The sequence below is a fragment of the Indicator indicator genome, chromosome 38, assembly GCF_027791375.1.
Source record: "Indicator indicator isolate 239-I01 chromosome 38, UM_Iind_1.1, whole genome shotgun sequence".
Classification (NCBI taxonomy): Eukaryota; Metazoa; Chordata; class Aves; order Piciformes; family Indicatoridae; genus Indicator; species Indicator indicator.
In genome coordinates this window covers 4,294,781-4,551,288 of record NC_072047.1, presented here as the reverse complement: position 1 = coordinate 4,551,288, position 256,508 = coordinate 4,294,781, and the positions used below count along the sequence as shown (strand labels likewise).

The window sequence follows — 256,508 nt, the reverse complement described above, 5'->3', positions numbered from 1 at the left end:
TCCACCAACAACTACCAACCTCAGCCAGACAGCAGCACTGCCAGGCCCGATGGCAGGTTCCTTACCAAGCATTCGGTCTGAGCTGAGGAGATGCAGGCTCTCAGCATCCCTCTGGAGCCTTGAGTAATGAGATCTGTGAGGTTTTTGAGCCTGCTCTGTGCTGCCTGCCCATCTCTCCTGAAAGGCAAGGGGAACTGTGGTCAATCAGACCATTTCAGAACCAAGCCACCTGTTTAATTGCACTCAGGCATGAAAATCCGGGGAGCTAATGGCTGTTTGTTATCTTCCATTACCAGAGAGGAGCACTTGGGGCAGCTCTGCTGCTCAGCAGTTGCGGTGCTCTGGGCAGATCTCTTTGTCTCTGATTCCCTCCATCCAGGCTTGGTGTAGAGATAGACACTGCTGGACTCGATGATCTTAAAGGTCTTTTCCTACTGCAACGATTCCATGATCCCTGCCATGTGTTCAGAAGACCTTCTCCTGCTGCAGACTCTTCCACCTGCGTTTCTAGGGAGTTTAATTTGCCTTGATCTTCACTGCTGCCTCAGAGTGGCCAAGTAATATAAATCAGAATTAATTTGTGGTAATTTGCTCTGACAAATAAACCTCTTCTCTGCAAGCCAGGATTCCAGACATCAGGACACTTGATACCACCCTCAGCCACAGTATCCTGCTGCAGCACACTGGGGTGAGGAGGACCTGAGGATCTGTCAGCTGTCAAGAATGCGTGGCCCATGGATTTGTTACACACCAGGGTGTTACTCATCCAGCTGTAGTAATGCTACACCCAGTTCCCTCCAGGCAGCCAAACCTTCTCCAAAGCGATCTGCTCTGCTCCCAGCTCTGTTCAGATGTGTCCATTGAAACCACTCAGCATGAGCATGCTGCAGCTCAGAGCTTAAACCTCGGCATGGGCTCTGCACCTGCAGCTCCATCTCAGAGTATGGCCATGTGTAAAGCAAGAGAATATGGACAAGATTTGCCAGCTGGAGCTGGTTGGCTGCTTTGTTATTTACAAAGCACTAATTTGCCCCAGCCAGCCATGTTCAGATGTTGTACTGGCACACAGGTGGAGTCAGTGTTCCTATGCACAAACCCTGCAGTTCCTCTGGCTGAAAGGTTGGGTTGGAAGAGACCTTAACAAATCACCCAGTTCCAGCCCCCTGCCATAGGCAGGGACACCTCCTACCAGGCCAGGTCACTCAAGGCCCCATCCAACCTGGCTTTGAACACTGCCAGGCTTGGAGTCTCCACAGCTTCCCTGGGCAACCTGTTCCAGTGCCTCACCACCCTCATGGGGAAGAATTTCCTCTCAATCCAGTTTCTTTCAGCCATCCTAGGCAAAGGAGAGAAACAGCTTGATGGGTAGGATCTTGTGAATGACGAGAGGGGGACTGGGGAACACTGTTAGATCTGAGGCCAGATTATTGAAGAAGAAAAGTGGTTATGAAAAGACCCTGAAATGAGCTTCTGAAAGCTCACCTGTGTCCTGGCTGCCAAAGCCCTGGGCTAGAGGTTCTCTCATCAGGAGTCTGGCTGACTACAACCTGGATTCTGGCTCCTGCAGCTAAGCTGGCTGAGCTGTGCCAGTATTTTCTGACCCAGGTAAAGCAAATTCTTGGCAGCAAATGAAAAACAGAGCAAAGCATGAAAGACAGACAAGCAGTGACTCGAGTGGCTGATTTCTTCCTGAAGCAAGGGAAGCTGGTGAATGTTTCATTGAGTGTAATTAGTTGCAAATGTCAGGGCACAGGAAGAGAGAGCCTCAGCTACCCCTGGAAGCTCAGCTCAGAAAACCTCTCATTTAATTTCATTTCATTTTATATTATTGCCAAGTACTTCCCCTCACCTTCTTTCTTTCTTTTAATGCTCCAGTGTTGTTTAACCAGGGCCACTGATGGTGCAGAGACTGGATCCAGTTCTTCCCTGCCCCAAGCAGCAGCAGCCAGTTAGATTCTAACTGAGGCTGCATCAGAGGTTAACTCAGTTTACAGAAACACAAATGCCCAGCACTGAGGGCACGCTCCAAAGCCACAGCTGGAGAGGATTCAGGAAGCTGGAGTTCGATCAGAGGTGTGGTGCAGTCCCGTTACTCCCGGGTCTTTTACTTAGACGCAAGAGCAGCTGCTCCCAAGCTCTGAGGCTGCTGGAGCAGAGCCTCCACCTGGCTCCGACACCTCGGCAGGCACCGAGCAGCCTCTCCCGGAGCTCGAGACCCGGGATGCTGTCGCCCTCCTGTGGTGACAGCCAGAACAGCAGCAGTGCCGGTACCGACCGGCGCTGAGCGACCCGGGAAGGGAGATAAAGGTTTCTCCTGGGGTAACGCCCGCGATAAACCTGCCCCGGCGCAATTCCAGGCCATTTCCTCTCGTTCTATCGCTTCATACTAGGGAGAAGGGCCCGAGCCCAGCCTGGCTCCAACCTCCTCTCAGGGAGCTGCAGAGAGCAATGTGGTATCCCCTCAGCCTCCTCTTCTCCAGACGGAACACCCCCAGATCCCCCAGACCCTTCCCCAGCTTCCTTGTCCTTCTCTGGACACACTCCAGCCCCTCAGTGTCCTTCTTGGAGTGAGGAGCCCAAAACTTGCAGTGAGGGGCCTCAAAGATGGTGGAGACATAAGCAGATGGCCAGGGCAGAGGTCCCTGATGCTCTCCTGTAAATCAAACCACTTGCCTGCAGTGTGGAAAAGGAGTCCAGGGAGCTGAAGTCATAAATGACCTCCACACTAGGTGCTGGTGGTTCCCACCCACAAGCACCCTTTGCATGGCTCTCCTTGTGCCCTTGTGCAGCTTCTCTGCTGTGTTTTGTGAGTCGGGAGCTTGTCAAAACATTCCAGGTGTTTGGGTAGATCCCACATGGAGCTCTGTCATGGCAGCAGGTGGCAAGGAAGGTGTCCTGGGGTAGCAAGGAAGACCAAGGCGAGGACGGTTCTGTTCTGCTCTGGAAAACAAACAAACTGCAACAGGAAGGGGTCAGGGAACTTCTGGGGAAACCTTGCTGCAGCCACCAGGAGATTGGTGGCATCGCTACATGGACAAGAGAGAGGAGAACAATTTGGTAGTGGTGGTAGAACCCTGCCCCTGTGCTGTTCCAGTCCCTTTCCCCGCGCTTGTCACAGCTCTGTCTGACGAACACTAGAGGGCTGCAGAGACCACGGATTGCAGTGTGGCCTCACCGTGCCCAGCACAGGGCACAACCTCTTCCTTGGTCGTGCTGGTGCTGGTCTCCTTGGCCACCTAGGCACACGCTGGTCCACGTTAGATCGTTGAGTCCAACCCTAACCAAACACTGCCAAGCCTGCTGCTAACCCATGGCCCTCAGCACCACATCTACACAGCTTTGAAACCCCTCCAGGAATGGGGACTCCACCACTGCCCTGGGCAGCCTGGGCCAGGCCTTGACAGCCCTTTTGGGAAGAGAAATTCTTCCTCTTGTCCAACCTAAACCTGCTCTGAGGCAACTTGAGAGCCTCAGCTCAAGCTTCTGCCTGCAGGTGACATGTTCCTGCCTGTGCCAGGTTGGAAATCCCTGGCTGCAGGAGGTGAAGGACCCTTGCCCTGGGCTGTCCTTGTCCTTGTCCTTTTCCCCATGTTTGTTACAAATTCTGCTTTTTTCCATCTGTTTCCTGGGCACCAGAGGGCTGCAGAGACCTCTCTTAGCAGCTGCAGGCAGTGATGCAGCTCCAGCCCTCAGCTGCTACCGGAGGGGACATCTGCAGCTGGAACAGGTTGCTCAGAGCCCCAAACAACCTGACTTAGAATGGTTCCGGGCATGGGGCAGCTCCCACTGCCCTGGGCAACCTGGGGCAGGCTCTCACCACCCTCACAGTGAAGAATTTCTTCCTTCTCTCCAGTGTAAATCTGCCTCTTTCAGTTTAAAGCCATCACCCCTTGGCCTGTCAAGGGTTGGGTGAGATAGGACAGGAGCACAGCAAGGACTTACCTGTTCCCTGCACACCCCACAGATGAAAACTCTTCCACAGGATTTGCTGAGGTCATTTCTGCTACTCATGACCTGCAAGGCTGCTTTTGCTGTACCATGGAAACGTGAGGCCTTGCAAAGCATCAGAGCTCTCTTTGAAAGGTGGTCTGGGGCTGGTCTGCTGGTGAATGGCCAGGAGTCATTCCTGGCACTACTCTGAATGGGGCCAAGCAGACCCCTGACCCGGTAGGGGTGCTGGAACACTGGATGATACCAGCACAGGAGAGACATGGACCTGTTGGACAAGGTTTAGGAGTGGACTTGGTGGTGTTGGACTTGATGCTCTTAAAGGTCCTTTCCAGCCTAAACAAATCTAGGGCTCTGATTTTGCACATGCAGAGCAAGACTCTGGGAAGAAGGCTTTGAGGAAACCATAGAGCAGTGTCACAGTCTCCTGTAAGTACAAACTGTGGCAAGATCCAGTGTGTGTCTCACCTTCGTGTCCAGGTGCAACATTAGCCAGAAGACTACAGAGGACACTCCAAATGATCTGAAACCCAGCAAAACCCCACCAGAAGTGGCTCCCAGTAGCAGCCACGCTTGGCACTGGGAAGTTCTTTCATCTGAGCACTGGGAAATGCCTTACCTGCAGCCAAGGATGGCTCCTGCTGCTGACACACTTTGCTGTGGCTATATTTAGAGAGCAGCGATGCTGAAGCAGGCTCCAGGGCTTCTGAGGATAAACAGCAGCAGAGTGCAGAGCAAGAGGCACCCTCAGACCCTGCAGAGATAGACTTACAAGGATGGGGCATAGACTCAGGGACTGAAAGGAAGTTTTTAATGCTTGAGATGCTTGAGGCTCAGCTTCATGACCTTATGAGATTCAATAAGGCCAGGTGCAAGGTCCTGCCAACCCCCAGCATCAAGCCAGGCTGGGGATGAAGGACTGGAGAGCAGCCCTGAGGAGAAGGGCTTGGGGGTGCTGGAGGGGGAAAAGTTGGAGATGAGCTGGCACTGCACACTGCCAGCCCAGAGCCAGCCTGTCCTGGGCTGATCCCCAGCAGCATGGGCAGCAGGGGCAGGAGACTGACACCCCCCTGGCTCCAACCTCCTTTCAGGGAGCTGTAGAGAGCCAGAAGGTCTCCCCCAGCATAAGTTATGCCGGCAGAGACTTTGCCTATTTCAAGAGCAGCTAACCAGCACCCAAAGCTGAGCTCCCAAGACACAGCCCTGTTGATGTTGTCCTCTTCATTGGAGTGTTCAAGGCCAGCTTGGATGAGGCCTTGAGCAACTTGGGCTGGTGGAAGGTGTCCCTGCCCCTGGCAGGGGGTTGGAACTGCATCATCTTTAAGGTCCCTTCCAACCCAACCCATTCTGTGATTCCATGACTGCAGAACTCTGCCTTCTGCACTGGGTGAAGACTTACAAACTCTCACAATGTTTTGTTCCACAATTTGCATTTTGGGAAGGCAAAAGAAGCTTTTCCATAGGGCTCCAGCGTATAAATCTCAGTTTATTGTTTTCTCTCAGGGCAAGATGTTAGTTCTCTGCCAGGTGTCTTGATTTAATAGGATACAGGTTGAAAGAAAGGAGAAAACTGCCAAAAAATGTTCCTGCATTTGTTCTAGTCTTGAAAAGCTCTGATTTAATTAATCCTCCATCAGGAGCAGAAAGCAGAGGTCTAATTGCCAGCTCAGAAGCATCAGTTGTCCAAGGGATTGGGTAGTAGTTAGAGATGAAAGGGAGTGAAACAAGGCATTGATGAATGCAGGTTTATTAGGAGCTCTGTCTCATTGGCTTCTCTTGTGAAGCAGTTGGAAATGGGCTACAAAGGCATAAAAGAAAATTAAAACACATAAAACTTGGTGAAAGTAGCACGGAGAGGCAGGGGTGAGCCCTGCTGAGCCAGGAGCAAAACACAGGGTGAAGGATGAAGGGCTAGGGGGAGATGTCCCTGCCCATGGCAGGGGCCTGATGATCTGGGAGGTCCCTGCCACCCCAAGCCAGGCTGTGATCCTCTGGCACCCAGCAAGCAGAGACAGAGTGGAGAGCAGAACGGTGGCCTCAGGACTGCACCCTTCCTCTGGCTGCAGGGGAAGCAGGATCATGACCTGGGAGCTGATTGATTGATTGATTTCTGAAATTCACACATTTCTACAGAGCAATGCTTCAGAAACACCAAACCTTGGCAGCAAATCTGCACTGGAGCCACAGCCCAGCAGCATCCTGGTTCCTTGTCCAACGGAGATGCAGCTGCAACTCAGGGCAGGTGCTGTCAGCTTTTGCCACTGGTGGAGACTTTCATCATGTCAAAGGATTTGCTGCAAACCCTGAGGGACAATGGAAGTAAAAACCTCAACCCCAGCCAGGGCACCACGCTGAACAGATGCACAGCACTGCCTGGCAGGTCTGAAACCCTCAGGAGCTCTGATTTTAAGGTTGCTGAGCCTCAAAAAGTTCTGCCTTGATTTATTTTGGAGCTTCCCTTTTCAACTCAGTCTCTGCTGGAACAGTTACCAAGATGGCAAAGGCAGTGATGGAAAGCAGCTCACACCAGTGCCTCTGCACTCAAATCACCCTCCTGCAAGCTGGGTGCAGCATCTGTCCAACCCCAGCCGGGTGATGAAGGAAAAAAAGAGATGAGATTTTAAAAGATTGGCTCGAGAAGTGAGATCCTGAAGGCTGGAGATGCAGCAGACCTTGGATCCAAAGCAGCATGGAGCTGTTGGCACAACTTCCTCATGGCAGTGTCGGTTCCTCCTGTGCCACATCCAGCATCTCACTGCTCCTGATGAGAAGCTTCAAACCACCAGATGCAAGCAGTAAATCTCTGGTTTCTTCTCTGGTGACTGGGCAAAAGCAGAAGAGGCATCACCAGACTCCACTTGGGAGCTGGGAGTAAACTTTCCCCTCCTGCAGTAAGTGTCAAAGCCTGCTCTGAACTTCCTGATTAGTCTGATCCTGATTAGGCTGCAGATAGTCCTCTGATTAAAGTGCTCTTGGCTATTTTGGAGCTCTCCATCAATATTCATGAAGGTAAGAGATGGGAAAAGAGTAAACAGACAACACACTGGCAGCTATTGCCTGGAGGGCCAGGGGAGGACCCAGGTCCTGGGTGACAGAGATCACAGAATCACACAGTCAGAGAATGCAAAACCTCCTCCATTTCCTGCAGAAGTCCATACCACAACCTGTAAACCCAGGCACGTTTCCAGTCCCTGGACACGTGGGAAAGACCGAGGTGGGATGCCAGAGTCACACTGAGTTGTACAAACCCTTGGGATTCAGGCCCTGAGGTCCTCCCTTGCCATGAAGAAACAGAGAATCACAGAATGCTTTAGGCTGGAAGGGACCTCCAAGGGCCTTCTGCTCTAGGGGGTTGGACAAGATGACCTTCAAGGGTCCCTTCCAACCCAATGCATTCTGTGAGTTACCAAGCCTGGTGCTAACCTCTGAGTAACATCTGGGAAAATCCAGGAGAAGCCTCTGAGTGCTGAGGAATTCACAGCCAGCTTTGGGAGCTGCAGGCTCTGAAGGGAGCCCTTCACTCATCCCCCAGCTGCAGTGAGGGGACACCAGCTCCAGGGCTGCCACCACCTCCTATCTGCACCTCTGAGCTGCATCTCCAAAGGGTTCTGATGCAACCAATAATTCAATACATTCATAAATAAATAAATGAAGATCATCTTAATGACTCCCCCCAGTGCTAATTATGCATTTAAATAGTTTCTGTCAACCAAGAAATATTTTCTCTGCTCGAGGCATTATTTTGCTGCTTCTGGGAAAGAAGCAAACTTCCAGGGCTGCAGAACATGGACAGTGGCTTCAGAGTTGTCTCTGGTGGTGAGGGCTATCCCTGACGGGGAGGGGTGTCACTGGTGGGGGAGGGGTGCCCCAGATGGTGAGGGCTATCCTCACTCCCTCACTTCTCTACAAAAAAAAAAACCTCACCCAAAACCACCAAACATCAGCACCAACAGATAGCCAAGGCAGAGGGAGGCTGTGCAGGAGCCACCTGAAATAAACTCAGCTGATAGCATCTGGCACTTCCCTCAAAGCAGATCTTGAGCAGCAGAGTCCAAACCCAGCCTGACACACATTTACCAGCCCTGCACCAGCACTGCTGCTCCCTTGCTGCATCTGAGCAATACCAAAGCAACAAACCAAAATGTTCCAGGCACAGCAGGGCCCTGCCAAGCCATGGTCATCGCTCAGCCCTCCCAAAGCTGTATCACAGAATCTCCCAATCCCAGCATGGTTGGGGTGGGAAGGGACCTCTGTTGTTCATCCAGTCCAAGCCTCTGCTCCAGCAGGGCTCATTGCAGGCTCCTGGGCACCTTGCTGTCCCCCAGCACTCCCAGCTCCTTCTCCATGGAGCTGCTTCCCAGCAGGTCCCCCCTCACCTGTGTTGCTGCAGGGATTGCTCCTCTCCAGGGGCAGGACCCTACCCTTGCGCTGGCTGAACTTCGTGGGGTTCCCTCTGCACACCAGCAGTGGCTCCTCCATTAAAGACTGCAGGGTTTGGGCATCACCCTGCACAAGAGGCTGGCTCCTGCCATACATCCCCATAAAAGCACCAACCTGTGCTACCTGTTGTGGATTCCACACACCTAGAAGTGCCTGGATTGCAGCCTTCAACTTCAAAGCCTTGCTCATCTACAGATAACAGCCAAGCTCAAGGCTCCAATTGCTTTTTGATGAGGCTTTTGAAAGCATCCCCGAAGAATCACAAGGGGAGAATGCAACATCACCTAATGGCAGTTCTGACAGAGCAGCTGCACCGTGAGCCTCTGAAACAAAGAGAGCTGCTGCTCCCCCCTGCATTCTGTAGTGACAAACACCTTGTTACACACACAAGAACCCCACTTGGCTCCTGATGATAACGACTCAGCCAGCTGATCATAACACAAATGTCAGTGTCACCCACAGAGGGCTTCAAAACCAGGGAGGGGAGGCAGTGAAATAATAACAAAAAGAAACTCACCCAGCTCTGGGATGGCTGTGGGGGTTGCTTCTGAACACGATGGAAACCAACAGCCTCAGGTCACTCAGTCCAAGGTGGGACTCCTTCATTTGCAACTGGGGACCAGGAGTGGCAAGGAGAGCACGGAGCATCAGCATCATAATATCAATAAAACATAATTAGCACAGAGGTTAGCATAGGAGAGGAGCATCCCAGCTCACCTCCTGCAGCCTGCTGCCTGCCTCTGGCTGCTGAGTGCTGCTTGAAAAGGGCTGACTGGAGTGCAGCAGTGCAGGCTAATGGGAGCTCACCCACAGAACAGGGGAGAGCATCTTGGTCTCTTCTCCCTAGTATCAGTTGATAGGACAAGAGGAAATGCTGCACCAGGGGAGGTTTAAATTGGAGATTAGGAAAAATCTTTTCCTGCAAGAGTGGTCAGGGCCTGGAACAGGCTGCCCAGGGAGGTGGTGTTCCAGAAACCTGTGGCCATGGCACTTGGGGCCATGGTTTGGTGGCCATGGTGGTGCTGAGTTGATGGTTGGACTGGATGCTCTTGGAGGCCTTTTCCAACCTTAAGGATTATCTGATTCTATTTTATGATTCCATGGCCATTCCAGCACAGAATTAAGAGGAGCTGCAATGGAGCAGTCAGGAAATATTAAGGCAGGAGCTGAAGCCTTGGTAACTCCAACGCTCTGATTCCTTCTGCTCCCCAGCAAGACAGAAGTTTACCTACAGCCCCAGAGGTAATAAAGCACAGTGTCAGCCATGAGATATGATAAATGAGCTCCCTTCTCCAGAAGCTGTGTTTCCAGTTGCTGTTTTAATGAGAAATATGCCTCACCACACTTGTCATCTTCGCTTCTCCACTCAGCTCTCATGGCTGAGGAGAAGATCTTGGTTAACCCTCCTGTCCTCCAGCAGCACCACAGCCCTGCCTCTGCTTGAGGGAGGGAAAGCTCCAATGCAGCCTTGAGAGAGGCTTGAGGGGTCTCTGAGGCTCAGGGGGTTTTTGAGATGATCTCCAGAGGCCCCATCCAACCCCCACCATGCTGGGATTGTGACTTGGGGCACACATCTCTGGAGTGTTTGCTTCCTGGTGCTGGGACACCCAGCCAGGAGAACAGACATTGGGCAGCATCTACTCAGCCTCCTTCACCCTAGAAAAGGATTGGAATATGTCCAGAGCTGGGGCATTGACCACCTCCCTGGGCAACCAGGCCAGAGTCTCACCACCCTCACCATGAAGGATTCCTTCCTAAGGCCTGATTTAAATCTCTGATGCCAAACCCTCCTCCATGGGGTCCTGCCCAGCCTGAGCAGGAAGGAGATGAGCTGCTGCAGAGGCAAGAAGCTGATCCCAATGTGGCACTCAGTGCCCTGAAGAAGGAGAGGAAGAAGAGAAGATGATGTTGATGCTGGCTGCTGGAGGGGAACACCCTGCAGGCTGCAATCTCCTGCCAGTGCTGGCACAGCAGCACAACATCCCTCTGAGTAATGAGGCAGGTGAAGGATGGATGGCTGCTGCTCACAGCAAGCCAGAGATGATTGATGGGCCTGAGGAGAAAGATATCATCCCTTGATTAAAACAGAAACTAATTGATGGGCTTGGGGATGCAGATGATAGCTCCAAGCTTCCGGCCAAAGGTGGGAGGATAGAGAGCCAAAAAGTGCTGGCTCAGCAGGAAAAGACTAAAGGAAATGAGGAGCTGTGGTGTCACTGGAGTCAGGGATAGGTCCTGCACCTGCTGGGAACAACCCCCAGCACCAGCACAGGTGAGGGGGGACCTCCTGGGAAGCAGCTCCATGGAGAAGGACCTGGGAGCACTGGGGGACAAGCTGCCCATGAGCCAGCAATGGTCTCCCTGGAGCCTTCTCTTCTCCAGGCTGAACAACCACAACCTGCTTCAGCAGCTCCATGTCCTTTTTGTGCTGGACACAGCACTCCACAAGTTTTGCTTGAGTTCAGTCATGGATTTGGCTCCAAGAAACTGAAACTGAAGTGGAAGCCAGGTAGCCTACAAAAGCTTTTGGAAACCTCAATGGGGGAAAATCCATTAGGAACTCAGAATTAATCTCAACAATCTCACCTATTGATTTTTTGCCTTTTATCAATTGAACTTCTTGTTCCTGAATAACTCATTTACAGGCAATGGACTGAAATAACAAAGTCCTGTGCAGTTACCATTGACACCACTTCCTACAACATGTTCATCAGAAATTATTGGCCTAATAATGGTTGTCCAGAGAGTGGGACAGGCTAAACCAACTCCATCTGCCACAAAGAGCTCCAGGGAGACCTTAGAGCAGCCTTCTAGTACCTGAAGGGGCTAGAGGAAAGCTGGGGAGGGACTTTTGAGAGGGACTTGAAGTGACAGGATGAGGGACAATGGCTCTGAGCTGAGAGAGGGGAGATTGAGACTGGAGAGGAGGAAGAAATTCTTGAGAGTGAGGGTGGGGAGACACTGGAACAGCATTTTTGGGGCAAGAAGTCATTGCTGATGGGGAAAGCCAGCTGCAAGCCTGCACCATCTCAGCAGCTCTATTTCTTATTCCATTGCTGACAACACCTAATGAAGTGGATAAATGATTCATTAGAAACAATATTTCTTCCCAGAAATTAGCTCTTGGGGAGGGAAAAAAAAAGAAAAGGAATCCCTGGAGACTGTTGCTTTGCTATTTGCTGCTAGGGAGTGGAGAAGCTGCAGCAGCACCAAGGGAAGCACAGCTGTGGAGGGTCAGGGTAATGATAAACCACCCTGGGAACATCTGGCCAGATGTGGTTTGATGTATCACTCCCTATCCACACCCTTAGCCCCTCTGCCAGTCCTGACCAATCCCAGGCTCCAGGAAAGGGGAATTCATGGCTAACAACAGCCTCTGGGAACATGCAAGGGAGGAAAAAGGGGTCCCTTGGAGTCAGCCTCATTGCACTGTGGGAGCTACAAAAAGCCCTAACAAGAACACAGCCTTGAACCTTTCTCTCCAGGAAAGTCATTTGAGAACCTTCCCCTAGCAACAGAACACCAAAGGATGTGTTGGGTTGGAAGGGACCTTCAAGATCACCCAGTGCCAGTCCCTGCCATGGGCAGGGACAGCTCCCAGCAGCCCAGGCTGCCCAGGACATGAGGTACTCCTGCCCCTGTGTGCTCAGTGCCCAAGGCCTCTCCTGGCAGCACCAAGGCTCATCTGAGCTCTGCCTTTGGAACTGTTCCACCTCCATTTTCTCGGGCAGAAAGCAAAGGGAAAAAGAGCAGCTGAAATCAATCTGTCTGTGCTGCACTTGCCTCCTGCCTTCCTCATTTCTCTTTCCTTTCTCCCCAGAGACTGGAGGTGTAAGAAGCCATTTCTGGGGAGCTGAAATCCTTGGCATGGGTTTAGACTTGGCTTTGCTTCCTCAGCTCCAGCTTGACGGTGCTGCTACACAGACACCTCCCACCCCACCACCCCACAAGGCTTCTGGGACTTTTTTAGGTGATCTATTCCAAAATCCACATCAATCCACAGAGTCATAGAGCCATGGAATCATAGAATCATGGAATGCATTGGGGCTCCCTGGAGCCTGCTCTTCTCCAGGCTGAAGGATCCCAACTCCCTTAGCCTGGCCTCACAGCAGAGGGGTTCTGGCTGTGGGATCTTTTTTGTGGCCTCTTCTGGCACCACTCCAACAGGTCAATGTCCTGCTTTTGCTGAGGGCTCCAGAGCTGCACTCCTGGTGAGGTCACAGCAGAGCAGAGTAGACCTTTGCAGGTTCTCTCATGAAATCAAACACTTTGTGTTTCCATCTAGACCTGTGGATGGCTGCATTTCATCACCACTTCCCTTCCATCTGCCTCTCCTCCCTTCCAGCCCGGTCCTTGGGACTCAACTGCTACAAGGAGAACAGCAGAAATGTGTTGTCTACCTCTGTCTGGACCACAGACACCTGAATCCTTCACTGTTCTTTAAGGGGGGGGCTGGAAATATTTGCAGCCAAGGCATCCATCTGATGGAGTTTGCTCTGGGCTGACTCAGAGACGTGGTGAAAACGTAGTGGCTCTGGGAAGCAGGAGGTGCAGAGCTGTCACCACTGCACTGGAGACAATGGTACAGCCAGGAAAGGCACAGTTCTGCCCAGCATCAGCACACAGGTACCTGCACTGCACTCAGGGAATTACTTAAAGCTTCATCCAGCCCCAAGGGGACCCAGAAATTAATGTGAGAAGCACAGAAACATCTGAGAAGTAAATTTGTGCTTACCTTAAAATGTACAAATGTCCCCAACTGGAGGACTTGTCTGACTAAAGTGTCTGAGAATGTCACAAACATTTATTACAGCAGCTGCTCGGCTCTGAGCTGCAGGAAAACACAGCCAGAGATAATCCTTGGCTCTAAAGAATTCATACAGGAGAAAGTCAAAGGAGTGAGGGAAATGAATATTTTATACTGCTGCAGGCTGCTCCATCCTCAAGGACAGGAGATGTCTGTGGCCACTAAGGGCAGGGCAGGAGTTCAGGACCATAGAGTTTGGGTGATCTCCCTTCTCTGGTCATAGCTCACCCTGAGGAGCTTTGGTGTGCCAGGGACTTACATATCACGTAAGGACTGCATCCAGTTCTGGGGCCCTCAACACAAGGAGGACAGGGAACTGTTGGAGAGGGTCCAGAGGAGGCCATGAAGATGATCAGAGGCTGGAGCAGCTCCCCTATGGGGTCAGGCTGAAAGCCTTGAGCAACCTGGGCTAGCAGGAGGTGTCCCTGCCCAAGGCAGGGGGGCTGGAACTGGATGATCTTTAAGGTCCCTCCCAACCCGTTCTATGATTCTATGGTATTGTCTCCAGCAAGCACTGGAGGCAGACCAGGAGTCTACAGCCTGGGTGGGTTGTCTACAGCCCATGAGGAGATGGTCTGGACACGAGGCAGATGTCTGCTGGCTTTCACAGTCGGAGTTTTATGGTTAACTAACAGTGCTCATAATGAGCCTGCTATGTCTGCACCTCAGAGCTGTTCTCCCTCTTCAGCAGATGATGCAGCACATTAATTTTTCTTTCCCACACCAAGGCTTCTGTTGTGTGAGCAGGCAGAGCTGCAGGCCCAGACAACAGTCAGCTTTCAGCCAAAGTTGATGGCAGTTGGGGTTTAAATCATGGCAGAGTTTGGAAGGGTCCTTTAAAGCTCCTCTAGTCCAACCCCCTGCAATCAGCAGGGAGATTCCCAACTGCAGCAGGTTGCTCAGAGCCCAGACAGCCTAACGTGGAATGGTTCTTCACTGTGAGGGTGCAGACACTGGGGAGGTGGTGGCTTGGTTCAGGACAAGAGGCTGCTCTGCCTCACAGAGCTTCCCACAGGCTGCAGCAGGAACTTTTTCCTGGCCCTCCTCCACCTCCTCACTGCCTTCAGCTCCCAGCACCTGATGGAGCTGCCTCATTTGGCTCCCCAAAGCACGGAGCAAGGCACCAGTCAAGTGCTCTAAGTCAGGTTCTGAGATTGCCCAAACTCCTATCCAGGTTTTTGTCTCTTTTCCACTTGGAAACACTGACAGAAGTTTGAGTCAATAGTGACAAGTGACTGAGTGCCACAGGAAGAGTTAACACCTGGCAGCTGCCTCCCCCAGCCCTTTCCAGGAGCTTTCTCTGCATCTATGCCTGCAGAACAGCAATGACCTGAAGCCACATCTCTGGAGTTCCTCTGCTCCTGGTTACTGAGCTGGGTTTGCAGTGCCTCACCAGTCTCCTTCCATTCTATTTCTTTCCTTGTTGTTCACTAAAAAGTAATAAACTCCCTTAAAGTGACAGAGGTGCCTGGGAAGAGGCTCAGCCAAGGCTGACAAATGTCCTCAGTCTCCATGCACCTTGTGAGCTGTCAATGAACTCACACCACCCTTTGCTCACTGATGCAGACTGCTCACAGGTGTCTGGCCAGGAGCAATGGTGCTGAGTGCTTCTGACAGACCCTGGCCATCCTGACTCATAGCAATGATGGAGAAGATCTCCAGAGCTGGCTCTCTGCAGCCTGGCTCCTTGCAGTGAGGGAAGGCTCTCAGGAGCATTCGTTATGTCCTTGTCTGCTCCAGGTCTCAGGGGAGGCTGTTTCAGACCTCACTTCCTTGTGATCTGGCTGGTGGTACAGCCTACCTCTTTTGTTTGCTGTCATCTCCTCGGTGCTCTGCAGGCTCTCTCACCTGAAAGTTGCCTTTGTTGGTGCTTGGAGCCTTCAGATTTATGAGCTGCATCAGGAGAGATGGAAGCAGGAGCTGAAGGAAAGCAAGACCAGGATATTTATTCCCTGCTCTAACCTCCCAGAGTCCTCACAACAGCTTTCTGATAAATTTGTCACAGCTTAACTGCCCATGAAGGATGCCCAAGACCCAGGCTGGGCTGCAGAGATCAGCCCTTCTCCAGCTGACATCCCAGGACTCTCCTGGAGGCTTTTTCTGCTGGTGGAAGGATCACTCCTACCCTGTGCAGTTGATTGTTTTGAGACAGATCTGGAGTAGCTTTTTGGGTTTCTTTCCCAGGCAGGATGCTGCCCCTTGCTTTCTGTCACCTTGGATGGGTGTGAGCCTTCCAAGCACGTCTGACATGCCTCCCACCTCGGCCTGGAGCAGGCTGATGACAGCTTGGCTGAAGGAGTGACAGCCACGGAAAGAGCCTGCGGGCCAGGGCCCCTTCTCAGCTCCACCTCTGAGCACTGATGCCAACTGTGAGTGAGCTCCTTCATCTCCCTTCCTCCTCCTGCTTCCTGCCTGCTGCCACATTTAGCCTGAGCTTTGCAGGCCAGGAGCTTCTCCCTCTTGGTGGCTGCCAGGCATGGTGAGGATGTCTCTGGGTGCTGCCTGGCAAGGTGGCTTCCTGACCACTGCAGAGTCATGGCATGGTTTGGGTGGGATGGGACCTTTCAAGGGCATCCAGTTCAGCCCCCCTGGAGAGAGAAAGCTGCATCCACAGACAGGAGCAGAAGCTGCTGCTGCTGCAAAGCCCAGGGCTCATCTATCAGCCCCTGATCAATTACAGCTGAGCTGCAGCAGGCTCAGTACCCTCACTGACTGCAGCAGGAATCTCACTCAAAGTCTGAATCCATCTCCAAGCCACCTCTTGTGACGATGACTCAGGCCCAGAGCATTTTTTTCTTAATAACTGATAAAACATGTTTCCTGTTCTCAAAGGCAGTCTGCAGGAGCCATGGCATTAGGTGAGCAGCTGAGATCCTCCTGCAGGTGCTGCTCCAACCTTCCAACACTGCTCCTGCTCTCCTCTTCCTCTGCAGACAACTTGCTGCTCTGGTAGCCTGTTGGCTCTTCCTGACCATGAAGAAGAATGACTCCAAAAACACCAACTCCACTAAAACTGCTGCAATAAGTGAGACCTCCCAACACTGATGAAAGCTCATTCCGTTCGGATTCCAGGAGAATGAACCAATGCTCATTCCAGCAGGATTCCAGGAGAATGAACCAATGCTCATTCCAGCAGGAGGTTAAGTGAAGCTTTTTGAAGCAAATTTGGGACCGTTATGCAAACTTTCCCCTATGATTGTACCTTATTAATCAACTCCCTAACTCATGCCTTATCCAGGCCAGCAATTCAGCATGGCAGCAGCAGAACTGGGTTGGGCTTCCATACAGTTTTTCATGAGGATGTTTTCCAGGCCTGGGGCCAAATGAGCCAGAAATTGATCACTGCTGAGGTGAGTGCAGTGCTGTAAAAGTGGAAGGAGGATCAGTAAGTTTCCTGTTTGGGCTAAACTTGAAGCATTAATGAGAGCATTAATTTAAAGTCCTTTCCTATGTCAGCTTTTATTAAGCCTTCATTTACCCTCCTGTGTTGGTCTTGGGGATTGCATGGAACTGCCATGGCATCCCTGGCATCCTGCAGCGTGTTGCTGGGCAGAGGGAATGGGCAGTGCCAGGGCTGGGGCTGGTGGCTCAGGGTGAGGCAGAACCAAGCCCCCGGGGCTGCTGCTCTGGCTCCGCATCCAGAGACAGATGCTCAGGTTCTCTGCTGGTACAAATCTCTGCAGATGCTTCAATTTCCCAACCATTTCAGACCTGGCTCTAAAATTAATGCAGAAAAAATTCCTCACAGTATCTTAGTCAAATTATCCCTCACTTAAAGTCAGCTCTTCAAAATGTAATACAAAGCTCCCAGAGTCTGCTGCCTCTTAATTCACTGCTGCTCCATTGCAGCTGCTTATGGCTCTCTTTTCATTTCAGGATATTAGATTTGCTGTAACAACAATGGCTTTGGTACAGGAAAATACTTCTCCTTAACTAATCTTGTAGTGCTCCAGATAGACAGAGCTCCTCAGCAGCCTCATCACTGTTGGAGGTTCTGTTCCATTCCCCATCTCTGTCACACACTGGAATTCAAAGAACAGCTGCTCAGAAGTGCAGACAGACCTCAGCTGTCCACTCCCTTGGAAGCTTTTAGGGAATGAAGACCTTGCTGTGGATATCCTAAAAGAGTCACAGCATGGTGGGGTTGGAAGGCACTTCTGGAGACTGTTCAGTCCAGCCCCTGTGCCAAAGCAGGGATACCCACAGCAGCTTGCCCAGGATCACAATGGCCAGGGGGGGATGGAATCTCTCCAGAGAAGGAGACTCCACAACCTCTCTGGGCAGCCTGCTCCAGACCTCCAACACTCTCAGAGATGTTTTTCCTTGTGTTCAAGGGAAACTGATAGAGAAAAGCTTGAAGATTTTATGGAAAGTCAATGACAGCATTGGGGCAGGAAGCAAGGTGTCCTTGTCCAGGTTCTCTGTAGCTTAAGCACAAACCCAACCTCTCAGGGCCAGTCTCCACTGGTATGAGCTGCAGCTGCTCCTGAAGCCAGGTCTCTTTATGCCAGCTGCACATCTAGCCTTGGCTGTCTTGATTGGGATCTATGATGGTAATTATTCATGCTCACCATTTGTATTTGGGGACTAATTAACTATTCTAGGTTCCTATAAAGAATATTGTCAACTGTTTAATGGCTCATTGAGTTGAGCAGGATTTCCTGCTTCTCTTTTACAGCTTCACCAGAACAGTTACTGTGATTTGTGACCTCCAGGAGCAGCCAGAGAGCTGTGAGCAGTCCACGTGCAGGGGGATGTTAGCTTTGCCCTTTGACAAAAGGGTTTTAATTGGCTTGGGGTGGCTCTGCTCCATGGCAGGAGGCATCTGCAGGTAGGAGATGTGATGGCTGAGACTTGCTCAGAACACAGAAAAGCAGTGCTGGGGACAGGCTGGGAGAGTATGGGCTGTTCAGCCCGGAGAAGAGAAGGCTCCAGGGAGACCTCAGGGCTGCATTTCAGTATCCTCCAGGAAGGCTGGAGAGGGGCTGTTCAGAAGGGCCTGTGGGGATAGGCTGAGGGGCAGTGGTTTGGAACTGGAGCAGGGCAGATTGAGGATGGACATCAGGAGGAAGCTCTGCACAGTGAGGGTGGTGAGACACAGGCACAGGCTGCTGTGGTGTCCTCTGAGAGCCAACTGCCAGCATGTGCTTCTGCAAAGAGATTTGCTGCAATAAACTGCCCAGGGCAACCTTGTGTGGATTCTCCACAATTCCTTGGAGGATTTGTTTATCCTTGCAAAGCTGAAGATGTGAACCTCAGAGGGACCAGAGCTTTGCTGCTGTACATTCACTGGCCTGAGGCCAGCCATGTGAAAGGTATTAATAGACACTGAGAACCTGATGTGACCACACCAAAAAACCATCTAAAGCAAAATGATTCTGTGATTCTCTGATTTTAAGAAGCAGGCAGAAACTCTCCAGTCATGCTTGCCACTGCTCTTGAACTCAACCTTAACCAGCTGCAGAGAACAATAAAGTGCTGCCTTGGCCACAGCCCAATTAGCCCTGGCAAGGCTGACAGGTCCAAGAGAGCAGCACATCTGCATGGGGAAGAGCCACCTTTCCTCCCAGGCCAGTAGCTTCAGCTCTCCAGTATCAGCTTGGAATAACTAGTGCAGAGCTGTGTGCAGCAGCAAGGCTGCTCTGGTGGCATCAGCAGAGCTTAGTGAGACTGAACCTGTCAGGTGATTCCCAGGGTTAACAACTCAGGCTGCTTAAAACAGGAATTTAATCTCTAGCCTGAACTTGGCTGCTTTCAGGTTCCCACTCTTGGGTCTTGCTATGCTTTTGTCAGGTGCATTCAATAGTCTGCAATGATCAGAAACATCCTCCCCACGTGGATGTGGCAAACAATGATGAAGTTACCTTCGGAAGGATTTTCTTCTCCAAACTAAGGTAACATAGATGAAACCACTCCAGGGCTTCTTCCAGCATGAAGCTAACAACATCAAGGTTTTCAAAGGCACAAAGCCTCCTCTAAAGGCTCATTTCCCACTGCAAACCAGGGGCTCCTCCATGTCTTACCTGTTTGTACAGCTTGGGAAGTCTCCTCCCCTGTCTTGGACAGCTTTGATGGAAAAGAATCCAAACGTAGTTCAAACATGGAGTCTCCAGGAGGTGATTCAACCACCAGCCCTGGCTGCCACAGTTGTCAGTAAATTAGGAAGAAAAGAAACCAGAACCTTCCTTTTCTGTTCCTTTCTATCACACCAGGATGGTTCTTCCCTCCAATGAGGCATTTTGAGAGCCTTTCCCATCCTCTGCCAGGTAGAAAACTGCTCAGAAAGAGAGAGCAAGAGGAAGGATGGGCAGCAGGTGGAGGGAGTCCCCATCCCTGGAGGTGCTCAAGAAATATGTGGACATGGCACCTGGGGCCATGGGTTGGTGCTTGGACTGGATGATCTCAGAGGGCTTTTCCAGTCTTAATGATTCTGTGATTTTTATGGCTTAAAGGGAGGGGGAAAAAAAAAAAAGGAAAGGCATCCTGTCTGAAAACAACTTTGTTGTCACCAACGAAAAGACCTTTCCCAACCAAAACAATTCCAATAACCTTTTTCTTTTACCTTCCCAAGCCTGCACTGGAACACCTCAGCTCCTTTTTTTTTTTTCTGCTAATTGTGTGTTCTGATATTCTCAGTTCCAACACTTCCCTGCAGCTCCATTCACCAGTCAATGAAATGGGGCTGGCTTCATCCCCACAGCAGCTCCCTCCGAGCAAGTGAAGCTGCCTGCTCCCTCCACACCTCTCCTTTTGAACAGCCAACACTCACCTGTATGGGGAACCAAGCAGCACACTGCAGCTCCAGACAAAATCCCATGCAGGGAAGCCTCCTTGCTCCACACACCTCACCAGGCTGGAAACAACTCCAGATGCCTAATTGCAAAGCAATCTAATTACCTTCATTTACTTCATCCAAAAGTAGAAGAGTAAACTATATGTTTAATTACAAACTTTCCACTTCGGGCAGCTATAATTAATGAGTCAAGGAACCATGCAATATGCCTGGAGCAGCCTTTATTACTCCTGAGGTACCCCAGCTCTGCTCACCACTTACAGCAAGTCACTTCCTATTAGCATTAGGAGCTGAAGCCCCTGCCCAGGGCATTCATCATGGAGTGCTACAGCTCCAAGCCTTTTAATTACCCACGGTGTGCAAGCTACACGTGGGCTGCACACAGACTGAGATGGTAACAAATCACCTTCCGAGGGCTGTCAGGGGCCTTGCTTTGGGTTGTTTCACCTTGTTCAGTTTTATGCAGACACAAGCAAGGTTGTTAGAAAAATGAGCCTGGGATGAGATCTTCTCTGAAAGGCTTCTCAGAGACTGGCACAGGCTGCCCAGGGAGGTGGCTTTAAACCCTGGAGGGGTTTAAAAGGTGCTGAGGGCCATTGCTTAGCCCCAGCCTTGGTAGAGTTAGAGAATGGTTGGACTGGACGAGCTTCAAGAGCTTCTCCAGCTCCCTGCTTTCCCCACTGCCTGGCCCAGACCACACTGAGTGCCTATCAATGTCAATTAGCACTTAATCACTAATTGTGGCTATATTTGATCACCTATAAGCAGTGATGGTTATATTTGTGCTTCTTGATGTAAAGGAACAGAACAAGATCATTTCAGGCACAGGTCTTCCTGGCTAAATTTATCCTTCCTTTAAATAAGTTGCAGAGGGAAAAGTGGGAATAGGGAGACACTGATAATGCCTTAGCTGAAACTTTGTTGGGTGTTGATTAACTATTTCCAGTTGTGATATTTACCAGGGGAAGAACAAAGTCTGATGGTGATTCCTCAACTTATTAAACATATCCTCTGCCTTCAAACCCCAGCTGTGCTTCAGAGTTCTCCACAAACCAACCTACAGCATCCTGTGGCTCCATGAGATGAGCTGCAGAGGAGGTGCCCAGCATCCAGTGACTGAAGGAGCTCTGTCTCTATACATTTCCTAATGGCTGAGCCTCATCTGAGTGCCAGGCACCCCTGTGCTAGTCCTGCATTCATTCCACCAGGGCCAGAGATTAATTTCTTCCACATTATCATTGCAGTGGTGACCTGCAGTAAATGCTGAGTTATTGCCAAACTTATCAGGAGATGCTGTTGCTGTTCATCATGCTTAGCAATAATTCTCATTCTCACTCAGTGGCTCAGAGTGGAGCAGCAGTAGGTTCCTGCAGTAAATCTGCAAGACATTGTCTGCTAACATTTAATGCATGCCACCACGGGGCAGTAAATAATCCCTCTGCAGAACACCTAGAACCTGGCCCTTTTTATTGCTCTTTGGACAGTGGAGAGACAAACCCCAAACCCAGCCAGTTCATGGAACAGTGCTGGTGAGATCTTGAAGGAGTCAGGATGGGTACTGCAGTGCAGGTATCTCAGTGCCTGCAAACCTATATTCCATGACATAGGAAAAATAATATCACAGGTGGGGATCTTCCCCAGCTCTAAGGGAAAGCCAAAGGCTCCTAAAGCTACCTGGGCAGGCTGGGAAGTGTTGCCTCAAATGTTTTCTGTTTGCTTCTGATCCCACCATGCCTGTCCCAGTGCTCAGGGCAGCTGCCTAATCCTTCAGCAGCCATGGCTGTGAGCTGCCAACATCATTTGCTGTTTGATCCCCTGCTCTCCAGCCTGCTGCTGTGTGACTCCAAATGGCCTCTGCCAGCAGTGGCCATGAAATCACTGCCTGGGATTTGTTTGCATATATATTGAAAAATCAAGGGATGCTGGCTCAGATTTGTGGAGAAAAGGGGTGGGGGCAGAGAGGGGAGAGGAGCTCAGCTGCCTGCAACCCAGAAGGGGAACAACCTGCTGCTGAGCACTGCGGGGGACTCCTGGGCTTGCTCCAAACCTCCTCTCTCTGTATGGCGCACACAGAGGTGCCCAGTGAGGTGAGGTTAACTCTGAGCTAATGCAGCAGCAAGTTTATTATCAGCACAAACAGAATGGTCAGAGGGCAAAGGCATGGAGAGAAGGCTTCACTGAACTGCAGCCTCAGCCTGTCAGAAATGCACAAGAACAGGGACAGAACAAGAGGAAATGGCCTCAGGTTGCACCAGGGGAGGCTTAGGTTGGACATGAGGAACAGTTTCTTCCCCAGAAGGGCTGTCAAGGCCTGACCCAGGCTGTCCAGGGAGGTAGTGGAGTCCCCATCCCTGTGGCCATGGCACCTGGGGTGTGGGGTAAGTGTCTGGGCTGGATTGAGCTTAGAGATTCTTTGATTTTATGATTCTAGATGAGAGGTTTCCAGGTGCCTCTTTCCGAGGGCTCCATCTGACGCACACTCTGCACCCAGCACTGTAAAGCTCTTTGGCTGTGAAGGTTAATGGCTGGCACTGGACATTAGAGAGCATCTTCTCCATCCAGCTGAAAGTCAATGATGCTAAGCACATCATTGTCCAGCACAGCTCTATTTGTTTCAGGTGTCCTGAAGAACATTTTCTCGTGCCCAAGATATTACTCCCTGGTGATCACAGGAATATCTGAGCCAGATCAGGCTGCAAATGCTTCTGGAGGAAATTGGGTTTCTCTACTCTATTAGGAGCATTTCATTTTGATGATTAAAATCAGAAAACAACGTTCCTCCCAGTTAAAGGGAAATGGGCAAAATACGACTCTGCTCTAAGCAGGTTTCCAAACACTTATCTCAAGTGCTCTCAGAAGGCATTAATAAATAAGGATGAAAAATGAAGGCTGCATAGCTAACATGTTTCATGAGCTCTGTGGGCTCTGAGTTATGGGCAACATGCTTTAGAGAAATAATAATAATAGTTTACACTCCTGAACAGCACCTTTCAGGGGCGAGGCTTCCATAAATAACACCTTGAGCTTTAATCAGAAAGGAAGGCATCAATTTCCCCATTACACAGATTCAGGTAAATCAAAGCCAAGCCTAGGAACCAGCCAAGGTCAATACCACAGCTGGCAGATTTCCACAGCACCTTTATTGACTGCAGTGCTTGGGTGTGTGCTCCTGACCCACTGCAACCAAAGGCACATCAGCCCAGAGCCCAGATGAAGCCTGCAGAGATGTGGTTTGGAGTTGGTGTGGTTTGGGATGGTTTGGCTACAGGTAGGCTTGGGCTCAGTGAAGTCCCTTGGGCACCACCCTGCCAGCTGGAGCCATCTCCACTCGCACCTAGGCAGCTAACTCAGCTGAGGCAAGACCTGGGGTAGTTGGTGACTCACTGAGCAAACTCTGGGGAAGAAACCTCACATTTCCCCTCTGCTCTGGGAGCTCTGATGGCACCATGGCCAAAAAAGGACCCAAGAGACAAAGAGAAAATGTAATGCCAGAGACAAAGGGGCACAACTGAGAGGCCTTTTCCTCCACACACCCAACACCCCCTAGGGTCTAGGGCTTTGCATCTTGCAGGTGGTAGAAAGGGGAGGAGCAGCAGCCTCTCACAGGGCACAAAGGAGAAGGAAAGGAGCAGAGCCGCATTCTGATTAAAAAAGAAAAGGAAATAATGAAAGTCCTTGAGGCAAAAGGAGAAGGAAAGAAAAGGGAAGGGGATTACTTGGCAGACAGAGGTGTGCAGGAAGCTCTGACAGCCCAGAATAATGCCCCACCAAACCACAGGCATTTTCAGAGCCACCTTTGTTTCCCTTCTCAGGTTGTCTCCTTTGTTCCGTCTCATTTCAGTGACCATCAATACCTCTGCCTGTTCCCTTCTCAGCTGGACATGGCTGACAGTAATCCAATTGGATGCAAGCCCAGATGCATTTCTTTCTTCCTTCCTTCTTTGCAATCTCTCTAAAACACCAAAGCCACAGCAGCTCAGTATTGCTTACAACCCACAGCCAACCTCTTCCCAGCTAAGTGCCCACCCCAGCAGCAAGGAAAGAAAATAATCACAGGAAATTGATGATAGAAATTAAGCTCACAAAAAGCATTTCTGCTGCCCTCCATGTCTGTGCTCCTCTAGCATAGCAGGGCAACCTGACTCTGATAATCTAATCTGCTAAATATAGCCCCCAAAAGACTCCTGAGCCACCTGCAAGTAGCCAGTAACACAGAACCCAGCAGTAAGGGGGTGGCCAACCTCACAACTTCACCCCTAGAATGGCTGAGGTTGGAAGGGCCCCACTGCACCCTCACAGCTGACCCTCTGATGAGCTGCTCCTGCAAGATGCTGGAGACAGGAAACTTCAATGGTGCTGTGTTAGAAAAGGACAGAGGACAAGCAAACAGATCAGAAATGGACCCCTGAGAGGACGTTTCTGAGCTGCTGTCCAATTTCAGCCCTGCCTGCATGCTCTGAAGAGGCACTGAGGGCAAAGGCCACCCTGCTATTCTTGATGGCCTCCTGAGCCCTCCTAAAACTGAATGGCTGCCTTGGCAATTCAATACAGCCATGCTTTGGTGAGGATCCAACCCCTCTTTTTCTCTTCAGATAACTGAAAGCCTGCAAGTCTTCAGGGAAGGAGAGGAAAACTCAATTTAAGTTTAGCTTAAAGTCTCCAAACCCAGGACAAAGCCAACATTTCTCTTCCTTGCTCCTTTCTGGTTCAGCACCTCTGACTCTGGACTGGTTCAACAAGGCTCAGTGCTGGGTCCTGCACTTGGGTCACAACACCCCCCTGAAGGCTCCAGGCTGTGGACAGGGTGGCACAGAATGCACAGTGACAGCCAAGCACCAGGAATAAGCAAAAATTCCTTCACTTTCCACCTCGACCTTCATCTGTCTCTTGACAGCATAACAAATATGTATCAATGAATCAGAGATGGTTAAACCCCACGCTGATGACTTGTGAAGCAGGCATTGTCCCCACTCCTCTTGCCTCCTTGGCTCCCTCTAATCACCACAGTCATTAGTTTTAAGCAGCCCGGTTTTAATTGTCATCTCCTGGCTGTTCAAAGCCCAACTCAGCCACCTGCAGGACCCAAACACACTGAAACCCAGAGTCTGAGTCTTGCCAGAGCCAGTGAGGACAGCAAGGGAGAATGTGCTAAGCTACACCCAAGCTGGTGAAGAGGAGGTGTAAAAGACACCATCTGCACATCCCCCACACAGGGAGCAGCTCCAAACCAGCATAGACAGGTCTGGGGTGGCAATGCCTCTGTCCCCCCTCAGGGCTGGGGTGGCAATGCCTCTGTCCCCCCTCGGGGCTGGGGTGGCAATGCCTCTGTCCTCCCTCGGGGCAGCCACCACCAGTTCAGCACAATGAAAAAGGCTCTGCCAGGCCACAGGTCCACAAGGTCCATCCAGCCCTGTGCCAGCACAAGAAGCTGTACCTGAGGCTCACCTTATGCTCTCCTGGCCACCAGCAACAGGGCTCCCAGGACAGCACTGCCCCATCCTAGACATCCCACCCAAATGGTCACTTTGAAGCTCTTACAAGGACCCCCAAGCACAGAATTTTGCTTTCAGCACTCTGCTCACGTTGGCTTTGTCCTGGGTTTTGAGACTTTAAGCCAAGCCCAAGACAGCCTGGGACATCTGCAGGGAGCCTCAGCCCTTTGGGCTTTCCCCAGCATGTGCAAGGGAAGGCAGCTGCCAGCCTCAGTGTGCAGCCAGCCAGCCTGCTCTTCAGAAACAGACACTCACTATTTTCCAACAGAGCCCTGCTAGGATCCAACAGAAGCTCCAGATTCCATATTCCATGGCTCAGTGTTGGTTACACAGAGCAACTCTGGGCCCATTTCCCCAGCACTGATCATGGCTTCCATTTGCTCCATGAGCTGCCTCTCCCCAGCCACGTTTTTGATGGTAAGATCAAGTTCCTGTCAACAGATAATGAGAGGCTCTGTGATGTCTCTCTCCCACCCCCTCACCCTCTCCTTCCTGCTAACAGCTATGAAATTGGCCTGCATGCTGCTTCCAGCTCCCCAGGTGCCTCTCTCCTGCTGCTGTTGTCAAAGGTGGAGGGCTGGATCCCAGCAGGAAAGCCTGGGGATGCAGGATTGCAGATCCAGGGTAAGTAATTGGCTGCTTCATCCCAACCCTTTGGTGAGGACCTGGGATGGCTTCTGTCCTCTGTCCCCACCGTGCCTACCCCTCCCTGCTGGGCTAGAAAGAGGCTGGAGATTAAACAGAGCCACGGGGGGTTGCTTTCCTTCAGTCTGCAAGGTAGGAGCTGCTCTGCCTTCAGCACTCACACCACCAGCACTGCCAGGAGGAAGGTCAGATCCTTCCTGGCAAGGTGGAACAGCTCACACAGGACATGTGCCACAGAATCCCAGCAAGGGGGGTGGGTGGGAAGGGGCCTCTGGAGATCATTCAGGTCAACTCCCAGCTCCAGTAGGGCACCCACAGCTTGCCCAGGATCACAATGGACAGGGGGGTTTGGAATCTCTCCAGAGAAGGAGACTCCACAACCTCTAAACCATGGCCCTCAGCACCACATCTCTGTAGCTTTCAAACCCCTCCAGGGATGGGGGCTCCACCACTGCCCTGGGCAGCCTGGGCCAGGCCTGGACAGCCCTTTTGGGGCAGAAATTGTTCCTTGTGTCTGGCTCATGTCCTCTCTTGCTGCCCAGACAGGTTGTGGAGTCTCCTTCTCTAGAACTTTCAAGACCTACCTGGATGCTTTTCTGTGAGACCTGCCCTAGGTGCCCTGCTCTGGCAGGAGCCTGCACTCCATCATCTCTGGAGGTCCCTTCCAACCCCTCCCATTCTGTGAATCTTAAAAATAATTTAAAATAAAGCTTTTCAGTTGAGGTCAGTGAAGGGATTTAGGGCACTGGATTAAAAGGTGCAGTTGTGGTAATGTGCCAGGAAGGCAGAGATGAAGCTTTTTATTATCTTGTAACTTTCTTTCTGTATTTTATTGCCAATAATTACACAGGTTTCTTTTCTATTTTCATTGCCTCCACCTCTCCCAGGTTAATTATGTTGTCAAGAGCATGTTAAGAAGCCACTGCAAAAATTATGGTTCTCATTACACAATGATCTAATCAATTTTCTGTGGCAATTTTGGTCCAACTGATTCCACCAACATCCACATCCTGTACATGGGAAAATCTATTTCTCTGTCACACTCTGTTATATCCTTGTCCTGGTGCCACTACAGCTAAGAGACTGTCAGCAATTCTGCTCCAACCTCTTCTACCTGGGGTTTATGACACAGGCATTAAAAAAACACAATCCCTGCTGGCTGCCACTTGACAGATTTCCCTTGTGGAGAGCAATTATGGTCAGCTGGAATTCTGGTTGCATTGAAGAGAGTCTCAGGTCTTATCCTGGGTCTGCCTAACCATGGCCATGATAAGGAAGGAGAAGCTCCTCTCTGGGGCTGGAGGTCTCCAGGCTCTCCTGCCTGCTTCTGGCCTTTCATCTAGAATGTTACCACCTGAATGCCCATCGCTGGAGGGGTTTCAGAGCCACAGAGATGTGCTGAGGGCTATGGCTTAGCCCCAGCCTTGGCAGAGCTAGAGAATGGTTGGACTGGAGGAGCTCAAAGGGCTTTGCCAACCAAAGCAATCCTGTGGTCCTACCTTGGCCTTCTGTAGGTGCTTCAATTCTCTGTGAAGAACCTGGGCTGGCAAACAGCCACCTCCTGAGCTCCTCAGGGCAGGAGCCCAGAGTGGAGCTCTGCTGAGGCTAGACACAGAAGATGAATGTGCTGGGTTCTGCTGCTTGGCCAATGCCTCTGCAATTTCCCAGCTGATAGTCAATCACCAGTGGAGTGTGGCTGTGATTGGCTGAGCTGCCTATTAATCAACCAGATTAAAAAGATGATGGCAAATCTCCAATAATTATGCAGCATAATTAAGAGGCTGGGAAGCCTGATTTAGGGCCTATTAGCCCTCTGGGTTCTTCATTAGCCATATTAGCTTCCTGCAGCAGATCCCAAAGGGGACATTTGTCTGTTGCACTCTCAGGCACAAATACTCAGCAGGTCCTTGCAGCACTGCTCTCACTCTTGAATTCTCTGAACCATGGCCCCAGGTGCCTTGGCCACACCTCCAGGGATGGGGACTCCACCACCTCCCTGGGCAGCCTGTTCCAATCCCTGACCACTCTGGCAGCACAGAAATGTTTCCTCATCCTCAACCTAACCCTCCCCTGGCACAATTTCAGTCATTTCTTCTCCTTCTATCACCTGAGAATAGGGAGAAGAGACCAACCCCCAGCTGGCTCCAGTCTCCTCTCAGGAGCTGTAGAGAGCAATGAGGTCTTCCCTCAGCCTCCTCTTCTCCAGGCTGAACAACCCCAGCTCCCTCAGCAGCTCCTCCCCAGCCCTGTTCTCCAGACCCTTCCCCAGCTTTCTTGACCCTCTCTGGACACTCTCCAGCCCCTCAATGTCCTTCTTGGAGTGAGGAGCCCAAAACTTGGAGTGAGTGCCCTCAAAGATGATGGTGCTCTCCTGTAAATCAAACCACTTGCCTATGTCCAAGATCTACAGAACAAGAGAGAATTCCCCTGAAGCCATGGAGGTGCTAGCAGGAATCTCTGGAGGTCTCAAGCTGCTCTGCAGGTGGGGAGAGAGCTTACCTGAGATCAGACAAGAGCCTTTCCCACAGAGATCAATGAGCTGAGTCCCTGCTCAGCAGCAGGGGACTGTCCCCTCCCAACATTTGTGAGGCAGAGCTGTAAATTGCAGGGCACAGATGCCAAAGCAGAGAAGCTTTTGCTGCACAGACAGCATCTGGCACCTTCTGCTGGGCTGCACAAGCAGCTGCTGCTGCACAAATGCCAGCACTCCTCAAGTGGTTCCCCCAGTGGGACATCCTCTGGCTACCTTCCCGTCAGGCTGCCAGCTGCCAATGGTTCTTCCATGCAACCTTCTCACCTTCGAGCAGGAACTGACATCAGCTCTGTGGAGCTAAGGAAGAGAGAGACCTGTGGGGTAACTGGCACTGTGCAGGACCAACAGCTCTGAGGGCACATTCAACAGCTCTGAGGGCACCTTCACAAGGGCACAAAGGGTAATGGCTTTAAGCTGAGAGAGGGTAGAGGTAAATTGGATGTGTGGGAGAAGCTCTTTGCTGTGAAGGTGCTGAGACTCTGGAACAGGTTGCCCAGGGAGGTTCTGTGCATGTCCCCTCCCTGGAAGTGTCCAAGGCCAGGTTGTATGAGCTCTTGGACAACCTGGGCGGGTGGAGGGGTCCCTGCTCATGGCAAGGGGTTGGAACTTGGTGATCTTTAAGGTCCCTTCCAACCCAACCCATTCTGTCCCCAAGTGCCATGGCCACACATTTCTTGAACACCTCCAGGCATGGAGACTCCACCACCTCCCTGGGCAGTTCCAATCCCTGACCACTCCTGCAGCAAAGAGATTTTTCCTGGTATCACAGAGTCACAGGATGGTAGGGGTTGGAGGGCACCTCTGGAGATCATCCAGCCCACCCCCTCTGCTCAGAGCAGGATCCACTGCAAAGGAAGAGCTTAACCAGAAGGGTGAGAGTGAGTGAGATGTGCAGAGGGAAAGTTGTCTTCTCCTAGCCCCAGACAAGAGGGACCCCTCTAACCAAAGAGTTGCTGCTCTGTACTGGACCTGTGCCAGGCAGAGCCCCTGGGTTTGCAGGACCAGGAGATAACTGCAAATATTACAAATAATTGCCAGGGAGAGAAGCAAACCACCCAAAGCAGTAGGGTTAGAAAACAGAGAGGACATAAAAGCTCTCTTAGCATTCTCACACCTGCTTATCAGCAATTGTCTACAGGGTTAAAGATGCTTCCTGGTGCCTACCACTGCCAGGCTGAGGATTAGAAAGGATAATGTACAATGTGATTTATGAAGTTTTAATGGAAAATCCCCATGGGTTGTGTATAAATCTTATTTATAGCTTTAAAAGTCTGTACTATACTTACTGTATATTTTAAACACTGTGGGAGTGCAGCCCCTGTCAGAGTTAATCCATTAAAGAAGCAGCTCCTGGAGGGCTCCCAGGGATCAGCAGTTGGTATTTAGAGGCTCTTGGTGTGTGCAGGGGGAAATGGCCAAGGTGACTTGGCTAGGGGGGAGGAGAGGGGCAGGAAAGAGCCCAAACCGTCCTGGAGGAAGGAACAAGGTGTGTGGTTTGGAAAGGAATCTGGAGCCCCTGGGATCAAGGTGAGGAGTGTGCATGTGGGGACCTAAAGAACTCACTGTGGCCTCTGTCCTGATGCCTCTGCTGGCTGATCTCTGCTGGAGGCACAAGCTTAGAGCTCCATCCTTGGGTTTGGATTAGAAGAGCCAGCATAGGGCAATACATCTTTGTCATCAGCTGCTGCAGGCTCTCCTGGACGATGCTAAATCATCTGAAATCCAACCCAGACAATCCAGGAGCTGTGTTTGGGGAGGGAAGACCTGCTGCTGTCTACCTGCTTCTGTTAACTTGCTGCTTCTTACCCTTGTGAGAGCCACAGAGCCCCAGAACTGTTTGGGCTGGAGCAGCCCTCCAGGCTCATCCAGTCCAACATCAATCCAACACCTCCATGGCCCCCAAACCACAGCCCCCAGTGCCATGGCCACAGGCTACCTGAACACCTCCAGGGGTGGGGACTCCACCAACTCCCTGGGGCTGCAGTGTCTACATTTGTGCTTTTGTGTTGCAGTGAGGTTTTCAGTGACTCTTGAGCAACTCTGTCCCAACAGCCAGGCCCAGATGTGCACCAGGCTGCACACACAGCCCCCTGTGCCCCTTGGCTTTGGATGGGTGCAGGCCTGGCCCTGGCAGTGCCTGGGGTCGTTAGCAGAGCTGATGGCATTTAACAGCCCCAGCAGCCCTGCCAAGCTCCAATTTGCTTTATCACCTCCTGCCTGACTAGAAGGTTTCCGTGTAAAATCAGAGCATGGGTTTTGACAGGGAGCCAAGCAAAACCCCAACTGCAAAGTTTTGCAGGCTCTGGACTGCTCTCAGGAAAATCAAGGGAGCTGGTCCCAGGGAAATCCCAGACTCCAACAGCTCATTAAGCAAGGCACAGAGAAGGCAGACAGCTGAGCAGGAGAGGAGCTGCTTGTCTCCAAGTCCACAGGAATAGAGACAAAGAGCTCCTGATGTATTTATCAAGACCACAGAACCCGTGGTGGGCACCAGAAGTGGTTGCAGATGTTCAGAAGTGGTTGCCTTAGGCACAAACCAAACCTCACGCAACTAACCTGAGAAACTCCAGCAGTGATTCAGGAGCCATAAGGTGAGCTTGGGGACAACCTCAGCAGGACAGCACACTCCATGAGCTGACTCCATGGCATGAATCACAGCACCCAGCATGGTATGGTCTGGAAGGGACATCTGGAGATCATCCAGTCCAAGCTCCCTGCTCCAGCAGGGCACCCACAGCAGCCTGCCCAGCATCACAATGCCCAGGTGGGTTTGGACTCTCTGCAGAGAAGGAGGCTCCACAAGCCCTCGGGGCAGGCAGTGCTGGTCACACCACTCTGTGTCAGGGCACAGAAGCCCTGCTGGAAGTGGCTGGAGAACTGCTTGGCAGAGAAGGACCTGGGGGTCTTGTTAGACAGCAGCTGAAGATGAGCCAGGGTGTGCCCAGGTGTCCAGGAATCAGCAATGCCTGGACCAGCAATGGTGTGGCCAGTGGCTGTCCCTCTGCTCCTGCTGTCTGGCATGAGAAAGGATTTTCTTTCCTGGACAGCTTGCAGCTCTCAGAAATGGTTTTCAGGAACACAAAGCCCTTTTTAATCACAGAGCCTCTCCCCGGGGGGGCTGGCTGTGATCGAGTTCCCTTCAGCAGTGTTTTGATTAACTTATTAAATTGAACTCTTTAATGCTTTTGTTGCAAAGAGTATTTCCAATCCTTTTCTCCCAACCTCATCTCCAGAAACAGGAATATCCCTGAAGAGCAAAGCCTGGGCTGCTTTCAGGCAGGGAAGTCTGATGACAAAGGCAAACCTGTTGCTGTTGGTAGTGCTGCACATTAGCTCTGGAGCAGGAGAGGAATACAAACCCCTGCAGCTGCCAGGAGGGAAAACACAACTCCAGACTGAGCTGCTCCATGAAACCTGACCAAACCAGAGTGCTGCCAGCAGGGTAGTTCTGCTCCGCAGATCCCTGGCCCAGTTCTGCAGCACTTTGTTGGTCAACCAGCATCAGTTCTGTGACCAACAGAAGTCTGAGTGCTCGAAAGAGAGCTTTGAGGACAGCCAGAGTCCACTGAGCCTGAGCAGTGGTTTGCTTGAGTGTTCCTCAGCAACTTGCAGAATGTTGCTGCTGCTGTCAGCAGAGTAGCCACAGCACAGCACAGAATTCAGAGCTGGCCTCCCTCCCCAGCAGCCCTGTCCTGTGTCTGTTCCTGGGGGTGCTCAGGATGTTGTTATTTATCCCCTGTGGTCTCATTACACTCAGTGTTCAGGCCTTGAGCAACTTATCTTTTGGCATCCTCTCCAGACAGGAAAGCCAAACCATTTAGCAGCCTCTAAACCACCATTAAAAGCCACTTTTCTGAAAATAGGCTCAATAATTAATATCTTTGGCTTGCAGAAGGAAAGAACTGTTGAGTCTGCTGGAGCCTGTTTCAAATACCAGCCCTTGCTGGCAGTGCCAGGCAAGGAAACTGAAATTCCCACAGCACCTCCCACACAGTCCCAGGTCCCACTGAAAAATTAATGACTTTTCCAGGCCACTTGATGCTAAACAGAACAGAGGCAGCTTTTCAACAGCCCTGTTATTGTCTTTTTCCCATGGAATGGGTTTGCTATAAATGAGCAGAAGGAGATAATCCCCATGGTGGGGTCAGGATCAGCTGCAAACATTCCTGCGAGGGGCTGTCCCAGCACTCCATTCAGCACTGGTAGACACTGAGGAGCAGAGAGCCTCTGTACTCTGGGGCAAGCACTCCTCAAGAAGGGGAAGAGGAGGCTGGTGTGCAAATGCTCTGCAAAGGCTCTGCCCATGGAGCAGCTCCATGAGCAGGACCCTCTGCAGCACCCTCTGCACTCCAGGTTTGTGCTTGGTTTCTAGTGCCACTCATCTCCCCACACCACCCTGGCTGTCAACACAGAGCCAAGCTCTCATTAACAGGACTGAAGGACGGTTTAGAGAAGGTCACATAAAGGGCCATGACAGTGCAATTATGTTCCCTGCTCGAAAGGTCACTTTTGTTCATCATGCTAATTACCCTGACAGGGCCACATTGCCTTCCACTGCTTTCAATGGAGGAGCTTGGCCTTTCCCATTTCAACACTGCATTTGTGCTCACTGCTGTAACTAATGGCTGCTGCTTGCTGCAAGACAAACAGACTCCTAGGGGAAAACCCAAGGAGCAGCAGGAACCTCTGCAATTAAAGGAAAGCAGAGAGTCAGGTGCCAGCTGGTAAGGACAGATTCTCACAGCTCTCACTGCCACTGCTGCCCCAGGAACCAGCAGGGTGCAGAGGGGAGAGTCTCCGACTAGCATCAGGAGAATCTGCACCTTGGAGGGGATGAATTTGTCACTGACTACCAGTCAAGGAAAGGAGGGTGGCCTGTGGCCACCTTCTTGGTGCAAGAAGTGCAGGAAGCATTTGTCCTTCATTTCTAGCCTGGCTCAGTCGCTCTCCACAGCCTCTCATGCCGTCAGCATTTGTTTGGACCATTAAAGGAGAATTTTCTTCCTTCAGAAGAGCCACAGTGCTACAAGAAACACGTGGCAGGGTCTGCAGTGGGCACTTCATGGGCAGACTGCAAGGAGCACACAAAAGTCATTTGCACTGAAGCTGTCAGAAGATTCTGAGTTCTATTTCTCTCGCTGCCCGTTCCGAGCAGCAGGACAAGCACAAGAAGCTGACAAGCTGAGCAGTCCTCAATTCCCCAGGGCAGCCAGGGCTGCGCTCAGGGCTCTGCAGGGGCACCTGGCCCAATTTCAAGGCACAAGCAGCACAGAGGGTCAGGTTTTCAGAGTGAGGCAAAGGCAGGAATCTTGTCCCAGATGTGCAGCTCTGCTCGGCCTAGGGAATCTCTTCTGCTGCTGCCTGAGTGAAGGATATGACAGCAGCCACTCACAATGATCTGTTCCAGGATGGGGCTCAGATACATTTATGACACCACTGAGACCCCCCAGGCTCACTGGCATCACCTGAAACTCAGAAAGCTTCAGCTATGCTTTCCTGGGAACACAGAACAGCCAGGGCTGGAAAAAGGTCCAGGGGCTCGGTCCCTGCCCCTGCTGCCCACACTCTTGCTGAGCCAGGCCAGGATGTTTGTCCTGCTGCAGCCTCTTCACTGTGGAGCAGAGCTGCCTGTCCCTCTGCAGTGAATTGCCTGAATTTAATAAGGACAACTCAACTTCCAATTCAGAAGAAAAAGGTTTATTGCCTCCAAGAGGTGGTTACTGCCTCATTAATAATAGTTTCCATTTCATTTCTGGCCTTGCAGCACTTCAAGATCAATCTGAACATCATAACTGCCAGGTGCTGTAAGGCCACTTGTCTGCAGTGACCCAGCACAGCCAGGCAGGGCACAGACCCTCTGCCAACACAGGCCTGGCACCTTCACAGGCTGCCCAGCAGCAGCTCACCCTCACCCAGCTCTGCAGCAAGTGGCCTGGGCTGGAGCTGGGCAGTGATGGCAGCAGGTGAAAATCTATTTCCACACCATCTATGTGGAATGGCATTTTGGGACATGGGTTAGTGGCCATGGTTGGGCTATGAGGACTTGGAGGTCTTTTCCAATCCACACAACTCCACAATTCTATGGACAAAACACAATCTGCCCTGCTCCACAGAGAGCCTTTGAGCACAGAAGTGTTTGCCCTCCTCTCAAAGCATCCTCCAGCTGCCAGGAAATCCAGGATCAATCAGAGGAGCCCTCAGGTCAACAGCTCCACACTCATAGGAAGGTCAATGATTTGTTTACAGCCTTCCTGGCACCACACCATAAGAGGACAGGAAAAAATAGTCCCAGGTCTGGCTGACATCAATCATCCTAACGAAATTACTGCCCTGCTCCATGCCATACATCACGGAGCACACTGTACTGAAGGCAGAACCTGCTCTCATTTACCAGGGAAAAAAATGAAGGGAACTAACTCCTTCTCATATATGAGCAATATGGTCATGATCCCATAAATATGTCATCTTTCAGATTGTTTCTAAAGTAATCTTTATAGGGAGGCCACATCCTGATTTATAGCCAAGGAGAAGATGTTGTGGCCACAAAGGGAAAAATGCACCGACACTTCTGCTGGGCTTTCCAGCCTGGCTTCACAGAACCACAGGGAAAGTGGGTCAGAAGAAGAGGAGTAGGTTACCCAGGAGCCAATTAGGCTGAGCAGGTCCTGTGCTTCTGGAGCAATGCAGAGTTACAAGAGTCAGTTCCCTGTGAGGCACTAAAAGGGCCAAATTTAAAAGCAGATCAAAAGGAAACTCGACCCAAGCAAAACAGAGAACTTGGAAACGTGGCCCTGGAGAGCAGAGTGGGGACTGCTAAGGGCTAGCTTGAGAAAATCCATGCCTAGTGAAAGGTGAAAGTCACAGCTGGAAGAGGAGAGATTGAGACTGGAGATTAGGACCTGCCCTGGTGCAGTTTGAGGCCATCTCTTGTTACTAGATAGAAGAGACTACCCTGCCCCTCCCCACCTCCCCACCTCCCCCCCGGGCTGTGGGTGTGGGGCAGGGATCCTGCCCCTGTGCTGGGCTCTTGGGGGGGCACACTCTGAGTCCTGGGTTCAGTTTTGGGGCCCTCACTGCAAGAAGGACATTGAGGGGATGGAGCAGGTCCAGAGAAGGGTAACAAAGCTGGGGAAGGGTTTAGAGGAGGCTGGGGAGGAGCAGCTGAGGGAGCTGGGGCTGGTGCATACCATCACAAATAGCTGAGTCTAAAGGACACCTGACCCCAAACCCAATCTCTCCTGAATTACAATAACCTACTAGACCTCAACCCCCACTTTTTGGCTCATGTCAAGCAGTGCTAGGGTAAATTCTCGTTTATTTTGTCCAACAACTTAATGACCTTTTCTGAATGTGCACCATTTGGCTTTCACTTCATGCAGCCACAAAAACACATCCCAAAGGAAATTTTTCCATGGTAAATAGATTTTGTCTACAGGGAGACTGGAGAGGTTTCTCACACCTGCCCAGCAGCCTGCCCAAAGTTCTCATCTCTTCTGTTAACTTATTGCACAGAACAAATGGCTGGAAGATCTCATTACGCAGGATGGGGCCATCAAATTATTTTCTGGTCATTAAGTGCTCCATGGATGCACTTTAATGGCAGCACTCAGGGGCCAGCAGAGAAAGAAAACCAAACCCTTCTGAGAACTGACCCCAGAGTAGTTACTCATTAATTTAGCCCCCCTCTGGGACAGGCAGTTACTGCAAGAGGGTCACCCACTGCTGGGTGTGTTCTCACCCAGTGAATAACAGCCAGCTGAGAAGGGTGCTGGGGCTGAGGGCAGTCTCTGGTAGCTTCACTCATCACAGTCACCTCCTGCAGGCTCTTTCCCCTGGGGTGACCCAGGTGAGCAGCAAAGGAAAAGAGCTGCTGGGCTCTGGGAGGTTTTCTGCAAGGTCTGCAAACAGAGGCAGGACAAAGGCTTCTGCTTTTTCAATGCCAGTGTTCAGCCAGAGGACCTCTCCCTGAGCTGAGGCACATCACTCTCAACCTTCCCTGCAGACCCAGCTCAGCATTGCTCTCAGCATTCCTTTTTGAGTTTTCCCCAAACAATTCTTTTTTCACAGCATCTCTAAGAGATAAAAGCCAATGTCCAGGTGACAAACAGCTAACTGAGAGAGGGCCTTTGTGGTCAGAGGAGACCAGCTCCAGGTGTTTAATTTCCAGTGCCCTGGCATGTGAGGCAGGCAGGCAGACATGCTCAGATCAGGGCTCTCCATCACTTTCGAGCCCAGCCCTGACTGCTCAGAGTTTCTTTGCTGGAATATGCAAACCAGCAACACTTCTACTGTGATGGTTGTGAGCATCTGAATGAAACCAGAGACACCAGGAGAGAAATCTGCTGTCAAATTAGTTACCCCCCAACCACTATGTTTGCTTCCAGGCACATCAACTCCCCAAAGCAATTTATTTCAATCAGTGAGGGCACTGCTGCAAGATGAAATTTATCCCTATAAAGAGACACAAGCCCAGCTCCTGTAAGCAATTTAGATCCCAATTGGAGGCTTTAAGCAGTGCCCAGGCCACGTGATGACAGTTAAGACAGGGAATTTAATCTCCTGCTCTCTATTCTGCTGTTTGCAAGCCCATGTTGCCATGTTTCCTGTTGTCTCTCCACACAAAATGAGAATGCTCTTCAATAGTTGCTAATTTTAGCACATATTTAAACAAGAACTGAATTGTTTGTCCTCCCCATGAATATGATCAAGGAAGACCAATGAGCATCTGCAAATGCAGGTAGGATGACACTGCTGCTGCTCCAATCAGGCCAGGCAGGATGAGACAGCTCTGATTTGTGCAGAAGTGATGGGAACAAGGAAGAACTTGCCCAGAATTAGCAGGGAGCATAGGGCAGAGGTCAGTCATAGAATCACAGAATCATGGAATTGTTTGGGCTGGGAAAGCTCTCTGAGATCATCCAGTCCAGCCTCCAACCCAACCCCACCTGGCTCTAACATCCTCTCAGGAGCTGTAGAGAGCAATGAGGTCTCCCCTCAGCCTTCTCTTCTCCAGACTGAACACCCCCAGCTTCCCCAGCTCCCTCCCCAGCCCTGCTCTCCAGACCCTTCCCCAGCTTTTTTGGCCTTCTCTGGACCTGCTGCAGCCCTCAATGTCCTTTTTGGAGTGGGGGGTGCAGCCTCAGCAGTGCTGAGCACAGGGGCAAGTGTGAGGGTGAAGGTTCAGACCCTCCCATCCAGCCCTACAACAATGCTCTTCAGCTTCCAGCTTGTGATGGTTTGAAACTGTCTCTTTAATTTTTCCTTGCAAAGTTCAGAACAGAGAAAGTGAAAGAATGTAAATAAGTCACTATTGGGTGTAAGAAAGCAAAATAACGATTGTTCTAAACACTTCCATTGGATAGATAGAAATGTTTAAGAACTATTACCCAAAACAAAGCAGGCACTCTGCACATTCTGCGTTCGGCAGTGGGGGCAGTTGCTGGGCTGTCTGGCTGCTGTTTCTTCTTCTCTTCTGGCTGAAGATAACACGTACTGACCTTGGCAGCTAAGTTAACAACTTTCTGCTTAACTAACTCTGCTTCTCTGTCCAGGGGGGTCTGAGGGGGAAGCTCCTGGGAGAGAGAGAGGCCCCTTTGGGAGGGTCCCCTTGGGGGGAAGCAAAGGGAGATCGATTGTGCTTTTTCTGTTGATTGTATATATTTGTGAATGTCGTGAATTTTGTATATTTGTACATATTCATTGCATTTCATTGTAGATTTTAGACTCTGCTTGTAAATACAGCTTTTCATTTGCTTCCAGACTGAGCTAGCCTGGTTATTGTTGGTGGGGGGGGGAATTTCAGCTCACACCAACACACAGCTGACAAACCCAGTAGGGGCTCCATGGTCCCCACTGCAGCACTCCATGCAGGACTTTGTGATGCTAAAGCTCTCAGCACTGCGGAGCAGAAAACATTGGGGAAACACAGCGATTCCCAAGGCACCTTTGCAGAGTGCCAGCAGGGAAGAGCTGGCTCCATGAACTTCCCTTTCCATACAGCTGAAGATGGGTGCTCACAGCCTCCTTCCAGAGAGCAGGAGGGAGAGCAGCAGCTCTGACTTCCAGTACTTAACAGCTTTTCCTGTATTTTTTCCTGTGAAATCATCTCCCTTCAGAGGCTTCATAAATATGGAGTTTATTCAGATGTGTGTAAGAGACTCACTCCTGCAATCTAGTGCTTCATTGAGCTGCAGTGAGCAGCCACTCTGCTCTCCATTTCTCACCCTCTCTGCAGCCTAAGCAAGAATCCCTTCATTTAGAGCCTTTTCTCCTTCCAACCTGAAGGGCCAGAAATGTGATGCAGGAACAAGCAGCACCCTGCTCACTCAGTGTCCTCCTCATCAGCTTGGAGGAGATGCCTTTGTCTCAGGGCTCCAGCAGGCTTCTCATATCGTTTGCAGTTTACTGCACTTCCCAGAATCATTTTGAATGGAAGAGACCTTTCAGATCCTCCAGTTCAACCCTGAACCCAGCACTGCCAGGGCACCACCAAACCATGGCCCTCAGCACCACAGCTCCTGGTTTAGATTGGACATGAGGGAAAGCTGCAGAGGCTGTCCCCACAAGAACACCTGCCCCTCACCCATGCATCTCCATAGCTGTTGTGGCTCTCCTGCTTTTCAGCCTCTAAGGTGCACCCCTGGGTGTGCTGCTTTAGTCATCCTGGGCTGAGCTATGGTTGAAGGCTCAATTCTGGTGTTTTTTAATTCTCCCTCCCCACATGCTTCCAGTCCTTGTTCTCCTCCTCTCCCCCAGCCACCTCCACCCTGCTCCCACCACTTTCCTCTTTCAGCAGCTCTGTTGACAACAACAAATGTTGATTCTCAGCTCAGCAGCTGAGAGCTCTCAGCCAGTTCCTGCGGAGGTGGAGGGAGGGGGAGACAGGGGAGTTTGGGGGGCAAATTGTTCAGCTCACAGCCTCAGCAGAAGCATTTCCCCCTCCTCCTGCACAGCCATGGGATCTCAGAGGGCTTTTCCAAATGAAACAGTCCTATGGTTTGCACTTCCCAGTCCCGCCACATCCCTTCTTGCCATCATCTCCTTGTGACCTCAGGTCTTACAGCACCACAGAGTTTGGGATTTTCAGAGATTAGCTCCAACTCTACCCTTCAGGTAAACCCAAGCACTGTGCCAGGGCCAGCAGTGGCCTCACCATGGCAAGCAGTGGCCTTGCCCTCCATATGCCACTCCTGAGCATCCAACAACTGAGTGTCTGGGGGGAGGGTGTGTGTGGGAATTAAAAAGTAATTTCAAAATAAGCAAGGAGTGGAGCAAATATCAAAGCACAAATTGAAGAGCCCTCATGCTCTCAAGGGAGACAGCTCAATCTGAAGTGTCCTTTAGGTAGAGCCTGGTGGCTTTGATAGCTGCCCATATTTGATCAAATAAAGCTATTGATCCTTAGCATGCAGGTTCAGCAGAGGCTGTGGGTGCTGTAAGAGCAGCACAATAAACCCGCTGTCTTTTTGATCTCTGCTGAAGCATTTCATCCTGACATTTGTTAAATGTATCAGTAGATTGCTTAAAATGAGAATCAGGCTTTAAAAGCTTACTGGGAAAGCAAAGCTCACATAAAAGATTCAACTTTTACATTTTGGTAACTTTTAGACTCTCTGCTTTTCATTAGCTGCCTTCCCAGCCAGGAACCATCACCCAATGCCATCCTAAGCTAGAAGGTGAGACCCAAATAGCTTTCTAAACATACATCCTTGGCTTCCTTCTTGCAGGTGGGTTTCATGAGGGTTTATCTGCTTCTGACCTTTGCACTTCATAATTCCTCAGGCCACCTCCTGACCCCAATCCAGCAGCAGAAGCAGGAGGGTTGCACCAGTATGGCCCCGAGCGAGGCAGGAGCCAAATGGCAGAGAGAGGAAGGAAAAGAACATCTTCCATCCTCTGCTCATGCAGGCACACAACTGCTGTGTTTGGGAAAGACCCCAAGGTCACAAAGCCCAACCAGCAACCCAGCACCACCATGGCCACCAAACCCTGTCCCCAGGTGCCATGGCCACACATTTCTTGAGCCCTCCCCGGGGATGGGGACTCCACCATCTCCCTGGGCAGCCTGCTCCTGGCTCTGTGACAATCAGGACAAGTTGCCATCTCTGCAACATCAATGCAGACTAAAAGCAAACAGCAAACCAACAGATTTCATTGCAGTCGGGGCACAATCCTGTGACACTGGGCCCAGGCAGACCCCCAGCACAGCACTCGGGGGTCCTGCACTCTGAGTCATGAACACTGCTCTACCATTGCAGCTTGGAAAGCTCTAGAACTGCTTCTGCATTGAAGTTACTGCACCCATGTCCTTCGAGGAGATTTTCCAACCAACCCAAGGCCAGCCTGGCTGAGATGAGCTCTGCTTTGAGGAGGCAGCTGGACCTGGTCCAACGTGAAATCTTCCATGAGCTCACACCTTAACACCCCAAGGCTTTCCTCCAGTCCTGAATGTGGAAGAGAATTTCAAAAGCAGCTGCTGAAGATCATTGCCCAAGTGACCAGCCCAGGTCAGTAACAGATCTGGAAACATATCCAGGATGGCAGCACCAGAATCCAGCCTGGGAACACTCCCTGGCTTATCAGCTCCTGCAGCAGCAGCAGCTCTGGTTATTAGCTGTGCATTTAGGAGAACAAATGTGGAGTCCAGCTCGAGAGAAATGGCCTCACTTATCTGCTGTCATCTGCACACAGCAGCAGGCAGCTGCACAGCACAGATGAGACCAGAGGGGAGTCAGACATGGAGGGTGCTGGCATCACTCAGAGCCTTTCAGCACCACTCTGTTCCTGCTGCCAGGAGGCTCCTGGCCCTGCTTTGCAGCCAGAGCTCAGCTTGCTACAAAACACATGGACACTGCTGTCCAAAACCAACCCAAACTCCAAACCAGCAGAGCACTGCTGCTTTCTCCTCTGCCCTTCAGCAGCTGGGGGTGTGCTAACTGAAGGCTTGCTGAAGGCGAGCCAGGGTGGACATGAGGAACAATTTCTGTCCTGCTCCAAACCCTAGTCAGGGATTGGCACAGGCTGCCCAGGCAGGTGGTGGAGTCCCCACCCCTGGAGGCGTTCATGAGTTGTGTAGCCAGAGTGCTTAGGGATAGGATTTAGTCCAGGACTTGTCAGTCTTGGGTCATGGTTGGACTTGGACATGCTTGGTCTTTTCCAAGCTGGGCAATTCTGTGATTCAACCCTGGGAGAGAGATCTCTGTGTCCAAACACCAGAGCTCCTGATATCTGCTCCTATACAAAGAAGAGATGAAAACTCCTCCTGTTTTGGACATTCTTCCTTCCTTTGCAATGCCAACTGCCTTAAGAGCACAGCACACTGCAAGCCACCTTCTTATTTACCTCAAGTATTAAGGGGATTAACAAGGCAGGAGGATATTAACTGCATCTCCATACCTGTTGTAGCTATTAATCTGTGTACCACTGTGTGGTGTAGAACAAGCTGATATTAAACAAACCCAGGAGCTAATCTCCCCGAGCTGCAAACCTTTCATGGTCCTGTCCCCTCTCCTGCAAACACACCAAGCGCAGAACCAGGTTGGGTTTTTCCCAGATGTCACAGATGCAACTAAGAAAGTGATCTGTCTCCACCTCCTTGTAGAGCTCTAGGTGAGCTGTGATGATCTCAAGGGACTCTTCCAACCACTGTGGCACTTTGGGATGTGGTTTAGTGGCCATGGTGGTGTCAGGTCAGCAGTTGGACTTGATGATCCTAGAGGTCTTTTCAGCCAGTTCTGTAACTCTGTGATTTCTGCATGGCTCAAGGGATAGCAGTCAGGAGGGTGCAGATTAATTGTTGGAGCAGCCAGCAATGTGCTCTCTTAATGGGCTGATTCCTTCTCTCAAGTAGGAGGCTGGGAAAGAGATGCTCAAGGACTAGGGGCTGAGCAGGACCCCTGCTCTCCAGCCTGAAGCAGCTGAGAGAGTTTTTCACCTACAGCAGCCACTGCATCTTTGAAGAAGGAATAAATCAGAAATGGGGAAGGGATGTCTGAGGGCAGAGCACAGAAGAGGTCTGAGAGCACCTCTGGGCCTGTGTTGCAACAACAAAAGGTCCATTAAAGCCTCCCAGCTGGCAGAAGAGGGTGAGGAGGTGTAGGACACCCAGCACAATATGAGGGAATCAGAACCACACTCTGCCAGCCCTCAGGTACCTTCTGCATCACTCATCAGCAGGGCAAGAGAGAAGTTGATGGAGGAGAACAAGGACCTCATTCAGTGGAGCATAAAGCAAGAATAAAAGCACAATTATCCAAAAGTCAATGAAGTTAAGATGAGAGCAGCTCCAGTCTCACCGAAGAAGCATTTGGATATATTACTCAGGAACCTTTATGATGTGAGATTTGGCCTTGGAGATGACACTGCAGGTTCATCAGATAATTAAAAGACTGAACCAAGTCCCATTTCAGAAGACACTAAAAGATGCTTCTGCTCCTCAATAGTACAAATGTTAGGATTGAAATAACAGTAAAAAGGAGAGGCCAGGCCTGACCTCACTGGAACCAACTGAGAAAATCTTCACCAGATGGTTTTATCAGGCAAGAAGAGGCAGAAATTGCCACCTCAGCCTTCCCTGCAGGGCTTCACTGAGCAGCACACCCTGCTCCAACACACTCTACACAGGCTCTGGGGAGAACAGTGAGGAGCAGAAAGGTCACATCTACCAAAGGTTAACCACATTGCCTAATGCACTCTCCTGCTCCAGTGGCCAGGAGGGCAGCAAGGCCAAGGAAGATGCCCTGGAACACACTGCAGGGCAGGGCAGGGCAGGGCAGGGGCAGCTTCATGAGTCAGATGGCAACAACTACTTTGTGGTTTCCCTGTGGAACCACTGGAAGGCCTTTTAATGTCTTTGCTGGGGCTGCAGGGAGATAATTTAGACAAGCAATTGAGTTTATGGAGCAGAAAGACTCTTTCTGATGAACTGCAACCAGTCAGCTCAGAAAGAAATCAGGACAAGAAAGCTGGTGTTGGGTTGATGGTTGGACCTGATGATCCCAGAAGGCTTTTCCAGCCTTAGTGAGTCTGGGATTCCATGCCTGGACAGTCTGAGGGGGTGTTAAAGGCAGGATTTTGTGAGCCAAGGCTTCCTGGAGAGTGGCTGCAAACCCAGCTGGGAAGGGTGCAGGTGGCTGCAGCTCCCACCTCAGGGCAGGGAGCAGTCTGCACTAATCCAGTTACAGAGGACTGCAGGAAGGGAGTTACAGCTCTGCATAAAGCTTCAACTTCTGACCCTCACTCTGCTGCACTTTATGGAGTAATTCATGGTAAAGCAGGAGCTAAATGCAGCCACGTCAGCATCCTGCCTGTTTGTTCTGATGGTGAAGATTGCTCCAGGCAAGCAAGAGCTGCAGCTCTGCCCTGGGTCCGAGATGCCCTGCAGTGCCATCAGCCTCCTTAGGCAAAAAGTGGAGGCCAAGAGGAATGGATCTGGCTCCTGATTTCCCTGGGTTGAATCAAGAGCAGAGAAAGATGCAACAAAACAAAATGTGGAGAGAACAAATGCAGAGCATCTTCAGAGGAGAGCTCTGGGACTGCATTTCAGGGACATAAAATATCCTCTTGTCCTGTCCTCTCCTTCCAGTTACACTTGAACTGCTTCAGTGCTTATTCCATTAATGATCCCTGTTGGTCTTCCAGGCTTGGAAATCCTGCCTGCAGACACAGTGAGCTGTGGGCTATGGAAATAAGGAGCCAGAGAGCTCCTGCAGATGATCTGGGCTAAGAACACTGAAATCAGCAACTCCATCAGCTGCAAAGCTGTGATCAGGGTCTGCTGCTGGGTCGAACAGCAATATGAGGGGAAAAGATGTTTGCCTTGAGCAGATGATTGCTACTGAATACAGGAAGATGCCTTGGAATCATCTTGTGGGGACAGGCTGGAAGAGTTGGGGCTGTTCAGCCTGGAGAGGAGAAGACTCCAGGGAGACCTTAGAGCAGATTCCAGTACCTGAAGGGGCTCCTGGAGAGCCTGGGAGGGACTTGACAAGGACTGGGAGTGACAGGATGAGGGACAATGGCTTTCATCTGGGGGAGGGGAGACTGAGACTGGAGATGAGGAAGAAATTCTTTCCAGTGAGGGTAAGGAGGCACTGGAACAGGCTGTGGATGCCTCCTGCCTGGAGGCATTCAGGACCAGGCTGGATGAGGCCTTGAGCAACCTGGGCTGGTGGGAGGTGTCCCTGCCCATGGTGGGGTGTTGGAATTAGATGACCTTAGGGTCCCTTCTACCCCAAAGCATTCTGTGATCCTACGAACATGCAAGAATGAAGAGTCCTGGAGCTGGCCAAACCCCAGCCACAGCCTTGGCCCTCCCTGTTTCCAAGAGGTTTTTTCTTTTTTTTTTTTTCATTGTAGTCCAATCTCAGAGCAATGAATTTTTTAGTGCTGGAGTTTTGAAAGATGGAGAAAATTAACACAAAGTTACAAGAATAAAAAATTTAGAATAAAATAAAAAAACCCCACCCAGGTTCAAATGAACATTTGGAGACTTCTCCTGGTGGCTGTAATAGGATTTTGGTGCAGTAATTTATAATTTCTGTACAAGCAGCAGCTAAGATGAATGCTGCAGTTATTATATGCAATAATTATGGGCTTTTTAGAAGCTGCCTGGCTGGAGGGACACTGCCTGTTTGTACAAAGGATAATTATGGGGACAAATTTAATTTCCCCAGTCCCCTAGTCAGGCTGCTGCAGCAGATAAACACATCCCTCACCTCCGAGTGCTTGCTCCTTAGCACTGTCTTTGAAGTGTCACAGACCTCACCAATACCTCAATTCACCTTGGCTGCCCAAACCCAGGGGTGAGTCTCATGGATTTTGGGTGTTTCCTGGGGTACAGCAGAGAGGGCAAGAGAGCCAGTGGCTGTCTGAAGGGATGTCCACACACAGACACTGCTTTGCTGCTCCAGCTGGAGCTGGTTCTGTGCTTCCTGTTGGCTCCTCGGACAACACCAGCATTTTACATCTTTGGCGTTTCTTGCTGCCTCTTCAAAGTGCCTCATCCCAGTGCCTTTTAAAGCTGTTTCCTGCCCTTTCCCCAGGCCAGATGGTGGTGTTGAGTCAGCAGTTGAACCTGATGATCCTAAAGGATGTTTCCAAGCTGAGTGATTCTGTGGCTCAAGCACACAGCTGCATGGAGTAAGAGTTCATAACACCTTGGATTCAGGTTGGCCACCAGCTGCATGAGGGGCATTAAGATTTGAGATGGATCACTGCTGGCAGTGGGGGAGCAGAGGAGGTCTTCCTGATGCCTTTTGCAGCCCCTTTTGGGCAGGCAGATGTCTTGCACCCCTTAGGTTTAAACTGTTGGAGCTTCTTTCCTCTTATTATCTAAATCAAATCCCTGGAGAGCAGCTTATCCCAGCTTTGATCCATGATGTTGTTTACTCTTGTTTCACAAGCCATTAGGGATGCCGAGGGATGTAAAATAAGATATCCATCAGGCTACATCTGAAGAGCCATTTGCTGCAGATGTAGCCTGGTCCTGATGGCAGCAGCAGGGTTCCCACGTCCTAATGGAGTCCTTCCTGTGCTGAGTTCTGCTCCCTTGCTGCTGGGTCTCACTGGGGTCCAGTGGCTGTCTCCATAACTGGTGTCAGCAGGTCCTGTCTAACCTCCACACTTCAGCTTCTCACCTGGGCTTGATTTGTGAAGCCCTTACAAATGGAATGGTTTGGGCTGGAAAAGCTCCTTAAGAGCATCCAGAGCAACCATTCCCTAACTCCAGCACCTCCCTGGGCAGCCTGCTGACCACTCCTGCAGGAGAGAAACTCTTTCTGACATCCAACCTAAACCTGCCCTGGTGCAACCTGAGGCCATTGCCTCATTTTGGGGTGGGATGTGTTTATTAGCTATTTTCTGTATTCTTGTCACTGAATCCTGGCATGGTGGATGTTGGAAGGGACCTCTGGAGGTCGTCTAGTCCAACCCCCCTTGTAGAGGAGGGTCAGCTGCAGTAAATCACCGAGGAATAGACCCAGGTGAGTTTTTGATCCCTCCAGAGGTGGAGACTCCACAACCCCTCTGGGCAGCCTGCAAACTCCTTCTAGAAGCTGAATGTTGTTTTAAGTGCTCCCTGTGGGGCAGGAATGTGATCTGGAGAGGGGGCAGCCATAGGCTGGAGCTGGTGTGAGGATTTCTGCAGCACTCACTCAGCTCCCACAGTCCTAAGCCAGTTCTTTCCCCAAACATTTGCAACCAAAGTGCTCCCTGCAGCACTTGTGAATTCAATGACAGAAATTGTTACAAGAGCTATAATATAATTTGTAAATGATGTTGATTTACTCATTGCAAAGGCTTTTGAAGCAAATAGATTGTGTTAATTTTCTCCAGCTAGCTGTACATTCAGCACAAGCAGTGAACACTCCATTTAAATATATATGCAATTAAACTAATGATGTTTGGAGCATCCTCAGTACCAACACAGCCCAAGGACAGCTGTCCAGGCCCTTTAGTGAGGTCTACATGCTGCACGTTCTGCTGCTTTGTTTTTCCTTACAAACAGTGCTGTAAGCTATTGACTTCCTGCATCACAACCAGCAGCAGCTGCCCCCAGCTCAAGGCTGGCAGTTAGAGGAGGACGAGGAGAAGCTGGAATCAGAGGTTGAAAGAAGCTGTTCAGGTGTAATGCTTTGGAGTGAAGCTTGATGCTCTGGAGGTGGTGTAAAGAGACTCTGGGGGGAAGGAGAATTGGATCCTGCAATATCCAATGTAATTATGCAAATTGATCTGACAGAAAGGGCTTTTAATTGGGAATGTTAAACAACATTTTAGTAATGCCAGGTCATTAATCTGGGAGGGAGGCAGCCTTTTCCTCAGCCTATAGTAAGTCTTCTGGAGGAAAGATGCCAAGACCTTTGCTGGGCAGCATCTACAGATGTAGACATTGGCACAGGCTGCCCAGGGAGGTGGAGGAGTCCCCATCCCTGGAGGTGTTCAAAAAACCTGTGGACAGGGAACCTGGGGACATGGTTTGATGGCCATGGGGGGTGGACTGGATGAGCTTAGAGGCTTTTCCAGCCCAAACTGCTCTAGGATTCTGTTAACCATAGCAAGTCTTTGCCAGGAAGGGATTTTCCCTGCATAGCCTCCCACAGCTGGATGAGTTTTCTTTCTCTGCTCTGAAATCAGCTTCTGATGAGTTTCTTCTTCTCAGTAAATAAATCTCTAAGCAGAACTAACTTCCAGGGTGCTGATTTCTGCTTTGAACCCTCTGTGAACTCATACAAACTCCCAACATCTTTCTCACCTTTTCATTTTAATAATTGCTGCCTCTGTTTGCCACCAAACCTTCCCAGGTTCTTATGTGGAGTGCAGCAATCCAGTAGTGTTCAGCTTGTTAGGATGTGAGCCCCTCATTAACTCCCAGTATTAAATGAAACACTCCAGTTAGTAACCCAATCGATGCAGCAGCAGCTGAGGCTCTCTGTGGTTAGGGACTTTGTCATCTCTTTCATGGATTAATTATCTGCTCCATTATACTGCAATGTGGCTTTGATATCAAGACCAGTTTTGTTCTGCAGTTTCTGTGCTTGCCAGATGCTTTAGTGTGCTTCATCGCTGTGTGCAGGTTGGTTAGCAGGAAGGGCAGGGTCAGAGCAGAGCTTGGAGCGTATGAGATTCAGAATACCTTCAGGGATGAATGTCCATGGAACAGCCTTCAGCAAGTGAGCCTGGGATAGGTCCTCTTGGCTGTGGTGGCTTCACGAGAGCAAAGGAACAATCAAAACACCCAGGAAAGAAGGGCAGAAAAGCTGGGGAAGGGTCTGGGGGAAGCTGACAGCAGGGTCCAGTTTCACTTGAGGAGTCCAACAGAAATTTCCCAACGGGCAAAGGCTCTCAGCTGGTGACAAATCTGTATTTTTGTGGCCAAGCTGCAGCAGCACACATCAGACTGCTCAGGGAAAAGCAAAGGGGGGCAGAAGTGACCTCTGGCAGAGTTGTTTTGCTTTTCCCACACCAATTCCTGTGATGCTCTCAAGTGAGTGGCTGTGAGCAAAGTGCAGTGCCCAGAGCCAGGCTGATTCCTAATTCCAGAGGTTTTTGCAGAGGAGCTGCTGCCATAATTTGGTTGATTGCTGTGCTAAGGCAGTGACATTTGATCTATTATCAACACTGCTCAGCAGACAGCTTCTGCTGCTGCACTTTCTTTGTTCAAGTGCAAAATGACTGATTCAGGGACTCCTCCTGAAGTGGCTGCCTGCCCCATCCTTATGATTTATTGCCCTTATAGGACAAGATTGAAATCTCTAAATGTTTGCATGACTCAAAGATTCTCATTAGGAGTTATCAACAGGGACCTTGCAAAGGTGCTGTGTGTTGGTGCTCAGGACTTGAAAGAGAGATCAGTGCTCAGCAGTGGCTCAGGTGCTTGCTAGTTCACGGTGGGGAATTGTGTTTCCTTTATCACAGACACTCTATCTATATCCATTCAGAACTGTTGGGAGCATCAGCATAATATTCCCTTCCCTCCATTATCTTCTCTTAATAACTTTTTTTCTGCTCAGTGGTTATTTTTTTTTCTTAGGCAGTAGTTTAATATTCTCTTTGGATGGCAAGAAAAATTATCCCTGAGTAACGACTGTGAGCTACTAACTTTGTCCCTTTATCCTTGACTCTATTATCACTCCTCCTGAATTTGACTCAATGCTTGCCTGCATGGTTTTGGGGCTGGTTTCACCACTCTCTTATGGCTGCAGGGGCTGCTGCTGGGATGACCTCAGCTGTACATCTATAGCAAGTTGGGCTTGCTCTGGAGATGAAACAGGATCCAATGGAAGAGTCAAACCTGGACTCAGAGACCTGGATTTAGTCCATGGGATCACAGAATGGGTTGGGTTGGAAGGTATCTTAAAGATGATCCAGTTCCAAACCCCTGCCATGGGCAGGGACACCTCCCACGAGCCCAGGTTGCTCAAAGCCTCATCCAGCCTGGCCCTAAACACCTCCAGGGACAGGACATCCACAGCCTCCATGGGCAACCTGTTCAAGTGTCTCCCCAGCCTCCCTGGAAAGAATTTCTTTGTAAGAATTCCCTTAAAGAAGCAGGAAGAAGCCACCTAAGCCACAGTCCCCATCCTGAATGGGCAGGATCAAAGTGCTGGTTCATGCCCTGTGGGTGCTGGAGAAGGCAAAGCACAGAATGTGGTGACAGAGGCTGGGCAGCAGGTCAGAGGGAAGGATCCACCTGCCTCAGCCAGTCCCACTGGAAAAGGGAGGGGAGAGATGGAAGCAGCTGCAGTGCTTTCAGTCTGTGTCTGCCCAACAATTTTCCATTTCAAGGTCAGACAACCTGAGAGCTTCTCAAGAGAGACTCCTGAGCTTAACATCATTCCTACAGCACACAACAGTGATTACTTCTGACCCAGGGAGGGACAAAAACAGGTGAAAGGAGGAAGATACTGGTCTAGAAGCTCAACTATGCAATCACCAGGAGACACAGACAATTTCTGCTCCAGCCAGAGACTTCCAGACTGATAAGGAATGAAGCCAACAGAAGACAGTTTGAAAATTGGATGGCAGCCTCCCAGCTTTAAGCCTTGAAAGGATCTCTGTGGCCTGCCTGGGTTTTTTAAACTGATCTACCAAATGGAATCAGGATCCCATTTGCAGCCAGGGCTATGTTTAGGGTCTCCATTTCACCTCTGCAGCCTCACCTCTGCTGGCTGCTGCAATGCTATTTAAATTACCAGGTTTCAGTTGCCTGCTGTCATGAACTTGGGAGCAGCAAAGCACCACCATGGGAAGTAGTTAAGGGCATATTTTGGCATGCATGAGCTGCACATCAGCAAGTGCCATCAGCCTCAGCTTTGCCTCTATTTCCAATTCACTGTAAGTAACCCTAGCAGCCTCCCACATCATGAATCTCCTGAGAGCTGACCAGAGGTGTTCACAGCTGAAAGAAAAAAGTCTGCATTTTTTAAATCCCTTTTCACTCCACAGTGACACCTTGCTGGGAGGGGAAGGCAGGAGGGGAGGGATGACATGCTCAGGGACTAAGAGGAGCAGAGGTTTGTAGGGAATAGAACCCGAACACACCAGCAGTGAGCCCTTGTGGCCAAGGAGGCCAACAGTGTGGCCAGCACTCAAGGGAGATTCTTCTCCCCCTCTGTCCTGCAGTGCTGGGGGAGCTGTGATGACAACACACATGGCAAAGGTGATCCAGTGACCTGTGAGGATCCAGCCAAAGCCCAAGTAGAGCCAGATTATGGCCACCAGCCAGCTGCTGCCAGACAGCTGAGGACCAGCAGCTTTCTGGGAGCTCTGGAAGTCCCACCCAGCAGCAGTCCAAAGCAGGCTCAGGGTGGTAATGAGGTGGGAGAAGTTTCAAGGTCTGACTGAGAACAAAGTCTCTGGAGAGGGGGCATGGGAAGCTTTGCTCTGCCCCTGCCCTGATGGAGAAGGAAACAGCAGGTGGGGAATCAGCTCTGTCCTGGCTAAAGGAAAGGAAGGAGAACAGAATAATGTATTTTTTTGCAACACAGACTCCCTCAGCCAGATGAGATGTGAGCTGAAGGGAATCCACGCTGACTGTCCAGGGATGTCAGAGGCTGAGCTGGGGCTGGATGAGAAAATAGCTACTGGCCAGAACATAACAGCTCAGAAAGGAGATGTCACAACAGCTCAGGACAAGCTGCAGAACTAAACAGAGGCAATGGCACAGAAGATCTTTAAACATCTTCCACAATGCAATTCCCTCAGGGGGGACAAAAATACTTCTATCTTCACCAACATATTCTTAAGGGCAGCAGTGCTGAGAGAAGGTGGAAGGAAAGGGATAAAAGTTTAATGCGAGGAGTAAGGCAGCAAAGAGCAGTCGGTGGCTACCTGCAATATTTATGATGAAGTCATCTGAGACAGAAACTTCAGAGGAGAGCTGATGAGGCACTGAGCACCCCTCAGCACAGAAAGGAACAAAGAGGAGCAGAAGATTCTCATTCATCTCCCTCTGTTCACTGGGGGCCTTAAAGTCACACTTTGAGCAGAGACCAAGGAAGACATGGGAGCTAACCTAATTGCTTTAATTAACTTCTGCTAATGGGCTGATTAACCTTAAGGAAAAAAAGGTTAAAAATCTCTCCAGAGCAAAGCACAGAGAGATTCTTCTAGTGCTCTGCACAGGTAGGGCCAAGGGGAAAACAGCTTCATGCCAAGGTTTGGTGAAGGAGGCTGCACTCAGGGCAGAATGGAAGAGTCCTTGTGTGCCATGAGGAGGGCAAATGAAAAGTGCTAAGGGGTGCCCAGTGGCAGGGCAAGGGACACAGGGCACAAACTGGACCTCAGGAGGTTTCATCTGAACATGAAGAGAAACTTCTTTGGTGTGAGAGTGCTGGAGGCCTGGAGCAGGCTGCCCAGAGAGGTTGTGGAGAGAATCTCTTCTCTGGAGAGATTCCAACCCCCCTTGGGCACTGTGATCCTAGGCAAGCTGCTGTGGGTGCCCTGCTGGAGCAGGGGGGATGGATGATCTTGGAGGTCTTTTCCAACTGAAGCTGTTCTGTGATTTGACTGCTGCAAGAGAAAATGGGCAGAGAGAGAAGAGCTTTCAAGCAAAGTGGCTTAACACTAAGTAATCCTGGACAGCTCCAGCCAGGAACAGAACCATCCTACCAAAACAAAGGATTTCTGCCTGCCCCTTCTAGCCAAAGCCAAGGAGATGCCTTTGAACATCCTTCTGTCTGTGGAGCAACAGCATGGGGAAGCTTTTTCATTTCTAAAGCTTCCTCAGCCTTATCTCTTGCCACTTTAATTGCACTTATTATTTATTAAAATCCCCAATTCTAAAGTCATGCAATGATGTCAAAAGCACCACATTTTTAAGCCTCCCAGCTATAAAGAATGAAAAGTGTAAAAAAATATCTCCTAAAGGGCTCCACATTTATTTTTCATGATTTCTGGGGGGACAAGGGGAAGGGAAGATGATTTATGACTCCTCAATGCATAAGTTGTCACAGCTGCTTCACTTTCCACTGTTATTTGGTTACAAAATAGAGTGATCCATTCTTAATGCATGAATAGAACAAGGACTTGTGTCCTGCTGTATAACACAAGGAGAAAGGCTCAGAAAATGAACCAAACAGCTGCTCCTGGACATTTAAGGTGCTCCAACCTGGTTGTCTGTGGTGGTGTGCAGGGGGAGGACCAGCAGCCAGCTGCTGCAGTCTGGGCACCACACACAGCACTCCAGTAAGAACCCAAGAGGCAAGAGGGAAGCCATTCAGCCTCTTCCAGCTGAGCTCTGGCCTCTGCTGGAAAAGCAGAGCTGGCTCTGGAAAAACATCCCAGCTGCTTGTGGCACTGTCAGGAGGAAATTCTGTTCGCCCTCTCTCTGCCACTGGCTGGTGCTGGCAGCTCTCCTGCACTCACCTTCCTCCCCAGTCACAGCATGAGGCCAACAGGGCAGTGCCCTCAGGATCTCCTGCTGCAAACTGGAAGCCAGTGCAAAATGAAGCAGAGACACAGGCAGAGCCCCTGCAGAGCTGGTGTGTGAGGTCTGGATGAGGAGCAGAGATTTCCAGATCCATTTCCTCCAGCTTTTAGCTGTCCTCATCCATGGCTAAATCCTGCTCTCCACTCCAGGACCTTGAACATCTCCAGGGATGGAACCTCCAAACCTCTGGACGACCTGCTCCAGTGTTCCACCACCCTCAGAGTGCAGAGCTTCCTCCTAACAGACTCACAGAATTGCTTTGGTTGGAAAAGACTTCCCAGATCTTGACTCTGACCATCAGCCTAAGGCCACCATTTCCTATACATCAACAAGTACCACACAGCTCCTTGAGAAGCTTCCTGTGCCCTTTGCAGAACTATTTGATGCTTGCTGCTTTCAAGAATGGGATGCAAGTCCCTGGTCCCTCAGGTTGGGGACTGACTGCCATAACAACCTGGCTGCTGCTGCCTGCAGAGGTCCAGGCACAGTACAGATGCAAGGAAGGGCTGAAGGAACAGTTTCCAACACAATTTCACATTGTCTGCAGCTCTGGCAACCTACACAGACATCTTTCGGATCTGTAAGCAGAGCAAATTTGATCTGGGAGTTTTGGGCAGAGCAAGCAAGAAATTTATGGCAGTCCCCAGGTCATTTATTTTTCATTGCATTGTTTTTCTGACCATAACTGGGCCTTAAATGGCAGCAGCAGAGAGCCAGGGAGCATTCTAAATTAAAATGAAAGAGCCCCATGGCTTCTTTCTCCTTCACTGAATAAACAAAGGAGAAGAACTGAGCTAGAAATCACTCAGGAACAAAGAATTTTCATCCCAACTTATCTGTGGTAGCCTCCAACCAGTATGATACCATCTGTACTTTTCCAACCTCAGACAGCAGCAATGAGTAACAGCATTGGATTGTCTGGAGGAGTTGGGAGGAGGAGGACTGAGCACCTCCCTACCAGTGAGCTCATTATTCTGTGAGGGAGCCTCATCCTGATCCTGCTGGCACACCAGGATAAACTGGCTCCCAGCAAGAGCTCCACTAGGGGTGAAGCTGCTCTGGACACCCAGGAGCTGAGCAGCCTCCCAGCAGCAGCTCTCGAGCTCCAAGACATCAGCCCTACTGTTGGGAGTCAGGTGGAAGGTGCCAGGTTTGGACCTTGAGGAGCAGTCCATGCCTCAGTGATACAGGAGGGGCTGCAATAGGGAGGGAGCACTGCTGAAGCAATGCAGCTTGCTCCCCTCTGCCACTGCCACCTGAACCATGCCATGATGCTTTCCTTTCCTCTCTAAACCCAATTTCTACAGTAAAAAACCCACCACAAAACAACAAAACCCCCAAGAAATGACAACAAAACAGCCCCCAAACCCGAGGGAGTATCAGGGAAAAGAAAAAAGAGATTGTGAGAAGGTTGAGTGGCTGCTGGTGAGGTGGGTAGCAGGAGCCATCTATTTGGCTTAATTAAGATGAGGTTGTTGCTTCTTTGCAGCTCCCACTAATAGAGAATTTATCAATGCAGCATTGCACAGCACTTGGAAGGGCTCAGCCCCAGCTGACAGAAGCCAAAGGCACCCTGAGCTGAGCACCAGAGCACATTAATGGAGACAGATCTCCAGCTCCAGCCAAGCACGAGTGCTTCCCACCAGCCCATACCTGCTCCCGCTGCAGGGCACTGAGGACTTCAAGGGCTGCTTTAAAACTCACCCCTGGCAGTTTTAACTCCTGCAGGAGTGTCCACACAAGGTGCAGCTCCAGCTCTGAAGCAGCAGGTTGAGGTCCCTGCCTGTGCCCAGGGTACAGCAAGATGACAAACACCAGCACTGGGTTTGCCACTCAGCTACATGCTGGGTGGGAAGAAGAGGACAGAGTGCAGCCCAGGCTGGCTAGCCCTGGCTTTCCAGAATGCTCTGCCTTGGAGTCACTTTCCAGTGGCCTCAGAAAGCTAAGAACTCATGGAAAGATGCAAAGAGCCACCAGGACGAGCTGCACCCACAGCCACTGCTGACATTTCCAGGCCACTGCCTACCCCATGGCTATCCTAGCAGCCAGCAGCTCTCTCAGCCCAGATCTTCAAAGCAGTATTGGCTCACCCACAGCTGGAAGGCTGCTGCAGCCCTCAGCCCTAGAGGCCCCCAAGAGGGTTTTTTTTTTCTTCAGGAGCACTCTGAGAAACACTGCTGGTGCTGGCTGCAGAACTGCTCCTTTTGTGAGGTCATGGAGCTGCTCCAGCTGGAAAGCTCTTTAGGCTCACCCAGACCAACCCTTCTCTAACTCTACCAAGGCTGGGACTAAACCATGGCCCCCAGCACCACATGTCTGTGCCATGGCATGAGCCAGGCTGGCAGGTTGATGCTGGTCAGTCAGGCAGGAGGAGGCAGTGGCTGATTCCATGCTCAGGGGCTGCTGCCTGACCAACACACCTCCCAGACCCCTGTGGGTTGCTCTGGTTCTGTGCTGTGAACCCATTGCTGGTGGTAAGGAATATTTAAGGGGCTGGACAGCTGCTGGTAACCAGCCCCAGAGGAATCACTTTGATTTTGGAGCACAGAGCCCTGGCCTCCAGCAGCTCCTGGCATTACTGATGTGTGTTTAACCGCCCTGCTGCTGCTATCAAGGTGTCACTTAACGAGTGACTAATGGGGAGGGAAGGATTTTAAACGATCCCCACCAAGACCCTGACCCTCTTCTTTCCAGCCATTAGCAAGTTTCTGAAGCCTTCAGAGCAGTTTCATTTGTTCTCAATCACCAGGAGTTTTAACTGTGGAATTTAAATGATTCTCTCCCAGACAGAGCTAATTCTGAGAGCCATTCAAGTGACATCCCTCTGAGCTGTGGTGCTTTGAGAAGACACTCCAGGAGCATCCACAGCACTGTTTGCTCCACTGGAGCGAAGCAGACAAATAGAACTTATCAGAAGTGGTGCAGGAGCTCAAGGATAGAGCCCAAGGAGCCACCAGCAAAGAACAGGAGGTGTGGAAAAATCCCCAGGATATCTGGAATCTGAGTTTGCAGCTTAGAAGCCTGCTAGAAGCAGCCTGGCTTGCAGAGGTCCCAGAACCCCAGCATGGTGGGGTTGGAAGGGACCTCTGGAGATCATCCAGTCCAACTCCCCTGGCTCCAGCAGGGCACCCACAGCAGCTTGCCCATCATAATGGTTGGGGAGGGGGAGTGGAGGGGGTTGGAATCTCTCCAGAGAAGACTCCACAGCCCTCAACGACTCCACAGAAAGCCTTTAGCCCTTCTGACAGATCCCTGGCGTCAGGGACTGCCTAAAGGAGGGATCCGAGCATCCCTCCTTTGGGTTTCCTGAGATGGAAACCCAAAAAGCAACCCAAAGCCCAAGAAAGAAGCCAAGAAGTGACAGCACACATGGCCAGATGAACCTGGGGGCTTGAACCAACTCTGCCCCCTGTGAGTGTCCCTTGGGATCACCAGAACACAGCAGGAACATTCCACTTCAGGAGCTCAAAGCTTCTGTGGAGGTGCTTCGACACCACACCTTCAAGCAGATGTCAGAGCTGCAGACACTCAGCCTGCTCCCAGCTTGGCAGCTGCCTCATCTTGTGCTGTGTTTTACACAGAGAACAGATTTGAAACATCCACAAAGCACATCAAAGGTGCTCAGGAGCTCCAGGCTCACTGCCTCCCCTAACCTCCTCCTGCTCCATAACAGAAAGGTCCAGAGAAGGGCAACAAAGCTGGGGAAGGGTCTGGGGAGGAGCAGCTGGGGGAGCTGGGAGTGTTCAGTGTGGAGAAGTGGAGGCTGAGGGGAGATCTCATGGCTCTTTACAGCTCCCTGAGAGGAGGCTGCAGTGAGGTGGGGGTTGGATAGGATGAGAGGAAAGTTCCCCTCAAGTTGCCTCAGGGGAAGGTCAGGTTGGATATTAGAAGCTTCCTTGCAAATTTTCTCACCGTCCAGGCTGAGCAATCGAGGTTGCTGTGAGAAGTTCCCTACACAAGGCAGTTAAAGAGGTCTCCATAGTCCTAATAAGAGCTTCGCAGCCTGATCTGCTCACAGCAGGTAAATGACTGTTGTTGGGACGCAGAGAGTACAATGCACAGGAAATTCTGAGATAAGAGGGAAATCTGCTGCGCTGAGCAGAGCCTGGCACAGCAGCCAGATGTTGAGAAGAGAATATGCAGTGAGAGGGACACGGGAGACTGATAAATCTCAACCTGCTGATAAAGACCTGGAGGTGTTTGCTAAACCCAAGATCTCTGTGATACGTGGGACAGGGTGAGCAGGGGGGGCAGGAAAGCAGAGATGCTTCTGCTGTGCCAGGGGAGGGTTAGTTTGGAGCTTAAGAGAAAATTCTTTGCTACAAGAGTGAACAGACTGCCCAGGGAGGTGGTGGAGTCCCCACCCCTGGAAGTGTTCAACGAGCATGTGGCCATGGCCCTTCAGCCATGGGTTAGTGGCCATGGTGGTGTTGGGCTGATGGTTGCTCTCAAGGATCTCAGGGGCCTTTCCCAACCCAAACAATTCCATGATTCTGTGCCTTTCCTGCTCTAACAGCTGCTCCTTGTAGCAGCTGCACCATCGCAACACTGAGTTTCAGGAACCCCCCAGTGAATTCAAACCTGACCAAAAGTGTTTTCCACATGAAAATTCAGTAGCAGCCTCAAACTGTTTTGCATGAACAAAGCAAAACCTTTTCTAGGTGCTGTGGCACTTAGCTCTGGATGTGAATTCCATATCCAACAGCTCTTTCATGCTGCAGTCTTTCATCTTATTAGACTTGACTGCAGATACTTGTTTGGCCCTTGTCCTCATGCACAATGTTATACAGACAGGAAAAAAAAACATCATCCTCTGTTCCCACAGCAGCCTGGCTGCCAGGCTGTGGCATGACTGGCTTGCAGTGCCCACTGCAGTGATTCATCTCTCTCCCTCCTCTGCTGGGAGTCCTACACAGCATCACCCCCCTGCTCCTCTCCAAGAGCTTGCTAAACACTGAAGAAAACACACAGGAGAGCTTCACAGTGCCCAAAATAAACCAAACCAAGCCTATCTGATTCAACACCAGCTGGGTGCCACCTCCCCAGCCCATTCTTTCCTGCTCCCATTTAGAAAGTGGACTTGCTTCAAACACCTGTACCCTGGGTGTGCTTAAATGCCTGAGACACAGAGCCTGGGGTGTCTAAAATAAAGGAAAAGAGCTGCAGGAACCCAGCCCTGCTTGCAAGGTACCACAGTCTCATAGTATATCAGAGGCTGGAAGGGACCTTAAGAGATCATTGGGTCCATCCCCCCTGCCAGAGCAGGATCACTTAGGGGAGTCCACACAGGAACGCATCCAGGTGGGTTTTGAAAGCCTCCAGAGAAGGAGACTCCACAACCTCCCTGGGCAGCCTAGGTGCCAGCTCTCTGCCCTGAGCTGAACACAGGGACTGGTAGGGACTGGACAAGCATCACTGCCCTGCTGGATCAATTTGCTCCTCGGGCAGAGCACTGCACACAGCTCACAGAGATGGATGACCACCAGGTTTAGTGGCAGGGAAGAATAAGGCTGTTTTGTCTTCTGGATGATCTTTAGGGCCCCTTCCAACCCAAACCATTCCATGATTCTCTGAATGTGCCATCAAACCCAACACTTATTTCAGGGCCAGAAGGGCCAGCCCAGAGCCTCACCTCCCTTCAATGGTGGCTTCAATGGTGCCAGCTGAGCTGCAGCAGCTGAAACCACAGAGCTCTCACAAGGTCATGTTCTGGGCTTTCATTTCCTGGGCCATATTAATCCACACCCTTGCTAATATCCAGAGTATGGCAGTTTGCAATGGATCTCCATCAGCTCTTACAAACTGCATTTAACCACATTAGCAGTGGAAAGATGTTTGCACTGCAACAGTCCCTGTGCAATTCTCCCTCCTTATTGTCATTCACTGAGCAGTGTTTCATAGCAGGAAGATATGCTGCACAAAATCTCCCTGAATACGAAATTTTCTGATTCATTCTGTCACAAGTCTCCCAGGACCCCCTAGTCGAGGCTGAACAATTCAGTGGAAACCCTACAGAACAGAAGGGACAATAATCATGCATTTTTTAAGTGTTTTGAACCTCAGAGGATTTGATGAAGAGCCCTGCTTGAGTTTTTAAAAGTACAGGGAAAAGCACAAATAAGCCTCACCTAGGCTATAAATTAAGTTCTTCTAGATTGAGAGAAGATCTTGTCCTGCCTGGAAGCAGTTCTGAAGCAGGCCTTCAGTTCTTACTGGACTTGGTGGTTTTTTTTCTTGCCCACATGATTGCTCTCATTGCCACAGAAGCCAACAGCAAGGCTGTCATTAACTCCAGGCCAAATAACTCCCACTCCTGGAACATTAACTTCTAAGCCCTCATTCAGTTGTTATTTCCTGGCTACCACAGAGGCTGGAAACTTTTAGCATCATTAACAAATAAAATGGTTCCCCTACATAAAGCAGGCAGTATCTTGCTGCAGAAAGAATCCTTTTCATTTTCTTTCAGCTAAGAGGAGTGGGTTCAGGGAGACCATGGAAGCCAGAGCTGCTTCCAAGGCACAGGTGAACCTCTGGACCCCCAGTCATTGCCTTAATTAATTTTTTTCCATGGCATGCATAGGCTGTGTCAGCAGCACTTTTCATTATCCACTTCACCAGTTCAGAGCTGTGTGGTAATTGTGCCCATCCACTCTCCTCTGACAGTGCTAACTAACTGAACAAGAGCTCTGATAATACACAAGCTGCTTGTAAAGAGTTCCTGTAAGGTGGCAAACATCTAAACAGCAAAGCTGATGAGTTTGCACAGTGCCTTGTCTAGGGAGTATCCATTCTCTCCAGTGTGGAGCAAATCCCTCACATCTGGGGAGCCAACGGAGAGGGACTAAAACAGAATTGCTTTAAAAGCTTTTAAAAGACATCTCTGACAGCCCCTGCCTACCTGGCTGGCAGCTGAACATTAGACAGGGCATGCCCAACTGGCCAAGAAGGCCACCAGCAGCCTGGCCTGGATCAGCAACAGTGTGGCCAGCAGGACCAGGACAGGGATTGTGCCCCTCTGCTGGCCACACCTCAAAGTCTGGGTTCAGTTTTGGACTTCTCACCCCAAGAAGAACACTGAGAGACTGGAGCAGGTCCAGGGAACAAGAAAGCTGAGGAGGAACTATTTATAAGGAGGAACTATTTATTTACTGTGGTGATAGGACGAGGGGCAATGGCTTGAAACTAATGCAGGGTAGACTGAGGTTGGCTATCAGGAAGAAGTTCTGTACTGGGAGGTTGGTGAGACACTGCACCAGGCTGCCCAGAAAAGCTGGGGATGCCTCATCCCTGGAAGAACTTAAAACCAGTCTGGATGGGACCTTGAGCAACCTGGGCTAGTGCAAGGGGTCCCTGCCCAGGGCAGGGGGCTTGGAATGAGATGATCTTCAAGGTCCCTTCCATTCTGTGATTCTTAAGGGGAGCACAGAACTGCACATTTCAGAGCATTTGTTCCTCTTCCCTCCACCTCACCTCCCATTTGTTTATTTTTCAGTGTCCTTTTTATCTTCCCCTTTAATCTTTCAACAAACAACAGAAGTCCCAATCACAGCCACCCCCTCTGCACCAATCTCCCTGATAGCTGCTCCAAACCTCATTTGCTCACCTTCCCCCCACCCCCATTCTTACAGCAAACATATTATCAGAGGCAATTAAAAACATGTCAGGCTAATGATAACCTTCAGAGCAAGGCTCAGGCCTCCTATTCCCCACTGGCAAGAAAATGAATTGGAGAGCTGGAGAAGGTTCCTGGAGCATTCATTTGGTTCATTATGATCTGAGGCACTCCTTTAAGATTAGCACAGAAATCCATAGCAGCTTAAACCCATTTGCTGCTGAATTCCTATAATGCAACTTCAGTAAGTTAATTGAACTTGGGAGCCCGGGGATCATCACCATGGCAGGGAAACAGGCAAAGTGATGCATCAGGCTGCCCAGCCCTTGTCAAATACCTGAAGATTAAGATTCTTGGCTAGATCAAATACAGCAGATTAGCAGAAATGACAGATTTGAGGCTTTCCTTCAACCTATATTCACAGCCCAGTCTTCTCAAAGCTGCCTCATTAGACACCTCTCCATACAAAAGCTTCTAATATTGCCATTTTTCATCTTCCCTGTACCTGTAAGCCACAAAAAAAGAGAGACACCTTCTAAAAGAAAAGGGGAAGCATTGCAGCTATTCACTGTGACAGGATTTTGCACATCTGACTTCCAGAGAGCATAAAGAAGTTTTAAGAAGCAGAAGCTGGGTACAAAGTCAGCCTCTTGAAGAGAGTTTTTTATGGGCAAAGTATCAAGTTCTAATTTTACTGCTGAAAAAGCTTCAGAAGACTTAGCTCCTACTCCAGCCAGCCTCCAAGGAATAAAAACCTACCCAAAGAACAATCTGTATGTGGGGGGCAGGGGGGTGAATGTGTGTCTGTGTGGGATCTGTGTTTGTCATAATCTCTAAACATCACATTTAGATGCTCTACTATTGCATGAGGGACCTGGGCCTGATTGGTCTGGAGAAGAGGAGGCTGAGGGGAGACCTCTCTACAGCTCCCTGAGAGGAAGATTGAGTGAGGTGGGCTTGGTCTCTTCTCACAAGTAGCAGGTGATAGGAGAGAAAATGGCTTCAAGTTGCACCAGGTGAGGGTTAGGTTGGAGATGAGGAAAAATGTCTTTGCTGCAAGAGTGGTCAGGGATTGGAACAGGCTGCCCAGGGAGGTGGTGGAGTCCCCATCCCTGGAGAAGTTAAAAAAAACAACTTGTGGCCATAGTGGTATTGGGTGGATGGTTGGACTGGATGATCTCAGAGGCCTTTTCCAACCACAATGATTCTATTTTGCACACTTCAGTTCAGCCTCAGGCTCCTCACCACGCCAAAAGGCAGTGGTTGTGCCAAGCCTCTCAAGTTACTCTGTTCTTAGTCTTTCAACGACTTCCTTTTGGACCAGGACTCTTCAGAGAGCAGGTGGCAGATAAAAGTTCACTTTCCCCTTCATGCTCTAATGTCTGGGAAGCAGACCCAAGGTTTCTGCCTGGGAACCATCTGAAACAGCATCTCTGCAAGACATTAAAGTGGGGAGAGAGTTCTTGGTATCCACAGGAACAGAGCTCAGTGCACAGGAGGGAAGAAGGGGTGAAAGAAAAGGCAATAATGAGTGTTCCTGAAAGCAGAGAGCAGACCTGATGGCAGAACTGGGGAGAGAATCGAAATCTGAGTCTAGCTCAGAGCTGAGCACTGCTCTCAGTTCCCTTCAGCTCAGTCCCCTGGAGAGTGCCATCCATCAGGTGAGAACATCCTTCTAATTGGCTTCCCTAATTTCAATTGTCATTACCTCTGGGGATGCAGACTTCACTCCAAGCTCTATCCCACCGCCTTCTTGTTAGTCATCCAAGTACTTATATCCCCTTGTACATTTTATTCCATTAGGAGAGTCATAAAGAAATAAATTAAAATCACAACATCTCCTGCTTGTTCTGAGAGAGACTGTTAGCACTTGACTCACCTACTTACATGTCAATTTAGCACTCTTAGCTGGATTTAAATTGAGTCAAGACTGATCCGCTTAAGACAGGATCTGCATCTGCTCCCCCAACACTTGGGAGGATTAGGATGGAAGAAAAGAGTCAACTATTACTACAGCTTGGGAACATTCAACAGCTCAGAGCACAACAGGTTGCTCCCCTCCCTCATTCATCAAATCATGGAATCAAGCATGGCAGGGGTTGGAAGGGACCTCTGGAGATCATCCAGTCCAGCCCCCCTGCCAGAGCAGTCACCCAGGAACACATCCAGATGGGCCTTGAAAGTCTCCAGAGAAGGAGACTCCACAAGCTCTCTGGGCAGCCTGCTCCAGGCCTCCTGCACCCTCACGCCAAAGAAGTTTCTCCTTGTGTTGAGGTAGAACCTCCTGTGTTCCAATCTGTACATGCTGCCCCTTGCCCTATCACTGGGCACCACTGACAAGAGCCCAGCCCTGTCCTCATGACCTCCATCCTCAGCCCTCTCAGGCTGCTCTTCTCCACCTAAGGAGAAAAGTCTGCTGCCACACCTGCTTGGGTGCATCTCTTCAGTCATTTGGGGTGTTCAGGGCTGTGCCTGCCCCATTTCACTCAGTTCCACAACCAGAAGTAGTCACTTCTGTAAGTCATTAAGTCATGAAATAAAAATCTTTGCTGGGCTTAATTAATTTAAATATTCATGGCACAGGATGGCAGGGGAAGTGTTGTTCTTAATCAGAACAGACACTGCTGCTCCATAGTGCAGATTACTGTGCCTCACCTGGACAAGAACCTGCAGGAACAGGGAGCAGAACATCAATGAGCTGCACACAGAAAACACAGCTCCAAGGGTGCTCCTGAACAGGAAGAGGAATTCAGTGACCCAAAGCTCTGCTTCACCAACCTGTGGTGCCTCCTGCAGCAGCTGCTTGCAGGGTAATTTATCACCATTTACTCCAGCTGAGTGCACCCCCTCTAAAGCAAGAGGCCAGCTGCCTTCTGAAGACAGTTCCTCATCTCTGGCTCAAGGCTCCAGTGCTGCCACAGCTCCCTGCTTGTCCCCCTCAGTGCAGAGCTCTGGTCTCACCTACAAAGCCATCAGCAAACCTCATGAATCACAGCACAGACTGCAACACTGCCAGCTTCAGAGTGGTTTGGCATGGAAGGGGCCTTAAGGATCATCTAGCACCAACCCCCATGGTGCTGACCAGGACAGCTCCTGCAGGTCTGGGAGGGACATTTGGGTTCAAGCAAGTTTAGCAAGGAAACATGTTTGTGCCTTGGAGAGCCTGCAGCACACCCAGCACGCACCCACAGAGCCCTGCTCTCTCCTTGCAGTGCTTTTGAAGCTGGAAGGCAGAAGTGGTGGTGATTGCTCCTCTTTATGCAAGCCTTTGTAGTACTGGCACATGTCTAAGAGGTGGGAGATCAAAGCTCCTCTTCCTCGTCTGCCAGAGAGAAATCCATAACCCCAAGCACTCCCCTCCCATGGCTGACCTGTGCTGCATGGCAGAGGAAATCACACAAGATCTGTGGGGCTGCAGAGTGAGGCAGCAGATTGCTGTGAGGTGATGACAAACTATTCGAAGAAGAAGGAAAAAGGCAGGGAGCAAACTAGAGCTTCCACTTTCGGTCTGTTAATAGCAGCTCTGGTTTCACTGTCTCCCATCAGCTTGGGGTGCAATTAGCATCGCAGCAATTAAGCACTCGATGGGAGCAGCAGCGTTTGCTGGGAATGAAATGCTCATGGGTCAGCAAAGAGAATTCACTGCAGGAGGAGAGAAACGAAGAGTAGACAAGTGATGGAAATCACTTGTGGACTCCGGACAGCCAGAAAATCTTGCTGTTACTGCCTCCGGAAGAGACCCCTTCGGTTGTGAGCAGCACTGGGACAGCGACAACCACCCGAGCCCTGCTGGCATACAACGACCGTGAGGAGGTGTCCGTGCGGAACGCAGCAGCGACCGACACAGAGCTCCAGACGTAAAATATCCTGCGGCAAACAGGAGAAAGCCTTGGCACGACTTCACCCCTGCTCCGTGCCCCTCCCCGCCCGGCCCCTGCTGTGCCGAGTGCTTCAAGAAGCAGGTGCCAGGCAGCGAAACAAGTGTAGGGTCCTGCCCCTGGGGAGGAACAACATCTGCACCGGGACAGGTGAGAGCTGACCAGTTGGAAAGCAGTTCCATGGAGAAGGACCTTGGAATCCTGGTGGACAATAAGTTACCATGGGACAGCAATGTGTCCTCCTGGGGTGCATCAAGAGTGTGGGCAGCAGGACAAGGGACAGTGGGTACAGACTGGAACCCAGGAGGTTTCACTTGAACTTAAGGAGAAACTTCTTTGGTGTGAGGGTGCTGGAGGCTTCCCAGAGAGGTTGTGGAGTCTCCTTCTCTGGAAAACCCACATGGATATGTTCCTGTGTGTCCTGCCCTAGCTGAACCTGTCTGGGCAGGGGTTTGGACTCCAGAGTTTCCTTCCAGCCCCTACCATCCTATAATCCCATACAATAATTTTGGCTGTTGTGGCTTCACTTTCCACTGGGCAAAAGACTTCTGCATATTCATCACCAAAACCCCAATCAAATTAAACAAAGCTTCTCAGGACAGGAGCAGATTGAAGCAGTGCCCAGAATAACAAAAGCCTCAATTGGGATGAAAGGGAAACCAACAAATGCCACTGCAGCAACCACTCAAAAGAAGGTTTGAGTTGATGTAGTTTAACATACCACAGAGAAAGGAAAAACTATATAAATTCTCAGTCTCCTTTTGCTGCCTTTAACAAAGATTAAATGTGGACTGTTCCTCTGGGCTCAGGCACTGTTAGGAGCAGCTCCACATCACAGCCCTACAGAGGGTGACAAAGGGTTAGGGGGAAGTCAGCAGGGTTTCCTCGTTGCTATTTTTGCAGCAGCTGGCCAGCAAAAGCAGTGGCAGCTCTCTCTAATGTGATGGAAAATCAGAGTTTCATGCAAATCAGCAGCTTTTTGTTTAAGTTCTGGATGATTCATAGCCTCTTCCCTTCCACACTCTCCCCTCTGCCCTGGCTGTTCTCAGCACTGCAATGAAGGCTAAGAAGAGCTGAAGTGTCAAACATGGAGAAAAAACAGGGCAAGGAAAGAGGAAATAAAAGGAGATGGCTGGAAATGCAGGAAAACTGAAGAAGCTTCATTCATCTGGAGAGATCAAAGGCTGAAGAATAATAACCACCAGATCCTGAAGAGACCTTGGCACTGCAGGAGGTCCCAGGTGTTCCTGGAAACCATCTGGACTGCACCAGCCCAAAGCCTTTGCAGAGGGCTTGAAGGCAGGCTCGGGAAATCCATTTATGACAGGTTACTTCTGCTGACCCTGACAGGTACAGGTTAACCCCCAGACAATCTTCCTCATCCATCACATTTCACCTAAATCAGTGCTTCTCAGGCAGTTTTGACCCTGGGTCCTGCAACAACTTATAAATGCTAAAGGCTTTATCTAGGTTCCTTGCACCCCACCCCTCCACTTCGATCCAGGGAAAGACAAAGTCATAAAAACCTTCTGACACTCTGTCTGATCTGCAAGGCACAAAATCCCCTTGTTAAAATCTGCTGCTTCACCTGCAGAGTCACTTGGGTTTAGCTTCTATCACAAGTGACAGCAGGGTCAGGTCACAGGAAAGAAAATAAACTCATCCCCATTTTGATCACAGAACAGACTCCCTCACAAACCCTCTTCTGAAAGCAGAGAGCTGACCTCCCACAGCAGACAGATGCTGACCATCACACCCAGCAGCACATCTTGGTCAACAAAAATCAATCCAAGATGTCTGCATCCCCTCTGCCTTGCTCCCCTGAAGTGCAATGAAGTCCAAAAGCCAGGATTCAAACCAGCCAGCGACACTTCACTGCAGAAAGCCAACTCCCCCAAGAATCCTGACAAGCAATAAGTGAAGATGGTATAAAATATGCAAGGAAAGACTCATCTTTGCCTAAGGACTGGAAAAGTTGCTGAGTCCCAGCCCACACACCTAAAAGAAGGCTTCTTGAAAGAAAATCGATGCTCCAGGAGTCTGTAAGACCTCCATAATGCTCAGCACTCAAAGGGGACAGCAGCCACAAGCAGCCCATTCATGCATTCATTCATTAAGTGTGCAGCTAAAAGCCCCCTCAGCTTTCCAGCTTCAGGTGAACTTTTCTGAAGATCCCAGAACCTGAAGACTTCAGGGGCTTGGCATCTCTCCAGAGAAGAAGACTCCACAACCTCTCTGGGAAGCCTGCTCCAGGGCTCCCCAGGAGACCCTTGGCCTTTGCAGAGCTGCTTTAGGCACAACCTTTTGATGCTAAAAATGTTTACCCTAAACAGTTGACAAATTGCTTGGGTTCAGCCCAGAAAGAGCCTATCCCTGGAGGGGTTTGAAAGCTACAGAGGAGGTGCTGAGGGCTATGGGTTAGTCCCAGCTAAGCCTTGGTTGCACTGGGTGATCTTTTTCAACTGAACTGATCCTATGAGTCTGTGTCCCTGCTCACTGCAGGGACCTTTAGAGGTCTCTTCCAACCCAAGCCACTCAACAGTTCTATGAATTCTGTGCCTCCAGTTCCAATCCTTCTGTTCTATTTCATGTTAAAAACCCAAACCCACACAATGCTGTGGGAGTTCACCCAGTTAGCACTAAACAAAGGCCAAGCTGACTGCCCCGACAGGCAGCTCAGAAGCTCCTGCATTTTCCACCCTGTGAAATTTCTGACAGGTCAATCCCAAATTCCTACATAACACAAATGTGCAATTTGGAATTAAGATGAACAAAATGGCTGCATTCCACCAGAAAAGAACTAAAATTAGCTTGTTTTGAACAGATTGCTGTGCTTAACAAGGAAACAGAATGCTCAGGAGGATGCTCCAACCTCACAGGCTGGTTCTAGCCCATGCAAGGCATGTTCCATCCACCCAGCCTGGTGCAGCCTATTGGCCCCAGCTGATGGCATCAGACAGCACAAATGGCAAAGTAATGATTTAATAAATGAAGAGAACTGAGAGCTTACTTCTTGGAGCTCATCAAAATACTTCTGAAAGGATCTCTTTGCTCTAGAAACACATCCTGCTGTGGGATTGTTCCAGGAGCAGCCTGCCAACAGGAGGTGTCCCTCTCAGAAAGTGCACCAATTCCCCCCACAGCTTTGGAAGGCACAGATGCTGCACTTGTGTCCTCTGCCAACCTGTGGACCTTCCTTTGCAGACCAGAACTGAGCCCCCTCACTGCTGTAAATCAAAGGAAACCAAACGTGAGTCTGCCCCCAGGCACTTCACATCCAGGAGGAGTGCAGAGCACCAATGGGGACCATCAGCTGTGTTCATCTAAGAGCTCATGGAGTCTATTTATATCCCAAAGATACCACTGGGGAGCTGTGTTGGCTCTCAGGCTCAAAAAAAAGTCACTTTAGTGGCAGTTCTGGCACAGAACACAATGACTGCTCCAGAGGTCACGAGAAGGATTTTCATAAAATATTACCTACTGCTGACACCACCTTTGGCAGAGCCTTGGTCAAGTGCTTGGGCCTGACCTCAGCATTTCCTCCAAAAGACTGCTCCTCTGCTGCTTGTTGCCATAGGGCTGTAACATGACAACCTCATAAAAATTCTAAAGGTCAGACTGGAGCTTCCAGGAACACATCAGGATGAAGCCAGAGCCGAGCTGGACAGCGACTGGCTGCACAAACACTACCTACAAAATGAATGCTTCACAGCAGGACCCCAGCCCAACCCACACAGCACAGCCAAGCCAAGGGGAGCCTGTCCTGGCAGATAAACATCTCAGCTCTTGCTCTTTTTCTCCCTCATGAAGGCAGTGGCATGGCCTCTTTCTGGAGAGGATGTTGTAGCAGGGAACAGCAGCAGGCTGTACCTACAGGATGGCCAAGCTTTATGTGAACAGCACCACCCTGTAGCTTACCAAGTCCACACTGACTTGGCTAAAGTACACTGCAGGTCTCATTTGTGGTCTGGAAGTCCAGCCTGGTGCAGTAAAATGTCAGTAAAAGTATTTAAAATTTAAGTAAATGAAGACACTATTAGAGACAAGTTGGCCAAGAGCTACAAAGAGAATCTCTCCAGGTGTTTCCAGGGGCTTGGCAGCAAGTTGCTTCCAATGCATCAGATCCAACACTCAGCCTTTATGGTATCAAAAGGCTTTCTGCTCACTGTGCAACTTTGGATGAAAGGAAAATAGTTCTACAAAGTTACAGCAACCTCTGCTCTGTTCCCAGCTGATCCTTATTCAAGGCCTCACAAGCAAAGGCCATCTGCTGCTGAGCAGGACCTGACAACAGGATCAGTCTCATTATGGTACCTGCCACCTGCATCTTCTGCCCTCCAAGGCTGCCAAGGTCAGCCAGCTTCTCATTGTTGTGGCTCTCCACAGCTCACCTTGGGAAGTGTAAGGACAAGAACAAACCCATGGCAGGGCTGTGCTGGCTCTCTGAAGTGCTGACTTCTGAGCTCTGCCTCACAACTTTTAGGTTTTCTCTGTAGTGGCCTCTTCAAGGCCCCTTGCCAAGCCCTTTCATCCATGTCAAGCAGTAACATCTTCTTGGGTGGCTTTGAACACACTGTTGTAACAGAGGTGCAGCTGCTCTGCACCTTGGCTCTGTTTCATTTGCTGTGCCTTTAGCAGCTGCACAGCACCCAGGCTTGTGAGACAGGTCAGGAGGTTAGGGGAAAGGTGCAAGAAAAAACCCTGACCTCCCTGAGATGGAAATTAGTGCTCACAAAGGTGCACAGGGGAAAGAAGTAGCCCAGGATAAAACTGGTGACACTTACTCCAGGGGCTGCAGAGACTTCTCTTAGTACAAGGCCCATTGGACTCAGCTGCAGTTGAGTCAGCGCTCCACAGCCAGAAGAAAAAGCAAATCTTGGTTATGCAACTACTGAAAGCTAGGAGGAGAAGTCAGGGTAACCCAGAAACATGACCTTCAACGAGAGAGCTCTGCACCAGAGAGTATAAACAAGAGCAGCTTCTAAACAAGCCCAGGGTGCTGCTGGTAGGACACAAAGCAGCTGCAGATTGCCCACAGTGCCTCAGCAGGTCTGAGGCCAGAGCAGGAACCGACTGAGCACTGTCCCTACCTCCCAGCCAAATGCAGTCTTCCACCTTCCCTGTTGCTTTGCACCTACAGGCTGCTGAGACACCTAACCCCCACCCAAAGCCAGGCTGCACTGCTCTGCAACCTAAGTGACCCTGCTGGAGCAGGGGGGTTGGGCTGGATGATCTCCAGAGGTCCCTTCCAACATCCTCCATGCTGGGGTTCTGGAATCAGTCTGTGCTAGTGGACTGCAGCAAGTTCTCTGCTGGATGCTTTCTTTAAGCACCAAGACACTTCTCCAGGCTTTGCAAAGCCCAAGGCCTGTCCCACACCCCTGCTGAGCTCCAGCTGCATTTCAAGTGGGCAGCATCTCTAGAAATCAGGTCAGGCAGTGTCAGGCTTGTAAGGACTGCAAATCCTGAACAGGTTACACAGCCAGATGACCACTGACAGCAGGATTAATTAATTCCCTCCAGCAAGCCAGAGCTGTTCCATGTTGGGACTGGTTTTACTGCCCTGCAAGCATTCCTCTTTTCAGGGTTTGCAGGAGCCAGAGGTCATTTTATTCTTTTCATGTCCCTGCAGCACCTCTGTCGAATGTTAATGTTCGCTGCTCACAGGCTTCAGGGAGGCTCAGGATGAGAAGGATCAGCAGCTCCTGCTCTGGAGCTGACAAGGACCCAGGCTGACGCAGCAGGGGCAACCTGAGGCACTGATTTCTAGCATGGAAAACTGCTTCTATCTGCACCACAGTGCTGAGATCAGATGGGTGAGGGAGATGGGGTTAAAAGTGACAGATAACAGCACAGGAGGGGAAGAGGCAGGCAACAGGGAGGACAAAAACCTGTGCTAGTTGACAAACAGATTTCACTAAGAGGATCCTGCTTAGAGCCTTCACTTTAATCTTGGCTGTGGGGAGGCATTTGCTCCTCTCCCCATGGTCAGTGGTAGTGAGGGGGGAGGCAGGAGAAAGGTTCATTCACAAGCAGGAGTTGCAGTCAATCCATCTGCTGCTACCTCGGCTGTCCCTGCTATAACAGAAGTTCTCCCCACGACTAGCACAGGAGGGGATACAAACCTGTTTGCTCCCAGCACCATCCCAGAGTGAAACCATCTGCAGCAGTGGCCATGCCACAGCTTTATTTTTAACTTCCCCTTGTGTCACAAGGCCTCAATTCAGGGTCACCAGGGTGCAGCCAGACTGATCCCAGCAGAGCTGGGGCTGTAGCTTATCAGAGCAGTGAGAAGCCTGCAGAACACCAAGGGCTTGGTGAAGGATGCAAAGGAACAGACCACAAAGTCTCTCACTGCTGTCAGAACCAAGCAAGAACAGCTTCACTAAGCTCCCAGGAATGCAAACCAGGCTCATCCTTCAAGGCAGGAGGCTGAAGCCTGCTGGAATATGAGGAACATTTTCTCCGAGAGCTGTTTCCAAAGATGTGTGACCACAGCCAATGGAAGCAGAGATAAAGTTCAGGTTTGCAGTGGAGCTCAGCATGTTGACACCAAATGCTTCTGACAACATCTTGCTTGGACAAAATGCAGAGGGCAGGCAACATGCTGGGGGAGCTGCAAAGCATCCCTGGAGACTGGGAGCTTGCTTCAGAACTGTACTGACCCCCAGTTAGGGACACACAGCCCAGGGACTGCAGCACTTAAGCTCCTGGCAGTGCAGGTAGATGCACAACATGATCCTGTGCAAGAGGGTAACTGACCACGTGGAAATGGAGTCTGATCAGCATCTCCTGTCTGCTTGCCAGATGGCTTGACAGCTCCAAGGCCTACATGAACATGGGCAGCAGACATGCAACACTGGGAGCCAGCCAGCAGTGCTCAGGGAACAATTTTAGCTGCTGGGAAATGCCACTCTGTAGAGCTCTGCAAGGAGTAGAGTGGCTTGCACTAGAATTCAATTCAAAGCAGCAGAAAGAAATGGAGCAGATCTTCATCCTCAAAACAAAGACATCTGCAGACACTCAGCTGTAGAATCATGGAATCATTAAGGTTGGAAAAGCCCTCTAAGGTCCAACCATCAACCCAACACTACCATGGCCACCAAACCATGGCCCCCAGTGCCATGGCCACACGAACACCTCCAGGGATGGGGACTCTGCCACCCCCCGGGCAGCCTGTTCCAGTCCCTGACCACTCTTACAGGAAAGGGAAACTACAGAGCCCAAAGTTTGCAGACATGGAAAGCCTCAGCAGCTCATCCCAGCACAGACATTCCCCCTCTCCACTGTCAGCTCAGCTCTCTCCACTCTTGCCAGGAGCCCCAGAAGCACTGGTGCCTGCTAGCTCATCTCATCCACACACAGGCAGGTACTCAAAAACACTCTGAATTTCTCTACACCTAAAAATGGTCTTGAAAGCAGAAGAATTGGTTGCTCGTTTGTAGGAGACTGTTGACGTCAACCAACTGAGAACCAAAGCTGAAGAAGGCTCTGAGTTAAATTTAGACGAGAAGTTAGCAGGCACCAATTTGCCACACTGGGTATTAATAGCTGCCTCTGCCTGCTTGCTGCAGCCTCCCTGGCGGTGGAGGCAGCTAGATGAGAGCAGTGAACTTGACAGCATCACCAGGGGACTTTGGGCACATCTCACACCTTCCATGGGCACTCTGCCTCCACAGACCACAGCATGAGGCAGCCAGGAGCATGCTGGTCAGAGGCTCAGCTCTTGGAGGGTTCAGGGATCCCCCTTATTGGAGGTGTTCAAGGCACCCCAGGCACCTGCTCCCCTTTCCCCACCCCAGGATTGCTATCTGCCAAGTGACACACACAGAGGGTGGCAGCAAAGCTCTCTGCTTCCATTCCAGGGGCACCCAGACTCCTCCGAGCAGGCACCGCTGAACTTCTGCAGCATGCTGAAGGCAGTTGGGATGCTCATACCTGAAGTGGCAGCACAGTTCCAGAGCAGCCCTGTGGAGCTCTGTCTGCAGGCAGACACCCACTGCTCCTGCACAGAGGCATCCAAGTTACTCTAATCCGATTAGGCTCACTCTGCATTGCCATCAGTTTTGCAAACCCACAGCATCTCCTCCCTGCACCCACACACATCTGGTCACAATCATTCTCCTTCCTAAATAAACTTCAGAGAGCAAAGCAAAGCTTCCAGGGCTCGAGCTTTCCACCCCCCATCCCTCCCTCTATCATCCCTGCACTGCAGCTGCAGAATCTCTCCAGAGAAGGAGACTCCACAGGTGAAACCTCCTGGGTTCCAGTTTGTGCCAGTGCCCCAGGACTCTGTGACTCAGCAGTGACACCAAGGGCTCTAACTCAAGCTGTTGTGTGAGCTCAGGTAGAAGCTCCAAGTTTGTTGTAGCAGAATACAATATCCACAGGCAAAGGCCTCCCTACACACCCAGCAGGGTTTGCTGTGCTCTGCAGGGCTGCTGAGATGCTTCCCCCCAGGAGCAGAAGCCATCTGGGGTGTAGGCTCCATTAGCACAGCTGACAGCTAACAAGACACAGAGAGAATAATTCAAAGTCTTGGCATCTTGCATCTCCTGCTGCCTTCACTTTTGAGGCTTCTGTGCTGGGAAAGAGAAAATAAAACTCAGCAATAGGAGAGGCTACAAGGAAAGGACAGAGGAGGCTCTTCCAGGAAGCAGCAGGTTGGGAGCCATCAGCAAGTGACCATCCTGCCAACCTCCCCTGCCAAGGGCGGGCAAAAGCCCTTTGCAGAGCAGACGTTGGATTACTCACACATCTCTGACTACCCAAACTGATCTTAAAGCACTCTGGCATGTCCCAAGGGTCATTAGAGAAGACTTCCTCCCTGCATTCATAATGAAAGGGCTTGTAACCAAAATTAAACTGAAGGAGCACAGCAGCATTTTAGAACTGACAAATCTTATTTCCTATTCCCCCCTCACCCCTACAAGCAGCAGTGGGAGAAAACAGAAAGGTTCTCACTCTGAACAAGTGCTGAAGTATCTGCAGGGCTTCCACAGGAGCCAGGAGAGAGCAGCAGCCCCCTCCCAGCACAGGCTCTGAGCCTCCTCCCCTCCCACCCTCCCCCCTGCAGCACTGTGCTAAGAAGGCAAAGCAGAACCACAGGTGGAGGCTGGTTTCCAACTGGAGAACTGAAGGGTGGTGAGGTGGAGGCTCAGCCTTTTCTCTCCTCACAGGTGGATGATTCCCTGGGAAGTGCAGGTGGTTTGTACCTGCTACCACATCCTCCAAAGCCCAGTGCACACCTTGCAGTGAGCACCACCTGGACAAAGCACAGGACCCTGTGCCTCCTGGTCAGTGACCATCTGTACCTGCAGACAGTTACAGACCATAATAAACATAAAACAAAGAACACAGAGCAGTACCTTCCAAGCCCACCAGTGCCTTAGAAGCCACTTTACATCTACAAAACAGAGGAGTTCCCGTTTTCAGCAACCTCTGTGGGTGGAGAGGCCAACACCTTCCATTGCTCCTCACTGCACTGCCACTTCCCTGAGAAGCTTCCCAAGGTCTCTGGGAAGGCCCAACTGAGGATCAAACACAGCAGCTGCGGCTCCTCCAAGAACATTCAGCATAAAGTAAAAGCCACTGCTGAGAAAAACACTTCAGAAGAGAGCCCAAACCATTTGATGGGCACCAGGGAAGCAGCACAGAGCTGCTGACATTTCCTTTGGATTCTTTCAGAGCTCAGCTCACATCAGCTATCGATTTGTTGTTTGCTCCACCAGCACCCATCCATTATTTAACACAACTGAACAGTCTGTAAACCAACTTTCTTCTGCTTTTCTAATATTGATGCCTTTTAGAAGGTTGAAACCTCTCCTGAAAACCTCAATACCAAGTATGAAGCCTAAAATACTGCAGCTCAATCTATAGCAAAGCCCAAGCTCAGTATTTTCTTCACTGACAAGAGCTTCTTTATGGCTTCTAAAAGCTGATTCCTGCCATGCTCCACTGCTCCCTACAAACCAAGATTAACTTCTTTTCCTTGTTGTCTTTCCCAAAACTTCAGACTTCTTGCAAGTTTAGAGTGGTCAGGGATTGGGACAGGCTGCTCAGGGAGGTGGGGGAGTCCCTCTCCCTGGAGGCATTCAAGAAACCTGTGGCCATAGTTTGGTGGCCACATCCCTCAGCTGCTCCCCATAACTGAAACCAGTTTCTGCCAGCTGAAGCAATTCTGTGATCCTGTGGGGCTAGACTGGGCACTGCAGGGACTGAGCTGATGCTGCTGAAGGCACTCTGGTTTATTCTGCCTTCCCCTGCATCTCTCATTGCTTCCATTTGCTGTTGGTTCCCAAATCCTTCTACAGGCAGTCTCCAAGGCACAAGACAGGGACAGATTCAGCTCAGGACTGCACCATGAGTGTGAACCCCCAGCCACCCCCTCAGCCAGGCTGCAAACCCTTGGGCAGCCAAAGAACACCAACTGTAAATCACTCCCAAAGCACTTGCAGATAAATTGTAAGCTAATTAATAGCAGAATTATTGATGCACAGCAAATATTTTGCAAAGAATTTATCTGAAACTCTGTCACCACTTCCCCACTTTACAGCATTGATTTATAAATCACTGAACAAACAGTGGCATGTCCAATAAATACTTGGTGAGTGTTTGCCAACAGTTTCTCTGACATAATGTGACATAAATACAGCACAGACACCACAGTGGTGGAGAGCACACACCATCAGTTACCACCTGTGCACCATCAGCTGCAGCTCAGAGCTCCCAGGTCCTTCCTTTGCCCAAGACAAAGAGTTTGCAAAATGGACCTGGCCCCACTGAGCTCCACAGCTGATGTCATAGAACCACAGGGCTGTTCAGGTTGGAGAAGCTCTCTGAGATCATGGAGTCCAGCCATCAGCCCAACACCACCATGGCCAATAAACCATGAAGGCTGTAAAAGGCCTCTGTGGTCATGAAGTCCAAACACCAACCCAACCCTCCATGAAGTGCAACCCTGGCCTCTGCTACTCACCCTTTGGAGAGCCCCAGCAGTGTGGTGGTAGGAAGGGACATCTGGAGATCCTTGAATCCAAACCCCTGCTAGAGCAGGTTCACCTCAGAGCAGCTTGTCCAGCATCACAACGTCCATGGGGGTTTGGAGGCTCTCCAGAGAGGGAGAAGACTCCACAGCCTCTCTGGGCAGCCTGCTGCAGGGCCCCAGCAACCTCACACCAAAGCAGTTTCTCCTTAAGGTCAAACCTCCTGGGTTCCAGTTTGCATCCACTGCCTCTTGCCCTGTCAGACCACCTCTGTACTGTTGCTTAGAGCAGAGAAACTGACCCCCAGCTTGCTGTAGCCTCCTTCTTCTCCAGCCTGAACCAGCTTGGGTCCCTCAGCTGCTCCTTATAACTGAAGGCACAAAACCAGGAGCAGCTTGCTTCAGCTGGGACCTCTCTGCTCAGCTGATTCAAATGACCTTCAGATGATGTTTCCAGCCCAGGTTTTCCCACTCCTCTCTGATTGCCCTTGGCCAGCCTTTTGTGAGTGTAATGAATGCAAGGTCCAGAGGTGACTCTTTCCCTGAAAACTCAGCCCAAATAAACAATCAAGACCCAAGAGTGTGACACAAAAAGGATCTTGCTCTAAATTCTTGGGCCCTGCACTTTTTCCCCCAGCAGAACCCCAAGAGCTGTGTGTGCTTAACTGCCTGCCTGCCCCCTTGGTGAACTCTGAATTCCTGGAGAACTTAGAGGAAAAAAAAAATCTTTCTTTTTCCTTTTTCATCAACTCATCAAAAGCCCCTCACCCCTGCTGCTCTGAGAACACTGTTAGGAAATAAGAGTCCTTCAGATCTCTGGGGAGTCCATGGCACTGATTGAAAGTCAGGAGCTCCCAGAGCTCTGCATTAACAGGCTGATTTGGTTGCCTTTTTAGTACACAACTATCACGGGGGGGGACAGGGCAGGGGAAGGCAGGGAGGGGTTCTCTGACTTTATTACTGATTTCTGTTTTGCTTGCTCCAGAAGTGATCATGGAGAGCAAGGCTGGGCAGGAGATGCAGGCTCTGTCCTGAAAAGCTCACAACTGGAGTCAGAGAATCACCAAGGTAGGAAAAGGCCTCTAAGATCAAGTCCAGCCCAACCCAACACCACCATAGCCACCAAACCATGACCCCAAGTGCCATAGCCACAGGTTTCCTGGAAACCTCCAGGGATGGAGACTCCACCACCTCCCTGGGCAGCCTGTGCCAGTCCCTGACCACTGTTGGAGCAAAGAAATTGTTCGTAATATCCAGGGCCCTTTGTCCACAGTGTCCACAGGACAGGGAGAAGATCAGCTGCTGCCTGCCCAGGGGGCAGCTGAGCATCTGCATCTTGCCTCCCTGAGAGGCACTAACTCCTGAGTTACTCAGAGCTGCCTTGCAGATGCACAACTTTGCAGTTGCTACTGAATTGGAAATGACTCTTCCTTTTTCTGCAATGACTCTTCCTTTTCCTAGAGGATAAAAGAAGAGGAAAAAGACAAGAGTTACTAAGAGAAGCAGGAATGCATTTAGCAGCTTTTCTGCAGCCACTCAAGAACTTCTCTTACCTGTAGCTGAGTCACACAACACAAACAAACACAAGGAACACAAATATTGCTCACTTGATGTTCCATTGATGCTCCTCATGGTTTGGTGGCCATGGTGGTGTTGGGCTGAGGGTTGGGCTGGGTGGCTGTAGAGGGCTTTGCCAACCCAAACAATTCTCTGCCTCTGTGATTCTGTCTCTTTGAAGCTGGCTGATAACGCTCACATCCATCTCTGCAGTTCATTGAAGACCTCAGAAGTGCTGAGCTGGCACTGAAGGGCTGCTTGACAGCGACTTCGTGGGAGAGAACCTTGTAGATTTATTTCTGCCACACCAGGAAATGTCTTTGCCTGGTAATGGCAGAGGTGTGATGTGTCCCTTGGCTCCAGTAATGGCCAAGAGAAGTCTCTTCTGTAGACTCCTCTGCTCCAACCTGCCCACCTGTGATGGAAAGAGCCACAGGGCAGCACAGCAAGAATGGGCAGTGAGCACTGCTGAAATAACTGCAGCAGGAGCAAGAGGAGGAACATCTGCTGCTGCTGCTCCACTCAGGACCCCAGACTGATGTGGTTTTGTGTTTCCTCCTGCTGCTTTTGGTCTATCTACCAAATTCTTCTGTGTCCCAGCACAAGAAGGACATGGAACTGTTGGAGAGAGTCCAGAGGAGGCCACAAAGAAGATTTTTCCTCATCTTTGGGTGGAACCTTCTGTGTTCTTGTCCTCTAGCAAGGCCAAACTCACCAAAGCCTGCCAGAGCCTTCTTATGGCTCCTCATGTTTGGAGGGTGCATTCCAGGGCTTGTGCATGGGCAGCAACAGCAGACAGGTCATTTCTTTCTTTAAATTTAAGGCTCCAGCTTGATGGACTTGGAGCCTTAGCAACTCCTCCTTCCTTTACACAGGTTTAAAAAGTGACCAGTGACATTTAAAGGAGCCACCAAAAATGAATAACCTCCAGCATCCAGCACATTAGACCCTTAAATCTTAGTGCAGCTCAAAAGTCTCTGTAAAAGCTCTGCATTTCCAGCCACAAAGTGCCCCAGTCCTCAGGGACAATTTTCCAATGGGGACTGAAGATAAAATTGTGTTTATCAATCTTCAGAACACTTCCAATTCATTGCAGAAAAGGGCAGCTTCTTCCAAAATACTTCTAAATCTCAGAGCAAAATGTCGCCAGCCCTGGAAATCATTCCGACAGCAGACTGCTTTTACAGACTCTCTTCCCTGCCTGCAGATCCTACCCACAGCATTATCAGGACAGGATCATTTCAGTGCCCTCCTGACATTTGCAAGACAATTACCAGCTGCAGAGGCAGGCAGCACTCCATTGCCCCCCCAGAGTGTTCCAGAGCCTGTGACTGGATCACATCAGTTGTTGTCTTCTGCAGAGCACAAGGTTCAACAGCTCTGGGCTGGAGGTCAGCCTGATGGGGTTCTGCTTTTGCTGTCTGGGTACTGCAGAGCCCTGAGCTCGACCACAGCCTTCCCTGGGAGCTCTGTGGCACTCAGCCAGGGTCACAAAGCCCCAGTCATGAGTTCTCTTCAGTAAGGCCCTGCTTGCTGTTTGCTGGGAGAGGAATCCTTAGGGACACTGCAGGGTTTATCTTTCTTGGGTCTTACACAGAACCAGAGAATGGTAGGGACTGAGCTCATCCCAACCCCTGCCATGGGTAGGGACACCTCCCACGAGCCCAGGCTGCTCAAAGCCTCATCCAGCCTGGCCTGGAACACCTCCAGGGAGGGGGCAATGAACCTTGTAATAAAACATCAATGTCCTCAGCTTTCAGAGGCATGGGAATGCCATGGGACTTCTGATGCTTATGGAAACACATTCTGCTGCTGCTCTGCAGCCCACAGGAGTTCTTCCATTTTCAGCTGTGGGGTCACTGGTGGAAACTCAATTTGAAGGAAATCAGAGTTCCCAGCAGCTTTCCCCTCCATCCACACGATGCTAAAGCTGACAGGTATGGAGATGTCTAACAGAGCTGACTGCAACCTCATCAGTGAGCTTCCCACTCCATTTTCTTTCCTGGTTAATTCTTAATTCCAAAGGTGTTACCTTCCATCCTCCAGGTTGACGCAGCAGGTCCATGGCCTCCTGCAAGCTGCCTAGCACACGGAGTGCACAGATCCTTCCATATTCCTCCTTTCCTTTCAGAGAAAAACAGGTAAGGGTTTCAGAGGCAACAGAACATCATCAACGTGACACAGCTCAGCACGGCCAGAGGAAGCCGATCCGGATGTGTGCATCCCTCCCAGAACAGCCAACAGAAACACTTGGAACAACCACAGCATTCAGCATGTGCTGAACTCAGCTGCCTGTGCAGCCTTCAGGTAAAACCCACCCCCTGATGTTCTGACCTGCAATGGTTTAGCTCCAGCTTGCTCCAGTAACAGAACTCTGCATTCTCACCCCTCCAGTACAAAAAGGCTTCTCCATCCTCTTCACCTTTCCTAGGCAAGCCAAACAAACTAAGCTGCTTCAAACTCAAAACAATTCCTTCAGCTCTGTGCAAGAGGTGAAGCAGGACAGAGCCTCCTTCCCTCAGGCCCCTGAGCCCCCATGGCACAGACCCACAGAAATCATTCCGACAGCAGCTTGGCTGTGGTGTCCCAACCACAAAATAACAGGTTTTATTTTTTTTTCCACCACTTTTTTGTTTGTTCGTCTGTTTGTTCTCTTTTTATTGATAAAAACTACACAAAAACTAACTGATCATAATAATTAATTAAAAAGAAAAGGAGGAAAAAAACAAACCCAAAACAAAAAAAAACAAACCCCCAACGTTACACATTCTCCTGTGGTGTAAGGAATTGTGTCAGCCAGTGAGGTTCACCAAGTACTCTTGCTGCAAAAGATTTTTGTTTTCCCTCTGATCCATTTCAAGCACCACCAAGCTTCCAGTTTGGCTCCCAAGCATCCATGAGTTTGGCTCCAGGAGCACTGTACAGGGCAGAGTCGTTGCTCCGTTGCCTCCCCTCTCTTTAGAGCCCCAAAAGGAATGAAAGTGTCAACAACGAAGCACAATGAAGAGAGTAAAAATCCACAGCACCCTCCGTAGTGTACAGTCTGTGTCTGAAATGTTCATGCACCCAAGTTTCTCTGTCCCTGCTGCATCCATTGCCAACGTCCTTGTTCAACATAAGCTGTAATGCCCATGTCTGAAGGTTGAAATATCAGCAGTTGACCACTGTAAAAAACAAACCAAACCAAACCAGACCAAACACAAAAGGCAACGAAAAAAAAATTAAAATCAAAACTTCCAGAAGAAAAAAGAAAAAAAGAAAAAAGACAAAAGAAAAAGAAAAAAAGGAAAAAACAGAAAAAAATTAAAAAAGAAGAAAAGAAAATAGGCTCCTCTCTGTTGTTTGTTTAAAAAGAACCAAATAAAAATAAAAATATAATTAACCAAATCTCTGAAGAGTAATAAACATTTTATAAGGAATCATGGCTGAGCCAGCCCCCCCCCTGCTGCCCTCCCCATCCCCTTTGATTTTTACCTGTGGTTCTCCTTCCCTGGAACCGTGCAATGTAGAAAAATCAAATATACAAACAAAACTCTTAATCCATCCCTTGTATGTAGCTAGAGTGAAATCTATTTTTTTTCATTGTTTTTTGTGTGTTGTTTTTTAATAAGAACTGGACAATCTCTCTTTTCATATTTACACTGAGGAACTGGTTTGAAAGTTTAAAGCAAAGAAAATCCTGAAGTTCTCAGCTGTGTCCTGCCGGACGAGGCTGCAGAGTTCGCTGTATGCCCTTCTCTTGGTCTCTGCTGGAGCACTCAGAACTGGAATGGCAGATTGGAAGTCTCCTGGTTGAAGGTCCCTCAGCAGCAGCCCCGCTCCGCCCCACAGGGTCAGTTTGGTATCCTCTCGATGTAGATGGCCGGGGCGGCCGAGCGCGCGATGGTGGCGATGAAGCTGTGGTCCCGGCTGAGCTCCAGGTTGGTTGTCTCAGCCTGCTCCCGGGACATGGAGTCGTATCCCTTGTTGACATGGAGAGGTTTGTGAGCCTGGCAGTACCCAATCACTGGCTGGTCGTAGCTGTAGTAGGGTAAAGTCTTCATGTGGTGAGGAACCTGCACCAGAGAAAGGAGGTCAGAACAGAGGGAGGTGTGGGCAGCTCAGTCCCCCACACCTGCAGCCCCAGCCCCATGGGGTGCTCAGCACAAACATGCTCAGCACTCAGCTCCTGCACCAAGATGAACCTCTGAGGCTTTCAGATTCTCATCTTCAGAGAGTCACAGAATTGCTTGGGTTGGAAAAGCTCTCTGGGATCATCCAGTCCAACCATCAACCCAGCACCACCATGGCCCGAAGTGCCATGGCCCCAAGTTTCTGGAACACCCCCAGGGATGGGGACTCCACCACCCCCTGGGCAGCCTGTGCCAATCCCTGACCACTATGGCAGAAAAGGCATTTTTCCTATTATCCAATCTAACCCCATGGTCATGAACTTGCACAGCCTGCAGCACCTCTCCTGAGCCCCTCCCTCCCCAGCCCCAACTCTCCTCTCTAGGTAAATGCTCACAAACTGCCAGCCCCTCGCCTTCGGATTTTTTTTTCCCCACAAACGTTCTCTGCTTGCAAACATTAATCCAGCAGCTAAAGATGATCTGTGGCACAGTATCAGGTACAAATCTCTGCAGATAATTTTATCATCTGCAAGAGATGAGCTGATCAAGTAGAAAGAAATATGCACTGAGGGGAAAAACCCAACACACTCTGCAGGAGATGCTGGCAAGAGTTCATTGCAATACTGCTTGGAAACCTGAGCTCAGTACAGCTGGAGGGACCCCACACAATTCAGTCTTGTAACTAACAGCTTTTTGTTCTCCATGCTGGACCTTGAGTGAAGACCACAGAGCTAACTGATCACAAATTTCCACTGCATGGCAAACTTCATTCAGAAAGGTAGGGGAAAAGCAAAGGCATTAAGATTAATCAGAAGTTGTGCAGCGTCAGGGTTGCTCTTGCTTTGGGTCTCCTCAGCAGCTAGATTTCTCCCCTTGCTTCTCTGCAGAAGGCTGGAGAGATTCCAAAACTTTTCCACCAGCTGGAATTCAGCTGCAAATGTCACTTGGTGTGACAGCTGAGTGGCAGGAAGGCAGAAGACAAGCTGCCGGGTGGAATTTGATGGGACAACTGTGCTCACTTGTGGATCAAATTCAGCCACAGTGCAAGAAACTGCAGCTCCCTCTGGATACAGGAATATCCACGCCAGAACCTATCAAGGCTTGGATTTGTCCTCAGCCTCTGAGGCAGCTCTTTATGATTCTATAAAAGCCAAGGACTCTTTGTGTTCTGGAGAGCTGAGAGATTGAGGTCCTGGCTCTCCAGCAACACCACACAGACCATTACCCACCCAAGGCCTCTCTGCTTGTTTGATCCCCTTCTGCAAACAGGAGTCAAAAGGATCAGGATCTCAACAGCATCCCTGAACAGTGCAGACACAACAGCTCCCTCTCAGCTGTTTCTCAGAAGGTTTGTACCATCTGCTGCTGGTTTTCACCTAGAAGTCAGGTTTGTCTGGGTCTGAAATCACAGGAATGCATTCAAAGCAGAGATGGTCAAGAGAGGGGATTCTGCCACTCTGCTCTGCTCTGCTGAGACCTCACCTGCAGTGCTGTGTTCAGTCCTGGGGCCCTGGAAAGGACATGGACCTGATGGAGAGGGTCCAGAGGAGGGCCACAAAAATGAACAGAGGGCTGCAGCAGCTCTGGTACACAAACAGGCTGAAAGAATTGGGGCTGCTCAGCATGGAAAAGAGAAGGCTCCAGGTCAGGCAACCACCACTGGCTTGCAGCAGACACATTTCCTTCTAAACACCCCAGATGAGGCAGGAATATTCTCAAGCTGTTAAACACTATCTGGTTGCACACTTCCTGGCACTCCACGATCCAGGTACACTGACTGATGTGGAAGTGGTTGCCTGGTTAACGATTACAGGATGAAATTAGAGGCAGTTGTAGAAGTTGTCCATATGTAGTTGAAACTCAGAGTTACAAAATATGGAGGCTATGTTTTCTCATTAGTGCTAATATTTAGTCTCAGAACACCACGGCTTCGTTGCTGAATTAGCATCATAGCTGTTGATAAATCAAATTTAGAGTTCATTTTAAACCCTCTCATAATTTAGAGCAAAAATAAGCAAGATATACTGCCAGAGCTCCACGATTAGTGGAGCACACAGCTTCACCTTAGAGACAGATTGATTAGGCACATGAGGCTGATGGAGCTGGGATAAACAACTGCAGGGGATCTCACACTGCTGAAAAATCACAGCTAACAGCCCTGGAACACCCATTGGGAGGCAGCTCAGGAAACCATTCCTCTTCAGGAAGAGGCACAAGCATGCACTGCCCAGGAAACCCACGGAAAGGATCCTGACTGGGGTCACAACAACCCCAGGAATGCCCCAGACTGGGGGCAGAGTGGCTGGAAACTGCCTGGTGGAAAAGGACCTGGGGATGTTGGTCAACAGCAGATAAAGATGAGCCAGGATGTGCCCAGGTGGTCAAGAAGTTTACCAGCATCCTGGCTTGCATCAGCAATGGTGTGGCCAGCAGGACCAGGGCAGAGATTGTCTTTTACTGTGAGGGTGGTGGAACACTGGACCCGGCTGCCCAGGGAGGTGTTGGAGGCTCCATCCCTTTAGACATCCAAGGTCAGGCTTGATGGGGCTCTGAGCAAGCTGCAGATGTCCCTGCTGACTGCAGGGGGTTGGACTGGATGACCTTTAAAGGTCTTTTCTCAGCCCAATGCCTTCTGTGACTCTGTGATTCCATGCATGGCACAAGAGCCTTTATCAGAACCCAGCTTGCAGATAAAAGGCTGTGGCTGGCAGGTCTCAGGTTATGTCTCAGTAAAGAGAAGTTTGGATCAGTGGAAATTTGAAGGCTAACTGCTACAAATGACTGACAGGTAGGTCATTAATCTTACTCCATTCTTGTATTGCTGGCTGGGAAAATTGGATTCCAAAAATTGACAGAGGCTGTCAGAAGAGAGGGCTTGGTGTGAGAAAGGCAGAGAGAGGACAGGCAGGAGACAGAGGGCAGAGGAGAGTGCAGCCATCAGCTGCTTCTGCAGGTCCTGTTGGAGGGGCACTGAGAGCTCAGGAAAAGGTGGCTGGTAATGAAGAGCTGCAGAGGTTCAACAAGCATCACTGCATTGGGTATGGCTGTAAGCAGATGAACCTAACAACAGCTCTGTCATGGTAACAAACAACTGAAGGATAATTCTACAAAATTGGTTGATTTGGTGTCACAGCATACCGGCATGGAGGGGTTGGAAGGGACCTCTGGAGACCAGCGAGACCAAGCCCCTGCTCCAACAGGGCACCCACAGCAGCTTGCCCAGGACCACAATGCCCAGGAGGGTTGGAATCTCTCCTGACAAGGAGACTCCAAAACCTCTCTGGGCAGCCTGCTCCAGGCCTCCAGCACCCTCACACAAAGAAGTTTCTCCTCATGTTCATGTGGAACCTCCTGGGTTCCAGTTTGTGGCCACTGCCCCTTATCCTGTCCCTGGGCACCACTGACAAGAGCCCAGCCCCAGCCTCTTGCTCCCCACAGCTCCTTTAGCTGTTGCTGAGCATTGCTCAGATCCCCTCTGGGGCTGCTCTTCTCCAGGCTTTCAGCCCCAGGGCTCTCAGCCCCTCAGCATCTTCCTAGCCTCCCCTGGGCTCTCTGCCTCTCTTGAGCTGGGGAGCCCAGAACTGGCCCCAGGAGTACAGGGAGGATGAGAACCTCCCTCAAAACAAAGTCAATTAGAAGAATTAGGTTGCTATTTTCTTGTCTGGCATTAAAATATTCCCCAACTCTTTCAAGCACCTGGAGGCTCTGCAGGCTCCCCTATCCCTGCAGAGTGTTCTTCATGTCTTGAACCCCAGTAGAGCATCACCTGTCAGCTCTGCTGACACCAGCAGCTGGATTTGAAGCTTCCCTGCCCTACAGATAACTTCCTAATCCTGCTCTCCAATCACACAAATTCCTTTCCCTGTAAGCCTGAAGCTCTCCAGGGCCTCTTTAGCTGAGTGTGCTGTTCTGGAGATGAGGAGGGAACACCCACCCCCACCCCGCTGCTCCCAGGATGGGCAGGTTTCCTCTTACAATCACTTAATGAAAAGGTTTCCCTAAAGGAAACTCCCAGGAAGAAGAAAACTGTTTTCAGCCTTCTTATTGTTCCTGGGGTAAAATATTTCTTTTAAATTGCTTTATCTGTTGTTGGGTTTTTACAGAGTAGCCTGCCAAAAAGATCCACTGATGGGAAACTTGGAGTGAGCTTCACTGCAGCCTTCGATTTCCCGCTGTGGAGGGCCAATAAAATAAACAAAGCATCCAGAGATGTTAATTGGAAAGCCATTAATATGGCTCTGCTGCTCTTAGGATCACTGCCTGTGGAACTCAGGAGGGATGGGAGCCTGGTGGTTCAGCAAAGTTTCTGCAATCTTTGGGGCAGTTGAGTTCTTCCAAAGGGATGCAGCTCCTTGTGGTAGTTACTGATCCCTTTGGCTGCCTCTCCACATCTTTGGGTGCCTCAAGACTCAGACCTTCCAAATCTGTAGCCTCTTTTAAGCCAACTCAGCTCTCACTTTTAAGCCAACTCAGCTCTCACTCAGAGACTTTGAAAAGCTATTTTCTCACAGGAATTGCTGCTCCCCATGCAATGCATTAAGAGCTGCAAATTGTGGATCACTTGTACTGAACCTATCAGGACAAGTCAAAGGTCCCCCCAGCCACATCTCCAGGGCATTGAAAAGAAAGAGCAGAGCACAGGTTGGCAATCCACTAATAGCTTACACAGAGCATGCTGCTGGCCTCCAACACTTCCACCTCCAGCTAGCGTCCTAAATTGCTGCTGCTTCAGGTCTGAAATCTGTGGAGCTGGGCCTTCCAACCTCCCTAAGAGCCCAGAGCAGCCTCAGATGCTTTGGGAAATGGAGCACACTGTGCCTGTTGGCACAGGTGATGGTGAGGGAAGGGTGGAGAGGTTTCTGTGCAGCGCTCACAATGATAGCAACCAGCTCCACCCATCACTCACAATAAAGAAGTCCCCCTGACATCCACCCTTCTTTGGTTTAGTTTTTGGCCATCTCAAGACAATTTGAAAGGGTCTCTCCTTAACAGAAAATGGCCAACAAGAAAAGGAGTAAGAGGCAGAAATCATAAAGCAAACAAGATGCTCACAGTGCTTGTTTCACCTGATCTGGGGATCAGGTGGTGCACACCAGACCATCAGCATCAAAAGCTGTTGATCAGGAATGACTCAAACTACAAGAAGAGAAGACAACCAAACCATGATGACTGTGAACAGAGCACAGGTCCCAGGAATAGTAATTTCTCCTGAGAAAACAGTGAGACAAATTCACTCCAGTGGCTGAGGAGAAAGAAGATGCTGGCACTACAGACCTCCTTGGACACGGGAGGGAGCTCCTCTTATACTGAATGGCTCAGCAGGATTCTATTCAGGAGAAATTAGAAGGCTTTAATTGCCTGCCCTGTCTCCTAGCAGAGGAATGAGTTTGTAGAGTGACACAAACGTGCTGCTGAGGACATGAATCCAGCAGCAGAGGGGACAGCTTCTGCTCCTCATCCATATGTCACTCCCAACGTGCCTACGCTGAGAGGAAGCTGCAGCCCCCCAGTTTCCAAAAGGCACCAATAAATGACTCATAATGGGGTGAGGATTTATGTAATCAGCAGCTTCCCTCAGAGGGTAGGGAACAGTCTCTGCATCTTGCAGCACCATAAGTTAAGGTAGAGGAGGACAGAGCTAGAGGGAAATTACTATTTTAGGTTGAGAAAGTAATTTAGGGATGAGGATGAAGGACTGGAGGGAGGGTGCCTGGCTGTGGGTGACACTGCCTGGTGGAGTCTGGACACATCACTGACTGTGATGGGAGAGCAAGTTCAGGTCCTTATCCAGTGAGCGAAGGGGTCCTACTGTTCTTTCAGCTCCAAAGAAGACTCACCCTGCCCAACCTCAGAGGCCACCAGCCTGAGGCTAGAGGCACATCCCCAACAGGCACAGCTGTGCAGAGTCACAGAATTGTTTGGGTTGGAAAATGCCTCCACGATCACTGAGTTCAACCTTCAACCCAACACCACTATGGCCACCAAACCATGGCCCCAGGTGCCATGGCCACACCTCCAGGGATGGGGACTCTACCACCTCCCTGGGCAGCCTGTTCCCATCCCTCACCACTCTTGCAGCAAAGAAATTGTTCCTCATCTCAGCACACAGAATTAGCAAGCTGACAACAAACAGAGGCCGTGCTTCAGTCATGTTCCACAGAAGCGTGGAGTATCAGGGAGCAAGCAAGCAGAAAATTAATGCAAGACTGTCCAGCATTGCAGGCAAGGACACTGCACAATGAGAGCATTACTGCTCTACAGAAAACAAATTACTTCTGTATTCCTTTGGGCAAGTTGTCTAATATGCAGGGAAATCATCAGTAAAGACATCTTGAGGATCCATGAGAAAACTGGAAGAAGGATGGCTTAGGAAATATTCTTGGCTTAGCAATATTTGCTGCTACAAAGCCACAAGGATCGATACAATTACTCCATAAAAGCAAAAAAACCCAATGGAATTATTGAGCAACAGGACCTTAGTGACACTCCTAAAGCAGCCAGAAAAGTTTGGATGACATTTGAAAAACCCAAACCAACAGACCCAGACAAACCACACACTAAAGCCTCCAAACAACCACAGTCCAGCACTAACAGGAGCCCATCTGCATCCTCTTGCTCCCCACCCTTTAGCTCTTGCTGAGCATCGATCAGGGCCCCTCTGGGGCTGCTCTTCTCCAGGCTCAACAGCCCCAGGACCCTCAGGCTTGCTCCTCACAGAGATGCTCCAGGCCCCTCAGCATCTTCCCAACCTCCACTGGACTCTCTCCAGCAGTTTCCTGTCCCTCTTGAAGTGGGGAGCCCAGAACTGGACCCGGAACTCCAGGCGGAAGCAGCTCGGGACTGGTCCGACGACCAAGCGCTGCTGAGCGCCGTCCAGAGCGAGGGGCCTGGAGCTGCCTGCGCAGCGCAGCACTGCTGGATGCGGCCAGCAGAGGGCGGCAGAGCTCACGGCCGGCTGCCTGCGGCTGCCTGCGCTGCAGGCGCTCCAGGGAGCCCTGGGACCTCATCTCCGCCGGCTCTGACCCGGGAAACCCTCACAACAAAAAGAGAGGCTGCTCGCTTGGACCAGTTCTGTGCCTCAACGCAGCAGTAGTGGTGGAGTGAAAATTAAAAGACCCAGGTTCAGAGAACCCTGCTGGAACACAAAATCTGCCCTGCAAGCTCGATTCTGCAAACCAGAGGAGCTGCTTTAGAAACATCTGCAGCTGATGCCAACCAGAGACAGCCTGCTTGGACTGGATGATCTCAGAGAGCTCTTCCAACCCAAACGATCCTGTGGTGCATCACTGACACGGTGGAACACAGAGCTGTCACCGTTAACAACACTCTGAGTGGGACCTTTCCCTCTGATGGGTCTACTCCAGTTGCAGCCACCTAGAACCAATACCCAATGCCTAGATCACCTACATGGTCCAGGTCATGACCTGATCCCTGATCTCACTTTGATCAAGGGTGAAACAGAATGGGGGGAAAAATAAATACAAGGAGATAAATCAGGCTCTCAGCATCTCCAATCTGTTGTTTATTTGCAGTGCCTCGAGGCCTTGGCAAAAACTGGAGCTGCTGGGTGGCAACCAACGCTCCTGCATTCAGCAAGAGCCCCTGCCCTGCAGAGCTTGTACTCCAGACAGGCTTGACAGATGAAGGGTGGGAGAAAGGAAAATAGCAAACAAGAAAAAGATCTCGAAACTGCTGCACAGATTGAGGGACAGATTTCTGCACAAGCTAAAGGCATTGCATACAGATCCTTTATCCCCAGATGACTTCCCTCCTCCTGTGGCCACTGTGACTGTGGAGATAGTTGTAAGCCCAGCATGAGCAAACCTCTCTGGGCAGCCTGCTCCAGGGCTCCAGCACCCTCACACCAAAGAAGCATCTCCTTAGGTTCAAATGAAACCTCCTTGGTTCCAGTCTGTACCTGTTGCCCCTCTCCCTGGGCACCACTGAGAAGATCCCAGCCCCATCTTTCTGCCCTCCACACCTCTGCTGGCTCTATCCAAGCTCCCAAGGTAGGACAGGAGGCAGGTGAGTAATTGTGGAGCAGTGTGCCAGGTGCCAACTGGACAATGGTTGACATGGTTACCCTTTTCCTCTTTCTGTTCCAGCTATGTAGCGAGTTGGGCTGCAAGCCCTGCTACAATAGAGCACAGTGTCGTGCAGGCTCCTCTATTGCCGCGGAAGAAAAGAATGTGCCATTGACAGACTTCGGTGCCCTTTCAACACAACAGCTCTGACATCAAAGCTCCCAGCACTCCTCTGCAATAGTTATTCACTGAGCTTTTGTGGTCAGGAACTGAAACAGGGTTTTCATGAAGTTCTAAGGGGAGAAGAATTATCTGCTGGAAATGAGTCTCTTCTTCAGTGAGGGCTGCAAATAATGAGCAGCAGCTTTGTTTCCTCTGGAAGGTGAAAGGAAGGGAATGTGGCCTTAGTGTGCATTTAAAGCAGGAATGGGTCAGTCCCCAAGATGTTTATTGGGCATAATGAAAACATTCATGTCAAAGGAAACATTAAAAACAAAACAATAATGAATTGAGAAAGTGAAGGGGGATGCAGAATTTAGAGGCATATTTCTCTATGGGAGGGAAAGCAGCTGCAGATTGGAGGGGAGTGTGATCAACCATGGCTCCATTGTAGCCTCCACCATATGGTTTTCCTCTGACAAATCAGGGCACTGGCTTCTCTGCTTCTCTTTTTTTTCCCTTTCCCTTTGCCAGTGGAGCCCAGGTGTAGCAGCACAAAGGAGAATCAAGGGCACACAGAGCCACATCCATGGGGCAAAATGTCTTTGCTGCAAGAGTGGTCAGGGATTGGAACAGGCTGCCCAGGGAGGTGGTGAAGTCCCCATCCCTGAAGGTGTTCAAGGAATATGTGGCCATGGCACCTGGGGCCATGGTTTGATGGCCATGGTGGTGTTAGGCCAACAGCTGGACTGGAGGATCTCAGAGGTCATTGGAACTGGAACAATTTAGAGACTCTAAGAACAGCTCCCAGCACAGCCAGAGAAAGCATCTTAAGGTGGAGGGAAGCTGCTGCAGCCCATCAGAAGCCAGCAGAGGAGCAGCACTGGATGAGCTCAGCTTCTGCTGCTCCTGGGGACCCAAACAACACCCAGCAGACAGCTGCTGCCCTGTGCCTGGCTCCAGGGAGGTGTAAATCCCTTCCACTCCCAGGCACCACAGGAGCTAATGAAGTCAAATTCAGACCATGGGGACAAGTTTGCTCTTGCTGTCGCAGGCTGCTGCTTCTCTCAGCTCAACCAGCAATGGGCTCAAAGCTCTGCTGGTGCTCATGCTGCAGCACGTGGAAGCTGTGGGGCTTTTCCCAGGGGTCTTCAGCTCCATCTGTGTCAGTCCATCACTGCTGCTGCATCCAACTAAATAGCACTTAAAGGAATGAAGGCACAGCTCTGTTATTAAGTGAACCCTCTTGCATTCATCTGCTCCCTGCTTGCTAATGTCCAAGACCCTTCACAAACTGGGAAACAGATCCATAAAATCTGAGACTACTAAAGACAAAGACCAGCATCCTCTGTAGGAACTGCTGACTGAATGTCCAACGTGAGATGTGCAGCAAGGGGCTTCCTGATCAGACAACTGAGATGAGCACAAGGGTGCTGGAGGCCTGGAGCAGGCTGCCCAGAGAGGATGTGTAGTGTCCTTCTCTGGAGAGATCCCAAATCCACCTGGACGTGTTCCTGTGTGACCTGCTGGGGGTGACGCTGCTTTGGCAGGGGGGTTGGACTAGCTGGAGCTCTCTTCCAAGCCTTCCCATTCCATGATCCTGGGTGAGGAGCAGCAGCACTGACCCAGGGCTGCTTCCATATGCGGCACACGCAGCGCCCCGGCGGAGATTCCATGCTCCATTTCACTTCATTCCCTGGTTCCATTGATTGCAACAACACCACTTAATGAGACTTCCATAAAAAAAGGTGATTTTTGCTCTCCTTCCAATGAACAGAAGACATTAGCTGGACTCAAAGACAAGGAAACAATGAACTGGAGCCTCCCAAATTCATCATGCTGGCCTGGGAATGCTACCAGTTCTAGCTCCAGTTACTTTATTTCTTCTCACTTCCCTTCCTATCAGAGAAGTGGGGGGGGGGGGCTGGAGAGAGGGCAGTGGGACAGCGTGTAGTGGTGGGATGAGGGACAATGGCTTTGAGCTGGGAAAGAGGAGATTGAGGCTGGAGATGAGGAAGAATCAGTGATAGTGAGGGTGGGGAGACACTGGAACAGGTTGCCCAGGGAGGTTGTGGATGTCTCCTCCCTGGAGGTGTTGAGGGCCAGGCTGGATGAGGCCTTGAACAACCTGGGCTGGTGGGAGGTGTCCCTGCCCATGGCAGGGGGTTGGAACTGGATCATCTTCAAGGTCCCTTCCAACCCAAGCCATTCTATCACTCTATGATTCAATTCACACCATAATTACAGGTTTCAGCTGCAGCCACTAAATTGGGAAACCTTCCTGACCTGCAAGATGAGCTCAGCATCCTACTGACATGATCCCAGTGGGGAAAGCCAAGGCAGCAGCTACTGCACAATCTGTCAGCACAGGGTGGGCACAGACACAGCATGCCAACAGGGGGTGGCACACTCTGTGTTTATGTGCATTTCTAGCAGGCACATTCTGCTGTAAGGAGTGCTCTGCCGCTTAGAGGGAGCAGGAATTACAGAATCATTAGGGTTGGAAAAGATCACCAAGCTCATCCAGTCCAACCATCAAATGAACACCACCATGCCCCAGGTGCCATGGCCACAGGTTTTTTGAACACCTCTGGGGGTGGGGACTCCACCACCTCCCTGGGCAGCCTGTTCCAGTCCTTCACCACTCTTGCAGTAAAGAAATTTTTCCTTACGTCCAACCTAAGCCTCCACTGCTGCAGCTTGAGGCCATTTCCCTTCATTTTATCAGCTCTTAGTAGGAAGAGACCAATCCCCCCTCACTGCAGCCTCCTTTCAGGGAGCTGTAGAGAGCAATGAGGTCTCTCCTCAGCCTCCTCTTCTCCAGGCTGAACACCCCCAGCTCCCTCCCCAGACCCTTCCCCAGCTTAATCTCAGTGCCTGTCTGAATGGCAGTGACTCTGGGAAGGCTCTGGCAGCTGGCATCACACTCCAGCTAACCATGGGGGCAAATGAATGCTGGTGAAGCTTTGGGCAGAGGTGGCAGTGAGGGCTCAGTGGCAGGTCCTCTGCTCCCCAGGAGCCCCAGCTGGCAGCAATGGCTGCCTGGAGGCTGATCTTCATGCACTGGGCATAGCCTTCTCTACAACAATGGCTTTTCAAGGAACAATCTACCAACAACAACCACTCTGAGTATAATTAAGTAATTAATTATATTTTCTAATCTATTAAGCCTTGATTGCTTATCAAAGCATTCAGCTGGATCATTTTCCTCTTGTCATTTCCAATTAATTTTGCCTTTATTTTTTAAGCAAAGGAGGGGGAAAAAAAATCTCTCCAACTTCAGAGGGATTCAGGGCCTCAGTGGAGCAGAAAGAGGAGCTGCTGTTGTGCTCAGCCTGTATCTCACACAGATGATGATGTATACACGAGCCCACTGAGGTAGAGCACCTGATTGCTGCAAAGTGTGATGTGCTTATCTCCCACATTAGTGGGAAACTCATAAAGCCAGCAAATGCTTTTATGGCTCTAATAATCCCTGCAGCTATGCAGTTGCGTTCAGCACAGAGCAGGATTAAACACAGCAGCATGGGGTAATTAGTGCAATCAGGAATTAAACTCATCTGGCATCACATCTGCAAATCGATACAGACTGATAGGGAATGTTCTTAAGTGCTAATTAACAAAAATAAAAAATATCAAGGCATTCTCTGATGGCTGAAGCTTGCACAGCTCCCTCAAAGTCCCTGGGATTACTCAGCTCCAGGGCAGCCAGAAATCCAGTCCAGGTTTCAGTCCTGGTTGCTAAAATGAGTTAGGACTCGACAGCCTTGCCACAAAATAACCTCTCCTTGTGACACTGATTTGTCCTGGGACCTTCAGTAAGAACAGAACCCAGGGGAATATACAACCACCACGATGGAGGATGAGAGCACTTCAGCAGGGCAGCTGCCTGCAGGGCAGCAGCAGAGACACCAACCCTGTGCTGCACGCTGGAGGGCTCCTTGCTCCCCTTAGCAGCAACAAAGATCACAGAGAATAGACTCAGAGAATGCATTGGGTTGGAAGTGACCTCGAAAGCTCATCCAGTCCCAGCAGGGACATCCCCAGCTAGAGCAGGTTGCTCACAGCCTCATCCAGCCTGACCTGGAATGCCTCCTGCAATGAGGCCTCCACCACCTCCCTGGGCAAACAGGTGCAGTGTTCCACCACCCTCAGAGTGAAGAACTTCAGCCCTCTGATCAGGTCCATGTTTGGACATTTGCTAAGTGCCCACTGCTTTCCTTTCTCCCAAACAGATCTCCCTTAGGAGCCTCAGATGCTGCACATGAAACCATGCTTCCCCTCCAGTGCATGCTGGCTGGCAGTGACACAGAGATGGCTCTGTGCTGTCCTCGTGCTAAAGGAAGGGATACAAGACACAGAATTCTTTTAAATTGCTTTTTCTAGGATCAAGAGTAGAAACTTAACAATCACAACTGAAAACTTCCTTGAGAAAAACAATCAATCTGTGTCTGAGCTCCGGCTTGGTGCAGAAATTCATTTCTCTGTCACCAGCAGAACAAACAGAACTTCTCATCCTGCCTGCTGCAAGTCATTCATTTAAAAATAGATCCATAGATGTATTGCCATTTTCCACAGTGAAACAATGCACTGGGAAGGCAGTTTACTGCCTCTGGATAGTAAATAAACTTCCTGCCTTCCTGAGTGAGGTGACTAGAGAGAGATGAAGCCGTAAATCCTGCCCATGGCATACCATCTCCAGCTGATGTTGTCACGCCAGCAGAAATCATCTCTAACTCATCCCAAGCAAATTCAACCTCAGAAGCCTCCTCATTAAACATGCTGGGCAAGATCTGCCTCACTGCTGCATCTGCAAACCCTCAAGTCTGCATCCATAGTTGAAGATACTGATAGCAGCATTCTAGAGAGAGCTTCATCTGATGTCCTGAGTAGCTTTCAACAGGCACTTCAGCATCACAGAGCGAATCCGGATGAGCAGCTCCTGCTGCAGCACTTGAACTCAGCCAGGTCACTGTACAAGAGAAAGCAGCCTGAAGAAGCCCTGGTGTGAGAGAGTTGTAATTTGATGCATTCAATAAATCACAGTCCCTCTAATCACTGCTCTGCCCTTCTGCAGACTCATTCCACTGCTCCTCCATCCTCAGCATCTCCAGCCCTAAAGCACTGAGGCAGAGTCATGGACTCACAGAGTGCAATGGCTTGGAAGGAGCCTCTAAAGCTCCTCTAGTCCAGGCCCCCTGCAGTCAGCAGGGACATCCCCAACCAGAGCAGGTTGCTCTGAGCCCCATCAAGCCTGACCTCGAATGCCTCCAGGGATGGGACCTCCACCACCTCCTTGTGCTGCTGGTTTGCTGCTGAGCACAAGGGAGACTCACAGCTGGGCTAGGGGTGCAAAACAGCCAGCACTGATGGACACTGGAGGGACTTCAGGGAGCTGCACAACAGGACAGATCCAGATCTGAGTGCATCCAGTTGGTGTGAGCAAAGGCTCTTCTGTCCTCCTCACCCAGCCAAACAGAAATCAAACCAGAAACCAAAATAAACAGACACCCAACTAAACAGAAACCCAAACAAGCAGAAACCCAAATAAATGGAAGCCCAAATAAACAGACACCCAACCAAACAGAAGCCCAACTAAGCAGACACCCAACCAAAGAGGAAGCAAATCAAACAGAAACCAAACCAAACCCAACAAAAGCAAACAAGAAACTTACCTCAGACCCCAGCTGCCTCAAATCTTTCACACAGACTTTCCTCTCTGTATCCACACAGGGAGGGAGCATCGCTCCCAAGTGCCTGGCCTGCTCCTGGCACAACTCTGCTGCCTGCTAGGATTCCCCATCTGGATTTCTGTCACGGAAGGGCAGAGTTTTTCAATCACTCCAGCTAAGAGCCAGAGATGAGATAGGGCCAGAAAGGGAATTACATGGGATAGACCCTGAGATAATTTGGCTTTATGGCTGGGGAGAGAATAGCCAGCAGGGGCAGCCACTGAAAGCTGAAGAGATTTTAAGATTTCATCCTTAACTTATTTATTAAGAGTTAAGATGGGGATGATGTGGCAGAATGGAGATACCATTTCCAGAAGGGTCTCAAAAGCCTGGATCTGGCTGTCAGATCTGTGGACTCCCTAGGGCTCAGCCCTGCAAACCTTCTGGGATTTCAGTACAGCCTTCAGCTGTGCAGCCCCAAGGGACAGTCTGTCCTTGGGCCCAGCCCAGTGCAGCTGCAGGAGCAAGCAATGAAGCCTGGCAGCAAACATCAGAGCAAGCAGGGGAAAGCATTCCAGCTCCTGTCACTCGTGTCCATTATCAGAGAGCAGGAAGGCAGAAGGATTTATTGTGTCTCTCCCTCCTTCTGAAGCAGCAGCAGCAGCCACCAGTGTGCTCTGCAGGGACAGAGAGGAATGAGCTGTTCTGTAAGCACCTTGACACAGCTCCAGTGCAATGCCTCAAGCCTGCACACCGAGGGCTGATGGAGGGCTGCAGTGCTTGGAGTTAATTCCACCACACCACAACAGAGAGCAAAGATCCACCACGTCTGCAAGCTCTGCCCCTCTCGCCTGAGCTGCTGCTGCTGCTGCTGTGTGGCGTTTCTCTCACCTGCACAGAAAGGACTAGAACTGCTCTGGCTTGGTTCTGCTCTCACAGCATGGGGGAGCCTGGAAGGGACCTCTGGGATCCAGTCCAGCCTCAACCCAGCACCACCATGGCCACCAAACCATGGCCCCAAGTGCCATGGCCACAGGTTTCTAGAACACTTCCAGGGATGGGGACTCGCCCACCTCCCTGGACAGTCTGTGCCAATCCCTGACCACTCTTGCAGGAAAAGATATTTTTCCTCATCTCCAACCTAACCCTCCCCTAGCACAATTCCAGGCCATTTCCTCTCCTATCACCTGAGACTAGAGATAAGAGACCAATCCCTACCTGCCTCCAACCTATCTACAATCAGGGCCAATGAGTCCTCCCCTCAGCCTTCTCTTCTCCAGACTGAACAACTCCACCACAAAGTCCTCATCTCCATCAGAAAACACTTTGCCTCTGGCAACTGAAGGCACACAACAAGATTTCCTTTTCCAATTGCCTCTGCAAGAGGAGCAAAGGGAGCTGCAATATCATTACCTGGGCTGGAATATGCCCCACAGCAGGTCCCTCCCTTCTCTTTAGAGGAAGGAAGCAATAAAACAGGAGCTCATTTCTGGGATGCAAATAATGGAGCAGAGCAAAATTAGAAAGTATTCAACCACATTGTTTATCTCCTGGATCTTTAGGAGGATGCAAGAAGGCTCCAACTGCAGACAGGCAGATCCTTGTCATACTGCAGGTGGCTGCTGGTGTGGCTTCACCAGGGGAGTTGCATCCCACTCTGCTCGCCAGACACTGCCTCCTTTTAATGAGCTGATACCAAAAATTCATTTGCCTGCTCAGCCCTCAGACAAACAAACCCAGGTTCAGGCTGAGAAAAAAACCTGGGCCAGCCTGGGAGCTGTGGAGCTGTCCAGGGAGGGAGCTGCAGCACAAAGCAAGCCCAGAGGGGCTGGAGATGCCAGGGAGATGTCACAGCAGTCCCAGCTCTCAGCCTGCACCTCCACGGCAGCAGCTGGAACTCTGAGCTGCTTTTGGCACTGCAGCCATGTGCCCAAGGGCTCAGAGGTACTGCAGACACCATCTGCCCTTCCCCAGGGGTACCTCTGCCTTTGCTGCAGACAGGCTCCAAGCTGGTGGAGAGCTAAGTGAAGCCTTCCCCCCACACCAGAACCCCAGAGAGCCTGGCACTGGCCTGGCTTGACATGCAAGAAATGTTAGGTTTGAATGGACCAGTGACTCCCAGAGAGGAGAGAACTCATCTGCAGAGGTGCACAGAGAGGATGGTTGTCTGCTCAGCTCCAGCAGGTGCAGAGAGGGGAGTCTGCCACTCTGCTCTGGTGAGACCTCACCTGGAGCACTCTGTCCTGGGGCCCTCAACACAGGAAGGACCTGGACCTGCTGGAGAGAGGCCAGAGGAGGCCACGAAGATGATCAGAGTGCTGGAGAACCTCCCCTGTGGGGACAGGCTGAGGGAGCTGGAGCTGTTCAACCAGGGGAAGAGAAGGCTCCAGGGAGACCTTAGAGCAGCTGGGAGGTTTCCTGCACTGGCAGGCTTGGTGCTTCTGCAGGTTCCTCTCCCTCTTCCTGTTTCTATAACTACAAAAGTGGACAAGCTCCAGGCAGGCTCCTGAGCTGCCTGCCATGCCCAGCCCCTGCCACACACTGACGGCTTCGTTAATCTTCCTCTCTGGCTCTGGCAGAGGCCAGGCTCAGAGCACGGCAGGGGCTTGCTGGGAACACATCTGCCAGGATGCAGCATGCAGGGCAGGAGCATGGCAGGAGCAGGGCAGGGCAGGAGCAGGGCAGGGCAGGGCAGGCTCTGCTGGGCTGCTCTCCCTCTTCATACAGCCCTGTGCCTGTCGAGTGAATGCTCCACACACAGAGGCTGCAGCAACCCAGAGAGTAATGTCCTGAATTTCCAGAGCCACCTGTGAGCCCAGACACTGCAGCACCACCGTGCAGCAGGAGCTGTCTGCCTGCACAGAGAGGCATCACTGCTCCCTGCCCACCAGCACTCAGGTAAAGACAGATGATGTGACTTGCCCAAGGTCACAAGGAAGAACTGGGATGGTGCTGGGAACTAAGCCAATGTCTCAGATCAGAGACTCAACAGAATTGTTTGAGTTGGAAAAGGCCTCCAAGAACATCCAGTCCAGCCTCAACCCAACACCACCATGGCCACTAAACCATGGCCCCAAGTGCCATGGCCACAGGTTTCTTGAACACCTGCAGGGATGGGGACTCCACCACCTCCCTGGGCAGCCTGTGCCAATCCCTGACCACTCTGGCAGCAAAAAAATCATTCCTCATCTCCAACCCAACCCTCCCCTGGCACAGTTTCAGGTCATTTCCTCTCCTTCTATCACCTCATCCTATGGAGAAGAAACCAAACCCCACCTGGCTCCAGTCTCCTCTCAGGGAGATGCAGAGAGCAATGAGGTCTCCCCTCAGCTAAACACCCCCAGCTCCCTCAGCTGCTCCTCCCCAGCCCTGTTCTCCAGACCCTTCCCCAGCTTTGTTGCCCTTCTCTGGACATGCTCCAGCCCTCAATGTCCTTCTTAGAGTGAGGGTCCCAAAGCTGACCCCAGGACTCAAGGTGTGGCCTCCCCAGTGCCCAGCCCAGGGGGCAGTTTCTTGCATTTACACCCCCAGGGCACCTCCTCTGCACCCTTGCCTGTTCCAAAGACAAACACTCTGCTCTGCTCTGTTTTTTCCAGACTGGCTGCCTGCATTTCTGATAATTGCTAAAGAAATGATTGGGCTAATGAGCAGCAATCCCAAGCATTTTCCTGGGGAGCTATGGTGATAATTAGGAAGACAAAGAAGGGGGAGGGGAGGAGGAAGAACTTTCAGGTTCTTTGGGATAATTACAATTTGTGTCAAATGAGAGAAATATTTCAATTTTGGGCAACATTTGCCTTCAGAAGAGCTGTGGGCTGGTTTAGTCACAACATGTCAGGGGAAGGAGTCTGAGCCAATATTTGCAGTCATGCAATTAATCCTGGCATGTAGTAATTAGGAAGGCAGGTGTACTCAATACATACTACAACCTTCTTTACTAGCTGTTGTCTCACATTAGCCCAGCCCTGCTTAAGTGATGGTGGAGACAGAACACAACTGCTTACAAACACCCAAAGGACACAAAAGAGAGCGTTGGAGAAAAATTGTTTGTGGTGAGTCTGATGGAGACTGAGAGGAGCTGGGAAGGAGTCAGAGGGGAAAACCTCCCTGCCAAAGACTAGGAGAGTACAGCACAGGTCCCCCAGGGGAGCAGAGCAGGGTGAAGAGAGGAAGCATTCTCCTGATGAAGGAAAGGAGACTGCAGACAGGCTGCCCTGGGAGGTGGTGGAGTCACCTTCCCTGGAGATGTCCTAAACTCCTGTGGCCATGGCACCTGGGGCCATGGTGCTGCTGGGTCAGCAGTTGGACTTTGAGGTCTCATCCAGTGGAAACACTTCAGTGATGCTCTGCCAGCTGGTGCTAATGAGAGCTGGAGCTGCTGTGGCAGTGCCCAGTGAGACCATCAGGAGCTCTGTCCTCCCCCAGAAACCCCAATACTGATCAAGTAGTAGAACCTAAAGCACCACCTGACATCTTTATGGCTGCTAAGAACTTCCTGAGGTGTATCAAGCAGGCAAAGAAGGTAAAAAGGAGTGTAAAGAACCAAGGTTCAAGCCAACAATGAAGTGCTTGGAGGCAGGAGGGAAATGTCACCTCCAGAGCAGGTCACTACAGAGTAGTCCAGAGCAGGACTTAACCCTCTGGTGCTGAAGCCTCTAACACTAATGAGCCCCATGCACAATTCAGCTAATTCCAAGTGGTTACTTTTATGCCTCCCGCTAAAAGAGGAGGTCTTCCAAAGCTACCCAGGGCATTTAGATGCTAAATTCTCATAAAGATTAATGGGACTTGAGCCTCCTAATCCCCCAAGCTCTGCACAGCCCAGTCCAAACAGATCCAAGTTCTCTCCCCTCTGAAGGCTCCTCATGCACTTTGCAGGCATCCCTGGCCCTACTCACAACACATTTCACTGAGCTGTAGCTACCTCTGTGATGAAACATGGCACAGGAGCACCACATAAAAGTTTAAAGAGTGGAAGTGAAGAACACCCAGGGGTACCTGGGTGAAATTTAATGGTCTGTGATGTACAGAAGTTCAGAGCAGCTGATCCAATGTCCCCTTCCAGCCTTGGATGCTATCCAATTAAAAGCACAGCACAGCCAGCTGGAAGTGCAGGCAGACCTGGGGAGGAGGAAGGTGCTTGAAGGGCACAGCCAGCTCCAATCCCAGCCTTTAGCCTGCTGCAGAGAGGAGTGAGAGAGGAGCAGAGCTGCCCTCACCTCATCTTAGCAAATTGACCTGGTGCTGAGCTGGAGCTGCCAGGAGAGCAGAATTAACCCTGGGGGCTCACAGAAGAGTCTGAGTGATCTGCAAAGCCTCCAGGAGCTCAGCTTTGGCACTTGGTCTGAGGTAAACCTTGCTGGGAGATGGACTGGCCCCAGCACGGGGTGGGAGGTGGCCTTGGGAAGGAATACTTGGAGAGCTTCCACTAAAACATAACCCCAGCACCACCTCTGACTCTGAACCCAAAGGATCTTCTGGGCCCCAAACAGAACCCAGCACTCAAGGGGTGGCCCCACCAGTGCTGAGTCCAGGGGGACAATCCCTGCCCTGCTCCTGCTGGCCACACCATTGCTGATCCAGGACAGGCTGCTGGTGGCCTTCTTGGTACCTCTGTCCTTTCTCCAGCATTCCCCTGCCCAGCCCTGGGATTTCTTCCCCAGCAGGATGGCTTCTTTCCTGCTGACACGGATAGTGACACAAAAGCAAAACAATCTTGGGAGCAACCTAAGTTCCATCCTGAAGCTCTGTTTGGACACCATCTGCACACTGATGCTGAATTCAGGGCTTCCTTGGGCTCCCAGCACTGAGCAGGGATCTTGTCTCAGGAGCTTTGGGGTGGATGGTAGCCAGAGGAAGCCCTCAGCCTTGTTTCCTCTTCTCACAGCCACTGCTAACAAAGGCATTGCTCTGTTAACCTCTCCCACTTGGATTTCCCTTCATCTGTACATGGAACTTGAAGGCCTTTAAAGGTTTCCTCTCTCCCTCCTGTGGCTTTCAAGCTGAAGTTGTGCTCTGATCTTTGCTTAAGAGAAGTCAGTGAAGCGATGGCTCCTGACCGTTGGCATCCAGGCAGTCATGGCTGGGTGCAGCTCCAGCTTGTGCAGTAATGCTCCCACCCCAGCAGGCAGTCACAGTCACTTAGCAAACCCTTGCTGCCTGCTGGGCTGCATGATGAAAGCAGAGGAACAGCAGCTTTGGGGGTGGAGGATGCTGGGGCACAACTTCTGCTGCTTTCAATAAAAGGTCTCCAACATTGGGGAGGAGAAAGCAGCTCCTAAAGGCAGCCCAGGAGGGCAGCCTGACCTTGGTGCTCACCTTCAGAGATCAGCTCTGGCTCTCAGTGCTTGATCTCCACAGCAGGACATCATCTTTGTATAGCCACATCTACCTTCTGCCTCTCTCACCTACAGGCAGCCTGGCTCCCACTGCTCTGTCACCCCCGGCAGAGGAGACTGCAGGCAGAAACAGAGGGAACCTGTGCTGCCCCCTGGGACACACACCCAGAGCGCCCACAGCCACAGTGCCCCCTGGGACACACACACATGGTGCCCACACCCAGAGTGCCCCCTCTGACACACACCCAGAGTGCCCACAGCCACAATTCCCCCTGGGACTCACACACATGGTGCCCACACCCCTCTGTGCCCTGGGACACCCAGACCCTGCCCAGCCTGTCACCAAGAGCAGCTCTGACAGCCAAGCTACCACCGTGTCCCGGCAGGGCAGGGTTAACCCTTCGGCCCCAGGGGCTGAGTGCTTGGCAGACTCTGCTGAAGCAGAGGAGTTCTGTACCAGGAGACTGTTGGGACACTGGAACAGGCTGGCCAGAGATGTGCAGAAGGCTCCATCCCTGCAGACATTCGAGGCCAGGCTTGATGGAGCTCTGAGCAACCTGCTCTGGTTGGAGATGTCCCTGCTGGCTGCAGGGGGTTGGGCTTGATGGAGCTCTGAGCAACCTGCTCTGGTTGGAGATGTCCCTGCTGGCTGCAGGGGGTTGGGCAAGAAGTCCTTTAAGGGTTCCTCCAACCCATGCTCCCTGTGACTCTCTTTCCCACGCTTCCCACCTGCAGCCTGCATTGGCACTCACAGCAAGCTGCAGCCACAAGGAGGCTTTAGGCAGCTGCAGCACAAACACTGCACCTCATGGTGTCAGTGCTTCATGCACAGACCAGGGGCACCTAAGCCTGCAGTGCCTCGATGGTGCTCCCAGTTCCTTTGGAGGAACCTCTGGGGTAGCAGCATCCCATGGGTTCCAAGTCCCTAACGTCCCAGCCTGGCAGCACTGCCTGTCTCTGCAGGCATGGCTACAGGTCAGAGAACACATCCAGAGTCATGGGGGAGAAAAATTAATTAACAACAGCTACATGGAGATAAAAGGGAGATGCTGCACTCAGCCATAGTTTACAAGGACATAAAATGATAAATTAACCAAGTTTGAAATGGAAATTGCACGTGGTAATTACATGATTTATATTACATAAATAAGGAATTAATATTAATTAATTCCAGAGATCTGGATTCTATTCTCTGTTAAGACAGCTCATTCCCATGCAATAGAGACCTTCCTCATTCCATCTCACGCTGTTAAAAGAATCATAGGATTGTGCTGGTTGGAAAAGGCCTCTAAGATCACCCAGTCCAACCATCAGCTTAGACCTCCATGGCCACTAAACCATGGCCCCAAGTGCCAGGTTTCTGGAACACCTGCAGGGATGGGGACTCCACCACCTCCCTGGGCAGCCTGTGCCAATGCTGCACAGCACTGCGGGATCCAGGCTGAAGTGAGGAGCACCCCAGGCTAAGAGGAGAGGGAAGGAGGTGACATTTCCCACAGCACCATTCCCTCTGTGCTAGGAACTGCAGCCCAGCCTCACATATTCTGTGACTGCTTCATGCAGGGAAACAATGCCCTGGGGAAATGTGGCAGCACTGGGGATGCTTAGCTTCAGCTGACTGTGAGAAAGGGAATGCCAGGCAGGAAAAGAAGGGAGAGGAGAAGAGGACAACAGAGAAACTGCTGCATGCAGTGCCTGGTGAGGCTGGGCCGGGGTGGCAGTGATGTATGAGACAGAGTGGAAGTGTCACAGTGACTGCCACTGAGCTCAGCCACGCTGCCTGCAGGCAGAGCCCTAGTGACAGCACCATGTGCTGAGGGGCTCTGATGGCATCTGGCACTTTTTGGTCCTCTCTGAATTAGTGCAATTCAGAAATTAATTTTTCCATCACTCTGCTGCTGTGATCTGGAAGAAAAGGTGGTTGGGAGTGCAGGCAGAGCTGGGGGGGTTCCAGTTTTGTATGGGGAGTCAGCCTGCAGGGGTGTGGGTGAGGAATTATTAAGGTTGGGTAATGCCATCAAGATCCTCCAGCCCAACTACCAATCCAACACCACCATGCCCCACATTCCCCAGTGCCATGGCCACAGGTTTCTTGAACACCTCCAGGATGGTGGTGGCCAGGCACTGGGACAGCCAAACATCCAGAAGGATCATCTGCCTATGGCACCAGAGCCTGCAGGGTGCTGTGCTGCAGTGGACCATTCTGCTGCTCTCCTGCCACCCACCCAGACATGCTGAACCCATTTGCATGGCTACACAGGGCCCTTCCCTACCCCTGCTGCCCCCAGGGCCAGAGGCCAAGCAATTGCCCTGCTTCCTCACCCATGAAATTGAGAACTGCTGCCCTGCCTCCAGACAAAGCTCCCCTGGCACCACTGCTGCTATGCAAAGCATTGATTACCTCCAGAGGAAGTTCAGGGCCAGTGAGTTTGGGTCTGTAACTTCAGTCACAAAGTTCTCTTAGAAAACCAGGATTTGGGCTATTTTCTTTTCTTAAAGGGCCTCAACACCAGCACACTCCAGGCAAAAAACTGTTCCAAATACAAGCAACAGACATCAGCTTCCCAAGTGAATGCACAAATCATTTACTTGAGATTCAACCTCTGACCACAGCATATTTCTCTGGGAAGTTCTGACTCTGATCCCCACTCCTTGGGGGCAGATGACCTCTAAAAGTCCCTTCCAAGCTAAAACATTCCATAGAATCATCCAGCCTGGCCTTGAAGACCCCAGGGAGGAGGCATCCACAACCTCCCTAGGCAGCCTTTGCCAGTCTCACCACCCTCCTACTGAAGAAATTCTTCCTCAGCTCCACTCTAACCCTGCTCTGCCTCAGCTTCAAACCAATCCCCCTTGGCCTGTCTCTAGACACCTTCAGGAAAAGTCTCTCTGCAGCCTTCCTGCAGGATCCCTTCAGGTTCTGGCAGGCAGCTCTAAGGTCCCCCTGGAGCCTTCTCCTCTCCAGGCTGAACACCCCCAGCTCCCTCAGCTTGGCCTCACAGCAGAGTTGCTCCATCCCTTGGATCATCTTTGTGGCCTCCTCTGGACTCTCTCCAGCAGCTCTGTGTCCTTCAGATGCTGGGGACACCAGACCTGGACACTGACTTTTGTCATCCAGTCCAATCCCTCCAGGGTCAGCAGGGACATCCCCAGCTAGAGCAGGCTGCTCAGAGCCACATGAAGCCTGATCCTATGATTCTGTGATTCCTGGGGAGTTCCTACACTGAATTTCTCTCCAAAGCACAGCACAGAATCTCCAGATAGGAAGTCTCATACTCACTTTCCCCTTGAGGATCAGAGCACAAGAGAACATTTGCATGTGCTACAGCCCCCAACGTGTGGAATCTGACTGGAGCAAGATTAGGTCTATTCCACTTCAGCTGGCTAATAAAATAGATGAAAAAAGCCTTCAGTGCAGTAATCCTGGTGGCTGAGAATCCTCCAAAACCTGAAGTAACCATTGTCAATTTCTCATTAAAGAGCTGTAATTCCAAATGCCTTTTTTTTGCCTTCCTTCAGTAGGATTTGCACTGCTAGAGCTGCCTGCTCCTCTATATCCAAGGGATAGCTCTACAGATAAGCCCCCAAATCCTGTACCTTCTGGGAGGTTTATTTTGCTAAGGAAGAATGTGAACTCAGCACAGAAAAGCAGAATCAGATGTTGATAGCTGTCTGGAAAAATTTCTGGTGGAAACTTAATTTTACCACTGGAAGCAGACAGTAGGAATGAGATGAATAACTGGAAAAACAATTTCCCATTAAAAAACAGCTCCATGGGGTAGTTTTCAACCAGCTGAAAGATATCTCCATCTAGGCATGCACACACTCATAAATCAACCATGTTCAGGCAAATAACAAGTAGGAAATTAAACCCAAGCCCATATTACACAGCCATCAGCAGCTATTGATGAATACACATCAGCTCCCTAAATATTTCCCTGCTTGCAAGAACTTCAGAGGAAAATATTATCTGTTTGCATCAAAAGACACATCCAGGCTAATTTAAAGAAGACAAAAAGGGAATTTTCTAGCAATTTGCATTGGAATATGTGGCACAGGGAGGTGGTGGAGTCCACATCCCTGGAGGTGTTCCAGAACCTCGTGGCCATGGCAGCTGGGGCCATGGTTTGGTGGCCATGGTGGGGTTGGGTTGTTGGTTGGATTCAATTATCTCTTCCTTGGTCTCTTCCATCTGAAACAATCCTAAGATTCTGTGACAGATGCTGCATTTTGGAAAAGAGCTATTTGCCCTTGCAAGCCAAACCGAGGTCCCCTCTTCATCTCCCAGTGCCTGCACATCTCAGATTGCCATTGTTGGGTTGTGTGACCCAACGTGGTCACAACTGCAATCTGCTAACTCCTCCCTGTGCTAACTCAAAGGCTGCTCCCACTACCTGCAACTAGGAACGGAGTCAGCAGCAGGAGGAACAAGCAATCTGCAGGAAATTTTCCCCAAAAAAAGTTTGGAAAACAAAGTTCCTGCATCTACAGAGCAGGTTACAAGGCTGAGCTGCAGAAAATTGCAGCTAAGGGAGACATCCTCCAGCCAAAGAAAGATTTAGAGGTAACCAGGCAATTACTGCCTTCCACTGATGTTCACCTTGTTCACCTCACCACATTCCTTATGCTGCCACTAAACAGGAGGCTAACTGATGTGAAAGAGAAGAGAATTATTTTTCTGGGCTCTTTATAAACATTTTTGACCATTGGAGTTTCCTCCTCCTGACAAAGCAGCTCATGTTTAACCTGCTCCACACCAAAGCAGCTTTCTCCCCCTGACCCTGCACTGCTCTGGGAAGGGAAGAGGCAGGGAGATGTCTGTGGCTCTTGTGATGCTGTTATGGAACAGATCTGCTTCATAGGATCATGGAGTTTAAGCTGGAAAAGGCCTTTAAGATCATCAAGTCCTACCCTTACCCCAGCACTGCCAGATCACCACTAAATCATGGTCCTCAGCACCACATCTCCATGGCTTTGAAACCTCTCCAGGATGGGGATTCCACCCTGGGCCAGGTCTTGACAACCCTTTAGTGGAAGACATTGTTCCTCATGTCCAACCTAAACCTGTCCTGGTGTGCCTTGAGGCAGCTTCCTCTTCTGTCAGTTGCTACTTGGAAGAAGAGACCAACTCCCACCTTGCTCCAACCTCCTTTGCTGCCAAGGTCTTACACTTTTGTGAGTCAAGAGACAAAATCTAGAGTCTGGGGTTTTTTAATCTCCATTGCTTTCAAGTCTGAATGCCTTTGTCTGATATGAAAGAGAAGAAAGCAAAGGAAGTCCATCCATCATGGAGAAGGATCGCATGAAGTCAGATATAATACAGATGCCAGGCATGATTTAGAGGATTCTGGCATGGGAAGCAAGCAGGAAGGCTCTGCATACAGATCCATCGATAACGCAGTAATTTATGTGACAACATTTAAGGAAAGGGGAAAAAAAATTATGAAGGAGGAATACACAAAAATAAATTTCCTTCAACACAGCCTCAATTTAATAAAGCAATCTAGCAACTGCCAGCAAGTACCAAAACTCTGGAGTGATTAAATAAGCAGAGGCATAAATTATGCAGCTCAGTTAATCAAGGTGCATGGTCCAGAGCAGCTCCTGCAGCACCCACAGCCCAGCAGCCACCTGCACAACCCCCCCCCCCCCAGCCTCAGAGCACTCAGCTCCCTGGGTTAGCATTTCAGTCTTACATTGCAGGAGGAATCACAAAGTTAGCTGGAAAAGGCCCTTGAGATTGACTCCACCATTGACCAACCCAACCCCACCATGGCCACCAAACCATGGCCCCAGCTGCCATGGCCACAGGTTTCTGGAACACCTCCAAGGATGGGGACTCCACCACCTCCCTGGGCAGCCTGTGCCAATGCCTCACCACACTTATAGCAAAGAATTCTCTTCCTAGTAGCCAACCTAAACTTCCTGTGGCACAACTTGAGGCCATTTCCTTTCCTTTTCTCACCTGATACTAGGGAGAAGAGACCAAACCTCACCTCACTGCAGTTTCTTTTCAGGGAGCTGTAGAGAGCAAGGAGGTCTCCCTCAGCCTCCTCTTCTCCACACTGAACACCCCCAGCTCCCTCAGCTGCTCCTCTTCTCCACACTGAACACCCCCAGCTCCCTCAGCTGCTCCTCCCCAGCCCTGCTCTCCAGACCCTTCCCCAGCTTCGTTGCCCTTCTCTAGACCTGTTCCTGCCCCTCTGTGTCCCTCTTGGAGTGAGGAGCCCCAAACTGACACCAGCACTCAAGGGGTGGCCTCACCAGTGCCCAGTCCAGGGGGACAATCCCTACCCTCTCTTGCTGCCCAGCTCTAGTAAAAGCTCTCCCAGTTTGCAGTGGTAGCAGAAGCCTCCCCTCATCCATGCAGACAGATTTTTATCTTTGCCATTTTCAAGGTATAAATTTCTGCTGCTCACTCCAAGTGCACCCCAGGGGTGTTAAAATGGCATCTCAAGGAGACAAGCAGCTCAGTTGTTCCTTCACCCACCTAAGATGCAAGAAACCAAGGCTGGTTTTGGTGTCTGCTTCAGAGAGCTCCTGCAGCCCCTTCTGTTCACAGGTGTTCCTCTGTCAGTCCTCAGAGTCAAGCCTCACACAACTCAAATCCTTCAAACAGCTGAGCCTAGAACTTTCTTTCCCCCTGCACCTGATTTTCATCATCTTTAAAATTCATGTTGGTGAGTCCCAAACTGCTCAGGAGTGTGCAGGATGTGCATGCTAGGAACCACTTTTAACCTGGCTGAGACTGACAACTGCTAGGCTCCTGTGAACATCACAGGCTTAAAAATAAAGCCCTGGATTAACAATTCTGTGTGAAGGAACCTTCTAAACAAAGATCTTCTCTATGAATGGATCTGAGCCACAGCCATCTCCCTGGACACAACTCAGACACCTTTGATACAAAACCAGAAGCCCTGGATCCATGGATCCATGCTTTGTGCTTTCCCAATGGAGACCCAGCTACCAGGGCAGGTGAGGGCTTGGCCTGCTGGCAGGCAGCTCCACAGAGATGGACCTGGGAGTGCTGGTGCACAGCAAGTTGCCCATGGGCCAGCAATGTGCCCTTGGACCAAGAAGGTGCCAAAGGTCTCCCTAGGGGCTGCGCTCTTCCCAGGTGTTGGCCAGTGTCAGGACAAGGGGTGCTGGGTGCAAACCTGAACCAAGGAGGTTTCCCTTGAACTTCAACAGAAACTTCTTTGGTGTGAGGGTGGCAGAGCCCTGGAGGCTGCCCCGAGAGGTTGTGGAGTCTTCTTTGGAGACTCAAAGCCCACCTGGAGAGTGTGCTCCTGTGCAACCTGATCCAGGCAAAGCTGTGTTAGCAGGGTTGGATTAGATCATCTCCAGAGATCCCTTCCATCCCCCCCACCACTCTGTGATTCTGTGATCTGGTGACCTCCTCTCCACACCAGAATCAGTCCCTTTCACTCTGGGTCTCAGTCTGAAAGCTTCAGAGACAGGTTCCTGTTAACAAATGCCTCCACTCTCTTCCTTCTTTGATTTTCAGAGGATGCCAAAGCTTTTCACTTGAACAGACACAAAAAATCTTCCCTTATTGCAAAGGGATCAGCAAATGGATTTTCTTTAGAGGCTGTTGAGACCAAGTACAATTTATTTGTGTCATGGAAGGGCTGATCCAGGTTTCATTGTACAAAGAGTCCAGCCAGGAGAAAAGTCAATGAAGTGCTAGGATGAAACTGGCAGCTGATACAATGCAGCCACCAGCTGGAAAGGAACCAAGGCACAGGCACCACACCTCGAGATCCAGATGCAGGCAAACCAAGGGCTTTAAAGTCCTTAGCACTTGCAGACAGATGTCAAAAGCTCATGAGAAAAAAAGGCCATTTAGTGGAGGGACACTGCACAGGCCAGGAACCAGCCTCTGAGAGCTTTATCTCACAGCTCTGTAAGCCAGAGGCTGCAGCAGAGCCCTGGGAAATATCCCACAGCAGCCAACAGCACGGGGCTCTGCTCCTAGCAGTGGGCACCATCAGACTAAACCCTGGGGAAAATCCCTGTGAAGTCTGTCTCATGAAGTATTTCCTCAGCTGGACCTGAGGAAAAATTTCTTCCCCTACAGTGTGGTCAACCTCCCCTGGTGCAACCTGAGGCCATTTCCTCTGCTGAGATGACAGAAACAGTTCAAAATCAGAGGAGGCTGACACCATTTCCCACCCAGCTGCTGCCTGCAAAAGAGAGGCAGAAGCTGCTCAGCACAAGGGTTGTCTTCAAATGAGTGTCTGCAGCACCTCAACACAACAGCCTCAGCTTTGCCTGCTAGCCTAATTCAAATGGTGACTAATTGATCTTAAATTAAAACTTGATCAGCAAGAGCTCAGCACCACCCCTTTGCCCCCAGCTCAGCGAAGCAGCATTCTGCACACCTTCCCTGCAGCTTTCACTCTGCTGATCTCATTTCTCCTCTCCCAGTGTTTCAGACCAGGACTCCTCTGGATTTCCACTGGGAGGGCAATCAAAGCTTTACTAAAAAGCTGCACAAACCAAACTCCTTTACCACTGCTACAGAGAAATTCTCTCATTTTTATCCATCTGCAGCTCAGGCCCAGGCTGTAGCCTGTGAATTTCCACTCTGCCTCTTGTGATTTATTAATTATGCAACATGCACAAACAAATAAACCTCAGTTTACACACAGGGCTGCTCTTTAAACAGCCCCACACTGCCTTCAAACCCAATCAGACACACACTGGAATTTATCTGCATGACCTTGAGCCATCATTAATCAGATCTGCTGTGAATCATGACTGATTTATTCCAGGTGACCTTCCAAGGCTCTGCTGTCGAAGAAGTTTTACAGGGAAGTGATTAACGCTGGGCACAAAGCTTGAGAGGTCTGACACTTGCCTTAAGGTGGTGACTGATCCACTGCCTCTGGTCCAGCACCTCATGGGAGTGAATAGATGATTTGTGTCCTCTCTTGGACACTGAGGGGCTGGAACATGTCCAGAGAAAGGCAATGAAGCTGAGGAAGGGTCTGGAGAACAGGGCTGGGGAGCAGCGGCTGAGGAACCCAACTAGGACTGTGGGTCTTTGGTTCCCCAAGTCAAATAGAGTCACAGACCATGGAACTCTTGAGGCTGGAAGAGACCTTTGAGTTCATCAAGTTCAACAGCTCACCTAGAGCTCACAATCCCACACTGCTGCTAAGCTACTGCCTAAACCACATCAGCACCACATGCACACAGCTGTTAAACCCCTCCAGGGAGGGGGACTCCACCACCTTCCCAGGCAGCCTGTGCCAGTGCCAGTGCCTCAGAACCCTTGCTGGGAAGAAATTTTCCCTAATATTCAACCTAAACCTCCCTTGGCACAACTTGAGGCCATTTCCTCTTGTCCTGTCACTTGTTGCATGTGAGAAGAGGCCAACCCCACCTGGCTCCAGCCTCCTTTCAGGGAGCTGTAGAGAGCAATGAGGTCTCCCCTCAGCCTCTTCTTCTCCAGGCAGAACAACCCCAGGTCCCTCAGCTGTGTTCAAGGCCCTTCAGCAGCTTTGTTGCTCTTCTCTGGACACCCTGCAGCCCCTCAATGTCCTCCCACTGTTTGCTAAATCCTCTGTCCAATAAATAATAACTGGAGGATGAGAGGATGAAACTTTCTGACGACCTTCCGAAGGCAAGGAACAAGAGATTAAAGTTTTGGAGGGGGTTTTGGGTTTGTCTGGTGGGGTTTTTCCACTCTAAAAGCATTCCAAACAGGGGGTTGCTTTTATGCTAACTATGTCTGGGAGAGAATGGAAATACTTGCTGAGAGAGAGGCATAAATAGCTTTGATATCAGAGGCACTGGAAAGCTTTATTTACATTCACTCTGTGTGAATACCAGCTCCATATGGCCGAACCCACGGATTACAGCTCTGTGGGGGAAGGTGAAGAGGTTATCTGGAGCTTCTTGTACAAATTGTAGGCTCCCAGCAAACTGCAGAGCTCTGGTTTAATAGAGGCTATCTGAGTGCCTTTATCATTCAAATCTGCGGTGAGCTGAGGCAGTAGGGAGCTGCTCCGAAGGAAGGGAAACTGAGAAGAAAAAGAAGCAAAAGCAGGCAGAGAAGATTGTGTTGCTCTTCAGGATCATTACAAGAAGAGTGTTTGCTCTCCAGTGGGGATTAATGGAGGAGACTATTAGAAACAGAAACAACAAATCGTGGAAAATCACTTGATGGTGCTCTCTTGGAGCCTCCTCTGTGCTGCTTTAACGCCACAGAGTGAGACAGCACAATGCCAGCGCCTGGCTGCCCGAGGGCAGGACACCAGCAGCAGCTTCTGCCACTGCTGCAGCTGGAGAACAGCTGGAGGTGCAGCACTGGATCCTGTGCCTGCTAACACAGCTTGGCTGGGAGACTTACACCAGGCTTAAACACAGCGAGGAGGTTCCCCCACCGAGGGGTGACAGGATCCTGCCCCTGCTCTGGGCACTGGGGGGGCCACACCTCGCCAGGGAAGGGCAACCAAGAGAGTGAAGGGTCTGGAGAGCAGGGCTGGGGAGGAGCAGCTGAGGGACCTGGGGGTGTACAGTGCTCTGCAGCTCGAAGAGCAACAGAAAGCAAAGAAATCCATACAGCTTTGTTGGGTTTTTAACTCACTGTGCTTCAGTCAATCCCATAATAACTTCTGCCTGAGACTGGCACCACTGGTGGCTGTTCTCTCTGCTCTCCAAAACACTTTAGCAGCAATTGTCTGCTAACCCAGGGACTTCTCCAGCAAGCCAGCACAGTGCTTGTGCCAAACAGCTGATTCCCATGCAGCTGCATGATTCCCCCACAAAATTATTCACAGCTTGGTGATGGAAAAGACAATAAACATATGGAATTAAGATGGAGGGGGGTTGGAGGAAAGAGGGCATAAATAAAGGGAAAAAGAAGAAAACCTGCTAGCTGGGAAAATATGAAAGAGAGGAGGAGAAAAAGAAGATCAGAGAGACAAGATTTGGTCAGTGCTCTGCAAGGAAACCTCTCTCTGATGCAGACAAGGACTGAAGCAGCTACCAGCCCCAGGCAGGAGGTCCCTTTGCAGGAATGCCAATGGAAGGAAGGAGCTGAAGTTTCAGTTTGAGCCTTCCCTGTTGCCTGCCCAGAAGGTAACTCTCAACCAGAGCATTTTACGTGCCAGAGGTACCCCCAAAGCAGCAGCTTTCACCCATCCTGCTACTCTGCTTCTAGGAAACTTGGTCTGGAAGCTGTGCTGAAATCATCTTGCAGTGTCAGGTAGCCCATGGCAGGAGCAGCAATCTCATAGATCAGCAGAAGACAGATACAGAGAAAGAGAGAGGTGTGCACAGACCTCATTACCCATCCATGGGTGCAGCTCTTTTGGTGCTGAAATTCACAGGAAAAAGAACAGGAGCCAGGCAGTGAGGGGTGAGCTGTGGTGGAGTCAGAGAAAGCAGCATCTCCTTACAGGCTTCTGCTCTTCATTTCCCTGCTGAGAGCACACTGAGCTTCTAGCTGCTAGAGGACAAGAGAGGGCAATATTGTAGGGATGGACAAATGAATAGGGAAATGCATCATGGAGGAAGTGACAAAGCCAGCCCAGTTCTGCAGGTCTCAGGCAAGCGAGTCCCTTGCAGATGTGCAGTTTGGACCTCACCACCCACAGCAAAGTCAGGTTGGAAAAGAAAATCACCAGCAGCATTCCAGAGAGCTTGGCTCAGGGAGGGAGCTGCCAATTTCCCTGTTTCAGAAGGCAGGATGGAGTAAGCAAAATCTTGCATCACTCTTGACACCATGGGAGATCTCCAGCTCCATTCACAACCACACTATCCGGGCCTCCTGCCTCCTGTTGTACTAACTTCCCACTTCTTTAAACATATACTCTTGCTGGAAGCAGTTCTGCTTCCCAGGAACACCAGAGTAGCTTGGTCCTTGGCACAAGGAGGCTCCCAGCTAAATGATGAATGCACACCCTGGAGGGGTTGTGCCAGTGCACTGCATCCAGCAAGAGCACAGATTGCATTCTGCAAGGACTTGGACTCAGACTCGATGATCTCAGAGGAGAGGTCTCTTCCAACCAAAACAATTCTCTGCTTCTATTTACTGCATCTCTGCAGAGGCCATCACAGAAAACCAGGAGCTGCACTGATTTCCATTTGTATCACAGGAGTCAGCTTAAAACCAGAATCATTAAGGCTGGAAAAGGTCTCTCAGATCATCCAGCACCATCATGACCACCAAACCATGGCCCCAGGTGCCATGGCCACACCTTTCTGGAACACCTGAGGAATAGGGACTCCACCACCTCCCTGGGCAGCCTGTTCCATCCCTTGCCACTCTTGCAGCAAAGAAATTTTTCCTCATCTCCAGACTAACTCTCTTCTGGCACAATTTCAGGCCATTTCCTCTTGTCCTGTCACCTGATCCTAGGGAGAGGAGACCAATCCCACCTCACTGCCGCCTCCTCTCAGGGAGCTGTAGAGAGCAATGAGGTCTCCCCTCAGCTTCCTCTTCTCCAGCTGAACACCCCCAGCTCCCTCAGCTGCTCCTCCCCAGCCCTGTTCTCCAGACCCTTCCCCAGCTTCATTGCCCTTCTCTGGACCTGCTCCAGCCCATCCATGCCCTTCTTGATTCTCTGCAGTGAGTGACCCAAAACTGAAGGCAATATTGGAAGTGTGGCCTCAGCAGTGCCCAGCACAGGGCAGCAGTGCTCAGTCTCTCACTGTGAGACACAAGGAAGTCAGAGGATCTCTGCCAGGCAGCTCTGGCTCCTTTGCTGCTCTCCAACTGGGTGACTTCCTTTTGTCTCCAATGTTCCACCACAGCTCTGGTATGCAAACAGCCACAGCCCTTCTCTGCCAGGGAGAACTGTGGTCAGCTACAATTAGTAATTCTCCATTGTTGTTACGACTTTAAACTGCTCTTTAAAGCCACTGTGATCTCTTTCCAGCAGTGGAGGAAAAGAGCTCTTTAATCACTAAAGATGCATTAAAAATTCACCACTGGAGCCCAGCCTTTTGGATTGGTATTTCCCAGGAGCTCGTGGGGTGGGATCAGCTATTAAACATCCACTCATCCACAGGCATGTTAAATCCACCTGAACCTGGGCTCTGCTTGCTTCCCTGCTTGTTTGCCTGTCTGAAGAGCTGCTCAAATTCCAATTTATCCACAGCTCAGATAAATCAGAGAAATTTGTGGTTGGTTTGGGGTTTATTTGTTTACAAAGGCCAAGTTCCATTCTGAGAGCCAGCAACCACTGGATCCTGTTCATCCTTTCCCAAGTCAAGGTTGTCCTAGTGGCTGTAGGACACTAAAGGAGCATAATGCAATCACAGAATCATGGAGTGGCTCAGGTTGGAAGGGACCTCAGAGCTCTTCTCCTCCAACCTCCCCACCACAAGCAGGGACACCTCTCGGCTAGACTCAGCTGCTCAAGGACTCATCCAGCCTGGCCTTGAACACCCCCAGGGAGAAGGCAGCCACAGCCTCCCTGGGCAGCCTGTGCCAGAGCCTCACCTCCCTCCTGTCATTACTGCACTGAGGGAGAATTGAAGGATGAGTCTGAAACTGCCCAAATTCTGTTTTTCCATTAGCTGTGACAAAGCCTAACTTAGGGAGCAGACACAAACACCTGCAGGGAGTCAGGAAGCCCACTGAAAGCTCAGGGGTTTTGTTTTTTTCCCCTGTGGAAAGAGAAGGAACCTGAGTGCCCTGAATCCTGGGCATCCTCTGGCTCTCTGATTGCAAACAAGGAACAGAGAGAATTTAATTTAGAGGAAAATCTGAATTGTGTTTGCCAGCCTAAGTGAATTCTTCTGTGCTGAGGAGCCTATAGATAGCTCTCTGTTTCATTTCATGGTGTTTCTTCCACCCTGATGTTACAACCAGAAACCACACTGGGAACAATTTGGGATTGAATAGAAAATGATGGTGTCTAGACAGCAACTCTGCCTCAAGTATTTTCAAAGAATATAAAAGCCAAGCATCACCAGCAGCTCCAAGAGCTGCAAGTTCATCATGGCAATGGGGATTTTAATTTTCACTGACTCAAGGCAGAGCTTTTAAAAGGAAACCACAACCAAAACACAAAGCAAAGTCAATGACCTGAAACAGGAAATCTAATTCTCAAAGCTGGACAATTATGAATCATTTTTATTATTCAATTAACAGTGACTTGGCTGATGCCTTCTGGCCCCATCTGGTACCCAACCACATCACTCCTTTTATTCTTGAGGAAGAAACAGAGCTGCCACAAGAGGGACCCTAGAGCTGCCCTCCAACCCCTGAAGGGATCCTGCAGGAAGGCTGCAGAGGGACTTTTCATGAGGGTGTCTAGAGACGGGACCAGGGGGAATGGTTTGAAGCTGAGGCAGAGCAGGGTTAGAGTGGAGCTGAGGAAGAAGTTCCTCAACAGGAGGGTGGTGAGACTCTGGCACAGACTGCCCAGGCAGGCTGTGGATCCCTCCTGCCTGGGGGTGTTCAAGGCCAGGCTGGAGGAGTCCTTGAGCAGCTGAGTCTGGTTAAGAGGTGTCCCTGGGCATGGTGGGGAGGTTGGAAGAGATGAGCTCTGAGGAGCTCTGAGATCCCTTCCAACCTGAGCCATTCTGGGATTTTAGGATTCTGTGAACTAAAAGTTGTGGAGGCACCAAACTGCCTTTTGCATTCTAGAAAAATCACTCCCTTGGCTAGAAAAGGAACTCTTCCCTTCTTCAACACTCCAAGCGTTTCACATCCTGCATTCCACCTTTTGAAAGGAGCCTGCCAAAAGTTCTCTTCACAGAACACTTTCCCTGTCCTTCTGTGGTGCTGGAAGGTTGGTTAGGTTCAGCCATCCAGCAAGAGGTCTTCATGCAAATATTTGCACAGCAAATGACCCAGACTAACCCCCCAGCACTTCAGCAGGTCACGATTATTCCTGAAAAACCTCTTTCTGTGCATCAAACCAGGCTGCTCTGGCTCAGGGAGAGTGCCTTAAAGGAACATGGCACATCAAAATCCTTGTTAAAGAACTTCAAAGCATTTGTTCTGCTGAGGTCAAATCAAGTCAAACCTGCAGGATTTTGTAATAAAAATTGCATGTTTGGAGTGTTGTTTTGTTTTTTTTTTTAATAAAAATGGATTTGAAATTTAAGAATTTTGTGTTTTGAATGCCAGTCAGAACCACAGGAAAATGTTTGGGTTAGAAAAAGCCTCTGAGATCACCCAGTCCAACATCAACCCAGCCCCACCATGGCCACCAAACCATGGCCCCAAGTGCCATGTCTATGTTTCTGGAACACCTCCAGGGATGGGGACTCCACCATCTCCCTAGGCAGCCTGTGCCAATCCCTGACCACTCTGGCAACAAAGAAATTTTTCCTCCTCTCCAACCCAACCCTCCCCTGGCACAATTTCAGGTCATTTCCTCTCCTTCTATCACCTGATCCATCCTCCTCCTCATGTCTTGCCAGAAGAAGAGCAGTAGCTGCTTGGGCTATTTGGCTCCTGTGTGGTGAGATACTTGTCAGAATCTGTCCCTTTAAGTTCCAAACACAAACAGCTCTTTGAAAAGAGCTCAGCTGAGTTTTGCAGCTCAGCTCCCACAGCCAAAGCTGCAGCCAGCTCCTTGCCTTTCTCAGGAGCAAACAAACAAAACCAGAAAAAGAAGAGAAAGCATCAAAATATCCATCCTGGAGGTGGCAGAAACCTCTCATTAGTGACACAGCTTCAGTCCAACGCTGTCATTTCAAGGGGACCACAGAAGTGGTCTTCAGGGTCTCTAAACCAAGTGGCTGCACCAAGCATCCCTCTCTCCATAACAACTCCATTCGGTGCCGCTCGGCTGCTCGGATAATGAAGCCCATAAAGAGTGCAGGAAGCTGCTGTAGAGAGGCAGCAGCAGTCTCTGCCTGGCAGGGAGGGAAATCAATGGCTCCAGTGCCAGCACCCTGTTGGCTACAGCATGGAGTTACCCATTTGCTTCCCAGCTAGACAGCAGCTGCCTCAGAAACAACAGGAAAAAGAGGGAGGGGAGGGGAAGGGAAAGGGAAAGGGGAAGGGGAAGGGGAAGGGGAAGGGGAAGGGGAAGGGGAAGGGGAAGGGGAAGGGGAAGGGGAAGGGGAAGGGAAAGAGGAAGGGAAGGGAAGAGGACTCCTACCACATGAAACTTGCCATTTTTGCTTGCACCTAATTAAAGATTTCTGTGAGCTTGCTACCTCCTGAGCCTCTCTGGCTGCTTGCCTGCCTTTTGGGTGGCAGAAGCTTCCTGCAGGAGCCAACAGGGTTAAGCATTCTACCAGGGGAAGTTTTGACTTTCAAATGGAAGCCCTTCAGGATCAAGACAAATCCATCATTCTAATGCTCAGAACTAAGCTGCTGAAACCAAAGGAAATGAATGCATGGAGTGGATCATTAGCCATGTGGAGAGTGTGTCTCCCAGGATTAATAGATGCTATGTCATGCCTTGGGACTGCTTTTAACCTGCTCCCAGTCAGCTGAAAAGGACAGAGGGAAATTTCTATTCTATTTTTTCCCTCTCTCTCCTTCTTCCTTCCTGTCTCCTTTTAAAACCCACACTGCTGAGAACTTCTCTACAGATTACTTCATAATATCACCCTATTAAAAGAAGTGCTGCTGCTAAGCACAAACCCAAAGATGAATTAGCAGAACAGAAATGCTGCTCAGGAGAGGCTGCAAGCTCTTTCCAGGCATGGCTTTGTCTTGAGCTGGATGTCTGTCTCCTCCCTGAAGAAGTTCCTTACTCTGAGGGTGGGGAGACACTGGCACAGGTTGCCCAGGGAGTTTGTGGATGCCCCTTCCCTGGAGGTGTTCAAGGCCATTTTGGATGAGGTCCTGAGTAACCTGAGCTGGTAGGAGGCCCACAGCAGGGGACTTGGACCTGGATGATCTTTAAGGTCTCTTCCAACCCAAACCATTCTGTGATCCTTGACCCCCACTGGTAGCCAATGCAGATTTAGCTCCTGGACCATGCAAACAAACTCAGCTGCCAGCAGCAGCCATGGCAGTGCCACACAAGGGAGCTGACTTTCAGAGCTGCTGGGAACAGATATCTTTAAAAAGAAAGAACGAAATAAAAGGAAGAAGCTGCTGGAAGGGCAATGGATGCAGATCCAAACCCTCCTGAATTTATTCCAAGTTTGTGGCAGTGACTTAATGAACAATCACAGACAAGCCACTTCATGTTGTTTCTCAATACATTAATTAGGAATAAGGACACTCAACTCCCATACAGCTCCACAGTTGAAAGGTTCTCTGCAGCAAAGATTTCGTTTTTATTCTGTCTAAAAAAACTAAAACCCCACCCCAGGCCTTGGAGACACAAACAGTTTGCCAGAATTCTCCACATCACAAGCAGCAGCAGCCCCCAAAGAATGCCAGAAGCAATGACAACAACTTCTCTGCAGATCGAAATTCATTTGCCATGGAGAGTTACAGATTTTGGGCTATGGTCTCCTAAATCAGAAGGAAAAAAAGCCTCAGAAAAACGTAATCTCTTCCATGCCTAACCATTCCCTCTGCATTCAGATGCTCTGCACAAAAACAGATGCTCTCAGGCTACCAGCTCTCCCCGCTCCTGCTGATGGCCATTTCATTTCCATGCCACTGTGAGAGGCAAAAGCAGAAGTCTCTGCAGCCCAAGCCACCAGAGCACTCCTGAACTGGAGCACAGTTGGGTCAACAGCTGCTGAGCCTTGTCCTCAAGTTCCAGCCATCAACCAGCACCAGCATGGGCACTAAACCACGGCCCCAAAGGCCATGTCTGCGTGTTCTGAACACCTGCAGGGATGGGGACCCCACCACCTGCTTGGATAGCCAGGGAGTTATGAGGCAAAAAGGGGCAAAGTCAACTGGATTTGCTCACCAAAGTGAGCTGGGGGCTGCAGGTGATTCATGGCTCTAGCAGATTTTGTTGTCTAGGAAGTATTTTCTGTACTGAACTCAGCAGCTCATCAGTGCCACCTGGCTGTGCCAGCCCCTCCCCATCTGCTGTAGCACACAGGGCTTCAGGACTCATTTGTTAGTCCATGCCTGATGTGTTCACTCTTCCAGACTGCAGCCACTTACAGGTGTTCAGTCTTCACATTGTACCACAAGAACAAAGCCCCAGAAATTGCCTTATTCGGTGGGAATTAATCAACTCACAGCAGAGCTCAGCTACTGCCTGCTCCTGATGCAAACTCTGCTGCTGAACTAACAAACACAAGGAGCCAGAGCAGCAAAGCTGCCAGGAACCTTGCATTGCTTGTGCATAAGGCACGATGGTAAAGGAATCAAACAGGGTCTGAGGAGCAGCTGGGCAGCAGAGCTGGTGAGAGGTCTGCGGAGGAGCAGCTGGGGGAGAAGAGGAGGCTGAGGGGAGACCTCATTGCTCCCTACAGCTCCCTGAGAGGAGGTTGGAATGAGTTGGGGGTTGGTCTCTTCTCCCTAGGATCAGCTGAGAGCACAGCAAATGGCCTCAAGCTATGCCAGGCAAGGTTTAGGTTGGAGATGAGGAAGAATTCCTTTCCTGTAAGAGTGGTCAGGTATTGGCACAGGCTGCCCAGGGAGATGGTGGAGTCCTCATCCCTGGAGGTGTCCAAGAAGACTGTGGCCATGGCACCTGGGGCCATGGTTTGGTGGCCATGGTGGGGTTGGGTTGCTGATGGGACTGGATGATCTTGGAGACCTTTTCTAACCAAAATGATTGATTCTGTGATTCTGTTCTGTGATTCTCTGTTGCAAGGATGTGGAAAACCTGACAGTGACAAGAACCCAAGCCCCAAATCCACTCCTCTGAGCCTGGAGAGCATTTAACAGATACAGTAACATGGCCTTGCAGCAACAAAATTAATTGGAAGCAAATATTTATCAAATGCAAAGGGATCAGGTAATGATTTTTTTAGTGGTGGGAGATGCAAAGTGGCATCTGCCACTTGGTGGTAACAGGAGGCTGGTGAGGACCTGCTGCCCTGCTGCTCCAGCAACACCTCCTCTCAGTATGCAGAGCCTGTGCTTCTCATTGGGCTTTGCTTGGCTGCTGTTGTCATTTTCTCTAAGTGGGAGAAAGCAGAAAGCTTTCCTCAGCTGTATTGCTCAGCCTTAAATCTTGTAGTGAGCCAGAGTGAGCTCCTCTGGTGGTTAAAGGCAGGGCTGGCTCTTACTCCATCATGTGCAGAATTATCACCCAGAACAAACATGTAAAAGCCTCAGTAAATGAGCAAAGTTAATGAAAGAAGAGCCATGGTGAGGCTTGTAAACCACCTCACTGCTCCACATCTCACATCACCTCCAGCTCCTGCACTCCACCACACGTAAGAGAGAAGTGCAGCAAGGCAAATGGGGCTGGAAATTAGCTGTGTCTAATGCAGGTAATTGGGAATGGGCAGCATGAAGAAAGCACCTGAGCTGCAGTGATCTCCAGCAAGAACACAAAAGGCATTGAGGGGAGGAATTTGTGCCTGAAATGTAAATTTTCAAGGCTGAGCCCTCGCTGCAGCCTGGCCTGATGCAAGGCTCAGTGACCCCAGCAGACAGAGATGGGCTGATTTCAGCAAGTTTTGGATCAGACTTCTGCACTCAGACACCATTTGCCCAGCCAGTGCCAGAGAAAGCTCTGCTTTCTCAGAACTGAATATTCATTAAGCCAGCAAACAGACACAACAAGGGGAAGAATATCATGAAACAGCACAGGACTCCACAATAAATCACCATCCATTCTGCTAAGCCCTCTTGAGCCTGTTTGCACCACGGAGAGCAGGCTGGAAAAGGAAGCCAGGCACAGACTGCAGCACAGCATGGAAACACCACACAAGGCTCAGCAAATCCAGTGCAGCCTCCTCAGTCTGCTCCTCCAGAGCACAGAGAGAGATTATTAAGACCTCCAAGACTCCAACCAGCAACCCAACCCCACCATGGCCACCAAACCATGGCCCCAGGTGCCATGGCCACACCTTCCTTGAACACCTTCAGGGATGGGGACTCCACCATCTCCCTGGGAAGCCTGTGCCAATCCCTGACCACTCTGGCAGCAAAGAAATTTTTCTCTAGCTCCAACCTAAACCTCTCCTGGTGCAACTTGAAGCCATTTCCTCTCCTTCTATCAGTTGTTACTTAACAGAAGAGGCCAACCCCACCTGACTCCAGCTTCCTTTCAGGGAGCTGTAGAGAGCCAGAAGGTTTCTCTTCAGCCTCCTCTTCTCCAGGCTAAAGCCCCAGTTCATTTAGCAGCAATGCTCTTTGCCTTGGTATTTCCTCTTCCTTCTTTCTTGGTTTTGATCCACATCCAGGGATCAAGTTTGTGAAAGAGAAACTCAGCTATTGTAGTTTCTAATTAGTCTCACCTCACCTTTTCATGTCCTCCTGGCTAATTGCTGTGAGTGGGCAACACAAAGAGTGTTTGCCAGGAGGAACCACAGGGCAGTGAGTGACAAAGAGAGACAGCTCCACTGAAAACAGAACAAACCCTAGCCCAGAACCAGCACCAGACCTCTGCTGCAGGTCTGCCTTGCCCTGCCTGGAGCTGCCTCATGGCCCCTCAGTGATTTTTACCACGACCCTGAGATCAATCTGTCTGCAATGACCCAGGGGGGCTCCCAGGGCCTTTATTAAGAAAGCAGAGATAATGACTGAAAGAAAATGCTGATGTCACTTGCTGGCTCTCCCTGCACTCAGCTCTGCCCTGGCCAGGCAGGCAGATGCAGAGGGCTGCTGTGCTTACCAGCAGCCATTTGTTAGACATCTCCCAGGATCGATGCTGGACACACTTGAGCATCTTTTTGCAATAGAATTTTATTTGTCATCTCGGGCTGGAGGCATCAGTTAATAACTCACTCCACAGCTCCCCAACCCTCCACTGCTATCTTTCACACAGCCTTGCAGTTTCACAGGCTGCTGTTAAGAGCAGCTTAAAATAGTCTGTTATCAGTCCTGACCCTGGCTGGTGTAACTCCAGCAGATGCACTGTCTGTGATCCTTCCGACAGGGGAACAAAACAAACAACTCAGTAACTTTGCAAAGGACACAGGCCCTGAGCACAGGCAGGAGGACTCCTGCCCACGCCAGAGCTGCTCCTGGCAGCCATGCAGAGCCCAACCCAGCCACACAGAGCTGCTGCCCAACCTCACCAGAGCCAGAGCCAGCACAGAGTCACAGAAACATACAGAATGCTGGGGCAGAAGGGACCTCTGAGTCCAACTCCCCCTGCTCCAGCAGGGGCATCCAGGTGGGTTTGGATGCTCTCTAGACAAGGAGACTCCAGAGCCTCTCTGGGCAGCCTGCTGCAGGGCTTCAGCACCCTCAGCACAAGGAAGTTTCTGTGATTCTGTGACTGGGTAGAAGTCAGGTTTGGTGGTTCTCAGCCTGACACTGAGAGTTTGCTGGGGGGGGGGGGGGGAGTGGTCAGCTCAGAGATGCTGGAGCAATCTCAGTCCATTACAGCTCTGCAGCCAACATCCCCTCAGCAGACTCCTTCACAACTGGTAACACATTAAAAGATTTTCTGGAATGAGAATTTTAGCACAAAGCTGTCATGTGTTCTTCCCAAAGTGTTTCATTTGTCATACAGGTTCCACAAACTGATGTGCTGTCAGGGGGAGGTCAGAGATCTGCTAAAGTCCCAGCTCCTGCTCTCCTCTGCTGGGGCTCATTTATGACCCGCTGCAGTGATCAGCACGAGGAGGTGCTGGGACAAAAGGTGATTCTGTAATAAAGATTTAATTATAATCTATGAAGATGAACTGCAGCCTGGAGACAGGCTGGGAGTGTTCTGCTCCATCCCTTCCTAGGGCTAGCTCTCAGATCCTTTCCTTAGCACACAAATGCTGTGCTAGTTCCACTCCAGAAAGACCTATGGCTGCAGCCTGCTTTAGGCAACTGGAGAGAAAATGAGTCCCCAGAAACAAGGCACTGCTGTGCCTCTCTTACTCCAGAGCCAGGCAGGGAGTTTGCAGCAGACAAAGGTGTGTGTGGAAGTCAGCTGCTGGGCTCCACTGCCTTCCCCTTTGAAAGCACAGCCTGGGGAGCCCACAGCTGTCCTGGGGCTCAAGCAGTGCAGGAGATGCAGGCACTGCTAATGCTGAGGGTGCCAGCAGGCACCTTCTGGGGCTCCCCCACCAGTAGCTCATCCCTGAGAGCTGGAACTAGAGGCGCTTTTTTCTGGTGCCTGTGAGTAACAACATCTCAATTACAAGGGGGAAAACAGTTCCCAACCTGGGAGATTTTCATTTCTACCTTAATCGTGGCAACACCTGTTTGCTGATAGTGCTTAGAGTGAGGCTGTGACCCCCCTTCCCCTCCCCTTCACGAGCTCTGCTCATTGACTCATTTGCAAAGCTCTAACACTACAGATACAGCTTTTTTTTTAGTTATTAGTATTATTTTCTGAAGTGCTGCTGACAACTCTAATTAATCCCCTGTCCAGGCTGGTTTGTGCTGCCTACAGACTGTTCAGTGGTTTGAATTTTTAATGATGTTACACAAACTAATAGGAATTATTAAATGTTTAGCTTTGCTTTTGCATGGATCATGCAGTCTTGGAATTGTTTTGGTTGGAAAACACCTTTAAGATCAATGAGTTTCTAAATATCTGAAGGGTGGGGGGCAAGAAGGGGCCAGGATCTTTTCAGTGGTGTCCTGTGGTAGGACAAGGGGCAATGACACATCTGGGACCCAGGAGGTTCCACCTGAACAGCAGGAGAAAATTCTTTGCTATGAGGGTGCTGGAGCCCTGGAGCAGGCTTCCCAGAGAGGTTGTGGAGTCTCTTTCTCTGGAGACTTTCCAGCCCCACCTGCATGTGTTCCTGTGTGACCTGCCCTGGGTGCCCCTGCTCTGGCAGGGGGGTTGGACTGGATGACTTCCAGAGATCCCTTCCAGCCCTTCCCATTCTGTGATTCTATCCCAGCAAAGAGGGACTTAGAAAGGAGAGAGAATGAGTGGGAGCAGACTTTTGCCTGGACAAAACACAATTCCCTGCAGAGTGGAGAACAGGTGTGGTGTGCCACTTACCTTGCTTTGTTGGCTAAATTTAATTAATGTCATCATTGCTGGCTGCCTAGCATATCAGAGCTGTAATTAAGCAAATATTCTCCCCTGATTTAAAAAAAAAAAAAAAGTTATTGTAAGTAGAGGTTTGAAGGGTAGATAATTACAGCTGACAACACTGTCAGGTGGTTGTGAGCCTGCACTTCAGCTCTGAGCAGACATCATTCCTAGATCCCAGGCTGTAACTGGGCCATGCTTGCCTCACTCAAGACCTGCAGGTTAGATTCCAGTGTAAAGCTGGGGGCCTTCCAACAGGCAAAGCTTAAAATCCCCCTCCCTTTTCCAGGGAAAGGAGCTGTGTCCACCTTTTCCTTACAGCATCTAGTAGGAGAAAGGTCTGTACTGAAAGAGTGGCCAGGGTAGGCAGTCCTGGGTTCTCCTACTGCCAGCCTCCAATGTGGGCAATGCAACCTGGGTCCCTTCCCTGGACACTGAGACAGAGGCACTCTGCTGCCTGAGAGGAGGCTGCAGGGAGCTGGGGGTTGGTCTCCTCTCCCTAGTCTCAGGTGACAGAAGAGTGGAAATGACCTGAAATTGTGCCAGGGCAGGGGTAGGTTGGAGATGAGGAAAATTTTCTTTGCTGCCAGAGTGGTCAGGGACTGGAAGAGGCTGCCCAAAGAGGTGGTGCTGAGCAGCCTGGCCTGCAGCACAGATTGTGTTTGGATTTTATATGATTTTTTTTTTTTTTTAAGTGAGAAGGTCAAAGCAAGCAGAGACCACTTTAATCTTCATCCCTTTTATGCCAGAGTGGTTTGATCACCTTAAGGGGATTCCAAACCGAGGTCTGAAGGCCATATGGGACAACACAAACATTAATCTAGTTTGCCTCCTCTGCCCTCCCCGCGCTGCTCCTGGATGCTTTTGATCTCCTGCTGTCAGAAGCGGCTCAGAGCCGAGGTCACACAGAGAGCAGAACGGAACCGTTTCACTCACTTAGCACTGCCAGGGATTACCCCAAAACGCTGAGATTAGAGCAGCACAGGCAGCTGGAGCCCTCCCCCAGATCCTGTTCTCCTGCTTCCATCCCTGAGCGGGAGGAGGGGAGACGTAGCCAGAGCAGCGGGGCGGGGGGCTGGGGGGATTAATCTCGTTGTGCTCCAACCGGAGTCTGTGCTCTGATCTCCTCTGGTACAGACAAGAAATGAACTGACTGCCACCTCAGGGGGGACCTTTTCCAACCAAAACAATTCTGTGACTCTAAATCCTTGCCTCGGGTGTGATCCATGTTCCCACTTCCTCCCTGCCCCACGGCAATTCCCTGGCAGCAACATCAAGTCTCCCTTCAGTGGTGCCCAGGGACAGGACAAGGATCATCAGGTACCAACTGGAACCCAGGAGGTTCCACCTCAACAGGAGGAGAAACTTCTTTGGTGTGAGGGTGCTGGGGCCCCGGGGCAGGCTGCCCAGAGAGGCTGTGGAGTCTCCTTCTCTGGAGCCTCAAAACCTATCTGGATGTGCTCCTGTGTGACCTGCTCCAACCCCTACCACTCTGATTCCACAACAAGGCACTGTGGCAACACTGAACACAGATGCAAACACTTAGAAGCCAGAATTCTATCAGTGAGGGAGAAAGTGAAGGGAATAGACAAAGCCACAGCCTCCCTAAAAATGAAAATCTAAAGCAGCAGCAGCAGCAGCCTCGCAGAATCCCCTGATTAGCCCTGAAAAAGTGCTGTGGATTCAGGAGCTCACAGAATGTATTTCATGCTCCCAGCCCAGCAGAGAGCCCTGCTGACACTCTGCCATTTGTTCATTTACAGCAAATATTAACATGCAGTACAATTTTCTGCCTGACACAATCAGTTTAATTTTTACCAAGACGAATGTTTTGAGCAGCAAAGAATAATTAAATCATTTTCTCCTCCAAAAAGAGGCCTCCTGCTCCCCTCCTGTGTTTTCTCCCTTTTGTAAATCATCTAATGATTTTCTGCTGGTTTAAATATTGCCTCCCCACACCAAACCGATTGGCTGGCGTGGCAGATCCACAGCAGAGGGACTTCCAGAGGCACCAAGTTCCTAAATCATCCAAAGACTTCCTGCTACCTGCGAATGTTCCTCACCCTGTGAGACAGGGCAGGGTAAAGCAGTAGCAGCAGCAGCAGGGCCAAATGCCTGCCTATGGTGCTTGCCAGAGTCATAGACTCACAGAACGCCCTGGGCTGGAAGGAACTTCTAAAGCTCATCTAGCCCCAAGCCCCTGCAGCAAGCAGGGACATCTCCAGCCAGACCAGGCTGCTCAGAGCCCCATCCAGCCTGACCTTGGTTGATTCATAGAACCAAACTAAGGAAGTGACCTCTGGAGGTCATCCAGTCCAGCCCCCCTGCCAGGGCAGGATCACCCAGGGCAGGTCACACAGGAACACATCCTGTGGGCTGGAAGGTCTCCAGAGAAGGAAACTCCACAACCTCTCTGGGCAGCAATCTGGAACAGGGAACTTCACTTAAGCTTCAGGAGACACTTGTTTGATGTGAGAGTGCTGCAGCCCTGGAGCAGGCTGGATCTCAAGTTTCCTCAATGTAGAAGTATGACTTATAAAATCATGAGGCTAATACTCGAATACTGAGTTGTTAAACCAATGCTGGTTTTGAGAGGGGAGAAGGGGCAGTATGACAACTTAACAACAGCTGCAAATTACACTGAAGGAAAGAAAGGAGGAGGCCTTGCTTGCATTTACTGGAGCAAAGCTCTCCCCTGGCCTGCCCACACACCTCCAGAGGCATCCTGACTCCGTTCTGCTCCTGAGGTGATGAAGCCATCCCTGCCCCAGGAGATCAGGAAGCTTATTGGCATTGCAGTGCTGAATGCACTGGTCAAATATTTAATCATCTCACTCTCTACAGTAAAAACTGCAGACGGATCCTGCCTCTGGGGAACAGCAACATCCACAGAAGGAGGGATAGCAACAATCCAGAGAAGGGGGGATAGGATTTTTGGAGGATACTTATCAGGAGGGAATGGGGAGATGGGCAGGGAAGATGGCACTGCTGCTGTGGTGTGCAGGGGAAACCTTCAGGGCTGGCTGGGGAATAGAAGGTGTGAGAACAGCAGGGCTCATCCATGCCTCCATGTGCTAAATGCACCCTGGAGAACACTGGTTAGGAAAGCTTTGCACCCCAGGGTCCAGGTTTGCCTTTGCATGTCTTTTAAAGGGGCATGGCAGTGACAATCTGCTTGGCAATGCTGCACTGCTGGAGAGGTTCCAGCCAAGCCATGATCTCTGTTCAGTGAGGGAGGCAAAGTTGGGAACTGAAAGCTGCTCAGAGGCCTGGTGTAAAAGCTCCAGACCTGGCACTGAGGAAGAGGTGAGGTGATGGAGGCTGAAGTGACAGAACTTCAGTGGCTGAGAAGGCAAAAGGCTCTGCTGCACTCCTTTGGCTCTCCCAATAGCAGGAGCTGGCAGATGGAAGAGCACAGAGCAGAGCTCAGGCTCTAACAGAGCTGACACCACCAGCTTTGCACCATCATCTCTGCCTTCCAACCTCAGTCTTGAATTCCTTGCTCTGAAACTGCCTCTCCCCTGCATGCCAGCTCCATGGCTTGGCCATTCCTGCCTTCCCTGAACATGAACAAGGCAAGCATGGAGTGCACAGCAAACCCAAGTGACAAAGAACTGCTCACCTGGGAGCAACACAGCGTCCTGACAGCTGCCCTTGCAGTCAAACCCAACCCACCCATGCTGAGAAGAGTCTCCAGGAGGAGCCTGTCTGGTTTACACAGAACCATTTCAGTCAGAAAAGTTCTTTAAGCTCACCCACTCCAACCATGCCCTGACTCTGCCAAGGCTGGGACTAACCCAGAGCCCTCAGCACCACATCGCTGCTGCTTTGAAACCCCTCCAGGGATGGGCATTCAGCCACCTCCCTGGGCAGCCTATGCCAGGCTTTGAGAACCCTTCCAGAGAAGAAGTTTCTTCTAATGCCCAAGCTAAAGCTCCCCTGGGGCCACCTGAGGCCATCTCCTCTCATCGTCTGCCTTGTTACTAAGCAGAAGAGACCAACACAGCTCCAGAGCTTTATGTCTACAGACTGGTGAATAATCTGCTTGCTGTTTTGCCTCTCTGTGTTAGGGACCACTTTGAATAATCAACATTGCAGAGTGAAGCCTTTCTTTGGTTAGAAGCAAGTCAGATTTGTTTACATCAGCCCTTTGATGGGAGTCTGGCTCAGCACTTCCCTCCTAACACCTGCACTGCTTAGTTAGCAGCTACATTTCAGCAGTGCCTCAGCCTCCACTTGCACATCAGGATCTACAGAGATATGGACAGATGAGAAAGCTGATTACCTGACCCAGAACAGCTATAGTTGAGGTACCAGACATGAGTCAGGAGGTAAAAGAGCAGAGAATATATGAAAACACAGAGCAGCCACTATGAGAGCTGCCCCCAGGAGCTGGAACTTCCCTCTCAGGGAAATTCTGCTGCTTCAAATTTAATTTTCCTCTAGCAGAGGAGCAAGGGAACACCTGCTGCTTCCAGCAGAAAAGATCTGAACTTGTTTCAGCCCTTGTAGACAAAAGGCTTTCAATGTTCTGTGAATGAGTAACACAAGACCTCAGCACACTGCCACGCTTCAGCTTTCTGTAGGCAGCACCCTGGTACCAGCTGTAAATCCAAGCAATTGGATTTACCTGCAGCCTGCACCAAAGGCGACCAGCAACAAATCTCAAGGTCTTCTCCTCAAGGTCTTTGCATCCCAGGAGGTGTCCACACTGAGTGACTTAACCATGCACCAAACCCTTCCTTCCTTGCAACATGGGCACTGTCAGAACTAGGATACAGGTAAGGCTGCAGCTGGGATGCACAGGAAAATACACACAGAACATGCTGAGAACACAGCACCAGGACAAGGAAATCATTCCCTACACCTCCTCTCATCCACTCTCTTAGAGGTCTTTCCCATCTGAATTCCCAGCTGATTCTATAATTCTGTTATTTTACAGCAAAGAGGAGAAACACAGAAGTCATTCAGGGAGCAGAAAGAAGAGGCAAAGGACCAACACTGCAGCTACTGCCCAGGGCCTCCCCTCCTCCCACTGCTTCTGACTGCAAACCTCATCCCCAGCCCAGCACACACATCAGGCAATGCCTTGGCTTCAAAGCTCAGTGCCAGGTTTGACAAAGCACCTTTTGCAGGGAGATGTGGAACGTTCATGCACAAAGCAGATACAGAGAGCTGCACTTCCCAGCTCTGGAAGCATCTGAGGAGCAGTCTGCAAAGTCTTTGTTTGGCATTAAAGCCCAATCTCATCCCCTGGTGTTATGGGATTTGGGAACAGCCTGAGTCAGCAAGCATGCAGCCTTCACCAGGGGGTGGGAGAAGGCAAATGCAAACTGTCAAGTCATATATATGAGGGCTACCATCTCAATCCAGCATTTTGAAAGCTTGTCAGGAAAATTAATTACCCTCTGGATTTAAGGAGCTCAGTTTTGTCCCCACAAAGGCAGCACTTAACTATTTAAAGCTTATATTGGTCGACAACTGACATCTGATTCCTAACAGAGCCAAAGGCAGAGCTGAGCAGATTCAAAACACAGATTCCCCAAAGTTCTTCACAATTTCCCTACCACTAAGCCCTGCACTTCTGCAGAGAGGTTTGCCAAGAGGGCTTTCAGTTCATCATTTGATTTCCTTGGAGAAGGGATTTTTAACCTGAAGTTCTCAGTGAAAATATGACACTTGAAAATTAACAAAAATCCCCCCAAAGAGGGCAAAGCCTTGCCTGGCCTCAGAACACACATCTGGTGGCCTGGCTCAGAAGTAAGCAGCCTGCCCTGGGAGCTAGCAGTGAAAACCAGAGCTCACTTCCTTCCCTGCTGTCCACTGGTGTCCATTGGGAAACATTTCCATATTAGGAACAATATCTTTGCTACACGAGTGGTCAGGGACTGGCACAGGCTGCCCAGGGAGGTGGTGGAGTCCAAGAAACCTGTGTCCATGGCACTTGGAGCCATGGTTTGGTGGCCATGGTGGTGCTGGGTTGATGGTTGGACTCCAAGTGCCATGGCCACACATTCCTTGGAAGGAGAAGGTTTCAGCTCCAAGAGCCTGCAGCATTTCACTCAGTCAAACCCAAAGCCTGATTCCAACACACCTCCAGCAGTGCTGAGCCAGCAGCCCCTCACATATTTAACTCTTCTCCTTCCTGATGTTTCCACTGAGCCCAGCCAGGATCACCAGGAGCTCTCTGAGCTGGCTGAGTGCAGCACAGAATTTCTTTGGATTTGTCAGCGTTTTTTTAATCCCTTTGTGGTTAGATGCACATAAAGCCAGGGGAGGTTTAGAGGATTTCTGGTTCCTATCTCCCCCAGCCCACCCCAGACAATGAGTGCTGGAGAGAAGCATTCAGTACTCCATGAGGGAAGTCGGCTGTGAGCCTGCCCTGCTGCAGCTGGCAGGGCTCCTGTGTGCAGCAGCAGGACAAGGACCTGGCTCATTTGATTCCCCAGACTGAGCTCTTGTCACCCTCTCAGCTTTACACCTCTGAACTGCTCCAGAGCTGGGGGTTACCTGCCAGCCAAGCCCAAGAACAGATAGAAGCATCTGGAGTCAACCTCCCAGACAGCAGGGGGAGAAAAAGAAAACCAAGTGGGGGCTTTGGTAGGAGAAGGGAGGGACAGAAGAAGGGTAGCAGGGAAGAAATATTTCCGGGTTGCCAAACATGACTTGGTTTAAAGATAACAAAAAGAAATAAAAAGCTACAACAAACACACAAAGCAAAACAAAATGATTTTAAAATCCAAACCAACAACCAACAGCAAACCACCCAAGCAAACACAACACAAACACACAAAACCCAAATAAACCCCAGCCCCAAACGAAACTCACAAAAGAAGCTCTTCCACTTTTAACCCCTTAAACCACTAGGTGATAGGAGAGGAAATGGCCTGGAATTGTGCAGGGAAGGGTTAGGTTGGAGATGAGGGAAAATTTCTGTCCTTCAGGAGTGGTCAGGGATTGGCATAGGCTGCCCAGGGAGATGGTGGAGTCCCCACCTCTGGAGGTCTTCAAGAAACCTGTGGCCATGGCACTTGGGGCCATGGTTTGGTGGCAGTGGTGGTGTTGGGTTGATGTTGCACTGGATGAGCTCAGAGGGCTCTTCCAGCTGAAGCATTTCCATGATTCCAGGACTCCAGTAACAACCAGAGACTCCGTTTGGGAGGGAGTCCAGCACCCAGCACCAGATCCTGCAGTGCTCGCTGGCTGCTGGTTTCTGGAGCTGCTTTCTGGCCTCCCCAAAGCTGGGAATTGTTGAAGCTCTGCCCTCTGTTTTTTTTTAATTCATTCCACATTTCCATTTGGGTCACACTCCTGATTTCCTCCTCCACTTCCCCTCTCCCCACAAACTGACACAGACCAGGACTACAATAAACACACCCAGGGCAGGCAATTGCTAACTTGCCAGAATGAAACTCTCAGCTACCTGAGGTGCTGCAGGGACTCTGCAGCACAGCATGGAATGAATCATCTGTGCCCACTGAAATTAAACCACACACAATAGAGGCTGAGCAGAGCCATTCATCACTCAGAGGGCCAAGGGGACTGTCATATTGCACAGCCCACTGGTGGCATTCTGAAGTGAATATTTTCTCTTTGTAACTGGATGGACAGGGAGATGGCGGTGCAGTGGTTTGCAGCACCAAGAGGGTGCAGCCCTCACTTGGTTTCACCTACAAAAATAAATCAGATATCTGGGGGGGAAAGCCTGAATGATTCTTCAGCAGCAGCTGTAGGATGGTCGAGGTCTGCATGTCTGTAAAGGATCTATGGATCAATGTTTGCACATATCTGGAGGGTGGGAGTCAGGAAGGGGTCAGGCTCCTTTCAGTGGTGTCCTGTGATGGGACAAGGGGAAATAGACACAGACTGGAACCCTCAACATGAGAAGAAACTTCTTTGGTGTGAGGGTGCTGGAGCCCTGGAGGAGGCTGCCCAGAGAGGTCGTGGAGTCTCCTTCTCTGGAGACTTTCCAGCCCCACCTGGATGTGCTCCTGTGTGACCTGCCCTGGGTGACCCTGCTCTGGCAGGGGGTTGGGCTGGATGGTCTCTGGAGGTCCCTTCCAACCCCTGACACTCTGCAAGCATGGCAGCACTGGGTGACCCCAAAGGGCTGTTCCACCAAACCAGATCCTCTCTGAACTGTCAGCTCCCAGCACTGCCCAGTGCCGCTGCAGACCTCTTCTGCAGACAGCAGCTTGAAAGGAGCTTGGAGAGAGCAATCAGGGTTAGTTTGCAAATTACCATGGCAAATCTGCAAGCACATGGGGAGAAGGCATAAAAGGGGCTGTAAATTTAACATAAAGAAACAAACCCAATTATTCCAGACAGAGCCATTCCAGCTGCTGCAGGACTCCTAAAGCACAAAACATGATCTTAATCACTTCAAGTCCAGGGCAGCTGGGTAATGAGCATCTCCTGCCACGAGCTGAGCACCCTCAGCACTTCATGAGCAGCAACAGGAATTGTTCTGAGCAGCTGCCAGTTCACAGTGTTGGTAGTGGGTAGGAGTTACCTGCTCCCTGTTGTGTCCACACTAATTGATTTATTGGGAGCACACTTGGAACATGCTTGGGCAGCCTGCCCCCAGCCAGAGTTCTCCTGCTCACTGCTCTGCCCATCTCCTGCCACAGCAGCAAACCCCACACAGATACGGACACCAAAACCACTGTCCTGATACAAATTCTTCCTCAGCAATCTGAATTCAGGACAGTCAAATGGGCACTCAGCAAAAGGACATGGGCCTGATGGAGAGAGTCCAGGGGAGAGCCACAAAGGTGATCCAAGAGCCGGAGCACAGGGTCAGGGTTAGAAATAGAGGAGAATGCAATCACCTGCTGCTGCCTGAGGCCAGTGCCACCAGGAACCCTTCATGTCAAAGGCTGCTCAGGAGCAGGAAAGGCCTCGACTTCAGCTGCAAGGGACCTTAAAACCTGGGAAACATCCTTCAGTGAGGAGCAGGAACCCTCTGGATAATGAAGAGCTGTGAGGATTTGGCCCCTGAAAGAGGAGCAGGCTCCCTTCCCTCTGTGCAGTGCTTCCCCACTTTGCAGCAAGCATTTTTCATTAGAGCATTTCCCTCTCTTCCCACCCCCACCCCTCACCAGGACATTCTCGTTGGAGGATGCCATCAGTGCTGTTTCAGATCTGTCAGATATAATCTTCTAATCTGCCAGCTCTTCACATGGCAGGGATGAGCTCATGCTCTGACTGACAGGCTGTGCTGAGCAGTCTGGGCTCCCTCCAAGCCTGCTCAAAGTTTCAGTTCCCCCATTGTGTGAATCCTGTCAAACTTGGCCCTGCCATTCTCACAGTGACAGCTGCTGTCAGTTTAAAAGGGTAAATTATTCAGTACAACTGGGAATGCTGACAGGAGCTGTAAAGAAGGGGCCTGAGGAGTGGAGAGAAGAAAAGGGTTCCAGGTATCCAAGGAGAGATGTAGTAAATTCCCTGAGACACCCTAGAAACTTTCAAGTCAAGAGATTTTCCCAGCCTCCTTCTGAAAACCTGGGAAGCTCTTTCCTTTGGCAAGGGAACAAAAAAGTAAGATGAAATTAAAGCACATCAGTAACGCAACTTAACAGACCCTCATCCAGGCTTGCCAGGACACTCTGCTGTCTGTAATTGCACCTTCACACCACTCACAGGCACGAGATGCAGCTGCAATTGTCCCTCTCCTGTCTGCTTTCAATGGGAGACCTCAAGCTCTCTCACCTGTTTTTCGCAGTGATTTTAAAAGCTCCATTAGCTGCCTAGCTGCACTTTCTGGACACCTGTTCCCACTGTTTCCTCTCATGCAGGGGATTTACCACCTACCCTTTGTGACTTCTCCTCTGCCCTGCAGCAGAGCCAGAGATCCACCTTTGCCAAACAGGTTTTGGGATCAATCCACTTTGGAGATGGACAGAGCACTGCTGGCTGCTGGCCCCAGGCACCACAAGAGGCAGCATCTCCTGGTGTGCACCACAGCTTTGCTCCCTGCATCTAAACCCTTCCTGTGGTGACGTTCAGAAGGAAGCACAGGAGGCTTTGGTGAGGCAGCAGCTCTTGTGCAAAGGCAATCCTTGCCCTACTGAGGGCTGGAAATGCCTGCCAGGAATGCCAGGCTGCACACTTAGCTTTTCATAGAGAGATAAATCAAAGGCTGATGCTCAGTAAAGGACAATCCAAAGTGTGGGCATGCAAAGCACATTTAGGATACACATGCACACACTGGGAGCCTTGTTAGCATCCTCTCTTATTTGGTGAGAACAAAGCAAGTATGATAGTATGATTTTAGCTGCAACTACAATAAAAAGAATAATAATAATAAAAAAGCAATGTTATTACTGTTAGTGGGATAAAACCCTCTGCAAGGGCCTGGCAGCTGAGAGAAATAACACACCTTGGCTTGGAGAGATGGAAATAATTAGAGGGGAAAACCTTAGAAAGCAACACTGCTGTGAGCAGAACCAAGTGGATGCATCAGTGAGCTCCTGTGTGTGTCACAAAGCTCAGCCTGAGCTAGCTCAGGGCTCCTGGAGGGGATAGAAGGAGCAAAGTGAAATCTATTCAAAGGCATTGAAGAATCATTAGCTCTGTGGAAAGGTCTGCAGCACAGTAAGCAGCATTATGAAGGCAGCAGCCTGAACAACAACCCCAGACCTGCACAAGATGTAACTGATGGTGGAAGCAGCCAGTCAGTAGGGGCTGGATCCCCTGAGAGCTCACAGAGAGGGAGGAAGGAGCAGTCAGGGCTGCAAAGATGTTGAGGGTTCTGGGACATCTCTGATGAAGAAAGGCTGAGAGGATTGGAGCTTTTGAGTCTGCAGAAGAGCAGCCTGAGGGGGATCTCATCAATGCTGATCAATACTTCAAGGGTGGGGGTCAGGAGGATGGGGCCAGGCTTTGTTCAGCGGTACCCAGTGACAGGACAGAGGGGGACAGGCACAAACTGGAACATCAGAAGTTCCATCTAAACACGAGGAGGGGAACTCACTGGGATTTAATAAAATCCACTCTAGGAGGCAAAGGAGGTTCACCAGCTGAGTTCTGCAGACACTGCCACAGGTACAGCCTGCACCTCCTCAGCCATGCTCCAGCACTCAGCCGTTTGTTTTACTGAATATTTAGCAGCTCCATTTACAAAGCAAAGCAATTCCACCTTTCAGCTGTGCACTAGGTGTCAAGACACCAACACAGATCAATCCATTCAAATCAGACCTAAACCAGAGCCTCTTACACAAACACACGATGCAATTAGAAGGAAATGGTCATCTCAGTATTGGCACACTAATGAGAACTGCCTCTATGAAATGACTATATTCATTTAATTAAAAAGCCCATTATGGATCCCACTCAGAATGCTGTTCATTGAACTCTTCCATATCAATCTCATTTGCCTCTGCAGAACGTTGGGAGCAGCAGGTTGATTTGTACAAACAGGGTCTGAACAATAAAGCCTCAGGAATATGCAGGCAGCCCCTCAGGGGAGGGCTTTAAGGAGCCAGATACATAACCAAGGACATGAAAGGTTCTTGTCAGAGTCATAGAACTGTTGGGGTTGGAAGAGACCTCCAAGGTCATCCAGTCCAGCCTCAACCCAGCACAACCATGGCCACCAAACCATGGCCCCAGGTGCCATGGCCACAGGGTTCTGGAACACCTCCAGGGATGGGGACTCCACCACTCCCTGGGCAGCCTGTGCCAATCCCTGACCACTCTGGCAGCAAAGAAATTTTTCCTCCTCTCCAACCTAACCCTCCCCTGGCACTTGAGGCCATTTCCTCTCCTTCTATCACATGATCCTAGGGAGAAGAGACCAACCCCACCTCACTCCAACCTCCTTTCAGGGAGCTGCAGAGAGCACTGAGGCACTGCAGGGCAGCACTGCTGCCTTGCCCACTCCTTCAGCCTGCCTGGACCAGAGCTGTCTGACAGCCTAACAAACAAACGTGCCATAATCTGCACTAAAAGCTGAAAGAGAGCCTGCTGCCTGCTCTGGGCCAAATTGCCTGCTCTGTATGCTCCAAACTCTATTAATTTCAAGAGGATGGCATAGGATGTAAATAGAGGCAGCCTCTGATGCTCAGCCTGCACTGAATGTGCAGAGCAGCTGAGCTCTGGGAGGGAGGTCACCAGCACTGTGTGTCCTCATTAGCAGTGAAAGTGTGTGCCAGGGACTGGGGCAGGAGGTGCTGGCTTTAGAGGCTGGGTCTGAACAGTAGCCACCACATAAATAATTCAAGTATTGTGATGTCTGGACCCGAGTTTGATGTTTGAAGCTACAGCTCAGCCCTGGCATTCAGCAGCTCTTTAACATGTAGGCCACAGCATCTCCATGTTCCTGTCCAGCTTGGGGATAAGATCCGACCCCAGAGCCCTGCTGTGCGTTGCCAGTGTCTGATCCCAGAGCTCTGCCAGGATAAACAGAGCTCTTGTGTGTGTCAAATTTCCTCCCAGCCCTTGCCATTCCTACTCAGACTGCTGCCACTGGGGGCCTGGTGGGTGAGAGAAGGGAGGGTGCTGATCATGCAGTACACAGGGTCAGACTCTGCCAAGCAAAGCAGTTCAAGGGCAGGTCCTGGTGAGTCCAGGGAAGTGGAGGAGTCACCATCCCTGGAGGTGTTCAAAAGATGTTTGGATGAGGTGCTTAGGGACATGGTCTGCCAGTCGTGTGTTCAGCTGTGGGGCCCTTACTCCAAGGATATTGAGGGGCTGGAACCAGTCCAAAGAAGGGGAAGGAAGTTGGTAAAAGGTCTGGTGAGGAACAGCTGAGGGACCTGGGGCTGTTCAGCCTGAAGAGGAGGAGGCAGAGGGGAGACCTTCTGGATTTTAGCCTATCAGAATCCCCAGGTCTCTTTCCACAGGGCTGCTCTTGATCTCATCATCCCCCAGCCTGTGCTGATAACGAGAATTGCTCTGATCCAGGTTCAGGACCTTGGCCTTGTTGAACCTCATCAGGTTCCCCAGGACTCTCTTAACCAAGCTGGGTGGCAGAGAGCTTTGCACAGTGCCTGTTTGCCTAGAAACTGCAACCCATCTGCAAGCAGCAGACAGATACAAACAGATCAGAAATAACCCTGAGCATGATTTGTGCTTTTTCCTTCAGCTCTCAGAACAAGGCAGCACTCAAGTGTGGATGGACAGCACCAGCTCCCTGTCTGTCTGTCCCCTAGTAGCACCACCAGTGACTGCATGCAAATGCCTCCAAGCCAGCTCAGACCCCAGGTCTGATCCTGAGTTCTGCCTTGTTCTGCCTTCCAGGTTGCTTTCAAGGAGACTCAGAGCCTGGAATGTCAAGAATCAGTCAGGAGTTTCGAGGTGATGCTGATCGTTCACAATGAAGGTCTGCCAATAAGTTTTGACAGAGGAGTCATCATCTGCATCATCTCAAACACCTCTCACATGACTGTTCCTCAGCACATCACTGAAACACTTTGACATTTCAGTTCCAGCCATCCTGGGGATTGCTGTGACTACCCTCCACACTTGTACTCATCTCAGCAGGGAGCAGCCAGTCAAGGAGAAGGCAATGAGCCACCAAAGAGCCCTGCCTCTCACATGTGATACCTTCCAGCCATGGATCACACGGGCCCAGAAAATCCAGGGAAGTATTTGCTTCTGTCACAACTTCCCTCTGGAGATGGGAGGTGGCAGCAGAGAGATTTGAGGAAACAAGAGACCTCCAGCCCCAGTTCAGTACCTTGGGTGAGGGCTGGCTGCAGCCTACCAACCAGCAGTGCCACAGCTCCTCCACCATGAGCACCATCCCTCAGCTGCTGCTGGAGGAGAGCCTTCCACCAGCTCCCCTATGGACCTCCACTGAATCACAGAATGGTAGGGGCTGAAAGGGACTTCTGGAGACCCCAATCCCTCTCCCAGCACAGGTTTGCCTCAGGCAGGTTGCACAGCCCCAAGTCTCTCGACTTTTCCTCCTTGTGGAGATGCTTCAGGCCCCTCAGCACCTTCATGGCCTCTGCTGGACTCTGTCCAGTAGTTTCCTGTCCCTCTTGAACTAGGGAGCCCAGAACTGGATCAGGACTCTAAATGTGGCCTCACCAGGGCTCTCAGACACTGAGACAGGCTGCTCAGGGAGGTGGATGGATCCCTGGAGGTACTTAAAAGCCACAGAAATGTGGTGCTGAGGGCCACGGTTTAGCCCCAGCCTTGGCAGAGCTAGAGAATGGTTGGACTGGATGAGCTCCAAGGGCTTTTCCACCCCGAATGTGCCTCAGTGATCCCTGGAGAGCAAACTCTTGTGCCTGAGCCTCCTAACATGCAAAGGGCAGGTCTGCAGCTGGGAGCTGTTGGTGGTTCCAGCAGCAGTGGCAATCCTGCTCCAGGATCTGTCACCTTAATCAGCCCCAGAACAGGACCATTTGTTTTCAAAGGAACATTAATTTCAGACAAGCTAAAGTGAAGCCTTTTAGCAGCTTAATGCAAAAGAGGGGGGGAAATGTTGATGTCCCTCTAAACTCCAGCAGTTAAGGATAAAAGGTAAAGTAATAGTTATGGGAAGTAGAGGAGATGAAATTCATTCCACCTGTAAGGGTATAATTAGTAAGATGCAGCATGCGGTCAGGAAAAACACCCCCAAAATACATCAGGGCTTGACTTAGGGAATTGAATCCAAGTCCTGCTCTTGCTAGGGCTCAGTTTCTGAACGTGGAAGCACATCCTTGGACATGGGGATCTCAAAGTCAACAAATCAATGTCTTCCCTGCTGTAAAACGAGAACAGTGCTGATCCCCCTGCACAATGCTTGAGATCCAGCACAAAAGCTCAGCTCTTATCAACCCAGCACCACCATGGCCACTAAACCATGGCCCCAGGTGCCATGTCTGCACCTCCAGGGGTGGTGACTCACACGTGGGGAGTGGAGGAGAGCACAGGACAGGACAGTCTGACTTGGCAGTGGCAGCACAGAAGGGTTGTGGGGATGGACACCGGGCACAGCTCATTCCCTGCTCTGCTCAGAGCATTTCACATCCTTTCAGTTTTCTCACAGAGCTGGCATGTGGAGTGCTGATGAACCAGCCCAGCTCTAACCTTCCTCCAGTGCTGTGCTGCCATTTGCAGAGCAAAGCCTCTCTGCAGGGCCCTGCAGGGGCTCAGGGCTCTGTGTTACTTCTGCAGGCAATTTGTCACTAATGAGAGTTTTGCCTTTCAGTTTAAGCAAGCAGGACCCAACATGAGCCTGAAGATCTGGATATCTGCATCAGTGAGTCAAAGACATTGATTTCAAATATGCTCTCATCACCCAAGAATGTTTATTTTTGTAAGGGGATGAGTCAATACAATCATCCGATGTGCAGCAGTATTAAGGATGGAAAAATAAAAGGAAAAGGAAAAGGAGCAGGCCAAGTGTCTGAGGGGACAATGGACTTGTGCTTGAGTGGTGCTGCTCTGAAACCAGCTCTGACCCAGGAGGCAGGAATCCATCCTCAGCAGCAGCCAGCAACAGGAATGGCTTTTAAGGAACAAAACGATATTCCTTCCAGATCCATAGATTCCTAGGATGGTTTGGGTTGGAAGGGACCTTAATGGTCACCCAGCTCCTGCCTGGGCAGGCTGCAGTAACCAAACCCAAGCTATCAGGTCAGGAACCCCAGGTGAAGCAGGGAGCCTGCATGCTCAGGGAGGGGGCCTGGGTGTCCCTTCTGGCCTTGGAATGCATTCACTGAGCACTCAGTGTTATCTTCTTCACAATAAATTGTGCTTTCCTCTCCCTTTCTGCCTTTGGCAAACAATTCTACACGGGGTTTAGCTGCCCCAGCCTCTGGATACAGGCTCCATACCAAACAGAGCTCAGAGCTGCTCCAGTGATGAAGCCCAGGTGTAAATCACTGTGGCTGTGCTGATATTGTGGTGAGGACTACTGCTAGCAGGTATAAGAATGGTTCCCCTCCGTGAGTATCTTGGCTTTGCTGCACAGTTGGTAGCAGATGTTTCAGAACTGCAGTCCCAGGAAACTTGGATCCGACTGGGACAGAAATGCTCCTCCTACAGACACACAGACAGGTGACAGGGGTGGTGTTTAGACCCTGCCTGCCTGTCCCACACAGCCAAGAGCTGCACTTCCCTCCATGATTCTGTCTAAACAGAACAGCACCTTGGATCCTCTTCCTTTTACAGCTGAGCTGAGCTCATGAGGAGAGAAAATAACTAGAGGATCACAGAATGGTTTAGGTTGGAAAAGCTCTCTAGGATCATCCAGCCCAACCAGCAACCCAACACCACCGTGGCTATTAAATGTCCCCAGGAGCCATGGCCACAGGTTTCCTGAACACCCCCAGGGATGGGGACTCCACCACCTCCCTGGGCAGCCTGTGCCAATCCCTGACCACTCTTGCAGCAAAGAAATCTTTCCTCATCTCCAACCTAACCCTCCCTTGGCACGATTTCAGTCCACCCAAATCCTGCACTTCCCATGCCCAGCTGAGGAGCTTTTCTTCAGCCCTCCCCTGGCTTCTCTCCACATGGACAGGAGCAAGCAACAGCCACAGCAAATCCCAGCAACACAGACCCTGTAAGAGGCAATTTCTGCTTGCTTCAGTGAGAGCTGGAAGGTGTTCAGCACCCTGTGAGAAGAACTCAGCTCCCTTTGGGGGGGGTCTAATGAGCTGTATATAATTGAAAACACAGAAGGTACCACCAGAGCAGCCTACACAGATACCACTACAGCTGCTCTGGAGACTGAAACCCATCCAGCCCAGCCAACTGCCAGCTCCACATATCACACACTGCTGCTGAGGATCTATCTTGGAAATGAAAACCAAACCCTGTCTTGACCTTTTTCTGCTGGACATGTTACAAAACTGACTCTAACATGTGTCAGAAGGTGGCAGGTAGGGACCAAGACTGGAAGGATTAGGTTGTTAATAGCTGCAAAAAACAACACCTACACTGCTAAGCACTGCAAGCCAGCCTGGTGACAGGGTGATGGAAGGCTGACAGTCCCTTGCCAGGCAGGGTGAGGCTATCATAACCCTGCAGATGATTAGTTTTAAAACTTTTAACTGATCTCTGTCCACTGCAGCCCGATGGAGTGAGCAGTGCTGGCACCCCAGGGGAGTGGGAAGCTATTTTATATTTCATTTGCAGGAATGAACACCCAGGAGATGCTTTCTTTTTGACAGTATACATAAGACCTACCTGAACACATTGCATTAGCTTCCTGTGCTGCTCCATACAGCAGATTGTAATATTTTTTATCCTGGGCTGGCCTCATTAAGCTGCCTGGCACAGGAGGGAGAAGCAAAGCTAACAGGAGTTGTTAGCTCTGGTTTGTGTACAAAACACCCTGGCTGGGCAGGGGGGGAGCAGCAGCAAGCAGCAGCTGGCAAGCTGGGTTGAAGGGAAGGGGCAAAGCAGAAAAGCTCAGAATGAGATTGCCTCGAACCATGGAATCATTAAGGTTGGTGGTATTGGGCTGAGGGTGGACTCCATGATCTTAGAGGTCTTTTCCAACCCAAACAATTCTCTGATTAGCTGATCCTGGGTTCCCTTTAGAGCACTGCACATAAACAGGGTAGCAAACAAGATGGAAATTCCAGCAGATGATTCCTCAGCCCAAAGGCAGAATCTGCACCTCAGCATCAACAAAAGCTAGAGACATGTGCAGGGCTGTGGAGGTTTCCTCAGTGAGCAGAGCTGAGCCACAATCAGCACAGAGAAAGTGCAGCCCAGCCCAAAGCCCAGCAGAGCCACCCCCTTCCCAGCAGCGTGAGCAGGAGCAGGTTAGGACTGTTACATTAGCAGCCCTCAGAGATTTGGACTATAATTTCAGCTTCTCTTTCTCCCTCTGCCTTGCTGTGCCCTGTGAGTCAACAGAGGAGGATGGTTGGCAATCAGCTCCTGCAATTATCTTCCTCCCTAGATTTGAATTGTTAACTCTAGCTTCCACTAATAGAACTGCAAATGAATAGGATCCTTCTCACTGGTGTTTGCTGGAGGAACATCAAACTCAGAGACTCCTCAGCTCCAGGCACCCTGCTAGACAGAGGGCAAAAAGGACACCTTCCAGTTCTATAGGCTTGGCTGATGGCTGCAGGGGAAACAAAGCCAGGAGCAAAGGGCAGAGGGCTGGAGCAGCACATCCAAGGTGAGCAGGTGGCTTGGAGGGATGAAAGAGGTTTCCCCGTTTGGGGAATTCCTGCACATATACAGGAGGACTCTTCAGGATATGGTTTAGTGTCCATAGGTCTGAGGTTGATGGTTGCACTCAATGATCTCAGAGGTCTTTTCCAACCCAAACCATTCTGTGACTCTGGGACATTCTCTTCTGGTGGCTGTGTGTCCAGAAAGCTCCTGGAGAGCCTCTGGCTTTCACTGCCCATTTACCCAGCACTGCCATGGCCACTAAACCATGACCCCAAGTGCCATGTCCACACAAGGTTCTTGGACAGCTCCAGGGATGGGAGCTGTTTCCCAGCAGGTCAGCCCCTCAAGGTGCTCTCCCTGGTTTACACCTTGGCTCCCACTTCATTCCTATTGACTCTTGAAGCAAAAACCCCAACCCAGTACAGTGTGAGAAACACTGATCCCAGACCTAGGAACTTCAGGTGGTACCTAGGTGAGCAGTTCTGTAGCTGAAGAGCACTGCTTGGTGATGTCCTTTTGCTGCTGTCCTTTTGTGCTGCTTTATGGCTAAGGTGCTCCAATGTCAGACAACTGCACCCTGCTGTTGTCTGATCATCCAGGGTGGGAGCAATCCATCTTGATCCCTCTGACTGCCTCTGCTTTCCAAAATCTCTACCCCTAAAATCTGCTTCTCCTTCTGTGGCTTGTAGCTCCCCATTCCCTTTCCTAAACACCCCTGCTCCTTCCTCTGTTTCCTGCATTTAAGCAAATCAAATCTGAAAGCAAAATGCTCTTCATTTTCATCAAAATTTTCAGCAGAGGAAAATAAATTTCCTTTTTCCCCTCCTCCTTTCATTCTCTGCTAGGCTCTAATCAACATCCCACAGACTCAACTCTTTTGAAAATCCAGAGTGGAATTACAGGATGGAAAACTCTCCAGCCCCATTTTGCTTTCAGCAGTCTTTAGCCAAAGATACTTTTCTCTTTGCAAAATTTGGTACAAAATGACTAAAAATTATCTTCCCTTTCTGCTCTTGGGCTCTGTAATACATTCTCTTCTGCCTGCTCCTTTTCAAGACTCCACAAAATTGCATCCATTTCACACTCTTCTCCCCTGGCTCCTTCAGACCCCCACAGCAGAAGGTCCATGGACTTCTCCATTCAGGAAAAGCAACCAGAATGTCCCAGATCTGCTCATTACTCCTTAAAATGAGCTCCAGTTGTTCTAGCACTGAGTGTGGTCACGAAGGAGCCTCCTCTTTGATCTCCACTGCACAGATCCAGGCCACAGGAGCCAAACACAAACCTGCATCAGCTCCCAGACTGCCACTGAAACTCAAACAGAAACCAGACACAGCAGAGCCCACTGGGGACTTCTGTCAAGATGTGAAATAGAACCATGGAACCATGGAATTGTGTCAGTTGGAAAAGCTCTCTGAGCTCATCCAGTCCAACATCAACCCAGCACCACCATGGCCACCAAACCATGGCCACCAAGTGCCATGGCCACAGGTTTCTGGAACACCTGCAGGGATGGGGACTCCAGCAGCTCCCTGGGCAGCCTGTTCCCATCCCTGACCACTCTTTCCTCATTTCCAGCCTAAACCTCTCCTCATGCAACTTGAGGCCATCTCCTCTTGCTCTATCACTTGGAGGAAGAGACCAACCCCCACCTCACTGCAGCCTCCTTCCAGGCAGTCGATGCACTTTCTCTTACAACACTTCTGTGCTGGCTTTTAAAGCTCCATTAACAACTTCAGAAGGAACTTCTTTGCTGTGAGGGTGCTGGAGTCCTGCAGCAGGCTAGAGGCTGTGGAGTCTCCTCCTCTGGCCACTGTGATCCACCTGTGTGGGTGCCCTGCTGGAGCAGGGCTGTGGGGCTGGATGGTCTCCAGAGGTCCAACCCCACCATGCTGGGATGCTGTGGTTCTAACTTTAACCCCGTTTGGCTTCCCAGGGAGTTGCAGAAGGCTCTCATCCATCCCCAGAATGATCCACACTGCCACAACCTCAATGGAAAAAGCAGCAAAGGAAAATAATAGCAGAAAGAAATGAGGCATCCTGAAAAATCTCTGCATTTTAAGGCCTAATTAAAAGGGAATGGCATTAGTCATGTACAGTGGTGGGGAAGCAAGGCTCTGTGGATGGCTGCTGCAGAGAGCTGTCAGCTGCAGTGTGCCACAGCAGCCATATCAATCAGATATTACTATTTACTTCCTCTTGTAATCCAAGGAAGAAGAGGAACATTCATTGAAACAAATGCAAAGTGCAGAAAATATCATTTTCATTTATTATTTATAGACAATAGTGAGATCTAACGAGCAGGAGCCCATGGATCATGAGAGCTGCTAGGCAAATTTGGAGTAAGGGAGAATTTTTCCCTCCAGGGAGTTTGTAATCTAAAAAGATTTGGATGAACACATTGGTGAAGAGGTTTTTCCAGGCACATCAGAAGCAGAGCTGGGTACAAACCTCCCACAGTTTGTTGTTTGGTTTTTTTTTTCCCTCCCATCCACTACATCTCCTCAGTGCTTGTAGTTTGCATTTTTAACTCCTAAAAGCACACACAGTGGTCTGAGCAGAAGAGCACACAACAGCTTCCCAAAGTGTGCTCAGAGGCACTGAGTGTTCCTGCCACACACAGAGCAGAACAGCAAATCTCACAGAACCACAGCATGGGTTGGCTTGGAATGGACCTTAGAGACCATCCAAGCTCCAGCCCCCAGCCATGGGCAGGGACACCTCCCACCAGCCCAGGCTGCTCAAGGCCTCATCCAACCTAGCCTTGAACACCTCCAGGGAGGGGACATCCACAACCTCCCTGGGCAACCTGTGCCAGTGTCTCCCCACCCTCATACTGAGCATCATAGCCAAATGAAACCCAAAGCCTGCAGCTTCTCAGGATGCTGCTGCAGTGGGGGTCAGCTCTGCTCTGGAAGGAATTATGCACAAAATGGGGAGAGTCAGGGCTCGGTGTAAGCAAAGTCAAAATACAGTGACCTAAGTTTTGCACCTCTCCTTAGGTTACTCCAAGTGCTGATCTGAGTACCTCTGAATGCCCTTTCTAGGGCTGCAGCCATTGCAGTTTGAGTGTACAAAAGAGATGTTGGTAATGGCTGCAGTGCTGCAGCCTCATTAGCTCTTGTCCTGGATTGTCTTTATCACTCCAGAGTTTCTCAAACACCTTCTCTCCCTATCCCCTTCTTCCCCCCTCCCCCGCCCCTTCTCTTTTCTCTCAGGCAGCATAAATACCCCTACAGGACCTGCGGGAGCTAATCTGTGGTTTGGTAGAGGATCAGAAAGGGCTGACCCCGAGGGCACAGTTCAGTGGCAGAGCAACTCCAGGGCTTCGCGCAGCAGCCGCAGCCCAGGCTGGCACAGCAGTGGTCGGCAGCAGCTCATGGGAGCATAATTTGATTACAGAAAACCTGATGCTTGAACCATGCAAGTCTGGGAGGCTTCATGCTGCATCAGATACTCTTTGTCTTTGCATGCTGCTCCAGATTTGGGCCAGACTGGGGACTGCCCTTCCTTCCTTCCCCAGCCAGCAGCAGGCTGGCCAGGCTGGAGATAGTTCATTACCCGGTGACAAAATGAGAGGAAACAGCTTCAGATGGCACCAGGGGAAGTTAAGTTGGGGATCAGGAAATATTTTTTTGCTGCAAGAGTGGTCAGGGATTGGCAGAGGCTGCCCAGGGTGAAGTCCCCATCCCTGGAGGTGTTCCAGAAACCTGTGGCCATGGCACTTGGGGCTGTGGTTTAGTGGCCATGGTGGGGTTGGATTGATGTTGGACTGGATGATCCTGGAGGCCTTTTCCAACCTTAATGACTTTCTGATCTTTTTCTGTAGCTTGTGCTCCTCTGCCACATGATCAGGATGAAGCTGGTCATGCACAGACAGAGTACAAATGACTGCAGAAGCACAGGCTGGCCCTGCAGACCTCAGAGGCTGAAGAAATCACCTCCTTGACTCAACTGCACTCATGCATTGCCCTGGAGCAGATAAAGGAAGCCCTCAGAGCATGATGATTACAAGAGCACAATGACCATCAGCTGGCTAGAGCTGCAGTTTCACACCACTTGCCTGTTACTCTACAGCTTGTCCAGATGGTCTTGATTCTGCAGTGTGTATTCTTTCAAACAAACAAACAAACAAACAAATAAATAATATATTTTAAAAAAAACCACAAGCCTGGTGTGACTCCTGACATCTATTGAATCATGGAGGAAAAAAATTACTGTTTGAGGATGATCAAAGTTGCCCACCAAGACTACTTCAAATCCTCCCAGGCTGTATGCACATGAATACTTATGAGCACGTTTACTGAGGCTCCAAGGCAGCATAATCAGCAGTGTCTTCCTGAATCAGGGCCAAAGACTATAATCCCTGCTCTCTGTTTTGTTTTTTACAGCAGGGAGAGATGCCCTTGCCTCTCATTAGCTGAACTGCAGTTTAGTGCTCACCAGAACCAGAGGCAGAGTTGTTTGTGCAAACTCAGATCAGAGTTGGGAGTTCTGAGCAAGGTAAAAGGTTCACTCTGCTTCCTGACCCAGCGTGCAGGGGACAGGCAAACAGCAATTTCAGATGCAGCTTCACATCCCTCTGCAAGACAGACAGTGAGAGGCTGGAGCATGGCCAGAGAAGGGCAAGGAAGCTGGGGAAGGGTCTGGAGAACAGGGCTGGGGAGGAGCAGCTGAGGGAGCTGGGGGTGTCCAGTCTGGGGAAGGGGAGGCTGAGGAGAACATATTGTGGAGTGGTTGTTTATGTCCAGCTTGGAGGAGCCATTATTCATTGTTAAAAAGGCAAGAAGACAAAATACACTGAATTGTTAATAATGATGAAACAATTCAGAAATGGATTCTTAGAAGCAGCAAGGAGGTGAAATCCTACATCCTCCCCAAAATTCTTTTCTAGTTTCTATCAGAACTTGAAAGTCTGCCTGGCTCCAAGGATTTCAGAATTTCAAAGCTTCCAAGATAGAAATCTCTGACAAACAAGGGAAGGGAGGAACAGCAGCAGAAACCCTTTCAGACAGAAGTCATCCTGCTGTTCTCATACTGCAGAGCTCCCCAGCAGCCCCTGGCACTGCACTGGGCAAAGCCCTTCGCTGGTTCCTGACCCCTTCTGCAGCACAATGAACATCTCACCCAGAGCAGGGAGGGGGAGGCAAGGGAAGGTTTCCTTCTCAATGTCAGAACTTAGTAATCTAATTTTTATTTAACTTGCTCTTTTGGTAAGTAGAGGCAAATGCTAAAGACCTCCTGATATTTACATCAGGAATTTGGTTGGAATCAGAATTATAACTTCTTTCTGTAAGGCTTTCCAGGAACAAGGGTCCTGGCAGGTGACTGAAGCCTGGTGCTTGGAGCTGAGGAAATGACAGTAATGAGGACATCTCTGCACCTCAGCCTGCCTGTGTCCAGGTGCTGCACAAAGGAGCTCTGTGACTTTATTGCCAGTGACAGATGGGGAAATGGAGACACTGCAATGACCTGATCAGGGTCCCTCAGAGCTCTGATCAGCTGAAGGCAGAAACCAAGATCTGCAAGACCTGGTGCAGGTCTCTGCTGTGCTCAGAGCTCAGTCTGACACAAATCCCCAGAGCAAATCAGATGGCTTAGAACTGGCAGAGGGCAGGTTTGGACTGCAGATTAGGAAGAAATTCTTTAGAGTGAGGGTGAGGAGACACTGGACCAGGCTGCCCAGGAAGGCTTGTACAAGACCTTGAGCAACCTGGGCTGGTGAGAGGTGCCCCTGCCCATGGCAGGGGGTTGGCACTGGGTGACCTCCAGAGGTCTCTTCCAACCCAACCCATTCTGTGATTTGTACCTGGCTTGGTTCAGGTCTCATCACAGAGGTCTGAGTGATAACGAAGAGCTTCCTGATTAAGAGCCACATCTGGGCCAGACTGCTGGGGGATGCCAGACAGACTCCAATACCTGACTGCAGAGAGGAGTAAATTCAAGATCTCCCTCAATGACCTAACACAGAGGAGAGAGATCACTGTGGCAGTCACCATGTGAGCTGTGTCACCCCTGCCACATGCTGGAGCACCACTGCCATGCCATTGGTTCCCTGCATGACCCTCCCCCTTACTTCCAGCATGCAGCAGTGTGTGCAATCAGTTGGCAAAGGGCAGGGAGCTGCAGAGCAGGGGCAGCTCCAGGGGTCTGCACTGAATGCAGCTACAAGGCATGGGAGGTGCAGAGCACAGGGCACCACTTGGCTGAGTGAGGTCAAGACAGCTTCTGTTGTGCTTACAGTCAAAGGATTGCCCCAAACAACTGCTCCTGTGGAGGCTGCCAGTGCAGCCTGAGCTCCTAATCCTGTTACCTGGTACAGCCACTGGAGATGTTACTGCATTTATCAAACTTATAATCTTATTAAAACAATAAACTGCTTTAATAAGACCCAAAGCTCTGATCTAGGCTCCTAGGTAAGGAGCAGATGGTCCTGTGAATCATTCTGCTGTATGCTCATTTATGATTGTGGGGGATGGTGCCCCAAGACCCCACTGCTCCTTCCAGCTCCATGTTCCTGTGCTCACCAGCCTGCACCACCTGCCAAGGCAGACTTCTGGGGAAGCTTCTGTCAATCACTGATTCAGGACTGCAGCACTATTAGGAAGAGAGAGAAAGGGAGAGCAGCTCACACGAGGCCCTGGACACGTGTCAGATTTTTCTGTCACTGCACTGACGTGCCCCTGAGCACTGGGGCTTGTGATGTCCTCATTTGCTAAGGAAACAGATTTCTAGTGAGTACTTCCTCTAGCCCAGTGAAAGCTTCCTCTAGCCCAGTGGAAGCTTCCTCTACCCTGCTCTCAGGCTGCCAGCTCAGCTGCCAGAACTGTCGGAGTCTTCTTCCAAGGGAAGACAACTCTCACCTCCAAACTGGTGCCACTGTTTTTCTCTTCTAGGAGAGCTTCTGCTTCTGTGAGACATACAAGAAGGCAGTCAAGAGGACCACGGCTCTCAGAGGACCCCCTCACGTGGAGGCAGAGAAAGCCTCTCCCCTGCTGTGTGCATGAAGGCAGAGCCCCCTGCACATGGCTGAAGCTGCCCCATGTGGGCAGGCATCAGCTGGAGTGATAGATACAAACTGCGAAGCAGAAAATAGCTTCTAATTTTGTATCTCAAATCAGCTCTTTGCTAGCTGAGCATTCTCATTTCCCCAATCCATACAAGGCAGATATCTTAATAGAAACCTATTTCCTGGGTGTGCAGGTCCCACTCTGCTGCAGCAGCAGCCAGCACTTTTAGCCAGGCACCGAGTCAGAGGCTCTTGCATTAGAACACTTCCAAGAAGAAAAAGTGTTTTCATTATTAGCTCTCATCAAAGTAGCTTCTAAAGCACCAACAAAAGGGGAATCTGCACTTTCAAAAGAGGCAAATTAACAAAGGGCTGTGAAAGTTATGAAGCTGTTATGCAAGTGATGAGCACTGCAGAGTGCACAGGAGATGTTGAGGCACTCTGGAAGGGCTCTGTGGTGCTCTCTTCTTCAGTGGGAGCTGGCTGGTCACAGCCATGATGGCAGCAGGTAAAATCCAGAGGGTACTGGGGCTTGGGTTTAATAGAAATTAATGAAGTGAAGGGCAGAAGTTTTTTTCTGTCCCCTGCCCTGACAGCTCCCAGAAGAAATGAAGACATGAGTTTCAGAACCTAGAAAGCCCCAGTCAAGGCACAGGCTGGCCCAACAAGCCACTGTGCAGGAAGAAAAGGCTGTGAGAGGTGGGACTAGAAAAGAGAAGGCTCTAGGGAGACCTTAGAGCAGCCTCCAGTACCTGAAGGGGACTACAGGAGAGCTGGGAGTGACAGGATGAGGGACAACGGCTTTGAGCTGGGAGAGGGGTGACTGAGACTGGTAATGAAGAAGAAAATCTTTAGAGTGAGGGTAGGAGAGCATGGATCAGACTGCCCAGGGAGGCTGTGGCTGCTTAGGTTGTTCTGCAGTGGAGCACCTTGAACTGTCTCAGCAGCAAGATAATGAATCCTAGCAGAGGAGCTGAGGGATTCTTCTCTTTCCAGATCTGTCATCCTCTGTTTGGGTAAAGAGCTGTGAAGGTTGGCATCCCTCACTGTGTCCCATGGCACCAGAATTATCTTCTGCACTACCTGCATGGGGACACAGAACATATTGGGCTGCCTCAGCTGTGATACCTCCTCCCCCTCTCTTCTGGGACCTGCTAGAGAAGTGATGAGAAAATCCCCCATGAGTTGTTTCCAGATATATCTAAGGTAACTGCAGCTCTATCCTGGGCTTGTTCTGGAGATGTCCTTGTTCACACTCCCCTTGGAGAGGTGTGGGAACCAGACAGGGTCACTAATATCCAACTGAACTCCCTTAGCACAACCTGAGGCTCTCCTCTGGACCTGCTCCAGCCCCTCAACGTTCTCCTAGGAGTTAGGGGCCCAGAACTGAGTTTGGAGATGTGAGCTCAGCAGTGCTGAGCAGAGGAGAACAATCAGATGCCTGCAACTGCTGGCCACACTGTTTCTGATGCAAGCCAGATGTGGCCACTGAGAGCTTCCCAGGCCAGGGCTCTCTCTCTGATCACTGTCTGCACAGCTTCTACCACAACAGGCTCCTGGTCAGATGCTTCCACTCGGTGCCCCCACAGCAATAACCCAAACTGAAGAGCAGAGCAGTGCCTTCCCAAGCAGCAAGGCAGGAGCTGCTGCACAGCCAGTGGTTTCCATCAGCAACAGCCTCTTTCTTCCATATTTCCAATCTCCAATGGACCTTTCTAATTTATTTATGCAGCCTCCATTGCCATGGCAACCAAATACGTCACAGACTTCACTGTGCTGATCTTCACAACACAACTGCAAGAGGTGGAGCAGGACCATCCTGTGGTTAGATGCTCAGCTTGCTGGCTTGCACTCCAGCCTGGCTCTTGGCATTCACTGCTGTTGCAGCTACAGAGATGAAGAGCAGTGCCTGTGGGGCTCCCTCCCCATTTGCTCTCCAGTTAGGGACTGGGGTAAAAACCCAGGGGCTGCAGCAAGCTCACCCAGGTGAGACCAAGATCCTCTCTGACAACTGCAATCACAACTGCCCAGGAGAACACGAAGGCATCTCTGCCTCCCTGCACTGCAGCCATAGATTTATTTGCTGTGCAGAGATCCCCCCAGCAATGGGAAATGAGTTCTCATCTTCTCCTCCTGGCCAGTCCACCTCTCTGCCCTGTGTCCCAGAGCCTCCCAGGGCGTTCTGACACCGAGGCACAAGAGTGTGCATTTATGCCAGGCCAGCCATGCCAGCTCAACTCTGAGCTGTGACAGGAATAGCAAATGACTAATGAGTCCTTCTCCACAACACTGTCTCATTAAGAGTGTGTCCTCATTAACAGGGGCAAATTTACCATAAACAATTGCATCCCTTATGCACAGACCTCAGCAGCAGCTGAGCAGAACATACAACATTTACCCCCTGCTAGCCTGTAGACACTGTAGACACTGGCACGGAATGCTCTGGAATTTTAACTACACTTACAATGTGGACAGCCCTGCCCAGGCCAGGCACAGCTTTGGAAAGGAGCTCCAAGCACAATGAGCTTCCTTCATCCTCCCCTTGGTGTGTGTTGCATATCACCCAAGGCCTCTGTCCTGACGCATGTGAGCCTCTCTGCACTGTGCAGCCAGGACTCGGCTGGACCTGATGGTCTCAGAGGTCTTTCCCAATGGAAACAATCCTGAGAGGCCCAGATGATTTCAGAAACCCCTCCAGGCAAGTGGCCTGAGGATTTCAGCAGCCAGCAGTCAGGCTTCCAACAGCCTCCTTGAGGTGAGCCTCAGACACTGAAATCCCCTGCATCCAGTCCTTGAACCAAGCACTGGGTCCCTGCCTGCCCCAACAAGAGTCCTTTCCCCTCCGGTATGAACTCAGCTTGCTCCAGAGAAGGGCTCTGCTGTGCAGCAGTGGTGAATCCAGATTACCAAATGCTAACTCCACCTTGAGAGGCAGCTGCTTTGGGGACAAACTAAGCTGTTGTAGATGAATAATGAAGCTTTCCATTATATTCAATCATTGCAGTGGTGGAGTCCCCATCCCTGGAGGGGTTTCAGAGCCCTGGAGATGTGGTGCTGAGGGCCATGGTTTGGTGCTGCCCTGGTAGTGCTGGGTTAAGGGTTGGACTCAATAATCTTAGAGGTCTCTTCCAACTCAAATGATTCAGTGATTCTCTGATGGCCATGGGCTGTGGAGCAGCCAGGGGGGGCATGGCCATAGAGAGGTAACACTCCCAGGTGCTCCATCTCTGCACAGCTTCACAGGCAGCTCCCTATTGCCCCTGCCAGAGCTCCTATAGACAGCCAACAGGGAGTGCTGTCATCAGTTCTGGCCCAGCTGGGTGCATGCCCTGCACAGCTTTGCGCTGCAGGGGCTGTCCCTGCTCCCTGTGTGCTTTCCAACTGCCTGGGGCACAGCCTGGCTCTGGGAAAACTGGAACTGAAGAGTACATTTCTCCTACTGAAAAGAACTGACAGTTAGAATGAGAGAATTGTTTGGGTTGGAATAGACCTCTCAGCTCCTCCAGTCCAACCATTCTCTAACTCTACCAAGTCTGGGGCTAAACCATGGCCCCATCCCCACCAGAAACACTGAGCTGTGGGAGCAAGCAGCAGGGCTGGGGCTTTCCAGTGTGCACAGAGCACCACCATAAGACCTCAGATGTGGATGCTTCCTAGACAGCTTAAGGGCCTCTCTTGTCAAGGATCTTAAGTACAGAATCCCCTGGGCTTAGCTCCCCTGCCACCTCTTCAGGGCCTGGCACATCTGATCCACAGGTGCTTAGCTTCAAGCACGTTGACTTTTCTCATCATTTCTCATAGAGAAAGAAGAAAAAAAAATTAAAATCCAAACATTTCCGGGCTACAGTTCCAAATCTTTACAAGCAGGGAGGGACTCTCCTCCTCTTGTGCAGGATGCACTTCCAAGAGTTCTCATTCTCTGGCTGGAGATGTAAAGCTACTAACAACGAGAGATGGGTGAGAAAAATTAACACTGGAATACTGCAGCATCTGTGGAGGTGGATTAGCAGCATGGTAACAGCTGCCAGTAGGTAACACTAAGAGACACACTCACTATAATCCCAATCTCCTTGCAGTAATCCATCCAGAAATTAAAAAAGCGCAAACCCAAAGCCCTAAGTTAACATGAAAAAAGGCTGCAGAAATTGGTTGTGTTGCCTGCCATGAGATTAGTTAGGAGACCCTTGGGCCTTCTGTGGTCTTTTGATTCATTCTTCAGAGTAATGTTATACAAAAATAAGTCCATTTAGACCTTTTCTTCCTTACTTTTACTTTCAATGTACATCTTCAGATGCCGCAGCTCCATGCTGGTTCATTTCCAGCTTCCCCTTTATGTACGTTCTCTGGTTTTGTTTTTTTTTCAGTTGCCATAAAAAAATTGTGAGTCAGAAAAAAAGAAAATGGATATGTATTATATCAGCCTCCAGTACAAAATAATTATAGCATTCCTCACTGAGTGATGGGCCCAGACAAAAGCCTTCCCAGCCCCTCTGCTCTGCTCACATCCCTTGCTGCTGGCTTGCACTCAGGTGCTGCTGTGTCCAGCTCCAACCACACATCCACATGGCCTGCAAGGATTCTGCTGGAAATGTGTAGATGTGGCACCTTGGGTCTGGTTTAGTGGCCATGGTGGTGTTGGTATGATGGTTGGACTCAAGGATCTTTGAGATCTTTTCCAACCCTAATGACTCTGTGATTCAACGCAGATTTGTGTCATTAGAGGCAGATGAGCATTAAGGGCTTAACGATGCAGCTCCTTTAACTGCTGCAGTCAGTGAGGCTCCTCACATGACTGAGTGCTCACCAGCACCAGCAGACCTCTGCCATTTGGCCTTTGTTTTGCACACACAAACACAAGGAACCAGATGCAGGCCAACGGTTGATAAAGGACCTCCACTCCCCTCTGCATTATTTCAGCATCAAACACGACCTGCTGCAAGCCAGGAGCATCCCAAATTCCAGCAAAAACTGCTGGACCTGCAGCATCCTGGCAGATCCAGACACCACACAGAAGGCAGATTTGCTCTTTCTGAGACATCTCTCCTAGGTGCTGGATAAAATGAGCAAGCTCTGAGGGCCAAGCATCTTTGGCCATTAGGGAGAAGTTCTTCACTCTGAGGGTGGTGGAATGCTCACATAGGTTGGTTGCCCAGGGAGGTGGTGGAGGCCCCATCCCTGGAGACATTCAAGGTCAGGCTTGATGGGGCTGTGAGCAACCTGCTCTAACTGGGGGTGTCCCTGCTGACTGCAGGGGGCTGGACTGGATGAGCTTTGAAGGTCCCTTCCCACCCAGCACATTCCAGGAGTCTATGATCTCCAGTTTCATTTATCACAAGTCCTGCTGCACAGCAGATTTGAAGGAGAGATTCCAAAAGTCTTCCATCCACTTCTGCTCCCTCATTTCATTCCTTATCACTCAACCTGGCAGCATCATGTTCCCCAGCAGGGGAGCAATCCAGCCCTGGGAGCTGCACATGCAGGAGCAGGGCCCTGAGCTCCCACAGGGGCTCTGGCACCAGGCACCCTTGGGTTTTAAGGCTGAAAAGAGAAAATCTGGGACTGCCTCCTCTCTAAAGCAGTCCAGCTCTCCTGGACCTTCTCCTGCTTGTCATAATCATATTCATTCTGCATATGCCTGAGACATGGATTTTCAGAGAGAGGAACAAACCAGGTTTTTATGCAAGTTTAATGCATAGCTGAATTCCCCCCCACACCCCCCCCAAAGCCTTCATTCTTCTGCTGAAAGCTCTGCCAAACTTAGCTGCTATTTCTGGTTAGCAATTAGCAAAAGAATCAGTCCCAAAAATACTGTGGTTACCAAGCAGGAAAAAGCCAGAAAAAGGAGCCCTTGCTGCAGCCCACTGGCATCTGAGATTCCTTTAGAGCAGGGACAGCATTTCCCAGCCCATGCTGGGCTTTAATTTGAGGATCCACCTCTAATTGCCTGCTCTTTTTCCTCTGCATCACAATTAGATCTTCTCCTGTCCTCAGCTCTGTCTGCTTCCCCCAGTCCCTGGCACAGCCACCTAATTGACCACCTGCATCTGCTGCCACCTGATGTGGGGCCACCAAATGTCTCTTCCCTTAAAGCTCAGCTGCTGCTCTGCTGTGCCCTGCCTGCTGCAGAGTGCCCCCATGCTGCCCTTGCTGGGCTGGGTGAGCATCTGCTACAGGCTCCCAGGCATGAGGACATCACTGTCAGCAGAGCCTGCATGGAAGGTGTGGCGCACTCCATGGTGAGGATCTTGGTGATCATCCTCGCTCCTAAGTGGGGAAACAGATATCTGAAGAAATATAATTACTGACTCAAGGTCAGGAGCAGAGAGAGATGAAACCTGGGAGCCTTGGATTCCACTCAGGCATTCATCAGAACTTCCTGACCACGTGGCATCCAAAGAGGATGCACAGAGCACATCCTCAAGTCACTGCTGATTGCATTTCCCATTGACTCCAGGAAGCACTGCATCTGTCCTAGCTCTCAATAGAAGCCTCCTCTGCTTCCTGGCAGATCAGGTCATGGAATGCCCTGCTGGTCTCACTCCACTGTACTCAAACAGAGCTGAGTGTCCAACCAGTGCTGCAGTGCAGATGTTCTTGCTGTCACTTGCCTACTGGTCATCCTGTTCCTCCAATGCATGCTGCTAATCAAGGTCAATCAAAGCAACCAAGGGTGAAAGGGAGGATGATGACAGTTAGCCAGGCAAAGGTATTCAGTGATCAATGATTCAACTCAGAGAAAGAAATGATGGATGGGGGTTCCCTGAACCTGCAAAGCCAGTGACAGGGGGACAGCTCCACAATGGGATGATGGAAGATGATAAAGAAAAAATTGTCTTGTGCAGAACTGGGGAGAGGAAGGTCTGTGTCAGGAGGCAACAAAGAGAATTCCCTCAGATCAGGCCACAGATTTGCTTGGACAGCTCCCAGAAGTGGGCTTGCAGTCTGAGCAGGAGCCCAGTTTTATCCTATGGTTAGACACAAACAGAGATGCTGAGGTGATCTCAAAGGTGGTGGATCACCAACAATCCCCATCTGGTGACTCTCTGGATGCTTTCCAGCATCCAACAGAATCCTGCAGTTGCTATGTGGGGCACTTGGCTGCCTCAGAAATGTGGTTTATGTTGCAGCCACAGCAAGAAAAGCAGTGGGCAAAAAATGTGTCCTGGTTTTGTACAGAATAGAATCAGAATGGTTTCAGCTGGGGAAACCCTTCAGGATCACTGAGTCCAACCATCCTCTAACCATCCCCAGCCAAGGCTGGAGCTACACCATGGCCCTCAGCACCACATCTCTGCAACTTCGAAACCCCTGCAGGGATGGGGATCCAGCCACCTCCCTGGGCAGCCTGGGACAGGCCTGGAGAACCCTTCAAGGGAAGAAGTTTCTTCTAATGTCCAAGTTAAACCTCCCCTGGAACAACCTGAGGCCATTTCTCTTGTCCTGTCACTTGTCACTAGGGAGTCTGCAGCCTGCCTGAGGGAGCCTCGACCCTCCTCTGGCTCAGATCAGGTTTGCATGACCAAGAGCTGCTTTAGCATCACAGCCAACAACACATTTCCACTTTAAGAGACTCAAGGTAGCTTCCAGACAGCTGCACAACCAAAAGGCTTGCTCACAGCTCCCCAACCCCCTGCAGATGTTGGTATGCAGAGGTCTGCCCAGAGCTGCCTGCTGAGCTCACCTGCCTGCAGATAGCCCTGGGAGGTTCCTTCCAGAGGGCTGAACTGCTTCAGATCCTCCTCACGTCTGCAGTAGTTCATCCAGAGGAGTTATTCTCAGACTTGAAGGCGCAGCATAAATGAGAGCCACAAAGTATTTTTCAACACCATTAACTAGAATTAGCGCAGTCAAGCCACTGCACATCCACTGCATACATTTTTCATACATAAAAAGCAGAGGGTGGGGAGCAGCAATGCTTGGGAGATGCCATGTGGTGTAATTTTAGTTGTTTTGAAGTAGAAGAGAGAAAAAAAGAGAATTAATTCAAAGGATGGTATTTTAGGCTGTGTTGCTGTGCATGAATCCCAGTGCAGCAAGTTCCTCTATAAATAAGCCTGTGCAGAAGAAATTAAAAGAACAAAAAGGAGAGGTTGGAGGTGTGATGAAGTGAGTAATGGTTCTGCACCCAGGGAGCAGCTCGCTGCTGCTTAGCATCGCCGGACGGAGCCTTGTGAGTGGATTTTCTGCAGCTGAGGAGCCAAAGCCTCCTGCTCAGTGCCTGGGACAGGCAGACACTCACCAGTGCCTCGAGAGACAGAGCTGTTTGGATTGGAAAGGACCTTTAAGATCTTTGAGTCCAACCATCATCTAACTCTGCTGAAGTCACTGCTAAACCTCCTCTGTGGACGAGGATCTGCTCCCTGAGTCCTGCCCACACACTGCCACTTGGGCACCATTCTAATTCCAGAGTCTCATTACTGCCCAGCCTCAAGTACAGATCTGTTCCCTTCCATCTCCTTGTCATCTCCTGGGGTAGCCAAATGAAGCCTTCTCTTTACAACAGCTTTGTCACAAACAACTAAGCTGAGAACATGTTCTTGGTTTTTTTCCTATACACAATACTGCACAATTATTGTCAAAAGCTCTTTGATTTACTGGCAAAGAAGAGGAAGATTTGGCTCATCCCCAGCCAAAAGTTTTTTTTTTAGTATCTGGCTTGCCCACCGACCCTTTGGCACAATTTGTTCTAGAAAGTTTAATGCCACTTCAGCTTTGAAGGGGATGGGAAGCACTTCAGGCTTCTGTGTTCAGCAGCAGAGTCAGCATTTGTGCAAAGATTGATGGGAGCTGGGTTCAGGCTGCCTTGCAATTACCAGAGCCTGAGCAAGCAGCCACAAGTGTTTATGGGCAGGAGCAGAGCTGAGCAGAACTGTGTCATGGTGAAGATGATTATCTCAGGGGCTCATTCTGGCGAGGTTGCTGTTTGAGGCTCATGCATTTCCATGAGCATCTTCCACGTTCACTTTTTTGTCTTCATCTGGGAGCAGCTCAGAATCAAATTTACAGTCCCTGCACCTCAGGGTTTGCTCCTGTTTGTACCTTGGGAAAGGCCCTGCTGGCCCTGCTCAGCGAGGGGCAGGGGGCTGAGAAGCTGACCAAGCACAGCAAGATCTGCTTGCTCCAAAGGCACTCGGAGTGGCTCTGCTGAGAGGCTGACATGGGGGCAGGAAGAGCTGCAGCCCTGCAAGGGGAGGATCAGCAGATCCTCTGCTTGCTCTGAGAGGAGGAACAAGACAAGCTCTGAATCTTGTCTTATGCAAAACCTGAGAGGAGGAAAAGCTCTCAGACACAGCCTTCTGAGAGCTCTCCTTTGGACAGTCTGCCCTGGCTCTCTTAGAGCAGCTGGATCTAGCACAGGGAACCTGTGGCCTGTCCTGAATCATGGAATCATTAAGGGTGAAAAGAGCATCCAAGAGCATCCAGTCCAACACCCCCATGGCCATTTAACCATGGCCCCAAGTGCCATGGCCACAGGTTTCTGTAACACCTCTGGGGGTGGGGACTCCACCAGCTCCCAGGGCAGCCTGTGGGGTTAGAATTTATTGGTGTAAACTGGAGACCTCCCTGGCTCCAACCCTTGCTGTTTATGTAGGTCCTTGCACACCAGGACTTGGCATCCCTACTAGACCTTGTGACTGCTCTGGGTAACAATTCTGCTCCTGAATTTCCTCATTAATCACATCCACGTCTTTACAAATTCATTGCTTCCACACCTTGTTGCTCTTTTGATTTCAAAGCTGGCTCACAGTCATGAGCTCCAAGGAACGACTTTCTGTTACATAACATGGCAAAAATACACCCAAAAAGCTTTTGTTTTAAATGCTTCTTGTCAGCTGCTCAAAAGGTTCCATTATTCTTGGGGCTTTTAAGTGAAATCCAAGAGCTGCACAATGCTTTAACTGCCCTCCTTGATGAGCAGAGGCTTGCCCTTAATTCACAGCACCACAAATCAGCCAGCAGATGAAGAGCTGCTGTACATTTTGATGTAGCACATTGTAATTTTTAAAGGAAATTGCAGTAAGCAAACCCTTTCCCCAGCCTCTCTGGGCTGCACACCCTTGCAGGGTTAGTTCAGAAATGATTTATCACAATTAACATACGGAATCTGTTAAACATCACAGCAGCCCAGAGCTGGAGCTTCCCACATGTACTGAAGGGGCTGCTGAAGGCAGAGCAAAGGCTTCTGTTTGATTTACTGCTGGGCAGGAAGGGATTTGTGTGCTGCACAGGGAGGGAGCAAAGCAGGTGGTTGTTGGGTCAGCAACTGCTGATCCTTGCCCACAAATTCCAACCATCAACCAACACCACCATGGCCACCAAACCATGGCCCCAAGTGCTGTGGCCACAGGTTTCTAGAACACCTCCAGGGATGGGGACTCCACCACCTCTCTGGGCAGCCTGTGCCAGTCCCTGATAACATGAAGATAAATGGTGGCAGCTTCAGATTCAGGACTGTTTGAAAGTCACCTTAAATTATCTTTGGGATTTTATGGAATACATTTAGAATCATAGAATCAGTCAGGGTTGGAAGGGACCACAAGGATCATGCAGTTCCAACCCCCCTGCCATGGGCAGGGACACCTCACACTAGATCAGGCTGGCCAGAGCCTCATCCAGCCTGGCCTTAAACACCTCCAGGGATGGGGCCCCAACCACCTCCCTGGACAACCCATTCCAGGCTCTCACCACTCTCATCGGGAAGAACTTCTTCCTCACGTCCATCCTGAATCTCCCCACTTCCAGCTTTATTCCATTCCCCCTACTCCTATCACTACCTGATAGTCTAAAAAGTCCCTCCCCAGCTTTCTTGTAGGGAACTGAATTTGGGGATGAATAATCCTTGTCTTGAGCCCTTTCCATGAGTGCCATGGACCATGCCCACCCCTACAGTCCAGGCTGGCTGCAAAACCATTCCCCATCCAACATCTCCAAGCTAGAGAGAGTTTCAGCTCTGCATCCCCATCCATTTCCCCTCCCAGTGCTGAACCCATTGTAACTTAAAACATTCATCTCCAACACGATGTTCTTTACAGATTACATCACACTGTTTGTAAAAGATGCAAGGCAAAACACTCCCTGTAGTAAATTAATGGACAACTTATGTAAGAGTTAAGCACTGTGCTTTTATGGAGCAGCAGCTCTCCTCCAGAAGGGAAGTGCTGGCTGACTGCAGCACACTTGTTAGCATCATGCAGTGAAGGTCCCTAGAACATGGATCTGCTGGTCTGAAATCATTGCTGCTGTAAGCAGAGCTCCACAGTGAATAAACCAACTTTGAAACACTGAATTGTTGAGGTTGGAAGAGACCTCTGAGCTCCCAGTCCCAGCACTACTGCAAAGCTACTACCCCTGAACCACATCCCTCAGCACCACACCTCTCTGGCTTTGAAACCCCTCCAGGGATGGGGATCCAGGCACCTCCCTGGGCAGCCTGGGACAGGCTTTGAGAACCCTTCCAGCGAAGAAGCTTCTTCTAATGTCCAACCTAAACCTGCTCTGGTGCAGCTTGAGGCCATCTCCTCTTGTCCTGTCACTTGTTACTAGGGAGTGTCCCTTCCTAGAGCTGGATTTGTCAGGGCAGAGCTAGAACCAGCAAGGGGCTGAGCAGGATGGGAAGAGCAACCTCATTCTGCTCAGTGTGCCTGACCCTGCTGCTTCTGAACTGGGCCAGTAGGACACTGCCCTGGGAAGAACATTTGAGAACCTGAGGTGCTACCTATTAAAATCTCTGCTATTAAAAATAGCAGCACAGGAGGTTTTTCACAAGAAAGACTCCTTTCAACCATGAGTAATTTGTCAAACTGCTGTGTTCTGCCCCTGCATTGTATCTGACCTAATTATGGTAATGTGCACGGCACAGGCTTGATTCAAGCCTCACAAAGCATGGCTCTGCTAATCATCCACAGTCGTGTGAACAAACAGAGGAACATGTGCTGGCTGTGGGCCACCTGGGAGTAAGGAGATAGCTGTGCTCTAGCCACACATCACCACCCCCTCAGGCATCTGGAATCAAAACGTTTGACCCCACCTCAGATCACTTCCAGATACTCAAGCAGAGCTGCCTGGGTGTCTGCAGGAGGGGAGCAAAGACACCTCTGGAGGAGCAAGACTTGCAGAAAATGCAGCTCTGGGAGGGGAGAGCTTCAAACCTGCCTCCTCTTTGTGTCTTTTCTAGCAAGCAGCAGATTTGGACCCAGAAACCATATCTCCTCTACCCTTTTCTCTTTCACTTACAAGTCCTGAGCCTTTCAGACTCTGAGAATGACTGGAGAGAGTCCACCAAGACTGGGGCTAAGCCATGGCCCTCAGCACCACATCTCTGTGGCTTTGAGACCCCTGCAGGGATGGGGATTCAGCCACCTGCCTGGGCCAGTGGTTGAAACCCTCTCAGTGAAGAAGCTTCTCAGGTCCAACCTAAACCTCTCCTGGTACAACTTGAGGCTGTTTCCTCTCATCCTCCGACTTCCATCATTGCACAGGCTGCTGTCCTTCAGAACAGCTCTTTCTTCACCAAGACGCTTCACATCAAGTTCCAATGCCAAGGGCCTTAGTTCCAATGGCAAACTCCTCCATTTTTTAGCAGGCCCTCTCCTCCCCTTCTCCCAGCACATCTCCTCAGCAGCACCTCCATGAGATGGCATTATGCAAATGAGCTGTCACTGCAAAGCATTTTAGTTTGCTTTGCCTGATTATGCTAATTCTAACTCTATGGAGCCACTCTGCTTCTCTTCCCTCCTCCCCTCACTCCTCTGTGCTGCTAGCAAATGGCTTTTGTTGAGCTGGGGAACATGAGCACAGTTATGAAACAGAACAGATCCAACTGAGCAGTTGGGATCCCTTTTGCTCACCAGCCACTGCATCTGCTGCATGAACAGGGCTGCAGGGAATGGCAGCTGGCACCCAGCAAGGAGAGGGGTGAAGAGATTTTCCTCCTGCTCTCTGCAGGCAACCAACAGACCCCAAAGGATGGGATTCCAAAGGAGGGCAATGCAGATGGGGAAGGGTTTGGAGAACAGGGCTGGGGAGGAGCAGCTGAGGGAGCTGGGGGTGTTCAGCCTGGTGAAGAGGAGGCTGAGGGGAGACTTCATTGCTCTCTACAGCTCCTGAGGGGAGGCTGCAGTGAGCTGGGAGTTGGCTCTTCTCAGATGCAACAAGTGACAGGACAAGATGTGGCTGATTTGGGGTTGGGTTTGGTTTTGCTTTGGGTCCTTTTTGCTTTGTTTGGTTGTTTAAAGGTGGCTGGTGTGAAGCACATCCACCTACAACCAAACCCCCTGTAACACCTGAGCCAGTACCCAAACACCACACACAGAGCCCCAGGATGGAAACAAAATGCAGCCAGAGAGCTCTCAGGGGAGTCCTCATCATTCACAGCTCAGGTCCACCAAATGCTTGCTCACAACTGAGTTCTTCATCAGCAACTGAAAGAATTTAAATACCTGAGGTCTAAATCCTACAGCCTCAGCAAATCCTTAAGGATTTTGGCCTCCGCACTTCATTCTAAGCTAAACCCTGGTTGCAGTCACTTCTGCATGCACCAGCAGCAGCTGAGATAGGAACTTATTTATTTTATTCATGTTATTCATTGCCCTTAGACTTGGAGCTCTGTTTTAGAGCTGTGAAAACAGGATGTTAATCATTATCTTCCTGACAGAACAGAAATTTCACACCTTTTTTTTTCTTTGCCCTGTATAAAGGACTTCACATCAAGCAAGGGAAAAGTGTCCTCTGCTAGACGAGTTGGTGTGGATTTGACCACAAGGTGGCCTTTATGGGCAGGGCAACAGCAGGACCATGGAGTTAACTCTTCCACCACAGACAGCTGTAAGAGGATGATAAATTCTGGCCCCTGAGCAGGAACAAAGGACAGGAGCAGGGGAATGGCAGGATCAAGGCTCTCACAGCTACAACATCTGTGCTGTGTGGCCCCACATTCTGGTTACAGCCAAAGAAATCCCTTCAGACCCAGTTCTGGCTGAGGGCCATAGTTCAGCATCAGCCTTGGTAGTGTTAGAGAGTGGTTGGACTGGAGGATCTGAAAGGACTTTCCCAGCCAAAACAGTTCTGATTCTATGCTTTTGTCTGTGGGCTCTGCACACCCAGGGCACACCCCCAGATAACACTTTCAAAGGGCAAGAATCACAGAATCCTTGAATGGGTTGGGTTGCAAGGAACACTAAAGATCATCCACTTCCAACCCTCCTGCCATGGGCAGGGACATCTCCCACCAGCCCAGGCTGCTCTTCAGTGCCCTGACACTAGAGTAGGAAGCAAGCAGGAGGAGGGAGGCAAACACCCACCAGCACCAAGCCACAAGTGCCCTGAAAAGCAAAATGCCAGCTACAGCATAATGAGACTCAGCAGGAGAGGCAGTGTCCAGGCACTCATTAGCACAACCTCGTTGTCAGCTTAACCTGCAGCTGCTCCCTAAGGAGGCCAGGGCTGGGGCAGTCATCAGCCTGGTGATGGCAGGAACGGATGAATGACTCAGCAGCCAAGCACAAGCCCCTGTGTGCACACAGCCCCCACTGCCAAGGTAACAGAGTGAGCAACAGACTCCAAAGTAACTGCAGCAGAGGTGCCATCAGAGCCACAAAATCATCTGGGTTGGGGGGTTAGCTGGAGAGCACCTAGACCAACCCTTCTGCTCGAGCAGGGGCAGCCAGAGGAGCTGCAAGGAAAGCAACTGTTCTGTTCTAGCCAGGAAATCATTCCCCAGAATTAGGACCATCAAAACCACTCTGAGCAACACAAGCATTTAGCCTTGCTCCCGCTCCTCTTCCTCCAGAAGCCAATCAAATCAATCCTGCAACATATCCCAGCTCTTAGCAAACTCTGCTGCCTTGAAGGAAAGCAGAATGGATCCTAACAATAATTATGTCTGAGGAAACATGCTCCTGCCACAGCTCCCTCCTGTTTACATCAAGAGGGGTCAGGCTTGAGTCCCCCTGTCAATTGCAGCTCTGGGAGAGAGGAGATCTCTCAGGAAAATCTCCAGCAGCTCGAGTCTCTGAGGGTCAAAAAACAGCACCTGAAGTTTTCATTGGAGAGAAGGCAACCATGTGTGACACCATCACCACATGCCAGGGAACAGGCAGGGCTAGAAGCTGTCTTCACTGGGTGAAATAATGAACAGAGGCCATGAAGAAGATCAGAGTTAACCCAGGAGTGAGCCTTGGGTGGTTCAGGTTGGATATTAGGAAGAATTTCTTCCCAAAAGGGTTCCCAGGCACTGGACCAGGCTGCCCAGGGAGGTGGTGGAGTCCCCATCCCTGAAGCAGTTTAAAAGATGTGGTGCTGAGAGATGTGGTTCAGTGGCAGTGGTGGGATTGTGAGCTCCAGGCCAGCAGCTGGACTTGATGATCTCAAAGGCCTCTTCCAAGCTCAGCAGTTCCATGCCAAGCTTGGATTCTAAGTGCTTGGCACCTGGCACACAGGACTCAGTTGGCTTAGTTTGCAAGCACTCAACAAAAACTTCCTAAGCCTGTCCCTAAGAACTCCTCCTGAGCCCAATCTGCACTAAGAAACAACACAAATAAAAGAGTCTGATTTTCACAGGTCCCTGTTAGCACTGAGCCTTCCCCAGAAGATGGCTCAAAACCAAGCAGCAGAGCTCTGCCTTCATTGGCTGTGCCAATGACTCTATTAGCCTGGAAGGGTTGAAGATGCCTCTGCTGAGCTCCATCCCTAATTAATGTGACCTTTCAGTGCTGCTCAGCTACATTTCTACTTGGCCAGCACAGCCTCTTTTATGAACTTCTGATCAACTTTAGGATAGTTAAAGAAACCAAAACATATCAAATGGAAGTTGAAACAGCAGAAGAAAAGAGACTTGATTAAATGTGCCCTTCAAAGCACAGGAGACCCTTTAAGCTCTGCCTTCCTTCGCCTTGTGCAGCAGGAATCTCCTGTACTTTTCCTCAGCCCACTTCACAAACTCCCTTTGCTGTCTCATGCAAGAACAGAAGATGATTGCATCCTCTCAATGGTGCTGAGTTTTGAGCCAGGTGTAAAAGCAGCTTGACCCAATACATGAAATGCAGCAGCAACACCACCAGCTCTGCTCTCAGGAGAAGGAACACAGCCAAAGTGTTCTGCCAGGAGAGCTGCTGTGCCTGTTCAAAGGAACATCACATCACAGACCTTCCTGCTCTGCTGCCTATCCCTTCACCTGCTTCAGGCTTCTCCTGGCACAGGTGTCTGGAGCAGCAGCAGGGCAGTCCATGTGCTTGGGAGCCAGCCTGGACTTCAAAGGTTGCTCTTCAGTTTTGTGCTGTACCCCAGAGCTGCTGCTGGAGCTCTTCTCCAGACTGAACACCCCCAGCTCCCTCAGCTGCCCCACCCCAGCCCTGTTCTCCAGACCCTTCCCCAGTTTTGTGCCCTTCTCTGGACCTGCTCCAGCCCCTCAATGTCTTTTTAGAATGAGGGGCCCAAAACTGAACCCAGGATTCATCCCTCCAGACTCATCCCTTATTTTTCCTGTGCTTCACTTGATCAGAGCCAGGCAAACAAACCAACAGATCACAAAACCCAACCAAGCAACCAAAAACCCCACAACCCCCCACACAAAGCCCCAAATCACTCAAGCAGCAGGTTAACTAAGGCAGATGTACATCACTGAACAGGATCAGGACTCCCCTTTGTGCCACTCACACAACAGCAACTTTGCTGTTTCCAAGTGCCTCATAAGCTAAATAATCAAAGCAGAGCAGGGAAAGGGAACAAGGAGGGAGCAGTGACTCTGGGTTTTGCTACTGCTGGCTTCATTTTGCTAATGTAAGAGTTAAATGATTAAAAGAGAAGTAGACTCCAAGGACTCCCTAAAGCCAGGCATCACAGGCATCCCAAATTTTAGCCTATTTTAGAAGTGTTAGCTTAGTATTTAAGTAGGCCAGGAGAGAAAAAATGCAGAGCTATAATTACCTTTGCCCCCCTTCTCCCCAGGACATTCAGTGGAACCAGAAATCTCCACCAAAAGCACAAGTTTGGGAGCAGCCCCCAGCAGCATCCCTGCCAGATGCATTCAGCAGTGAACTTCCCTATGGACAGCCAGAAATGAGTGAAAGTTCTCTCATCTCATAGCCAGGGACATCAGAAGCTGCAGCTCTTGAATGTAGCTTTGTCAGAGCAGGCTCTGGGTAACATCCCCACAGTCATTGTGGGACTACTTCTGTTGGTGGAAGGATCAAAGGGTGTCTCTGCACACCTGAGTGCCTCAGAACAGGTGGAGGTATTTTCTTGTTAGCAATCAGAAGGCTCTGGGATGTGACAGCTGCAAACCCAGTGAGGAGGACAAAACTAAGATAAGGTCTAGAGAGTCCCTGCCAGAGCTAGGAGCAGGTCTCAGATCATCTCCAGTACCCTGCTCCTTGGGGCAGTTTGGAACAGGCTATAAATTGTGCTTCAGCCTAAAAATATTTATAAGTTGACCAATCCTGTGCTGGGCTGTGGTTGTCATGGAAACAGGACTCAGGAACATCCTCTCCAGACACCATGGCAGAACAACTGGGAAGCAGCAGAGGAACCACCCAGACCTTTTCTCACATTACACTGAGCTGACCACTTCCCTTGCCACCCAGGGCAGCACCCACCCAGGGCAGCACCCACCCAGGTACCCCTTGGGGATCTCAGGGACTCTCTCTCCACAATGACTCTGTTTTCAGCCAGGGCTTCTAGAACATCAAATCTTGCTCCATAAAAGTATGGGAGGTGATGCCATGGGAGGTTTGGGTTGGACATTAGAAGAAACTTCTTCACTGAAAGGGTTCTCAAGCCCTGGAGCTAGGTCTCCATCCCTGGAGGTGTTTCAAAGAGGCAGAGATGTGGTGCTGAGGGCCATGGTTTAGCCCCAGCCTTGGCAGAGTTAGAGAATGGTTGAGACTGGATGATCTGAAAGGGCTTCTCCAACCAAACCCATGCTGTGATTTATGATTCTATACCTGAGTGCTTGCTCATTGCAGTCAGATCCTACTCCCTGGCCACTAGACAGCAAATTTGCCACCCAGAACCTCCAGGGAAATTGCTGACAGCCAAAATATGCTCTGGCTTCTCCTGATGTGATCCCAGATGCCATTCCTTCAGCTTGGGAAACAAAACTACCTACACAGAGACTCCTGACCCATGGCCACTTGACAGAGGAGCTTCCTTCTTGACAAGTTTCATGCATGAGAGCTAATTGGAGGATTAATTAATGGCTTTTGCTTTGAAATTGTTTGAAGATCAGACAGCTAATGGCACCTGGGTGGAGTGAACAGGAATTCTACAGCCCAGCCAGACACATTCCTTCTGAGCCCTCTGTGTCTTTCCTTTCCCAGCAAAACCTTTAATGCTTTTTTTTCTTTTCCATGGGTTGCCATTAAAATCAGTCAGTGTCAAACCCCAAGGAACAATTCCGGCAAGTACATTCCAGGCAGATATTTATAAATCCTCTGCATCTGACACACAAGTGGCATTTTGTGAGAGTCACTGCAAAGGATGCAAGGGAACCCAACCCCCCTAGTTGCTGTGGTTACCCCAACATTGCTGTGCCACCATGACAGTCCCTGGAGCCTTCACAGACTAACACACAGCTTCTGGACCAGACTTGTATTTGCACCTCCTCCTCTTCACAGAGGAAGGGAAGAGAGACTTCCCTGCAGATCTCTTACCCTCAGCCTTCTGCTCCATCTGCATTCAACACAGAAAATGGAAGTGCTAAGTTTCAGTGTGGGGCTCGGAGCAGCAGAGCCAAATGAGAGCAACTGCTAACAAAAGGTGTGAACATGGCAGACAGGAGAGGAGGTCCCAAGGCAACACAGACAAAGTGGCATCCTCCATGGAGGGACAACCTTGCTTGACACCAAGGAACTGCCATGGTGTTGGAGACATGGATAGAGCAGCTGAGGCCACAGGGAACTCTACAGCTAGAGGATGAAGTGGCTCCAAGTTGTGCCAGGGGAGGCTTAGGTTGGAGATGAGGAAAAATGTCTTTGCTGCAAGAGTGGCCAGGGACTGGCACAGGCTGCCAGTTTCCTACCTTTCAGTTTCACTGTCTTCAGAGTTTTGAGCAGTGAGACAGAGGAAAAGCTCCAAATAACTGTTCCCCATCTCAGCCAGTACTGAGGGTGCTTTAACCATGGCTCCATCTTACCCATCCCTTAGTGAAGATTAACCACTTCCCTTTTCCCTCCTGCTTGAAAACATGCTGGGAAAGCAACAACAAATAAACAGCAAACAGGAACACAGAGGTCTGGGGAGGCAGCCCTGAGAGGTGAGAGTGTCCTGCAGGTGTGCCCTGTGCTGGCTGCTGCAGGGCAGGCTGCTGGGCAGAGCTCTGCTGGCACCTCCAGGCACGGTGGCACCTCTGGGCACACTGCCACACAGGCTATTTGCAGACAGCTTGCAAAAGCAGGGCCCAGCCAGCCCCACACACAACAGCAGCTCAGGGCCTGGAAAAGGCAGGGGCTGGGGCTGAGTGGGTTCCAGCAGGATGTGCCTTCAGGGAGAAAGCCTCACAGCACCCCCAGGCAGGGCAGGAAACAGTGACCTGAGCTTGTGGGGACTGGAGCAGCTCTGTGACATCGCAGGAATTGTTCTGCCCTAACTCAGAGGAGAGGCACTGCCCATGGGGATGAATTTCAGGATCCCCCTGGTTAATTCCAACACAGTCACACCAAATGGATTTACTCAACACACTCCATGAATGGGGGCCAAGCATTTGTCCCTTCCCTCTGCATCCATGTCCCTCATCATCATTTTGTGCCTTCTCCTCCTGCTGACCACACTCTTCTCACTGAGATCTTACACTCAGCTGGGCCTGGAGGTACTGCTACAAAACTGATGAGAGTCACAAACCACCACCCAGTTTCTACAGGAAATGGTTACACAGAACACAAAGGATCCCTCTTGCTATCATCATGGCAAAGGTGAGACCAAGCACAGCCACAGCACCTGGGAATATTTTGCAAACAAATTCAGAACAGTGAGGGGGAAAGGAAAAAAAAAAAACAAAACAGCAAAACCCAAACCAAACCCAAACCAGGTAAAATTTGCTGGATAATTTATTCACGAGGAATAATTCCTCCAGCTCTAATAGTAATACATAATTACATACCATGATGGGGGATTATGTATTAGTTGGGGGTACTAATTAGTTAATGTTTGTACAGCTTCTTGAAGCTGTAATGTGCTTAAGCATTGTTATTAACTACCTGGAGCATTCAGCTCTCCATTATTTCCCCCCTAACTCAGAGCAGTATCACCTACACTTCCCAAGAGCTGTGATCAGCTGAACCTGCTATGTGCTGATTCTTTGTCAGGGAGTCAAATTCATAGCACAAATTAGGTACAAGGAGGAAGCATTAACAGCTCCCTTGTTGCTGAGCAGATTAAAAGTGAGATGATTTACTGCTGGTTTAAAGGACCCTGCTCTGAAACACAGGAGTGACTTTATCTGGCACACCAGACTGCACCAGCCAAAGCTTATCAGGTGAGATCTGATGGGCTCCTGATCTGGCACAACACCAGGAGCTGCCATGGACCTTAGGGTTATGGTTGATGCTCCATCCCTATGCTAACCAGGATGCTAAAGCCAGGGACAAGGAAACTGTCTTCCCAGAAAGGGCTCTCAGGAACTGGCACAGGCTGCCCAGGGAGGTGGTGGAGTCACCATCCCTGGAGGTGTTCAAAAGCCACCTGGCTGTGGTGCTGAGGGACATGGGTTGGACTGGTAGGAGAGGTGGATCATGAGCTCTGGGTGGGCAGCCAGATGGCATGAGCTCAAAGGTCTCTTCCAACCTGGCAGGTTCTGTGATGCTGTGATTCTGTATTACTTAATCATCAATTACATCAATAATTGATACACAGAATCCCAGCATGGTAGGGGTTGGAAGGGGCCTCTGGAGAGTCAGGGGTTATAATACAGCATTAATTAGCTGTTTAATCACTTCTATTTATAGAAGCAAAATCATAGAATCACAGAATGTTTTGGGTTGGAAGGGACCTTTAGAGGTCATCCAGTCCTGCACTCAGCAGAGACATTTTCCACTAGATCAGGTTGCTCACAGCTCCATCAAGCCTGACCTTGAATATCTCCAGGGATAGGGCTTCCATCACCTCCCTGGGCAACCTTTCCCAGTGTTTCACCACTCTCTTAGTAAAAAACCTTTCTTCCTAATGTCCTAAAACACTCCAGAATCCTCCACAAACACACAGGTTTCATTCTGCAAGGAGTCAGAGCAGATGCCACCCACTGTGAGCCACTGCTGCCTGCTTCCTAAATTAAATGTGCTAACTCCAGAGCACCTGTGAGTTTCTCACATCAGCCTTGTGAAAATACCTCTGGACACTTAAGCCAGAGAGATCCTTCTTCAAACACAATCACAAACATGTTCCCCAGGCATTAACAGTGACAAGGGTGAAGGTAATTCTGAAGTACAAAGCAGACAAAGCAGAACAAGAGGATGAGTAAGAGAAGCCAGGCAGAGCACAGCTGACAGAATCCCTGCTCCTCTGCACAGGCTGCAGGAGAAGACTTAGCACCATGCTGAGCAATTCCTGCTTGCTGGAATGCCTCATAGCATCCATAGCATCTCCATCCCATGGTGCCTCTGCTCTCCATTTGACTGGCAAACTTTGCTAAGACGTAGAAGAATGTATTGATACATAAACAATTCTCCTAAGAATGATTCACACTCGAGGAGGTCTAAATACAGAGGGCCTGGGAAGTGTGACAGAGCAGCAGGGCTGCTGCAAGGGGCTGGGAGCTGCTTCGCACTCATGGTGGCAATGAGAAGAGAGAAGCATTACTGCCTGTGGAGATCACAGCTTCTGAAACATAAATGCTGGGAGATGCAGATAAACATCTGTGGGATGAGCACAGCCAGAGCAGAAAGGCAGAAACTGGTTCCAATGCAAAGATTCCTTCAGGAAGTCATGGTCACAGCTGCCAGTTCCTAAGGAATTCCTCACAGCAAACCCAGAGGCTTTGTTATAGAATCAGGGATCAAGGAACTGCTTCATTTGGAAAAGAGCTCTGAGATCATCAGCCCAACCATCAACCCAACACCACCATGGCCACCAAACCCTGGCCCTAGGTGCCATGGCCACAGGTTTCTTGATCATCTCCAGGGATGGGGACTCCACCACCTCCCTGGGCAGCCTGTTCCAGTCCCTGACCTCTCTGGCCATTTTTACAGCTTCTCTACTTTTTTTCCCATTCTCTGACTGAAATCTTCTCCCAACAAATCAATCTCCATAATTTCAGTCTCTATTCCAATTTTCCTCCCCAAAGGCATTGAAAATCTTCAACTTCCAGGCCTGCAGGAGCATCACATTTGAAAAGGGAGAGGCTTTAATCACAGCAGAGGAACACTCTGATTTTGAGGCTGCCCTGTACCATTTTTCCCAGTGGTTTCATCTGTCAAATTGGTTAAAAATAAGATCCAGGTCATGCAAATAATTGGTTATGTACATGTGTGCAGATGCTCCAGCACCAGAGCTCTCTGGGTGATTCACTGACATCAGCAAGTGAAGGGCTTTGCAGGAGCCCAGCCCCACTCCAGCACACAGGGCACAGGAAGGTCAGCAACACACACACGGTGTGTGCAGAATCACTGAGCCAGAGGATGGGTTCAGCTGGAGAAGACCCTCAACCACATCGAGTTCAACCACTGACCTAACACCACCATAGCCATCAAACCGTGTCCCAGATTTGTTAAACCTCATCCCAGGGATCCAGCCTGGCCAGGTCCCTCTGCAGAGCCTTCCAGCACCCAGTTCAGTGTCCTCTGCAAACTGAGTGAGATGCACTCGATTCTCTCATCCCAGTCCTCACTTTCAGTCTGTTCCCTTCTTTTCCCCAAAAGGTTTTTCACCCCAGCACCAGCAGCATGGCCACTCACAGGGGAAGCACTGATCTGTTTTTTAACTCCTTGGTTAGCAGCTGATGCCCTCTAGCCAAGAGCCACATGCAGGGTGTCACTTCTGATCGGATCTATTAGCATCAGGAACACTTCTGTGGTTTCCTGCGAGCACTTGTTCACACTTGGCTAAATCAATAAGCAATTTCCCCCTATGTATGGAATATACAGTGGCTGTGACAGGAAGCAGATGGCTTATTCCACCTGCAATTGAGTTTAGTGGTTTGCAAAAACAGTAATAATAAACAGAATGAATTTTAGAGAGAGGGAAAACCCACCCTTGGCTTAACTCTTTGTGATACCTCCAGCCCACCCTTGGCTTAACTCTTTGTACTACCTCCAGCCTACCCTTGGCTTAACTCTTTGTGATACCTCCAGCCCACCCTTGGCTTAACTCTTTGTGCTACCTCCAGCCCACCCTTGGCTTAATTCTTTGTGCTACCTCCAGCCCACCCTTGGCTTAACTCCTCGTGCTACATCCTGCAGCAATAATAAAACCAAAGGCAAGATCAATACAATGAGTCAAGGGTCAGAGCTGGGCAGGCCACCATAGGAGTGTCAGAGGATCTCCAAGAACCCCTCTCCCTTCCCAAAGAGCAAAGAAAGGGAATAAGAAAAAAAGAGTGATGGGCTGGCAAAGGAAATTGAAAGTGCTTGGACAGAATAACATGAACACAAACATCCACAGGGCCAATATCAAAGCCAGCCCCTGGCAGCAATGACATTGCTGTCACCACTGATATTGCTGTCACCACTGATGCTGTGCCAGGAGTTCAGGCTGCAGGTTTAGGTTGGACATTAGAAGAAACTTGTTCACTGAAAGGGTTCTCAAAGCCTGTCCCAGGCTGCCCAGTGAGGTGGCTGAATGCCCATCCCTGGAGGAGTTTCAGAGCCACAGAGATGTGGTCTGAGGTTTAGCCCCAGCCTTGGCAGAGCCAGAGGATGGTTGGAGTGGAGGATCCTAAAGGCCCTTTAGGATTCTATAAGGAAGCCTTCCTAAGTCTCTCTTTTCTCTTTAATTTCTTTAAGCATCCTTGATAGTCCCTTGCTTAAGAGCTTGTTGTTTAGGTCTCCCTTGTGCCCTTTTCCAATCCTGCTCAGGCAGTGCCAGCACATGGCAGCGCTAAATGAGTCCTGGTCCTTGGCTGTGTGATTCCAGAAACCTTCCCACGGAAGCACAGTGAGCACTGGAGAGGTAAATGTTTGCAAATGACATTTTCACACAGTTATGTGCTGCCTGCTTCTCTAAATGGCAGCAAAAGCTCAAGACTAATGTGAAAAGGGCACAGTTTGATTATTTTTATTGCAGGAGACTTGCAGACCTAGGAACAGAAAGTGCTGCAGCTTCATCCCAAAGAGCTCACTGCCCAGACCACCAAGAGGAGAGAGGGAACTGAACCAGAGGAAGGGATTTGTTGAGGCATGCAAAGGGATGCAGGGATGGGAGCACAGAGACTTTGGAAGATTATTTTCTTTCCACTTTCTCGATGGCACAGGGGTGTTCAAGAGAGAGCAGCTCTCCTCTGCTTGTGCAGGCTGCAGTCAGCAGCAGCAACTGGGGACAGGCTGCACTGCTTTGTTTTTTTCATGGGCAGTAGTTTAGCAGAGCTGGAAACAGGCTGCAGACAGGGCTGGGCTGTATACTGCTGAAGCAGATGGATTCCTTGTGTGGGGGAATGCAGTGTTCCAGATTGTGGGCTCTGGAGGCAGGACTCCTCCCTGCAGCCACCAGACACCAGGTACAGCAGCTGTGCCATCCCTGCAGAGAGGCTTTCAAAGCTGAGGTGGAGGTAGTAACTGAGTCTCTCATTCTTGGTGTGCTTGTCAGAGCTGCTCAAGTGCTGCTTCTGCACTGGACTGATCAGGAATCCACTGCTCTGGAAGCAGCACAACCACAGACAAATGCTTCCATACATCCCTCAAGAAACTCCAGAGAACTGGAGGCTCTCCGCATTGGCCAGAACACCACAGAGCACTGAACCTTTTCATCTGTAGTTTATGTAGCTGGATTTAAACTGACAAATTGGTGGTAAGATCTGGTGCAGATTGCCTGGTGGCAGTCTCCTGTCTTTCAGATTTTGGTCACAGAGATCCACTCAGCACCCATCCTTCCCTACTGCACTTCCCTGCACCCATCCTTCCCTGCTGCACTTCCCAGCACGTTCAGCTGGTCCAGAGCACTGTTGAGGCACCCACAGCTAACCAGGAGCTGGTGTGGCAGAGATGCCACCTCCAGGGATGGGGACTCCACCACCTCCCATCCCTGACCACTCTGGCAGCAAAGAAATTTTTCCTCATCTCCAACCTAAGCCTCCCCTGGCACAATATCAGGCCATTTCCTCTCCTTCTATCACCTAATCCTAAGGAGAAAAGAGCAACCTCCAGCTCACTGCAACCTCCTGTCAGAGAGGTGTAGGTGGTCAGCAGCCTTCAGTCACCCCTGTGTTTAAAGGAAGATCCAAAGAAGGCTGCAGAGACATGAAGGTATTTCACACCTTGCCCAGCTGCCTGCTGGGCTGCATGCTCCAAACACTCCCAGAGTTATCTGCTCTCTGTTAAATGGATCCTGCATGGCACAGGCAGAGGGCACACTGGGAGGCTAATGAACAGGGCTGGTGTGAGCTGAGCTGTGGCAAACCTGCACTCCTCAAACGCTGCTGAAGGAAGGTAGAAGCACTTCTCACTGAGGCTCTCTACATGTCCTGCAAGAGATTAGGTTCCAGAGATCAAAGTATTTTCTAGTAAATTTTGTACAGTATGAGCTCTGAAATGGGAATCAGAATTTGAGGTATTGGGCAGCAGGATGGTTTCAAGAGAAAACTTAGTTTAAACTGATCCTTAGGCAGTCCTGATCCTGTTGTCTATCTGCATGGGTAAGGACATTACACAGAGTATTTGGGCTCTGACAGGATTCTGTGCATGGGAAAGGAGATTGTGAAAATCAAATTTATGGGCAGAAGGTCTGGTTAATGGCCCAAGAGGGAAAACTTATAGAAAGACACCAAAGCCTCACAGCCAAGGCTCTAGACTGAAAAACAGAAGAAGAGAGACTCTGCAGGCTGGGGACCCATCTGGCTGTAAGATAAATATCACATCTCTTGGCTTCACAGAATCCCAGCGTGATGGGGAGGGAAGGGACCTCTGGAGATCACCCAGTCCAACCCCCCGTGCTCCAGAAGCTTGCCCAGGATCACAGTGGCCAGGAGGGGTTGGAAGCTCTCCAGAGAAGGAGACTCCACAGCCTCTCCAGGCAGCCTGCTGCAGGGCTCCAGCACCCTCACACCAGAGAAGTTTCTCCTGTCCAAATGGAACCTCCTGGGTTCCAGTTTGTGCCCACTGCCCCTTTCCTATCAGTGGCCACCAGTGGGAAGGGTCTGGTCCCAGCCTCATGACCTCCACCTTCAGATGTTTCCCTAAGTACTGTGGCTCTCTAGTTGGGAACAGGGACATAAACCCTGGGGTTGGACCAGATGACATCTAGAGGTCCTTTCCCACCCCTAACATTCTGTGATTCTGTCACTCAGCTCCCAGCAGCACAGACAACCCAACAGCACCTGGAACAGTGAAGTTAAACTCAGCAGAGCCTCTGACACTGCACTAGAAGAAACAGAAATTCTTGCTACAAAAGGTAAAAAATGGGAGGAAAATCAGGATCAAACTTTTCATGGATAAAGTGGTTGGGTTTGGGTTGGTTTTTTTTTTTTTTTCTGGAAAATTTAAAATAGCCCTATGAAAAATGAGGGGAGATAGAGCCATTAAGGCTGGAAAAGTCATCAAGTCCAACTTCTACTCAAGACCCCCATGACCACTGGACCACCTCCCAGTGTGCCTCCTCTACTCATTTGTTTCAACACAGACTTCAAACTGCCTTTGAAAGAGCTAAAAATGGCCAGCAGTGGAGCAGCAGCAGCTTTCTAAGGATTCTTACTGTCAGAAAACCTGGCAAGTTCAAGGACCTTCCTGGAAGAGGTCAGCTGAGGCTCAGAGGTAGGTAAAGAGCCAAATAAAAACAGGGGGAAGAGAGGGAGGGGAAAAAAAAAACTCCTAAGATGCGAAAACATCAAATGGATGAAGAAGCTGAAAGAAAATAAAGAAGAAATCAGAACTGACTCATTGGAAAGGAGACAGGTGGCAAGCAAAGCTCCTGACAGCTCTCTGCTTGATATTGCTGCTGTTGTCTGATTCAAAGATGCTGATGAAATAGTCCCAAGCAAATGCTTTTAAACAGAAACAAAACAAACCTTGCATCCAGATAATTAGCAATCAACACAAGGAGAGGGGAGAAATATTTCAGTGCCTACCTGAGACAAAAAAAAAAAAAAAGGAAAAGAAAGACCAGAGCAGAGCTGTGAAACAAAGGCACAGCCTGGTGCAGAGGGAGCAGGAGCCACAAACGCTGCATTTAATGAGCTCACAAGGTATAAATATTGATTCAGGAAGCATAAGCAGAGAGAAAAGCTGTTGTGGTTTGTTTGCTTTGGGTTTTCTTTTCTCTTCTCCTGTTTATGAAAGGTCTGTGAAGACCGTGGAATTCAAAGAGCAAATGATGCAAGTCAGCTGTGGATGCCAACTCCATACCGAAGGGTCACACAGCGCCAGGCACTCTGCCCCTCTCCAGCCACTCACCAGTGGGCATCTTTGGCAGCAAGTGCTTCATGTGGCTCCTTTCTGTCACTGAAGGATAAAGCACCCAGAGGTCCTTCTAATCTCCAGCCTAAACCTCTCCTGCTGCAACTCCAAGTCATTTCCTCTCCTCCTATCACCTGATGCTAGGGAGAAGAGCCCAGCTCCCACCTGGCTCCAGCCTCTGCTCAGGGAGTTGTAGAGCGCGATGAGGTCTCCCCTCAGCTGGCCACACCATTGCTGATGCAAGCCAGGATGCTGGTGGCCTCCTTGGCCACCTGGGCATACTGCTGGCTCACCTTCAGCTGTCATTGATTAGCACCCCCAGGTCTTTCTCTGCCAAGCAGTTTCCAGCCCCTCTGCCCCAAGCCTGGAGCGTTCATGAGGTGGTTGTGACCCAGGTGCAGGACCCAGCTCTTGGCCTTGTTGAATGAAGGCAGAAACTCTCCTAAAGCCCTTCTGTTTCCACACTGAGGGGTGAGGCACTGAGCCCTCTGACTATCGCTGCAAGTGAATTCAAACCACACAGCTCCTGTGTTCAGCAAGTCCTGAATGGAGCAGAAGATCCAGAGGGAGACCTCTCCTCAGAGTGGTTTTCCATTACCCCGAGTGGCAGCTGGCCAGCTGGCCCCTGAACCTCCACACTTCATCTCAGAATCAGATGGGAACTCTGACAACTGATTTTTTGTTCACTCCATGTTTTAACCTAGTTTCCCTCACCCCCTGAACTGGACTGGTGTTTCTGTGGAGCAGCCATTAGTCTGGAGAGATTTTTCCTTGGCTGTATGACTGCAGCTCATCTGAGCCTGCATTTGTAAACAGCTTATCAACAATTAATAAATAATTGATACATGCTGTAAGAAATTACCAGAAATCACATGTGACCTCTTATTTATGTGCTTATCCTCTTTAAAAATTCATCAATCATTAACCAGCACTTCCTAAACCTCTTACAAAGTGTACACAGAGCAAATCATTAATTGCTGTGGTAAGCCTGAACTGTGGATGAGGCCAGACCCTGCCTCACCCACACTGGGGGGATGCAAAATAATAACCAGAGAAAAACAAGATACTGGAAAACTTCAACAAAGTAAAGGGAACCACAGAATCAGAGAATGGTTTGGGCTGGAAAAGATCTCCAAGATTGAGTCCAACCATCAACCCAGCCCACCATGGCCACCAAGCCATGTCCCCAAGCACCATGGCCACACATTTCTTGAGTCCAAGGGCACCATCCCTGCCCTGCTCCTGCTGGCCTCACCATTGCTGATCCAGGCCAGGATGCTGGTGGCCTTCTGGGCCACCTGGGCACACTCTGGGTCATCTTCAGCTGCTGTCAACCAACACCCCCAGGTCCTTTTCTGCTGGGCAGTTTCCAGCCACTCTGCCCCAAGCCTGGAGCATTCATAGGGCTGTTATGACCCAAGTGCAGCACCCAGCACCTGGCCTTGTTGAACCTCATTCTGCTGGCCTTGGCCCATGGATCCAGCCTGGCTAGGTCCACTCCCACAAATACCTGCACACAGGCTTTGCACATTTCCCAGCCTAAAGGGCTCTATGATCTGCAGGCATGACCTGCCTGGGGAACACCCAGGCTGGAACCTGTTTGCTAGAAGCTCAGGTCAGGGATTGGCAGAGGCTGCCCAAGGAGGTGGAGGAGTCCCCATCCCTGGAGGTGTTCAAGAAACCTGTGGCCATGGCACTTGGGGACATGGCTTGGTGGCCATGGTGGTGTTGGGCTAATGGTTGGATTCAATGATCTTAGAGCTGGACACAGCACTGCAGGTGAGGTCCCCCCAGAGCAGAGCAGAGGGGCAGAATCCTCTCTCTCCATCTTCTGCTTTTGCTGCAGCCCAGGGTGCATGGTTTAAGGAGAGAAGATTGTGGAGACCTGAGACAGGTAGGAAGGTCTGGGCACAGAAGCAGCTCAGAGGTAGTGCGAGGTGTTTTGCCATGGAGCTGAACCCATGTTGCATTTCAGTTCATTGCTGAGCTCACTCCAGGAAATGCTTTGTGAATTGCAACATGCTCCTGACATCAACTTCGAATCCATCTTCTACAGTTTATCATGTCAGATTAATGGGAGAAAAGACCCTGCTACAACTCCTGGACTTATCAATGATTTTTAATTAATTACCTATAACCACAACATTTGTTAATTCAGCAGAACAAGACAGACTTGGGAGCTCTGACAAATGCCTTCCTTTCTACCTCAGCTCAATTACCAAAATCCTGTATTTACAGAAGCTCTTGAATATAATTATTCCAGAGTAATACCTGCCCTTCAGGAGCCTCTTTTCTGTAGCTTACTGAAGAATTCATTAGTGACATAGCCCTGTTGAAGCAGTCCATTAACAACAGAGCAATCAACATCCACCTTGCTGAGGCCAGCAACCCACCTCGTTTGGGGGCTGGGGGTGAAAGAGCCATTTCCTCAGGCTGCTGAAGCCAGCAAGCCGGGAAGGCTCTTTGGAGAGGGACAGCAGATGCAGAGCACCTTGGTGAATTGCACTGAACAGTGAAGGAGACTCAGCTCAGAAGCCAAAGCAACCTCACAGGTTGGATACCAGGGTTGGGGGCCAGGCAAAGGGTTAAACAACAACAAACTCTTCCCTGGCCCTCCTGGCCCTGTGATTCCTGATTCAGGCCGGGCTGCTGGTGGCCTTCCTGCTCTAATCCTCGCTGGACACAGGTGGCAGTGATCTGCCAAAGGCTGTGCCTGGTTTTCAGCATAAGCTGCGTGGAGAGCTCCCTGCAGCAATGCTGTTTCCAGTCCCTGCTCTATTACAGCAAAACAAAGTCTTGACCTTGTTCTCAGGAGCTAACACAATAAATATTTGGGAGCTAATCACAAATATGAGAAGGTTAATCAATTCCTCAGACTGCCAGAGCTTTGTGCACTCTGGGACTCTTGATAAATCCAACAAAGAAAAGGCAGCTGAGAAAATACTCCAAGATTTTTGTTTCCAAATACCAATTTCTGATCATTCAGGCTCGCCAGTGGGTTGCTTCCTCTTTTGATTTGCACAATTTGTGTTCCAGCCCCAAACCCACACAAGCTGCCTTCATCTCCTGATTCCACTTTGTGTGTGACATCGATGTGGCTTTTTAAGCCAGGAGCCTAAGGTATTATTTAGAGGCTGCGGGAAAGAAAATGATAAAGCCGGGCAAAAGAAATGGATCCAAGATTTACATTAAAATAATGCAATTTCCCTGCTCCTGCAGGAAGCTACACTGGGAGAAGGCAGCACCTGAGTGGCTGTAAGTCAGTCTCTGTTGCATCTGAATACGGTATAAAGGTGTTAAAAGAACTAAATAGGCACCTGCTAATACCACACCAAGACAAAGCCCAGCACTTCAGGCTGGCTTTTATGCCAGGAACAAAACAGGCTCAGCAGGAATCCCTCAAGGCTCCAGACAATACTTTTTTCTCGCCTACTAAAGCAGGAGCTAAAGCCCCAGCCCTATTCTGCCAGCCACTGCGGAGTAAGGGAGTGAAAAACAATCCTCTCAGCCTGACCCTGGGTGTAAGTGGGTAGGAGGGCAAAGACTGCAAAGTGTATTCAAAGACGTAAGGATTGGTTTCAACGCTCAAATTGTAATGAAAGTCAACGTGACCTTGCTTCCCTTTCTTCGTTTGAAATGTGCCAGTTTGCAATGGAACAATCCCTCCCGGCTCATGCAGTAAATGAACAGCAGTTTAGAACACTGCCTAAACCTCCTGGCCTCCAGCTGGAGCTGGCTGTGGATCACCTTGCTTTACAAAGGCACAAGGAGGAAGGGATCACCTTGCTTTACAAAGGCACAAGGAGGAAAGGCATCCTCCAGCCCTGGAAAGAAAGGTTGAGCTTCCCATTGGAAGCTCCCTGAGCCGGGCCAGTCATGATGACACATCTCCTCATCCAGGAGTTCCAGCTGGTGGTACCATTTCTTTCTATAACTGGAGGAGCAAGGAGGAAGCAGAGCAGCAGCTGAAGATCTAGCCTTAGGTTCTTCCACAAATTAGAGCTGTAAACAGCATGCAGACCTACATTAAAGGGGAGTAATTAAAAAGCAACAAATAATTACCTGATGGCTCCATCCATAATGCAAGCCTGAGAATGCTCCCACTAACATCATTTCTACCTCATTCCCACACACAGGGGACAGAGCAGCTCTGAAGTTAGGGAAGATCAAAAGTCGAGCAGGGAGCTTGTACAAATCCTTGGTCAGATTCAATGTTTGCAGCATTTTTTCCTTCTCCAGATTAGCAACAACAGTGCCTGGAGCCATCTGGTTTGCAGCAATGTGTAACCTCATGAAGCTGTTCTGCCTGTGCCAGTTACAGCACAGCAGCTCTACTCCTCCCCAGGTGAAGACCCAGCACATGGCAACACAGAGGACAACTCCAGCAACAACAGAGAGGCTTCTGTTTACACTAAAAGGGTCTGGAGAACAGATCTGGTGAGGAGAAGCTGGGGTTGTGTAGCCTGGAGAAGAGGAGGCTGAAGGGAGACCTCATTGCTCTCTACAAATACAATGAGGCTGGAGCCAGGTGGGGGTTGGTCTCCTCTCCCAAGGAACAAATGACAGTGTGAGAGGCAATGGCCTCAAGCTGCACCAGGAGAAAATTGAGTTGGAGATGAGGAAAAAATTCTTTGCTGCTGGAGTGGTCAGGGATTGGCACAGGTTGCCCAGGGAGGTGGTGGAGTTCCCATCCCTGGAGGTGTTCAAGGAATGTGTGGCCATGACACTTGGGACCATGGTTGAGGGGCATTTGCCTGAAAGTTGGACTTGATCTTAAAGGTCTTTTCCAGCCAAAATGATTCCATGATATTGTGAAAATCTTGGATGAGGCATGACTTTATAAGTGGAAACAAAACGACTGCCAAAACATCATGATCCTTGGATTTGTTCTAAGTGTTCTGACCTGGGTCTGCAGTCACAGCATGGAGCATCTGCCCTGACCTTCAGCATTCCTTAGTACATGTCCAGCTAAACTGAATGGGTGAGGATGACCCAGAGAACCCATTCCTCCCCTCTCCACACGATGTGAGAAGTGCTTGACAATTAACTGGCCTTTAGGAACAACACTGTGAATTATTTCAGGACCATCAAACCATGGCAGAGGGGAGAGCTGCTGCGGACACAGAGTTTGCACAATAGCCTCTTGGGCTGTCACTCAGACCAGGCTGCTGCAGGAGGGGGCAGGAACAGCTATTTATAACCTGTCAGGCTCAAGAAACCACAATTATGAAGATTTAATTAACACATGGAGAGGTTTGAGGCAATCACATCATTCTAAATTTAAGAAGCAGCACAATTCGTGCCCAAGATGATTTAGAAGGTTAACAAATGCTGGTTGAACCAGGGTAAAAATCTGAGGGCCTAGTTGGTTCTCTTTAAAGCATCCATCATGGCACAGAGATCATCCAAACAGAAGTGTCAGTGAAAGATGAGAGCAGTGAAGAATCATCTGGGGTTGGAGAGGCCACCATGCAGGAGGAGAAGCTGAGTTTTAATGAGAGCTGGGTTTGAAAATGAGCAAAACCACCCAAGTCAAGTCCATTCATCACAGCCACTCCCTGCATTGAATAAAGAAATGAGTCTGGGGATGTGAGTGTGAGGAACCAAGAGTGAGGTTGACCTTCCCATGGAGAACTCCAAGCTTGTGCTCAGTGCCAAAGAGGTCTTCCCTTGGCCTGCTGCCCGGGAGCGGGTTTTGCCTGGTGCATGGTGTGAACACAGGACATGGGATGGCCCCAGAGTGGGGCGGGGCCCCAGAGCAGGGCGGGGCCCCAGAACGGGGCGGGGCCTCTTCACTGCAGGAGGCCGCCTGAAGCCATTCCAGGAGCACAGCATCCTCAAAGGTGAGGGTGATTTGCCTGCAGCACTCCCTGCTCACCTCATCTCCTGCAGGCAAATCACCCTCAGGACTGCAGCTCCTTGCTCTGCCCTGCTCCTTTAGTCACCTGCTGTGTCCTCTTCCGCCGGGCACAAAATGAGTCCTTCAGTGTTTTCATACATGGAAACGAGAAGCTGTCAGCTGCTGCCCTAACACCAATAGCCACAGTAATAACACTACCATTACCCTCAGCTTACCTCTTTCTACTGCCTGCTTCTTAATTAGATTAAAATACAAGTAACAGAGGAAAAGCCTCCTCTTTCCATGCAAGCAAGGGAAAAAAACCAACCTTGACCAGCGTTTACAGAGAAAAAAACCTCAATACAACGAACCTCCTGCTTTGAAAGTGGCTTCTGCATTGTCTGTCAGAAATTGGGGCTTTTTCTCCACTGTGCATTGCTCTCAGTACACAGCTGGAGGCATTGTGCACACACCCAACCTATCAAAAGATCTTTGCACACCAGGCAATTACTTGAGCTCTGCCTGTTGTGATGAAGGACGTGCCACATCCCCACAAACCATTTAACACAAAGTCATTTAACAGCCATTTAAGGGTTTTTATGTTTTTTTTTTTCCTGGTGTACTAACACTTGCAGGGAGGTTGAAATGCTCAGGCAGAGAAGGGCTCTGCTCTTCTGGATGACAAAAGAACACACAAAATTCAGTGTCATATCAAGCTTAAGGTCAACCTTTCCCATTTAGGTCTTCACATAAAGCAAACCCAAAGCCATGCAAGCACACAGCATCATTGTCCACCTTTGATCACCAACAAGCTGATCATAACAGTTTTCCCTGTAGGCTAAAACCAGGAATATTTTTTTTTTTGTATTGTTGTGTACCACAAAGGAAACTTCTTTCTGTTGTGGCTTGAAAAGGCAAAACCAAACCGTATTCATCAGGCCAAGTGGCCAAAGCCCCCAAAGGGAACTCCTCCTTCACCTCACCCCTGCACTGCATGCCCTGGCTCCTGACCACACTGGGGTTCTGCAGCTGGGGACAGAGACAACAGCTCCCAGGAAATGGCTGAGCATTGATCCAGTCATAGTTTGTGCAGATGGAGAGATCCACAGGCAGCCTGAGCTGCTCTGGCTGCACCCCAGGTAACAGCTGAGCAGTGCCACAGCTGCTGACTGCTGCAGCCCCTCTGTGTGCAGTGCTCAACCACCTGGCTGGAAATGGCCAAACCTGCATGGCACCAAGCACACTGCAATCTTCTGCCTCCAAATGGGCAGCAGGGGAGGGCTGCACGCTCCTAGGTGCCACACAGCCCCTGCTAGGAAGGCATGAGACGGCCTCAGCATAACCAGCAGACAGGATCAATGGAAGGGTGTGCGAGGAGTGTGCCCAGCAGGCCAAGGGAGATTCTCTATTCTACCCTGCTGAGGCCAGAGCCTGGAGCATTGTGTCCAGTTCTGAGCTCCCCAGCTCAAGAGGAGCAAAGGCTGAGAGCCCTGGGGCTGTTGAGCCTGGAGAAGAGCAGCCCCAGAGGGAATCTGAGCAATGCACAGAAATATCTAAAAGGTAGGGTGCAGGAGGATGGGGCTGGGCTCTTCTTGGTGTGCCCAGTGACAGGACAAGGGGCAATGGGCACAAACTAGAACCCAGGAGGTTTCACTTGAATTTAAGGAGAAAATTCTTTACTTTGAGGGTACTGGAGCCCTCCAGCAGGCTGCCCAGAGAGATTGTGAAGTCTCCTCCTCTGGAGAGATTCCAAACCCACCTGGACATCGCAGTCCTGGGCAAGCTGCTGTGGGTGCACTGCTGTCCCAGGGGGGCTGGACTGAATGACTTCCAGAGGCCCCTTCCAACCCCCACAGTTCTGTCAGTCTGTGATTCTGTAACACACCTGCAGAGCTGAAACCTGAAGTCCCAAAGGCTTTGAGACTTTAGCTGTCTTCTGCTAGGGGCAGCACGTCTGCAGAAGGAGCCTGTGCCTAAGAGCACCACCGTCAGGAAGCAGCAAACCAGCACATCCTCAGCACCCAGGGCAGCTCAGGGAGCTGTGCAGGCACAGCCCTTGTGGTTTAAGCACCAGACTTAATATCAAGAATCAGGTCAGCTCCATTATTCTGGAGGAGTTTGAGGAATGTTTCTGGCAGCAGGATACTTAAGATTGTTTACCCCTTTTAGAGCTTGAGGTTTTTCATGTTTTGGTGTGTAAAAACTGAATAGGTTCCACAGATTTCTCTGCTATTTCTGTTAGCATTCTCCCTCCTGGCAGGAGCTACATAATGGACTAAAATTGATTTTTTTTTTCCTCCTCCTTAAAATACTGGCAGCACATCACAGAGTTTGAGCAGGAGCAGAAGAAGAGATGAGAGAAAGGAAAGAGGGAGATGGAGAGGGCAAACTGTGTCTGTCACAGCTCCAGCAATGCAGGAATCCTGAAGCAAGGACCTGAGCAACAATTATAATAGCAGCACAAGGATTTTCTTCTCTGGTACAAAGCTTTTACAGGGCAGCATCCTCTCCATGTGAGCAGTCCTCATTGTGCACAGCTCAACACATGAAGCTTCTAGAAAATGGCAAAGTTTGGGGAAGTAGAAAAAGAGGTGATGAGAAGGAGGGGAGGATAATGGTCCATCAGTTACCCTCCCAGCTGGATCTTATGCTTAAGACTAAGAATCCTCAGCATCCATTCAACTGCCAGCCTCTGGATGAGACCTGAAGGAGCAAATGTAATGTCTGAAATGTGGTTAGGGAGGTTCCACATCTAAGTAAGTCTGCAGTGGTGATGTGCTTGAAGGTAGGAAGGCTCTGCAGAGGGACCTGGACAGGCTGGATTGAAGAGCTGAGGACAATGGGATACGATTCAGCAAGGGCAAATGCTGGGTCCTGCACTTGGGTCACAAGAACTCCATGAAGGCTCCAGGCTTGGGGCAGAGTGGTTGAAAAGATGCTCAGCAGAAAAGGACCTGTGGGTGCTGCTTGACAGCAGCTGGAGATGAGCCAGGGGGTGCCCAGGTGGCCAAGGCGGCCACCAGCATCCTGGCCTGGATCAGCAATGGTGTGGCCAGCAGGAGCAGAGCAGTGATAGTGCCCCTGGACTGGGCACTGCTGAGGCCACCCCTTGTGTACTGGGTTCAGCTTTGGGGCCCTCGCTCCACAAAGGACATTGAGGAGCTGCAGCATGTCCAGGGAAGGGTCTGCAGAACAGGGCTGGGGAGGAGCACCAAATAATCTCACTGGTGAGGCTGTCTGCATTGCCTCACAGCTAATCACTTCCAAGGTCTCAGCAGCACCTGTACTGCAAGACCAGATCTCAGCCAAGCTCATCCCTCAGCCAGGCTCCTGAAAAAGGACTGAGTAAGACTTTCACAAGTGCTCAGCATCCTTCCGCAGCTTCCTTTCCAAATCTACACCCAGAGCCTCAATTGCTGCTGCTGCACAGCTGGCTGAGCTCTGCTGGAAGCAGGGCCAGGCTCTGGGTGAAGTCTCTGGCACAGCTCACACCCTGCAAGTGCTGAGCCCAGCAAAATCTGCCCCTCTGTGTTTATTACTACATCACTGCTACTTGTAGAGCACAACCTCCTGTGCGCTGACATTGCACTTGCCAGAACAAGTCTGCAGGGCTGGTGAAGGCTCTGAAGGGTAACAGACACAAGTCTCTACTTTTGGTCCTACTCCTGGAGACATTTTTTAAATCCCCCTTCTCCTGAACCCTCGCTCTCTGGCCTGGTGCCTGAAGGATTTCACCTCTCAGCCACTCCTGACATATTTCTTCCAGATACACTGCACCGAGGAGCAGCTCTTGGCTTAGCCTTTGCTTACCCTCCCAGTACAAACACAGAGCTTACGGCAGAGCTTTTTTAGATTGATTTACAACTCAAGCAAGAATTTGAGGTCCATCTATAGTCACAGAGAGGTGAAGAAGCAGGCAGAGAAGGAGCTACAGCACAGAAGGATATAAGAAACCCAAATGAACAACCTCCATCCTAATGTGTTCCAAAAGGGAGTCCCTGGAAAGACAACCACAGAACTCTGGCTCTAGGCTGATGGCAATGAGTTCTCTAAGCTAACAATTCCTGCTTCCCACACCCCTCACCTACCATATTCTTCTCCTTGAATGCACTCCCTGTGAAACCACCTTCCTTCTGCATTCCCCCAAGCTAGGATGAACTCACCCCTCTGCCACGGAGTCCTTGCTGATGGCCAAAAGAAGGAGCAGCACTGCTCCCACAGCTCAGAAACTCTGCCAGGCATGGAGCCATTTCTCTCCTAAGGTCTCAGTAGCTCATCAGCTCATGCTCAGCCCCTGGGCAGCCCTTCCCAAGCTGAGCTCCAGAACCATGTCTGTCCTTACAGAACTAGAACCTTGGGCTGAAGAGGATCTGGGCTATGGAGACTATTTTGCTTTTTTGCATCTTATTGAGAACAAGACAGCAGTGGTGTGCAACAAATAAATAATAAACACCAGTGGCACGTCAACATTTCCTTTCAAATTAGGCTCAAAAGCAGGAGGTCAACAGCAGCCCACAGAGTCTGCATATGTCACCTCCCTTCATCAATCCATTTCTTCCCACTGGCAAGAGGGCAGGAAGCAGAATTCAAAGTGAACATAATTTTGTGTGACTGATTTTAGCATGTGCAAATCCAAGTGACAACTGCCCCTGCTTCTCACTCCAATGGAGAGCACAGGAACAGCAGGGCAGAGAGGAACTGGCCTGTGAAGGGAACAGGTGGCCTTGGTTGTCAGCACTGGGTATGGTTAGACACTGAGAAGCCAAAGTGTAAAAAGCAACCTCACAAGGTCTGTGTCAATTGGCTCTCCAAGGGCTTCACATCAGCTGTGCTCAGCTACCAGAGCCAAGATGCTCACTTGTTGGGTTGGTTGTTGGTTGTTTTGTAACTGGCAGCCTGAGAAATGGAGCTGAATAACCTTCCACAAGAGAGAGGGAAATGGCTCTGTAGCACCCTTCCCTCTCCCCACACACATCCATAGTGCCATGCACAGGCACTTTGTGTGTGATCTGTAGGAGACAGATGAGATTAGAGCTTGGTTTAGGAAATTGCTTTTTATGGCTCCCAGGTCTTCAGCAAATGTACAAATAAATATGAGAGAGAGAGGGAGGAAGATGCACAGGCACAGAGCAAACACCAGAATGCGATAGCAGCAGCTTGCTAACCGGATGGTGAGAGCCAAAGCCATCAGCATCCAGTTCTTCCAGAACCCCTTGCCAAGAGACTAAACAGAACACCCCAGGCCAGGTGTCAGTGATTATAACCCTGCTGATGCCAAGAGTCGCTCGGGTTTACAGCCAGCCTGGCTTTGGCTCTCCCTCTCTAGTACAAGAAATAATTCACAAAGCAGGGACTTGCAAAAGCAGCCACACAAACCATACCTGCAGCCCCTCCACCTGCAGCACAAGTGCCCCAGGCAGGGCAGCTCTCCTCTCCTTGCGTTGCTTTGTTGTATCTAGAAAGCTCCCTGAGCTCAACCCACTGACAGACACCAGCCCTGCTCCTGTGCCTTGCTGCTGTGGAACACAGAGCCTGCATAAATACCTCAGCATGGCAGCCCAAGGCCAGCTCTGCCATGGGAAACAAGAGGCTGCAGGAGCAGCTGAGCTGGACACTTCTAAACCCCAAATGATCCCTGGGAGCAGAGCAGGAACACTCACACAGCCCCAGGGCATGCTCTGAAGCCATCAGCAGCCAGCTCCCAGCAGCAGAGATGCTCAGGCATCTTTCCCAGGTTAAAAGGGAAGCAAGCCATGAGTCCTCTCCTGAAGGACACCACTCCTGGACACCTCAGCCGCTCACAGGCCTGTGTGGGGATGAACACCTGAGAGCAGACAATCATTTGAAAAGCATTACTAAAAAAAGTAAAGACAACAAGCTCCTGAGCAGTGAATCCTGGAAGCCTGCCTGCCTGCCTCCATTTTGCTAACCAGACCCTTCTGCCTCTCCTAAGCTGCTCCCTTCCTGGGTGAAAGCTGAGTCTAAGCACAGTGACTGAGCAGGTCAGTGCCAGCAGGATGGGCCTGGACCAAAGAACAGTTTTAAGAGCAGTTTTCTCATGAGTGCACACACCTGGGTCAATGAGCAAATAGTGAGATGCTCATTTGCTTCCCCCCCCCCCCCCCCAAACATAAAAGTTTTCCACTGCTGAAGACACTCCAAGGGTTTATTTTCCTACCATTTTAAAGTACTGTACAGAGCATCTCTCTGCTTCTACAAGTGGAGCCTTGTAGCTATGGAGACAAAGAATCTTAAATCCAAGCTGGAGAGAGTATTTCTTTGGGTTCTGATGGCTGCTACACTGCCTTCAGTGAGCTACTCTTTGCTCACCCTCAGGTCTCCTACACTGACAGCCAAAGGTTTCCCCATTCATACCCAGGGTGTACATCCTCTGTGCCAGTCTGGACAGCACCACTGTGCTCAACACAGCCCCACTGACCACACGATGCACAGCTGCAGTTGTGCAAAGTTGTCCCCCAGCTTAACTCAGCCTGAAAAGAGCTGCAGCAGAAAGCTGTCCTGGTGCTGCCACAGCACCTGCAAAGCAGGAGGACTGGGGTCCCCTTGTGTTTGCTGCTGTGTGTGACAATCACAGCAGCATGAAGAGATGACAGCACATGGACCCTCTGCTCCTCAGCCTGGTAGGACTCTTCAGTCTCTCATTTATCTGCCAGAATGCAAATGATTCAGCTTTCAGTCTCCCAGACTACATCACACACTGCCTGTCTTCTGTGCCCTGCAATCATGGCCCAGGTTCTGTTACAGAGGATGGTTTCATTCCAAGGGCTCTGAGCTCTGAGTGCAGATTCAGCTCTCTCCCATATCATCTGGGTGTAAATTAAACAGCATTTTATTCAAGCTAATGAAACTTCAGCAGTGTTAAACTTCAGCATGAAGAGGAGACAGCCTTTCAGGTCAGATTAATGCTCCTTGTGACAGCCAGAGAAAATGCAAAACAACTTTGCTAGCATCATTTACTCTCTCCTCATGCTGCTTAGAGGGAAAATCCACCCCAAACCTTCATTCACACCCCACTGGTGGAGATGACAAGGGTATGACAGCTGCTTGTCCTTCCTGAAGATGATGCTGCTCCAGAGAAAGCAACCCCAAAACACAGACCTTTAATTTCTCTTCCCCTCAGCTCTGTGGTCCAAAATCACCCAGGGATTTCAGGTGCCCAAACCACAACATGTTAAGGATGCCTTATTGTCAGGAACTGACAGCATCCAGCTGTAAGTGAGGCCCCCAGAACTGCAGCCTGCTCAGCACTGCTCACCTCTAACACCTTGCATACAGCCAAGCCCAGCTCACATCAATGGGATTGGACATAGCTCCACAGCACTCCCAGGGGGATGTGCCCACAAGCAAGGAAGCAGAACCCCCCACAGCCCCCTCACAGCACATCACCTGCAGGATTAAACAATCCTGCTCACCAGGTATAGAGGAGCAGTGGCACTGACAGGTACCAACATTTCTTGCACGCACACCAACAGGGTCAGTGACAAGACAGCCAGGGAAAGCTCTGCTGTTGCCTTGCACCACAGCCAGCAGAAGCACTGAGAGCTTCTCCTGCTTGCATTCCCCATGTGGATGAGTCAAACTCATAACATGGCCTTAGGTAGAGGAAACCTTTCACCCCAGCACAGCTCTCAAGCAAAGCCTTCACTGAGCAAGAAAATGAACCTGACTCCCCCTCAAGAATCCTCCTCTCCCGACCCAGATGTTTGCAGATGTTCTGTTTGACCCAGGGCCTTTCCAAGGCTCCAGTTCAGAAGAGCTGGCAAAGCAGCTGGTACCTTCCTGCTCCTCCAGGAAAAGCAGTGCCTAGCTCTAAGGCTGTGCTGCAGTCCTCTTGATCCCTGGTTTACTCTTCAACCAGCCACAAGATGCAGAAAATCTTTGGCATTATCTTTAAATAGGCCACAAACCCCTCAAGACTTGACACAGAGTCTGCAGCAAAGAGGTTCCCATGTGTGTTCTTAAACCAGAGAAGGTTCTTAAACATCTCTGTTTCTACCAATGCATTACAAATGGGACTCTCCTGTAGCCTGGGTACAAAAGGGAGGGGAGTAATACTCCAGAAGCCTTTACCACAACTCTTTCCTCCATCCTCATCTATTTTTTCCTAATAAACCAGAATCATTCAAGAAACATTCAAGAACCTTCACCACCACTGCTGCTGAGGAGAGAACCTTCCACACCCAGCAACCCCAGAGACACAGCAACCTCATGAATCTTTCGTGTGTTTAGAGAGACACCTCAAGAGCTTCAAACATTTACCTCTCCTTCCCAGCAGCTGAAATGGTTTTAGGAGGGTCATGGTTCATACCTCGCATTCCCTGGAGCCAGAGATGGTGTAGGTGCAGGGCCCAGATCCATTAACTGATACATCCATGGTCTCAGAGTTTGTTGGCTTGTAGTCCACATAATACTCCTGCAAGGGAGAGCTCATTTGCCTCTCTGACTCCCGCACCTTTTTCCTGCGCCTCCTCATGAGCGAGTGCTGCTGCAGCTGCTTCATGCTGGCCGGGTAACGCTTCCAGGAGACGTAGATAACCAACAGAATCATGGCCACGGAGAGGAAGAGAGCCACACTGCCCGCAATGATCTTGTGGAAGGAGACGTGCTCGTAGTCCGGCTCCAGCCCCGGCGTCGGCAGCGCAGCGGAGGGGCTGGGCGTGGCGGACGTCACCTGCTCGCTCTCCAGCTTGGACACAGTAGGCCTGGGGATGAAGAGAGGTCTCTGGGGGGTTTTGGGTGGCTGGTAGGACCTTTCAGTCACCACCACCTGGATTTCGGCACAGATATTGTAGGTTTCCACCGCGTCACTGACTTTCTCGCCCTGGATGTGCTTGGGGCCGGCGCAGATCATGGTGCTCTCCTTGCTGCCCTTGAAGTTCTTAAGCCAAGTGAAGAGAGGGCAGATGCTGCGAGTACATTCCCACATATTCCCAGACAGAGTGATGGAGATGAGCGAGATCCACGTGTTGATGGTCTCCTGAGAGATGTTGGTGAGCTTGTTGGAATCCAGGTTCAGCTTTTGGAGGTTGGGGAGGCACTGGAAGGTGCCAGGCTCGATCCCGGTGATGTCGTTGCCTGATAAATCCAAGTTGTGCAAGGAGCTCCAGGTCCACGTCAGCCCTTGGCTGATGGACCGGATCCTGTTCCACTGCAGGTAGATGGAGCGCAGGTTGAAGAGGCGTGGGAAGTGGGCAAAGTTGATCTTGGAGAACTGATTGTGCTCCAGGTGCAGCTCGGTCAGCTTCAGGAGGCCGGCGAAGGCGTTGCGGGACAGGCTGCGCAGGCGGTTGTAGCCCAGGTCCAGGAAGTCCAGGTTGCGGCAGTCCTGGAAGATGCGGATGGGCACCGACTTGAGCGAGTTGGAGCGCAGGTGCAGGATCAGCAGCTTCCGCAGGCCCCTGAACTGCTCCGACTGCAGCACCTGCAGCTTGTTGTAAGAGAGGTCCAGGTTGCGGAGGTTGGGCACGGGGTGGAAGGTTCTGTTGTGCAGCTGAGTGATCTTGTTGGAGCTCAGGATCAGCTCCTTCAGCCGGCGGATGCCCTGGAACGCGTCCTCGTCCACGGAGCTGATGTAGTTGTGGTCAAGGTAAAGCCATATGAGCTGGTTCAGGCCTGCGAACTGATTGGATTTCAGCTTCTGGATGCTGTTGTAGCGCAGGGATAAGCCCTGAGAGCCGCCAGAGATGTTCTGGGGGATGTCTCTGAAGGCGTGCGACTCGCAGTAGACGATTTTGCCGTCGCACCTGCAGCTCTTGGGGCAGGCTCGCTGAGCCCCCGCCAGCACCACCAGCAGCACCATCGGAAGCAGCACCAACACCACACTCATGCCTCTCAGCTGCCTCATTAAATGGAAACCTACCACGGGAAAAAGAAAACAAAGGAGCACTGTGAGGCCATCGAGACAAAGCGGCGGCGGATCAGGAAGGGCAGGGGGCGGCTAGCGCAGCACGAGCAGAGCAGTGGGTTCTGAAGGCAACCTGTTTGCCTCCTGCCTTGCACTTTCTTTCGCTGTGTGAAGCCTGCTCCTGTGAGTTCCTGCCTTGCTATCCCTCCTACCAGCACCATCCCCACTTCTCCTGTTGTTATTCAATTCTTTGGTGTGATTTATGACGCCTAGGGAGGACCAAGAGCCTGCTCCCTGCCCACTCTCCTCCTGTACATCATCTCTCAATGTAGCTGCTGTGTCCTTATCGTAGATGCTGAGGTTTTCACAATAAACATATTTGTCAAGTCACTCTGCTGAATGCTCCACAGTGCTGGAGAGGAAATGAGCCAAAGCTGCTGCTACTGACGTGCTGCTAAACGTGTCCCTTCTCAAAAGCAACTGCAAGTCCCAATTCCTCCTAAAATTACTGCAGAAAAAGGGAGAAATCTGCTTATGGAAAACTTTGATCCAGCTTTAAAATGTGGCGTTGTTGGGAAAATTAGACAGGAAGTAAAGGCTTTACTTTTTGCACGGAGATTGGGGCTTAAGAGTAGGTTTGCTCATTATTTTTATGGGCCTCAAACATAAAATAGGTGCAGAGAAATATAAAACAGATTCAAGCACATTGAGGAGGAGGACCCCATGTAATGCTAGGATGGGACCCAACAGCAAGGTAATGCCAGAAGACATCTTTCTGTACCATGACTCATTAGACACATTAAGCTGATCCACACGCAGCTGAGTACCTCAGCAGTCATTATTTTGTATCTACATCATGTACTCTGTGAAACTAAACACAGAATGTTGACACAAACCTTGCCTCAGGAGCAGCAAACACAGAAAGTTTCAAGGGGTTTATTTCTGTTCCAGTTCCCATCTCTCCCCCACAGCACTGCTGGACTGGCAGATCCTGCATTTGAGATGTCAGAGCTCTCAGAGAGCAGCAGTGCTCCTTACGTGAGGACAGTCACATTTTACACCTTGGAATGATTGTGGAGGGGGTGGCGGGGCTGGCAGAAAACCCAGCACAGACTCACACCTCCCATAACCTGTATCCATCTGATGGCTGGTGCCTCTGCCCAGAGTTGCAATCTCAGTAACGACTGAACCCCCTCCTCCCCACAGGAAATATTCTAGGGGATATTTGTCACCTCAGTAAATAATTACTTGATGATTTGTCACACACACAGGCCCAGCCCTGTGCTGCAGTTATTGCTGCTTGGATTAAAATAGAATTCAATCTGCAAAACAATTCCTGCTCTAAAATGCCCCTGACTGCCTGTGCCTCTCATTTAATGGGTAGAGTTTTAATTTAAATCCTCTTTTTTTTTTTTTTTTTTTTTTTTTTTTTTTTTTTTTTTTTTTTGTATTTTGCTGCTGCTGCTTCCTCTGTGGCAGCAGCAGGCAGCTTGAAATATGTTCCAGCTGCCACAGACTTGGGGGTGAAGGGGGGGATGGAAGGAGTAAAATGAACCTGAAAAAATAGGGCTGGCCAATGCCTGCTGGAAATCTAGCAGCAATGTTTAGGGGGGTGGGGGGGGTCTTTGCAAAGACCAAAGCAGCCTTTTCCCAAGCACCTACAGAAGACAACCCCCTCCCCCCAGCTTCCCACGTACTGCAAAGTGTTAAGAGCCCTTCCTGGCAGCCTGGCTGACACCGCTCCGGGCTCATGGCATCCGAATGGAGACCCAGGAGCGATGTGCTGCCAGGTGCCTGCTGCATCCCTGCACCCATCCATAGGTGTGCAGGTGTGGGGGGGCTGTGCAGCCAGCCAGGGGACCCTCTCCAGCCCTCACCTCGCTGCATGCCTCTACAGCTGAATTACAAAGGCACTGCAGGGGGAAAGGTGTCTGTGTGCCTGGGGGATCTAAAAATACAGCGGCAAGCAGTGAGTCACCTGGCAGAGGAATGCGCTGCCGCTGCTGCTGCTCTGGAGGCTGTTTCCCCCTCCCGTGCAGCTAATAACCAACTGAAAAATGACCCTCACGGCTGCAGCTCACAAACAAACACGAAAAGTTCACTTACCCATCCTTTTGTCAGCAGCAAACGGCCTCCTTTGCCTTCCTCCAGCTGTTTTCTTCTCTTTCTATTTATTTTTTTCCTCTTCCTCTGCCTCCCTCTTTTCCAAACTGGTCTCTTTTCTTTAAACCCTCAGAATCTTCATGGCACAGCAGGGTTGCCACTCACATCATCGCCATCCAGCGTGCATGCCAGTAACCCACACAAAGTTCCCTAGAGAGGACAAGCGAGAATTTTGGGGATGAGGAAGGGAAAGAATAGGGAAGGGATTGGGGGTGGGGAAGACAGGACGAAGGATGGGGTGGGGGGGTGGGGGGAGTAGGGGGAAGTGTGGAGGGGTAGGGAGGGACTCTAAGCTCTGAGAGCCATTGTGTAAGTCATCAGTGAACCATCAGCGTTAAGTGACAATCAGCAAGGAAAAGCCACAGCAGACCACGGCGGCAAACCAACTTCTCCGGGAGGAACACAAACGCCTTTGCCGGTACCTAGCATCTCTCATTCTGCTGCCTTTTGCCATTGCCAGCCACAGCAATTCATCCTCCAGCAAGCCAGCTCCTGAAGCAGGCAGGGCCTCGTGCCGTGTAAGCCCCCAGTTCAAAGGCCGTGCAGGAAAGGTTTATCCATTGAGGCGCTCGGGTTTCAGGTGTTTTGTAGCTGTGCTGAGAGGCAGCTCTCGTCTAATTCAGGAGGCTTCCCGGAGAGCGGTGATGCTTCGGAGCTTGTTGGTGCTAATGTTCTAGTTTGTGATACACTGAGTGCCCTCCACTGGAGAAAACAGACCGCGCATTAAAGGCACGAACAAGCAATCCTGTCATTGCTACGCAGACTTTCTTCCTCCAGAAAAGAAAAATTAAAGACACAGCATTGCCTTGCCCACCACCATCCCTCCCCGGACCCCCTTGCCTCCCCCAGCCGATCAGGTGTTTGTATTGGGGATTTTCTGGCAGGCGCCGGAAAGCACTAAACAAAACACTGCTCCTGGGCTGTTTGGCAACCTGATCTCCTCCTAAGCCGTCTGACCGTTCTGTTTTTCTTTGGCAAATTCTAAACTGTTTTACTTTTCCTGTGTTCAGAGGATGAGAGCAGGAGGGGGAATGTTTGCAGATTAAAAGTGAAACTCCTGTTAAAGGCTCGTGGGGGGCAGGAAGCATCCAAAGGGATCCACACAAAAGGCATTTCCTTGTATGCATCAAATCCAAATGGGAATGTGCTGGAAGCAGCTTGGCTTCTCCTTTTTAGTCTCAGCACCTTTTAGCCAGGGAAATACTGATAACTGCTACTGCAGAACTGAAGCTGCAGAGTTACTGACACCTTTTTCCCCTAAATTCCTCTTTTCCCTGACTCTCCCCATTCCCAAGCAGTGCTGCTCTGGAGCTCAGCAGGCTCCAGCCACAGACCTTCTGCTTCAGCCTCCTGCTACTTGCCCAGCTGGCTTGGGGGAGGCTCGAATTAACCCTCCCCCAGTTCCACAGAATGATGTCAGAGGGACATGGCAGCACTTTGTCTGAAGTCCACCATGAGCTGACCACTGTGGGCTATTTTTTGCTAATATTTTAAAGTATTTCCCACCCTGACTAAGGAGTTGAGCAGCTCTGCACTGCCCACATCTCCTGAGGTTTCTGTGCACTGCTACTCAGACTCAGACAAAAATGAGAATGGGTTCTGAGCTCTTTTATTGTATTTCCTTATTCCTGGCTCCTGCCCCTGCAACCCATTCCACATGGAGTCACCCCAGCCCAGCCTCACTACCTGCTCTGCTGCAGGATCTCCACTGGAGCACAGAATGGGCAAAGTAGTTCAACTCCATTAAAAAAAAAAAATCCACAAATCAATTCAACTTTTCCCTCCCTGTATCTGCATTCAGACTGCAACATCTCAAAGCTTCTGAATAAAAAACCTGGTTTTGTTTGTCCTGAGATGAGAATTTGTCACTCTCTACAGAACAGAGATTAACCTCCATGAGTAAAATATAATAATTAGCAACTACTTTCATTCTGAACGGGCCAGCAGCACACACACCTCCCTCACACAGGATTCAGAACTTAATTACCAGAAATGATGTGGAAAGAGCTTTTCTCCATCTCTCTATTAGCCACTACAGTCAGGACCACTTCAGCTGGCAGTCATATTTATTCATGATACACTTTCCTAATAAAGGTAAAAGCTGAAGTGTGCAGTTATTACACCTTGTATTGATAATTCTCCAGCAAGAGTCCATTTGAAACCCTGCCAGGTCTGAGAGAGAACCAAGAGAGGAGGTGTCTAAAGGAGCTGTATGGAATTTCAGAGAATGTCTTTCACTGGATCCTATGATCCTAGGAGAGCTGCAGCAGCATTGCCACAAGCTGCCCTGCTGCCATGTCCTTACTGAGACTCAAAATCTCCACATTCCTACAAAAGGTTTAAATAATTTTGCTTTCAGAAAACCCCTCTGACACCCAATGGCAAACGTCACTATTCCAAAGCAGAAGGTTTTAGCAGCTGAGCTTTCCCTCAGCAGCAGGATTGCCACCCCCACCCCTGATAACACAGACAACAAAACCATTTGGACATCTGCCAAAGAGGATGAAATGGGAAAGTTTTAATCAGTGGAAATAAGTAACAGCAAAAGGTAAAAACCTCACAGCAGACAGGAGGCTGCAGAAGCCTCTTTGTGCCTTTATTCCTCCAAGTGGTGGGAGGGACAGATCTGTGCACACAGCTCAGAGCCCTGACATGTTCTAAGCGCTCAGCTGATCCTCCTCCAGCTTGCAAAGCCTCCTGCCACCTGACCAAGAGTTACACAGATAAATCACCCACCCAGTACCTTTGTGCCATGGGATCCATGGCTTCCCTTCCAGCACAATGGATTTGCCCATCTCTGATTCAGGTCTTTATCAATGCTAACAGTTGTGAGCATTTCATACCCACACACTGCCAAGCACAGGCTCAGAGAACCATAGAATTGGGATGGAAGGGCCCTGAGAGATCATCCAGTCCTACCCAACCCAACAGCACCATGGCCATCAAACCACATCCCCAGTGCCATGGCCACACCTTTCTTGAACACTCCATCACCTCCCTGGGCAGTTCCAGTGCTTGACCAAAGCATGCTTTGAACTTAACCTCGAGCCTTTCAACCCACCATGGACAAATGCTTCAGCATTAACAGCAGCAACAACCAAAATGACATGGGAGGCTGACTTTGCCTCTCACCATCTGCCTATAAGGAAGAGCAGAACCTATCTGTGCCTCCCTGTAGCAGCAGCTCCTCAGTTCCTGGACATTTACAGCCCAGAATATCTTCTTCTGATAGTGTAAGTGATAGCGAACTGCTGGAAGGAAATGAGCTAATGCTCTGTGGCTGATTTCCTCTTTCCCTATGGATACCTGTAGGGTTTGCACTGCTCCTGCACAGCCTATTCTCGACACTCCTTAGTGAAAAAGGGGTGAGAAAAATAAGCAAACTTCAGAGGCACTTGGTCTGTCGAAGGTGTTGCCTGATCCATGTTTACCAAGCTCAGGACTCGGGCAGCAAGCAGCACTTTGTGTTTCCCTTGATCTGCTCAGCCACTCCATCGCATTCCAGCTGCATTTTCAAGGCTTTACAAAATCATTTCGACTTCTTGGATAGATTTAGAGGCTTCAGGCACAGAAAGAACAATTACAGCCACCCAGACAGAATACAAAACAAGAATCCTCCCCAGAATATCTCTGCAACAGAGCTATAATTTCTGCCCTGGTGTCCACTGCAGAAAGATGAGTGGCCTTCATCTGAAACCCACCAAGGATGGAAGAGCCACCCATCTCCTGTGCCATTGCTGCTGTGGGTAACAACCCACACTGCTAAAAGCTTTGAAGCACCTCAAAGAGCCTGCATTCAGCAGAAGCCCTGCAGCAGAGGCCTCCCCTGACCAACTTCAATCTCACACCAGCCACAACAGTGACCCCCAGCCTTTGCTCCCAGCATCTCCTCCTTCATCAGGTGCTGATGTGACCTGTGGGCGTGCAGCGACAAGCTCCTCCAATGCACAACCCAAACACCACCCTGACACAGCCCCCAACTGAAGAACTTTTGCTTTTTGGTGTAACTGTGAAGGTTGATAGGACTGAAAGTATTGGATCAGATCATCTCAGTCATGTTGATCCCATGGTGTCTCTGCAGCTCACCCTGTCAAGTGGCAGACAACACTCTGGGACCCTCCACAGCAGCCCAAGTGCTGTGTTCACATGCTCTCCAGCTTTCCCCCATCCATCCTTCTCACAAGCACAGCATCCTCCCCCCCCCCAGGATGCACTTCCTCTTCATTCTATTAAAATTTTATTCCCATTTTTCTGAGACATCTAATAACTATTTTTACTTCTAAATGTGTCTGCTCCATGACAAGTGCCTGATCTCAGCTCTGATTGCTTCTAAAGCATCTACCAGCCCCAGCAAACCCAAGCTAAAAATAAACAGGCAGTCCAACAATGCAGAGACTCCACATCCTGGGATCAGCCAAAACATAACTCCTCCTCCTCTGCCATCCCTGCTTGGCTATCCAAATGGCAGTTCCTTAGTTTATTCCTCCAACAAACAGTGTGCAGGATCATACATGGGAACTGGCTGGTGCAGGATACAGCCAAAGGGTGCTCAAGAGCTTTGCTGCTGTCTACACATGGGAGACTGAAATGAAGAGATGGTTGCAACCACAATGGTTCCACCACTTTCCATGTTACCTGGGGCTGTGGTGTACTGCATGAAGGAACAATCCAAATGCTGCCAGTGTACAGCAGGAGCCTCATTTCATCAGCTCCTTTGCATGGCAAATTCTGCTGGGACTTTGCCTCTGGAGGAGGAATGCCACAGACAGCTGTAGGAAGCTAATCGGCAAGCTTTGCAAAACAGGATAGCCTTCAGTGGAACCCACAAGCAAAGCAGTAATTAGAGGGGGGCAGCTTTGTGATTTCTAAGGTGCCTGCATGGTGAGGTGGGTGCTGGCCTCTGATTGTGGCAGAGTCCTATGGGGGCAGTTTGTGCTTGAAAGACAAGCCAGAAAGGAGGCTACATAGGATGATCTGCAAAAGAAAGAACTATTCCTGTAAGCTTACTCCTGTTCAAGTTCCAGTGTGGGTGCATGGACCCTAAAATCCTAGAGCCATTTAGGTTAGAGAAGACCTTTCAGGCCATCAAGTGCAGCCAGGAGCCAAGGAAAGCCTCCATTAGCTTTCCCTCACACCTGCACTGCCAAGCACCACTCTACCATGAAATCTGTTTCTCTTCAGCATTTGGAATGTGTGCAAAGGTAATTTCCTTTTTTATCCCTTAATTTCCACAGGAAAGACTGAGAATGGCAGCCTGCAGCTGTTCCCCTTCTGAAAATATTCGTAGAAGCCACTGGGATCCAGCTGCTGCTGGTGGTCATTTTTCCTGCATCATTAACTTCTCTTCCCTTCTTGTACAGCTGAGTGGGATGACAGCTGAAGGTTTTGTGGTGTGAAAACTTTCTGATCCTGCTCTCTCTGTGCCTGTTGATGTCACCATGGCTTGTTTCCCTGCTGATCAAAGTTAACAAGCACACAGCCTTAACACTAATTTCCAGGAGCTCACAGCACTTGTAGTGCCCTCCCAAGAAGTTTTCTGGCTCTGGAAGAATGATCCTGTTGAGTGATTTCCACGGAATGCAGCTCAGCCTGGAGGCTTCATCCTAAGCAAAACCTCCCTGAGGGTATGAAAGCTCTCAAGCCTCCAGAGTCCTTTCTCTGTACCTTGCTCTTTATCTGATTGTTGATTAATTGTAACATTATTTATTGTTTGCATTGCAATGGCATTTAGAAGTCACCCTCATGGGCCAGGGTACCAATTGCTGTGCAGGCAGATTAAAAGGCAGCGTTATTTGAGGAGCTAATGGCCTAAATGAAATTTAAAAGCAAGAGATGCTTATAAACAGACTTGTTCTCACCAGGGGAAAGCAGGAACCAGAACTGATCAGGGCAACACAGTAGCATCAAGTTAAAACACTCAACTGTTTTACATTTTCCAGGAGTAAAAAGAAAGAAAAGAGTTTCAAGGGAAGGAAAAAAAAATAAAAAGTGCCCAATTCCTACCACAAATAACCCCAAAATCCTGTCTCAGCTCAGGAATTCACCTGGGAAAACACCATTCAGCAGGTTTGGAAAGGCAGCTCCGTGATTTCACACTTAGCCACTGAAATTTATGGCCATAGCATCTCATTAACCTGCAAAAAGATTTTATTAGTCTTTGTAAAAGGTCTGCAACTTCATGGTGATCAAACCTTCAAATTATAAAGGAGCAAAACAATATCCAAGGAGTTTGAGAGGGGGTAAAACTTCCTAGGTACCCCAGCCCCTTGTTCATGGCTGCTGGAAGAAATGTTTGCTGGTGGGGAGAGTTGCCCTTGCTCTATTCCAAGGGACTGCAGCACCTCTCTGATGAGGAGAGGTTGAGAGGTTGGTAGTGGTAGGACAAGCGGCAATGGGCACAAACTACAACCCAGGAGGCTTCACTTGAACTTAAGGAGAAACTTCTTTGGTGTGAGGGTGCTGGAGGTCTGGAGCAGGCTGCTCAGAGAAGTTATGGAGTCTCCTCTGGTATATTACCAGCGAGGATAAAGCCTTGTCCAGAGCTGCTCTCCAGAGGCTGAGCATCCTCAGCACCTCCCTGTCCAAGCCTTGCTTCCTCAGGGGAGTTTCCAAAGCAGCCTATGCATGGATTGCACTTGAAATAAACAACTGAGCACACTGTGGAGGAGACACACTTAATGGGGCTTCTGTTTTTCAGCTTAAAGATAATTTCCAGTGCTGCAGGAATCTGTGGAGCCTCACTGCAAGTGCTCAGAGTGTCTTCAGAAGAAGAATGAAAAGAAAACCTAAGGCTGATTTACAGAGCCACTAAGTGCACTTCTGGAAGCTGCCTAGACATGTGAAATGCACTTGAAGGCAGCTCAGGCCAAATCCTGACTTGAATTACCCAGCAGCAAATGCAGAGCAGCTCACAGAACCAGGGAATCATCTGGCTAGGAAAAGACCTTTAAGATGCAGGTGAGGGCTTGGACTTCATGCTCTCAGAGGTCTCTTCCAATCTCAACAGCTCTATGACCCTGATTCATTTTGACATCTGCCTCCCCCCTTGAAGTGCAGCACCTGAACTGCAGGGGTGACACTCAGGGGGCTTGGTTGCACCCCCTGACAGCCAGGACAAAGCCCAACCTTGTAGCTGCCTCCAACCTTCCTTCCTCCCATAACCATGCCTGCATTTTCTCACTTTAAAACACAAGCCAGGCTGGGAGGCTGAAATGATTACAGGGTAATTCGTGTTTGCAGGAGCAAACAAAATCAATTGCAATTGTTTAGGAACCAAGCACATTAAATGGTGGTGAAAAGGTATTTGCTGAACTTCTGCAACATGGCTTTGTCCAATCCCACCACTGCTAAGGCATAGTCTGACAAAGCCCCTTAAGAACTCTCCTCTCCTACCCAGAGTGGGGATGCAGGGAGCTGTCTGCACCTGCTGCAGACAAAAGTGCATTTGGACAATGTTTAAAACCCAATAACAAAGACCAAATCCGTCCTGGAAAACAATGAGAGAGAGAGAAATTGATTGGTTCAGGAAGTCAATTGAATTCTCTGCTATAACAGGTTAAATACAGAATTCCTCAATTAAGTTCAGATTAATTATGCCTCTCAGATAAACAGGACCATTGTCACCTTGGCTAACATGAGGCACAGAATCACCAGGAACGGAATCAGCCTGCTGGGAGGCAGCTCTCTGGAGAAGGACCTAGGAGTGCTGGTGGCCCACAAGTTGCCCATGAGCCAGCAAGGTGCCCTCAAGGCCAAGAAGAAACATTCAGACCTCAAGAGGACCCAGTCTTGGGCAACTTGCTCTGGAGCTGATCCTGCTTGGAGCAAGGAACTTGGCGTGGTCAATGTCTGCAAACTCCTTGCAGTCACAGCTCTGCTGTGATTCCCTGAGGGCCAAACCTGCAGCTCTGCACATTGGCAATCCCACACTGCAAATGGCACAGATAATGAAGGGACTCCAAGGTGCCTGAGGAAGGGGAAAAGAATAAAAAATTTCTCAAGCAATGTGTCTTGGTTTAATTATTTATAGTGATGCTTGATGGTCTCATTACTGGGTCATGCATGACCTCTGGGCACTGCCTTTATCCTTCCAGATTAATAAGTTATTGTGACACAGATAACTTTGGCAATTACAACTTTTTTTTAGTGCCACAGAAATGTGTGTTTCTTACTGAGGAAAAGAAGGTTGACTTAAACACAAGAGAATGTCCTTTAAACACAGGCAGGATCATTATACTCAAGAGGCAAATTACTCATTCTTGATTCTTTTTATTTTTTCCCCCAAGTTTCTGCTTCCTCAGACTAGGGCGAGTTGTGAGGGGTTACCTTCACTGAGCTCCTTCAGAGAGTCTGCACAAAATGCCTGAGAGTGTTTTAATGTGTAAAAAAATCACAGAGAGCCTCAGGAGACGTCCCCTCAGAAGATGTCCCCTCAGAGTGGGTTTGGGGGGCAGTGAGAACAGCTCTCCCCATCCCAGCTGGAGCACACCACTGCCTGCTGCTCCCTCCACAGGCAGCTGCTGCTGCAGGCTCTGAGGGCAGGGCTGACCCCTGCACACTCACAAACACCAAACCAGAGCAGAGACACCTGAGCCACATCAGCCACAAACTCCTCCCTGCCGGAACTCCGAGCAACAGAGTCACAGCGCTGGGCTCCGTTAATGAGCTTTGCTGAGAGGCAGAGTTAATTAGCCCCTGCACTGCTATTGGACACATCAGCCTGCTCCAGCCTGCTCTGCAGAGCCTGGGCACAACCCAGCAGCCCTGGCCCTTAGCACAGATTGGAGCTGACGTGCTCAGGAATTTCTAGGGGGGCCCCTGTGGTGCCCCTTTTAGTGCTAACAGAGCAGCAATGGCTGCAGCCCAGTTAGCAGGGACCAGGAGGGAGAAACTGTCCTTGCAATAATTAATGCAGTGGATAATAACAGCATTGATTGGACTAGGAAATATGAATTCAGGACATTGGAATTTCAGCCATTTTTAGCACAGCCCCACCTCTGCCATCTCCCTGACTGCTCCTGCTGCGTGGCCTGGGTGTTCTGGGCACGTCTCAGAGCTGCTTTGCTGGACAGATGAAAGGTTCATTTACATGCCCGTAGCAGCTGTAGTGGAATTAATATTGGTCTCATTATCTTAGCTTAGGATGTACAAGGCCCTGGCTTTGCAATGCATGCTGATGCAATGAAGAGAGGGGAAGAAGGGGAAGAAAGCTGACTGACTGCTTGCATGATGGATGGTGTGGCAGAGGGGTGAGGAAATCCTGGAGAGGAGAGAGTTAATCTGGAGCAGTACCCTGGGAGCTGGTAGCACCTAATGCAGTTCATCAGAAGGAGGCTCTTGGAGCGCACAGTCCATGCCACAGCAGTTTTAATTAGAAGATGGAAGAAAAGTGAAATCATTTATCCAAATCACCCTCCTTAAAGTTGGGGCCCACTTCTGAAATATCCATTTCCATACATCTCCAACATGGGCATTACCAGCTCCCAGATTAAAAATGCAAGAGACTATTAAAGAGAAGATTTATCAGTTGCTGCTGCTTAATGAGCCAGCAGGATCCACTCAGGGCAGCTAACTTTCTGTCCTACAATTACATCAACTAAAAAAAAAACCCTGTCTGGGGGCAGGGGGTGTTAAAATATCTCAAGAAATTTGGACATTAAGAAAACTACCACAGATCAGACTCCATAACATCAGAAATCATCAGCACTCAGCTACCAAAGGAGAGGGAATGGAATGGGAGGTTTAAGTACACTCCAGCAGTCAGAGCCTGATGCTGTTCCCCTTCACAAATCCGTTGCTGTTGTACACAGGAACAAACCTTCAAACACAGGGTCCTAGGACAAGGACTATCAGGCACTGGAGCACCCTGCAGGTGGTTCAAAGCTGTGTGGCTGTGATGCTGAGGGATGTGGTTCAGTGGCAGTAGTGGGACTGAGTTCTAGGCAAGTGGTTGGGTTTGATGATTCTGTGATTTTAACCAGGACTGATGGTTTTGTTTCACTGGTGTCTGTGCTTTCTGCAGAGGGACACCTTGAGCAAAACCCCTCAGAGCCAGGCACTGCTGGCTCCCAATGGACCTACACCTTCTGCCTTCACTGGTGCTGACCCAGCTGCCCCCCAACACCAGCCTGGCTCCCAGCCTGCTCGGGGCACTCAGTCTCCTCCTGGAGTGCAGTCCCATCAGCATGCTGCCAGACTCCTCACAGGAGAGGATGTGAAGCTGAGTGCACAGGGAAGCAGTGTCCCAGTTGTTTAATGATTGATGAGGGAAACCTCAGATGAGTTCCTTGCCAAATGATGGTCCAGCTGCTGCAGAATTCTGCCTGTGGTGAGAGAAATTAATTCGATGTGGTTATCTACAAATACCTTCAGAGCTGTGGCTCCCAGCTCTCTCCATAGACAAGTCCAGCATCTCCATTATCAACTACACAACCTGCAGCAGTCCTGGAAGGGGTGGCACAAGGGCCTGACCTAGGAAGCACAGACAGAGAAAGCAACAATGGCTGCTCCAGAAGCAGCTCAGGAGTCACTCCTGCCAGAGGCTGTGAAGTGATGTGGATGCCCCCAAACCTTACTTTTACCTAGCAGGATGCTAGCAGGTCCAGCCAGACTCAGGTCTGTTGAGCCCCAGACCTCAGAGCTGAGTTGCCAGATGCTGATTTTTCAGGCACCTTCAGTTGCCTCAATCCCAAATTCCTGCAGAGTGTCAGATCAAAGCCTGCTTGAATTTAATACCATTGAGATTTCATGGATCTGGAACTGCATCACTATCACTTCTTTTTTCAATATACTTTGTGCCTCTCAGCTAACTCTTTGCTCCCTCTCTAATCTGATGTTGGAGAACAAAGAGCACCCAGGATGTGTAGAGGTCCCTTCCAACCCAGACCATTCTGTGATGCTGTGACAGAGAGCTTTAGGCTCAGGGGCGTTCTCCAGACTGTCTCCAGGCAAATACTCTTTGTTAGGGTTTTATTTTTTTGTTAGGGTCTATTCCATCCAGGAATAGACAGATTTGACCAAATGGCATGAAGGTGACTGAGAACATTCCTCCTGATGTCACTTGCCACTGGATTAAACTGGGAGCATAGATGAACTCTTCAGTACTCAAATTAAGTATTAGAGGTCCTTGAGCTTCTGCTGCTGCTGCTAATAATGAAGTCCTTTATCTGTCAGCACATCTTCATAATGCACACACAGAAATATTAAAGCACCATCAGTGCTGCTAAAAGGGGAACCCACACCCATTAAGAGCCAGGACATGTCAGTGAATGTCTGAAGGCACCATCTGCCACCAAGCTCTCCTCATAAATCCATCTGCTCTTCATTTTCCTCCACCACAGACCTATCTGCCCAAGTCAGACAGAATGATAGTCCCAAGGCTGAAAAGGTCAAATGCCAGCATTTTCTCTCTTTGAGGAAGGTCTTTCTGTCTTCTGGAAAGCAGAGCTCACCAGTTTGGAAAAGCCTGGCTCACAAGTGGAAGCAGAAAGGGGCAGGCAAGCTGCACAAACAGAACAAACATTTCTGTGCTCTTTAGGCGTGGCTGAAATAAAGGCTCTGGAGTGAGCTGGATCACAGTGCCAGCAGAGTTGCACTGGGAAGGATTTGGGTTGCTGCTTCTCTTGAGCAGAAAAAAAAAGTGTGAGGGAAAGACATCAGGTAAAGAGAGGAAGGAGGTGAGGGAGGAAAAAAAATATGTGCTGTCTGGTCCTGAAATAGTGACTCCAAGAGACACAGCACCACTGACAAAATACTGCTTTTGTCAACTCCGTTCACATCAGCAGAGGAACTCCTGTAGCAGTGCCAACAGAAAAAGTTTTGTTGGCACATGCTGCAGCTCTACAGGGAGGGAATCTGCCAGCAGAGCTTTGCAGAAATGATTATAAAAGCAAAGATGTTTCTTTGCTACCCTTCAGCTCCTGAATCTGTGAGCCCTCATTTTTTACCCCTACTCCTCTATTACCTCCAAACTCAGTCTTGGCACAAGAAAAGAGACCTGTGACAAATTAAAGGAGGTTTAGGCTTCTCATCTGATTACTGCCTGCAAATTAGGTTTAGCAACAATGCTCAGGAATTACAGAGCAATAAAATAATCTCAAGCATCTCCCAACCTCCAGCAATAACTCAGCATCATTACAGCCACTTACAGAGGAGTAACCTGAAGCAGGAGGCAATCAGGTTCCTCCCCAGCACTCTTGTACAGCCAGTGGGGCAGTGGCAAGCAGAAGAGCACCCAGTGCACAATTCCTTACACCCCTCCCCTTGTTGCTTGCTTCTCATCTGCTCCAAGCCTACTTCAGTAGATTGAAGACTCAGAGGGCAGTTGGGAGATGCTCCTGCATCAGTTCAAGGTGAGACACATCTTGATTGACAGTCAGCTCACTTCCAGCCACCAGCAACACTTCTGCAGCCCAGCACCCACAACATCTGCCTCCTTCACACCAGGCCAAGAGATGTCAGGAAGAAATTCTTCCCCATGAGGGTGGTCAGGCACTGGAACAGGCTGCTCAGAGAAGTGGTAGAGCCTCCAAGCCTGGAGGTGTTCAAGGCCAAGCTGGATGAGGCCTTGAGCAACCTGGTCTGGTAGGAGATGTCCCTGCCCATGGATTTTCCAGTTGGAACTGGATAATCTTTAAGGTCCCTTCCAACCCAAATCATTCTATGAATCTGTGGCTTGATTTTAATTAATTCAGTTGGTCACTAACTACAACCTAGCTTGCAATCAACTCTGGCACTGTGCTGACCAATGTGTAGCCCTCACCCCTAACAGGACACAACAACTCTCACATTTCTGTACAGCCTTGTTCCAGGAATCACCCAAATGTAGGTCTCAGCAGGGGGAATTTCAGCAGTTCTAAGCTTTGGCTGTGGTGCTGAGTGGAAAAGTGGTGCAGTGCATGTAAGCCCTGCTCAGCTTTCATAGCAGGGCATCAAGAACAGCTTTTTTGTTTATGAACTAATCCTGTTGCTGCTAATAGGATTAGCATGGAGAGCAGATGCAGAGTAATTCATGGTGCATTTCTTCCAGATACAAAACTCTGCAGAATGGCTATTTGAAGAGTAACAGAAAAGGAAAATTAATGCCGTCAGCTGCCTGAAGCATGATAAAAGCATGCAGTGAGCTCCCAGGGTGCATTCCAGCCTGGGTGCATCTCCAGCAGGCAGAATGCTGGCATGGGGACAGAGGAGGTGCAGTCATTGTCACACTGCAGTGGCAGGAGGCTGAAGTGTTCCACCAGGATGCTTCCTTCTTGAAAAGAGCAAACCTTGTTAGGGTATTTTGGGGCTGTTATGCTGCAGCTAATGACACCTTTGCTAGTGACTATCTTCAGGTTGCTTAAAGCCAACCAGGTCTGGACATGACATTTCCATTGAAGCTAAGGTGGCTCTAACACCTCTGCCACTCCTGGCTGCAATCTGCTCTCAAAGCTCTGTGAGGCACTGCTGATGGAGAGACTTGACTACAGCATTTCCAAGAAACCCAAATCACAAAGGACAGCAACCACCAGTTGTGGAGATTTCAGGGCTTGCCTAATGCAGAGTCCCACAAACTGCTCACACCTTCCAGAAGGTGCCAGGGGAGCAGGCTGGGGATGGAGCTCTAGCAGAAAACTGACACCAGGCTTGATGGGGAAAGGTGGCAGGACCAAAGCATGAACTGATTCCAGACAGACTGAGAAGGCACGGAGAGTGTTGGTGCAGCTTTACAGAGAGATTCAGCTCTTGGGACTGGAAAAAAAAGAAGACTGAAAGAAGATCTTCTCAATGCATTTAACTACCCAAAGGGTGGAGCTGCTGAGGATGGGGCTGGGCTCTCCTCAGTGGTGCCCAGTGACAGGACAAGGGCCAGTGGGCACTAGCTGGAAACAAGGAGGTTTCACTTGACCTTAAAGAGAAAATTCTTTCCTGTGAGGGTGCTGGAGCCCTGAAGCAGGCTGCCCAGAGAGGTTGTGGAGTCTCCTTCCCTGGAGAGATTCCAAACCCACCTGGACACATTCCTGCTGTGGGTGATCCTGTTTTGGCACAGGAGCTGGACTGGATGATCCCTTGAGGTTCCTTCCAGCCCCCACCACTCTCAGATTCTGAGATAGCTGACAGGCTCCCAACCACCTTATTGCTGCTTTCATGGTACACAGCCAGTTGCAAGGTGCTCTTCAGCCCAGACATCCAGGAACACAAAGCTCCACCTGGGTTTCATCAGAAATTCAGACTCTACATCACCAATGGAATCCATGGGCCCAGTTCCCTGGTCAATGAGTCTGGAATGGCTTCACTTAGTAAACCAGATTTATAGACTTCCACTGGTAGTAAAGAAAATCTACCTCTCAAACACATTGTGAAGTGTAGAGGTTGTGCTCCAATCTCCTTTCTGTGCAGTAAATAAGCAGCAGAGCCCAGAAGTGCTAGGCTTGGGGCTGCTGACTCAGGTCCCAGTGCACCCTGCCTGGTTGGGATCCTGGAGCCCCAGCTGAAAAGCCACAATTCTAAACGTTAGAGGAATAAAAGTTGATCTTAGTGTGCCATGTGTGTGCTAACAACAACAAAGCAAGGGGCATGGGGCTGGAAGGGCCTTTGCTTTGTGATGAGCCTCAATCCAACATAAAATATCTTCCCAGTTCCATTATAAACCAGGTACAGGCTACAGAAAGAAGCAATAATTCTGATTCCTTCTTTAATTTAATCTCCCATTTCACACCACAATGCCTGAGGAGGGCTGAGCCAGGCAGACACACTGTCAATAAATGGAAATTGAGGTCAAGTTCTCTCCTGGGGAATTTGAGTTCATACACAAATCCCGTAAATTGGAGCCACAATCACAAGTTATTATCCACATTTTCACCAAAGAAGTAATAAATAACCCTTGCTATTTGCAGGATTCTCCTGACTGAATAGCTCTGCCATACAGTAAATGAAGTCTAATTAATTAAGCCTTCCATGGGCAGCATTACACCTAGTTTATGACTTTGATCAGATTGACCATCACTAATTGCATTAAAGAACCTCAGAGAGGACCTATCTGAAGTCCAAGCCCACAGTGCTAAGGACTGCACATGTGGTAATAAATGACCTCTGATGAACCTGCAATGGAAATGTTAGAGATAGGAGGGGAGAAAAGTGGTAACACTACCCTGTCCTTAGAGAAGGAGAATTGATATGAAGAGATACAGGGCAGGACTGTGAGCAAATCAAGGTATTGTTTGAATACAATGAGTCTAAATTTGAGTTACTAAGCTTAGCAGTTGGGATTGCAAGGAGCAGCTGAGACTCTGAAAAGTGCTGAGCAAACACCAAATGCAATAAATGCAAAGCTCTTGGCAGGTCTGCAGAATCAGGACAGGTATTTCAGGCTGCTCTTTTTCCAGCTTTTTCACCCAGATGCCACATCAGAAGCAAGGCAGAATGCCTGTCAGAAAGCTTCCTGAGTGACAGACAATGGCTTCTGAGCACCACCTGCCATGCCAGGCTGCCTCAAGAGATGAATTCTCCTGCTCAGCCCTTGCAGGAGTCTAAAACTATGCCACAGGTAGCACCTGTGAGCAGGAGATGACCTACTTCAGGCTGACTGACCATGCAGGATGGTGCCAAGGGACCTGGGGATGCTGGTGGATGAAAAACTGGACATGAACCAGCAATGGGCACTGGCAGCCCCAGAGAGCAGTGGCAGCCTGGGCTGCAACCAAAGCAGCATGGCCAGAGATGAGGGAAGTGACTTCAACTCCTCTGCTGGGGTGAGACCTCACTTGCAGCACTGTGCCCAGCTCTGGGGCCCTCAGCACAAGAAGGACATGGACCTGATGGAGCAGGGCCACAAAGATGCTGCAAAGGCAGGCTGGGAGGGTTGGGGCTGTTCAGCCTGGAGAAGAGAAGGGTCTGGGGAGAGCAACCTCCCAGGAACTAACAAAGAGCTGGGCAGGGGCTGTTGCCAAGGGCCTGTAGCCATAGGATGAGCAGCAATGGTCTGAAACTAGGGCAGGGTAGGTTTAGATTGGACCTCAGGAAGAAGTTCCTTGCTAGGAGGGTGGTGAGACACTGGAACAAGTTACCCAGGGGGGCCTGATGGAGGCCCCATCCCTGGAGACATTTAGGGTCAGGCTTGATGGGGCTGTGAGCAGCCTGCTGTAGCTGGGATGTCCCTGCTGACTGGGAGGGGTTGGACTGGAGGAGCTTCCAACCCAACTCATTCTAGGTATCAGTGGCATGGTTTAACACCAGGCTTGGTGGAGTCAAAGAACGTTTGGACTTGCTGATCTAAAAGTGGTCTCCAACCAAAGTGATTTTGTGGTTATATGATACAAAGCAAAGAGGTTTCATTTACAAAGCCACTGGCCAGGCCTGGCCACTCATGTCCTCCCTGCACTCTCCTCTCTTTTAAAATGTAAACCCTTTGTTGAAAAGCAGAAGTTGGCTTCCCAGGCACTGGGAGCCTTTGATTCAAAGCTGTGTTTGGTTCTCTGGAGGGATGCCACACATGTTCAGTTCTCAGTTATTAATTTTTGCTAACAGTTCAATCTCTGCAAGATCAAAGATAGGGGTTGGTTTGGGTTTTTTTTCCCCCTATTTAGGTCAGCCATATTTTTTCCCAAAATGAACCAAATGAAAGTTTGTGCAGAGTGCTATTTAAAAATAGTAATTAAGAGCAAGGCTTCCAAGACATTTGCGTGCTCCATAAGGAAAAAGTGCGAGGGGGGAATATCATAAGGTTTGTTGCAGTAAGAACCATTCCAACAAGGCACAACCCACAGCAGAGAGAGGCAGGTTACAGAATCCAGCACGGAGGGTTTGGGAGGGACCTCTGGAGATTGAGTCCAACCCCCTGCTAACACAGGGTCAGGTTGCACAGGAACATGTCCAGGTGGGAACCTTCTTGGCCACAAGAGCACACTGCTGCCTCCTGGCATCCTGCTGTCCACCAGCACTCCAAGGTCCTTCTCCCCAGAGCTGCCCTCCACCAGGTCAGCCCCCAGCCTGTACTGCCCCATGGGGTGGTTCTTCCCCAGATGCACAGAAGAATTCTTGAGTCCTGTAGTTCAGGCACGCCAGTAGAGAAGACTCTGCTCGTTTCTGGGGAGCAGCATCACCTCAAATTCGCAGGGCAGCCTTCCTCTGGCACACGAAGCTGAGGATGAGCAGCAGAAGTGAGCTGGCGTGGCAGGAAGAGCCATTTAGGAGATTATCATAGCGCTAAATTGTACCTCCAGAAAAGCATCTGTGGACCTTCCAAAAATAATCTGACAGTTTATCAAAAGTGGCAGGAGCTGCCCTGGGTCATCAGCAGAACGGCTGGGAAGAGCTGCACCATGTGGCAGGCAGAGAAGGGGCTGGCTGGAGTGGAGAGCGAGGGGAAGGGCAGAGGTGGGGGGAGGCAGAGCAGGAGGGGACAGCAGTGATTAGCATGCGGTGCTCAGGCTGCCTGCCTGGGCTGGGGACGGAATAGTAATGAGGCCGGGGAGGAGCACCCTCAGCTGCTGCTCCCCTTAGAACCTCGCCGAGCCCAGGCTCTTCAAGTTGTAGCTGAATCCAACCCACAGCTGCTGCCCTGCCACATCCTTCCTGCTCCCCATCACACCCCAGTCTGACCAGTGTGATGCCACCCAGGCCATCACCAGGGGTACAAAGTGACTCTGGCGAGACAGTCCTCATGTCATTCTCTCCCAGAATCACTCCCAGTGGCAAGTGCTATGGGAGAAGCAAAGGAAGGGTGAGGTTGAGAACTGGCTGAAGCCAGAGCAGTGCCAGCTCCCAGCGGGCACTGCAGCTTTAAGGTGTTTGGCACAGGGACAGAGCCCAGCCTGCTGAGCCAAATCTCACACAAGCTCCTTTTATTTAGTTTGCTACTCACTGAGGGGGGAAGGAGAGCAACTGTGGCAGAAAAAAACGTGTGACATGAACACAAAAATGCCTGAATTTCAGCTGAACTCCCTAAATGCACAGAACTTTACTGCAGAATATAGAACAGCACAAGAGGAGGACAAGAAGGGTTTGTGTCCTCTGCAGATGGAACAAAAGAAACCAAGAGGTCAGCTCCAGGATTTCCAGCATCAATCCTGGTAGTGAATCCAGTCCAGGGTTCACTTCCAGGAAGGTGCATCCAGAGGGCAACTGTGAGTGTCAAACCTGCAGCAGGCCCAAGGAAGCAAACAGGCAAGCCTGGAGTGAGGAGCACAGAGCCCGAGAAGCAGGCACAAGCCATGCAAACCATTAACCCCCCAAAAACCAAAGATGAGCTAACTCTCCAAGTGTCTCCAGCATCTACATGCCTGCCACATCTGAAAATCCCAACCAGTTTACTACAGAGCCTGCTGGTGTACAACACCACTTAGAGACCATTAATATAATTTAAAACGTTATAAATAATTTAGGGAGTGAAGTGCTCCGGGCTGAGAACGGTTTGGGAAGCAAAACTGAGCTGAGCACATCAAAGTGGATGTTTCAACAAGGGTTCCAAACAATTGATGGAAAAAAAATCATTTTCAAGTGGGGATGTAGCAACACATCCCCTACCTGCTCTTTTGTCAGGGAAAAGAAGCTTTTGATTTCCACAGAGCCACCAACAGAACGGAAGATGAAAAGGAAGTCTGAGGAGCTTGGGATTCTCAGAGCCAGGTGACCCTGAGTCTGAGGAGCTGCCTTAATTGAGATGCTTCAATAGATCATTTCCTCAGCAAAGGATGATGAAGCTGAAGATCACTTAACTTCAGGAGATGAATCCTCTGCAGTGTCCAGGAAGAAGCAGGTATCATTGCATCAGGTAACAGTTATCAGGACTGCACTTGTCAGAGACCCAACCACCACCACAAGATTCATCTCAAGCAGTAAGCACTGCTGATCCTCCTTCTTCTGTATGCCAACTGCAAAGGGCAGAGCTCCTTCTGGGCAGCTGGTGGCCTTCAGCATGGCTATCCTCAGACTCACAGAATCATAGAAACATTGGGTGGGAAGGGACCTCTCAGGCTCACCTGGTCCAACCCCCTGCAGTAAGCAGAGACATCTCCAATTAGAGCAGGTCCCTCAGAGCCCCATCCAGCCTGGCCCTCCTGCCCATGGCAGGTCCTAATCAGCTGGTAACCATGGCAGACCCAGCTTCTGCCTTTCTTCTCTTCCTCAAAACCAGGTTTTTAAGGTAAAAAACTAACACAGTTGCAGGAAGATATTGACATCATGTCAGGGAAGTGCAGAGTACATTCCTTTAACCTCCCCAGGCAGTGATCACGACAAGTCTGTCATCTTATTTTCATTACAGAACCAAATCAATGATGCTAGGGTAGCTTTTTCTTGTCTGTGCTGCAGACTTCTGATTTCCTTCCCAGAGCCTGAAAATCCCAATACAGAGCCAGAGAAGGCTCCATGTAAAGGAACTTCCCTTCTTCCCCCCTCTGAAGTCTTTAAGACCTGACAGTTAAATTCTTTGACACCAAACTCCCTGGCTGGCAAGGACAAGATCAAAAAGATCAAAAAGCAGCTCAGGAACAAAAGTGTTCTTCTTGGGGCTTGCTGTAAAGCTACCAGGAAACTTTCAGCCAATTTCCATGAAGCCCTGTGCATTCCAGCTAGCAGAAATTAGCTCTGTGCTGCTCCTTCCTATGATCTACAGGAGTTGAGTAGAAAAATGTCTTAAATATTAAGCCTGAAGATTCATTTTGTGACTGCCCAGTGAGGTGGAGTCCCCATCCCTGGAGGTGCTCAGGAAAGGTGTGGCCATGGCACCTGGGCCATGGTGGTGCTGGGTTGATGGCTGGACTGGATGATATTAGAGGCCTTTTCCAACCCAAACAATTCCATTATTCCACAGAAGTTAGAGCTCAGCTCCTGCCTATCCAGATTCTCACTTGTTAAACTGTGGAGGACACACACCTAGAACTGTCTAGAGGCCAAATAACAGAGAATAAATAACAAATGTCACTGGAAGGGCACCTGAGCAGTGATTTGAAAGATTAGGCTCTTCCTCAGGTAATATTCCAGCCCAAGATCTTCATTTTAAACCTGTGGAGATCCAGAGGGACAAACACAGTTTCTCTCCAGTGACAGAGGATCAATTCTCAGGAGCAGCTCTGCACAGAAGCTGACTTAATTTTCAATTTCTAATGGAAAAAATGAAAAATACTCAACAGAAATCTCACCTTTTGGGGTTCTAGAGGTCAGTTCCTACACTTATAAACCCAGCAGCCACACAGCAAAGATGACAGAGCTCTGTTTTCACATCCTGGTGTTAGGAAGCAGCAGAGCTAACCTTCTGCAACCAAATCCTTCTGTAGGTACAGTGAGATCCCTGGGCTTGACATAAATACAGCAGTCAAAGTATCATAATTATTGCTGTATTTTAATGATTTTGATAAGCTGTGGAAATGAAAGGGAGGGAGCTCTTCATCTGGATCTGACAGATTGCATTAAAAGCACACAGCATCTCCACACTGAAAGGTCTCATTTGACACAATTTATCTGCAGGTCAGAATGCAGCTCTTTGATCTTTTCCAAATGCAGTCACATTGCATTTACAGGACCTGCTCTCTCCATAACAAAGATTTTAAAGAGGGTAACACAGGGGGAAACACTGCCTGACAAATTAGGTTCAAACCCAGGCAGTACCCTGAGCATCACTTGGGTTGTTTGTTCCTCCCTCTGCTGCTATCAGAGTGTCATCAGCGACCTGCCATGCACACTGCAGTCACAGTGCTGCCACTCTGCAGTTACACACTGAGTACAAACCACCAAAGAGCTGAAATCTTTCCACAATGACACTAATCTCACCTTTATTTCCTTGCTAGAGAAGAAGAGAGTGATGGAAACAAGATGAAATCTTTATCCAACAACACTGAAGAAGAATGCTTGCAATTAAATTCACAGGGAGCTTTGGCCTGAGACAGGAGCAGGAGGTTCTGCAGCAGCCTGAGGGGTTTGAAGGAGCAGAAAGGATGCAAATGGTGACCTAGCACACAGCACACCACTGGAACTGCAACTGGAAGCCCAGCAATGCTTCCCAGGACAGGGCATGTCATTTTACTTCTTTATTCCACCATCTCCTGATCTCCTTTAGTCACTCAAGGTGCAAGAATTTTGCTGGCAAGGTTTCGTGTTCAGTGAGGCAACACAACTCAGCTCTTGCATGAAGAGCAACCAATTGCAGAAAGGGAAACTCAGCAGATACTGAGACTATGAACAAGAAGTTCTGTGCTAGGAGGGTGGTGGAACACTGAGCAGATTGCCCAGGGATGTGGTGGAGGCCCCATCCCTGCAGACATCCAAGGGCAGGCTTGATGGGGCCTGAGCAACCTGCTCTAGCTGGGGATGTCCCTCCTGACTGCAGGGGGCTTGTCCATGATGACCTTTGAGGGTCCCTTCCAACCCAGTGCATTCTGTGATTAACAGCAGAAGGGTTTATTAGGAGAAACTCTGTTCTCAGCCCTACAGCAACTCCTTTTCATTCCAGGGACACTGACACAGAGCAGGCAGGATTCTTCCTAGAGGACACTCCAGAAAGATTTACAGCCACTCACTCCACATGAGGATAGCAGAAGAATGCCATAAGGGAAATTAGCAGCCAAATGAAGATAATGGCAAGAAATTAGCACCATGAAAGAGGATTAGCAGCAGCCAAGCTTAATGGGATCACCTCAGCCAGAGAACTGCACTGAGCCCAGGCAGCACACAAGGCTCTCCCTGCCTCCCCTCCCCAAGGCAGAGCTTGTAGCTACATCCAGCCCTACCCCTGGCATCTCCTTACAGTAAATGTGGCCATTTGAGGCTTCTAGGAAATAATGACTTGGGCTAATTACTCTGATGGGAGCTCTGCTTTGCACTCCCTCCACTCCCTCTCACTAGATTTCTTTTCTCCTTAATATGGAAACATAATGCTGCAAGACCCAAGTCTAATGAGTTTTGTGGTGTCAGTCCAGCTTCTCTTGGAGCAACCTCCATAGCCAACAAACCCAAACACTAATTAGGCCTCTTGATGCTACTGTCTGCAGTAAAGCCAAGGACAGAAGGGATATTAACCTGCCTCCTTTATTAGGCTAATCTCAAAGTGATCCCAGCAGATTTCAACTAAATAACAGCTGCAGAGGGTTGGGAATTAAAACAAATAAACAAAAATACATTTAGAGTCTTCACCTCAGGTTGAGGACAAATCAAATATTCTGAGGCTTGGTGCATCCCTGACCAATGTAATTATAGCTTCAGTGAAGGTCAGTCTATTGATTTGAAATATGTGAGAATAGGAACAGACATTCCCCACCCCTGCACAAACCAGACTGGAGCTAAAACAGGAAAAAGCCCACAAGCAATGTAGGAGGGAACCTTACTGGCCTCCAGAAAGGAATTCTCATTCTTTTAAGGCTAGAGAAGTTTCTGGTGTCTCCAAGAACATCTCCTGTGCTGAATTCCAGCAGAGTGATGGAGCAGGTAAAGTAATGGATAGATAAATCAGCCAGCTTGGCAGAAATCAGAGTCTGTGAAACTGAGGATATAGAAGACAAATCCTACTGAAGTCCAGCAGAGCACTGATCAAACACCAAATGCCTGCTGCAAAACCCAAAAACCTGAGCAGGAATTCCACAGGGAGCCCAGGGCCTGCTGCTCAGCTATCCTACAGCTTCTTCACTGCAGGGGTAGAGAGCAGGTGGGAATTTCAATGCAGCAGAATTCAGGCTGAAGGGCAGAGAAAAGCAGTAGTTGATGTCTTCTCTGATCCTGAGGCCCACTGAAGGCAATGAGGATTTTGTAGCAAAACTGAAGGTGGAACACGCAGTAAATGTCAGGAGGAACACAGCAGCAAGCAGCCAGAGATGTTGGCCAGGGTTAGCAACAAGAGGAAGAAAATATCCTGCTCAAGAGACTGCATTTGGAGTTGTCTGTTGAAGAGGCAGATTAAGCTCAGGACATTTCTGTTTCTTGTGCAGTGGCTGTGGGAAAGACATGGCCTGAGCCCATCCACCTTCCTTGCCTCTTCTACAGCCCTACACAGTTTAAAACCTAGCAGTTCATAATCTCCTTTCAGAAGATTTGGTTGGATTTACAAGGCTGAGGGAAGAATAGGCTGCAGTGGGTACAGAGGAGTGGAGAGGGGAGGGAAATCTGTAAATTGCCTTCTATCAGCAGAGTGACAAAACCCAAGGCTGATAACCAAGGTCAGGACTCGTTTCAGATCCGTGCTGGGAACCAGTGCCTGCTCCTGGGGATTGGCAGAGGGAGGTGCAGCCTCCTGCCCCCCAGCAGACAGTTCAGAGCCAGGTCGTTAGTGGCTGTAAGCAACAGCAGGGACAGACTGGAAACAGGTTTCCCCTCCTAATCTAAGAGCAAAGTGGAGTTCTGCTTCCACGGGCTGCATGCAGAGCCCCCAGCTCCCCTCCGTCAAGGCTGCACTCGGAGCTCCCCCTCCTGTTCTGCTGCAACTGCTGGTTCCCAGCCGCTGCAAGCAACTGGTGATGCAAACTGCTCCTGCCCAGCGCTGCCCCTTTCACGGGAGGTTTCTCCGGGTCCTGACATCTGCTTGTACCTCTCCAGACAGGGACAATCACCACACTTGAGCTTTGTTTTCAAACAGCAGACGCTGCACAGAGGTTATCAGTGCTGGCAGCCAGCTGCACCTTCCCAGTGCTCACAACTCCCTCTTCAGATGGAAGCTGCAGAAACAAACCCCTGGATATTTACAGAGGCACAAGGAACATGCTCTCTGCTCACTGAAGAGCCACCTGTGATCTCAGGGCACCCATTGAGCTCTGCTTAAATCATTTCTGGCAGCATTTCCATTGACAAAACTACTCCAGCTGCACAGGAGTCAGCCACACACTGCTGACACAAGAAGCAAGGCAAAACTTTTCACTCCACTGGACCAACTTTCCCACCAGCTCAGGGAAGGGCTGTGCAAGGCTTTCAGTGCCACTGAAATTGTTTCAGCACAATCATTTAACTTTTCCTTCCCCCTCCATCGTGCTGCTTTACAGGGAATTCTGATGATTCCCCATCATCTGGGGCAAGAAATATTTCAAAGCAGCAGTTTCCAATGGAGCAGATATCCTGGGCTTCACCTCAGGCTCAATTTAGAGGGGAGTCAGACAAATTAAGGTGTAGCTTCACAAAAGAAGAAAGAAAAAAGCTTGGGGACAAGTACCATACCCATCTGAGAGTGCAAGAATTTACTGCCACAGCTTAAATCCTTAAAAGGCTTCTCTCAGTGGTAGAGTTTCTCAGAAACAGTCCCCAGACAGCAGTGGTTCCTTTCTTCCTTAACAGTAACTTCTCTGTTTTGATCGTTCAGGTTACAAAAGCTTTCCCCTGGACCCCACTTTGGCCTGAATTGTCCTTCCAGCTGTCCAGAGCACAAAGCCCTGACACAAACCCCTCCACAGCAGCCAGCTCTGCAACTTCTGAACCTCTGTCCCTCTTGCCTGACTTTTCTGGAAGCTACACAAGACCATGCCTGCTGCAGCCTCCCTGCCAGGCTGCTCTGATTCCCACACTTGCCTTCCTTGGGCTTATTGCTGCAGAGTCCTGGGCAGCCTGGCATGTGTTCAGCTGCTCTCCAGGTGGAGTCCAACCCCTGCAGGCCTTGATGAACTGGAGATTTAATCTGCAGTCTGCAGCCCCTCCCAGTCAGACATGTGTAAAGGCAAAGTGAGATGTCTTGTTAGCCTTCCTGAGGATCAAACAACTGCAGCTCTGCAGATGAAGCCATCCCAAAGCTGACATTTACACAGCCTCTTTCATCAGGCCTAATGTGAGTGCAGACTGTGCATGAAGATCAAATCTGAGTGCAAGCTCAAGGTTAATGCAAAGAAAAGTCAAACATGCAAGCTTTGGGGGCTTTCCTTGCAGCTGCTTTGTGGACTCTGACATCAGAGCTCACTGGGGATCCCTGCACACTGAGAACTGAGTGTCCTCTGCCACCCTCACAGAGTGGTTTGGGTTAGAAGGGACCTCCAAGATCAAAAAAAACAGAGAATGGGAGAGGTTCTTGTCCTGTGGGCAGGGACACCTCCTTCTAGACCACCCTGATCAAAGCCCCATCCAGCCTGGCTTTCCACACTGCCAGGCTTGGAGCCTCCAGCTTCTTTGGGCAGCCTGTTCCAGTGCCTCACAGGGAAGAATTTCATCCTAATGTCTAATCTTAATCCAGCTTCTTCTAGTCTGAAGCCATCACCTCTCATCCTCTCACTCCATGCCTCTGTAGAGATTCCCTCCCCAGCTCTCCTGTGGCCCCTGCAGCCCCTGGAAGGCTGCTGTGAAGTCTCCCTGGAGCCTTTTCTTCTCCAGGCTGAACAGCCCCAACCCTGTCCCCATGTGCCATGAAGTGCCCAAAGCTCAGCTCCACCACATGCCATTAGCTGGATTGATTCTTCAGTGCCATGCCTGGCAAGTCTCAGAGAGGAAGCTTTTGTACATCTCTTCCTTCCCCAGCCATACCTTCTGCTCCTTCTTTCACAAGAAAATAGCAAAATGGAAATTGCTTTGTTTTGACAAGTGTTGAGGGAAGCTTTGCTGTGCTTCACAACATTCTGTAGTATTTTATAGAACATATAGGTTCACCAAAAAAACAACACAGAATGAAGGGAAGAGAAAACCCAAATATTCACCACAAGGCATCTGCTCCCTCTGCTTCCTGCACTGATTGAAAGCCACTCAGCAGCACAACTCAGCACAGTAATTACACTGAAATATTGCTGTGTAAAAACCACGAGCAGGAAAACCTTCAGCATGTTCCTGCATTTCTGGGTGATTCTCTCCCAGTCTGGCTGCTCACCTTCCCCATGTCACTCAGGTGCATCAGCAAATCAAAGCTTTTCTACAGAACAAGCAGCAAGAAAGCAGAAGCTGCAATAGATCCACCCCACAGCTGCTTTGTCAAACAGCAGCTCCTGGCTGTGGGGTCTCTGCCAGCCCTTCCCCTTGAACAAACAGCAGGAAGCCTGCTCAGGAAAAAAAATAATAGATGGAAAATGGACTCAAACCTTCCACAGCAGCTGATGAATGTGATAAATCCAACAGCAGAGAACTAGCACAGGACCCTTAATGAGGAACACAAATCCCCTGCACCAAGTGACTTACAGCAGGGGGTGGTGGGGTCTGCACAGCTGTGCAAATGCACATCCCATTCATTTGGGGAACCCCTCAGTGTGACTGGCAGCTGCAGGAGGCTGCCTTAACAGCCTTGGCTACTGGGGTAATGTTTGGGGGTCTTTAGCTTTTTTCTGTGATGGAAAAATCCCTTGCAGAAATGCAATCAGACCAGCAAAATCCTGCTCACACCTTTGCATTACAGGACTCACCTGGCTGCCCTTCCCTGTGCTGTCCTGGCTGCAGCAGAAGGGTTTCCCACAGTGATGTTCCTGCTGGTGTAGGTTACACACTGTTAAACAAGAGGAACTGTTGAACATCCACCAGGAAACAGCTCCCAGAGATCATTCTTTGCAGGCTCTCCTTACAGCTGCCTTAAAGTTTTCTTTTCCTTGTGGTTGAAAATTACGTTGAAGTCTGTGCTGTGCAGGACAGAAAACAGAGCTGGAAAGCACTCAGGGCATTCCATTCCTCAAGAAATGCAACTAAAAAAGACAATTCAGAGTGGTGGGAATGAGAGAAAGGAGAAACTACACCATCAGGAACAAGGGTCAAAGATCAAGCAAGATCTAATTGAGCCAAGGGGCAACCCCCAGGAGGTCAGATTTCTTCACAAAAAACCAGGATCTTAGAAAACCAAGGAATTGTTCCAGCTGGAAAAGCCCTTTGAGACCACAGATCCCAACCACCACGGCCACTGAGCCATGCCCAGGTGCCATGTCCATGAGCTGCTTCTGAATGCCTCCAGGGATGGGGACTCCACTATTGTCCTGGGCAACCTGTTCCAGGATGATAACTTACACAAGGAGAGAGCTAAGGACTGACCTCATGAACATCCAAAGCTCCTGACCTGAGATCACACTGAAGACTGCAGACACCTCCACAGCAACCACACTCCAGGCCTGCTCCTTGCTACTGAACCTTGAGTCCTGCTGCAGGAACTTCTGAAGGCTTCTGCCATGGCAGCCACCTGAGTGCTGCTCCTCTGTGGAAGCTGAGCCTTAATTCCCATGCTCCTGGCACTATCTCCTGTGACAGAGAGAATGCCTAATGATAGGCAGGTTTTGTTGGAGCCAGTAGCTAATTTAGATCTGTCTCTCCTTAGCAAACCAAGAATCTTCATCTGTCCTTTCAAGTTATCCTCAGATGACTTCCCTTCAGCACTGCAGATGAAGACGAAGCCTTTTTAAGTAACTGTTTTATCCTCTCTGGGAGGCAATTAAAGAGTGTAAGAAATTACCATCTTCTGGTTCTATTCTTGGCATGGATGGGTAATTGGTTTGTTTTAAGAAGGCAAACCAGTCAGACATTGCCAGTTTCAACATCTCCAACCACTGAGAGATCCCCAGTGCCAAAGCAGGGCTGGCCAGCTGGAGGACACATCTCTGATGCTCTTCAATTTAGATGCAAGCAGAAGCACTTTGCAGCAGCCACTGCCTGCCAGCCATGGAGCTCCTCAGGTCCTCAGAAATGCAGGCAATGACCTCAGGAGATCATAGAATCAGTAAGGTTGGAAAAGAGCTCTAAGATCACCAGGTCCAACCATCAACCCAACCCCACCATGGCCACCAAACCTCTGCCCCAAGTGCCATGGCCACACCTTGCTTGAACACCTCCAGGGATGAGGACTCCACCACCTCCCTGGGCAGCCTCTGCCAATCCCTGACCACTCTTGCAGAAATAAATTTTTCCTCATCTCCAACCTAACCCTCCCCTGCACAACCTGAGGCCATTTCCTCTTGTCATATTGCTATTACCCTGGGAGAAGAGACCAATCCCCACCTCACCCCAACCTCCTTCCAGGTAGATTCTTTCATCAAGGCAGCTCCTGCCATCATCTCCTTATCTTTCTCCAGGACTTGAGGGTGCTTCTCCTTTCCTCACACACCACTGCAATTCTACCTGGCAAGCCAGCTGCAAGCTCCATCTGAAGGCTGAAGAAGATGAACACAAAGCAAAGTTCTGCAGATTGCATCAAATTCTGAACCTCAAACTGCCAAACCTTTCATGTTGCAAATTTAGTCCCTGTCACTTGGTTTGAAGCTTCCTGAGTTTCAGTTAAACAAACCCAGATGAGGAAGAAGTTGAAAACAAGAAAAGAGAAATTAGAAATTCCAGGGAATGCTCCTTCCCTGCCCAGCCTGTGCAGGGTGCAGGCAGTGATGCTCTCTGTGTTCCAGAGCAGTTTTCCTCCACAGGCACTGTCAGCCTCAATTAGAAGCATGACCTATGGTAGCTTTTTGTCAATGCTGTAACTAGTTCAGAGATTGCTCTTTAACTACAGGCTGGGAATCAACTTTTTGGAAAGACAAATCTATACAATCACTAAAATTGATCAAGAGTGGACGAGGGAATTACAGAAAGTTTCTGGCTTGGATGTATCCACAGTGCACACACCTAGACCTGAAGGCTTTGAAATTCAATTACACAAACTGAAATAAATGAGCATCATGTTTCCTATTATCAGATACACAGGAATCATTTTCCCTGCCCCAATAAAACAAATTTCAATTACTTCTTTGTAATCAACAAACCTGACCTTCCATCAAGAGTCCTGCAGCAGAGTACAGCTTTGGAAGTTATATCATATATCATAACTGTGCAGCAACACAGCAGAGGTTCTTCACTTCCAAAGCAGAGCACCCTGCCTTCAAAGGCAAGCCTTGGGTGGCTAGAATCATGGAACTGTTTGGGTTGGAAAAGCTCTCCAAGCTCATCCAGCCCAGCCATCAACCCAACCCCACCATGGCCACTAAACCATGTCCCCAAGTGCCATGGCCACAGGTTTCTTGAACATTTAAATCCAGGGAAGTGGAGGTGCCCACGATGAATCCCTGCTGTTCCTTCAGCCCTTGTACAAGGCACACATGGCCTGTGCTCTGCAGAGCTCCTGGTGTGTCCAGGGGGTGCTCAAAACCCATCCCTGCAAGTCATGCAAGCTCAGTTGAAAATCCCTGGATGTTTTTAACCGCCCAGAATCCAGCCCCACACTGCACCAGAGATTTGTCATCAATTGGATCCCTTTCTATACACACAGGAGGTGCTAAAGCCAAGGTCAAAGCATGACCTTGCTGGGAGGACTTGGCAGAAGCACTTAGGACAGACACCTGAGCTGGGAGCTGCTGGAGCAGAGAGTCATGGCTGGGCTTCCAGCACATCTCTCACCTTGGTGTAATCAATAAGGGCTGTGGGCTGCAGCCAGCACAGTGGTGCCACTAAAAGTCCTTCAGATATCACAGAATCACAGAGTGGTGGAGGTTGGAAGGGACCTCCAGAGATCATCCAGTCCAACCCCCCTGCTCCAGCAGAGCACCCAGAGCAGCTTGCCCAGGGTCACAATGGCCAAGGGGGGGTTGGAAACTCTCCAGAAGAGACTTCAGAACCTCCCTGGGCAGCCTGCTCCAGGCCTCCAGCACCCTCATTAAGTTTTCTGTAGAGGTACAGAACCCCTGCATTACAGAAGCATTCCAAGGCTTTTCTTGTCAATCCTCCCTCTTCCTCCTTCACCATCATGTGCTTTGCATTCTGGTTTTACACCTCAACCAAATAGACAAACAAAAAGACATTTTCAGTTGTGGCAGGAGCAGAGGACAAAAGAGCAAACAATCAGGGAGTTGCCAAGGTTACTGACAGTCCTTGCTGGAGAGATGAATGAAATTGAAAGGGAGGAGACAGGTAGAAAGAGATTCTCAGCTCGATATTTCCAATCCTCCTACTTCAGATGTGAGCAGCCCTCGACATTTACATTTACTTCTTGGAAGTGTAAATCAGTTGGCATTCAACAGAACTCCTCACCTGATGCCTGGCAAGTGTAAGGCTCAAAGAGAACCCAGCCAGCTGCCCAGCCTTCAGCAGTCTTGATCTGCTGCAGCTCCCACAACCCTGCCATGGGCTGGGACACCTCCTACCAGACCAGGTTGCTCAGGGCCCCATCCAGCCTGGTTTGGAACACTGCCAGGCTTGGAGCCTCCACAGCTTCTCTGGGCAGTGCCTCAGCACCCTCCTGGGGAAGAATCTCTTCCTGATGTCCAACCTAAATCCAGCTCCTTCCAGTTTGAAGCCATTTCAGTGCAGTACAGGACACTGCAGTAAGAAAGCACAAGAATCTAACAGTTCTTTCCAAAAATCAGAACTCAAAGAGCGAGGATCCCCCCAGGACAGCAGCCCAGATGGGGACCTCTCCCTATAGAAAGAGAGGCAATGGTGGAGCTGCAGAAAACCCCCTCTTTTCTCAGCTAAAGAGAGGGTTGGGGATTTAGTTCTCTGTTATTAATACCCTGCAAGTCCCACTCTGACAGGGCCATATGCTGCACGCTCTGCTGGATACCCAGCACAGGGCTGAGGCACAATGCTCTTGGCTGAAGGAAGAGGCAGCCACGGCCTGGCCACGTCTCTGAGCCTGACAGATTGGATTTGACAAGCTTCAGCTAAAGCCTTCTCAAACTTTTGTCCAAACAACCCAGCCCCAGTTACATAATGAAAGTGCTCTTGTGGCAGAGAATGAACCATGGCTCAGCTCTCCAGGCTGCCTCTCAAGCATCTCATCACAAACAGAGCTGCTCCCTCTGCTACCCGAGGCAGGAATCTGCTCCTCTCCGTGGGGCTGCCTTTCACTGCTCCAGGATCAGCTCAATGTCACTTTATTAAATGAAGCCCTTCTGTCTTGAAACTGCTCAGACAAGCATCAGGCACAGTGCTGTAACTCAGGTGAAATTGGCTCACGCTATTCAAACTCAGATTGCCTCTGACCTTTTCCATCTTCCCAGCCTGATTTTTTTTTTGGACACCTTCAGATCATGTCAGAATTTGCAGGCATTAGAGGGTGAAGGATCAGAATAAATGCTGATTACAGAGAAGGAGAGATCCATACTTCTAAAGAGAGCAAATATCAATTTCATAATGGAAACAAATCTGAAGCAGCTAAAGCAAACCCAAGGCTCCTCCTCCCTTTTCTACACTATTTCTCTCCCAGCCCCTACAAAACCTCCTCAAGGTTTCTGACTGTTTGCTTTGTGGAGTTTGAACATTTCAAACTGCCCTGTGAGTGCCTTTGACACTAAAAAGGGGAAACAAAGCAAGGATCTGGTAGAGGTGAGTCTCAAGACAATGCTTTCAGTGGAGAATGAGGAATGTTGATGACTAACAGAGGCCAATCTCTGTCAGAGGAGGGAAGCAGGCAGAATTTAATGTCTTGCAGAGAGAAAATTATTTGCTTTGTGACTCCATCTATCTGAAATCCACCATCTCCAACACATGATTCAGCACCCAGCCTTCAGATGAATCTGACTCAGCTGCCTGGAAGCAGGAACAGTTGAAATTTTGTGCCAGCATTATGCCAAATGTCACCCTAAGAGACCACTGTCCAGCAGCTGCAGACAGGAAGATGAAGCACCCACATTACTCTCTCCATTCCTAGCAAGCCCTCCCAGCCACCTTCCTGTAATGCCTCTACTTACTGTGGGGCTGGATGGCAAAGAGCAGCCCAGATCTGGATCTGTCTGCTGAGCTTTAGGCAACTCTCATTTCTCACTGCTAATGTGTGCTCCTTGCTGGAAAAGCTAATTCCTTTTGCCTCTTTAACTTGCATATTAATCTCCATTGAACTATACCAAATGAATTTCAATCTCCATGTTAAAATTAAAAAAAAAAAAAAAAGAGAGAGAAAGGATGGGTTTTGATTCACACTCTCCTTGATTTTCATCAATCAACCTTTGCTGCTTAAGTAGTGCTTAATCAAAACCAAAAAATCCCAGATGGTTCCCAAGATTTATCATGGCATTGCTGAAATAGAAAACTGCATCACAGCTCCCACTGTAGCTGCTCATGAGACAAACTTGACTCAAAGATACATAGAAACCAAATAAATAAACCAACAAAAGCTGCACACTCCCTTCTCCCTCTGAGGAGCACCAAGGGCTCCTCAGCCATGGCTCTCAATGAGCTGCTCATGCAGACACCTCACTCACTTCAGCTGAGGACTCAGGAGGGCTCCCCAGCTGCACCACAGCCTGCCTGGTGCTCACCTTGCTGTGAGAAGCCCACATGGGCTTGGTATGCCTCATACTGTGGCTGGGGGACACACAGGCTTGTGTCAGGCAGGTTGTCTCAGCCAGGCTCCTCTTACCTGAGGCTCAAGTTTCCAATCAATACCCGAGTCCTTGACAGTAATTCCCTAGCAAACATTTCCAGACAGATTTAGCCCCTGAGGGGCTGTCCATGTCCAGGGGAGGTTGTCTCATTCATTCCACTAATGGGCAGATTGCTGCCAAGCATCCACAACTCAGCCCCTGAGATCAGCCCAAGCATTCACAACCCTGCTCATCCCCTCAGGGCAGTGATCCTTCCACCTGGAGTACAGGTGAAAGGTTAATTATGACCAACAGATGAGCACTGGTGGTTGGAACAGCAAAGAAAGGAGCAGCACTTGCAGGTGGAGCTGCCAGCCTGGCTGTCTGAACAACAAACCCAAGGAAATCCTCTCCAATAAGTCATCCTCCTGGAGTTCCTCATGCAAACCCATATGGAGGAAAAGGTTGAGCAAACTTGACTCGTGGAGTGAAAATACAAGCAGCAGCTAGCACACAGAACACCTGCAGGGAACAGGGACCAGGACACCTTGCTGCTTCCTGACTGGGAAGTGAATTTCCAGATGCTCTTCTGTTCACAAGGTCTTTTTTCTGACTCCCCAAAGTCCATCTGATGCTGGCACTGCACACACTTCACTTGCTCCTCATCCTGCACCAGCTGCCTTCCAAAGCAGCTTCCACCCCAGAGATACAAACAGCCCTGGTGCCTCTCCCTGCTGTTCCAGTTTCATAGCAGAACTACAGCCACCAGCCAAGCTTCTTCCCCAGCAGGAGCCAAGTGACCTTCTGCATGCACCAGGCAGCCCTATCCTGTGCACAGCCACCTCACAGCACAGCTGCCAGGCAGCGTCTGAAGAGCAAGCACTCTTGTATGGAGAAGACCTGACAAGGAAAACATCTTACCCACATTCACAGGATGGTGGGGGGTGGAAGAGACCTATGGAGATCATTGAGTCCAATCCCTTTGCCAGAGCAGGTTACACAGGATGGCATCCAAGCAAGTTGTGAACAACTCCAGATACAGAGACTCCCAACACTCCTCTCAGCAGCCTGCTCGAGTCCTCCATCGTGCTCAAAGCAAACCAGAACACAGCTGTCTTCACTAGAGCAGTTCCTCATTAAGCTCAAGTGAAACCTCCTGTGTTCAATTTGGTGCTCGTTAGCCCTTGTACAATCAGTGGAGTCCAGCCCCACCCTCCTGACACCCACACCTGGCTCCAAAGGGTCTGGAGTTCCCTGGAACCTCACGAGAGTCCAAGTCTCACGTTGTGTTTGGAGGTTGAAATGTTACTCTGGCCAAACATCTGAGCAGCTGAAAGGGCAAGCCCCAGCTCTGTTCCAGCCATCCCTTCCTCCTCAGTGAGCCTCAGCCTTGCCTGAAGTGCTGTGGCCACAGGTTTCTTGAATCCTTTCAAGGATGGGTATTCCACCACCTCCCAGGCAGCCTGTGCCAATCCCTGAGCACTCTTGCAGGACAGAAATTCTGGGAACTCTTCAGAGGGGTTCTGTGAACCCTTCAAAAAGCTCACAGAGCAATGTCTGGTTCTGGTGCTTGATCTGAAACACCTCAGAACTCTTCAGCTTGCTTCTACAGCCCTGCAGTGCTCCTGTTTGTGCAGCTCTACCTTAACACTTAATTCTTGCAGTTAATTTTGGAGCCCTAGCTGGAGAAGCAAAATACCACAGCCCTTAACTCCACAGCTATTGAATATAGACTCTGAAACGCTATTGATGAAGAGTTCAGCGCTTAAAAGGTTACCTTCCTAAAAATAAATAGCAGCCAAGCAATGGTTGCTGTGCCAAGGCTCATTTCTGCTGCCTGGGAGGGACAATAAGCGTGGGATTTAAAAGGTCATCGGTTCTTTTGTATGCTAATAAACAATTAGCATGGCTGAGGGGGAGGGAGATGTGGCACCAGCTTCTTCAGAGCCTCTTCCTGAGCACATTCAGCCATTCAGGACAAGAGTACTGAGGCTAACGTCTCCTGGATGAGTCCTCAGCCAGCGCTTCAGACTCTGTGGAAATATTGCTATTTAATCAGCTCTGCCTAACAATTATTTTTCTCCTTGACAAGTACCTTCTGGGACTTCAGTTCACCCCCGAGATGATTTTTTTATTATTTTTTATTATTATTATTGTAACATTTTGCAGCTGATAAGGAAAAAAAAGGATTTAGGGGGAAAAAAAGAAGAAAATAACTGATTTTTCCTTCCAGGCAGTTCTGATGGTGTGTGCATATGAAATTTCTGTGCAGAGAATCTAAATTTGATGTCACTCCACTCCTTTTATTGCAGGGGGAGGGAAGGAGTTTCACACATTCCCATAATTGCCACCCTCCCTCCCAACCCCTCACAGGCTGCTGCCACACAAAACCTGACCACCAGGTCAGCATTTAGAGAGCAGAATGACTGATTGTGGATGGAGGCACCCAGCCTGCTGGATGCCAGATACCTCACTCTAAACAGCACCCACAAAAGATTTGCTCTCCCTGTTTCTGAAGGCTCAGGAACAACTGCAGGCTGACAATCAATTTCATATTTTTTTCCCCCTAATCATTGGAAAACACATTTTAGACTCCCTGGATTGACTTTCACCTGCCCTGTTGCTTTACTCAGCTTTCCTCTTAGTTCTGCCTGCCCTTTTTTAGATGCCAAGGGATATTCTTTCACTAAGGCTCCAGAATAGAGGAACATTTAGTCAGGATTTTTCCCCCCAATGACAGAAAAGCTGCTGCATGAAATGCAGCTCCGTGGGGTGGCTGGGGAGCAGGTACCAAGCCTGGCTTCTGCCTACAGTCAGGATTCATGCTAGAGTTGTGCTGGGGCACCAGCACGGCAGGTGACACGAGGAGGTGACTACGGCAGCCCAGCACTTTATCCTCTGCAATTACCACCCCTGCAGACCCTGCTGGAAACGGTGATCCTTATCTTCTGAATCGTTTTCTGTCTCCTCCTTTAGGCAGCTCCTTCAGTCGGCACAGATCTGTGAGCACTCGAGCGAAGCACTCTGCACCTTTTGTTTGTGGGAGATGCTTGCAGAGCATCACAGCAGCATCTACAACACCTTCGGCTGCCTTTGCTACAGGGAAGCTCTCCGGTTACAATTTTCTGTCAACAGAGGGGTCCGGATCCCCTTGCTCTTCTTTGTTTATTTTTAATTAACATTTTTATCGTTTTCAGCACACAAAGCAATCAAATTATAGCAGTTAGGGAACATTAGTGAGCAGAGAGAATCCTCCAGAAACAGTCACCAAGGGATCACTCTGTAGACAAGGTTTGCACAGCTCACTACCCTACCTGAAAGCATTCCCTGGCACACAGGGCAGCCACCAAAAGAGAGAAATGATTGGAGGAAGGGTGGGACAGCATTTGATAGATGAATTAACGTGGTAAATGTGATGTGCTAGAGGTACAAAGAAATTGTGCTGAATGCCAAAAGAACTCTCCCAAATCCTCCAAAGAAAAACTGAGTTCAGTTTTCAGTTCTAATTAGTTTCTAAAGGATTAATAGAAACAAGGACAAGCTGCTGACTTCCCATCCTGGCAATGGGTTTGAGATTGCCACAGGGTTGCACAAGAAGACAAAGAAGGTTTTCACACCTCTTGTAAAGCTGGAGGGTGTTGGAGGGCAGAGACAAACAAAAAGTTGACCAATTTCCATCCCCTAAACAGCATCTTGAACCAGACACCCCTGGGGCAGTGGGGGGCAAGTTCTGTTTCAGCTTGACTCAGCCTGCTTGGCTCCTAGGCTCGGCCCAGCCAATAGGTGCCTATTAGCTACCTTAATAAATGGTTATTTTTAGGTTTGAAGGCTGAGAAGAGCTCATTCCATCATTTGGTCTGACCCCTTTACAAAGCAGGGCACACAATTGCCATATTATTGTCAATTGATTGCTGTAATTAAGGGATTGAGTCAGCTCCAGAGTTGTGGGTTATAGTCTAATAACTTCTGCAGGTGGCCCACTCCTGATCCTGCTACTATGCTAATTAAATCTGTTTATCATTGATAAACTAAGTCCTGGAAGCTATTCTCATGAATAATAATTCTTAAAGCAAATTTAATGATGGTCAAAGGTGGCCCTTTCCATTTTGAATCCTGGATGTGCAGATAAATAAAACCATCCAGGCTTTATGTCAAAGCATATTCAAAAAGCTCTTATTTCAAACCTGTTATTCCCAAACCTAATTCAAATCAGCTCATTACCTGTGCAGGCTCCAAAGACCAACCACAGGGCCCTTGGCCAAGGAAGAGACTTTAGGATTTTGTACAACCCAAAATAGTTTGCAGTGTTTGATTTGTTGCTCAGGATCATGGCCAAGCTGCGTTTGAAAGTCTCCAGAGAAGGGGACTCCACAACCTCTCTGGGCAGCCTGCTCCAGGCTCCAGCACCCTCACGCCAAAGAATTTTCTCTTTAAGGTCAAGTGCAACCTCCTGGGTTCCAGTTTATGGCCACTGCCCCTTGTCCTATCCCTGGGCACCACTGAAAAGAGCCCAGCCCCATGGCCTCCACCCTTTAGCTCCTGCTGAGCGTTGATCTGTCCTGGGGCTTGTTTGACAGCACTGGAAATGATGCCTGGTGCAGGGCATCTCAGAGCTCTTTGCCTTCTGACTCTCTGCCTGACCCAGAGTTGAGCTGCTGAGCTTGAATTAAGATCCTCAGCAGCAATGAACTCCTGGAGCATCCTGAGACTGGTGTAACTGGAAGCCAAACACTTTGGGTGCTTACTCATAAGCCTCTTTAATGGGCATTTGCCTCCTGATCATGTGTCTGTAGAATGTAGCAGAAGACTAAAAGCTGTGGAAAAATTTACATTACCCCCCTGAGTTTCATTGAGCAGAGAGCACTTTTCAATTCCAAAGTGAGCTGCAAAGCCTTAAAGCAAGCAAGAATTCATTATTTTAATGATAATAATTTACACTTGCATGGGAGCTTTCATCCAGGAAAATACCAGGGTAGAATTCTCCATTCTCAGCCTCTCCAAGCTGAGGTAATTTCCCCTTGCTAAGTGTCTGCATTAGATTTGTCTTTGCTCTTTGGGAAGGCAAGAAATGAAGATTATGGTCGTTTGTACAGCTGAGTGTTTATTATTGAAATAGTTTGCATTTATATTGTAGTTTTCTTAAACTCTCAAGGTGGATCTGAATCACCACTTGAAGCCTCTCAATACCCCTCTTAGTCCCCTGCTCTGCACTTGGGGAACATGAGACCATCACCTCCTGGAGCTCTTCTGTTCTCTGGGTTTTTTTTTTTTTTTTTTTTTTTTTTTTTTTTTTTTTTTTTTTTTTTTTTTTCCCTGTTTGAAGCAAATCAAAGTAGTAAGTGGTTTGCATCTCTGGAAATCAGGGATGGTTTCTGAGCTCAAGTCTCATGGTCCAAGCAAGTCAGAGTCCTCAAACACAAAATATTTTCTCTTTCTCTCTGCTCCTGACCACAAGTACAGGTACCCCACAGAGGAGCTGCTGCCAAGGGCTTGTGGAGATAGCACCAGTGGGCAATGGTCTGAAACTAGGGCAGGGGAGATTTAGGTTGGACCTTAAGAAGAAGCTCTTTACTGGGAGGGTGGTGGAACACTGGGACAGGTTACCCAGGGAGGTGGTGGAGGCCCCATCCCTGGAGACATTCAAGGTCAGGCTTGATGGGGCTCTGAGCCACCAAGTTAGGGATGTCCCAGCTCACTGCAGGGGGCTTGGACAGGACGACCTCTGGAGGTCCCTTCCAACCCAGTGCATTCTGTGATTGTCCAAAAGCATTCCAGAATGGATTGCCCCCAGGAAGTCCCAGCCCTGGTGCTCAGGCAGGTTCTCAGCACAGCATTTGATGCTCTTTGGAAGAACCATTTTTACATCTGAACACTGAAGCTGCTGTCGCAGGAAGGTGGCTGACTGCCACCTCAGAACCCTTGTGCCGGCTGAGCTGGGAGGAGAGCCTCAGCAGCCCAAGGCTTGCAGAGTTTGTCTTTGTCTGGCAGGGAAGCCAGGCTGGTGAATTCCAACAAATATCTCCAGTACTGCTAATCTACAGATAAAGGTTCAGGAGAGACTTAAAACAAATAGATGGACACAACATTAACTAAAGCTCCTAATTACTTGCCAGAGAAGTTGATTTCTCCCTATCCTCACTTCTTTCCTTGCCTTCCTTCCACCAGTGCCCTTATTAATGAACTGTGAAAGCTGACATTTCCAATAAGGAACAATTAAATCTGAAACTAAATTAAAGGAAGTAGTTCATTTACAAAATAATAACTAACTAGCATGAGGATAGTGAAAAATGATTGCAAGTCATGGGGAAAAGGGAAAAAAAAAAGAGTAAATTAAGCCTGACTACATTAATGTGCTTTAAATACTGCTGCTGCTCAGCAAATTAAATGGGAAGCATCTTATTAATTATCTTACAGCCAAAGCAGTGAGCTGTAGACCCAGCATGACAAGTGTCACAGGACAGGGATCCTCCATGGCTGGCAGGGTGAGGCAGGCACCCTTGGAGCCAGGGCTGTACCCAACTGCATTTCCCCTGCTGCTGCTGCTCATGGGGTGGAAACAGCAGCCACGGCCCTGCCAGCAGTCCCAAGGATTCTGCAGCACTTGGAGGCTTCTCAGTCCAGGTAACAGCCTGACAGGTACAACCCACAGTTAGCACTGGGGCATTCAGATCAGATCCAACCACTGCCAGCTGCTGCAGCTGGATTTCCCAGGCTGGTCCCCCCAGCACATCCCTGACATCCTGACCCCTTTAAAAGCAAACCAGAGAAGCTGTGCAGAGACTGCAGGGACAGGATGGCAAAGGACACTGCTTGCTGCCAGGGAATGCTGCTTTGCTCTGACCAGTGCCAGCTTAGGGTTTGCCATGCTCCTGGAGGATTTCTTTCTTTAAAAATGATTTAAAAGTTCATCTGTGAATCTCTGCAGGCTCAAGTTAATTTTGCAATCAATTATTCTTCTGAGGATTGGTAGAATTCTCAGCTCCTCCAAAAGAATTGCAGTTTTACTTGAATTAATCTAAAAAGCTCTCACCTCCTTGCATACATTCTCCAAACCCCTGTGTGGTTTTTTGGTTTGTTTTTGTGGTTTGTGGTTTTTTGGTTTTTTTTTTTTTGGGCTTCCTCTGGGCTGAGGAATATTTGAAAAGGAGAATTAGAAAGAGATTTGGAGCCAGGTTCTTAAAAAAAAAAAAAAAAAAAAGAGCATTGATTTCCTCAGTTATACTTAAGGGCCTTTCCTTTTGTAAAACAAATAACCTGAATAAACATGTCAGAGAAGATTAAAACCTCATTAAAAAGTGTAAACAGAGTGCAAAGAAAGGGGAGGGGAGGAAAGGAACCAAAAAAAAAAAAATAGAACTAGAAGAAGCCAAGAAGCCAGAGCTGAATTGAATAATGCTAATAATAAAATCACTAAACAATATTGCTGGTTAAAAGTCCTGTTCGAGGCAAGGGGAAGCAGAGCTGCTGTTATCTAACGCTCAGGATGGAGATTTCTTTCCAATAATTTGATAACGTTTTAATGAATAAATTAATAACATTATCCAGGAAATGGAGTTGGGAGATAAAGTCAATTCCTTGCCAGCTCCCAAATCTAATCAGAGAAGCTCTGCTCAGGGATGGTCAGCAGTGATGGATGCGCTCAGCAATATTTTTCCCTGCCCCACCTAAAAGAAGACACAACTGCTGAGGCCACCCTTTGGGCCTGCATGCAGAAGATCTTTTACTTCACAGTGTTCATGCAAATGATGGCTTTAAGGCTGGCAATTATGCATTTTGATTGTACTGAGGTGAGCAGGGTTGTTGCTAAAGAAAACAACTCCATCTTCTTCAGGAGTGAGGGACTTCTAAAGGCAAACTCACCCAAAAGCAGAAATAGTTCTGCCTCCAGAGGAAGCAGACTTTGAGAGCAGGATGCAGTTGTGCTAATGGATGGCCAGGGTATGAAAGATGTCCTCAAGGTGTTTAATTTAAATGGGGAAGGCTGGGGGAAGGAATGCAAGAGGAGCAGAGGTTAATGAAGGACAAGGCAGAACAAGTGCAGAGAAGTCCTCCTCGCTGGGGGCAAAGCTGGTGAGAGTGGTGGGGAATGGAATCCCCTCAGCTGCTCCTCCCCAGACCTCTTCTCCTGACCCTTCACCAGCTCCCTGTGCTCATTCTCCAGCCCATGCTTGTTTGGTTTAACATAGGTGGGGGGAAAGAAGCTGCTCCTGCTAGAATTCAAAGCAGCAGTGGCTGTGGCTGGGTAACAGCAGCACTGTGCTGAGTTCAGTGACTCAGCCCTGCAGCAAAGAAGTCTCTGGTATCAATTCTGTGCCTGGTAGCTACCAGAGGCTCTGGCTGCACAAACATCCACTTGCACCTTACCCTCCACAGGTCATGACACTGAACCAGCCTTTCAAAAGCAATTCAGGATCTTCTCATTTTCATCTATGTGGTGACTTGAATCTGTTTGACTCCCTCTGTCCCTCTCTGTTTATGCCACAGTGGCTGCTGAACCTTTTGTCATGAGTTCTGCAAACACAGATCAGCTGTGTCTGTGCTGTTTGTGGACTCACTTCAGATGTTCAGCTGTGGGGAATTTCCTTGCTTCTTTTTGGGTGTTGTTGGGGGGGGCAGAAACTCCTCAGGGTGTTTTCAGAATGAGGAAGTCTGTCTGGGTGAGATCCTGCCCCTTCCTGCCCGCTGCTCTTCTTCTGGACTTCTTGACCCTGTTCAAGGCAATGAGAATTTTGTCACTGGCTGCCACAAAAGCCAGGATTAATGTCTGGTGATCATCAGAGCATCAGACTTGACTCCTGTTGAGAAAAGCATTTCTTATCCCTGCCAGCTCCAATGTCAGTGATCTTCCTTTTTGTCCTCAGAACCCCAACAGCCACAAACACAACACAAAAGCAGGAGCTGAGGGCAGTTGGGAACCAAACTGATCCTCCAGTGGATCCCCAAGTGTTTGCCTTTCCTGATCAACCCCACAGTGACAGTGCAGCAATGGCAGCTCCATGATAGCAGCCCCAGTGACACCACTCAGTGGGGTGAAGATTGCACATTTTTAGTTAGGAAAATACTTCTGCAGCTAAGTAGAGCACTTGACTCTCATCCTTCCCTTCCCTGGGTTGTGGGGAGCTGGGCTGCTCAGCTTGCAGAGGGCTGCATCAGTTCTTCTAAAGGTCAAAAGGCTCTTGGGTTGTGATTTGTAATTGCTGCTCTGAGTGGGGAAGGTAAATACAGCCTCATTGTGGATCATTTAACTCACTGCTTCACTTGCCTGTAGCTGTTCCTGTCGTGGGACTGGCAGTGCGGTGTTATCCCAGTGACTGAGAGAGGAGGAACAAACCAGAAGTCAAGATCTGAACTCTTCTGAAACTCTTCTGACTCCAGCTTTGCACTCCAGAGGCAGTGAGCAGACCTAACAATGCAGAACAATCCAGTTTAGTGCCACTTTCAAAGATGTAGATTCAGAGAATCATTAAGGTTGGAGAAGCTCTCTGAGCTCATCCATTCCAACCAGCAACCCAGCACCACCATGGCCACCAAACCATGGCTCCAAGTGCGATGGCCACACCTTTCCTGAAGACCTCCAGGGATGGGGACTCCACCACGTCCCTGGGCAGCCTCTGCCAATCCCTGACCAATCCTGCAGCAAAGAAATCTTTCTTCATCTCCAACCTAACCATCCCCTGGGTTCAGGCCATTTCCTCTTCTTTTATCACCTGATGGCAGGCAGAAGACACCAACCCCCAGCTCATTCCAAGCTCCTTTCAGGGAGTTGTAGAGAGCAGCTGTCTGCCAGGGACAGAAGTGGCTTTCAGGACACAGCAGCTGCAGTGCCATTTCTGCAGTACCAAGGATGAAGAATCTCAGTAAGTTTTGGCTTTGAGCTCCCACCTGGCTTAGGGACATCCTTGGATTTCACTGAGCAAGCCACAATGCATGTCCTGTACAGCTTTTCTCATCTTTTTCCTGCCCCTCCTCCCCAGTGGCCCTGTGGCAGCTCTGGAAATGGCTTCCCCCCTCCCCTTTAGCTCACCCCCTTGTTCTTGGAGGCCAAACACCCTCTGCCCTACTGTTCCACCCCAGGTTGTCTAATTGCTCTAGAGGCCTTTAGAATGCCGCATGTTCCCTCACTCTCCAGGTCAGCTCTAAGTCTTGATTCAGTCTGATTCATTTCAATTTGCATAATCTCCTCAGCGCTCTATGTTTCATTTAGACACCAAAGATTTAGTTTAGTTACAGCCTTGTGTCATTTATCATTTACTTGTCTTCTTGCAGGGTTTGATTTAATCCCTTTGGTTGACTTCAAAAGGCTGATTTCTTATCCACACACTGCTTTACTCCATTGTGATCTCCAAACCTTTGTATTTTCTGTCTGGATCTTCCAGACTGTGATATTTATTTCATACCTACAGCTGAACCACCTCTATCCTCTATGATCTTACAGCAAGCCATCAGTTCCACAAGCACTGCCTAGCCCAGGAAGGTGTGCAGGGACATTTCTGTGCTGGTGATGCTTTTGCTGGTGCTGTTCTGATGATGCTCCAGTGGAGGTGTCCCTGTGGACTTTGTGTTTGGAATCAGGATTTATGTCACTGAGTAACTTCCTGACCAGAGGAAGGTTAAAGTCAGTTGTGTGAGGTTTAACAAGGCCAAGTGCTGGGTCCCATGGACACTCCAGGCTCGGGGCAAAGTGGCTGGGAACTGCCTGGTGGAAAAGGACCTGGGGGTGCTGGTTGATAGGGGCTGGAGATGAGCCAGGGCATGCTCAGGTCTGGTGAGGAGCAGAAGGAGCACCTGAGGTTGTGTAGTCTGGAGTAGAGGAGGCTGGGGGAGACCTCATTGCTCTCTACAGCTCCCTAAAAGGAGAGCAAATGCAAAAGAAACTTCTCTCCAGCTCCTCCAACACAAAAGTTCAGAAGCTTCAGAAGGTGAAGGTAGCCTCCAGACCGTGGTGGCTTTATTGCCTCCCGGTTCATACTGTCAGTGAAGCTGTCCTGTAGGAACTGGTCCAGTCTCACATTCTCCTCTATTTACCTCTGCATTGCTGTTTGGTAGTTTCTCTGCAAGGCTCAAATATTTGCAGGGCTGCATTAAAAATGATGGAAATTATCTGCTTTATGGTCTGTGGAGGTTTGTGATTCACAGCCTTTTTGTGCAGTTATGAGGATTGAAAGTGTCCTCTTTTCTCCCTCCCATTCAAAGAACTCTGGAGCTTGGGCTTTAATAATATATTGTCACATGGCAATGGAATCACAAGAGATTCAGTAACACTAAAGGAGAAGGAGGGAGGGGGGAAAGTACCTTTATAACACTCCTCTATAATTCCTTTTTAAATCACAGCACCACAAGTGCCTACCCTGTCCTACAGCAGCCAGCAGAGTGCCTCTCCTCCTTGTGACAGCTCAATCTCCTGCTGCCTCACAGGGATCCAGCCCAGCTTTGTGCTGTACCCCAGAAGTTTATGGGAGGAGAAGCACCTGGCTGGTGTGGCTGGGGGAATTGAGGGCAGCTTATTGCAGTCTTAAAAAAAAAAAAAAGAAAGTAAAAGGCTCCTGCAGTAGGGAAGGGGCTGGGAATATTCCATTTCCCATGGCTGGAAGAAATCAGACCTAAGTATAGGTCTGAGCTGCCTGAGACTGGAAGTGGAGGTCAGAGGCAGCTCTGTGTCTGCAGAGCTGGCCAGGTCCTGGCTGGTGGATGCTATAGCTGACAGGATGCACACAGGCTGCTTCCATGGGACCTTAGGTGGGAAGCAGTCTGCAGCTCACAGAGGGGAGGGGGACAGGGCCTGTCCAGCACTCTAACTGGCAAGTTCATAACCTTGCTAATAACTCAGCATACCCCAGGACAGGGAAAGCCTCAGTGCTCTGCACTGTGAACTGGCTCAAGAGTGTCTTAGGCTGGGGAGCATCCTCTGGAGAAGAAGAGGCTGAGGGGAGATCTGAAAGGAGATTGGAGTGAGGTGGGGGTTGGTGTCAGGTTATAAAAGGAGAGGAAATGGCCTGGAACTGTGCCAGGGGAGGCTTAGGATGGAGATGAGGAAAAATTTCTTTGCTGCAAGAGTGGTCAGGAATTGGCAGAGGCTGCCCAGGGAGGTGGTGGAGTCCCCATCCCTGGAGGTGTGCAAGAAAGGTGAACCTGGGGCAAGGTACCTGGGGCCATGGTTTGATGGCCATGGTGGTGCTGGGCTAGTGGCTGGACTGGATGAGCTTAAAGAGTTTTCCAACTCAAACCATTCTAGGAGTCTGTTCTATGATTAGAGAAATGACAGAGTTCCAGTGGCAGAAGTTGTCACTCCTGCAACTCCTGCAAGTAAGTTTCCAGCACTGCTCCAGAGCACCACATCAGAAGTTAGAAGTGCTATTGACAGCCTCCTCCAGGCTCCTTCAGATGGCAAATTTTGTCCAGCTCAGAATTCACTTTTTAATTTAATTTACAATCATCCTGCAGCAGCATTCTACCTCAGCTCTAGTTAATATGCACCAGAATTATTGTATTTGATATATATCAATTTTAAATCTGTTTCAACACAACCTTGAATGCCTTCCTGGCAGTATATCACTTCATCAGCCCAGCTTAACTAGAGCTGCTTGTTCATTTTTTATTGCCCCCATAAAAATCTAGGAATGGAACACTTCGATTTTTCTAGCAGTAATTTTTATTACTTTTAGCCTTTTCTTTTTCCTCTCTTTTTTTTTTTTTTAAGCACTTGTCACTGAGATACAGCACTGGGCCCAGAGTATATTTTTCAGCTATGCATTATACTTTTATTTCCATTTATTTTAGACAGAATGGACAGCATACATCTAAATAACACCTAGGGTAGTTCAAATGAGTGTATTATGGCTGTAATTAGGATGGATATAAACTGGTTTCATCCCCCAGCACTGCTGTATTTCAGCTGCCTGTCTCCAGTTGCAGTCACTTCCAAGCAAGGCTTGCAAGGATAACTCATGTTGGAGTTTTAATGCTGCACATAAAATCATATTGCAACACATGAGGGGGAAATGAATTTATTGCAGTTTTTATGGTTTTATTTTAATTTTCAGCCTTTTTTTTTTTTCTCCTGGATTTTTTTTTTCCCCTGGAGTCTGTTATTGCTCTGCTTTTTATTGTGTCCCCTAAGAACACAGACAGTGCCAGGTTAGATCAGACTGGGGGTGTCTGCACAGATTCTCTGTCCCACTGCTGTGTGCCAAGTGCATAAAGAGGATCATAAAGGCTGCAGCAGGCCCTGTGCAAGCTGCAGAGAGAGTCCAGGGCAGGCTGCAAAGCTGCTGAGGGGCCTGGAGCAGCTCTGGGAGGAGCAAAGGCTGAGAGCCCTGGGGCTGAGAGCCTGCAGAAGAGCAGCCCCAGAGGGGAGCTGAGCAATGCTCAGCAAGAGCTAAAGGAGCTGTGGGGGGCAAGAGGATGGGGCTGGGCTCTTCTCAATGGTGGCCAGGGACAGGACAGGACAGGACAGGACAGAGAACAGAACAGGACAGAACAGGATCTTTCCTTGCTCTGGGTTGAGTTAGCACAGAGTTAATGCCTGTGGTAATTTTATGCAGTTGTGAGCTCAGTGGTTTAATGCATCTGGTGGTGAGAGAGGGAATTTATGTCTGACAGCACTACACAACCCCTGTAAGCCTTCTCCCCAGCTCTCACACCCATCCAGGCTTCAGCTTGAGCCTGCTGAGCACCTCTGACTCAGGCAGAGGCAGGAGGAGCAGAATGAGAGGCTCCCCTGGCATGCTTTGTGCTTCAGAACCATTAGGAAGGCTCTAGGCTGGGCTGGAGGGCTCAGTTTACATTCCCCCCACCTGTGCATTCCAGAAATCTCCCATCCTGGAGGGAATTTAGTACTCAGCCTGCTGCACAGCAGCCAAACCAAGAGAAAATGGACCAGCTGGGAGTTTGGTGTCTTCCTTTAAATACACAGATTCAGGGAATTGTTTGGGTTGGAAAGGACCTCCAAGCTCCTCCAGTCCAACACCAACCTAACCCCACCATGGCCACCAAACCCTGGCCCCAGGGTTCTTGAACACCTCCAGGGATGGGGACTCCACCACCTCCCTGGGCAGCCTGGTCCAATGCTGACACAGATGAATTTATAATGGCTAAGTAATTATAATTCTTTGCTAGACAAAGGCCAGTTTTGGATTTCTTAGAGGACAGAAAGAGGGCTGCTGGCTGCAAGCACTTTGTGCTTTAAATGAAGTTTGACATTTGACAAAGTGAATCAAACCAATCTGTTTTTCCCTATTTTTAAGGGGTTTTAAATCATTGTGTTTATTTTCTTCCCTGAAGCAGATGCTTCCAAATAAAAAGTAATGGTTTTTTCATCATGAAATTTGAAAATGAAACAGTTTAGCAATTTAAGAAGTTTATTTTTATATAATTTTCTGGGGGCTGACAACAGTTGCTCAGAGTTCTCATTTGACAACTATAAGAAGTTTCAGTTTTTGTGAAGCAGTTTTTGGCTTATTTTGAAAAGGGGGCTGGGCTCTGGTCAGCAGTGCCCAGTGGCAGGATGAGGGCTAATGGGCATAAACTGGAACCCAGGAGGCTGCATCTGAACAGGAGGAGAAAATTCTTTGGTGTGAGGGTGCTGGAGACCTGGAGCAGGCTGCCCAGAAAGGTTGTGGATTCTGCTTCCCTGGAGGGCTTCCAAAGCACCTTGGGCATTGTGTTGCTGTGGGGACCCTGCTGGAGCAGGGGGGTTGGATGGATGATCTCCAGAGGTCCCTTCCCACCCCCAGCATGCTGGGATTCCGTGAACCTGAGCTGTCCCTTCTGTTCTAAGGCAGCACTGCCAAGGTGATGCCAGGGGGCTCATGACCTGCTCTGCTGTTGGTTTTCACAGGGGGAAGGGGAAGTGCTTTACTGTTTGGGACTTATTGATGGCCTGATAATGTTTTTTAAAAGCTAATTTTAGAGAGAAGCTTCTCCAAGGCATTCTGTTCTGAGGTTCTGGCAGTGCTGTCCCTGCTTGCAGCATTTTAAGTTCTCAGGCAACAGTCTGAAGCCATGGAGCATGGAAGGAGCTTTCACTGGCATTAGGATTCCCACTTATTTAAATTGGGACTATTGAGCTGAACCAGCACAAGGATTCTTGGCTTTGGTGGTGGGAGAAAAACTGCAAGCATGCAATATGGGCTGGAGAGAGAAGGTGAACAGAAATACAAACCTACTTTCAGGATTAAAAGCAGAGCTGGTTGCTTGGTGCTGAGTTGGGACATGCAGTGGCTGCCACAGGAGGGCTGGTCGTGTGTGTGGGCTGCTATCAGATACTACAGGACAGAGCAGGGGCACAAATACCCTTTCCTCTGGCAAGCAGAATCTCTGGAACGGAGCACAAGGACAAACAACACTTCTGCCTGGCAAGCAGAAGCTGTGGCCTCTCCGTGCTGAACCAGGAGGTGTGAGATCTGCAGTCAGTGAGGAGGTGTTCCAGGCAGGGCTGTGCAGGGGGGGTCAGCTGAAGCACAGCAGAGCTGGGAGAAGTTCCTGTTGACTTCAGCAGCCTTGCAGGTAGGCCCATGGTTAATTAATTGAGCTGGAATTCAGAGAGCCAGACTTCTCCAGGCACCTCACAAGTTACTCTACACAGGGAGTTGTCAGCACGGAGATGAATTGGATGCTTTGAGCAAGGTGTCTGCTGGCTCTGAAACAAGAGAGCTGCAAGGAGCTGTCTGCCTCACTCACCTGCCAGGGCCAGGACAGTTGTCATGCCTGGGATGCTGATCCAGAATATTTAGTGAAAAGCAGGGTTGTTATTTGGATTTCTAACATTTCTTTCTCTTCTTCCTCACCCAGGAGCTCCCACAGCACCTCTGCTTTGTTATCAGAGGTGCTCCATGCTGTGCACATGGACCAGCACAGTCTCCCTCTCTAATGGATGTTCTTTGTGGGCCCTTCAGCTTTCAGCTCCCTGCAAGACAGATCAGTGTGTGATGAGCAATTTGGGCTTTGGGCTGCTCTTGAGGGAGAGAACTTCAGCTGACAATAGCAGTGACTCTCCTGCCTCTGGCAGGCCAGAGCTGCAGGTCAACATCTTTCATTTGCAGAGCAAATTTTAATCTGTGAAGATAGCAGACATGGGAATAAACCAAGAGAAATCTTCAGAGTTGCAGAGGACCAGAAATATCTATTTAGAGTGGCCTGGAAATCATTGTGCCTTATCTCTAATAATGAAAGAGACATTAAACTTGATCTTAATTATTTTTCTAGAGGAAGATGGAACTCTCCTGATGAGCTGTGCCAGCTCTGGTTCTGAATGCTCAGGAGGAACTTCTCTGTGACTTTCTCAGTCTTGCTGCATGTTGGATCTATATCAGAGATCTTATTTTCCAGCCCTGGTGTGATATAAAGGGTTCAGCATTCCTACAGTGCTGCCTCTGTATGAAAAGCTCATTATGGATTTCAAAAGGAAGGCAAACAGTCTTCCTTTCAGGAGGTGTAATTACATTTGGAGCTGAAAGGCAACATTTGACCTTCCTAATAGGCTGGGCAGAGTGTGTAATGGATACTTGGCCTTTAATGGTCTTGCAGGGCTGAGCAAAGGTGGCTTTTAAATAGGGACCCTACCTAGTCATTGTACCAAGGGTGTATTTAACATTGCTACATCCATAATGGGGAACCAGAGCCCCTTGTCTCCCCCTGTATAAAGATTTTCAATGCAAAGGAGGATTGGAATGCAGAGTGAGAGATGCTGAGCTGCACCAGACAGAGATCCCTATGGATGGCTCTGTAGGGAGATCCAGCCTCATGAGAATGAGCCCCTGGGGTCTGAACCAAAGGCCCAAAAGAGCAATGAGGTCTCCCCTCAGCCTTCTCTTCTCCAGACTAAAGGACCCCAGGTCCCTCAGCTGCTCCTCACAGGACCTGTGTTCAGGACATGATGGCAAACCCTTGTCCTGGCTGACATAAGCGGTCCTGTCCTAGCTCAGGTGACATGCAGCAGGTTGCTTACTGCCTGCAAGTGCTGCTGACGTTTGTCACTGTGAGGCTGATCCTCCTGAGCTCCTGCCACAGGCAGGGGGATGCTGTTGTGTTGAGCACTTAGACTGAAGTGGGAAGGAAAGGAGATGATCTTAAGGGAGCTGCCATTTGTGGCATCCACTTGTGTGCTGTTAAGATGCAGCAAGGTGATTCTGGCACTGTGCTGTGTATGTTGAGTGAGGGCTGCTGCATCTCTGTGGCATGAGACTGAAGGCCAAGGGTGGCACAAATGCTCTGTGTAAAAGCTCTACCCCAAGCAGCACTCTGCATACTCCCTCTGTGTCAATAACTGGGAGCTGAATGGCTCAGTGTTCATTTTTGTTCCCTTTACTGCTGAAGCAATGAACAATGTCCAATATTATTTATTTAAAACCTCCCTGGAATGTTAACAGCCAGCAACAATCAAAGGCTTGAACTCCACTGAAATCAGCAAACCTTCCACAGGCTGGGAGTGAAGGCACGTGGGGATGAATTGTCTGGGTGCCACCTGCCAGGCTGGCCACTTGGCATCTATTTTATTGTCAAATGTCACTAGCTGGGAGTTAATCCCAGCTGTAATGCATGTTTGAGTCCATTTATATTGCTGCTGGAAGCAGTGTCTCAAGAGCCTCAGACAGATGTGTGAATGCTGTTAGCAGGCAGCATTCTCATGGGGTTAGGAAATGCTTCACAACATAGAATCACAGAATGGTTTGGGTTGGAAGGGACCTCCAGAGGTCTTCTGGTGAAGCCCTGGGGTTCCTACCTCTCAAAACTCTAAGTGCGGAGCATGGCCATGTGCAGAGCACAACTGCCGCAGACCCTTGCCAGCACTGCAGGGTCAGCCTGCACAGGGAACCAGCGAATTGGTTGGGTTGGAGCAGCCCTCCAGGCTCACCCAGCCCAACCAGCAACCCAACACCACCATGGCCACCAAACCATGGCCCCAGGTACACCCTCCACATGTTTCTTGGACACCTCCAGAGATGCTGACACACTTCCTCTGTGCTTCCCAAAGGTGGGGGTGGAGGCACAGCTCCTCTCCTGCAGGCTCTGATAAATCATCCACAAGTCATATGTGTGTGCCTTAATTTGTAGCCTTGCTGAAATTATCTGGAGTCCTTCAAAAGGGAAAAAAAAATCAATTTGACTTTGGCAGCTGTCTCTACAATGGCTGCCAATCACCAGAGTATCTTAGCTATTTTTAAGTCTCCTGAAATCAGTCTGCATTAAGGCAATAGCTGTGTTTGGATTTAAGCCCAGGACTCTATCAATATAAAATGATTTGTTGCAAGTTTAAAGATTCTTCATCCCTATTCTCTCTCTTTTCATTTACATTTTAAGCTTTCATCAAAATGTGGATCAACAGCACTAATAGAGCCTCTTTTTCTCCAGCCTGCTTCATGCTTTCTACAAATACCTGAGCCTGTGTGTTGTTAACTTCTGCCTGATGCCAGATCTTCCTCCTGTTCAACAGACACAAACTGGAACCCAGAATGTTGCAGTTCAACATGAAGAAAAACTTCTTTACCTTGAGGGTGGCAGAGCCCTGGAGCAGGCTCCCCAGAGAGGTTGTGGAGTCTCCACCTCTGAAGCCATTCAAAACCCACCTGGATGTGTTCCTGGGGACCTTCTCTGGGTGACTCTGCTCTGGCAGGGGAGTTGGACTCGATGTTCTCCAGAGGTCTCTTCCAACCTCCACCATTCTCTCTGGGTGAGGGAGTGTCTGGAAAATAAAAACAATCTGTTTGGGTCTGGCCTGACCTGTCCCAATGCATGCACTGGACAGCATCTGAGCAAAAGGTCCTGTTTGCTTTTCAGCTCTGCACCATGCTGCAGAGGCATTAATGCCTCTGGGGAAAGAAAAGAAGTTAATTATTACTCATTATTTAATTCTTTAACATTTCATGAGATGCTCAATTTGTGTCATTTCTCTCCCTTCCACATGGAATCCTCTTCAGGCTCTAGCACTGTGTTCACTTGTGGCTTAGCATCTTGAGCTCATTAGTTTATCAGCAGTAGAAGGCAACTCTTGCTGGAGCCTCTCCATCAAACCCATTTGGTGATGAAGGTAGGGAGGGAGCGAGCCTCTTTTCTAATGCTTCAAAACTGAAGCCATACATTTGGAAGTAAACTTCCAGTGTCCCTCTTAACAGAGAAGTAATTTTTTTAGCATCACCCTGACCTGTGTAGGTAACATAGTGGGAAGGTGAATGCTGGGATGTGATTTAGAGAGAGCAGCTTTGCTTGACAGAGGCTGGAGATGAGCCAGCATGTGTCAGGGGCCAAGAAGGCCACCAGCTGGCTTGGATCAGCAATGGTGTGGCCAGCAGGAGCAGGGCAGGGACTGTCCCCCTGGACTGGCCACCGGTGAGGCCACATTTTGAATCCTGAGTTCAGTTTTGGGCACTCACTGCAAGAAGGACACTGAGGTGCTGAAGCAGGTCCAGAGAAGGGCAACAAAGCTGGAGAAGGGTCTGGAGAACAGGGCTGGGGAGGAGCAGCTGAGGGAGCTGGGAGTGTTTAGCCTGGAGAAGAGGAGGCTAAGGGAGCTCTCTACAGCTCCCTGAGAGGAGGCTGGAGCCAGGTGGGGGTTGGTCTCTTGTCCCCAGCACCAGGTGATAGGAGAGGAAATGGCCCTAAGCTGCACCAGGTGACTCCACCACCTCCCTGGGCAGCCCAGTCCAGTGCCTGAGCTGCAAGAAGGCAGCAGAGAACCAACTGGATTCATGTTAGCATCATTTCCATTTCATGTGCATAATGAGACAGATGTGAATGGGAGGGAGGGAAAGGAGAGATCCAGAAGATGGGAATATTTAAATGCAATAACTTCTGAAGGAGCAATTGAATCTGAATGCCTGGCATTGCTTTTTGTTTGAAAGCTGAAGTCTGTGCCTAACCCAAGAGCAAATCTGACTGAAATGAGAATCCCTGTAACCCATTTCTACTCCTGCTAAGCTTCACCAGCACCAGGAGGCAGATTATGAATTCCTCAGGACAGTGAGGAACTTAGTTTGAATAAAATGCACAAGGAAGAAGATTAAATGAAAGAAGTTTGCAGATTTATAAGGCAGTGATTATTCTCTCCTGGCCTTGGAGATTAATTACCCAAGGTACAGTGACTGTGGGGCACAGGAAACCTTTGAGCTGCTTCTGAACACAGCAATGTGAGTTGCTGGTTGTGTCTGTGCCTATTTTGCTGATTATTCTGCTTCATTTTATTTCTCTGCTGCTTTCCCCTCTGATTGCTGGAGCTGTGCATTTCTCAGATGAGCTGATGCCTTTTACTGCTCACAATTTGTTACCTCACAGGAGTAGCCCATGTTTAAAGCACTCAGAGTTATTGCTGATGCCAGCTGACACATGGCTGTGTTCTGACACTCCTGGATTGTGATGTTCTTAAGGGATTCATGTGGCAGTGAAGTCCTGATGCCGTGACACTTAGCTGAAGAGTCATTTCCCTGGGTCTGTATTTTAGACCTGTGACCATACAACTGGAGAGATGGAAAGTTCCTCGTAGCTGTCAGTGGTGTCCTGTGACAGGACAGAGGGCAATGGACACAAACTGCAACCCAGGAAGCTCCACCTCAACATGGGGAGAAACTTCTTTGGTGTGAGGGTGCTGGAGCCCTGGAGCAGGCTGCCCAGAGAGGCTGTGGAGTCTCCTTGTCTGGAGACTTTCAAGATCCATCTGGATGCATTCCTGTGTGACCTGCCCTGGGTGATCCTGCCATAGCAGGGGGGTCAGACTCTATCTCCAGAGGTCCCTTCCAACCCCTACCATGCTGTCATGCTGTGATTCCATGATTCTGCTCCAGGTGCACCTGGCATTGGGCAGAGACTTGGGGACGAACAGCCCTGAGATCTTTCTCTAACTTTGCCATAATTAGACTTTGTGTTAAGCACATCTTGCTGATGACCCCCAGTAATTTTTGTCTCACTCCACTGCAGCATCATCCTCCCTTCCTCAGGTAAAGGCTGCTCCAAGCAAGAGCTGTGCTTGATCTGAGTGCAGAGCACTTTGATTTCAGCCTGGAGCTCTACTCTGATATCAATATTTAATAGTGGTGTAAAAAGGACAGCACAAAGGTGAGCAAAAGAGTGGATGCTCTGGGGAACTGAAGTAGAAGGGAGCAGATGAGAGGAATGAGGCTCTTCAAGTCAATTTCTTCTTTGGTTCTCAGATTTACAGATCTCCCACAGTGGTTCCCCCTGCTCTGTTCACAGCAGCCCAAATGCAAAGGGGTTTCTAATTAACCTGCAGCCTGCATTTAGCAGTTCTGGATCATATTAACCTGACCTTCAGCTCAGAGCATTTCCTGCCTTCTCCTTTGAGGTGCCAGTCCTTGGGGCTCCTGCCAAAACATCTTGCTGGGAGGCAGCTGCAGGACACGGAGCCAACACACTCACACTGCCACCCAGAGAATAACTCCACAGCCAATTCCTTCAGGGCCCAATTATTTGCCACAAAATTGAAGGACAGGGGTAAGTTTCTGAATTCAGACACTTCTTAGCCCACTTCATTGTTATTGTTTTTTCCTACTTCACTGCAAATAGTAAAAAAAAAAAAAACAAACCCACCAAACAACCACAATCCTGAAGCCAGTCTACCAATAATGCAGTGGGAGATGAATGAGTGATGCTGAATTTGAGGTTCTTTAATATGCAAACAGGAAACTCTGGATATTCATGCAATCATCCTGGTTGTTGTGCAATGATTTGCTAAGAGCTGCTGTGTGTTGGCTGGAATTGTTTCAAACAGCAGCACTGTCTTTCCAAATCACACTGACTTTTTTCAAACCAGTCAATATTTGAGTGCCTGGAATTAGTGCTGCTGTCAGAAGGTGACTCCAAAGGAGCCTGAATTGTAAGGTTATTTAGGCAGTGTTCAGAACTGTCTCAAAAATCAAGAAGTGGCTGGAGCTGATCTTCAGGACGTGCTGAACTCAAGGACCAGCTTTTTATGACACTTTCCAGCTGGAAACTCAATGAACACAGAGAATGATAGAGCCATTAAGGTTGGAGAAGGCCTCTAAGCTCATCCAGTCCAGCCACCAACCCAGCACCACCGTGGCCACTAAACCATGGCCCCAAGAGCCATGGCCACAGGTTTCTTGAACACCTCCAGGGACTCCACCACCTCCCAAGGTGTGGCCTCCCCAGTGCTGAGTCCAGGGGCACAATCCCTGCCCTATTGCTGCTGGCCACACTCTTGCTGACCCAGGCCAGGATGCTGGTGGCCTTCTTGACCACCTGGGCACTCCCTGGCTCATCTTCAGCTACTGTCAACCAACACCCCCAGGTCTTTCTTTACTGGGCAGTTTCCAGCCAGTCTGCCCCAAGCTCGGAGCATTCATGGGGTTGTGGTGACCACTTTCTGCTGTCTGGTACACTCCTGTGCAGGGAAGGGAGGGCATCAGAGCTGGAACACCACAGGTTAGCTCCTAGAATACACAGCACAGACCAAGGACTGTCTATGCCACCCTTCCTCTGATCTCCTGGCAGAGTCACCCAGCCTCTGTGCCTTCATTTCTCTGGTTAGTTTTCTTGCAGACACTTCTACAGAGGGAGCAACCCCCCCAGCAGGAGTACCTGCACCAGGCAGTGGTGGTGAAGGCACTGCAGAAAGAGAAGGTCTCTCCTTGGGTCCCTGTGCCCAGCGTGGCACAGCTTATGCAAGTGCCTGTCAGATGCCCCCAGAAGCTCTGTCTCAGCCTGTGTCAGGTCTGGTTATGACCTGGGGACGATGCCTTTTATACAAGGCCCCAGCTGGAAGGAGCAAGTGAGTGCTGCAGGTGACTTTTGGCTAAAAGGCTGCTGCTGTGAGGACATTCCCAATGGACATGACTGAGGAGAACACCAAAGGACTCATCTGTCACATCTAGCAGACCACCAGCTGCACGCAGCGCCCCAGGCCAGGCGGCAGGGCTGGGCTGGTTTGTTGTTGTTGATTGCTTGCTTCATGTTAATTCATTCCACTGGAGCAGAATGTTTCAGAGGCTCATCTGTTAGTATTAATATTAATAATCTGAAGCACTTTCATCCAAAGAACTCGAGGCACTTTACAAACATTAATTAAGCTTCACAACAGCCCCAGGGGTAAGTAAACTTTTGAGATCTCTTGAAAAGGTCAGGAAGGGCTTGGTTTAAAGCAGCAGCTTTGGTTAAATTCAAAGGGTGAGGAACAGCAGACAGGAGTTCAAGTGGCAGTTTTATCCCAGATGCCCTCCTCAGAGAAGCAGCTCAGAATCTCTGTGCCTCAGTCCCCTGCGAAGGATGGATCAGAGCAGAGGTTTAGCTCACAGGACCTGCTCACACATCCTGAGGGGAGACAGGCAGGCACTGGGCTCCTGAGCAGAGGCATTGATAGGTGTCTGCAGAGCAGGGGCTGGCACTTCTCTCTTAAACCATAAATTCCATAGGAGCCTACAGTTCCTCAGATGTAAGAAGACACGATCCAAAAGCAATGAAAGCAGAGGTCTTTAACACCAGAATTTCTTCACACAGGCACTCCAAGTGTGGCTGCTGCTCCCAGAGCAGCCACTCACTGCTGCAGTGGGAGCCTCTCCCACAGCCTGGCTTCTTACAGCAAAGGAAATGAGTTGCAAGTTGTCTTAGCAACTGAAAGCAACTTCTGTGAGACCTGCACCCCTCCAACAGCAATCCTCAAAGAGATCAGCACCAGCAGTCTGCCTGCAGGATACCCTCCAGCTCCATTGCAGCACCCAATGGAGAGCTAGAGCCTCCTCTGTCCAGGCTCTGACACCAGGGCAGTCCTCAGCTCTCTCTGACTTGCCTTCTGAGCACTGAGTCTCCCAGAGGCCTTCTCTTCACCAGGCTTTGCCTTTTTGGGTTTCTTTTCATGGCTCTCCTGAAGCAAACTGCCTGTCCACTCTCAGCAGCAGTATTTCAAGGAAAGAGATTTTACTTTTGATGGGAAGAACTCAGAGAGGAGGGCAATGGACAGTGAGATAAGAACTGAGATAAGTGGATGCTAAGTGCTAGAGGGTCCATTAGGGGAGGGAACACTGAATGACTGCAAACAACTTATTAATATTTCCTTATTACAGGAAAAACCTCTGATGGCCAGAACTGGAGAGACCACGTGGGCCAGATAATTAAGAGGCAAGTCTGGGGAAGCTGCAGCAGTGAACTACAGACTTCTGAAGCTGATAGGAAACTAAAAACCTCCTTGAAGGAACATTTATTAGAGAATCATAGAATGGTTTGGGTGGGAGGGGACCTTAAAGAACTGGAACAGGCTGCCCAGGGAGGTGGTGGAGTCTCCATCTCTGGAAGTGTTCCAGAAACCTGTGGCCATGGTGATGCTGGGTTGATGATCTGGATGCTCTTAGAGGCTTTTCTGACCTTACTGATTCTCTGACCTCCTGCCCTGCCTGCATTTGTGAGGATTCACACAAAGATCACCCTTGTCCCTACAGGGAGGGTGACTTTTGCCCTGGCTGTTACACCATTCAGCAAGACAGATGCTCTCCTTCGTGACCCCTGCTTCCCCAGATGGACACCAAACAGGAACCATCTTCAGCAGGCCTGAATTATTGATCATGTAAGGACCAGAGAGAAAGCTGACTCCAGATAACTAAACCAGAGCTGGACTGCTGCAAAGGGATGGGGCCTCAGTCTCCACACACTTCAAGAAGTAGAATCTGATGGTCAGAACCATCCAAGAGGTTTAGGAACTCGTGGTGACCAGGCAGACAAGGAACAGAACTGGCTATAAAACAGAGGTTAACTGAGTCCTAAACCCTTCCTGCAGCACAGACCGAATTCTGAGGAGCCAAGTGTGTCCTTAGCTCACCCCACCAGGAGTTTTTTTCCCCTCTCCTTTTAGCTTGGCTGTCAATTTTCTCATCATTACGCTTGGAAGGGTGAGACAGAGCAGGGCTCTGACGGGTGCCCTAGGACTGCTGTGGGGATTTCTCACTTCAAGAGACACTCTGGGAAATGAAGACAAAATTTAAGTCATTTTCTTAACCTCATGGCTCCCAGAAGGCACAAATAGAAGTCCCATATTTTTGTCATCAAGATGATAGCAGCAATCTTCAGACCTGTGTGAGTCCACAAACATTTACCTGGCAGAGTCCTTGTAGGTCACAATGAAAAGATAAGCTGAGAGCAAATTCCATTTCCCTGGTAGTGTTTCTGTTCAGAGCTGTTTCTGAGACAACATAAACAGGAGCTGCTTATTCAAACCTCTCCCAGCAAGTGGCAAGTTCTGGCTCTTTGTTGGGTCCTTCTTGGAAGCACAGCCAAGGTTACAGAAGCTGTCATCTGCTGAGGCTTCTGCGAAGGCTGAATCTCTGCTCCCAAGACAGGAGGTGAACTTTGGGTTTGCAGTAAGAACCTAGAGGTTTGGAGCTCAAGGAACAAGTCTGTCAGGGTGGCAGTGTCCACATTCCTGTGCTGCACAGCCCTGCTGAGTGCAGGGAGGTTGGACCAGATTCCCTTTAAAGGTCCCTCCCAAGCAAACCATTCCTGTTGCATGGACATCTTGACTCAGCAGCTTTGGATGCTGCCTCTGCTGTTCATTTCCAGGCAAGTCACATCACTGCCCTGTGCCTCATTTTTACATCTCTGCAAAATGGGAGATGATACAATTTGCCTTAAGTGGTTTGTCGATGACCAAAGCCCATAAGGAGGCATCACTCACTCCCACTAAAGCAGCCCAGATAAGCACCTGAAAAGCAGCTGCAGGGAATCTTTGCATTCTGCTCCTCACCTAAAGCAGACTGCACAGGCAGGATGTGTCAGCTCAACACAGCTCCAAGGATGCACGACCTGTGCATTTTAATTGTGCCTCTCTGCCAGCCTGCATTCTGCCTCTCCTCATCACTGGCAGAGGACAGCTCATTTTGGAGCCTCTAATAAAAAGCTCTTTGCTTTCTACTGATGTGTTTAGCAAACACATAAAAAGGTGAAATCCATGACAGACAGAGATCTTAATAAAGACTTAACACTGAAACAAAGCAAAAGGCATCAACCCATCCTGAGGCCTAAGTGCCAGTGACAGTCAGGATTGCCTCTTATGTCTGAACCTGCTCTCGGTGTATCTGCATCTTGTTCAGCAATGTAATTCCATTCTCATTTGCTTCCCTCAATAGCTTTCCCATTCCCTCCCTGCAAGCTCTACATTATTTACTGATTGCAGAAAATATTGCCTGATCCATTATGCTTTGTTCATGACCCAAGAGCAAAAAAGTTTCCCAATAAAGAAGGAAGTGGAGGGGAAAGAGGGTAGAAAACCTAACCCAGAGCAAAGAAGCCCTAAGAGCTGACTGCCTGCACAAAGAGCTCCTTGTGGAAACCCATGGGCAGCCTGTAGATGGTTCCCACCTGCTGCCCCAGAACACAGGAATTTATCTTTGCCTTGCCCTGAGTGGGACAAGAAGGAGCTGATGGCAGCAGACCCAGCTGTGGGGGTGCTCCACCTCCCTGCTGCAGTGCTTCACAGGGAAAGGACAAGATGTCCTGAGCAACTGCAGACCTCTACCAAGTGCTTTCAAGAACTCTTCATCATGGAAAGCCAACACTACAACAAGAGCTGAGCCTCCTGCAGAAGGAATAAAACATCTGACACCGCTCAGAGAGCTGAGCCTCTGCTTACAGAAAGGAGGCAGAAGCAGCACAAGTTCACCTTCCACTCTTTGCTGTCCTGGAAAAGCTTCTCTCTCCATTTCCCACTTTGCTACCTGTAGTAGAGTGCCAGCCTGACCTTCTCCCTCTGTTTTCCATCCTTCTGAGTAGCACTTGGTGACTGGGAATGATCTGAGGATAAATGATCCACCTAAAGACCCTCACAAAGTCTGTGGCAAATGAGTTTTATTGTTATTTATTAAGATGTTTTGCCTGTGGTCATTCTCCTGATGAAGCCCTGATGCTGTTACAGTGCAGCCTGCAGCAGGATTTACTCCTCCTGAGCTGGGTTTCTTCCTTCTTCTCTTCTTTGGAAGAAGAAATAATAAATGAGTCAGATGATCAATTCTGTAATTTGCAGTTGCCAAGCAGCTTTGAGGGCAATTTAGTGATTTGGATACTTATTTCCTCTCTGTACTGATGGCAAGAGATGATATAAGGATATTGAGTCTTAATAATCTGTTCATTCCCCTGATCAAACCGAGGGAATGAGAATCAGAAGGACTTTTTTGGCTGTTCATTTGGGTTCTGGCAGAGCCTATTGTCCTGTTGTGCATTGTCTTTATGTTCCCTTAAGAGCGCTCTGGAAAAGAAAGCCCCCTTCGGAAGAATCGTGGAATGGTGTGGGTGGGAAGGGACCTCTAGAGATCACCCAGTGCAACCCCCCTGCCAGCACAGGTCACCCCCTACTCATCTACAGGTGGATGGTCAGGAAATGTAAGATGCATTAATTAAAATGCTCAGGTTCATGAAGGTAAAAGAACTGTGAGCATTGTCCTCCAGAGGCAAAGCACTTTCTGGTCACTGCAGCTGAAACCTCCTTCAAGGAGCAATGTCAACAGCAGGATTTACACTCTCTAAACACCTTCTCAGACTGGCATTTACCCAACTACTAAACATTCCTCATGACAGCAAGAGCCTGTATCTAATGCTTTTCATCCACAAACCCCAAATCATTTTGTAAAAGAGGACTACACATCACTCCCCTGGGGCCAACCTGCCAAGGAAGGGCTCCAGGAGGGAACAGACTTGCCAGCAACCACCCAAGGAACGTGTGAGAGAATCAGGAGCTGAAGCCACTCTCTCAAAACCCACTCCAGTTATTTCTCCACTGGGGTACAGAGTCCTCGAGGGCTCCAGCAGCGTTATCCACTTAGAGCAATTGAGAGCTGAAAGATGAACTCCTTGTTTTGTATTAACCACAATAAATAACATCCCTGCTCCTCAGCTCCCCATTGATTTCTTTGCCAGCAGCAGCACATAGCCTTTTGTTTCCCCAGCAGAGTTTGCTGGCACTGCACTTTCAAAAGGCCAAGCATGGTGGCTCACAGGAAGCACACAGACTTCCAGGCTGAGAAATGTGGAGCCCAGCAGAGAGCAGGTCCACACAGAAAGTGTGCAAATGGAAATCCTCTGCCCTACAGCAGCAGCAGCAGCAGCAGTCACACTTCTCAGCCAGAAGATGCTGGTCTGAAATCCAAGTGCTCCTCTGACTCCTTCACAGAATCCCAGCTTGGAGGGGGTTGAAAGGGACCTCTGGAGATCATCCAGTCCAAGCCACCTGCTCCAGCAAGGTCACCCAGAGCATGTCCCCAAGTGCCATGGCCAGAGGTTTCTGGAACACCTCCAGGGATGGGGATTCCTCCCTGGGCAGCCTCTTCCAATCCCTGACCACTCTTGCAGCAAAGAAATTTTTTCTCCTCTCCAACCTAACCCTGCTCTGGCACAATTTCAAGCCATTCCCTCTCCTTTTATCACCTGACAGCAGGGAGAAGCAGAATTCTCACTCAGTTCTGGAAACCCCAATGAGCCAAACAATTCACTGAATTAAGAACAAGCTCCGGACAGAGCCACTGCCCACCATCAGGAGTCCTCCTTTCCAGATGTTTCACCTGGGGCCATGGTTCAGTGGCCAGGGTGGTGCTGGGTTGGTGCTTGGACTCCATGACCTTCGAGGTCTTTTCCAACCAAAAGAATTCTGATTCTGCAGGACTCTTTTCAAGGTCTCCCCGTCCCTCACCCAGTGTACAGAAAGCAGACTCCAGCACACCTCTGATGCCTGCCTGCTCTCCAGCTTCCCAGCTTCTTCTGTGGTTGCAAGGCTGCAGGAGATGCAGTGTTGACAGAACTGATGCTTAGCAGATGGCGAGGAGCAGTTAATTGATCTGCTGGGGCACTGTCAGTTGGCCTTGTGCAGGGGAATATGCAAAGATCCATAATCAACTTTCATTAGTGATGGAGCAGGTTCTGTCACACAGATTCCATTGTGTGCTTTGCATGATGCACATCCAAATCCCAGCCTAATGACTTCTCCTGCCCAGTTTAGAAACCTTAACTCCTTAAAATCACAAAGAAAATGAAGATATTTTAAAGTTTTTCCTTTCTTTTTCCTTCTGTCCTCCTCAGCAATGACCTCACCTCCTCCACACTGCAGGACCAGACTGAGAGGAACTTTTTGCATTCATAAACCCCAGCAAGGTTCTGCATAAAATTCATTCTACAGAAATGAGTTTTGAAATAGCTGGAGATGGATTAGTGCAGTAAAACATTGCACAGCTCAGGCAGAGGCTGAGGCTTGTCCAAAGAACTCAGATTCCAGAGCAGGGATTGCTGAGGGAGCCCCAATGGCAGGCAAGCCCCTGAGTTCCTGCTGCTGTTCTCTGGCTTAGAGGAGCAGCTCTGCAGAGGGCAGCACGTCTGGAACTTTAAGAGGCATTTTGAGACTGCTGAGGAAAAGCAAACTTTGTCCCAGGTGTGGCCTCAGCTGCTCATCTGCAGCCAGCCCTCAGCACCACCAGGTTCTCTGGATGGACTCACACCTGAAGCCCTTGGGCATCCCTGCACTTTTTAGGACCAATAACCAACGTTCTAACCACCTTCTGGCCTCCTACCTAATGCTGGCAACAAAATTTCATCTGCTAACT

The 256,508-nt window shown here is 49.8% G+C and overlaps 1 protein-coding gene across 1 annotated transcript; it reads right to left on the bottom strand.

Moving 5' to 3' along the window:
• Window positions 1–80,949: 80,949 nt before the first annotated feature.
• LRRTM4 (leucine rich repeat transmembrane neuronal 4) lies at window positions 80,950–192,921 on the bottom strand. The gene is made up of 3 exons (XM_054396619.1): window positions 192,913–192,921; window positions 191,165–192,793; window positions 80,950–81,171 (listed from the first exon to the last, which is right to left on the bottom strand). The coding sequence occupies exons 1-3, from the start codon at window positions 192,919–192,921 to the stop codon at window positions 80,950–80,952; spliced, it is 1,860 nt and encodes a 619-aa protein (XP_054252594.1).
• Between the last annotated feature and the right edge of the window lie 63,587 nt (window positions 192,922–256,508).

Coding starts and splice junctions, on each gene's coding strand:
- LRRTM4 (XM_054396619.1), bottom strand. Junction 81,172..191,164: donor CTGGCTCCAGGGAATGCGAG/GTATGAACCATG, acceptor TCTCTGGTGCAG/GTTCCTCACCACATGAAGAC.